At 44.8% G+C, this 243,114-nt stretch overlaps 3 protein-coding genes, 2 long non-coding RNA genes and 1 other non-coding gene across 18 annotated transcripts; 2 read left to right on the forward strand and 4 right to left on the reverse strand.

Moving 5' to 3' along the window:
• Positions 1-6,187: 6,187 nt before the first annotated feature.
• Positions 6,188-60,676, forward strand: KDM5C (lysine demethylase 5C). Of its 7 annotated transcripts, XR_010338145.1 has the most exons (27): positions 6,188-6,688; positions 10,490-10,567; positions 12,805-12,927; positions 13,237-13,407; positions 13,926-14,060; positions 15,013-15,136; positions 15,234-15,412; positions 16,355-16,513; positions 19,274-19,393; positions 19,525-19,683; positions 20,196-20,377; positions 20,476-20,638; positions 29,099-29,218; positions 29,329-29,523; positions 31,946-32,127; positions 32,216-32,340; positions 32,462-32,609; positions 33,260-33,365; positions 34,082-34,440; positions 35,080-35,218; positions 35,727-35,906; positions 36,070-36,207; positions 36,395-36,994; positions 37,282-37,360; positions 37,487-37,686; positions 51,136-59,892; positions 60,021-60,676. XR_010338145.1 is itself a non-coding variant. In XM_064364332.1 (26 exons), exons 1-26 carry the CDS (start codon positions 6,539-6,541, stop codon positions 51,139-51,141), a joined length of 4,320 nt encoding a protein of 1,439 aa, XP_064220402.1. In that variant the 5' UTR covers positions 6,188-6,538; the 3' UTR covers positions 51,142-60,676. The 7 variants fall into 7 exon arrangements, 6 of the variants coding, with proteins under 6 accessions (XP_064220402.1, XP_012332700.1, XP_012332701.1 ...); XM_064364332.1 differs by having other exon boundaries at positions 51,136-60,676; XM_012477277.3 differs by lacking the exons at positions 51,136-59,892; positions 60,021-60,676 and adding an exon at positions 37,791-38,395.
• Positions 60,677-74,880: 14,204 nt separating this feature from the next.
• LOC105734468 (uncharacterized) lies at positions 74,881-156,869 on the reverse strand. 4 transcript variants are annotated; one of them, XR_010338147.1, is made up of 9 exons: positions 156,793-156,869; positions 151,658-151,794; positions 117,911-117,995; positions 89,654-89,722; positions 88,551-88,688; positions 83,324-83,411; positions 82,075-82,179; positions 79,782-79,990; positions 74,881-79,460 (listed from the first exon to the last, which is right to left on the reverse strand). It is a non-coding gene; the product is annotated as an uncharacterized LOC105734468 (long non-coding RNA). The 4 variants fall into 4 exon arrangements; XR_010338146.1 differs by having other exon boundaries at positions 74,881-79,990; XR_010338149.1 differs by lacking the exon at positions 151,658-151,794 and having other exon boundaries at positions 74,881-79,990.
• Positions 118,649-118,710, reverse strand: LOC135269982 (U7 small nuclear RNA). The gene has a single exon (XR_010338212.1). It is a non-coding gene; the product is annotated as a U7 small nuclear RNA (small nuclear RNA).
• LOC135269895 (uncharacterized) lies at positions 122,295-135,950 on the forward strand. The gene is made up of 2 exons (XR_010338150.1): positions 122,295-122,566; positions 135,763-135,950. It is a non-coding gene; the product is annotated as an uncharacterized LOC135269895 (long non-coding RNA).
• A 5,383-nt stretch (positions 156,870-162,252) lies between the features above and the next one.
• Positions 162,253-168,349, reverse strand: TSPYL2 (TSPY like 2). 2 transcript variants are annotated; one of them, XM_012477288.2, is made up of 7 exons: positions 167,394-168,349; positions 166,119-166,196; positions 165,880-165,991; positions 165,645-165,790; positions 165,440-165,516; positions 164,437-165,113; positions 162,253-163,028 (listed from the first exon to the last, which is right to left on the reverse strand). In XM_012477288.2, the coding sequence occupies exons 1-7, from the start codon at positions 168,207-168,209 to the stop codon at positions 162,862-162,864; spliced, it is 2,073 nt and encodes a 690-aa protein (XP_012332711.1). In that variant the 5' UTR covers positions 168,210-168,349; the 3' UTR covers positions 162,253-162,861. The 2 variants fall into 2 exon arrangements, with proteins under 2 accessions (XP_012332711.1, XP_012332710.1); XM_012477287.2 differs by having other exon boundaries at positions 165,422-165,516; positions 167,394-168,348.
• A 2,665-nt stretch (positions 168,350-171,014) lies between these two features.
• Positions 171,015-200,714, reverse strand: GPR173 (G protein-coupled receptor 173). Of its 3 annotated transcripts, none has more exons than XM_012477285.3 (3): positions 200,314-200,714; positions 199,612-199,693; positions 171,015-173,891 (listed from the first exon to the last, which is right to left on the reverse strand). In XM_012477285.3, the coding sequence occupies exon 3, from the start codon at positions 173,792-173,794 to the stop codon at positions 172,673-172,675; it is 1,122 nt and encodes a 373-aa protein (XP_012332708.1). In that variant the 5' UTR covers positions 173,795-173,891; positions 199,612-199,693; positions 200,314-200,714; the 3' UTR covers positions 171,015-172,672. The 3 variants fall into 3 exon arrangements, with proteins under 3 accessions (XP_012332708.1, XP_064220404.1, XP_012332709.1); XM_064364334.1 differs by having other exon boundaries at positions 171,015-177,139; XM_012477286.3 differs by lacking the exon at positions 199,612-199,693.
• Positions 200,715-243,114: the final 42,400 nt, after the last annotated feature.

Here is a 243,114-nt window from a genome sequence, read left to right on the forward strand (position 1 = left end):
CTGGGCAAGTTAGTTCCCTTGTCTTCCTTTCATAGGATGGATGCTTTCTTCCACTCTTGGGGCGTCTCCTCTCACCCTGGATGCGGCTGGTCTGGCCTGGCCTTGGAGCTCCTCCCTCCTCCCCGCAATGGCTGGCCACATTTCTATCCTTGAGGGTAGGGGCGTGACTTGGAAGGTATAGGGCTCGATACATTTTAAGCGCTCCACATATATACTTAGGATGTTAGATAACAAAGAGCTGGACTCCCTTTCATTTACAGAGAAGGGGACAGGCCGAGAGAAGGGAAGAGTCTCTCCTGAGACCACTCAGCAAGTCAGGATGGGGTTTCCTGACTTATAGCCTAGCCTCAGGGTCCTTTCCAGTCCTCCCAAACCTCTTCCCTCCAAAACAGATGTGTTTCTGGCATCACTAGCCTAGTGCAGGAGAGGTGGGGTTGAGCCATGGTTCTTGGTTAGAGTCAGCAGGGTCCCCAGAAGCAGCATTCAGTCACTATTTTGCTGCCTTTCTAGAATCTGGAATGGCCTCTAAAAGGGAATGGTTTGGATGGCCCCACTCTTAGCAGCTCAGACCAATTCTTTGTTTTCTTCCTTATATGCATGTTTAAAGGTGTTCCAGGAAGACAACTAGCAAAAGCAGCAGCTGGGGCCACCTATGCATTTGATGCTGCCTCATGGACCAGACTTGAGGGTTTGAAGAGCTTAGACCCATAGGGTCCTGAATCTAGTCCAATCAACATTTTTTAGTTTTCTTCTCTGCTGGACCAAGCTGCACTACCATTTCCCCACCTTCAGCTTGATTCTGGTTGCATTTTTCTTTTTTTTTTTTTTTTGAGATGGAGTTTTGCTCTTGTTACCCAGGCTGGAGTGCAATGGCGTGATCTCGGCTCACCGCAACCTCCATCTCCTGGGTTCAAGCAATTCTCCTGCCTCAGCCTCCCGAGTAGCTGGAACTACAGGTGTGCGCCACCATGCCCAGCTAATTTTTGCATTTTTAAGTAGAGACGGGTTTCACCATGTTGACCAGGATGGTCTCGATCTCTTGACCTTGTGATCCACCCGTCTCGGCCTCCCAAAGTGCTGGGATTATAGGCGTGAGCCACCGCGCCCGGCTCTGGTTGCATTTTTCTAAAGCTCAGCTTTTAGCGCTCAAATCCTGGCTTAGTGACTTGCCTATGCTGCATTTGGCAAGTCACTTACCCCTTCAGAGCCTGGCCTTCCACCCGTAAGATGGGATAACAACTTTTCAGGACAGTTGTTAACAGATACATGTGAAGTGCCTACCTCATGCCAGACACACAGTAAGCCACCTGCAGAAACCACTTATCTTGACATGGGAGGTGTTCCACAAGGTGGCCCATCCAATCTCTGTGGTCCTAACTCTCATTCCTCACCCACACGTTGGCCATCCACTTACTGTTCGCCAAAAACGCCTCTGTGTACCTTCCAAACTCAGTATGTTACTTGTGCCTTTCCCCCCGCCACAATACTCCCCCCAACATCCCTGATGAAGGCTTTCCCAACCCTTGCAAGATGGGCTTGAAGAACCCATCCTTCACCTGGGCGTGGTGGCTCACGCTTATAATCTCAGCACTTTGGGAGGCCAAGGCGGGTGAATCACAAGGTCAAGAGACCGAGATCATCCTAGTCAACATGGTGAAACCCTGTCTCTACTAAAAAATGCAAAAATCAGCTGGGCATGGTGGCGCGTGCCTGTAGTCCCCGCTACTTGGGAGGCTGTGGCAGGAGAATTGCTTGAACCCAGGAGGCGGAGGTTGCGGTGAGCCGAGATTGCGCCATTGCACTTCAGCCTGGGCAACAAGAGCGAAAAATCCATCTCAAAAAAAAAAAAAAAAGAGAACTCATTCTTCACAAAATGTGCCTTTCATCACATTCTCTGAGATCCTTCCCTACCAGGCCTCAAGCAGTCCTCCCACCTCAGCCTCCCAAAGTGTTGGGACTACAGGCATGAACCACTACACCCAGCCTGGGCATGTCTTAGTTAGATTTCCACTATAAGGGAGTGCTTTCCCTTCTACGTTATTTATATTCTCATGGACTTAATGGTTGTCTGTTTTACTCAATGGGTTTTATATATAACCCATTAACATCATTCTTTATTTTGATGTCCAAAATGCCCCAGATTTGGCCAGTAGGAAGCCCTCTAAGCCCCTGTGTCCTGCGGCACGTCTCCATCTTTTTTTGAGCCCTTCCCTGTTTTCTGGCACCACAAGATGCTCCAGGCCCATGTTGTACTTTCCCTGCTCCAGCCCCAGAATCAGCTGTTTTTCCCAAGGAGCCCTGCTTCTTTTTAGTAGAGAATGACATTTAGAAACCAAGATTTGGGCACTAGGTATTATTACAGCAAGATTTTAAGAGCTTGCTCTTTTATTTTGTAAAAGTTTGAACATCCATTGGTGATTTTCAAGCTCCATCATTCCTTCTATATAATTTAGGATTCTACTTTGCCTTTTCTCTCACTTTATTTACTTATATCAATGTGAAGTCATGGATTTTTAATTTAACCAGTGAGTTATAATCCACTACTATCATAATTCATTTTGAATTAACATTATTTTGGATAAATCTTTTTATTGTTATGTATATTAAGCACATACTATACATCTATATTTCTCTCTCTGTCTCTGTAATAGACCATGAAATCACACAGATACCTTGAGGAGGCTCTTTAAAGAGTCCAGGCTAGAGATAGTAAAAGGCTCATAGGAGGAGTGGAAGATGGCGAGGGGGAGGGGATGGATTCTAGAGCTATTCAGGAATTAGAACCAACAGCTGAAACCTACTTCAGAACTGGAAGAGACCCTATTTTACAAATAAAAAAAGTGAGACACAAAGTTACTGTCACCCAGTTGATCCACAAAACGTGAATGGGGTGAGTGTGGTTTCGAGCCCAGACAAGCCTTCCAGTCACTGCTCTGCACCAACTTCATGTCAGACCCAGGTGGATGGTGTCTCCCGGGTGAATGGGTGAGGCCAAGCCAGCCCCCAGTCCAGGATGAGCTCCCTAATGTGTCCCAATTCTTAAGTCCACAGCACCCAGACTCCGGTTGGTCTCTAGCAAGACCCATGGCTTGGGAAAGAAATTCGTTTCCCGAATGCCTTACTACGTGGGGAACACTATCTGAGACTATTTCTAAGCAGAATTGTATGGCAGTCAGACAGACCTGGGTTTGAGTTCTGGCCCTGCCACTTACTAGCCATGTGACTTGAGTAAGTTTACACTTCTCTGAGCTTCAGTCTCCTTACCTGTAGGATGGGGATAACAATACCTACTTCATAGCACCTGGCCCTTGATGAATGGCAGTCATCATCATCTCTAATTCTCCTAACAACACTGAGAGGAAGGGATTATTTAGCTTCATTGTATAAAGGAGAAAATTAAGGCTAAGGAAGGTGAAGTACTTGGCAGATCTCAGTGGGTACATGTCAGCTCCAGGAAAATAGAGACTACATCTGTCTTGGTCACCATTATATTCCCAGTGCCCAGAAAATTGTCTGGTGCATAGTAGAAATTTAATAAATACTTGTAAATGAATAAATTCTATCTCACTGGCTTCAAAGACTATGTAATTTCTATTTGATCTTCCAGGACAGGGGGTGTGTCTGGGCTAAAGACCTCAAAGAAGGCTGTAGGAAGCCTTTGCAGAGCTGAGACCCAAAATCTGGCTCCCTGATTCCTGATTCCTGCTCTTTGTCCATCCCTGAACTGCCTCCAGTTGGGAAGGCTGAACTTCCTTCAGTCTAGGATCTACCGTATTCTCCCACCTTCTAGGTTCTCCTCACACTTCTCTGGCCAGGCCTCTGCCTCCTTTTCATCTGCTTCTTCAACCCCCTCCCCCACCACCACAGTCACAGCTATGAAGGCCTGGGGGTGCTGACCAATGGGCAGTACAACCTCCAGGTCTTGCATGCCCCTTATTTCCAGGGACTGGGCCCTGTCCTGCCACCCTACCTCCCACCCCAGCAGCCTCCTCTTCCCCCACCTCCTCTATTCCTGGTGAGGGCAAACGACAGGAAGAGCATTTGACCAGAGTCAGCAACTTCCTGTGTAACATTGGGCAAGTTGTTTAATCTTTCTAGAACTTGGTTCCTCATCTACAGACTGGGTAAACTCACCTACATCTTTCCGAAGACTGTTGAAAAGATTAAGGGAAATAATTGGTATGAACCAGCCAGGTAGGCAATTAGATGCTTAACCATGTGAGAGGCTAGTGATATTAGCATCACCTTGCCTAGGTTTCCTGCTTCCTGTCCAGACAGCTGTTCAGTTGGATCATTCACCTGTGTTTCTGGTGGAGAGGGGTCGAGGTTTCCCCTGGCACCTAGAAAGCTAGAAAGATATCACATATCTGTGTTACTTGGGGCAAGTCTCCACATAAGCCAAGTGGGGATAAAGATCTTGAACATTTAAGGTAATATAAGGATTTAGGTGATAAAAAATACAAAAGCACTACACAATGTCTGACACAAAGGAGATTCTTAATGAGTTTTGGCATATTGGTTGTTGACTCTCAGAAATAAAAATAACAGCTACCAGAGACTGAGGGCTGGCTATGTGCCAAGTACTGTATAACAATTCTGCAAGGTATGTATTATCCCCATTTCTGTTACAGAAGTTGGGACTTGTTCAAGGTTATAAACTAGAAAGCAGCAGAGCTGGTGGGACTGCAACGCATGACTCTTTGAGCCCAGGGTGTAAGCTCTTACCTGTATGCCCTGTTCCCTCAGCTAGGCTGTCTTAGCTCAGTCTTGAAGTAGGCGGGATGGACCTAATTGACACAGTATCTGATTAAGAACAGTTAACTGCTTGAAGGAATGACACTCCCTACCCACCTCAAGCTTATAGTGGACGTTTAATACGTTAAACAGGAAATGTTTCAGTCAATATATACTAAGGACATTTATTCATTTTCTTTTGTTTACTCAACATTCTTTTATTGGTTAACATGCGAAGTGCTAAGGATGTATAACGCCACGTGGTCCCTGCCCGTAAGGAATTCATAGTCTGAAGGGGGAAAACAAAAGCACTTAATCAGCATGTACACAAGTACTCAAATATGTGTACAGTAGGTGCTCAAACTATATGCAGTAGGTCCACAGCTGATGAATGACATAGATGATCCTCCAATCAGTAGATTTTTGAAATATGTGTACAAAGTACTGGTTTGATACTTATTCAAAGTACTGTAGTTGCAATGAACCTATTCAGAAACTGCTCAAGGAATATGCACATGATAGGACCAAATGTACATAGAGTGGGTACCAAATGCACAGGGGTTATACACAATAAATACAAAGTACACAGATGTTTGGTAAGTACACTGCAGGCTCACAAATGGGCAAACAGATGTTTTACACAATAGGCACTGAATAAATACGCCATTGCTAAACATCCATAGTTAAAATATACATACACACAGGCTTATTTTGTAGGAGTATATGCCACAAATGTGTACACGGTAAAAATGAATACAGAACAGTTGAAAGCAGTTATTAAAATGCTGTCAGTGACTTTTGGGGGGTAAGAATGGAAACCCCCTTTCTCTACTTGTAACCTTGGATGAAATAAAGATTTCCTTCATTTACTTGGGACCCAGGATTCTAAAAGTCCACAATCCCCGGGGAGTAAGCAGCTGCCTTCCTTCCTTATTTCAAAGCCCGAGAGGTGTCAGTGTCTAGAGCTGGAGCCTAGTACATCTTCTCCCTAAATCCGTGGGCCAGCAGAAGGGGTCCTTTGCAATCAGGCTCCCAAAGCCGCCTTCCGCAGCCCACACTGGCATGACCAGGGAGAAAAGATAGAGAACGCTGGGGCGGGGCTAGCGTAGCGACCAGATTGAGGTTTGCGAGGGAGTGCCGGTTTAGCTCCACCACCCACGGACACCAGCTCCTCTTCCGGTCTGTCTCCATAACGCGCATGCGCATCACTGGCCTTTAAACGTGCACCGCCGGTCCATCCGGAAAGAGGAACCGGCAGACTAATTACAATCTTGTTCCTCCGCCGTTGCAATGAACTATTTTCTCTCAGTCGGGGGTGGTACTTTTGAGTAACCCCTTCCAAATAGAAATCCATACCAGCCTATTTAGCTCAGTCTCCATCATATGAAGGTTTCCTAGGGCTTGGTGTGACGCGAGGCATACGAGGCTCGGAAGGACACTCCGCGGAAGGATCCGGTTTGTTGTGGTGTGGGGAGGGGGGAGACGCTGACAAACCAAGATGGCGGCGGCGGCGATGAAGGCCGCGGCGTTTGGGAGGTAACTGGTGGCGAAGGCTGCGGTAGTGGAGAGGCAACGGCGCAGTCTGGAAGAAAAGGAGCAGAACGAAGAGGTGGTAGAAGTAGCATCAGCCTGAGACTCTCAGAGCACGACAGCTACACGCCCCCCTGGGCCCTCGGCGGGCGGCGGCTGCCCCGCTTAGGGCCTAGCCTCCGAGCATTGCCTCGGTTTCAAATAGCGGCGGCGCCATGAGTCCTTAAGGGCGGTCCAAGCCCTCCTGATCCCTGGCCCAGACCTCGGGCCCACCATGGATCCGGGGTCCGACGATTTTCTACCGCCCCCGGAGTGCCCGGTGTTCGAGCCTAGCTGGGCCGAGTTCCGAGACCCTCTTGGCTACATCGCCAAGATCAGGCCCATCGCAGAGAAGTCGGGCATTTGCAAGATCCGCCCACCCGCGGTAAGCCCCGGGGCCGGTTTTCGCTGGCGGCGAGGCGGGGAAGTGTGGGGCGGAGGGCAGCTCGAGGTGGGGAGAGGGGGTGGTTGGGACCGTTGTGGATGCGGCGCGTATCGGAAAAAGATGTTGGGTCAGGGGGGTCGTCTCGTGGTGTGAGGCCCACAGGTGATCTGGAGTCAGAGATCCACACCCACCCCCGCTCTTCAGAACCACTCCAGGTTTAAGACAGGGATTCCTAGTGGGCCGGGGAGAGTTCCCAGAGAGGCACCTCGCACATTTCTTAGTTAACCCCGGCCTCCTACGTTGAGGCTGTAAAAATAAGGCGTTTCTCCAATCTGTTGTCATCACTTCCCTTAAGGCAGGCAGCATGGTATAGTATTAATAGAAAGATCGCAGCCCTGAAGGGAGACAGATTTGAGTTCAGAACTCCACTTTGAAGCTTAGCAGCTGTGTGACCTTGGGAAAGTAGAAGTAATCTCTCCGAGCCTGTAAAATGGGTCCCAGGAATGGTTATTTAGAGGATGGGATTAAACTAGGTAGCGTCTGTGTGTAGTAGGCACTAGATAAGTGGTAATTATTGTGACTATGAGGGTGTTTGATGTGGTCATTGGTTTATTCCTACGTAGGTTGACTCATATTTACTCATACCCTGCTAGGCCAATTCATCTGTGATAATACCTTGGCCTGCTGGACCAGTCAGGAAATCAGTCTCACAGGGATTGCTCTGTCCGTCTCCCTTAAGGTGGATTCAGGGAATTGTCCCTTTCTTTTCCTTGTTGAAGGCTTTTTCTGCACATCATCCCCCAGACTTGACTTCTATGGAGATGTTTGGACCTGTCAGCTTGGTGGTGGGGTGTGAGTCCTTCTTAGAAGATTTCTACTCTGCTCTGGTCCAGGAGATCCCAGAGGATAGGGCACCCTTGGGCCCCCAGCACAGAATGGAGCCATGGAATTCTGTCCCCTTTGGAACATGATTCCCAGGGGTCAGCAACAAAGGCCATAGCTTTCCTCCTAGGCCTGGCTTCAGGCTAGAAGTCCCCCAAGGGCTAGGGCAAGCTGCTGCCTTGCTGGTGTGGTGGAAAAATGATAACGTTGTTCAGTGATCACTTGGGATTCCAAGGGCAGAAATTGAGCTTTGCTGGAAAAGGGTGTTTTTGAGTGGGTGTCTCCTGGCTGAAATCGAAAAGGAAGCTTTATTCCCACCTGAGGAGGGCACCGCAGTTCTCCTTATCCAACTTAGTGCTTTCTGGTGCTCAGCCACATATCTAGGATGGTTTCAGATAGATCCTCTAGGAGGTGTTGGGTAAACTAATATCTTCCTTGGTGGAGCCTGGCCACAGATCTCTGAGGTATCCTTGTCCATGGTGAGGGAGTGGCAGTAGGTAGAGGGGTCAGGAAGGCTAGTGGAAGGGAGAGGCAGGAGTCCTGGGCAGCCCCAGGGAGGCACTCCCTGAAGTGGTTGGGCAAGCCTGTGGGAAAAATAGGCATAGCTGACATAGAGGGTAGTTGAGGCCTGAATTCCATTTTTCTATCTTGGACTGACTTAGGCTGGCCTTGTGCAGGTGTTGTTACCCTGCTGCTTTGGGGGAACCAGGAAGGGGAAGAGTGACATGTCACAGGTGTGTGTGGCCAGCAGGAGGCCATCCTTTGTTATGCTTCTTTTCACTGCTCAACAGTGTGCTTCCCTCTAATCCAGGTGAGACCTGGCTCCTGGATTAGAGGGAGCCAGGTTTTGTTTTGTCCTTCTCTAGGGCAGCTCCTAGGCCACCTTTAGGCAGCTGGCCTTCCTCTGGTTGAAGTTTGAAGTACTCGCTCAAGTGATGCTTGGGCCCAGGGTGGGAACCTGTATATGGATGGGTGCCTGGAAATTGGAGGTTTGCCGGAGGAAGGATGGTTTGGGGCCTAAATTGCTAGGCAGGTGACTGCTACACTTGGGAAACATGGATGGGAGGAGAGTGTGGGTACCCTGAGTAGACCCAGGGGATTTTAGAAGGATCTTGCTTTCTTCATCAGGTAGCCAGCCTTTTTTATCACGACATCCTGAATAATACCAACATACTGAGCATTTGGCATACAGTAGTCTGGAAATTAAGGCAGGCGGTTTTCAGGGCCTTCCCAGGTATCTGTTGCATCCATGGCTCCTGCTGTAGCATTTCAGGGCTGCCATTTCCTGTCAGGTGCTGATGTTGCTGTTTGTCTAGAACTTGATTCAGCAGAAAAGAAGGGTACCCAGAGTTTTGGGTTTGAGCAACTTTTTACCTGGGTTACCTGTGCTGAGGGGAGTGCCCTATCCTAATGAGAGGCAAGAGGGCATGGGGAGCTTGTCTGGATTTGAGCCATACCATTTTGGACTGCCTTTTTTTTTTTTGCCCTTGCTTACTGAGCACCAGATGTTTGCCACCTGCTTTGGCTGGTAGGGGAAGGGGAGTGTGGTCTGTGTATGCATGGAAGTATGAGTACTCTGGCCCGTATTCTAAAAGTGTGTGTGCAGAAGAAGAGGTCAACAGTTTTTCTTCTCTTTTACTATCCCCCTGCTTCCATATGTATGCATGTATGTTTGAACTCTGATGTCTGGTGTAGTGCAAAGGCCTTGGATCAGAGGTCAGAAGATGTGGGTTCTTGGCTCCACCACTAACTCAGCATGTAATTTTGGAAATTTCACTTATTTTCTCTGTGCCTCACTTTCCCTATCTATAAAATCAGAGCATTGGTTTAGGTTACTTTAGGTTCATTTTCCCACCCCAGCAGGAGCCAGGGCTCTGGGAAGGAGAGGACTGCATAGGAGGTTGGAAAGGGGTGTTAGGGAGCGTGTTCTTCACATCTGACCTTTGGGCAAGACAGAACAAGCTCCACCTTGGCAGGGCAGGGTTTCTCCCACTTTCATGATCTTTCCCTGACTTCCCTTACCAAATCCTCCCATTCTTTGCCACCAAAGTCAGGCATCCCAGCACTTACCCCCACCCCCTGGGGCTTCCTCCCCTGGGGCTTCCTCCCCTGCCTCTTCCTGTACCAGGCAGGTGTATGAGAGGATCCACAGGAAGCCCTCCAGACTAGTGATATACATACTTGCTCCTTGTTCCTTCAGTGTCTATCTCAGGCCCTTTAAACTGAGAGAACAAACATTAAAGGCCAAAACCTTTACATCCTGCCAGAATCGGAGCTGAGCTGCCCTGCATGTGTATTGTGAGAGTGGTCAGCCTTAGACGTTAAGTCAACGATGACTCCTTTGAATAACATTTTCATTTGAAAACTAGTTTTAATTTTCCATATTGGTCTTGTGAGGAAGCCAGGGCTAGAGTTCATATTCCCACCTTACAGATGAGAAAACAGGTTCAGAAAGCTAAAATCTCATAGCTAGTAAGTAGCAGAGCTAGAACATGAACCTATATCTTCTGACTCTAGAGCCTGTGTGCTTTCCAGTACTCCCAGGACTGTGTGTCCTATAGCACATCCCTAGGGGATTAGGAATTAAATGTGGGTGTGGAGAAGGTTTAAGGTCAACAAAACAGAGGTTCCATCTCTTAATTTCTTGAAATCCTGGCACTGTACTGTTGGGTGGGACTCGGGAAGTTTCCTAGGGCCTGTGCATGGGGCCTTGGGTGTGGACTTGAGGGGCTGCTAGACTCTTGTGAGTTCTAGGGGGATGTGAGGGTGGGTGGATGGGTAGGATGTTTGCAGGTAAAGGGTCTGGAGTGGCTAGAGATCTGGGAAGGTGCGAATAGGATTCTGAGCTGCTTTTGGTGCCTTCTGGTCTTATACAATGGTGAGATAACTCAAATCTCTTTCCCCTCTCTACCCTCTTAGGACTGGCAGCCACCCTTTGCTGTGGAAGTGGACAACTTCAGGTTTACCCCCCGAATCCAGAGACTGAATGAACTAGAGGTAAGAAGACTAGGAACTGATGGCGGGGTTGGGAGAATGGATACCTGAGCTGTAATCCCACTTCCTTATAGTTTCTCTGGCTGAGGTACTTTACCTAGCTAGGCCTTTATTCTCTCCTCTCTGAAATTGCATTACTTTAGTGTGCCCAGGGCATGGAAGAAGCTTTAGAGCTCTAAATATGACCAAGAGCCAGGGGCATTTAGCATTTGTGATTTGATAGCCTCAAGGCCGGGGACATATATCTCACAAAGGTCTGTTAGTTCTGAAGCTCCCCTGTGAACTAGCCTGCCCTAGCTGAGTCAACAAAAAGGAAATATGGAACTGGCTGATACGCTTTCTTCCTTGGCCAGCTGAATGTGGCTTCATATATACAATTCGTCCACAGCCCTGTGCTTTCTACTTTCCTTCCATGGGTGCTTGGTAGGGTGGGAGTTGAGATAGATGGGCAGAACAACACAAGAACTGGTCTCTCTGGAGACTGGAATGGTTAGGGACTTGGCCAGGGGTCAGGCAGGTAGGATTTTCCTTCTCCCTTTTGTTCTGTACAGGAAGTCCAGGCTCTTTTCATGGACAGGTGGGGCTCCCCCATCCCCTTGAGAATGCCCTGGGGTAATGAGAGTAGGGTCCCTGAAGCCAGTTCCAGGTAAGATCCCTGAAGCCAGTTCCAGGTAAGATCCAAGATACATGGAAGCTCTAGGTTAGGCATGTGCTGCCACTCCCTCCCCCATTATTACGTATCCACAAGTCTTAATAGGTGTCCGAGGGGTGGGAGATTGGGCCCAGGCCCAGCTGAATACTTATACCCTAGAAGCTCACTTGTGTTATAGACCAGAGTTCTTCAGCCTTGGCACTATTAACATTTTGGAAGCTAAGGTTGCTTGAGCCTAGGAGTTCAAGACCAGCTTGGGCAACATAGCAAGACCCCATCTCAGTAAAGAAAAATAATATCTAGTCAGGTTTATAGGGTTACAGCTTGGGCAAGGTGTTGCCTAGCATGAGACAAGGGCAGGTTTTCTACAGAGGGAGTGCTGGCTAATGAGAAGAAGCAGGGATGAGGCCAACTTTAGAAAGCTAAAGGGCTGAGGTTGAGGGAGTACTTCCTGGCCCTTTGAGGGTTCTCACAGCCAAGGAACTGTAGGTTGTTTCTTTCCACAAATAGACTTTAGTTTTTCTCAACTATGAAATGGAAAGAACTATCTTTGTTCCCCCTAATAGTATCAGGACAAAGTAGTGAATGGTAATGGCTGTCTAGTTCTTCCAAGAACCAGGCCCTCTGGAGTAAGGAGGTTATAGACTTGGGGCCTACCGGAGTCCTTGGGTTACTGAGATTTCAGGGAAGCATGATACATATCTTGTTCCTAGTCTCTTTGGCCCACATTGGGTCCTGGGTTGGCCAGGTGCTAGTGCTACTATGGTATACCATCTCTTAGTTCTAGGCCGTTCTGCCTATAGTTATAGCATGCGCTTTCACCCTTTAGCCACCATGGAACAAGTTTGGTGGTACCTAAGGAGGTACATGTGCCTTTTTGGAGCTTTCATTCTCTGAAACATGTCTAGAACTTAGATATAATTCTGGTTTCCAGAGTATCTTCATTGGTCCCCTCATTAAGTCTACCCCTCTGGGGTAAGTGGACTATGCAGTTATTTTCCTTTTATAATTATTAATAAAAGAAAAAAGGAGTCCATAGTGGAACTGATTTGCTCGAGGCAGTATAGCAAATCAGTAGCAGAGGGAGAGCCAAAGCTCAAGTTATTTGGCACCAAAATATCTTGATGTTTGCTGTGTGACCTAACTTCTCTGAGTCTCTGTTTCCTCATCTGTACAGGAAATGATAATACTCACACAACCCTGTCAGGGAGATTGAGAGAGGACATATCTAAAGCTTTTGGCAGTTGTGACCCTCTCTGTTGAGACCTTGGGCTTCTCTGGTTGACTAGAAAGTGACAGAAATGAGAGAGAGGTGGCTGGGTGCAGTGGCTCATGCCTGTGATCCCAGCTCTTGGGGAGGCTGAAGTGGATGGATTGCTTGAGCCTAGGAGTTTAGGACTAGCCTGGGCAATATGGTGAAACCCCATTGCTAAGCACTGCCTAGAGTCTGGGATCTGGTTCATTGGGAGAAGCCCTGGGTACTGAAAGTGTGAACTGCTTTATTCCTTTCTCTTCCCCTAAGATTGGACCCAAAGGTAGTGGTCAGTGGGAAGGGGTGCCCAGCCTCTTTGAGCCATTTCTTCTTCAGGCCCAGACGAGAGTGAAACTGAACTACTTGGACCAGATTGCCAAATTCTGGGAAATCCAGGGCTCCTCCTTAAAGATTCCCAATGTAGAACGGCGGATCTTGGACCTCTACAGTCTCAGCAAAGTAAGAACAGGTTTTTGTCGAACACCCCCCACCTCGCCCCAATATCCTTGGTATTCTGGGGGCTCCCTTGGTTTGGATATTAGATCTTTAGGCTGCAGTGGAAGGGGCACAGCTTAGTACCACACAAGCTGTCATCAGAACAGAACAACTTGGAATCTTTTGCTGCAATTTGAGGTTGGGAGAAGGGAATAGCTCCCAGTGAAGTGAGGGACTGAGTTGCCCTCATTGCCCTTTTGCCCTTTCTACAGGCCTGCTTCCTCATGTAAATACACATGGCACATCCATGTCTTTTCCTGCTTGTCTTTGCAGATTGTGGTGGAGGAAGGTGGTTATGAAGCTATCTGCAAGGACCGTCGGTGGGCCCGGGTAGCCCAGCGCCTCAACTACCCACCAGGCAAAAATATTGGCTCCTTGCTACGCTCCCACTATGAACGCATCGTTTATCCCTATGAAATGTACCAGTCTGGAGCCAACCTTGTGGTAAGGATGTCATAGTGGGGTACGATGCGACTTTACCCTTCAGCACAGATTTCCACACTTGCTCTTAATGGAACTGGTTTAGTGGACTGGAGACCTGGCAGTTGGACTCTGCTCTTTCCTAGTGATGCTTATTCTCTTTCTCACTGCTCAGGGTCAGAAGTCCTGGAGTTATCTGTAGGACTAGCTTATTTGTTATATGACAAAGTTCTAACTGATAGAGAAATCAGAGAAGGGAGAGCTTGGGCTAGAAAGGTATGGGAAGAGATGGTGTCTGATTTAGTTGGGGAGACGGTTGGTGGAGGAAGAAACTAGAAGGAGGAATGAAACAAGCAGAGGCACTGAGAATTCCCAAAGTGTGTGCTGGTGTCAGTGCTAAAGACCAGTGGAACAGGGGCTATTGGTGTGGGTCAGGTGAGTGGAGCACAACTTTGGTTGCCATTGGGTAAGGATAGAGGGAAGTTCTTGCTTTTACGGGCTGTAGTCCCATGTCCTGACCATTACCCCTCATCTGTCCCCAGCAATGTAACACACGTCCATTTGATAATGAGGAGAAGGACAAGGAATACAAACCCCACAGCATCCCCCTACGACAGTCTGTGCAGCCTTCCAAGTTTAACAGCTATGGCCGGCGGGCCAAGAGACTGCAGCCTGATGTGAGTACTCCCCTTCTTTGAACTTAGAGCTTTGAGGTGGAGGCAGTCCTCTCCTTCCCTCTGGCTAAGACTATGTTCCCTGTTCGACTATCCCTTCTTTTGTTCTCTGAGTTCTTCTGACCGTTAGTGTGCCTCTCTCTGGCTTTACTCTTGCTTTTTTCTCCCCTCTCAGCAGAGCTGCTGAACTGGGTCTTGCTTGATCTGTTTGTGCAACCTCTTTTGTATGTCTGCTCTTCTTGCCTGTCTTGTTCCTTTCTGGACTTATTCTGATCATAGAAGTAGAACTCTTCTTTCTCCTTATACCTGTATCTTTTGTTTTGTTTTGAGACATAGGTCTTGCTATGTTGCCCAGGCTGGAGTACAGTGGCTATTCACAGACTTGATCATAGTGCACTATAATCTTGAATTCCTAGGCTTGAGTGATCCTCTTGCTTCAGCCTCTTGAGTAGCTAGTACTAGAGGCATGTACCACTGATCCCAGCTCCTTATAGCTTTGTCTTACTTGAGGAAGAAGCTTATGTGCCAGACATTCTTCTTGGCACTGGGAATGCAACAGAGAACAAGATGGACACTGTTTCTGTGCTCATTGAAGCATGTAGTTTAGCAGATCCTATTAGTCACTGCCATTTGTTGGTAATGCCAAACACTGTTAGCTTTTTCATATATATTATCCCTAATCCCCCTTATAACTGTAAGGGAGGTGTTAATAATCTCATTTTACAGTTGGGAAAACTGAGATATCCCATCTTTAATTCCTTTCCAAGAGAGGTCCGAGGAGGCAGCTCACCTACCCTCAGTCTCCAAAAAGCAACTCTGGGTTCTTAGCTTAGCCTATCTGTGCCTCAGCCCCCAGCATGAGATCGGGTGATATGTAGTCTGGGTTATTGTTCTTTTAGGATGGGACAGTCTGCCCCAGATAGCAGTCTTGATTCATTTCCTTCTGTCCTTCCAGCCGGAACCCACGGAGGAAGACATTGAAAAGAATCCAGAGCTGAAAAAGCTACAGATCTATGGGGCAGGCCCCAAGATGATGGGCCTGGGCCTGATGGCCAAGGATAAGACTCTGCGGAAGAAAGGTAAGGCCTAACTGGCCTAGGTGGCCTGACCTGGGGAGAGAAGTCAGGGCCCTTAATGTCCTAGACCTGTGTTTACAGCCGTTTTTCTCTCTCCCAGATAAGGAGGGGCCTGAGTGTCCCCCCACAGTAGTGGTAAAGGAGGAGTTAGGTGGGGATATGAAGGACTCAACTTCGCCTAAGTCCTTCCTGGAGAGCAAGGAGGAGCTGAGTCACAGCCCAGAACCCTGCACCAAGATGACTATGAGACTGCGGAGGAACCACAGCAATGCCCAGTTTGTAAGGACCCAGCCCTGACTTAATGCTCTGCTTCTTGTTTCTTCAATAAGCATTTCCCTGCATGGCACTGGACTAGTTCACATTAACCACAAAAGCGGGCTTCATGGCCCTGCCCTCAGGTAGCTCACTTAATTGGGGAAACGAGGCCAACTCACATGGAACAAAGAACAAGAAAGGGTGATCAAGTGCTGTCAACATGAAGTGCTGGAAGGGTCCAGAGAAGGAGTGTCACTCTCCTTTGCTTCAGGATAAAGGCTAAGCTCCTCATTACCATGCATGAGCCCGTCCCTGCTGACCTCTAGCCTCATCCCCCAGCACTGCCCACCTCCTGCTATAGCCACACTGAACTACTTGTAGGTATGTTCATTTTCCCCCATAAGATGCATTATGCTTTTTCATCCCTATCCTTTGCATGTGTTGTTTCTTGAGCCTAGAACAGATTCCCCCAGTGCTCTGCCCTATTTCCAAGTTTTGTTTTGCCTTCAGGTTTCAGCCAATTTCAAGTGTCACCTTTTCAATGAAGTCCTTTCTCAAGGCCATCTCTCCTTATCTCCAGCTTCTTTGAGTGCTTTCTTCTCTAGGCCCCCATAGTGCCCTTTATGGACCACTATTGGCAGTTTTTAATTTTTACGAACACATGTTTCTAGAGTACTTTGTACACTTGGAAGGATACCATGTCTTATTTGTCTTCATGCTAGAGTCCAAGCGTAGGTACTGAACACAGGTTTAGTAAATGTTCATTGAATGGATAAAAATGGGAGGCTTCAAGACTGGATGATAAAAGACTGCTCTCACAGCTCTACCTGCTTAGTTGGGGAGATGGTACATACATGCAGTTGAACTCCAGACCTAGTATGACTAGCCTGTACAAGGCTGTGAATCATTGAGCCAGCAAACACAGTGGGTTTCCAATGGAGAACTTTTGCTTTCCTCCCCTGACAGATTGAGTCATACGTTTGCCGGATGTGTTCCCGAGGGGATGAGGATGACAAGCTCCTGCTGTGTGATGGCTGTGATGACAACTACCACATCTTCTGCCTGCTGCCTCCTCTGCCTGAGATCCCCAAGGGTGTTTGGCGTTGCCCAAAGTGTGTCATGGCGGTAAGGCCTCCCCACTCCACATCTGCCTCATAGGGTTTCCTTGCCTTCCTTCATCTGGCCTTATTGAGGGCAGCCTCTTAGCTCAGCCATAGTCTTAGATTTTGGGTCTCTCTGGTGGGATTAGGCTGGGCAGAGTTTTGGGAGAAAGGAGCAGGAGATTCAGCCTTTGCTTCTGTCTTCTAAGAGCTCCCAGACCACCTGGAGAGGTAAGCATCACAATTGGACTGTATGTGGTGACATAAACAGAGGCTAAATTGTATATTAGAAACTCTGAGACACAGAAGTTCAGAGGAGAGGAAAATGTAATAATCAGGGAAGATGTCAGAAATGAGATTTGAAGGATAGGAATATTAAGAAAAAAATGTTCTTTTCTTTGTTTTCTTTTTTAGAAAGTTTGAGGCCAGGCATGGTGGTTCATGCCTGTAATCCTAGCAGTTTGGGAGGCCGAGGTGGGTGGATCGTTTGAGCCCAGAAGTTTGAGAGCAGCCTGGGCAACATGGCGAAACCCCATCTCTACCAAAAAAGATACAAAAATTAACCAGGCATGGTGGCGCATGCCTCTTGTCCCAGCTACTTGGGAGTCAGAGGTGGGAAGATTGCTTGAGCCCAGGAGGTGGAGGTTGCATTGAGCTCAGATCATGCCACTGCACTCCAGCCTGGGCAACAGAATGATACCCTGTCTCAAAAAAAAAAAAAAAAAGGAAATTTTGGAAAATAGACAAATTACTTGTCTTCCCACCACCCAGTGATAACCATTGTTAATAGTCTGGTATATTTTTTTCCTCATCTTTTTGCTGTTAATTATATGTAACCATCTTTAACAAATTTACGATCTTGTAATATATTTTCATTTGTTACTTTATAACCATTTCTCTATATTATTAAATTTAAGGTATGGAATTTTTTTTAGACAGTGTATCAGGGGTATAATATATAGTTGTTTTCCTCTTGTGATATTTAGGTTGAGGCAGTGCTACAGGCTTTAACTAGATGAGGTGGGTAGCTGTTCGGGACTGGGAGGTGGAGAACTAGCAGGAGCAGAGGTATAGTGGGAGAGCATGCCTAGTATGGGTATAGGGGCAGTAAGGAGAGCAGCTGAAGCAGCAGTAAGGGCCAAGTGGCCAGGAAGTTGGGCAGGTACATTTCGTGAACTTCCTACCTTCACCCAAATTCTTGGTGCTTATTTTCTACATTTCCCTCTGGATTTCTGGAGAGGAGACATTCATGATCTCTTGCCTTATCTTAGGGACTCAACTGTGGTTGTGGAGACTGGGTGTGTACGTGAATACATACACACTCACACACACATACACAGATGAGGAAAAACCAGCGTAGTGCATATTGACCTTGGTAGTGGTGGAGATTCTACTTGGGGAGGAGTTCGGATACCAACAGTGTCAAGACTGTCAGCTGTACTTGACTCTCTTCTCTAAGTGGTTATAAGTCAATGGACCAGACTGACATTTCTTTTTCTTTCTTTCTTTCTTTTTTTTTTTCTGGTAATGGAGTCTCGCTCTGTCGCCCAGGCCTGGAGTATAGTGGCACAAACTCGGCTCACTGCAACCTCCGCCTCCCGGGGTCGAGCAGTTCTCTTGTCTCAGCCTCCCAAGTAGCTGGGATTACAGGCACACGCACAGCTAATTTTTGTATTTTTTAGTAGAGATGGAGTTTCACCAGGCTGGTCTTGAACTCCTGACCTCAGGTGATCCACCCACCTTGGCCTCCCAAAGTGCTAGGATTATAGGCATGAGTCATCGTGCCTGGCCAACTGACATTTATTTTTCAAACATGAGCATGTTGTGTGTCTGATTTTGGGGTACATATAATTCTCATCTAAAATAATGAACATAGGTACAAAATGAGGTAGACCCACATCCTGTCTTCTGAGACAGTCTCAAGAACAGGAATAGTGGAGGGTTTGTTACTGTAAAAGCCAGTGCCTTCATTTCCCTTTTCTTTTTTCTTTTTTTCTTGAGACAGAGTCTTGCTTTGTCACCCAGGCTGGAGTGCAGTGGTGCCCTCTCTGCTCACTGCAACCTCCACCTCCCGGGTTCAAGTGATTCTCCTGCCTCAGTCTCCTGAGTAGGTGGGATTACAGGCAACTGCCACCGTGCCCAGCTAGTTTTTGTATTTTTGGTAGAGAGGGGGTTTCACCATAGTGACCAGGCTGGTCTCAAACTCCTGACCTCAAGTGATCTGCCCGCCTCGGCCTCTCAAAGTGCTGGGATCATAAGTGTGAGCCACCACGCCTGGCCCCATTTTCCATCTTTAAAGGTACTAGAATATTCAGTGCCATTTTCTCAGCCTTATAGTTCTAGTCTGGGCTTAAACAAGCTTCCCTAAGCACCCTGCATAGAATCACATTTTAGCTAGAGAGGAAAAACAGTGGCAGAAGAACATAGGATAGCATGTTAAAGTCAGAGACATTTAAATAAAGTCCTAAAGGAAGAAAAGAGCATGGGATGACTCCCTGGAAGTTGTGAGACTGGAATTGAGTTTTGGAGAACCAGTGAAAGTGGGAAAGGACATTTCAGTAGGGAGGAACTATGAGCAAAAGCATGATGGGGAGTGAAAAGACTAAGTAAGCTGAAGTGGTAAGAGCAAAAGGTACAGCTTTGAGGTAAGGCCTGCCTCAAGGGCCGTGAGTGCTGCTGACCTAGGGCTCTTCTCCCTCCCTACTCCTTATATTCCAGTTCCACTTGTGAGGATTCTTCACCTCTTTGCCTCTGTTTTGGTGACATGTTCTCCTTTGGATTTCAGGAGTGTAAGCGGCCCCCAGAAGCCTTTGGGTTTGAGCAGGCTACCCGGGAATATACTCTGCAGAGCTTTGGCGAGATGGCCGACTCCTTTAAAGCCGACTACTTCAACATGCCCGTGCATGTAGGTGATGGAGGGCTGAGGTAGTTTTGGGCTAGGATCATAGGTGTTAGTACCAGATGGTCTCAGCTTACCTGGGTCAGTGGGTTCAGGGTGTGATGGGCCATGGTTATCTGCTACCCTTCTTCCCCCAGATGGTGCCCACAGAACTTGTGGAGAAGGAGTTCTGGAGGCTGGTAAATAGCATTGAGGAAGATGTGACTGTTGAGTATGGAGCTGACATCCATTCCAAAGAATTTGGCAGCGGTTTCCCTGTCAGTGACAGTAAACGGCACCTAACCCCTGAAGAGGAGGTGAGTGGATGATTCATGGTTACATGTCAGCTGTGTGAGCTTAGGAAATCATTTAGTATCTGAAAAACTCAATATCTCTGTAAGATGAGGATAATTATGCCTGCCTTATGTAGCCATGAGATTTAGATGAGATGATGGCATGTAAAGAAAACAATCTAGTACCTGGCATGTACAAACATGAGATGGGTTCTTTCACCTCTGTGAGCCCATTTCCTTACCTCTAAAATGGGGATAATATCTACCTTGCAAATTTGTTGTAAAAATTAAATGAGAAGGTATATGAGATAACTTGCAGGTATTTTGGTAGGTGGATATACCTGTGAACGTCCCAGAAATTGAAGTGAGTAGAATTGAAAGTGTGAGAGGTAGGGAGAAAATGTGTATGTTTCTTAAGATGTTTCAAAAGTCTCTGACCTCAAAATTAAGGTTCCCTAGGCTAAAGAAAATGACTTAAGAATCTCAGTTCCTTAGCATAACCCTCATGCCCTTTTTACAAATACCTGACCTGGCAGGAGTATGCTACCAGTGGTTGGAACCTAAATGTGATGCCGGTGTTGGAACAGTCTGTACTGTGCCACATCAATGCAGATATCTCTGGCATGAAGGTGCCCTGGCTCTACGTGGGCATGGTCTTCTCAGCCTTTTGCTGGCATATTGAGGATCACTGGAGTTACTCCATTAACTACCTCCACTGGTGAGTGGGGCCCTGGGGAGCCAGGGAATCAGTCAGTGTGGGCTCCCTGCATGACCAAGGTGTGATCTACTGTGTGTGTCCCTTTTCCACTTGTGCAGGGGTGAGCCGAAGACCTGGTATGGGGTACCCTCACTTGCAGCAGAACATTTGGAAGAGGTGATGAAGAAGCTGACACCTGAACTATTTGATAGCCAGCCTGACCTCCTGCACCAACTTGTCACCCTTATGAATCCCAACACCCTCATGTCCCATGGCGTGCCAGTGAGTACCCAGGCAACAGGGACAAGCGGCAGGAATGATTTAGTGATGGCCTTTGTGATGGTGGTGGTGATGGTTGTCACCTTAGATTCTGCCCCTGCCCTTTGTTCATTCCTTTTCTTAATTGGGCTACAGATTTGACTAGTAGAGACCCAAAATAAGAGTGATTAGATGCACGATGGTATGCCATCTGGGCCATGTGTTTGAGGGTGACATCTAAGGGGTGGCTTATTATCACATCTACATTCCAGCTAGTAGAAGAGGGAAATGGGGAAGGGCAGGGCTAAACACATCTTTTAAAAACCACACATCGTTTCTGTTCATCTCCTGTTAGTGAAAAGACAGTCATAGTTGCAAGGAAAACTGGGAAATGTAATTCTTACTTTGGGTTATCAAGTACCATTTAGAAACTGGAGGTCATGTTGTTATGATAGAAGACAAGAATGAATATCAGGGTACAACTAGCAGTCTCTGCCATACTTTGTATACTCTTACCCTTCTCAGAGCAATGGATAGGTCTTTTTATTTAACAGGTCAAAAGTTAAACCCAGAGTCCTGGTCTTTCTTCGGTGTACTTCTCTCTTACCCTTTAAAACATTTTGCTGGGTATACAACCTGGCTTACCTGTGAGAGACTGTATATTCCTCGGGATTTCTAGCATTGATCAGGATCAGCCAGTTTTCTGATGTGGATCTTAAAACAGCCCAATCATTAATCCTGTAAGAACAGGAATTAGGGCTGGGCGCGGTGGCTCACGCCTGTAATCCCAGCACTTTTTGGGAGGCTGAAGCGGGCCTCACCTGACCTCACCTGAGATCGGGAATTCAAGACCAGCCTGGCCAACATGGCAAAACCCCATCTCTACTAAAAATACAAAAATTAGCTGGACATGGTGGCGTGTGCCTATAATCCCATTACTCAGGAGACTGAGGCAGGAGAATCGCTTGAACCCAGGAGGCGGAGGTTGCAGTGAGCCGAGATGGCACCATTGCACTCCAGCCTGGGCAACAGAGTAAGACTCCGTCTCAGGGGAAAAAAAAAAAAAAAAAAAGGATTGGTTATGGGAAAGGACAAAAAAAAAAATTTTAAAAAAGAAAAGGAATTAGTAGATCCTCTGTCTCTGCTTTAAGTCTTATTGGGGCTGCTACTCTTCCCTACTCCCTTCCACGCTCTTTTGCCTTGGCCACACTACCACTTACTCTAATACATGGGATAGTCAACACACTGAATTAATGTCTCCTTGAGAAGTAGGGCTTTGGACTAAGTCAGTGGTTCTCACCTGTATTTCTTTTTGCCTTCACCTTGTTTTGATATACTATATGCCCCGTGAGTAATACTTTTTTTTTTTTTTTTCTTTTTAAAGACAGGGTTTCACCATATTGGTCAGGCTGGTCTTGAACTCCCAACCTCAGGTGATCTGCCCATCTTGGCCTCCAAAGTGCTTGGATTACAGGCGTGAGCCACCACGCCCGGCCAAGTAATACTATTATTATAAAATTCAGTGAAGTTTAACCAAGGACTTGTGATATCTAGGGAATTGGACCGAAGGAGGTATCATACCTAAAACAGTACACATAATCTTCCTCCACTCAGAGTTATCCTTTTCTCTGTCTACCTCACCCCATTTCAGGATTACTGGACTCGATGATCAAGGGCCCTTTTAGTTCTGCTGCTTCACAAGTAGACGTGGGGTCTGACTTTCCTCAGACTTCTCTCTTCTTGACCCATAGCCCAGCATTAGTCCTTGTCTATAATGCCATGGAAAACTGTAAAAGGGGATTCTCTTGGCTGGGCGTGGTGGCTCATGCCTATAATCCCAGCACTTTGGGAGGCTGAGGCTGGCGGATCGCTTAAGGTCAGGAGTTCGAAACCAGCCTGGCCAACGTGGTGAAACCCCAGTCTCTACTAAAAATAAAAAATTAGCCAGGTGTGGTGGCGCACGTCTGTAATCCCAGCTACTCGGGAGGCAGTGGCAGGAGAATCGCTCGAACCCAGGAGGCAGAGGTTGCAGTGAGCCGAGATCACACCACTGCACTCCACTCTGGGTGACATAGCGAGACTGTGTCTCAAAATAAAAAAGGATTCTCTTAAGGATTTGGGTAGCTAAGATGCATACACACACACACACACACACACACACACACACACACACACACGCACGCGTGCGCGCGCAGAAGGTCATGGAGCTGTTGAATCCTTACGTCTTTAAAAAGCTTTATCACAGACTCTGAAATGCATGCTTTTTGCTTACACCTCCACAGCATTTCTCCTGCTCATGGCTCACCATCTTTGGCCAGCTGCTGCTTTACTACCTAGACTTCTCTCTGCCCTGCCCTTCCTATAGGTAGTTCCCAGCATCTCCAGGCCCTTTGGACTTGGCAGTATCCCCTTAATCCAAGCATCTGTGATTTTCATGTTCTCATGCTGGCAGGCTACAGTTTAGCCAGCTGGAGCTCCCCCAGAGGTATCTTTAGCTCCCTGCCCGTACTGCCCCACCTTCCCCTTTGGTGGGAGAAGGCCATTTCTTTTTTTAGATAAGTAATGTAAGTATTATTTTCTTTCTTTTTTTTTTTTTTTTTGAGACAGTCTCACTCTGTTGCCCAGGCTGGAGTGCAATGGCGTGATCTCAGCTCACTGCAACCTCCGCCTCCTGGGTTCAAGTGCTTCTCCTGCCTCAGCCTCCCGAGTAGCTGAGATTACAGGCATGTGCCACCACACCTGGCTAGTTTTTGTATTTTTAGTTGAGATGGGGTTTTTTGGCCATGGTGTTTGCAAACTCCTGACCTCAAGTCATCTGCCTGCCTCGACCTCCCAAAGTGCTGAGATTATAGGTGTGAGACACCACGCCCAGCAAAAGAATTTAAAAATACCTATGTACCTAGCATATTTCTTTTGGACAGCACTAGTCTAGAATGATTTTTGCTTTGTTAACTATATGAATTATAACCATTTTTTGAAAAGTTTTATTGTAATATGATTTGCTACATACCATAAAATTCACCCATTTTAAGTGCACAATTCAGTAAATTTATGGAGTTGTGCTACCATCACTACAATCCAGTTGTAGACCATTTCTACCATCACAAAAAGATCCCTTATACCCATTTACGGTTACTCTCCTTTCCAGCCCTCAGTCCCAGTCGACCGTTCATCTATTTTCTGTCTATAGATTTGTCTTTTCTGGACAGTTCATAAAAATGGGATAATATGTGGTCATTTGTGTCTTGCTTCTCTCACTTAGCATGTTTTTGGGGTTCATCCACATTGCAGCATGTGTCAGAACTTGATTCCTTTGATGGCCCAGTAATATTCACCAGTTATTGAACCTTTGAGTTGTTTTTACTTTTTGGCTATTCACAGTTGTCATTTTTAACAGCTGCAGAATGTGAGGAGAACTTTTCTAAATAACCACATAGGAAATAGTAAAGTGACGTTGCCAGAATCAGGGTGCAGGGTGAGACAGAGTTATGAGCATCAGGTTCTACTCCTGTCTCTGTTACCTGAGGCTTCTCTGAGACTTAGTTTTCATGGCTGTAAAATTAAGGCTGGCATAGTGAGACCCCTTCTGATTAATTAATTAATAATAAATAAAACTAAGGCTGGGACTAGATCATTCAGTAAATGTTGCTAGAGCTCATTCTATGTGTAAGTCCTCCCTGGTCAACACTGAGGGTAAATAAGCCAGTGCCTGTGTTTGGGTATGCATAGCTGAGGGTTGGACAGAGAGGAGAAAATAAGTGAAATAAAGCATTAGAGGTGCTACAAAAGAGCAACAAACTAGGTCATTTAGGAAGTGTGTGTATCAGGAAAGGATTTGTGGGAGTAGATCCCTGAAAGAAGAGTAAGAGTTTACCTGTCAGAGCTGTGGCTTAATCATGTGGGCATGGGGATTCCAGTAAGGGGCTCTCAGCTGAGGCATTACATGGTCAGATTTGCATTTTTTGAAAGATAGTTCTGGTGGTTAGTAATGGAGGCCAATGCAGTAATACAGGTAAGAAATGCTGATGTTGCCTCTAAGTAGAGATAGATTTAAGAAGAAAATATGATGGAGATGGGAGCTGATACATGGTCCAAATAAATGTGGAGATATGTTTATGAATGGAAAGATTTAATATTGTTAGCATGTTAATTCTCCCCAAATTAATTTAGACTTCTGGCAGAGGAATCGTTGGGTTGAAGGGTTCTTGGTATACATTAGCAAATTTGTTTTCCAGAGAGTAGAACTTATTGATTCCCTTACCAGCACTGTACCTACTTCACTGTGTCTTCACCAGAATTGAATGTTTATCTATAAAAGCTTTGTGAGACGTCTTAGTAAAGATGACAGGTTAAGCATACACATGGCTACTTCCATTCTATACTGAAACTGCCCTAAAATGACACAAGGGCATTTTTTTTTTGAGACAGGGTCTTGCTCTGTCGCCCAGGCTGGAGTGCAGTGGCGCGATCTTGGCTCACCACAACCTCCATCTCCTAGGTTCAAGTGATTCTTCTGCCTCAACCTCCTGAGCAGCTGGGACTACAGGTGTGTCACTGTGCCCGGCTCATTTTTGTATTTTTAGTAGAGATGGAGTTTCACCATATTGGCCAGGCTGGTCTCGACCGCCTGACCTCGTGATCCACTCACCTCAGCCTCCCAAAGTGCTGGGATTACAGGGGTGAGCCACTGCACCCAACCACACAAGGCATTTTTTTTTTAAGGTGAAAAAAATTACAGAGATGGAGAATACGAGAGAGGAGACAATGATAAAATTCTTGAAGCTAGAAAACAGATGTGAAAACTGAAACATAAGCCAATACTGAGGACATATTGAGAACCAACCTGATTTATACCTCAGATTCCCCCAAATATTTATAATTGGTGGCACCAGGCATTCTGGGGGTAAAGATGGATGGGGTGAAAATAAGGATTGGTTCATGTCTACATAAGAAGCTGTGAGATCTCCTCCCATGCTGGGCAGCTAGAAATGTCTAGTCACTCTAGTAAGACTGAAGATTTATTTCTGAAGAGGTTAAAACAGAGTCTGTGGGTTAAGGTCTCCTAGATACAGTTGACGGTGGAGTTATAGGGAAAGTAATTAGGATTTATCATAGTGGATCCTGAGGTTCCCAGGCATCTTTCTCCACTTGCCAGTTAGAACACTGGCTACCAGGCCTTTTTTCCTACAGGCAAAAATTTTAAAAAAAAAAGGGTTTTCTCTGGGGAATCTGACTGGCCTGAGAGGAAAGACCTGGAGTTTCCCAAACTAAATGGCTTACTTAGCTAGATCACCCTACAGTGAATCTTACGGTTGACAGACTTCATCTGTATACTCAGAGCTTCCATTCAGCTTTTTCATCTCTTCCTCTTAAATATAAGCAGGCAGCCACAGATAAATAACTGAGAGACTGGGCGTGGTGGCTCAAGTCTGTAATCCCAGTACTTTGGGAGGCTGAGATAGGTGGATCACCTGAAGTCAGGAGTTTGAGACCAGCCTGGCCAATGTGATGAAACCCTGTCTCTACTAAAAATACAAAAATTAGCCGGGCGTGGTGGTGTGTGCCTGTAATCCCAGCTACTCAGAGGCTGAGACAGGAGAATCACTTGAACCTGGGAGGTAGAGGTTGCAGTGAGCCAGGATCACGCCACTGCACTATAGCCTGGGTGACAGAGCAAGACTGTCTCAAAACAAAACAGAAAAACAACTGAGGAAACCCTAAAAAATAAACCCCACAAAAGAGAAAGCAACTTGGAGATACAGAGGCTAGGTAGGGAGAAATAAACTTAGATGAAAAGCATATACTGTAAACATGAAAGACAACCAGGATGCTGTTTTAAAAAATAGCATACTGCAAACAAAATTATGATAGCAAAAGTGAAAAATGTAAAAAGCTTATGTTTTTCACTTTTGAAAGATAGTTGAGGAAATCTCCCAAAATCTAGAGTAAAAAGATTGAAAAAGGTAGAAAAAATTAGAGAATTTTTCTAGGAGTTTCAATATTCAAATAATAGGAGTTATGAAAAGAAAATAGATGAAAACTGAGAGGATGAAATCACTCAAGAAAATTTCCCTGAGCTGAAGAATCGAGTTTCCAGACTAAATGGGCCTACCCAGCAAATGAGTGAAAAGAAATTCATACCAAGATATATCCTGTAAATTTTTATATCAAACACTGAGACCAGAAGAGTCCTATAAGCTCGAGAGAGAGAAACAGGTTTCAAATGCTTATCAAAGCATTAGAAATCAGAATGTCTTCAAAGTTTTCAGCAGTAACACTAGAAGACTAGAGCAGTGCCTTTAAAATTATTTTCTAAGTCAACAACTATAGGAGTTTACAAAAAAGGATTTTCGTCTTAGAATTCTACATGCAGTCAAGTGTGAGAGTAAGAATAGAGACTTTTTTTTTAAAAAAAAGTAGGTTCTTCACACCATTTCTTAGGGAACTGTTGGGAGGATGTTCTTAAGCATAGCAAAGGAATAAACCAAGAAAGAGAAAGACATGGAATCTAGGAAATCTGTCACAAGGGAGTGATGATCCAGGGAGGACAGCTAGTCCAGATTGGGACAGATCAGAAGGTTGCATGAGAGATGGCTACAGAAAGATGAAAATTGATAGGAAAAGAGATTTGGATATTGTTCAGAAAGTTAGAGATAGATGTATAAAAAATTAAGCAAATTGAGAAACAGGAAGCTGTTTTTAACATAGTCTAGAAGCATGTTATTTAAGGTAATTATAATCATCACCAAAATAATCAGAAGAGGTGAAAGTGATTGGCTCTGGGGAAGGGAGAATGGCAAGGCCCGCTGATTTTATAACTGATCATACAGCCATTTGACTTTTGAAACTGCATATGTAACTGATGAAAGTAAATAACTTAAAAAGCTTGTCCATTCTGATCTTTGACAAACCTGACAAAAACAAGCAATGGGGAAAGGATTCCCTGTTTAATAAATGGTGTTGGGAAAACTGGCTAGCCATGTGCAGAAAGCAGAAACTGGACCCCTTCCTGACACCTTACACTAAAATTAATTCCAGATGGATTAAAGACTTAAACATAAGACCTAACACCATAAAAACCCTAGAAGAAAATCTAGGCAAAACCATTCAGGACATAGGCATAGGCAAGGACTTCATGACTAAAACACCAAAAGCATTGGCAACAAAAGCCAAAATAGACAAATGGGACCTAATCAAACTCCACAGCTTCTGCACAGCAAAAGAAACAGTCATTAGAGTGAATCGGCAACCAACAGAATGGGAAAAAGTTTTTGCAATCTACCCATCTGACAAAGGGCTAATACCAGAATCTACAAAGAACTAAAACAGATTTACAAGAAAAAAACAAGCCCATTCAAAAGTGGGCGAAGGATATGAACAGACACTTTACAAAAGAAGACGTATATGAGGCCAAGAAACACATGAAAAAATGCTCATCATCACTGGTCATTAGAGAAATGCAAATCAAAACTACATTGAGATACCATTTCATGCCAGTTAGAATGGCGATTATTAAAAAATCTGGAGACAACAGATGCTGGAGAGGATGTGGAGAAGTAGGAACACTTTTACACTGTTGGTGGGAGTATAAATTAGTTCAACCATTGTGGAAGACAGTGTGGTGATTCCTCAAGGACCTAGAAATAGAAATTCCATTTGACCCAGCAATCCCATTACTGGGTATATTTCCAAAGGATTATAAATCATTCTATTATAAGGACACATGCACACGAATGTTCATTGCGGCACTCTTTACAATAGCAAAGACTTGGAACCAACCCAAATGCCCATCGATGATAGACTGGACAGGGAAAATGTGGCACATACACACCATGGAATACTGTGCAGCTATAAAAAATGATGAGTTCTTGTCCTTTGTAGGGACATGGATGAACCTGGAAACCATCATTCTCAGCAAACTGACACAAGAACAGAAAATCAAACACCACATGTTCTCACTCATAGGCAGGTGTTGAACAATGAGAACACATGGACACAGGGAGGGGAACATCACACACTGGGGTCTGTGGGGGAGAAATAGGGGAGGGACAGCATGGGGTGGGGAGTTGGAGAGGGATAACATGGGGAGGAAGGCAGCAAACCACACTGCCATGTGTGTACCTATGCAGTAATCTTACATGTCCTTCACATGTACCCCAAAACCTAAAATGCAATAGAAAAAAAAAAAAGACTTGTCCAGCTTAATGAAAAGTGATATTTATAATTTTTGCAAAAATTACTAAGGAAGTTGGAATATTTTGACAGATACATTTTTTAATCTCAAATATTCCTGTCATCTCAACACACATCAAAACCTTGAGAGCAGAGACCAGTGGTCCTTCCTTTCAGAATTGGAGAGTCTGAGATCCTATTGTCAGACTGTCTCCTGAGGCTTTCCTTTGTCTCCTTAACAACCTTGTGCCTAAGTCAGGTCTGCATACGGGAAATTCTCTCTCAACAGTCATGGCCTTTCTTGTTCTTCAGGTCGTCCGCACAAACCAGTGTGCAGGAGAATTTGTCATTACCTTCCCCCGTGCTTACCACAGTGGCTTCAACCAAGGCTACAACTTTGCCGAGGCCGTCAACTTTTGCACTGCCGACTGGGTGAGTCTGGAATGTGTTGGGATAGCAGGGGTGAAGCAGGAGGGTTGTGGAGGAACTGGGGCATCATGGCGTCCAGACTTGGCCACACTCAACCTTGAACCTGCCCACAGTTGCCTGCTGGGCGCCAGTGCATTGAGCACTACCGCCGGCTCCGAAGATACTGCGTCTTCTCCCATGAGGAGCTTATCTGTAAGATGGCTGCCTGCCCTGAGAAGCTAGACCTGAACCTGGCAGCAGCTGTGCATAAGGAGATGTTCATCATGGTGCAAGAAGAGCGGCGTCTAAGAAAGGCCCTGCTAGAGAAGGTGAGTGGTGGGGAGAGTACCCCAGATAAGCACCCTATTCTGGTGGAAGTTGGGGGAGGCAGAGGTGGCACCAAGAAGATGTATCCTCTACTCTTGGAGTATAGTGAAAAGAACTGATGCATCTCGATTGAAAACCACATACCATTCTCTGCTATACCCTTTACCAGCAACCTTGCTTAAGTCAGTTTACTTCATTGTCAGTTTTCCCACCCAAACAATGAGATTATGATAATGCTTATCTTTTTGCATGGTTGATTGGATTAAAGATAATGTTTGCTTAGTGACTGACCCATAGCAGGTACTGTTATAGCAGCCATGTATCATTATTTAAGTGACCCAGTAAGATAGCTGGCATATGAAACCTCACCACTGATTATCTTTGTATCAAGTTACTTCATCTTTCATAGTCTGTATCAAGTTACTCCATCTTTCATAGTCTCACTTTTCCATTCTAAAATGGGAATAAATATCTAACTTGCAAAGTGTAAAGTTAGAGTAAGGTGATTTATGTTAAAGCCATCTATGCTACATTGCCTTTGCAATGTTGCAGCTGCCATTATTGACATTGGTAATATATGAAGAAACTGATTGAAATATGTATGGAATGTTTCTCAGGAAATGCCATTTTATTACATGCAGATGGTTCAAGCTAGGGCAATAATATTACCAAGTAGAAGGTGGTCCTGCTTTAATTGATTTCTCATAATTATGTGTCAGTTGTGTGTGTAGCTGAGTGGAAGCTGCTACAGAGCTCTAAAGTCCACTTGTGTAGTTTCAGCCATCATCTTCAGATTTCACAATTGCCCAGTTAGGGAATTGACTTTGTGAGTCTTTCATAAGATTACAAAGGAATACTGGTTCTGTGGGATCCCTTGCTGCCTATATTTAGGGTAATACTTTCTTATTTTAATGCTCATTTATAACTTCCCTGTGAGTGTGGGCTGTAGGGAGAAATATAGCTACAGTAATGTTGGAAGTCTGGGGCCTCTCAGTCGTGGTGTTAGTTGTTGAGTCCCTGGGCTTTTCCAGGCATCATTTTCTCACTCTGTTCAGTACTGTTATTAAATGATGGCTGTGTGGCTGTGCCAGGCTATGGGAAGGAGCTAAAGCAGGGTGGGGGGAGTAGACCTTCTCATCTTGACATTCAAAATTCTTCACACTTGGCCCTTAACTCACAGAAGCATTCTGGACACCATAGTCTTGGAATCCTGTAAGAGATTGTATGTGTATTGAAGTATGTTTCTGGGAAGAGGACTCATAGTTTACATCAAATTCTCAAGAGTCCATGGTCCAAAAAAACCCTAGAGACTTCATCCTTAGAATATTCTCTGGCTTTAGAGTCAAAATTAACTCAGTTTGGCAAGTTACTGACCCTGAGACTTAGTTTCTGCCTTCTTAAAATGAGATAGGCCTGTGGAATATATATTCTTACCTGAAAATTAGAGCTAATAACAGTAAATACTTGATGAACACTGACTCTAAGTGCTGAGATACTTGTCTAATTCCATAGCTGCTTTATCTTTGTTAATCCTTGTAACAACCCAACAAAGATGATACTGTTTATCTTCATCTTACTAGATAATGAAACAGACTCAGAGACGTTAAATGATTTACTCATGATCACAGAGAATAAGTGGCAGAGTGGGATTTTGGCTCATAAGTTATGCAGAGGTTAGGTGTTAAAGTTGGTATGTAAGACAAAAACTGTTAGAGTCAACATTTCCCATCAAAATCCCTAAAATTGACCATTAGATATAAGCACTGGGTTGTCTCTCAGTTACTTTGACATAGCCAGCTTTTCCTTCATTTTTGAAATGGATTGCTTTTTCTTTATCTGAGCAGCAGTTGAAGTCATCGGATTAGGTTTGGAAGCCATATTGTTGGGAGAAAATTATTATATCTCTTTAAACCCTGAACACAAGCACATACTGTTGAATTTCTCTAAGTTATATATGTGCACAAGTATCTCTTGCCTACTAAGTGGCCAGAGTCGTGCTTGGAACACAGTGGGCGCTGAGTAACTGGAAGCCAATATTGTTCCCCAGTACACATCCTCCATAACTAGCCAGGCCTGTCCCTTGGCCACTTCCACACATTGCCACCTCTCTGGTATCTTGGTCCACCATTTTCCTCACTTCTCACCCACAAGGCCCTTTCTGCTGATTTGGATCTCACCTGATTTTTCTTCCTCTATAAAATTATCTGATTCAGCTTACACTGATCTTTCCCTGGTTTATCTGATTCCCTCAGCTTTGAGAGTCTGGACTTTATAAAGGGCAGGGATGCTCCATAGGGTTTCACTCTTAAACCCCATGACCCTCAGCATAGATTTGAGTCTAAAGTAGGGGTCGGTGGTGGCTGAGATGGAGGATTCTGCTACCTGGTTCTGGTTATATATAACATATGGATTGAATGCCCTTAGGGCATCACAGAAGCTGAGCGGGAGGCTTTTGAGCTGCTCCCAGATGATGAACGCCAGTGCATCAAGTGCAAGACTACGTGTTTCCTGTCAGCCCTGGCCTGCTACGACTGCCCTGATGGCCTTGTCTGCCTTTCCCACATCAATGATCTCTGCAAGTGCTCCAGTAGCCGGCAGTACCTGCGGTGAGCATGGGCTTTTCTGGAGGAAGTGGGGCAAGAAGGAGGATGTAGAGCTGGGCCAGACATGCTCTTGCCTGCCCTTTTCCTCCAGGTATCGGTATACCTTGGATGAGCTTCCTGCCATGCTGCATAAGCTGAAGGTTCGGGCTGAGTCCTTTGACACCTGGGCCAACAAAGTGCGAGTGGCCCTGGAGGTGGAGGATGGGCGGAAGCGCAGTGAGTGATGGGGGGATGGAGGGACTCCACAGGCAAGTTCTGTTCCCTTCTGTACTCCGGCCCCCTTCCTCTGCCTTTATTCAATACTGCCTACTCCTTGCTGCCCTCATTCTTCTTCCAGGCCTTGAAGAACTGAGGGCACTAGAGTCTGAAGCCCGTGAGCGGAGGTTTCCTAATAGTGAGCTGCTGCAGCGACTAAAGAACTGCCTGAGTGAGGCAGAGGCTTGTGTGTCCCGAGCTCTGGGACTGGTCAGCGGCCAGGAAGCTGGGTATGGCAGCATGAGGAGTTGGGGCACACATGAGGTGCTCAGGATCCAGCACCTAGGAAAAGTACTGCAAGGGGTAGACTGTGGATACCATTTGGCAGACTGGACATCAGCAGGAAGCTGCCAGGGATGAGTGTGAGATGGCCTGGAAGGTGTTAGGGAGGGCAAGGAGACCAGGCCACCTAGAATGGAGAGGAGAGCCTCTGTGTTAGAAAGCTAGACGTGTTTATTTTTTATCAGTACCTGGAAGAGGCCTGAGAGAGAGGCTGAGGGGTTTTATGGGCAAGGAAGAGTTGTGGGAGGGTTACAGGTAAGAACAGGACACAGATATATAAACCTGATCTCTGCTGCACAGCTAGAGTTCACAGTAGAGGATGGATTGCATAGTACAGCTCTTGTTATGACCCATTAGTTTCTAAGCTCCCTCTCTCCTCACCAGAAATGTGTTTCCCTCTCTTCTAATTCTTTCCCCTCATAATGTGAACACACTCTATAATTTAAAACCTTCCCTCTAACCCGGGCAGCTGGGGCAAATTTGAAATACGCAAGATCAAGGTGGACAGGTGTGGTGAGGAAAGGTGTTGGGTCTTAGCATATGCATGGAAGGAGGGCACTGGGTTTGGACCTGAAACCTCACATGTGAAACTCCATAGCCCCCACAGGGTGGCTGGTCTACAGATGACCCTGGCTGAGCTCCAGGCCTTTCTGGACCAGATGAGCAACCTGCCTTGTGCTATGCATCAGATTGGGGATGTCAAGGTGAGGACGCTTGGAGTGCTGCTGAGGGATCAGGGGGACTGGGGGACCTGAGCAGCAGGCCACTCTTGGCTCCTTTCAGAAGCCTGAAGTGTTCAGGCGAGACAGGACCCACGTTTGAGAAAAGAACAGGTGGGAGGGTGAGGCAAGGGTCTAGTGACTGCCTGTTAGAAATGGGACTTGAGGGTCAGGTGGGAAGGGGATGAGTACAGGATACAGAGTCCAGGTAAGGTTTCCTAGAGGAGGGGTAGAGGAGAAGGAGGTAACAATGGTGCTTGTTGGGCTTGAAAAGTGGAGTGAAATTCATGAAAGTGGAGGAGGAATGAGATGGAGAGGGCAACAGATTGCAGGGTGGTGAGCACGAGGGTCTATGTGAGGACTAAGCATAGCAATTTTTAGGGCACAGAGGTCTCTTGGTGCCCTGAGAACAGAGCCCTCTGGAGAGATAAGTAAAGCATAGATTCATAATTATTACGAATCTCTAGGGGTGGGGCCCAGGAATATGCATTCTTAACAAATTCCCCAGGGCATTCTAATGAGCAGTCAGTGTTGGGAACCCCACTGTCTTAGGGCTTGGAGAAGGAGAGCCCAGCCAATGTTAGGCTCTTTTGCCCCAAAAGCTTGGAGGGCAAGAAGGTAGATGGGACAAGGGTATCTGGTGGTGGGACCCCTCAGTGGGCCCAGCTAAGGAGTTTGTTCTTCATCCTGTGTTCTGGTAGGGTGTTCTGGAACAGGTGGAGGCCTACCAGGCTGAGGCTCGTGAGGCCCTGGCCTCACAGCCCTCCAGTCCAGGGCTACTGCAGTCCCTGTTGGAGAGGGGGCGGCAGCTAGGGGTGGAGGTTCCTGAGGCCCAGCAGCTCCAGCGGCAGGTGGAACAGGCACAATGGCTGGATGAGGTGAAACGCACACTGGCCCCCTCAGCCCGAAGGGGCACCTTGGCTGTCATGCGAGGACTGTTGGTCGCGGGTGCCAGTGTAGCCCCTAGCCCTGCTGTGGATAAAGCCCAGGCTGAGCTGCAGGAGCTGCTGACCATTGCAGAACGCTGGGAGGAGAAAGCCGACCTCTGCCTGGAGGCCAGGTAGGTCCAGCTGCTTCTTCCCTGCCCTATTCCAAACATCAAAGTTGAATGGAGACCCAGAAGATGATTTCCATGGGTGGCCTAGGTATCATGCTCCTGTGTTGCCATATTGACTCTCCTCCCCTCTTTTGTTCCCTATCTTGTCATTTTGTCTTTCAAAACAAAACAAAAATCTCTGTATACTTAAAGGCAGAGAGAGGCTGATGGAGAAGCAGAAATGGACAGATAGAGATTATGTAGAGGACTAGTCCTACAGGCTCATGTGCCCATACCCAGAAGCACAAGTGATAGGCAGATGGGCAGATGTTAGTAGAAAGACCCCACACAGGGCAGTTGACAAACTGCAGCAACAGATTACACAACACAGGTTGTATATGTAGGCATTGCCAGCAGGCCAGCAGACTGGCAGACAAGCAGAGGCACAAGAGCAATGACAGAAGGATGAAGTTGGGCACATGCAATCTTGGCGAAGCAGGGACTGGCAGCTACCCTTAAGTGGAATACAAGCAAGTAGGCCCAAGTGGCAGCAGGAATAACAGACACCCAAGGGGCCCATGCAGTTATATCTGGTGGGCAGTCTGGGCTTCTGGTCAGGCAGACCACATCAGAGTGAGTTTTCTTTGTTTTTCCTACCTTTAGGCAGAAGCATCCACCAGCCACACTCGAGGCCATAATCCGTGAAGCGGAAAACATCCCTGTTCACCTGCCCAACATCCAGGCTCTTAAGGAGGCTCTTGCTAAGGCCCGGGCCTGGATAGCTGATGTGGATGAGATCCAAGTGAGGACCCTGCCACCCCCTTCTTCCACCCCAGGCCTTCAGTCCAGCTGGGAAGAGATGGCATATACACTGGGATGTGCTGGGTTGCTGGGATGGGTTGGGTTGGCTGGAGAGAGTAATGGGGCATGGCTTGTAGTCAGGAGGCAAAATGTGCCTGATGAGCAGGGTGAGAGGAAGAGTGTGAGGCTGGCCTGAAGGAAGAGAGGGCAATGGTTAGGATGAGAATGGTGTGCCAGGGAAACAGGTGGTATGGGAGTGAGCAGGGCAGGGGCGTGGAGGAGAGAGGAGGCAAACCGCAACAGAAGGTTGACTGGATACTTGGGGCTGAGCCAGTCAGTAGATGCCAGAGTTGTGAGAGAGAGTTAAGTGGGTGTTCCTTAGGATGACGCCTGTTTTTTTCTCCCTCAAGACTGAGCCCAGTTCATGTTTCCAGCTCATGGCCAGGCACAGAGTAAGCATCAGTAGCATTGGCAAGGTGAACTGAGCTGTCTCTTGCCCTTGTCCCTAGAATGGTGACCACTACCCCTGCCTGGATGACTTGGAGGGCCTAGTGGCTGTGGGCCGGGACCTACCTGTGGGGCTGGAGGAGCTGAGGCAGCTAGAGCTACAGGTACTGACAGCTCACTCCTGGAGGGAGAAGGCCTCCAAGACCTTCCTCAAGAAGAATTCTTGCTACACACTGCTGGAGGTGAGGCCTGGGATCTTGACCTACTGCATCTCTTACGCCTGCACTGGCTGCTATGAGATGGCTCATGAGCTAACATGGGTTTTGTGAGGGTACCAGGGAGGGAAGGAGAGGGCGTGGGATGTAAGGGAAGCCCAGTCATTCCCTCTCTGTCTGCCTGCCTCAGGTGCTCTGCCCATGTGCAGACGCTGGCTCAGACAGCACCAAGCGCAGCCGGTGGATGGAGAAGGAGCTGGGGTTGTACAAATCTGACACAGAGCTGCTGGGGCTGTCTGCGCAGGACCTCAGGGACCCTGGCTCTGTGGTAAGGAGCTTAGACACAGATGGAGAGAAGAGCTTGGTGGTGATAGTGTCTGAGCTGGGTGACCATGAGCAGACTGCTTGCTTCCTGAGCCTCAGTTCTCCTGGTTTGGGAGTGGGGTGTTACAAGGGGCCAGAGAAGGGAAGGGATAGGCTGCTGACCCACTCTGCTCCTGTCCTGGGTATGACAGATTGTGGCCTTCAAGGAGGGGGAACAGAAGGAGAAGGAGGGTATCCTGCAGCTGCGTCGCACCAATTCGGCCAAGCCTAGTCCACTGGCATCATCGACCACAGCCTCCTCTACAACCTCTATCTGTGTGTGTGGGCAGGTGCCGGCCGGGGTGGGAGCTCTGCAGTGTGACCTGTGTCAGGACTGGTTCCATGGGCGGTGTGTGTCAGTGCCCCGCCTTCTCAGTTCTCCAAGGCCCAATCCCACCTCATCCCCACTGCTGGCCTGGTGGGAATGGGACACCAAATTCCTGTGTCCACTGTGTATGCGTTCAAGGCGCCCACGCCTGGAGACCATCCTGGCACTGCTGGTAGCTCTACAGAGACTGCCTGTGCGGCTGCCCGAGGGCGAAGCCCTGCAATGCCTCACAGAGAGGGCCATCAGCTGGCAAGGCCGTGCCAGGCAGGCTCTGGCCTCTGAAGAGGTGACTGCTTTGTTGGGACGACTGGCTGAGCTCCGCCAACGGCTACAGGCTGAACCCAGACCTGAGGAGCCTCCTAACTACCCTTCAGCCCCTGCTTCTGACCCCCTCAAAGAGGGCAGTGGCAAGGATATGCCTAAGGTGAGCTGCTCAGCCCAGCTCTTGTCCTCAGATTCTTGTCTCTTAACCCCTACCCCAGGTTAGACTCGGCCCTGCCCCTTGTTCTCCAATTTTCAGTTTTTGTTGGAACACCCTTCCTGCTCCATTCTGCATCTATGCAGATTCCTCGACTCTGCTCCCTGATGGCAGCCTGTGTTTTCCCTCCTCCTCCAGAAGGAGGAGGGTCTCAAATTTGGGGTTGGCGGAGGAGGAATAGGGCCTGGTTCTTCAGTTCAGTTGCCCTTACCTATTCTTGGTTTCCTTGGCAGGTCCAGGGCTTACTGGAGAATGGAGACAGTGTGACCAGTCCTGAGAAGGTAGCCCCGGAGGAGGGCTCAGGTAAGAGAGGTAGGTCTAGGTGTGGTGTGGGTAGGCTGTTGACTGCACATCACCAGAGTGACCCACGTAGCTCTATTGTGGTGGGGATAAGACCAAGGGCAGCCTCTAACGCAGCCTGTTCCTTCATTCCCCTAGATCTGGAACTGCTGTCCTCGCTGTTGCCACAGTTGACTGGCCCTGTGTTGGAACTGCCTGAGGCAACCCGGGCCCCCTTGGAGGAGCTGATGATGGAGGGGGACCTGCTCGAGGTGACCCTGGATGAGAACCACAGCATCTGGCAGCTGCTGCAGGCTGGACAGCCCCCAGACCTGGAGAGGATCCGCACACTTCTGGAGGTGAGGAGAGGGGTCATGGGCCGGGCCAGGAGGTCAGACCGAGTAGGGAGCCCAGGCCTGACCACTGGCCCACAACCTGTCTTTCTGCCTATCTGTAATCACAGCTGGAGAAGGCAGAGCGTCACGGGAGTCGGGCTCGGGGCCGGGCCCTGGAGAGGCGGCGGCGGCGGAAGGTGGATCGGGGTGGGGAGGGCGATGACCCAGCCCGAGAGGAGCTAGAGCCAAAGAGGGTACGGAGCTCAGGGCCAGAGGCCGAGGAGGCCCAGGAGGAGGAAGAGCTGGAGGAGGAGACTGGGGGTGAGGGCCCCCCTGCACCCATCCCCACCAGTGGCAGCCCCAGCACCCAGGAGAACCAGAATGGCTTGGAACCGGCGCAAGGGACCACTTCAGGCCCCTCGGCCCCTTTCTCCACTCTGACTCCCCGGCTGCATCTGTCCTGCCCACAGCAGCCGCCTCAGCAACAGTTGTGACAGTGGCTGAGCCTAGCACAGACCCTGACAGAGACCCCCCTCGGCCTCAAGGATCCTCTTTGTGACCATCAAGCCTGCTTCTTGTGGGGTGGGTGGGTAGGGGGGTGGCCATCCCCCTACCCACTCACCCGTGAGTCCCTTGACTTTTGTATTGACTCCAAGGTATTGTTCAGACCTCAGCTCCTGGGGGCCGGCCCCTGGAGTCCTCCCTCCCTGGTAGCCTCTAACCAGCATTCCTAGACACCTGAGGCAGATAGATGGATGGGCTGGTGGGTGGGGGGTGGGGGGCGGGTGGCTGGGGCTGGGCCAGCACCATTCCAGAGACAAGGCCAGTGCATATGCGAACTGGGGGACTCTCCTCTCCCTTCTCTCCCCAGTTCTGGTCCTGACCAGGCCATGCTACACTAACCCCTGCCCCCACTCTCCTCCCCTCTTTTCCTTCCTTCCTACCCCCTTCTCCCTCTCCCTTCCCCTGACCGTTCCACCCAGGAGGAGGAAACTTCACATAGTTGTGCTCACAGTTTTTTATTTTAAAGGAATTTGGCTGGTGAGCTGAACAGGGCTCCCTGTGATCTGAAGAAAGCTTTTGGTGCTTGTCCTCACAACCACCTCAATCCTCCTTCCCTGTCCTTCCCTGTCTCCTTTCCTCCTCCTGGGTTCATGTTGTAATAAAAGAAGATTGTTGGTGTGTAATTAATTTGTTCAAAAGAAAAAGCAAAACAAGAAACTTGGTTCCAACTGAAGCCTATTTTAATTTTATTTTATTATTTTCCTCTTGTTAGAAATAAAACCCTTAGAAACATTTTTTTGAAACATGTTTCTGAAGTGCATTTCTCTTAGATGGGGAGGACAGTGCTCCCCTCACCAGTTAGTGGAGCAGCTGTAGTGCTAGCAGGAGCACTCGGGCTAAAGCCAGGAAGCTCTGGGTTCTGAAATCAAGCTCCACCAGCTTCTTAACCTTGGGCCTCCCCCAACTCTACCCCCAAGCCACTTTCCCTCAAGTCTAAACAGATGGGCTCTGGCCCCCTCATCCTGACTCCTACACCACAGCCTCCCCCAGTTGATGCCCTCCAGTTTATCCTCCTCAAGCTCCCAAAGGGATTTTTTTTTTAATGGCTTTATTGAGATATAATTTGCATACCATAAAATTCACTTGTTTGAAATGTACAGTTCAGTGATTTGGGTTTCTAAAGTGTAGATCTGATTATATACTGCTTAAAACCTTCCATGATGCTTTATTGCCCTTAAGATTATACATAGAATCTCGTTCTTTCTAGAATATTTTCTTGTCTAACCCGTGTACTGCATAATTCCCTGATTTTTCTCCACAGGTTCTTTATGCCCCTGATGAATGGGGACTAAAGCTCAGATGTGTGGTCATTTGAAACCCCTGAGTTCACTTTTTTAAGACAGCTTATTGAGATGTAATGTACATACCATACAGTTCACCCACTTAAAAGTGTACAATTAAATAGCTTTTAGTATATTTAGAGTTGTGCAGCAATCATTGCAAAAAAAATTTTAGAACATTTTCATCATTGCAAAAAGAAACTCCATATCCCTTAGTCATCCTTTACCCCTCATCCTATTTGCCTATTCTGGACATTTTACATAAATGGAATCGTATAATATGTGATCCTTTGTGTCTGGCTTCTTTCACTTAGCATAGTAGTTTCAAGTCCATTAATGATCCCATAGTAGTTGGAATGATCTCCCTTCTGGGTCCCAAAGTCTTTAAGATAAGGGTGTTGGACTAAATCAGGGACTGTCAACAGATTGTTCACATGTTTTTGTGGGTGTTTGCATGCATGTGTTTTTCTGACAAGAAGACTAACCAGCTTGTATCAGATTCATAAAGGGATCCTTGACCCTCCAAAGGCTAAGAACCATTCTTTGTGGTCTTGAGTGTTCTGTGTTTGGAGTCTGCCCATGATATGAGGATACAAAGGAGGAAGCAAGAGCATGGAACCCGTACTAAACCAGTCAGCTTCCCATCATTCCTGCCTCAAGGGCTTTCCCTCCTTTCAAGGGGCTGAGAGGAGGCTGAAGGCTAAAGACTGGGTCCTGATCTCTAGCCCAGGAGCTTAGCACACTGCCACCCTTATTTTGCTTTCTCATCTGAACTTTGATGGGTTTCATTCCTCCTTTCCACATTTGCAGTCGATAGGAACCTAGTGGTAAATAAGAAAGCCCACCCTCTTCTAGCAGTAGCTTTGATTGGTGGAAGGGTCTGGCTCAGCCCTGCTTCATCTGGTCTTCCAGTTGGGATCCTGGGCTATACAAGTAAGGAGAGACAGGAGCCCATGGACAACCCTGTTGGGTCCAGTTTGACCCCAGGTCTCAGTCCAGGGGAAGAGGCTGACCTTTTGGCTGCCTACCTCTCTGGAATTGATCATAAAAAGAGGGTTGGAGGAGCTGACAGGAGAGGTGAGTGAGAGCTGGAATGGACAGGAAGGGGCTCAATCTCAGCACTTAACTACCACTCCCAAGGCAGCCAGCCACAGGAAGAAGTGGCCAGACAGGAGAGGAAGAGATGGTGCCTACAACCTGAAGCAACTCCCAGGTTAGAGAACTGCTTGGCCCAGGACGGGGGTCCTCCCAGGTATGGGCCCATCCCTCACCGGTTTTCAGACAGCCTTTCCCATCTTGGCATGTCCCTGTCCCATCCCTCACACCTTCACAGCAGACGTACATCCCATGAACTCTTCAGGAGAGTCCCTGGCCATCATCCTGCAAGACCCAGATCAAATCTAACCTCTTCCAGAGAGCTTTCTCTGGTTCCAGATCTGCCCTCTCCCAGACATTCCCCTAGAAAGGGAGGGGGACTGGCTCAGGGGACCTCCTCCCCCACCAGATAAGGGGATGGGGAGAATGAGATCAGGGAAGCAGTGGGTATTTTCTCACCTCAAAGTAATTTTCTATTATACAGAACATCACCTAGCTGCCGAGTCCTCCCAAATGTTGCCACATCCCTCAGGATGGCTCCTGAATTTGCAGGTGACACGGGGATGGGAAGAGACATCACTTCTATTAAGTACTTTACCCAAACCCTTCCTTCAGGCCCAACTGACCCCTTCTTAACCTTCTCCTTAGTGCCTCCACCTGTGCCTTACATGGTGTCTGAAATACGCTAATAGGTCTGTCTCTCCTCCCACCCCCAAGCTCTGGAGCTTCTGGAGGGAAGGCAAGGCCCAGGCCTCAGTCTGTCTCCACTTCCAGGCCAAGGGCCTGCAGTCTAGTTTTAGAAAGAGAGAGGTAGGAGAATCAGTTGGAGCCCCACACTGTGCATATGAACTCTTTCCTTTGCATTGCAGAGTCCAGTGGTACAGGATTCCACCCCTTGGGAGTGGCACCTGGGGTCTGAGGTACACGGTCAGTGGGTCCTTGAAAGGGCAGACACTAACCATGCTTCCCAGAAGACCTGAAATTGTGACAGGAGAAGAGGGGTTAGGAAGCAGACGGACAGGGGTCTTGCCCTGGGGCACTCACATGAAAGGGAGAGGAACAGCCCCTTGTAAACCTCCACCTGGGTGCTCAGCTTCATGTGAGATATTTCACAAAGTCCCCAACAGAAACAGACCCCTAGAGGAACAGACTTCACCTAGGTATATCAGCCTGGAAGAGCTGGAATTTTCACCAAATCTCTATGACCCTCAGGCCTGTGCTAGACAGAAGGGGCCCAAAGTAATCAGCCTGCCATCAGGAAATAGTTCACAATGGGAGCTCAGTGTTGATCTCTGCTGTTGATAGGTTGGGAATTCAGCAGTGCTAGGGCCACAGTGGCCTTGGTAGGTAGAAGTTCATATTGCCAAGGTGCATAACCTCCATGCCCATCTGTACTGGTTACATATTTGCTACATAACAAATTACGTCAAAAACTCAGTGGCTTAAAACATTTTATCTCATCCCTGTGGGTTAGGAATCTGTACACAACTTAGCTGAGTTTCTAGTTTTTATTTCAGGGTCTCACAGCCTGCAAGGTGTGAGCTGGGTCTGCAGTCATCTTAAGGCTCGACTGGGGAAGGATCTGCTTTCAAGCTTACTCATGTGGCTGTTGGCAGGATTCAGTTTCTTGCTGGCTGTTGGCTGGGGATCACTCTCAGGTTCCTTGCCATGTGTACCTTTTCATAGGGCAGCTCACAACATGGCGGCTTGCTTCAGCAGAGCAATCAAGATGAGCTAGAGATAGGAGAGTACCTACATGCCAGACAGAACTCTTAGTCTTTATGACCTAATCTCAGATGTGACATCCCATCAGTTTTTGCAATTTTCTATTTGTTAGAAGTAAGTCAGTTACTAGGTCCAGGCCAAACTCAAGGGGAGGGGATTATACAAAGGTGTGAATACCAGGAGGCAGAGGGGGAGGTGTGTGTCATTGGGGGTCATCTTGGAGATTGACTACTATAGTTTTTCCACTGGTCCTGGTGATTCATGTTACTTACACATGCAAAATACATTCACCCCCTTCCCAAAGTCTCTAAAAGTCTCATCCAATTATAGCATTGCCCTGAAATCCAGAATATCATCTAAATCAGGTCCATATATGAAAGAGACTCTTTGGATATGGCTTCTTAACTACTTTTTTCTCCATCTTTAGATTTGTGAGACAACTATATTTTGTAAAAAAATTGTTTTTGTTTTGTTAAAGAGACAAGATCTTACTATATTGCCCAGCCTGGTCTCAAACTCCTGGGCTCAAACAATCCTTCCACCTTGGCCTCCCAAAGTGCTGGGATTACAGGTGTAAGCCATCGTGCCCAGCCGATTTGTGAGACTTAAGAGGCAAGTTCTCTCTCCCCAACACACCCAACATACAATGGTGGAATAGTCATAGGACAACTACAGATATTCTGGTTCAAAAAGAGGGGAAATGGGAGACATAAAGGAGTCACTAGTCTATAATAATTCTGAAATCCAGCTGGGAAAATGGAAATTTCCTGATTAGATTTCAGGGCCTGGGAATAGTATTCTAAGGCTCTGCCCTCTGACATTTTGGTTCTACCCTCTGTGCCTTCCTTTTTCAAGAAAAGCAGCACGTTTGCAGCTGAACAGTTTCGTCTGCTTCCTGCCAGTAGAATTTTGGGGGTCCAGTGGCTTTTTTTCATTTTGTCCTGTCTGTAATCAGCTGCCACCAAGGAATAGTTCCGTAGAGGGGCTTGGGTTTTTCTTCTGTTGGCAGGTTGGGCACTCAGCAGTGGCTTATAGCCATATTGGTCTTGATGGAAGTCCATATTGTGGAGCCCATGCATAACCTCCATGCCTGCCACCATGGCCATTTTGTTCAGGAATCCACTGGGCAAAGAAAAGGGTGAGAGACAGAGACTGACAGCACAGAACAGGGCACCTACCTGTCTACTTGATTGAGGTCCTCTTCTGCAGTGGACTCTTTCTGGTGCTCATTTATGTGGGACATGAATATCTCTGCCTATTTCAAGAGGGACATCCATATGCTCTTCCTCAGACCTCATCAATAATATTTCAGTCCTGTTATTTCCAAGTTCTTCATCATTTAGCTGAATCATTAACAACTACTCATGAAACAGTGGAAACCTATCTATACCTCTGACCCGGCAGTTGTCCTACTGTGAGGATTTCCCTTCTCACTGTCCTTCAGGATCAGCCCTAAGTGGGGCTGTAACACTACAGTTAGCTACTTCCAGCAGGGCCAGCATATCATGCAGGGTCGTGTGTAAACCAAGCTGGATATCCCTTAGTCACCTAGTCACAGGGAATTCCCCATGAGGCCTCAGGTGTGGGCAAGAGAGGGATGGCAGTACAGCAGATGGGAGTATGATTCGCCTGCTCAGGCAGCTTATTCATCTCCTAGGCCTGCTTCTATTACTCGATTCTATTTGGTGGTGGAGTGCTAATGCATGTAGATAACTTCATGGTTCGATGGTACTGTTAACACACAGCTCTCAATGGGGAGCTCAGCTTCCCCAGGTCACTTGGAGTCCTGTGCTCAGGCATTCATTCACAATGTAGATCCACTTTTCCGTTTTTATCTTTCTCTGCTTCTGGAACTTCTGTTATCACAATATTTCTACCTCCAGTTTTATACCCCATTTCTTGAGTCTTTAACTTACCCTTCAGTTGTAGTACTCCTCCCCTTTATGCCATCTATACTGTGTAGATTCCAATAGTATATCCAGAACTGGAGAAATCACCATGGGATTTCTCCTGGGCCCAGTGTAAGAAAGACTCAGATCAAAACTTCATGTATAACCCCATCCCACTCTGATGGGCCACAGTGGCAATCTGGTTCACCAGAGATTAACATTAATTCTGAACCAAAATCCAGTGTGTTTCAAAAGGCCTGAATATTTCCCTGTCCCCAGTGTACAATAGCTGTAGCTGCAGGTCTCTGTGAGGAAAGCAAGGAGGGAGATTTCACCATACACACGTGTGAAGAGTATAGCAAGGTCCTTCTTCGAATGGACCCTCCCCTTCATTCAAGGGACTCTGGTCTATGAGCTGGGGAAGAGGCTGGAATGCCACATTTTTTAGGATAAGATCAGGCCTCCATTTTCCAGAGTAGAAGATTATTGGGGTTATATATCAACTCGGACTTTGTTAGGCTGTCCATCTATTTTGGTCCTAGGGAAACTATGCTTAATTATCCACTGTTACAAACCTCCACAGGTCAACCCTGATTATTGCTATGGCTCTGCTGTCCATTATAAGAACCAGACCCAATTTCTCTCTGGAGATGAACCTATCACCTCCATTGAAATCAGGGAACCCAGTCATGATTTCTCACCATGACCCTCATCTACAGAAATAAATCATTGCAATGCTTTATAATACTGGTATTCATTCATGTACTAGTTAAGGTAAAGCTAGCTCCTGGGACAGAAAATTTTCTGAGATTTAAGACAAGTTTACTTCTTGCTTCTGTAGTATTACAAAACAGGTGTTAATAATTGGGCTTCCCTCTTCTAAGTGATGATTCAGAGGCCTAGGCACTTTCTCTCCAGAAGGTCTGCTATCTTCAAAACATGGTGATCATTGTATTTATTGTCATCTCCATCCTAGATAGCCAGAAGACGAAAAGACCATGTGGGAGGTTTCTATGAGTTGGATGTAGCACACATCACTTCTCATATTCCGTTAGCTAGAACTCAGACAGTGGGCATACCCAATTGTAAGGAACACTGACAAAATGTAGTCTGAAATTGTCCCTAGAAGGAAGAGGAAACAAATTTAATTACCACTTAGCTAGTCTTTACCACAGTGTATTTCTCAAAGTCCTGTGAAAGGAATGTCAATGTACACATAGTCAAAGGGTGAGTTGAATGTGTTACACATGATTAATCGATTCCAACATAATTATTGCCCTAAACGATGGATTCCCCTGCCTACACTGTACCATGGAATTTCTGGCACCTTAACCTCATTTAACACAAGCTACTATTGAGTCCAGGTTTTGGTCAATCAATAGAACAACTCTTAGAAATACTCCTAGCTGCTTCAGCTAACCAAGTACATCCAGGATTGCTGATGAGTGCACCCATACTGAAAAGTTTGGCCCTACCCAAACCAGATGAAGACATCACAAGCAAAGAAAATTACAGACCAATATCCTTTATGAATATAGATGCAGCATCCCCAGCAAAATACAAGCAAACTAAACCCAACAGCATATTAAAAGTAGGATACACTTTGGCCAAGTGGGATTTAGCTTAGGAATGCAAGAGTGGTTCAACATATGAAAATCGATCAAGGTAGTAACATCACATTAATAGAACAAAGTAAAAAAACACATGATCATCTCAATTGATGCAGAAAAGGCGTTTCAGGCTGGGTGTGGTAGCCAACACTTATAATCCCAGCACTTTGTGAGGCTGAGGTAGGAGGATTGCATCAAGTTCGAGACCAGCTTAGGCAACATAGCAAAATCCCATCTCTACAAAAAATTTTTAAAAATTAGCTGGGCATGGTGATGTGTGCCTATACTCCCAGATACGTGGGAGGCTGAGGTAGGAGACTCCCTTGAGTCCAGGAGTTTGAGGCTGCAGTGAGCTATGATGGTGCTACTGCATTCCAGCCTAGGTGACAGAATGAGACCCCGTCTCTCTTAAAAAAAAAAAAAAAAAAACGAAAAGGCATAGAGCTAATAAGCAAATTCAGCAAAGTTGCAAGGTGCAAGATCAACACATAAAAAGCAGTTGTGCTTTTATACACTAGCAATGAACAATCCAAAATGAAGTTAAGAAAGCAATTCAATTTATAATAGCATCTAAAAGAATAAAATATCCAGGAATAAATTTAATCGAGGAGAAAGACTTGTACTGAAAACCATGAAACATTGGTGAAAGAAATTAATGATCTAAAGAAATGGAAAGGCATCTCATGTTCATAGATTGAAAGACTTAATACTGATAAGATGTTAATACTAGCCAAAGTGATCTACAGATTCAACACAGTCCTTATGAAAATTCCAGGGGCCTTTTTGCAGAAATGAAAAAGCTAATCCTCAAATTCATATGGAATTACAAGGAGCCATTAATAACCAAAACAATCTTGGAAAAAAAAGAACAAAACCAAATGGCCAATTGATTTTTTTTTTTTTCAAGACACAGTCTTGCTCTGTTGCCCAGGCTGGAGTGCAGTGGCATGATCTTGGCTCACTGCAACCTCAAACTCCTGGGCTCAGGTGATTCTCCTATTTCACATGCCACCACACACAGCTACATTTTTTTTTTTTTTTTTTTTAAGAGACAAGGTCTCACTGTGTTGCCCAGGCTGGTCTCAAACTCCTGAGCTCAAGCAATCCTCCCATCTTGGTCTCCCAGTGTTGGTATTACAGGTGTGAGCCACTGTTGCCCAGCCACCAATTGATGCTAAGTCCGTTCAATGGGGGAGAGATTTGTCTCTCCAACAGATGGTGCTGGGACAGCTGGATTTCCACATGCACAAGTATGAAGTTGGACCCCTACTTCACACCATATACCATTAACTCAAAATGGATTAATAACCTAAATTTAAGTGCTAAAACCATAAAACTAGAGGAAAACAGGAGTTAATGTTCATGACCTTGGATTTGGCAACAGTCTCAGATGTGACACTACAAGCATGAGCAACAACAGAAAAAAAAAGACAAATTGGACTTCATCAAAATTAAAAATTTTGTGCATCAAAGGACATTGAGAAAGTGTAAAGACAGCCTACAGAATAAGAGAACATATTTGCAATCATATATCTGATAAGGATTTACTATCCAGAATATACAAACAACTCCTACAACTCAACAACAAAAATACAAGCAATTCAATTTAAAAATGGGCAAAGGAGGCCGGGCGTGGTGGCTCAAGCCTGTAATCCCAGCACTTCGGGAGGCTGAGGTGGGTGGATCACCTGAGGTCAGAAGTTCCAAGACCAGCCTGGCCAACATGGTGAAGCCCATCTCTACTAAAAATACAAAAATTAGCTGGGTGTGGTGGCATGTGCCTGTAATCTCAGCTACTCAGGAGGCTGAGGCAGGAGAATCACTTGACCTGGGAGGTGGCAGCTGCAGTGAGCTGAGATCATGCCACTGCACTCCAGCCTGGGCAACAGAGCAAGACTCTGTCTCAAAAACAAAAAATGGGCGAAGGATCATGTCTTTGTGATTAAGAAGAAAAAAAAATGGGCAAAGGACTTGAATAGATATTTCTCCCAAGAAGATACAAAAATGCCCAAAAAGCTGGGGAGAGATAGCATGGGTAGAAATGCCAGATATAGGTGATGGGGAGGAAGGCAGCAAATCACACTGCCATGTGTGTACCTATGCAACAATCTTGCATGTTCTTCACATGTACCCCAAAACCTAAAATGCAATAAAAAAATGCCCAAAAGGCCAGGCGCGGTGGCTCACGCTTGTAATCCCAGCAGTTTGGGAGGCCGACGCGGGTGGATCACAAGGTCAAGAGATCGAGACCATCCTGGTCAACATGGTGAAACCCCGTCTCTACTAAAAATACAAAAATTTAGCTGGGCATGGTGGCGCTCGCCTGTAATCCCAGCTACTCAGGAGGCTGAGGCAGGAGAATTGCCTGAACCCAGGAGGCGGAGGTTGCGGTGAGCTGAGATCCCAGCACTTTGGGAGGCCAAGGCAGGTGGACTGCTTCAGGTCTGGAATTCGAGACCAGCCTGGCCAGCATGGCAAAACCCCATCTCTACTAAAAATAAAAAAATAAGCCAAGCATGGTGCACACCTGTAGTCTCAGCTACTCAGGAAGTGGGAGGATCACCTGAGCTCAGGGAGGTTGAAGCTGCAGTGAGCCATGATTGCTCACTGCACCCCAGCCTGGGTGACAGAGTGAGACCCTGTCTCAAAGAAATATTCTAAGTGAAATAACCCAGACACAAAAGGACAAATATTGTATGATTCCACTTAAATGAAATTATCTAGACTAGGCAAATTCATAGAGACAGAAAGTAGGTTAGAGATTACCAGAGGCTGGGAGTAATAGGGAAATGATTGCTTATTGGGTATAGAGTTTCTGTTTGGGGTGATGAAAAAGTTTTGGAACTAGATACTGTAGTAGTGATGGTTACCCAACATTGTGAATGTAATTAATGCTATATAATTGTACACTCAAAAATGGTTAAAATGGAATTTTTTAAGACAGAGTCTCACTCTGTCATCCAGGCTGAAGTGCAGTGCAGCTATATTGCTCACTGCAACCTCTGCTTCCTGGGTCCAAGTGACTCTCCTGCCTCAGCCTCACGAGTAGCTGGGATTACAGGCACCTGCTACCATGCCTGGCTAATTTTTGTATTTTTAGTAGACATAGGCTTTCACCATGTTGGCCAGGCTGGTCTCGAACTCCTGACCTCAAGTGATCCATCTGCCTCAGCCTCCCAAAGTGCCGGGATTATAGGCATGAGCCACCATGCCCTTTCAGAAATTTTTATGCTATATATAGTTTACCACAATAAAAAAGTTTGGCCCAATCTAAAGTTACACTTCTTTTTCCCTAATCTATCAGCCATAGAATCAATTCTCACACATATTATGGAGGTTTCTTTTCTTTTTCTTTTTTTGTAGACATGGTCTCACTCTGTCACCCATATCATGGAGATTTCTGCCAATATAAATTAACTATATCTTCTTATTTGTGTGTGTGCTTTCTCCTCATAGGTTTGACTTTACTTCTGGGACATGCAGTAATCTGAATTCAGTAATGGGTCTGGAGGCAGCAAAAGATGATATGGGTGGATCTTGAAAAGATTAGCCAGTGAGAGGGTCCCCAAGTCAGGCAGGACCAGCCCCATAGACTGGGGAAGAAGGGCTGCTTCTGCTGCCAAGGGAGACTCAGTGAGGGTTGGGGTTTAGGGGCTCAGATCAATCCAAATCAATTCTCGAGGTCCCATTTTTCCCTAATCAGTGGCTATGTTTTTGCCTATGAGACCTGGAGATCCTATGAATTCAACCTGCTTTGTAATTCAGCAACCTGCAGGATTTGGTTTTATGTCTGATTTCAGGTTACATCGGTCCTGTGCCTGGAAGATGTATATATATATATACGTGTGTGTGTGTGTGTGTGTGTGTGTGTGTGTGTGTGTATGTATATGTGTGTGTGTGTGTGTGTATATATATATATATATATATATGAGAGAGAGAGAGAGAGAGAGAGAGGCTGGGTGTGGTGGCTCACATCTGTAATCCCAGATTTTGGAAGGCCGAGGCGGGCAAATCACTTGAGGCCAGGAGTTCAAGACCAGCCTGGCCAACATGGTGAAACCCCATCTGTACTAAAACTACAAAAATTAGCCGGGTGTGGTGGTGTGTGTCTGTAATCCCAGCTAATCAGGTGACCGAGGCAAGAAAATTGTTTGAACCTGGGAGGTGGAGGTTGCAGTGAGCCGAAATTGTGCCACTGCACTCCAGCCTGTGCGACAGAGTGAGCCTCTATTCCTTTGAGCAGTTTTAGGTTCACAGCAAAATTGAGTGGAAAGTATGTGTCCTATATAGCCCCTGCTCCTACACAGGCACAGCTTCCCCCACTATCAACACCCCCAGCAGAGTGGTACATTTGTTATAGTCAATACATTGGCACATAATTGGCCAAGTACATAGCTTACATTAAGGTTCACTCCTGGTGTTGTACACTCTGTGGGTTTTGACAAATGTATAATGACATGTAGCCACCATTATAGTATCATACAGAGTTGTTTCATTGCTCTAAAGGTACTCTGTGCTCCACCTATTCATACTTCCCTCTCATAACTCCTAGCAACCACTGATTTTTTTTTTTTTTTTACTGTCTCCATAGTTTTACCTATTCCAGAATGTTATTTAGGAATCATACAGCATATAGCCTTTTCAGATTGCCTTTTTTTTTTTTTTTTTTAGATGGAGTCTTGCTTTGTCACTCAGGCCGGGGTGCAGTGGCGCAATCTCAGCTCACTGCAACCTCCACCTCCTGGGTTCATGCAATTCTCCTGCCTCAGCCTCCCGAGTAGCTGGGATTGTAGGCATGTGCCACCACGCCTGGCTGATTTGTATGTGTGTGTGTGTGTGTGTGTGTGTGTGTGTATTTTTAGTAGAGATGGGGTTTTCACCATTTTGACCAGGCTGGTCTCAAACTCCTGACCTCCAGTGATCCACCCACCTCAGCCTCCCAAAGTGCTGGGATTACAGGTGTGAGCCACCACGCCTGGCTCAGATTGCCTTCTTTCACTTATTAGTATGCATTTAAGTTTCTTCCATGTCTCTTGGTGGCTTGATAGCTCATTTATCTTTATTGCTGAATAACGTTCCATTGTCTGAATGTAACACAGTTTATCCATTTACTTACTGAAGGGCATCTTGGTTTCCAAGTTTGGGCATAAATATCCATTGCATGTTTTTATGTAGGCAGAAGTTTTCAAATCACTTGGGCAAATACCAAAGAGTGTGATTGCTGAATGGTAAGATAAGAGCATGTTTCGTTTTGTAAGAACCCGCCAAACTGTCTTCCAAAGTGGCTGAACCATTTTGCATTCCCACCAGCAATGAATGAGTTCCCGTTGCTCCACATCCTCATTGGCATTTGGTATCGTCGGTGTCCTGGATTTTGGCCATACTAATAGGTATGTGGTGGTATCTCATTGTATTAATTTGCAAACCTTAATGACATTTGATGTGGTGCATCTTTTCACATACTTATTTGCCATCTGTATATCTTCTTTGGTGAGGTGTCTGTTTAGGTCTTTTGTCCTTTTTCTTTTTTATGAGGTGGGGTCTTGCTATGTTGCCCAGGCGCATTTCAAACTCCTCAGTCAAGTGATTCTCCTGCCTCAGGCTCTCAAGTAGCTGGGACTACATGCATGTGCCACCATGCCAGGTGTCTTTTGCCTGTTTTTAAATTGGGATGTTCATTTTCTTATTGTTGAGTTTTAAGAGTTATTTATGTGTCTTAGATAAAAATCCTTTATCAGATACGTCTTCTGCAAATATTTTATACCAGTCTGTAGTTTGTTTTCTCATTCTCTTGACAGGTTTTTTTTTTTTCTTTTTTTTTTTTTTTTGAGAGGGAGTCTCACTCTGTCACCCAGGCTGAAGTGCAATGGCACGATCTTGGCTCACTGCAACCTCCGCCTCCCAGGTTCAAGTGACTCTCCTGCCTCAGCCTCCCGAGTAGCTGAGATTAGGCACCTGCCACCACGCCCAGCTAATTTTTCTATTTTTCTATTTTTTTTTTTTTTCAGATGGAGTTTTGCTTTTGTCACCTAGGCTGGAGTGCAATGGCACCATTTTGGCTCACTGCAACCTCCACCTCCCAGATTCAAGCGATTCTCCTGCCTCAGCCTCCTGAGTAGCTGGGACTACAGGCGCCTGCCACCACGTTTGGCTGAATTTTGTATTTTTGGTAGAGACAGGGTTTTACCATGTTGGCTAGGCTGGTCTCAAACTCCTAACCTCAGGTGATCCACTCACCTAGGCCTTTCAAAGTGCTGGGATTACAGGCATGAGCCATCATGCCTGGCCAACAGTGTCTTTTGCAGAGCAGAAGTTTTTAATCTGAATGAAGCCCAGCTTATCAATTATTTCTTTCATGGATCATGCCTTTGGTGTTGTACCTAAAAAGTCATTGCCAAACCCAAGGGCACTTACATGTTCTATGTTATCTTCTAGGGGTTTTATAGTTTTGCATTTTACATTTAGGTGTATGATCCACTTTGAGTTAATTTTTTGAAGGGTGTAAAGGAGATTTCTTTTTTGAGGGCAGTGAAATCAGCTCCCCAGTGTCTGACCATGCCTTGAACTAAAAGTTTAAAACCATGATCTTGCCTTACAAAGCTTTTCTTAATTATGCCAGCAATGTGTATTTTTGTTTTTCATAAATGGTCAAAAGGTACTACCTATTATTAGACTAGAACAAGGTATAGCTTCTCAAATGCAGCATCACCTAGAGACAAAGAGTGAAAAGGCCAGTCATGTGTATACTTTAAAACACCCTTAGATACACATATGCCTTCATGTCCAATACAGGCAAATGTTTTCCATACTTTGCTTTGAAAGCAGGAAACATTGAGTTGCAGAGGTTCTAAAATACAGAACATATTGAACATGTCCCAGGCATTTTAAAAATGCACTGAAATAGCAAGAATAAAGTTTTTTTTTTTCTGGCCAGGCATGGTGGCTTTCACTTATAATGCCAACATTTTGGGAGGCCAAAGCAGGATTGCTTGAGCCCAGCAGTTCAAGACCAGCCTGGGCAACATAGTGAGACCCTGTCTCAACAAAAAATAAAATATTAGCTGGGCATATTACCATGCACTTATAGTCCCAGCTGCTCTGGAGGTTGAGGTAGGATGATTGCTTGAGCACAGGAGGTGGAGGCTACAGTGAGCAGTGATCACACCACTGCATTCCAGCCTTAGTGACGGAGTGAGACTCTAAAAAAGTTTTTTTCTTAAAACATTTTGATCCAAGCCAAATCAAAGAGTACATTAGAACAGACCGGAAAGACGTGTACAAGTAGACCTGTTTCCTTCTCAAACATTTACAGTTATTAAACATTAAGTTGAGTCAGTTTAAACCAAATGATATAACTAATTATTACTCCAAACAAGAATGTGTTGTTTCTTAGTGACTATGGATAGAAATTTCACAGATGCAGGGACATTATTATTTACCCGAAAGATCATTCCTGTTACAAATAGAGGGCATTCATACAAACATTGTTTCTTGTTTTATTTGCCTTTTAAAATTGTGAAACATGACACATACAGGAAAGGTTATGTGTAAACATTTTTTTTTTTTTTTTTTTTTGAGAAAGAGTCTTCTTCTGTCACCCAGGCTGGAGTGCAGTGGCGCAATCTCAGCTCACTGCAGCCTCCACCTCCCAGGTTCAAGCGATTCTCCTGCCTTAGCCTCCCTAGTAGCTGGGACTACAAGTGCCCATCACTGTGCCTGGCTTTTTTTTAATAGAGACGGGGTTTCACAATGTTGGGCAGGCTGGTCTCGAACTCCTGACCTCAAGTGATCCACCCGCCTTGGCCTCCAAAGTGCTGGGATCACAAGTGTGAGCCACCGCGCCCAGCCAAAATGATTTTTTAAAGAGATAGGGTCTCACGCTGTTGCTGAAGGTGTCTCAAACTCCTGTCCTCAGATAATCATCCTGCCTCAGTCTCCCAAAGTGTTGAAGATTACAGTCATGAGCCAGTGCACTCAGCCTGTGTAAACATATCTTAACAAGCAACTACCTAGGTCAAGAAAAAGAAAATTACCAAAGCGAAAAGCTTCCCTGCATGTCCTGTTCTTATCACAACTCCCTCTCCCCAGCTCAGAAATAATGAGTACCTGACATATTTTTTATCTTTTAAAAACTTTTTATTATGACAATGTCTGAATGTAAACAAAAGTACAGTATGCTAAAATTCCCATGTATCCATCATCAAGCTTCAACCACATTTTGTCACATTTGTTTCATATAACCACCTTTCTCTTTGTTTCCCTCCCTCTTCCCCCCTCTCCCTCTCTTTCCTGGACTGTTTTAAAGCAAACCCCAGATACTATGTCACTTCATCCCTAAGATCTTAAGCATGCACCAAAAAAAGAAGACATTTCCTTATGTAATTACAAAACCATTAGTAACCTAACAAAATTCACAATCATTCCTTATTGTCATCATAGTCAAATGAATGTCACTATATTCAGGTGTTCCCAAATTAACTAAAAACATACTTTGACAAATTATGTACAAATTAAAAAAAAATTTTTAGATGCAGGGTCTTGTTCTGTCACTCAGGCTGGAGTGCAGCACAATCATAACTCACTGTAATCTCAAATTTCTGGGCTTCAGTGATCCTCCAGCGTCAGCCTCCCAAGTAGCTGGGACTACAGGCATGCACCACCACACATGGCTAATTTAAAAAAAAAAATTTTCAGAGCAGTTGTGAAAGTTTATTTAAAAGCTTTAGAACAGTAAGGAAAGGAAAGAAAAGAAGGAAAGTACAACTTGGAAGAGGCCCAGGTGGGTGACTTGAGAAATGAAGTGCACCTAATTTGAATTTTTTTGCTTTGTTGCATAGTCTGGTCTCCAACTTCTAGCCTCAAGTGATCCTTCCATCTTGGCCTCCCAAAGTGCTGGGATTACAGGTGTTAGCCACCATACCCAGCCAAAATATATCTTTTAATAGTTAGGTTGTTTGATTCAGGATTAAAACATTGACTTTTATGGTCACCACTTCCTTACTTTTCTTTAACATTTTACCACCTAAGCATGACTTCCTATTTGTGTAGTTTAGATTTTCCTGTTTTTATTAACATCATAAACAGAGTCATACAGCATGTATTCTTTTGTGTTTGGTTTCTTTCATTTAACATTATACTTTTAAGATTTATCCATGTTTTAACATATAGATGTGCTTTATCTTCTTGCCTGTATAGTATTGAAATCAACCCAGTTTTCCCCCTGAACTGAAACTTGAGAAACTTACATTTGTTTTTATCTGAGTTCATTTCTCAGGAAACCAACCAGCAGGCCTCCCAGAGAGAACTGAAGAACCGTAACTTCCCATATCACCACATCCAGACAATGAGACACACCTGCTGCCTGTTGACCAACTCCTCTTCTTTATACCTCCCGAATTTCTGTTTTCCTGCATACGGTTATGGTGAGACAACAGATCCCTCATCCAACCACGTGCTGCCTGTTGACCAGCTTCTCTTCCTTACCCCTCCTTAATTCTTGTTTTACATTCCCTCCCTACTATATAAACTGCTAACTTTAGTAAGTTGGAGAGAGGAATTTGGGACTGGTCTCCCATCTCCTGGCTGACGCTGGCATTAAAGCCGTTCTTCCCTGGCAATACTAATCTCAGTGATTGGCTTTCTGTGCATCAAGTAACCACACCTAGGCCAAACCCCTGGTGTTCGGCAACAGTATTTCATTGTCTGAATCTACCATAATCTATCAAGTCTAATTTTGAAAGGCATTTGGAGCATTCTGATTTTGGACTGTATAAACAATGCTGCAAGAACATTTTTGTAACTATTTCCTAGTATACATAAGCATACGTTTATTTATTTTATTTATAGGCTCACTGCAACCTCTGCTTCCCAGGTTCAAGCCAATCTCCTCCCTCAGCCTCCTGAGTAGCTGGGACTACAGGTGTGTACCACCACGCCCAGCTAATTTTTGTATTTTTAGTAAAGATGGGGTTTCACCAAATTGACCAGACTGATCTCAAACTCCTGACCTCAGGTGATCCGCCCTTCGTGGCCTCCCAAAGTGCTGTGCTGAGATTACAGGCGTGAGCCACTGTGCCCAGCCATAAGCATACATTTTTGTAGGGTGTATGACTTATTGGGACAAAAGGTATACACATCTTTAACTTTTTTGCTAGTGTCAAACTTTTCTGAAGTAGTTTTACTACAACCAGCAGAGTATGAAAGATTCTATTATTCCACATATTTCCCAACCCTTGGAACAGTCAATTTTAATTTTTTGCCAAGCTGAGGATTGTAAAATGGTATCTCAAGTGGGTTAAATTGGCATTTTCCTGATAACTAATGAAGTTGAGCACCTTTAATATTTTTTTCTTTTTAAAGACAGGGTCTTATTCTGTTTCCCAGGCTGGAGTGCAGTGGCATGATCATAGCTCACTGTAGCCTCATACTACAGGGCTGGGCTCAAGCAGTCCTCCTGCCTCAGGCTCCTAAGCAGTTGGGACTACAGGCATGCCACTATCATGCCTGGATATTAAAAAAAAAAAAATTTGTAGAGATGGTCTTGATATGTTGCCCAGGCTGGTCTTGAACTCCTGGCCTCTACTGGTCCTCCCACCTGCTTCCAGGCTGCTGGGATTGCAGGCATGAGCCACCACACCAGGCCTACCTTTTCATATTTTTTACTGGCCATTTGAGTACTCTCTTGTAAAATGCCTGTTCAACTCATTGGCATATTTTTCTATTGATTATCTATCTTTCTCTTGTTGAATTGTAGAACTGTAGAACTTCATCTTACAATCTGGATATGGAATCTGATTTTAAGTGATGCAAACACATTTTCCCATTTTGTGGCTTTCCTTTGCACTGTTTATGGTGTCTCTGGGTGAAGAAGTTATTATTTTTTATTTTATCGGTCCTTTCCTTTCATGATTTGTACTTTTGGTGTCTTGTTTAAGAAATCTTTTACCATCCCAGGTCCAGTGTGGTGGCTCATGCCTGTAATCCCAGCACTTTGGGAGGCCAAGGTGGGAGGATCACTTGAGGCCAGGAGTTTGAGACCAGCCTGGGCAATGTAGCAAGACTCCTGTCTCTATTTTTAAAAAAAGACATCTTTTACTATTCTAATATCAAGAATATTTTCCTTTGTTACCTTCTTTGCTTTTCACACTTAGGTCTATAATGTACCTGGGAATTATTTGATTTTTTAAAAAATGTATGATGTGAAGTAAATAGCCAATTTAGTTTTAGTTTAGTTTTTTTTTAACTGGACACCTAATTGTCCCAGTACCATTTGTTGAAAAGATTGCCCTGCTTCTACAGCTCTATGGAGACACATTTTTGATAAATCAAGTATGCAAATATGCATGGATTCATTTTTCTTTTTTTTTTTTTTGAGATGGAGTCTCACTCTGTCACCCAGGCTGGAGTGCAGTGGCACGATCTCAGCTCATAGCAACCTCTGTCTCCTGGGTTCAAGCAATTCTCCTGCCTCAGCCTCCCAAGTAGCTGAGATTATAGGCACCTGCCACCATACTTGGCAAATTTTTGTATTTTTAGTAGAGTTGGGGTTTCACCATGTTGGCTAGGCTGGTGTTGAACTCCTGACTTCAGGTGATCCTTCCACCTCAGCTGCCCAAAGTGTTGGAATTACAGGCATGAGCCACCACACCTGGCCGGATTCACTTTTCTTTGTGCCAATACTATAATTTTTTTTTTTTTTTTTTTTCTGAGACAGAGTTTCAGTCTTGTTGCCCAGGCTGGAGTGCAATGGCATGATCTCGGCTCATGGCAACTTCCACCTTCCTGTTTCAAGTGATTCGCCTGTCTCAGCCTCCTAAGTAGCTGGGATTACAGGCGCGTGCCACCACGCCCAGCTAATTTTTTGTATTTTTAAGTAAAGACGGGGTTTCACCATGTTGGCCAGGCTGGTCTCAAACTTCTGACCTCAGGTGATCCTTCCACCTCAGCTGCCCAAAGTGCTAGGATTACAGACGTGAGCAACCGCACCCGGCTGCCAAGGCAGCACTCTTAATTACTATAGCTTTATTAAAAAACAAAACAAAACAACAACAAAAAACCCTTAACATCTGAGAGAGCAAGTCCTCCGTCCTAGTTCTTCAGGAGTCATGGCTATTCTTAACCTTTTTCATTTCTATTAATATATATATTTTAGAATCAGTCAAGTTCCACCAAAACAAACCAACCAACCAACCCATCCATCAGGGGTTAATTGGAATCTGTAGATCAACTTGGGGAGAACTGGCATTCTTGTAATATTTAGTTCACCAGCCTATGCACATGAATATAGTGTATCACTCCATTTATTTACATTTTTTTTTTGAGAGAGAGTCTCACTCTATCATCCAGGCTGGAGTCCAGTGGCTTGATCACAGCTCACTGCAGCCTTGACCTCCCAGGCTTAAGTGATCCCACCTCAGCCTCCCAAGTAGCTGGGACTACAGGTACCTGACACTACACCTGGCTAATTTCTAAAAAATTTTGTAGACACAGGGTCTCACTATGCCCAGGCTACTGTTGAACTCATGGGCTCAAGTTATCTTCCCACATTGGCCTCCCAAAGTGCTGGGATTACAGGTGCTATTTAAATCATCTTTCTTTTCTTTCTTTTTTTTTTTTTTGAGAGAGTCTCACTCTGTCACCTAGCTTAGAGTGCAATAGTGCGATCTTAGCTCACTGCAACCTCCACCTCCCAGGCTCAAGCGATCCTCCTGCGTCAGCTTCCCAAGTAGTTGTGACTCCAGGCGTGCGCTACCATACCTGGCTAATTTTTTTATTTTTTGCAGAGACAGGGCTTCGCCATGTTGCCCAGGGTGATCATCTTCTTTAATCTCTCTTTTGCAAGTTCTACAGTTTTCTCCAGAAAGGATTTACACATTCTCTGTTAGATTTACTTCTGAGATCTCTAGGTAATTGATTTTTAAATGCTACTTAAATGGTAATTTAATTTTTTTTGTTTTTTAGCTGTATTTGTTTTATATAGAAATACAATAGACTTTAAACTGATTTTGTATTCAGCAAACTTTATTCTTGGGATATCTATCTCCATTCTTCAAATATTTTCTTGTATTTATTTATTCTTACACTCTCTCTAAGGCTATTATTAAAATGCTGACACTTCTCCACTTCTCTTGTTTTTTAAATTAATGTTTTCTATATTTTTATTCTTTCCTGCTGCTTTCTGGGAGAGGTCCTCAGTCTGATCTTCCAATTCACTTATTCATTCTTCATCTGTAGTCAATCTATTTACCCCATCTATTGTGTTCTTTCTTTGAACTATATATTTTTCATAGCTAATATTTTCACTTTTCCGTGTCTGAAGGAAGGTGAGGGAAGATCCCGGAGGTGATTATGAACTGTCTGGAGAGATCAGTAGGGGTTTCTCTGGTTGTGAGAGGGAAGAGAATCCATCTGAGAGTTCAGCAGTAGCTAAGGCCTGGAAACCAGACAGCGGGTTCTGGCTTATCCTGCTGGGAATGGCTGGGGCATGGGAAGTAAGATGGGAAGGAGATCAGGTGGAAGAAGGCAGGGCTTTATATTTTATAGGGCCAGGGCCATTGAAGCTTGGGGTTAATCTGACTTGTAACCCCTGAAGACTGTGGTGGCCTCCAGAAAGATGGCAGCTTCAAGGCAGTGTTGGTCACCCAGCTCTTTGAGGTGAAGAGACTCGCCTGCCCCCACCACCACATCATGCTCCAGCACCACCTCCCTTCCCTTCCCACCTGCCAGAAGGTCCATCTTTCTTTCCTCTCTCTCTTTTCTGTTCTGAGTCTCACTCTGTTGCCCAGGCTGGAGTGCAGTGGCACAATCTCGGCTCACTGCAACCACCGCCTCCCAGGTTCAAGTGATTCTCCTGTCTCAGCCTCCTGAGTAGCTGGGATTACAGGTGTCCATCATCACGCCTGGCTAATTTTTGTATTTTTAGTAATGACAGGGTTTCAGCATGTTGGCTAGGCTGGTCTCGAACTCCTGACTTCAGGTGATCCACCCACCGCTGCCTACCAAAATGCTGGGATTACAAGCATGAACCACACTGCGCCTGGCCTTGTCTTACCTTTCTTGAGTAGGCAGGTAAGTGGAGAAGGGTACTTAGTCCAGAGGGGTTTAGGAGCTCAGGTTGGCTACGGAGAGACTCAAGCTCTGGAGATGCCTTCAGGCCATCTTTTCTCTGGCTATTTTATTCCCCCAACTACCACCAGGAGTTGCTGCTGGGATTGATCCCCTTCCTGCCCTTTACTTGGCATTTAGGCCTCATTCTCTTCTGAGGACCTCCCTTCTAGCATCTCCCTGCCCTTGGATGATGGCATCCCATTTGGTCCTAGGATCAGCTCCAAATAGGAAGGCAGGTAAGCAGCCAGACCCTTCCCCTAGATTAAGGCTTAGGGACAGGCCGAGTCAGCGCCTGGTGCATCCATTACTTCCTGCCGCTCCTAACTGCAGACATCAGAGTCCGCAGCTGGGCCTGTCCTGCTATGTGACCTGCTCAACCTGTAGCTTGGCCTGGAACAACCCTAATAATGACCCCTCTACATAACCAACCACTGCAGACCAAAAGCAGAGGCCTAAGGGAGCAGAAAGGATCCCAGGAGGTGCAGGCACATTGAGGGGTACTCAGATGGGAAGGGCCACCCACCCAGGAGTTGCTGAACTGCCTGGGTGCAAGGCCTCCCTGTGTCTCCATAGAGACATCCCTCTGGCTGTTTCTCTGATTTGGTGGGAGTTTGAGGGTGGTGAGAAGGATGGGAAGGGGGATTGGTAAAAATGTGTTACTTTGTATTTATTTCATATAGTTATTACAAAAAAGAAAATAGTTAAATTTGTATAAATATTTAAATAAACGACATTTTTAATGACATACTTGAGCGTCTTCTATGAATATACGTTTTATATAAGGTTTTTTGTTTATAGCTGGAAACAGCTATACCCAATTCCTGATCAAGACTTTTTACTAATGATCGCTTCAAATTACTATTAATGAGAAATGACTGTTGTTCAGGCAGGTAGTGATAAATGGAAAAGGAGAATTTACCTATGTTTCCACCCATTACCAGGATTTTCATTTCATTCTTGAAATCATTTAAATCCAGTTGAATAATGGTTTTTAAATAATAATTCTTTCCTCAAGTTATTCGCAGATGTTACTCTACCCCTTTTGCTACAAAACGAATGTTTGTCCCTCTTCCCCCAAATTCACAGATTGAAATCAAATCCCCCATATGATGGTATCTGCAGGTGTAGGGCCTTTGGGAGGTGAATAGGTCATGAACGTGGAGCCCCATGGATGGGATAAGTGCCCTTAATAAAAGAGTACCAAGATAGACCCTTTGCCCCTTCTACCGAGTAGGGAGACAGTGAGAAGGTGCCATCTATGAACCAGAAAGTGGGCCCTCACCAGACGCTGAATCTGCTGATGCCTTGATCTTAGACTTCCCAGCCTCCAGAACTGTGAGAAATAAATTTTTGTTCTTTTTAAGTCACCCAGTCTGTGGTGGTTTGTTACAGCAGCCTTTTAATAACTTTATGGTTCAAACTATAACAGCAACAGCACCTGGAAACCATTTTCACCTCACTTTTTTTTGTTGTTGTTTCTGATTAAGTACTTGCTCACTTTTCCAAAGTTGAATTTTTGCTCTGAACCCCAAATCTTTGTCAGTTCACATTAATTAATTTTGACATGGTCCTTCCAAACTTCTATTAGGTATATTCAGGGATCCAAAAAGTCAGCTAATCTGCCAGGTGAGAATCATTCAAGGAAAAAATTTTTACCTTTTAAATCTCTTTGCTCACAAACTTTTAAAAATATTTTTCCTTTGGATCAACGCCCACACTTAAGTATGAAATAGCAGAGAGGGATGTTCTGATCCCTTGTCTTTACACAAAGCTGAAAACAGGTGAGAGGTTAGTGCCTTGTATGTAATTAGATTCTGAGCATGATACTGATAGTATCATTTCCTGTGGAAATCAGATACAAAGGCAAACTCTTACAAATGAGGGATTCTCTGTGTGAAAGAGTAAATGAAATAATGTATTACTTGAATCTCAGGGTTTTCAGAACAAATTCTAGATGAAAAGCTTTTACATCTTCTATCACTGTGGCTTCACTCACTACACAGACTTGTTTTTAAAACATTCATAAACATGCAATACATGTTCCTGGTTTGGATCATCTTGCTATAAATTATGAGATTATTATGATAATAGGTATAATTTGGATAGGGTCTGAGGACGAGGTGTTAGTAATGTACCAACATTAATTTCATGACATTGATGGGTACATTGTGGTTATGCTGGAAAATGTACTTGTTTGTAGAAAATGCACACTAAAATATTCAGAAATGATGGGCACCAGGTCTGCAACTTACTCTCAAATGGTTCAGGAAAAAAGTTATCTGTATTGTTCTTCCAACTTTCCTTTAACTTTGTGATACCTTCAAAACATACAATAATTTATGATTTATTCATAAAAATAATTTGTGAATTATTAATTTGACTACTTTGACCTGGAATAGTCTGCTTGGCATTGTTACTTCTCTTGATAATAAAATGTCTGCAAATCAGACATTTAGGTTGAAGAGTGACGGCTTGTCAGGCATCCAAAAACCAAAGTTGAGATGATCTTCATGACTTAAGCATCATTTGTGGACATTTGAGTTAGTCTTGGAAATGTGATGACATTCTGGCTTTACTACAAAAGTTGTACAGTATGGTACTGTGAGGATTAATTTTACGTATCAAGTTGAATATGCCATTGGTGCCCAGATATTTGGTCAAATATTATTCTGAGTGTTCTGTGAGGATATTTTTGGATGAGGTTAATATACATACATACATACATACATACATAATTTACTTATTTGACAGGGTCTAAGTCAGGCTGGAGTGCAGTGGCACAATTTCAGCTCACTGCACCCTTGACCTCCCTAGTCGAGGGTGATTGTTATATGTAAATTTGTGGTGCCGCAGAAGAAGTAGCACTTGAATATAAATTTAATTTTTCTCAGCAAGGCAACTTTACTTTCTACAGAAAGGGTGCTCCTGTTAGTCACCTTGCCACAAGAGGATACTGAACAAAGGAGGCAGGGCCATTTATATCTAACGCATGTACCCTATTGCTGTGTCCTCATTCCATTGGCTGGAACTGAACCTCACAGTCTAAGCTGTACCCGGTTGGCTAACTTAAAACTTTCCTAAAGAGGTAAACACAGAGGAGAACAAAGGAAAAGAGGAAGTAACTTGAGGAATGCTTAGAGAAGCAACAACATTTTCAAATAAGGAAGGGGAATAAGCTACGACCTAAGATTTGCCTGGGCTTGTCCAGGCTTATCAGGGCAAATATCTAGGTTAAAGTTTAAGAACTAAGAACACAGGAAATATTTCTTTATTATGACTAACAGCTATTTTAAGATTATTAGTAGAAGCTTTAAAGTAAATTAACCTTTGAAAAAACTATTATTTATTTGTAATAAACTGAGGAAAGCTTTGAAGAGGAACCTTTTATTATTTCCTATAATTCTTCCCTTTTTCTATTTTATAGTTCCTCTTCAACTAACACATCTTGACTCAGTTTCGTTTGTTCTTCTAAAAGAAGTAATCTATCTCAATAGGGTGGAGGAGGGGTTGGGGATATTTTAGTAGGAGTTGTGTTTACTAGCCTCTGCACAAGTCCTTGGATGCATGGTATGATACAACATCTAACAAGAAGCAGCATACTTATCACAGTTGCTAGAGAGGTAAGAATTGTGGTTATGGTTTCCTTTCATTGACTGAACCATCTTGTGAGTCAATTTGAATAGGGTTACTGATGCCAGAATTTTTAGCTAGCTCATTTGATAAAGCAGTAAGTCCTTGGAGGGCTTTTGTTATGGCCTCATCAAAAGCAGTGTTGTTTGGAATAACGGCACAACACTGGGTTTTAATCATAACACAAACACCACCTTTCTCCACTAACATCATATCTAGGGCTATTCTGTTTTCCTAGGCCATTTGGCTAGTGGATCTTAATTGTTCAGTTATTCTTTTGACAGCATCTTTAGTATAGTTAACAAACCGCTGTTGGTTGTAATAAATGTAGTTTATTCCATCTAAATTCTTATTATTATCTACCAAAACAACATTGGCTCAAATCTTGCAGCTATCTGATCTCAGTCTGTAAATTTATCTAGTACTCCTCGAGGAACTCCAATTGCATTTAGACATGGGAATCAAAGGATCTATAAGAAGCTTTTCTCATTTGCCAATGTTATATTTTCTCTTTTTCTGGTTGATGAAATGCCAGGGTAAAAGGGATAGCAAATTGGATTAGAGTGCAAGTGTTGCTCCAATTATTTGGCAGAGTGTCCAGTAAAGGTCCTCCACAATACCACCATGCATCTGCTCAGGGATGAGTAAGGGCAGACTGATGAGCCAGCTCTTGGAAGTGCCTGATTTCACTGTATCCTGTTAAGTTTCCAAGGAACACTAAGTTCTCCCCCTGTCATGAGAGACACGAGGTGAACTTCACCTTGGGAGATGGAGGCTGTATGGCCCTTCGGGGCTGACCCGCAGGCTACTGAACCTCAGGAAATAGCAGTGAAATAACTTGGCACAATTCGTTATTCCAAGCAGTGAAATCTTGAAAAAGAGCTACCATATATTCCATGTCTGCTTGATTTGAGGACCATCCAAGTGGAAAGGGGACAACCTGGGCCTCTGGCCAACCAGTGCGCACAAGCGTAACAGCTGCATTTATTTAAGGTGCAAACAGAATAGTTAATCCATTCTAACCAGGCATTTGCATCTTTATATCCTGTTTCAATGGCTATGGTTTGCCTTAGGTCCTCTACTTTTACCACTGAGAGCTTGGTTTTGTCATTGTGTCTAGGAGGAGTGATTGATAGAGGTTGAAAGAGCGATAAAGCGCATTTCAAAAATTTCTTCTTTCTTGAAACATCAGCTCCTGTATCATAAATATGACTTAATGAAGGGGAAGAGTTTTCAGATGCTGCAATAACAATAGTAAGCTGTAGAGGATTACATTGATTATACTGAAGGAAAAATTCAATATATTGAATAGCTAGAAGGAATAATTCCTTTGGTGAAATGGATATATGGTTTTAAGGACTCTCAAAAGCCTGTGGACGCAGGTCTATCCTAAACCTTTAGTGTTCCATATGACATTAGATTAAGCAGAGCACAGAGATTCTGTTTTAGAGGGACAAGAGTCTGATTCCTACCAATTAATACAGCTACTATTCCTTGGATTACTAGTATCCTTAGAGGAACTCATTATGTCATTCTAATCTGAGGAAGTCTAAGAGGGACAGAGATATTTTTCTGAAGTAGTAAGCTGTCATGTAAATCTCCACAAGGTATAACTAAACAGGCATCAAAAGTAATAACTTGAGGTGAGTTAGATCTATTTGTATTAATAATAAGATGGGGAGTAGCTAAAGGGAAGAAAAGAAAAAGAAAGATAGACTAAGCTTTTCTTAGCTTTAACTTGGTAGGGTCTGATCCTGGAACAATAGTCCATGATTCTAACAGTGATGGCACTTTCTTGACTCAAGTGTGATGTGTCCATCTCTTTTCTGCTGTACAAATGGTAGTCTCGGTGGTTGGCAGCACAAGGTAGGTTGGTCTCCAGGCTGGTGCCGGTGTACTGGAAATTCTAGGAGTGGTGCCTGTACTAAGAGAACTTTTGTAATCTTTTTTAAAGAGCAGGTTAGTGCTTTAAGAAAAACTTGTTGTGCTTTTAATGTACAGTTTACAGAAAAACTGGATGATACCTGTTTAACTTTAGCCAACATGTTTACACACAGAATTTCCTTTACAATTAACATTTCAAAACTTGTTTAAAGTTTAAAAAAAATTATGCATTTCTTGCATAAATTCCTTTTTATAACATTTTCACAACTATTATAGACAATCTTAGCTTTCTTTTTTTAAATAAAAAAAAATTTTTTTTTTATACGATGGGGTTTCACCATGTTGGCCAGGCTGGTCTTGAACTCCTGACCTCAGGTGATCCACCCACCTTGGCCTCCCAAAGTGCTAGGATTACAGGCATGAGACACCACGCCTGGCCTGACAATCTTAACTTTCTTTGTTTTATAACTTTCCTTACAAAAGGTGCATTTTTTTTTTTTTTTTTTTAGACGGAGTCTTGCTTTGTCTCCAGGCTGGAGTGGTGCAGTGGCATGAGCTCAGCTCACTGCAACCCCTGACTCCCAGGTTCAAGCAATTCCCCTGCCTCAGCCTTCCGATTAGCTGGGACTACAGGTATATGCCACCATGCGTAGCTAAAAGGTGCATTCTTTTTTTCTTTTTCAATCTGACACTATCCACCTGGAGATAAGGGTGCATTCTTATATCTATAATTTTCTTAATATTTCTTTCTCTTCTTCCTAATCTCTCTCCTTTCTCTCTCCCCCCTGTGACTCTCTCTCTCTTTGGCTCTTCACGTCTACCGTTTCTTCCCTTGAAAAGAGAATACTTAGAATGGACATTAACTCGGTCTAAGTATATAAATGGGAACCTAAAAACCGATCAATCTGTTCTGCTACCCCATCAGGGTCATCTAATAATGGCTTAAGTTCTCTCTTTAGACTCTGGTCCTTAGAAGCAGTTAAGGGAGCATTCACAAAACCAACCATGCCTCCCCCTTGAGGCTTCACAAAACTAACCACACCTCCTCCTTGAGACATCTTCTTTGGAGGAAAAAAAAGCTTTGAAGCTGAAGCTGAGTCCTTGGAAAAGGGGAAAGAAAAACAAATATCTCTTTTGCATTGCTCTATCTTCCTCCGGAGCCCTTTCATCAAGGAAGAACACTCAGGCTGGCAATGATCAGGTCTTTGAGATGCTAGCTCCCAAGAGCCTAAGTTATATGGGGGAGTAGGGAATTCTGGGTTGGGTTCTGGGGCAGCAGCTGCTGCTTATAGAGGAGGCAGCAGTGCCACGGGGATGGCGGGAGCAGGAGCTGGAGCTGGAAACAAGGGAAGATGGTCTAAAGGGTACCATTTACATGCGGATTACTCACAGGTAAAAGCTCCACCCTTTTCAGGTGAGCCTGCTCCTGACTTTATTGCTTTCCTCCTTCTCTTAATGGGTAGAGGAGAACTGGCCTCTGCCGCCAACAGAAAGCATAGTCTATTTCTTCTTGTGAGAAAGGGCTTTTGTTGTTGATATACATTATTAAGAGTTGACAGACCTAATCCTTATCCAACCCAAATTTTGGCCAGACAACTGTGGGCTTGAGGATCGGTTCTTTAGTCCAAATAAAACAGCAATATGTTCAACATTTGTTATGGAAGACTCAACCCCTCAAGCTGGGAATCTCTTGCCTATTCCATTTTTATGAAGACTCAATCCCTCAAGCTGGGAATCTCTTGCCTATTCCATTTTTATGAAGACTCAATCCCCCAAGCTGGGAATCTCTTGCCTATTCCGTTTAGAGAAGGTCCAAGTCCCGAAGCTGGGAATCTCTCACCTATTCCATTTACAGAAGACTCAACCCCCACCCAACCTGGGAATCTCTCGCCTATTCCATTTATGGAAGACTCGACCCCTAAAGCTAGGAATTTCTTGTCTTCACTGCCCTAGGAGGTTGACCTGTTTCCTCCCTTCCCCCTTCTGAAGGTCCCTTGCATACTTCTCATTTGTACCATCCCACTTGACTGCTCACGCAAAGGAGATTTAGGGCTCCCTTAGCGTCAGCGTTGACGGTATAATTCCCGTGGCAGGATCTGTCCAAAGCTGTATGAGGTAGCCACAGAAGTGCAGAGAGGACGCACTCATGCTGTCCAGCAGTAGCTTGTCACCATTCACACAAACAATACCGCATTCACACACACATTCAACCCTTCAGAAGTTGACCACCAAGAAGGTACTTTGTTGCACCATGGCAACATTTCCAACCTTGGCGACTGCACAAGGTTGGCTGGTCGAGACCCCTAATTGCTGCAGTTTGGAATCTCTTTTCCCTTGCTCCTGAGAATCCAGGTTTATTCCTCACACCAGGTGGGTCCCAGATCTCTACCCCTGAGGCTGCCACAAAGAGGCAGTGGGGCACGAGAGAGGACCAGAGACCACCTAGAGGGGAATCGCAATCCCAGATGAACCCCCCAATTTTTTTCTTTTTTTTTTTTTTTTTTTAAGACAAGAGTTCCACTCTTGTTACCCAGGCTGGAGTGCAATGGCATGATCTTGGCTCATCGCAACCTCCGCCTCCTTGATTCAAGCAATTCTCCTGCCTCAGCTTCCCGAGATGGGACTACAGGTACGCGCCACAATGCCCAGCTAATTTTTGTATTTTTAGTAGAGACGGGGTTTCACCTTCTTGACCAGGATGGTCTCAATCTCTTGACCTCGTGATCCACCCGCCTCGGCCTCCCAAAGTGCTACCCTCAAATTGTTATATGTAAATTTTCGGTGCTACAAAAGAAGTAGCACTCAAATATAAATTTAATTTTCCGCAGCAAGGCAACTTTACTATCTGCAGTAAGGGTGTCCCTATTAGCCATCTTGCCATGAGAGGACACAGAACAAAGGAGGCAGGACCATTTATATCTAACATATCCACCCTACAGCTGTGTTCTGATTCCACTGGCTGGAACTGGACTTCATAGTCTAGGCAGCACCCCGTTGGCTAAGAACTAAAAACTTTCCTAAAGGGGTAAATGCAGAGGAGAACAAAGGAAAAGAGGAAATAACTTGAGGAATGCTTAGAGAAGCAACATTTCCAAATAAGGAAGGGGAATAAGCTATGACCTAAGACTTGCCTGGGCTTCTCCAGGCATGTCAGGGCAAATATCTAGGTTAAAGTGAAAGACATAAGAACATAGGATACACATTTTATTATGACTAACAGCTACTTTAAGAATATTAGCAAAAGCTTTAAAGTAAATTAACCTTTGAAGAAACCTAAATGCAACGGGAGTAACTGGATCCTGGGGTGTCAGGGGCCAAGAGGTGGCACTCATCAGCCAAAGGCAACATGAACATGGTTACTGTAATGGACAGCAGAGTCCAGGCGGCAACCAGAATAGTCTGACTCACACAGACCTATGGGACCTATGGCATTGGCTAGTTGATCATGGGTTGCTAGAAGTGAAACAAGAAGCCTGCTAAATTCTTACTTGATCTGTAGAAGCAGAAAAGTTCTAAGTCAAGTGAACAAGTTTAACTGGAATAATTAAAAGGAGAGTATTACAGCCTATCAGTTAGTTTCCAGGCTTGAGTTTGAACGAAAGCTCCACAACATGGCGGCAGCTGGGGCTGAGGCGCAAGGAGCTTCGTGTCTGCCTTGACTAGTTTCACTTGATACTCTTCAGAAATTATGTGGAAAAGAAAAGCTCACATGTAAATTGATTGGAATCGCCAAAAGGAATCTAAACAATTATGAGGTGGAATACTTGTGTGACCACAAGGTCGTAAAGGATATAGAACGTTATACTGTAAAATGGAAACGACGCCCAGGTTCTACAAATACTTGGGAACCTTTGCAAAATCTCAAGTGTCGATTACTGCTTCAGCAATTCTCTAATGGCAAGCATAATCACTTATTTCAGGTAGAGAAAGGCTAAGCAGTAACTCCAAAAGACAATAACAAAATTTTGAAACTTGCCATTGCTGAGTACATTGTAAAGAAGGCTCGGGGAGGATCCAAGATGGCTGATTAGGAGCAGCTCAGGATTGCAGCTTACAGCAAAAGCGCGGAGGGTGAGTGGACACCGCATTTCCACATGGATTCTTGTTGCCCACAGACCAGGAGATTTCCAGGCGGAGGAGCCCCCACGGGTCACCAGCGCGGCTGTGTTGGCTGGCGTGGCGGGTCTCTGCACAAAATACATCGGTCCGGGCGCCGTTTTAGCTGGCGATTGGAGCTCCTAGGAGACAGAGTCGTCCATTCAACTGATAAAAAGGGGACTGAAACGGGGAGCCGGGCCAGGAGATTCCTGGGCGAAAAAGCACCACGAGCCCGCGGTGAAGCCGTTTCAGTTGGCTCAACCGGTCTCTGCACAAAATTTCACACAAGTCCGGGCGCCTTTTCAACTGCTGACTGCTGGAACGCCTCGGAGACAGAGTCGCCCGTTCGACTGAAAAAAGGGGGACTGAAACAGGGAGCCAGGCCAGGAGATCCCCTGGTGAAAATGCGCCACAAGTCTCCAGCGGCTGTTTCAGCCGGCACGGCGGGTCTATGCACAAGAAATCACACAAATCCGGGCGCCATTTCAACTGGTCACTGGGACGCCTGGGAGACCGAGTCGCCCGATCGACTGGAAAAAAAAAAAAAAAAAAGGCGGGGATCTGAGGCAGGGAGCCCGGTGATCAGGCTCGGATGGTCCCACCACCACAAAAAAACAGCAATCTGAAACGCTCTGGATTGAGTTTCACAGCAAGCAGAGCTGAACCCGGGATGGTCCAGCTCTGTGGGAGAGGGGTGTCCACCATCACCGAGGCAATCTACCACTACTGAGGTAGTCCACCATTGCAGAGGCAGACCGCCATTGCCGAGGCAGTCCGCCAGTACAGAGAGTCTGCCATTACAGAGGTGCGCCGCCATTACCGAGGCAGTTCTAACTATACCCCTATGAACAGGACTGCAGGGAAGATTACACGGCAGCTGGGCGGAGCCCTCAGCAGCTCAGCAAAGCCTGTGCAGGCAGACTGTGACTAGGCTGCCTCCTCGCCGGGCAGGGCAGCCCTGAAAAAAGGCAGCGGCACGACAGAAACTTATAAATAAAGCCCTAACTCCCCGGGACAGAGCACCTGGGGGGGAGAAAAAAAGGCATTTTTGAGTTCTGCTGCAGCAGACTTAAATGTACCTGCCCAGCAGCTCTGAATGAACAATGGAGCTCACAGCTCAGCACTTGAGCGCCTATAAAGGACGGACTACCTCCTCAAGCAGCTCCCTTACCCCCGTATATCCAAAGAGTCACCTCATAAAGGAGAGCTCAGACTGACATCTGGCGGGTATCCTTCTGGGACAAAGATAGCAGAAGAACAAACTGGCAGCAACCCTTACTGTTCTGCAGCCACTGCAGGTGATCCCCAGGCAAGCAGGGCCTGGAGTGGACTTCAGAAGTCCTACAGCACAGGGGCCTGACCGTTAGACGGAAAACTAAGAAACAGAAAGAAATAACCTCATCGTCAACAAACTGGACGTCCACTCAGAGACCCCATCTGAAAGTCAACAACTACAAAGACGACAGGTGGATAAATCCACAAAGATGGGAAGAAACCAGCACAAAAAGGAAGAAAACACCCAAAACCAGAACGCTCCTCCTCCTCCAAGGGATCACAACTCCACACCAGCAAGGGAACAAGCCTGGATGGACAATGAGTCTGATGAATTGACAGGAACAGGCTTCAGAAAGTGGGTAATAAGAAACTTCTCTGAGCTAAAAGAACATGTTCTAGCCCAATGCAAAGAGCAAAGACCTGGAACCAACTCAAATGTCCATCGATGACAGACTGGACAGGGAAAATGTGGCACACATACACCATGGTATACTATGCAGCCATAAAAAACGATGAGTTTGTGTCCTTTGTAGGGACATGGATGAACCTGGAAACCATCATTCTCAGCAAACTGACACAAGAACAGAAAATCAAACACCGCATGTTCTCACTCATAGGCGGGTGTTGAACAATGAGAACCCATGGACACAGGGAGGGGAGCATCACACACTGTGGTCTGTCGGGGGCAAATAGGGGAGGGACAGCGGGGGGTGGGGATTTGGGGAGAGATAGCATAGGGAGAAATGCCAGATATAGGTGACGGGGAGGAAGGCAGCAAATCACACTGCCACGTGTGTACCTATGCAACAATCTTGCATGTTCTTCACATGTACCCCAAAACCTAAAATGCAATTTAAAAAAATAAAAATTAAAAAAAAAAAAAAAAAAGGTGGCTCACCAAAGGATAGCTCTGCAAAGACAGCAAGATGAACTCAACACAAGGAAGAATGATAAATGACATTTGTGGAAAATACTGTTGGTTTAGAGGGCCCACCTTCAGACCCAGACTTCCACTGCACTAATGAAGCCAAACCAGTTCCTGGAATCAGCTTAATCAATGAAGCTATCTTTGGTTGCTCAAGCACAGATTGCTTCTTTGAGAAATGCTGTCCTGCTAAAGCTAGAGTTCTTTTGGCTTATAGTAAAAACCCAACAAATTAAAATCCCACCTGGTATCCCCATATATGAATGCAACTCAAGGTGTCAATGTGGACCTCATTGTCCCAATAGGATTGTACAGAAAGGCATACAGTATTCGCTCTGCATCTTTCGAAATACCAATGGCTGTGGCTGGGGTGTAAAGACCCTGGTGAAGATTAAAAGAATGAGTTTTGGAAGATCCAAGATGGCCGGTTAGGAGCAGCTCAGGACTGCGGCTCCCAGTGAAAGCGCAGAGGGCGAGTGGACCCCGCATTTCCAGATGGATTTTTATTGCCCACAGACCAGGAGATTCCCAGGGGGAGGAGCCCCACGGGTCGCCAGCGCGGCTGTATTACCGGCGCACCGGCGTGGCAGTTCCCAGTGCAGAGTAAACGGGACTGGGTCCCCTGTTAGCCAGCAAGGGGAGCTCCGGGAAGGCAGAGTCGCCCACTCATCTGATTAAAAAAAAGGGGACTGAAACAGGGAGCCAGGCCAGGAGATTCCCGGGCAAAAAAGCGCCACGAATCTCAGCACCACTGTTTCAGTCGGCGCGGTGGGTCGCCGCACGGGAAATGACACAGATCCCGGCGCCTCTTCAATGGGCGACTGGAACACCTGGGAGAGAGTCGACAATGCAAAAAAAAAAAAAAAAAGGCTCTGAGGCAGGGAGCCAGGTGATCAGGCTCGGCTGGTCCCACCCCTGCAAAAAAAAAAAGAAACAGAAAAAAGAAAACAAAACAAAGCAGCAATTGGAAACGCTCTGGATTGAGAGTTTCACAGCAAGCACAGCTGAACCCGGGACGGCCCAGCTCTGTGGGGGAGCGGTGTCCGCCATCACCGAGGCACTCCACCACTACGGAGGTAGGCCGCCACTGCTGAGGTAGCCCGCCGTTGCCGAGGCAACCCGCCATTACAGAGAGAGTCCGTCATTACAGAGGCGGGCCACCATTGCCGAGGCAGTTCTAACTACACCCATAGAAACAGGACTGCAGGGAAGTTCACACGGCAGCTGGGCGGAGCCCACAGCAGCTCAGCAAACCCTCTGCAGGCAGACAGTGACTAGGCTGCCTCCTTGCCGGGCAGGGCAGCCCTGAAAAAGAAAGGCAGCAGCACAACGGAAACTCATAAATAAAGCCCCAACTCCCCGGGACAGAACACTTGGGGAAAAAAAGGGGTTTATGAGTTCTAAACACCTGAGCCTGGGAGGTTGAGGCTGCAGTGAGCTGAGATCATGCCATTATACTCCAGCCTGGGCAACCAGAGACCCTCTTTCAAAAAAAAATGCAAGTTGAACTCCCAGCCTCACAGGATGTCTACTGTAAAGAGAGGACATTAGCTGGGAAGGAATGAGATCCAGAGTTGGAATGCGATATACGGGAAGACCCTAAGGAAGCTGGGGACGTTGAACCCCTAAATTTTAATGCATCTTTTCATCGCTTCTCTGCCTTTTGACTAAGATCAAGTGCAATTTTAATGAATCTTCTCTACCAGTGGAAGCAGCCTCCCCAACCCTAGCAGAAGTGGCCTCTTCACCCTCTTCCGAGGGGATTAACCTAAATGCAATGGGAGTAACTGGGTCCTGGGGTGTCAGGGGCCAAGAGGTGGCACTCATCAGCCAAAGGCAACATGAACATGGTTACTGTAATGGACAGCAGAGTCCAGGCGGCAACCAGAATAGTCTGACTCACACAGACCTATGGGACCTATGGCATTGGCTAGTTGATCATGGGTTGCTAGAAGTGAAACAAGAAGCCTGCTAAATTCTTACTTGATCTGTAGAAGCAGAAAAGTTCTAAGTCAAGTGAACAAGCTTAACTGGAATAATTAAAAGGAGAGTATTACAGCCTATCAGTTAGTTTCCAGGCTTGAGTTTGAACGAAAGCTCCACAACATGGCGGCAGCTGGGGCTGAGGCGCAAGGAGCTTCGTGTCTGCCTTGACTAGTTTCACTTGATACTCTTCAGAAATTATGTGGAAAAGAAAAGCTCACATGTAAATTGATTGGAATCGCCAAAAGGAATCTAAACAATTATGAGGTGGAATACTTGTGTGACCACAAGGTCGTAAAGGATATAGAACGTTATACTGTAAAATGGAAACGACGCCCAGGTTCTAAAAATACTTGGGAACCTTTGCAAAATCTCAAGGGTAGATTACTGCTTCAGCAATTCTCTAATGGCAAGCATAATCACTTATTTCAGGTAGAGAAAGGCTAAGCAGTAACTCCAAAAGACAATAACAAAATTTTGAAACTTGCCATTGCTGAGTACATTGTAAAGAAGGCTCGGGGAGGATCCAAGATGGCTGATTAGGAGCAGCTCAGGATTGCAGCTTACAGCAAAAGCGCGGAGGGTGAGTGGACACCGCATTTCCACATGGATTCTTGTTGCCCACAGACCAGGAGATTTCCAGGCGGAGGAGCCCCCACGGGTCACCAGCGCGGCTGTGTTGGCTGGCGTGGCGGGTCTCTGCACAAAATACATCGGTCCGGGCGCCGTTTTAGCTGGCGATTGGAGCTCCTAGGAGACAGAGTCGCCCATTCAACTGATAAAAAGGGGACTGAAACGGGGAGCCGGGCCAGGAGATTCCTGGGCGAAAAAGCACCACGAGCCCGCGGTGAAGCCGTTTCAGCTGGCTCAACCGGTCTCTGCACAAAATTTCACACAAGTCCGGGCGCCTTTTCAACTGCCGACTGCTGGAACGCCTCGGAGACAGAGTCGCCCGTTCGACTGAAAAAAGGGGGACTGAAACAGGGAGCCAGGCCAGGAGACCCCCTGGTGAAAACGCGCCACAAGTCTCCAGCGGCTGTTTCAGCCGGCACGGCGGGTCTATGCACAAGAAATCACACAAATCCGGGCGCCATTTCAACTGGTCACTGGGACGCCTGGGAGACCGAGTCGCCCGTTCGACTGAAAAAAAAAAAAAAAAAAAAAAAATTCGGGGATCTGAGGCAGGGAGCCCGGTGATCAGGCTCGGATGGTCCCACCACCACAAAAAAACAGCAATCTGAAACGCTCTGGATTGAGAGTTTCACAGCAAGCACAGCTGAACGCGGGACGGCCCAGCTCTGTGGGGGAGCGGTGTCCGCCATCACCGAGGCACTCCACCACTACGGAGGTAGGCCGCCATTGCTGAGGTAGCCCGCCGTTGCCGAGGCAACCCGCCATTACAGAGAGAGTCCGTCATTACAGAGGCGGGCCGCCATTGCCGAGGCAGTTCTAACTACACCCATAGAAACAGGACTGCAGGGAAGTTCACACGGCAGCTGGGCGGAGCCCACAGCAGCTCAGCAAACCCTCTGCAGGCAGACAGTGACTAGGCTGCCTCATTGCCGGGCAGGGCAGCCCTGAAAAAGAAAGGCAGCTGCACAACGGAAACTCATAAATAAAGCCCCAACTCCCCGGGACAGAACACTTGGGGAAAAAAAGGGGTTTATGAGTTCTAAACACCTGAGCCTGGGAGGTTGAGGCTGCAGTGAGCTGAGATCATGCCATTATACTGCAGCCTGGGCAACCAGAGACCCTCTTTCAAAAAAAAATGCAAGTTGAACTCCCAGCCTCACAGGATGTCTACTGTAAAGAGAGGACATTAGCTGGGAAGGAATGAGATCCAGAGTTGGAATGCGATATACGGGAAGACCCTAAGGAAGCTGGGGACGTTGAACCCCTAAATTTTAATGCATCTTTTCATCGCTTCTCTGCCTTTTGACTAAGATCAAGTGCAATTTTAATGAATCTTCTCTACCAGTGGAAGCAGCCTCCCCAACCCTAGCAGAAGTGGCCTCTTCACCCTCTTCCGAGGGGATTAACCTAAATGCAATGGGAGTAACTGGGTCCTGGGGTGTCAGGGGCCAAGAGGTGGCACTCATCAGCCAAAGGCAACATGAACATGGTTACTGTAATGGACAGCAGAGTCCAGGCGGCAACCAGAATAGTCTGACTCACACAGACCTATGGGACCTATGGCATTGGCTAGTTGATCATGGGTTGCTAGAAGTGAAACAAGAAGCCTGCTAAATTCTTACTTGATCTGTAGAAGCAGAAAAGTTCTAAGTCAAGTGAACAAGCTTAACTGGAATAATTAAAAGGAGAGTATTACAGCCTATCAGTTAGTTTCCAGGCTTGAGTTTGAACGAAAGCTCCACAACATGGCGGCAGCTGGGGCTGAGGCGCAAGGAGCTTCGTGTCTGCCTTGACTAGTTTCACTTGATACTCTTCAGAAATTATGTGGAAAAGAAAAGCTCACATGTAAATTGATTGGAATCGCCAAAAGGAATCTAAACAATTATGAGGTGGAATACTTGTGTGACCACAAGGTCGTAAAGGATATAGAACGTTATACTGCAAAAAGGAAACGACGCCCAGGTTCTACAAATACTTGGGAACGTTTGCAAAATCTCAAGTGTCGATTACTGCTTCAGCAATTCTCTAATGGCAAGCATAATCACTTATTTCAGGTAGAGAAAGGCTAAGCAGTAACTCCAAAAGACAATAACAAAATTTTGAAACTTGCCATTGCTGAGTACATTGTAAAGAAGGCTCGGGGAGGATCCAAGATGGCTGATTAGGAGCAGCTCAGGATTGCAGCTTACAGCAAAAGCGCGGAGGGTGAGTGGACACCGCATTTCCACATGGATTCTTGTTGCCCACAGACCAGGAGATTTCCAGGCGGAGGAGCCCCCACGGGTCACCAGCGCGGCTGTGTTGGCTGGCGTGGCGGGTCTCTGCACAAAATACATCGGTCCGGGCGCCGTTTTAGCTGGCGATTGGAGCTCCTAGGAGACAGAGTCGCCCATTCAACTGATAAAAAGGGGACTGAAACGGGGAGCCGGGCCAGGAGATTCCTGGGCGAAAAAGCACCACGAGCCCGCGGTGAAGCCGTTTCAGTTGGCTCAACCGGTCTCTGCACAAAATTTCACACAAGTCCGGGCGCCTTTTCAACTGCCGACTGCTGGAACGCCTCGGAGACAGAGTCGCCCGTTCGACTGAAAAAAGGGGGACTGAAACAGGGAGCCAGGCCAGGAGATCCCCTGGTGATAATGCGCCACAAGTCTCCAGCGGCTGTTTCAGCCGGCACGGCGGGTCTATGCACAAGAAATCACACAAATCCGGGCGCCATTTCAACTGGTCACTGGGACGCCTGGGAGACCGAGTCGCCCGTTCGACTGAAAAAAAAAAAAAAAAAAAAATTCGGGGATCTGAGGCAGGGAGCCCGGTGATCAGGCTCGGATGGTCCCACCACCACAAAAAAACAGCAATCTGAAACGCTCTGGATTGAGAGTTTCACAGCAAGCAGAGCTGAACTCGGGATGGTCCAGCTCTGTGGGAGAGGGGTGTCCACCATCACCGAGGCAATCTACCACTACTGAGGTAGTCTACCATTGCTGAGGCAGACCGCCATTGCCGAGGTAGTTCTAACTATACCCCTATGAACAGGACTGCAGGGAAGATTACACGGCAGCTGGGCGGAGCCCTCAGCAGCTCAGCAAAGCCTGTGCAGGCAGACTGTGACTAGGCTGCCTCCTCGCCGGGCAGGGCAGCCCTGAAAAAAGGCAGCGGCACGACAGAAACTTATAAATAAAGCCCTAACTCCCCGGGACAGAGCACCTGGGGGGGAGAAAAAAAGGCATTTTTGAGTTCTGCTGCAGCAGACTTAAATGTACCTGCCCAGCAGCTCTGAATGAACAATGGAGCTCACAGCTCAGCACTTGAGCGCCTATAAAGGACGGACTACCTCCTCAAGCAGCTCCCTTACCCCCGTATATCCAAAGAGTCACCTCATAATGAGAGCTCAGACTGACATCTGGCGGGTATCCTTCTGGGACAAAGATAGCAGAAGAACAAACTGGCAGCAACCCTTACTGTTCTGCAGCCACTGCAGGTGATCCCCAGGCAAGCAGGGCCTGGAGTGGACTTCAGCAGTCCTACAGCACAGGGGCCTGACCGTTAGACGGAAAACTAAGAAACAGAAAGAAATAACCTCATCGTCAACAAACTGGACGTCCACTCAGAGACCCCATCTGAAAGTCAACAACTACAAAGACGACAGGTGGATAAATCCACAAAGATGGGAAGAAACCAGCACAAAAAGGAAGAAAACACCCAAAACCAGAACGCTCCTCCTCCTCCAAGGGATCACAACTCCACACCAGCAAGGGAACAAGCCTGGATGGACAATGAGTCTGATGAATTGACAGGAACAGGCTTCAGAAAGTGGGTAATAAGAAACTTCTCTGAGCTAAAAGAACATGTTCTAGCCCAATGCAAAGAGCAAAGACCTGGAACCAACTCAAATGCACATCGATGATAGACTGGACTGGGAAAATGTGGCACACATATACACCATGGTATACTATGCAGCCATAAAAAACGATGAATTTGTTTCCTTTGTAGGGACATGGATGAACCTGGAAACCATCATTCTCAACAAACTGACACAAGAACAGAAAATCAAACACCGCATGTTCTCACTCATAGGCGGGTGTTGAACAATGAGAACCCATGGACACAGGGAGGGGAGCATCACACACTGTGGTCTGTCGGGGGGAAATAGGGGAGGGACAGTGGGGGGTGGGGAGTTGGGGAGAGATAGCCTGGGGAGAAATGCCAAATATAGGTGACGGAGAAGAAGACAGCAAATCACACTGCCATGTGTGTACCTATGCAATAATCTTGCATGTTCTTCACATGTACCCCAAAACCTAAAATGTAATAAAAGAAAGAAAAAGAAACCAAAAAAAAAGAAAGAATGAGTTTTGCTTTGGTATATGTTGGAGAGGTAATCACAAGTGAAGAAGCTGAAAAATGGGGATAGTTATATTATAACAAGGGAATCACATATCTCTTTGATCTGGACTATTAATCTGATCAATTCATGATGGATGCCGTTCAATACGGCAGTGTATCTGATTTGTGAATCACAGTTGTGACCCAATGATGGGGTCCAGCCCACAGACTCCATCTGAACAACAGATGAATAATGTACTCAAACACTGATATTCAGTTGAAAGAATGGACTAGGAGGCCAGGCCACTGACTGAAAGCATTGTAGCAGCCACACCCCAATCCACCAGCCAAGCTTACATTTGTTTAGTGCAGATTAAATGACAATGGTTTAGAGTATATACCAGTAGAAGGTAACTGACAGTGCTGACCCCTCAATTAGAAAGCAATCATGCACCCGCAAATGGTGGAAGGATCACATAAGTAAACAAGATATTTAGATAAATTCCCTTACATTCCTTTGTTATTTACCCTTGCTATTAGCTCAAACAGGATTAGGGTGCCTTCCGCCATAACTCTATCTTGAGGCTTTTAGAAAACCTTCCAGCCTTCCAAGAAGATCTGTGCCTGTTTTACGATTTCTCCTACAATCCTGAGTGAACACTCACATCTCCCCCTTTTCTGTTTTCTGCATCAGGCCTTACTGATTAAAGAGTGCAGATGTGTGCAGCAGCAGGTCTGTCAGGCATGGCAGTCATTGCTCTTATTCCAGTTTTGTGTCCTAGAATTAGTAAATAACATAAGACAATAATGAGTATAATCAGCAACATTCTTCTCCAGTCAAACGGTGACCTGTAATTTATTTGGCATCTCAGTTCACTGTATGCCATTAATGAGGAACTAAACGGGGTTATGTTAATTACTTCTAGCCAAGCAGTCACATCGTTAGAAGCTGGGAAGGGGATGTAACAGGCAGAAAAAAGGCAGATTAGAAGATGGGTATGATAGAGTGTAGCAGGTACAGGTTGTAGGCAGAGTGAGAGAATAAAAAAGGAACAAATTATCTGGAGTGAATGGTGTCTGCATCCAGAGCAGGACTCACTCTGCCTCTTGCCTTCTTCAGCATCCCCCAGGTAATGTCCAGGGCTTGCGTAGTTCATGGAAGCCACATTTTCCGGGGCTATGGGTCCTGTAGGGTCTTTCCTATGCTGGCTCGAGTTTTTTCTTCTTTCTATCCTTTGATGAGGACGTAGTCTGCAGGGTGGTTGTAGTGTACTGGAAATTCTAGGGGTGGTGCCTGTGCTAAGAGAACTGTCATAATCTTTGTTAAAGAGTCGGTTAGTGCTTTAAGAAAAACCTGTCGTGCTTTATTTTAATGTTTAGTTTACAGAAGAACTGGATACTTCTTTAACTTTAGTCAATATGTTTACACATAGAATTTCTCTAATTAACATTTTAAAACTTGCTTAAACCTTGAAAACAAAAATCACACATTTCTTGAACATTTTTCGTTTCTTTCACAATCTTCAACATGCCTTTTCTTTGTTTTATAAACTTCCTTACTAAAGGTGCATTCTTATACCTGTAACTTTAATATTTCTTTCTCTTCTTCCTACTTTCTCTGTCTTACTTTTTGTGTCTCTCTCTCATCTCTGTCTCTTGTAGTCTGTCTCTTACTCATTCTCTCCCTCTATTTCTCTCTCCAATCTTTCTGTTTCTGTCTGATCTTGGAAGCTAAGCAGGGTCGGGCCTGGTTAGTACTTCGATGGGAGACTGCCTGGGAATACCAGGTGCTCTTAGGTCAGTTTCTTCATTTCTGGTACCAGGCTGGGTCCTAGCCATGCCATGGTATGGTTTGATGCATCATGCTGGAATCCAAAGAGGAACTGAGGGGGTCTGAACACAAACATATCCTCCTCCCCATGTTAGTAAATAATTTGGACCACAACATACATTACTGTTTACATCTTTCCATAAAACTGCAGGTTTTATGTCTTCAGAGGTTTTAGCAAATTGCTTTTCTACAGCTGATTGAAATTTATCATCTAAATTTTAAAAATTAAAGGTATATAAGGCTTGTTCCAATAGTGTTGCAGGGTCCTTACCCATATTCCCCTTTTGTGTTTTGAGCATACTTTTAAGGGTGGAGTGGGCACATTCTACTATGGCTTGTCCTTGGAGGTCACATGGGATGGCTTGTGGAATGTTGGATGTTCCACGTGTGACAAAATTGTTGAAATTGTGAGCTGGCATAGTAAGCTGGACCATTATCAGTTTTCATTTTTGTGGGCTGCCCCATAAATGCAAAAGTTAAAAGAAGATGTTTAATAACATATTGGATGGACTCTCCAGGAAAAGCATGAGAGCTAATTATATGTGAATTGGTAGCAAAGAATACATGTACATATCTTAGTTTTCTAAATTCAGGGATGTGTGTAATATCTATTTGCCACAAATGAGTAGGTTCTAGTCCTCTAGGGTTAACACCTGTTGAAGGAGGGGATGTACCTGTTAGCTGGCAATCTGGGCATTGCAAGAGAATTTGTTTAGCTATTCTTTGGGTAAGTTGAAACTGTTTAGGTTAAGTTTCTCCAATTTTGGAGGAAAAACTGATGCAATTGGGTGGCTTGGTCAAGCAGTGATGTCATAACCTGAAGTTCTGCTTGTTCACTGCCGTAAGCCAATGGGCCAGGCAGTGAGCTGTGGGCTCAAATATGTGTGATAAAAATAGGATTTGTGCGTTGATCCAGCAACTGCTGAAATAGAAAAAAAGTACACACGGGGTGGGCTCGAAAGTAGAGTTTATGAGGGGTGTTTCGACGTTCTGCAAAACAGTAAGCAGAGTCACTAACGATGTTAATTGGCTGAGTGGAAAAAGTTTCCAAGGCCAATATCAGGGCCCCAATCTTAGCTGAGTTCAGATCAATGAGAAAATTATGTGGTCTCCACCAGACTGCAGCTTTTCCATGTTTACCCAAACCGTCAATAAACAGTGTTAAAGCATTAGGTATAGGGGAGTGAACTATTTTTGTAGGTAAGATCACCAGAAATATGAGATAAGAACTAAAGGAGTTTATCAGCAGGAAGGGCATTCTCTATTTGACCTGTGTAATTGGAGAGTGCTATTTGCTGATCTAATGATAGGGGCAAAGCTCCTTCGAATAGCTTTTTACTCAAAGGAATCCTGATGATATCAGGATCATAAACGAGAAACATTGCATCCTCTGCAGCCTGAATACATGACTTTACTGATTAACTGGATATAGGGAGATAATGTTTTAGTCATGGTATGTGAGCAAAAAACTCATTCTTGAAAGAACAGTTCTGGGGTCATCTATCCTATTAACTCTGTGAGGGAGTGTTTGGTGGGAAAAACAAACAATTGAATTGAATACCGTGGATCGATGTGATCTAGTTGCCTTTGAGAGACAGCTTGTTGTATTTCCTCAATTTCTCTCTTTGCTGCAGGGGTTAAATATTTGGGAGAATCCAGAGCTGCCCTTTAAGACAGAAAACAAGTTTTACAACATATAAGTAGTTATGTCCTTAACAAACTCATGGGCTTGTTGTAATTTCTCTCCCTTTAGAGGCTATTTTTCTACCAAATTGGATTTTGAGACACCCATGTAGGGGTACGTTTGGAAAAACAACAGTGGCCATTGTTATAAAGGAGTCTTACAAATTCTAAAATTTTACTTATATCTTAGCAGAGAATTATAATCTGGGACATTGCTTGTAAACAAGGAACATACAAAATTTTGCTATGGGCCACCCACAAAGCCAGAGGGCAGCAGTCCTGGGACGGTGGCCATGTTGCACTTGCCTGGGAGCTGCCTTTTGTCTGTTCTGCTTTTTGTTTGCACTGCTCCCTCCACCCTCTGCTGGGTGGCTGCTGCCAGCCTGGGCAGTTCCTATTGGCCTGGGGTGCCATAAGCTTCCTTGCCACTGAGCCTTGTCTTCTGCCCACTGCCCACTTGGTCATGCAGTTTTGGCCTCTAATGCCTTTTTTCTTATCTTTTTCTAAGCATACACCTGATTGCTTTGTTGATCTTGCATTACCAGGCAAGCTAAAAGTTCCTCTTCTAATGCATTAAGTCAAGGTCCCAGCTGTAGTGTATCCCTTGTCTTTTCTCCTATCTATTAGTGGAGGGGGCTCAGGCAAAACCTCTCTTTCCTCTTTGTTATTTTGGCCCAGTGATAGTGGGGCTGAGGGACTTGGGGGTGGTGAGGTAGGTGACGATTCTCTCTTTCCCCTTTTTAGGCTCTTCTGTGTATAATGGGACCAGAGCTGCCCTCACTAAAGCCCATAGCATTAGAGATGATACTGGGGCCCACTGCCCTTGAGCATGATGTTGTTTAAGAGCTCTTCCCATTTGTTTCCAGAGCTCGAGGTCTAGCATGCCTTCTACTGGGAACCATGGGTTATGGAAGACAACAGTTGGCATTAGGTCCCTTAATTGAGCCTGTGAAACTGAGGCTCCACTGGCTTTAAGTAGCTGTTTCAATACTTTTATGTACTGTTTCTGTTGAGCTGATTACTGTTGTCCCATGATGAAACCCTAGCCTGAACAATCCCCTCAAACTTGGAAATCCCAAGTGTGTGCCAATGAAGTACTGACTCACTGACTGCACAGTCATTTTTACCTTCGTTTTTGGGGGTTCCACAGCAATGCTTTGTAGCATTTATCACATCAGGGTCACCACCTGCCAGGCTCCATCCTGCAGACCCCAGCTGCACGACAAATGAATAATGTATGCAAACACTAGTATTTGGTGATGAATAATGTATGCAAATGCCGGTATTCCATGAAAGAGCTAACTAGGAGGCCAGGCTGCTGACTGAAAGATCTGTGGCAACTGTGCCCGATCCACCAGCCAAGCATGCATTCATTTGGTACACATTAAATGACAAAGGTTTAAACACCACTAGAAGGTAATTAACGATGCAGAACCCCCCCTCCACTGCCCAGTAGAAAGCAATCATGCACCCCCAGATGGTCAAAGGCTAGTCTTAGGACCACATGAATAAAGAAGGTATTTAGAGATGCTCCCTTACATTCCTTTGTTATTTACCCTTGCTATTACCTCAAAGAGGATTAGGCTGCCTTCAGCCATAATTCTATTCTGAGGCTTTTGCAAAACATTCCAGCCTTCCAAGAAGGTTTGTGTCTATCTTACAATTTCTCCCACCATCCTGACTGAACCCCTACAACCCAATCTTCAGGTATTCAATATTTTCATTGATAACCTTTATACTGGTACGGCTCCGATGAGTGGAGGAACACAAGGATTCTTGGTCCTCGTGCCAGTTTAGATAAAATGACATGGACAAATGTGGAGTTTTAAGGAGTGGAGAGTTTAATAGGCAAGAAGGGAGAAGGAAGAGGGTCCCCTGTACAGAGACAGAGCGGGGCTCCAAAGCTGAGAGAGGGAACCCCACTTGTCACAGATACCAACTAGGTATATATACAGAGGCTGGAAAAGGTTGTGTCTGATTTGTATAGGGCTCAGGGGATTGGTTTGACTAGGCATGTCATTCATGTAGCCTGTGAAAAAGCTAGCCCTCCCACCCTAGCCTTTTCATGTGCAAATGCAGGGCACCATGATGTGCTACACACATGGGGATATGTGGGTGTGGCCATGTTGCCAGGAACATGTGGGGACAGGGCAAGAAGGCCACGGAAATTGCCATGTTAGGGTGGACCCAGTTTCTAATGGCTTGCATTTGCATATCAAAGGTTGCAAGCCAGGCTCTAAGAGCTGGGGCTTTACAAGAAAGTTTTTGGGAGATGCTTTAAAAAATGAAAACTTCCCAAGGCCCCTTTTTCCTCTCTGTCTGCCTAAAATAATTTCTTAACTTCTACAACAATACTAGTCTTCCCTGAATTGCAGTGTTTTCCACAAGAACCATAATTGCTGGAGAAAAGCTGACTTATCATTAACAAATGAAAGTGTGACATGGTAAATGCCCCACAAACTGCATACCTCGACGATACCTCAGCTTTCTGTTGAAACTGCTCTCTGTAACCCTAATGTGACAGGCAAGCAGTCCGAACCAACGCCATTTTGGGCCCTGCGCCATTTTAAGACTTGTTATAAGTAACTAAGGTCTGTAATTTCCACCCTACCCAGACAACGTGTAAACTAACACTTATGTTGACTTCTGTAAACGACTTAAGTAACAATCAGAATGTCCAAAGTCCCCTGGCCGTCAGAATGTCCAAAGCCCCTCGCCCTGTCCCTGTCCCCACCCAGGAGGTGGTTTATAGGCATAATAGGTCTTGACACCCTCCTTTTGGGGCCACGGGTTAGAGAGACACGAGTCCTCCATGGCCGCCAGCAATAAAGACCTTGTAATTTGGCCTAGTCTTTGTCTCAGTGGTGATATCGCGCTCGCTCAGTTACAACATTTGGAGGCCCCAGCGATATATTCCATCATCACTCAGACAAAATCCCTGGAGTCTTGCCTGAGTGGCCACTCCCGCCCTGGGGATCTCTAGGGGAGGCGCCCCCTGAGATGTTCCAGGGCCCCAGAGTTCCAGCCCCGTGATGGAGGGGCGACTACTCGGCCAAAATTCATCCGAAATTCCTCAGGGTCATGGGAACCTCTGGAGGTAAATCAGGTCTGGAAATCGGGGGGCCGGTTTATCAGGAGCCTAGGTCAGGAGACCAGACATGGTCATTAATCTCTGACAAGGCAAGCCTACCATGAGACGTCACCCCTGGGGCTTGGGTAATTCAGTTTTTGGTTGTCTTCCATAACCTCTGTGTGAGTGTGAGAGTGAAAGTGTGTATGTGTGGTCCCATGGCCAGAGGGCTATGGGGCCTGTGTGGGCCTTCACCCACGGTTCCACGGAGACGTCATAGGGCATAACAGTGATTCACTTCCGTGCTGACCAGGCCCAGGCTTTATACGGGTACACCTTAGCCAAGACGCTCTGAAATATCCCTTCGGGGATGTGGCCAGGCAGGCATCAGACTGGTCTCCCACGGGGGACACCCACCCTGTGTCTGTCTTCCTTCCATAGTCTTGTCTTCCTTCTATGTGGTCCTGTCTTTTTTGTAGGTTTTCTAGTTACTTAAGACATTTAGTGGCAGACCTACAGTGGTTTAAACCTGCTTCTCTAGGGTTGGATGATGTCCTTAACTGGTTAAATGACCACTGGCTTCAGGGAACTTTGGCTGAATTTTGGCCTCCAGAAATAACCCTGCTGTCCTTCTTCTTGTTCTACCACTGAAGGCCTATTCTCCCTTCCCACTCCTCTTCTAATGTCTGAAAAGAAATTCTGTCCTCGGCGGCTCAGATGTAGTTTTCTCTCTGTCCTTGGGAGCTAGGCGCTAGGAAAGGAATTACTGAGTCTTTTTGCCTGCCTACGATGGAAAAGGAGTAATTACCTCTTTTGCCAAAAGGAGGCTCGGTGTTTCTACGGAACTTGTTCCGGTACACACCCCAATTCGGCATTCTGGCACCATACTGACTGTTGGGAAGTGGGTTGCCACGTCACAATACAAATTGATTGGCAAGAGTTCTGTGATCTCTTTAAGCCATGTTGGATTCAAAATTCACACCCAGTGGACCTTCTGGTCCACCTGTTCTGTCATTTGCCAACATTCCCCAGGCCTCTCTATACCAGAGCACATCCCAGGGAGGACCACGGTCGAGCTGCGTTGAGCCTCTATGAGGCCTATCATCGGCCCTTGTGGTGTGGTTCAGGGGAATCCTATACCCTCCCTTGGAGCCTTCTGCCCGCTCCCTTACCTCAGGTCAGGGACAGACCCATTAAGCTAGGCATCCTCTCATTACAAGATTTAGCAACCGAGGCCTGTTTAAAGCCAGTACAGGAAAGGGCGAAGCACGAGTATAGCGCCTTTCACAACTGGAAATACCATAAGAGCAGGAGAACCCGAGTGACCACCACAAGTAGACTGAAAAAGAGGCAGAACAGATGGGGTCATCTGGTTCCCAGCCCTGCATCCCCCTCTAGTGCATGAAGGTCGATTTCAAGGCTGGATTTTCAGGCCAATATGGGATAAAACCCTGAAAAAACTCCACACCCTGTGTAAATTGGAGTGGCCATCATTTGGGGTGGGATCCAGACACTGGGACATATGATCCCAAGGTGACCCAGGCTGTATGGAATGTGGTGACAGGTTCCCCTGGACACCCAGATCAGTTTCCATACATTGACCAGTGATTAGACTTAGTTGAGCAGCCCCCCTCTTGGCTTAAACACTGCGTAAAGCATGCTGGGTTACAAGTTATGCTGGCAGGCCCTAAGAAAGCCCCTTCTGCACCAGCCACTCTTCCCTCCCCAGCAGAGTATAAGGAATTACCTCCACCCTACTCAAGGCCCTCTGAACTGGGGCCTCAGCACTGCCCCCTGGACAGCACCAGTGGCCGGCCCCTGTCCCCCCTACACACCCGTAGTGGGGCTCTCCACCCCCTCGCTATCCTTCCTCTCCGAGAGGTGCCCCCAACAGGAAGAGACAATTGGGGTTGCCCATTCTTTGTTCACATCCCCTTCTTGTCAAGTGACTTATATAACTGGAAGGCTCAACATCCCCCGTTCTCTGAGAAGCCCCAGGCTTTGACAGGGCTCTTGGAATCTGTACTCCAGACTCCGTCCCAGTTGGGACTGCCAACAATTATTACTGATTCTGTTCACCACAGAGGAAAGAGGCAGAATTAGATAGGGAGCCCTGAAAGCCATCATAGGTCCAGGGGGAGAAACAGTAGAAGAGAACCAGGACTGAATTGAAGAGGTTTTTCCCTCTACCCGATCCCAATGGGACTCCAACACCTTGGGGGGGTCACTAGTCTCTGAACCCTTTTCACTGGTATCTTTTAGCAGTGGTTAAGGGGGCGGCTAGGAGGCCCATCAACCTCTTCAAGGTAGGAACAGTGACTCAGGGCCCCAGGAGTCACCGGCTGCTTTCCTGGAACACCTACAAGTGGTGTACCATATCTATACTCCTATAGACCCTGAGGTCCCAGAAAATCAACGGGCCATTAACTTGGCCTTTGTTTACCAGTCAGCCCCATATATCAGGAAAAAGTTACAAAAACTAGATGGATTCCAGGGGATGAATTTGATCCAATTGCTAGAAATTGCCCAGAAGGTTTTTGATAACAGGGATACTCCTGAAGCCATACAAGACAAGAAAGTTACTAAGGCAGTAATAGCAGCCCTTCAGGAAACATGAGTCATTCCATGAGGGCAGGGGGCATTGCAAAAGGGCCCCCGGGGTCCCCCACCCCCATTAGGAAGAAATCAATGTGCATACTGTAAACAAGAGGACACTGGAAAAATGAGTGCCCCAAGAAAAAAAGACGAGTAACTGCTCAGGAAAAACCACCAAGGACTATTCTCAATTTAGAAGGTCAGGATTGATGGGGCCGGGGTTCTTATCTGTGAAGCCCCCAGGAGCCCAGGGTTACTTTAAAGATTGGGGGCAAACCTATCAGGTTTTTAGTGGACAGCGGGGTGGCCCACTTAGTCCTTACTCAGCCTCTGGGACCAACTATCCTGTCATCCAGGGGGCTACAGGAAAGACCACGACAAGTTCATAGACCACAAATAGAATTGCTGACTTAGGAAACGGCACCGTTACCCATTCCTTCTTAGTTCTTCCAGAATGCCCTTACCCGCTATTAGGGCGGGACCTACTTCACGAACTTTGAGCAACCATCTCCTTCTGCAAAAATCAGGCCTGCCTCTCTATCCCTGCTTTGCCCTCTGTATCGAAAGCACCTCAGCAAATCCTCATCACTTGTGCTCTGTCAGACAAGTATCTGTTTCAGGAGCTTTATCACCAGAAACAAATCAAGCATCAACGTCAGACCTCCTCCGCCAATTCCAGAAGAGTGTACCTGGAGTGTGGGCTGAGACCAATCCCCCAGGTCTGGCAGAACACCATACCCCAGTTGTGGTCCAACTGTTGGCGACGGCAGCTCCAGTTCAGGTTTGGCAATATCCAATGAGTCAGGAAGCCAGGCGGGGAAATCGCTCTGCATATAACAAGACATAACAATTCCTGGAAGGAGGAATTCTCACCATCTCTAAGTCCCTCTGGAACACCCCTCTGCTCCCTGTTCTAAAACCTAGCACAAAGGATTACCAGCCAGTACAGGACTTAAGGGAAGTAAGTAAAAGAGTGGGAACTGTCCACACCATGGTCCCAAATCCATATACCCTCCTAAGCCTCCTGAATCCAAACCACCATTACTATACTGTCCTGGACCTCAAGGATGCATTCTTTTGCATCCCACTGGCCCCAGTTAGGAGACCCATATTCGCCTTTGAGTGGACGGACCTGGACACTGGGGTCCTGGGGCAACTCACATGGACCCGGCTGCCTGAGGCATTCAAGAACTCTCCCACCCTATTTGATGAGGCACTTAGTCAGGATCTTGCCATCTTCCAGGCCAAGTTCCCTGAATGTACTCTACTCTAATATGTAGATGACTTACTTCTGGCCTGAAGAACCCAAGAGGCCTGCAGGGAAGCCACCCAGTTGTTACTGTTGACCCTACAAACTCTGGGATATCGAGTCTCAGCCAAAAAGGCCCAACTCTGTCAACAATAGGTTACTTACCTGGGCTGTATCATAAAAAAGAGCAACTGGGCACTGGCACCCAGCCACGTCTAAGCAGTACTACAGATACCCACCCCTACCACAAAACACCAAGTTTGGGAGTTCCTTGGGGCGGTAGGGTACTGTAGGCTATGGATTTTAGGTTTTGCTGAAATAGCCAGGCCTCTGTATGCCTGCACAGGAGGGAATCAACCCCTAATTTGGACAGTAGTAGAACAACAGGCTTTTGATAAACTTAAAGCTGCTCTGACCTCGGCCCCAGCCCTGGCCTTGCCAGGTATTTCTAAACCCTTCCGGTTCTTTGTATATGAAAAACAAGGAATCACGAAGGGGGTGCTCACCCAGACATTAGGACCATGGTCCAGGCCAGTCACCTACCTATCAAAAAGACTTGATCCCGTAGCCTCTGGGTGGCCAGCCTGCCTCCAGTCCATGGTAGCAACAGCCCTGTTGGTAAAGGAGGTGGACAAACTGACTCTGGGGCAGGCATTAAACCTAGTGGCACCCCATGCAGTAGAATCACTACTCCGCGGGGCCCCAGGAAGGTAGATGTCTAATGCCCGCATAGTACAGTATCAGGCTCTACTCCTGGACCAGCCCGGCATCAGGTTCCTGACTACAGTCCTGAATCCGGCCACATTGCTCCCTAATAAGTAAGCAAGGAGGACTCATACATGACTGTCAACAAATAATAGATGTCATCTAAACCGCTCGACTAGACCTCACCAACATCCTCTTACGGAACCCGGAAGAGGTACCATATACAGATGGCAGCAGTTTTACAATCAACGGAGTCAGGTATGCGGGGGCAGCTGTAGTCACCCTAGAGCAGGTCATCTGGGCCTAAGCCCTTCCTCATCAGACTTCAGCCCAAAAAGCTGAACTTATAGCCCTGATAAAAGCCTTGAACTGGGCAGAGGAAAAGACTGTCACTATTTATACTGACAGCCATTATGCCTTCGCTACAGCTCAGGTACATGGAGCAATATATAAAGAAAGAGGACTACCTACCTCAGAAGGAAAAGGTATTAAAAATGAGGAGGAAATTCTAGCCCTGCTGGAGGCTATATGGAAGCCCAAGACTGTGGCACTAGTCCATTGCAAGGGACATCAAAAGGGGGATTCACCAGATTCACCAGGGGAAACAGGGCTGCTGACTTACAGGCCAGGCAGGCAGCCATGGGGCCAGTGAAACCACTGACCCTCCTCGTAACCCTGCCTGCCCCAGTTCTGCCCCCTACTCTGACGTACTCCTCACGTGAGAAGGACTTTGCAAAGGAACAGGGTGCCACACAGGACTCCACAGGATGGTGGATACTGACAGACCAAAGGATTGTGGTCCCCGAGGCTCTAGGACGGGCCCTAGTTAAGGACACACACCAGGCCACTCACTTAGGACAGAACAAACTAACTGAACTGCTAAAAGCCAAGTACTACATTCCCCATTTACATGAACTTATCAAGGAAATCACTACTTGGTGTAATGTATGTGCCCAAGTAAATCCGGGAGGGAACAGGTCTAGCCAGGTAGAAGTGAGACTCAGAGGGACTAGCCCGGGGGAGCACTGGGAAGTAGATTTCACTGAAATAAAACCCCCAGTAAATGGCTATAAATACCTCCTGGTGTTTATAGATACGTTCTCTGGATGGGTCGAGGCCTTCCCTACTAAGTCCGATACTGCTTTGGGGGTCACAAAAAAACTATTACAGGACCTTGTTCCTCGGTTCAGCCTCCTTCTAACGCTGGGGTCAGACAATGGGCACGCCTTTACTGCACAAATTTCTCAGGGCCTAGCCAAAGCCCTAGGTATATCCTGGAAATTATACTGTGCCCATCATCCCCAGAGTTCAGGACAAGTCGAACTAATGAACCGGACCCTAAAAGAAACCCTGAAAAAGTTTATCCTAGAGACCGGTGGAAACTGGGTCAGCCTGCTTCCTTTTGTTCTCCTCTGCATCCGATGCACACCCTATCAGAAAGGCTTCTTCCCTTCTGAAATCATGTTCGGCAGTCCCCCTCCTTTACTCCCCGGATCCGCAGATACTGTGCATGTTGAAGTCCATAACTATACACTCAAGTCCTTACAGGTGCTCCAGTTTGTTCAATCCCAGGTACACCAGCTCATTAAGGACACCCATCCCACCCCATTGGACCTCGTAGACCAGCCGACACACCCCTTCCACCCTGGAGACTCTGCCCTTGTTAAAAGGTTTGCCACCTCCAGCCTCACCCCCCCATCGGAAGGGACCCTACACGGTTATCCTGACCACGCCCACTGCACTCAAGGTGGACTGGATTCATCACACCCATGTCAAGACTGCCCCACCAGAAGGACAATAGAGCATCAATCATTCATTCCCCGATTCACTAAAGCTAAGACTTCTGTGCTCTTCGGGGTCACCACCCTCGCCACCCTAATCCGTGCTATAAATCCCTATAGCAAACCCCCGCTTAGGACCCACCTACTATCAATGGGTCCTCACTGAGGGCTCCACTGGAGGATATGTTCATTCCTTAACCGGAAAGGGATCCACCCTTGTCAACCTAACTCTTGAGTACATTCCGAAGACCCCCATTATCTTTTCCCTAGACCTCTGTGCCCTCCTGGGCCCGTTCCTGACCCCAAATGTAGATCCTAGGACAAAACATATTATAGCCAGGTGTGGCAGTGCAAGGGCAGAGCAACAACTTCAAACTTATGGATCATATCTGTGCCCAGGATCCACCCCACAAAAAAGATGGAACTGTGGAGACTTAAATGAATTCTTTTGCCCCCATTGGGGTTGTGAAACTATCTCCACTGTATCAGGCTACACCAAAAACATAGACTCCATCTCTTTTAACCAAGACTCTTCCCCATTCCCATGCTACACCAGGTCTTGTAACCCACTCAGGATAACTGTAACTACCCCAGATGGTAGATGGACAATGGGGCGAACCTGGGGTCTCAGGGTATATTATGAGTGGGTGGGACATGGGAAACATTTTTACCATCCAGCATATAACCCTGCCCCGACCCAACCGCCCTATAGGACCCATTGCCCAGGTCATACAACAAGAAGCCCCCCCTAAAAATCCCCTCATCCAGACAAACAATACTCCCCCTCAACAACCTTCCCCTACAACCCCAACTCTGCTCAAAGAAGACACAACCCTGCTAACCTTGTCCTGAGCTCACCACCTCCTCAACAAATCTAACCCAGATTTAGGGAAAGACTGTTGGCTCTGTCTAAACCCTCAACCACTGTTTTATACCAGGTTGGCTTCCCAATTACCTGCCAACTTGTCCATTTCTTCAAGTTCCCGATCCACACTCCATTTATCCCTGGGAGACATAGAAGGGTCTGGGCACTGCTACCACTCCTCAAATTACACCCTTGTAGGTTCTCCCTATAGACACTATTGTAATGTCTCCCACAATGGAACCTTTAATGGTACAAACCTTTACTATCGGGCCCCAGATACCACTTGGTTAGCCTGCACCTTTGGCCTCACCAACTGCATTTCCACATACCAATTCAACAGCTCTACTGCCATACTGTGCACCCGGTATACATCCTCCCAAGAGTAAACATTTATGACGGCCAACAGGGACTTAACCTCCTGGCCCCCTCAGATGTTATTACTGCCTGATGGAAGCGAGTCCCTATTATCATCCCTCTACTAGTTGGATTAGGTATTGCTGGCTTCACTGCAGTTGGAATATCAGCTCTTATAACTGGGGACCAGAATTTTAAAACTCTCTCTTAGCACATAGATACTGATTTAAGCCACCTGGAAAGCTCCATTTCCCAACTCACTGATCAGGTTGAGTCTTTGGCTGAAATGGTCCTCCAAAACAGGCGAGGACTAGATTTGTTATTCTTAAAACAAGGGGTGTTATGTGCCGCCCTTAATGAACAATGTTGCTTCTATGCTAATAGGTCAGGCCTCATCTCAGAGAGCCTCTCCCTGGTCAGACAAAATCTCGAAACCAGAAAACAACTTTCAGAGGCTTCAGAAAGTTGGTATCAAAAAATGTTTTCCTGGTCCCCTTGGCTCACTTCCCTCCTCAAGGGCCTAGTGGGACCTCTAGCCCTACTCTTACTGGGACTCACGTTTGGCCCCTGCCTCCTAAATCAACTGCTCAGACTCATTAAATCTAGGGTAAACTCTGTAAAATTAATGATATTAAGGTCTCAATATGGGCCCTTAGAACAAACAAACAATACTGACCTGCTGAAGGAATCAATGATTTAATTCCTGTAAATAAAACAAGGGGGGAATGTGACATGGTAAATGCCCCATAAACTGCATACCTCGACCATACCTCAGCTTTCCATTGAAACTGCTCTCTGTAACCCTAATGTGATAGGCGAGCAGTCCAAACCAATGCCATTTTGGCCCCTGCGCCATTTTAAGACTTGTAATAAGTAACTAAGGTCTGTAATTTCCACCCTAACCAGACAATGTGTAAACTAACACTTATCTTGACTTCTGTAAACCACTTAAGTAACAATCGGAATGTCCAAAGCCCCTCACCCTCAACACTGCCCAGGAGGTGGTTTACGGAATGTCCAAAGTCCCCTTGCCCCCACCCCCACTCAGGAAGTGGTTTACGGGCATAAAAGGTCTTGACACCCTCCTTTCGGGGCCATGGGTTAGAGAGACACGAGTCCTCCGTGGTCGCCAGCAATAAAGACCCTGTAATTTGGCCTAGTCTTTGTCTCAGTGGTGATTTCGTGCTGTCAGTTACAACAAAACGTTCTGGTGATAGATCTTCAGATTCTATTGACCACAACCCAGCCAAAAGGAGGGTCAGAACTGTATGTAAATGTGGAGCTGTGACTTGCAGAGGTTACCTCAACTGAAAGCTGATGATATTATAATTTGTTTTTTTCCCCAAAGGTTAAAATTTTAAAAATACATATTTGGGAATCTTATTATCAAGACTGTACCTATGTCAATTTACAATTCATGATTCTAGTTATTTGTCAAATGCGTTACTGATTCCTCTGAAGAGAGGGCCACTGGATCATACAGACTGATTTGAAGTCTACATATTTAATGCTTAGAGACCAAACATGGAAGGCAAACTATTTACAGCTCAGTATTTATGTACTTAAGTCTGCGTGAACAGAGAAATGCCTCCAGCAGTATTTGGAAGTGTTAAGCTGATGATGTAACTGCTGAGAGAACAAACATTCAACTTGCCATACACCTCAAATTTGGAGAAATAGAGTTACTTTGGGCAAATCTACAAGTTTTTGTTACCATATTGACATTCCTGTTTAATACTCACTGTACTTGTATTTGAGACAAATAGGTGATACTGAATTTTATACTCTATTTTCTACTTTTTCATCAAAACATTGGCATCTTAATGATATAGAAATTTAAGGCATAAAATGAAATAAAAACATTTCAGCTTTATTTCATATTTTGAGGCAATTGAGACTGTTGTGATGAGTGTATGTCTGAGCCTGTAATTCTTAAAGATTTCTTAATCTTCTAGAAGAAATCTCCAAAGACCTCTCTCTAGAAGTTCAGAATGGCTGGCCATCATGCTTCTTTGAAAGGACAGGGCAGTGAGATCAGGACGGTTTTTTGAAGTACCAAGCAAGGGAAACGGAGCACTTTAAGGGTGCCTCTTAGTAACATGAATTAGGAAATCTGTGTTGAGTACCTACCTCTGGTCTAAACAGTAAAACAAGCTGCCTGGAGGGCAGCTGTACTAATGATACTGTAATGTACATTAGGCAGGCTGGTCTCAAACTCTTGAGCTCAAATAATCTGCCTGCCTCAGCCTCCTCAATTTCAGGCAGGTGTAACGGTTCCTTTCTACCAGATTTAATTATTTTTATATTTCCTGCACGTTCTTCTTAAAAAGTAATCTGTATTTTTGAACTGATACTTGTTTTATACATGAATTTTTTTTTAGATGTGATAAAGCTAAACTTGGTCAAAGTGTGTGCCTAAATTATGAGACCTTTTTATTAGTAGACCTATGAAGACTGAAATGGAATATATTGGTTTTCACGGAGGTGGGCGGGGGGGGGGGGGCGCGGTTTCCAGCATAGTATTGAATCTCAGTCAGGAAAAACTATGCTTTCATCTCTGATTCTGGGATTTTTAATCATGTTGTTCAAAATGAAGACAAATGCCGCAAATAAATCTAGCTTTCAGTGTTCCTAATTAAGTTTTACTCGAGCTCATTGCTCTAGGCTTTGATTACCTAAAATAAGCTTGGGTAAAACGGAAACGACTTCAAGAATGCAGCACTACTTAGTCTTTAGCTCTTTCTTGGGAGAAGCTATACTTTATTGTTCATTATACTGCTATCACGACTTTGCTCTTTCATAATACAGGATAAACTGTTTACATGTTTGGAGCCTCAGAGTCTGTTAATTAAGATTGCAGAGTGTGTCAAGGAAAAATACACTTTCTTAATGGCATTTCTGTTTTCTTTATGAAAAATCAGATACATAGTGTCAGTATTAAGAAAAGGTCAAAGGTTTATAGGCTGTCCCCAGTGGCCATATTTAGAATTATGATTCTCATGGGTTTAAAGATGTAACATTTAAAAGTTAGTGCTTTACCATCTAGTTATTTGATCTTCTCCACTTTTTTGTGTTTTAAAAAAGTGTAAAACTGGAAGGCAAAGAAAAAAGACTATTTTTAGTAGATACGGAGTTTTGTTGACATTATTAATAGAATGCAATGCGCCTTTGGGATCTTAAGTACTTATGTTACCTTTGTTATTCAAACGCTGAACTTAAGTAGTGAAAGGAAGTTATTAAGGGGTTTAACTATTTTAAGTCGACATTTAGCTTTTTCATATTGGTTTCTTTTTGTTTTTTTAGAGATGGGGTTTCTCCATGTTGGTCATGGCTGGTCTTGAACTCCCGACCTCAGGTGATCCACACACCCTGGCCTCCCAAAGTGGAGGGATTACAGGCGTGAGTCACCATGCCTGGCCCATACTGGTTTCTTGAAGATGTCAGAATTTGCTTCCAGTGTAAGACAAATATTCAAAGGTAATAGATCAAGTTTAAAATGTAAATCCACTGTACGTATTATTATTGATACCATCATTTTCAGAATCTACATAAAAGGACTGTGATACACAATTAGTAATCTCAGGGTTTTTCCTCATATATCTAAAATTTAGACTGTACTTATTTATTTTTTTTTTTTTTTGAGACAGAGTCTCTGTTGCCCAGGCTGGAGTGGAGTGGTACAATCTCAGCTCACTGCAACCTCTGCCTCTTGGGTTCAAGCGATTCTCCTGCCTCAACTTCCTGAGTAGCTGGGACTACAGGTGTGCGTCACCATGCCCAGCTAATTTTTTTATTTTTAGTAGAGATGGAGTTTCACCATATTGGCCAGGCTGGTCTCAAACTCCTGACCTTGTGATTCACCCACCTCAACCTCCCAAAGTGCTGGGATTACAGGCGTGAGCCACCGTGCCCAGCCCTTATTTCTCTTTTAGTTCATCAATTTCTCTTAGCAAAATAAATTTAGTTTGGTATTTGATGTTCTATTAAAAAAATTTCCAGTCTTGAGCCAGCTTAGATACCTAGAACACCTTGAGTGAAGGGGAGACTGAGTCTCCCTTGAGTAAGAACCCCAGAAAACTATCTAAAATCTACACTGTATCTTTCAGCTTTCACCGAAGGGTCTATAGCCTTTAGGATAACCGCACTGAGGAAAAGGAAATAATCAGACCTTTTGGGAATTACTGGACACTGGCTTTGACATTTACTCAAGGAGACCCAAAATGTTACTGTGATCATGTCAGAATAGTGGCTTATGGAGGTCATAGAATCAATGGAATTTTAGCTTATGTCCATTTCGCAGTGGACCTAGCGGGTACCCAAGCCTATGTTGTGGTTATTTCCCCAGTTCTGAAATGTGTAATTGAAATAGATATACTTAGCAGCTGATAGAATCCCACATTAGTTCTCTGACCTGTGGAGTGAGGGCTACTGTGGTGAGAAAGGCCAAGTGGAAGTCACAAGAACTGCCTCTACCTAGGAAAATTATATATCAAAAGCAATACTATGTTCCTAGGGGACTGCAGAAATTAGTGCCAACGTTAAGGACTTGAAAGATACAGGAGTGGTTGACAGAGCAGGAGTATTGCCATCTTGAACAAGCACTGTCATTTTAAAATTCACCTTAATCAAAAAACACCTAAATCCAAAGGGCATCAACCTAATGGGTAAGGTCAGCAAGACCATAAACCACAAACATCTCCAACCAGAAACATTCTGAACTCCTCCCTGACCAGAGACATGCTAACCGTGAGATAAACCCCTCTGGCTGGGAAGATGCCAGCCTCGAGATAACCCCACTTCGGCCAGAAAGATGTCATCCCCAAGATAACCTCCCCTCTGCCCAGAGACATTCCAACCCCACCATAAAACTTTTCCCCCCATACAGAAACGTTCCAGGCTTGTAATAGCCCCTCACCCTAAAACCAACATATACTCTTAGTCTGTAAGAGAAAGTGCTCCTGACTGAAAATGGCCAGGAGCCCCTCAGGTTTGTTTTCTCTAAAATAAATCTGTCTTTAACTACTAAGCCACATTTCGTCTTTCCTCTTTCTATAACTCTTACAGTGGTGATTCCCACCACATCCCCATTGAACCCTTCTATTTGTCCTGTGCAGAGGACAGACAGATCTTGGAGGATGACAGTGGATTACTGTAAGTTTAACTTGGTGGTGTCTCCAATTGCAGCCATTGTGCCAGATGTGGTTTCACTGCTTGAGCAAATTAACACATCCCCAGGTATCTGGTATTCAGCTATTGATCTGGCAAATGCCCTTTTCTCCATCCCTGTCCATGAAGTCCATCAGAAGCAGTTTGCTTTCATTTGGAAAGCCCAGAAATACACCTTCACTGCCTACATTAGGGATACCTCAACTCTCCAACTCTATGTCATAATTTAGTTCACAGGGATTTTTTTTTTTTTTTTTTTTGAGATGGTGTCTCACTCTCTTGCCCAGGCTGAAGTGCAGTGGCATGGTCAAAACTCACTGCAGCCCCAACATCCCAAGCTCAATCTTCCCACCTCAGCCTCCTGAGTAGTTAGGACCCCAGGCATGTATCACAAGTGGCTAAGTTTTTAAAATTTTTTTGTAGAGACAAGGTCTCACTACATTGCCCGGGCTGGTCTTGAACGCCTGGGCTCAAGCCATCCTCCTGCATTGGCCTCCCAAAGTGCTGGGATTATAGGCATGAGCCACTGCACCCAATGGGGTCTTGATCATTTTTCCCTTTCAAGAGATATCACAAACTGGTTCATGACATCAATGAGATTATATTGATTGGATTTAGTGAGAGAGAAATAGTACCTATTCTAGACATTGGTAAGATATGTGCATGACAGAGAGTGGAAAATAAATCTGAAAAAAAAATCCAGGGGCCTTCTACCTCAGTGAAATTTCTAGGGCTTCAGTGGTGTAGGGCATATCAAGATATTCCATTTGATTTTTTTTTTTTTTTTTTGAGACAGTCTCACTCTTGTCACTGGAGTACAGTGGCACAATCTAGGCTCACTGCAACCTCTGCCTCTCGGGTTCAAGTGATTCTCCTGCCTTAGCCTCCCAAGTAGCTGGAACTACAGGCACGTACCACCACGCCCAGATAATTTTTATATTTTTAGTAGAGATGGAGTTTTACCACACTGGCCAGGCTGACCTCGAACTCCTGACCTCAAGTGATCTGCAATGCCTCCACCTCCCAAAGTGCTGGGATTACAGGCGTGGGCCACTGTGCCCAGCCTGATTTAAAAAAATTTTTTTTGAGACAGAGTCTCAGTATGTTGTGCAGGCTGGTCTTGAACTCCTAAGGTCAAGTGATCTGCCTGCCTCGGCCTTCCAAAGTGCTAAGATTACAGGCATGAGCCACTGCGCCTGGTCAGAAATATTCCTTTTAAAATGAAGGGTGTTTCTTCTGGCCTCTCCTAAAACAAAAAAATGAGGCACAACACCTAGTAGGGAGATATGGTTTGGCTGTGTCCCCACACAAATCTCACCTTGAATTGTAATCATCCCCATGTGTCAAGAGTGGGGCCAGGTGGAGATAATTGAATCATGGGAGTAGTTTCCCTCATACTGTTCCCGTAGTAGTGAATAAGTCTCACAAGATCAGATGGTTTTTGTTTGTTTGTTTTTTTGAGAAAGAGTCTCGCTCTGTCATCCAGAATGGAGTGCAGTGGTGAAATCTCAGCTCACTGCAACCTCCGCCTCCCAAGTTCAAGTGATTCTCTGCCTCAGCCTGCCAAGTAGCTAGGATTACAGACGCATGCCACCATGCCTGCCAAATTTTTGTATTTTCTTTTTTAAGTAGAGATGGGGTTTCACCATGTTGGTCATGCTGGTCACGAACGCCTGACGTCGTGATCCTACCGCCTCAGCCTCCTAAAGTACTGGGATTACAGGCGTGAGTCACTATGTCCAGACCTGATCTGATGGTTTTATAAACGGGAGTTTCCCTGCACAAACTCTCTTGCCTGCCTCTATGTAAGACATGACTTTGCTTTTCATTCACTTTCCACTATGATTGTGAGGCCTCCCCAGCCATGTGGAACTGTGAGTCAATTAAATCTCTTTCCTTTATAAATTACCCAGTCTCGGGTATGTCTTTATGAGCAGCATGAGAACAGACTATTACATAGATCCTCCTTGGATTTTGGAGGCAACATATTCCTCATATGGCTCTGTTACCCTGGCCCCTTTATGAAGTGACCTGAAAAACTGCTAGTTTTGAGTGGGGTCCAGAATAAGAGAAGGTTCTGAAACAGGTCCAGGCTCCTCTGCAAGCTGCTCTGCCACTTAGGCCATATGATCCAGCAGATCCAATGGCAGGGGTGCTTGAAATGACAGTGGCATTTAGGGATGTTATTTGGAGCTCTTGGCAGGCCCCCACAGGTGAACCAAAGCTCAGGCCCTTAGGATTTTAGAGCAAAGACTTGCCATCCCCTACAGATAACCACTCTCCTATTGAGAACAGCTCTTGATCTGCTACTGGGTTTTAGCAGAAACGACATTTGACCATAAGCCACCAAGTTACCACATGACCTGAACTGCCCATCATGATCTGGGTGTTACCTGACCCACCAAGCCATAAAGTTGGGTGTGCACACGAGTGCTCCATCACCAAATGGAAGCGATAAATATGTGATGGGGCCTGAGCAGGCCTTGAAGACACAAGCTACATGAAGAAGTGGCCCAAATGCTCATGGTCTCCACTCCTGATACACTGTCTTCTCTCCCCTAGCCTGCACCTGTGGCCTCATGGGGCGTTCCCTACAGTCAGCTGACAGATGAAGACTCGGGCCTGGTTTACAGATGGTTCTGCATGATATGTAGGCACCACCCCAAAGTGGAGAGCTGCAGCACTATAACCCCATCCTAGGACGTCCCTGAAGGACAGTGAAAGGAAATCCTCCCAGTGGGTAGAACTCCCAAGCAGTGCACCTAGTTGTTCTTTGCTTGAAAGGAGAAATGGACAGATATGCAATCATATATGGATATGCGGGGGGTGACGAATGGTTTGGTTAGATGGTCAGGAACTTGGGAGGAATATGTTGGAAAATTAGTGACAAGGAAATATGGGGAAAAGGTATATGGATAGGATTCCTTAGATGGGTTTAGAAAAGTGAAGATATTTATGTCCCATGTGAATCCTCACCAAAAGTGACCTCAGCAGAGGAGGATTTTAATAATCAAGTGGACAGAATAATCGTTTCTGTGGATACCAGTTAGCTTCTTTCCCCAGCTACCTCCTCACTGCCCAATGGATTCATGAACAAAGTGGCCATGGTGCCAGGGATGGAGGTTATGCATGGGCTCAGCAACATGGACTCCCACTCATGAAAGCTGACCTGACTCTGACCACTGCTGAGTGTCTCATCTACCAGCAGCAGAGACTATCACTGAGTCTCCAATATGGCATCGTTCCTGGGGAGATCTGTCAGCTACCTGGTTGATTACTTTGGATTGCTTCCATCAGGGAAGTAGTAGTGTTTTGTCCTTACTGAAACAGACAATCTAGATACTGGTTTGCCTTCCATGCACACAAAGCTTCTGCCTAAACTATCATCCATGGTCTTACAGAATTCCTTATCCACCATCATGGTATTAAATACAGCATCGCTTCTGGTTAAGGAACTTTACAGCCAAAGAAGTACAGCAATGGGCCCAATCTCACGGAATTCACTGCTCTCACCATGTTCCCCACCATCCTGAAATAGCTGGCTTGAAAGAATGGTGAAATGGCCTTTGGAAGACTTAGTTACAGTGCCAACTAGGTTACAATACCTTGCAGGGCTAGGGTAAGATTCTCCAGAAGTCTGTATAGACTCTGAATCTGTATCTAATATATGGTACTATTTCTCCCACAGCCAGGATTCATAGATCCTTGAATCAATGGGTAGAAATCAATGGGTCACTATCACCCCTAGTGACCCACTAGCAAAATTTCTCCTGTTGTTACAGAGACCTTATGGTCTGCTAGCCTAGGGGTTTCAGTTCCAAAGGGAGGAATGCTTCCACCAGGAGACATGATTCCACTGAGCTAGAGGTTAAGGCAAAGAAGGGAGTTGTGGTGTTGGCTGGAGTGATTGATTTTGTCTACCAAGGGAAAACTGGACTACTACTCCACAATGGAGGGAAGGAAGAGCATTCTAGAATACAGGAAATCCTCTAGAAAATCTTAGTGTTACCATCCCTTATGATTAAGGTCAATGGAAAACAACAACAACCCAATCCAGGCAGGACTGATGGCCCAGATTCTACAGAAATGAAGGTCTGGGTTACCCTACCAGTAAAGAACTGTGACTAGCCGAGTTGCTTGCTGAAGGCAAACAGAATATGAAATGGGTAGTAGCTATAAATATCAGTTATCATGTGACCAGTTACAGAAACAAGGGCTGCAATTGTCGTATTTCCTCCTTATTTTGTTATGAATGTATTTGTGTGTATGTATCAAATACTTTTGTTTTCTTCCCTCTTATCCCCTTATTATGTAACATAAGATGTACTGGTTTTAAATAATAGTATTTAAGAATTGTTAACTTTACATCATACTATTTAAGTTACAGGATATCAAAGAAAAAAGTAAACATCAGTGAAAAACTTTACCTCTTTTTCTGGGGAAATGGTGAGTGCGTTTTTGGTTGTAGGCAGAATAGTTGTATCATGTTAAGTGGAATTATGACCTAGTTATGGTCTTCATTCAAAGATTACATACGGTTTCAGGAGGTGTGTATGGGTGCCAAGTTCACAAGGCATGGATTTGTGATGATTAATTTTATGTGTCAACCTGACTGGGTCTTGGGGTGCCCAGATATTTGGTCAAACATTACTCTGGGGTTTCTTTGGGTATGTTACTGGGTGATAGGAACATTTAAATTTGTAGACTGAGTAAAGCAGATTGCCCTCCCTGATGTGGGTGGGCCTCACCCAATCAGTTGAAGGCCTGAATAGAACAAAAAGGATTACTCTCCCCAAAGTAACAGTGAATTCTCCTGCCTGACTGCCTTCAAACTAGAACATCAACTTTTTTTTCCCTTTAGACTTAAACTGAAGCATTGGCTCTTCCTGGGTCTTGAGTCTGCCACCCTTTGAACTGAACTACAACACTGGTAACTCCTGGGTCTTCATCCTGATAACTCAACTTGCAGATATTGGGACTTGTCAACCTACACAATCATGTGAGCCAACTTCCTACAATGAACCTTTCTCTCTCTCTACACACACACACACACACACACACACACACACACACACACACCCCTCCTATGATTCTGTTTCCCTGGAGAACCCTAATGCAGATTTGAAAATAAATATTTGTATAAATATACATTAAATCTATTTACATATTAAGTTCTAAAAAAATTATTATTTAGAGATGGGATCTAGTTATATTGCCTGGGCTTGATTACAATGGCTATTCTTAGGCACAATCATCGTACACGACATTCTTAAACCCCTAGGCTCAAGCAATCCTCTTGCCTCAGCCTCCTGAGTACCTGGGACTACAGGTGTGGGCCACTGTGTTGGGCTCAAAAATTAATTTTGGCAAGGCATGGTGGCTCATACCTATATCCCAGCACTTTGGGAGGCTGAGGTGGGAGGATCTCTTGAGGCTAGGAGTTCAATACTAGTTCTGGCAACACAGACTCAGTAGTCTCTACTAAATAGAAAAATTAATTTTAAATGTTAAAAACTCAATTTAAATTTTATTTTTATTAACCTTCCCCTCATCCCCTCAATTTAAATTTTAATACATTTAAAAATAAATTTTAAATGCATTGAGTGCTTTAAAATAAATTGCATTGAAACATTTTTTCAAAAACCCAGGTATAATCCTGAAATCTACAAATTCACCTGTATTTTTTTTTTTTTTTTTGGAGATGGAGTCTCGTTCTGTAACTCAGGCTGGAGTGCAGTGGCGTGATCTCGGCTCACTGCAACCTCCGCTTCCTGGGTTCAAGCAATTCCCCTGCCTCAGCCTCCTGAGTAGCTAGGACTACAGGTGCATGTCATCATGCCCGGTTTTTTTTTTTTTTTTTTTTTTTTTTTTTTGGTATTTTTAGTAGAGATGGGGTTTCACTATGTTAGCCAGGCTGGCCTCAAATTCCTGACCTCATGATCTGCCTGCCTCAGCCTCTCAAAGTGTTGGGATTACAGGAGTGAGCCACTGCGCCAGGCTAAATTCACCTATAGATCTATAGAATGTATAGATCTTGAAATCTATAAATTTACCTTACTGTACAGTATGGATTAAAAGTACCTGAGACATAAAGAGACTAAGAGATCAATAGGATAGAGACTAAGGCAGCCGCTTGGAGATTTGGATCCACTAAGTGGCTGAACTGAGATTTACATGGGAAAGATTAAATAGTAACTATCTCACACGAGAAAGATGAAAATTACATGAAATAAATTATGTAAGGAACACTGGCTGATATATGTAAAATGGTTTACTTATTTCAGAATAAAAACAGTTTTCTTTAAAGAAAAAACCCAGGTATAGTAAATATTCTCTGGTGGTTAATAAAAATTCACGAACAAAATATTACCTACACTCATGTATGTACATATTATTTTTTTCTTTTCTTTTGAGACAGAATCTCACTCTGTCACACAGGCTGGAGTGTAGTGGTACAATCTAGGCTGACTGCAACCTCCACCTCCTGGGTTCAAGCTATTCTCCTGCCTCTGACTCCCGAGTAGCTGGGATTACAGGTATGTACCACCATGCCCTGCTAATTTTTGTGTTTTTAGTAAAGAACTATATATATTTTTTTTCTTTTCTTTCTTTTTTTTTTTTTGAGACAGAGTCTCGCTCTGTCACCCAGGAGTGGAGTGCAGAGGCGCAATCTTGGCTCACTGCAATCTCTGCCTCACAGGTTCAAGCAATTCTCATGCCTCAGCCTCCTGAGTAGCTGGGACTACAGGTACGCACCACCACACCTGGCTAATTTTTGTATTTCTAGTAGAGACAAGAGTTTTGCCATGTTGCCCAGACTGGTCTTGAACTCCCAGCCTCAAGTGATCCATCTGCCTCGGCCTCCCAAAGTGCTGAGATTACAGGCATGGCCACCCAGCCAAGGAATCAATTTAATTAAGTCCACTGTTACATATTTTCTTACTTTTTTCCTAAAAGGAAATAATTCAGAATGAATTTCTATCAAAAATCAGTATTTGGCAACTGTTAACTTCAACATCCAAAAATACACTTACTTGCTGCCACCAGCCCACACACCATGTCCTCCTGCTGCTCTGCTGTCCCGCTCCTCCACCAGTCACAACAGAAAAGATTGCCGCGCTCGTCATTGACAATGGCTCTGGCATGTGCAAAGCTGACTTTGCTGGGGACAATGCCCCCCCAACCATGTTCCCCTCCATGGGAAGGTACCCCCGGCACCAGGGTGTGATGGTGGGCATGGGCCAGAAGGACTCCTACATGGGCAATGAGGCCCAGAGCAAGCACGATATCCTAACCCTGAAGTACCCCAATGAGCACACATCATCACCATCTGGGACAACATGGAGAAGATCTGGCATCACACCTTCTACGATGAGCTGCTTGTGGCCCCGGAGGAGCACCTGGTGCTGCTGACTGAGGTCCTCCTGAACCCCAAGGCCAACAGAGACACGATGACTCAGATCACGTTTGAGACCTTCAACACCCCAGCCACATCCAGGCTGTGCTGTCCCTTTGGGCACACCACTGGCACTGTCATAGACTCTGGAGACGGGATCACCCACATGGTGCCCACCTACAAGGGCCACATCCTCCCCCACGCCATCCCGTGTCTGGCCAGAACCTGACCAACTACCTCATGAAGATCCTCACCGAGCTCCACTACAGCTTCACCACCACGGCCGAGCAGGAGATTGTGTGTGACATCAAGGAGATGCTGTGCTAAGTCACCTTGGACTTCGAGCAGGAGACAGCCACCGCCACATCCATCTCCTCCCTGGAGAAGAGCTACGAGCTGCCTGACAGCCAGGTCAGGTCATCACCACTGGCAACAAGCAGTTCTGATGTCTGGAGGTGCTGTTCCAGCCTTCCTTCTTAGGCATGGAATCCTGCAGCATCCACAAGACCACCTTCAACTCCAATATGAAGTGTGATGTGGACATCTGCGAAGACCTGTACGCCAACACGGTGCTGTATGGAGGCACCACCATGTACCCTGGCATCGCTGACAGGATGCAGAAGGAGGTCACTGCCCTGGCATCCAGCACCATGAAAATCAAGATCATCACACCCCCAGAGCACAAGTACTTGGTGTGGATCGGCACTTCCATCCTGGCCTCACTGTCCACCTTCCAACAGATGTGGATTAGCAAGCGGGTGTATAACAAGTTGGACCCCTCCAGCATCCACTGCAAATCTTTCTAAATAGACTGCAAGCAAATGTGCAGCATTTGCTGCATGGGTTAATTCAGGTGTATAAATTTGCCCATGGCAAATGCATACACTTCATTCTAGCCTCATGAAACTGGAATAAGCCTTCAAAAAGAAATGTCCTTGAAGCTTGTATCTGATATCAGCACTAGATTATAGACTTGTTGCTGATTTTGACTTTCTATTCAAGTTAACTGTTCCCCTTGGTATGTGTTTAATACCCTGTACATATCTTTGATTTCAATCTTTAGTACATGTGGCTTGGTTACTTCATGGCTGAGGTAAGAACACGCTTGTGGAAGACAAGTCTGTGGCGTGGTAAGTCTGCATGGCCAGCAGTTTCCGATCTGTGCAGGGTATTAATGTGTCAGGGCTGAGCGTTCTGGGATTTCTTTAGAGGCTGGCAAGGGCTTCTGAACCAGTTGTTTCTGTCCTGCCGTTCTGTCAGGGTTGGAAAAGTCCAAGCTGTAGGACTCAGTTTCCTTTCTTAGCTGATGTTTTCCTGCAAGAACACTGTGGGCTGTTACTTGCCTTGAGTTGGAAGTGGTTTGCATTTACACCTGTAAATGTATTCATCCTTTTAATTTATGCAAGATTCTTTTGTAAAGAATTCTCAATTCTTTAAAGAGATGACAACAAATTTTGGTTTTCTACTATTATGTGAGAACATTAGGCCCCAGCAACACATCATTATGTAAGGAAAAATAAAAGTGATGCCATTAAAAAAAAAAATCCAATAATACAGAGAAAGTGAGAGAAGGAGAAACTGGGGAGGGAGAGTGAGAGCAAGAAAGAATGAGGAACAGAGAGAAAGAAAAAAGGAGGAAAGAGGAAGGGAGGGGAGGTAAAAGAGAGAATGGGGGAAGTACCAACTAAGAAAATAAAATCAGTTATATTCCTTTAAAGCAGCACCTAATAATAGATGCTGATTCTCATAATGAAGATATAACTTCCATGTTACCAAAAAAAATTGTGAAAAGAGCAGATTTAATCAAATAAGTATTTAAATACTACACATATGCACACCAACAAAGTATCCTGATGAGCAGGAGAAAGGCAAAAATCAGGTTAAGTTGAATGATTCCCAGAGAAGGTCAGAGAAGTGCTGTATACTGCAGCCCCCACATGGCTCCTCTCTGGTAGTGGGATCCACACACTGTATCTTTTGCGTCAGCATAACCATCACTTGGACAGAGACGTTCAAAAAGGGAACTGTGTGAAACACCACACTGTTCAAATATAATTTTAAAATAATTTAATTTATTTTACTTTATTTTTGAGATGGAGTTTCGCTCTTGTTGCCCAGGCTGGACTGCAATGGTGAGATCTCGGCTCACCACAACCTCTGCCTCCTGGGTTCAAGCAATTCTCCTGCCTCAGCCTCCTGAGTAGCTGGGATTACAGGTGTGCACTACTACATCTGGCTAATTTTGTATTTTTAGTAGAGACGGGGTTTCACCATGTTGGTCAGGCTGGTCTTGAACTCCTGACCTCAAGTGATCAACCTGCCTCAGCCTCTCTAAGTGCTGGGATTACGGGCATGAGCCACAACACCTGGCCTTCAAAATATTTTTAAACTGGAAAAACACAGTTGCAAATGTTTGTTAGAGATACTTTAAAAACATTTATCATTATTTTTAAAATTACAACTATTGATAACTCTCACCTCTGAAACTGAAATGCAGCCCCGTATGGTACCTGGGTACACAGGCTAGGAAACTCCACTTTAATGAGAGAAGGCTTGTGCTTTTTTTGCCCTTGGAAACTGCTAATTTGGAGGCACATACATTTCATTTTTGGCCTTTCTGTGCTTAATGCTGTGATGAACAACCCTGCATATGGCCCCTTATGCACCTGTGTACTTCTCTGCGATTTACTGTACCCAGGTACAGAACTGTTGGATCATACAGTGAATGCATATCCTTTTCTTTTTGGAACAAGTCTCACTCTGTTACCCAGGCTAGAGGGCAGTGGTGTGATCTCGGCTCACTGCAACCTCCACCTCCTGGGCTCAAGCGATTCTCCTGCCTCAGCCTCTGTAGTAGCTGGGATTACTGGTGTGCGCCACCGCATCCAGCTAATTTTTGTATTTTTGGTAGAGACAGGATTTCGCTATGATGGCCAGGCTGGTCTGGAATTCCTGACTGACCTGAGGGGATCCACCCACCTCGGGCTACCAAAGCGCTGGGATTACAGGTGTGAGCCACCACGCCTGGCCCAGTAAATGCATAAATCTAATTTGACAAGGTACTCCCAGACAGCTCTTTAGAATGACTGCCCTAGTCCACACTCCCATCAGCCACACAGGAGGGTTTGTAGGTCCTTACACCACCACCACCACCTGGCATTATCCTGCTTCTTAAATTCATTGGGCTGATAGATATAAAGTGACATCTCATGTTATTTTAATTCCTCAGATTTGCAATGATCTTGAACACCTCATCATATACTGCTGGCTTTTCAAATTTCTTCCTCTGCAAATTGCCTATTGTATGCTTTGGCTAATTTTCTATTGGCGTTGCTATCTTCTTTCTTACTTCTTTCATCCTTCCCCTTCCTCTTCCTCCTCCTCCTTCTTTGGTTTTGTTTTGCTTTTTTAGAGACAGAGTCTTGCTTTGTCATCCATGCTTAAGTGCAGTGGCATGACCACAGCTCACTGTAACCTCAACCTCCTGGGCTCACGTGATCCTCCCACCTCAGCCTCCCAAGTAGCTAGGATGACAGGTGCATGCTACCACAACCAGGTAATTAAAAAAAATTTTTTTTTTCTAGAGACTGGGTCATGTTGTGTTGTCTGGTTGGTCTCAAACTGCTGGCCTCAAGCAATCCTCCTGCTTCAGCCTCCCAAAGTGCTGGGATTACAGGTGTAAATCACTACACCCAACCTTCTTGCTGATTCACAGGAAGTCTTTGTATATTCTAGGTATCAAATCCCTTGTTGGTTTATACATTGCAAATATCCTCTCCCAATCTGCACATTATTTCTTACTTTTGTCCATAGCATCTTTCATTGAGCACAAATCCTTAATTTTGCTATAATCTAATCATCTCTTCAGCATATGGATAAGTCTTGAGGTTTTGTCCAAGCCCCTAGGTCACAAAGACATCTCCCTACAATTTCTATTAACATTACAGTTTTATTTCCACATTTAGGTCTAGTCCTCAATCTACCTAGAATCCTGTTTTTGGTTTTTTTTTTTTTGAGACAGAGTCTTGCTCTGTCACTCAGCGTGGAGGGCAGTGGCACAATCTTGGCTCACTGCAATCTCTGCCTCTTGAGTTCAAGCGATTCTTCTGCCTCAGCCTCCTGAGTAGCTGGGACTATAGGCACACGCCACCACACCCATCTAATTTTTTGTATTTTTAGTAGACATGGTGTTTCACCATGTTGGCCAGGCTAGTCTCGAACTCCTGATCTCAAGTGATCTGCCTGCCTTTGTCTCCCAAAGTACTGGGATTACAGGCATTGAGCCATTGTGCCTGGCCCCTAGAATCCATTTTTGTACATGTCATGAGGAAAGGATCCAGTTTTAATGTTCTCTGTCATGAGCCAGTTTTCTCAACACCTTTAACTAAAAACTGTCCTTTCTCCCTTGATTTGTTATACATTAGGTTCTTTGATATACACGTGTCTGTATCTATGCTGTTGTATTGGTCTAGTTTTCTGTTTCTGTGCCAATGACACATTGTTTATATTTCTAAATTCAAAGAAACAAGAAAGAAATGATAAGGGAGAAATAAAATAGAAAACAAAAGACAACAGTAAAAATTAAGCAAACCAAAGTTGATTATTTGAAAAGACTAATAAGAGAGAGAGACTTCTGACCAGAGTGACCAAGAAAAAAAAAAAATCAAAAAACCAAGATATAGAATGATAAGGGGGCAACAACTAGGGAAACATAGATTTTTTAAAAGAATTATAAATGGCATGCCAATGAATTTAAAAACCTAGATGAAAATAAATGATACATTCTTAGAAAAATACACCATGCTAAAAATGGCACAAAAAGAGAAGTCTTGAATAGTCCATTGAGCACTAAACAAATAAAAATGGTAGTCAAAGAACTGTCTTCCCCTAAAAACCCAGTAGGTTTTGTAGATGTGCTGTAGCAAACTTTCAAGGAATAGTTAATTCCAATCTTATGCATAATAACAAGAGTAAAATCTATTTATTCCATTTTTTGAGGTTAGTATACCCTAAATTATAAAACTGGATAAGAAAACCCAAGAAAAGATAATCCTAGGGCCACTTATGAAACAAAAATCTCCCCTCCAGAGTTAGCTAACAGACACTAACAGTGTATCCAAAAATGCAGATTATGACCCAGTGGAGTTTACCCCAGGAATGCAAGAATGTTATGGTTCATGCTACGTGCTGTGGCTCACATCAGTAATCCCAGCACTTTAGGAGGCCAGTGCAGGAGGATCACTTGAAGCCAGGAGTTCAAGATCAGACTGGGCAACCTAGCGAGACCCCCGTCTCTACAAAAACAAAAATTAGCCAGGTGAGGTGCCAGGCACCTGTAGTCCTAGCTGCTCTAGCCTGGGTGATAGAGCAAGACCTTGTTTCTTTAAAAACAAAAAAAGAGATGTTGTGGTTCAACATCAATAGTATACTAATGTGGCTGGGTGTGGGGGCTCACATCTATAATCCAAACAATTTGGAAGGCTGAGGCAGAAGGATTGCTGGAGCCCAGGAGTTTGAGACCAGCCTGGCCAACACAGTGAGATGTCTCTACTAAAAATAAAAAATCAGTCAGGTGTAGTGGTGCACACTTGGGGTCCCAGCTACTAAGGAGGCTGAGCCAGGAGGATCACTTGAGCCTGGGAGGTTGAAGCTGCAAGGATCCAAGATTGTGCGACTGTATTCCAGCTTGGGCAAGAGCAAGACCTTGTCTCAAAAAAAAAAAATATATGTATATATATACACACACACACATATATACACACACACTACTGTGATTCACCATATAATTGGTCTAAAGGAGAAAAATTGTAAGATTATCTTAACTGATAGAGAAAAAAGGCACTTGATATATTCCTTTTATGTTGAAGTTAGTATACTATCTTGATTTTTAAAAACTATGTGTGTAAGTGGGTTCCATTACTACTGAATTCCATTGGGGCTGGGTGCGGTGGCGCACACCTGTAATCCCAGCACTTTGGGAGGCCAAGGCGGGCGGATTACCCGCCTTGGCAGTTGGGAGTTCGAGACCAGCATGACCAACATGGAGAAACCCTGTCTCTACTAAAAAAATACAGAATTAGCCAGGCATGGTCGTGCATGCCTGCAATCCCAGCTACTTGGGAGGCTGTAGCAGGAGAATTGCTTGAACCCGGGAGGAGGAGGTTTTGGTGAGCTGAGATTGCACCATTGCATTCCATGGGCAACAGAGTGAGACTCCGTCTCAAAAAAAAAAAAAAAAAAAAGAAGACATTGGGTTTGATGAGTTGAGAGATTTACTGCTCTCAGGTGACACTGCAACATACTGAGAACTATCAGAACACTGTCTGTTTCCCTTAGAGAGAGTGGGGCCTGAACACTGCTCTGTGAGTTGACCCACGGTTTGAGAAGCCCTGAGGCTGCTATGATCCAGTTCCCTAAGTAAATGAAGGGTGTTCTGTCACCAGGACTCAGGACTCAGTAGCCTCAGACACTGTGAGTAAACCAACTAATGCCCTACAAGCTCAGATTTCCTTGAGGGTAGTGTCATGAAGGTTGAGATACATTCTGATAGTCAGTCTGCCCAGGGTGGGAAGAATCAATGTAACTTGGGAAGGGATAGTCCAAATTATCTGTTGTTAGCCAGGTGCAGTGGTTCACGTCTGTAATTCCAACACTTTGGGAGGCAAAGGTGGGGGGACTGCTTGAGCTCAGGAGCTAGACACCAGTCTGGGCAACATAGCAAGACCTCATTTCTGCTAAAAAAAAAAAAAAAAAAAATCAGCCGGGTGTGGTGGCTGTTGCCTGTAATCCCAGATACTCACGAGGCTGAGGTGGGAAGATCCCTTGAGCCCAGGAGTTTTGAGGCTGCACTGAGCCATGATCATGCCACTGCACTCCAGCCTGAGCGACAGAGTGACACCCTGCCTCAAAACGAAAAAGAAAAAAAAAAAAAAAACCCAAAAACCAAACAAGGCTGGACACAGTGGTTCACACCTGTAATCCCAGCACTTTGGGAGGCTGAGGCAGGCAGATCACCTGAGGTCAAGAGTTCAAGACCAGCCTGACCAACATGGTGAAACCCCATTTCTAGTAAAAATACAAAAATTAGCCAGGCATGGTGATGTGCACCTGTAATCCCAGCTGCTTGGGAGGCTGAGGCAGAAGAATCGCTTGAATGCAGGAGGTAGAGGTTGTGGTGAGCTGAGATCATGCCATTACACTCTAGCCTGGGCGCCAAGAGTGACAACTCCATCTCAAACAAACAGACAAAAAGAAACAAACTATCTGTTGCTGGTGGTGGGTAAAAACAGAGTTTTGGGGAATTGGAGTGTCCTGAGACAGAGAAATAGTGTTGGTCAGGCCAACAAACCCAAAGAAGCCTGAACTGGATTCACAGAGAGGATTATGGTAGGTTCAGAAGTCTGGGATGAACAGGGGTGACATAGGTTCACTAATGTGGTATGGGTCCTAATCATGATAGTAGATCCATCTGCTCTTAGAAATAAATTTTGCTGACTTTCTTACTAGGAGGATAGGGCTGTTGTATCAATCTCCACCTCCTGGGTTCAAGTGATTACAGACTCTGGGTTGGCATTAAGACACCCAGTTTGAGGAGAACATTGATGATAGGCTCATTTCTCTTTTCTGCCAGTATAGAAAGTGGACACTGGGGCAAGAAGATGGCAATAGGTACTGTGTGATTTTGATTTTAATGGGAGCACCCTAAGCAGCTGCCCTCCTTTATTAAGGCCAGCTGTCCACTAGTTGGCTAGGACTTCTGCAGGGGCTCAACCCATCAAGTCAGCTATTGTAGGTCAGACCAGAGTGATACAAACGGCATGGGGAGGTCTGGTTAGAGTCCAACTGGCCTGCAGTACATTACTATGTTTAGTTTGCAAGAAATATGTCTACCTGATATGTCCGTAGACATACAAGGTTAGGTAGGACGGCACATACCTCAATGAAGCATCCTATGGTGAAATTAGCTTCATTTCATAAGAGCTAATTGACATGATCTCAACTATAACTGCAGCCCACAGCAGATCTGGTGAGGCAACCTGAGTGCAGAGATAAGGTAGAATAGGTGGCCTCAGTGTTGAGGGGAAATATCCATTTGCCCATCAGTGGAGATAGGGACACTAGGATTGGGTGATAAAAGGAGAGAGAGTGTGGCTAGGGGTGACCAAGGCACCTGTGATTTACTTTGGCCAAGGGCGGACTCAATATAACCCCCATGATTTTTTTCTAGTCTCAGGATGGGTGAAATTAAATCAAGCACACATTTTTCCAACACCCAGGTTTTTGTTTGTGTTGAAGCTACAAAGGCAATTTCCAAGACATGGTTCAACATGGGACTGTACTTCTAAGGTATGAAGGTTTGGTCTTTTGCTCCTGTAGGGACATGAGTTCAGTCCGCTGCTTTCTCCACTGGCTTTTGAGTTTTACTGTTAAATGGGTTAATGAGCCAAGGGCCACATTTGAAATCCTTCAGGAATGTTGGGAAGCAATCTTAAAAAAACTTTGGAGAAATGACCAACTTCTGAAGGAGCCTTCAAAATCTTTCACCTCAGAAAACTTACTGTGGCAATGACTTAGTTGATTATAACAATCTTTTGGGTACTCAGGTGATTTAAGTTTGTACCTGTTGGTTTTGGATCAATCAGATTTAGTAGGATCAGGTTTCTTGATCATGTTCAATATTTATTTTTCCTTTGAATCTCAGGTGCAGAAGGTGGAGGAAGCTATACTCCACTGGTCATGTTACATTGCTATCTTTGACCAATAAAATGCATATCTTTTTATTTACTTATTCACTTATTTATTCCACTATATCTTCATTCCTTACTCCCATTTCTAACACCCACCCCATCACAGGCAGATATTCCAATGTGATTTTTGTCATTCTCTTTGATTCTGTGTTCTGATAAGTGCAAATGTAATTAGGTTTGAAATCTCTTTGTGTTCTTTTCAAACTTTTAAATGTATTGAACATAGAGAAAGATTTTGAAAACTTCCATGTACTGTTTAAAGACATGTAAAAAAACACCCAACTACCCACCAGCTGGCTTGAGAACTAGAACATTATAGTGTCTGAGAAGCCTCCTGTGGATCCCTCACCTCCTTCTCTTGCCCGGAAGAAACCACTACTTTGACTTTCATTTCCTCAATTTTTGTGAAATTTTTTTTTTTTTTTTGAGACGGAGTTTCATTCTTGTTGCCCAGGCTGGAGTGCAGTGGCTCGATCTCAGCTCACAGCAACCTCCACTTCCTGGGTTCAAAGGATTCTCCTGCCTCAGTCTCCCAAGTAGCTGACGTTAAAGGCACACACCACCACATCTGGCTAATTTTTGTATTTTTAGTAGAGACAGGGTTTCACCATGTTAGCCAGGCTAGTCTTGAACTCCTGACCTCAGGTGATCCACCCGCCTCAGCCTCCCAAAGTGCTGGGATTACAGGTGTGAGCCACCACGCCTGGCCTGCTTTTGAGAAAACTTCACCTCCCATGTATGTATCACTGAACAAGGTATTGTTTTGTTTTGAAAACTGAATGGCAAGCACGCACCTAGCTGGTTATGAGAAAAGGCAGTATTGGTACAATTAGTTGAGTCCCAGGAGAGCATAAGCTGAAGAGAATTTCTCAGTCACAGTGAGTCTGGCTTCATTTTCCCTAAGGGTTTACAAGAGCTGCTTCTGCGGAAGTCAGAGGGTAAGGTTCTGAATGAGACCAGGAAAATACACCCACGTCTCAGCACAATCAGGGCACCGGCAGGGCTATTGTGCAAACCAGAAATTAGTTGTCTGGTTACCACATGGTTTGATGGGAAGTGGCTTGCTCTGACTCTTTGCTTCCAATCTCTGTAACCAGCCCCCACCCTCAATAGTAGATCACAGCAGGCAACTTCTGTGGGGTGAAATGCATGTCCACACCTGCTCCAGGCAGCTGCAGTGCTGGTGGGAGGGTGTGCAGGAGCTGCAGCAGCACATACGCAAAACCAGCCAAGTACAGACCATCTGAGCCAGACTCATCTGGGCATTCTGGCCTCAGGTTAACAGAGTGTAGGTGTGGCTGTTTCCTCCTCAGTGAAGAGCAGGCTCTAAAGGATGAATGCCATGAGGAGTAGGTGACTAGGCCAAGGGAATAGACACTTTCTGCTATTTCTTCTCCTCTCCCTTTCTTTTCTTTTTCTTTTTTTTTTGAAACAGGGTCTCACTCTGTCACTCAGGCTGGAGTGCAGTGGTGCAATCTTGGCTCGCTGCAGTCTCAGACTCCTGGGCTCAAGAAACCGCCCCCCCTCAGCCTCCCTGGTAGCTGGGACCACAAGCACATACCACCATGCTTGGCTAATTTTGTATTTTTTGTAGAGATGAGGTCTCGCTATGTTGCTCAGGCTGGTCTTGAACTCCTAGGCTCAAGTGATCTGCCTGCCTCGGCCTCCTGAAGTGCTGGGATTACAGGGGTGAGCCACTGTGCCTGGCAATTCCACCGCCTTCTTGTTTTATTCCCTGTCATCCATGCTCCCATTCCTCCCAACTCCCCAACATAGGCATTTTTCAAATGTGTTTAACTTATATCCTTTTGTGTGCATTTCCGTAAGGTGTATATTTGGTGTGAATGTGCATATATTCATAATTTGTGAGTAGTATTGTTATATGGTTCATTCTTCTCCACTCAGTACTACGTGTCGAAGATCATCGTGTTGCCCTATGTACATCTAACTCACTGGCCTAAAGGTTAAGAGGTCCTCTTTGGAGTGCACCTGTCACTATTTCCCTGTGTAATCCCCTGGTGATGGACATGCAACATGCCTTCAACATTCCACTGTTGCAAACCACATCATAACGAACACTTTCCTACATGACCCTTTATGGACCTGTGTGAGAATTTCTTTGAAGGGCCCATGGGGATAGTGAATTTGACTACGAACTGCCACATTCATCTCTGGAATGGCTGCCAAAGTCCCTACTCTCAATGTATGAGGATCCCTATGTTCCCATATCCCCACTAAAGGAGTTGGCATGATTGAGCTTTTTAAAATTTTGTCTGTCTGTGAGATCTAAAGTGAAATCTCATTGTAGTTTTATTTTAGACTTTTCTGTTAATACATGTGAACATCTTTTATTACGCCTGTTAGCTTTTTGGGTTTTCCACTTCAGGAAATTGCTTGTTCATATCCTCTGTAGACCTGTTTGCAACTGGAGGCCCTGCTACCGTTTTTCCTCTCTATATGGGCTCCACTGATAATCCTAATCCTGTGGGAAGGCTGGACCCTACCCAGGGTTTTTACACAGCATACCAGGCTCTGTAGTGCCTTTCCATATGAATTTTAGGATCGGTTTATCAATTTCTTCAAAAAGACTGCTGAGATTTTAATAGGAATTACATTTAAACTATAGATCAATTTGGGGAGAACTGACATTATAACAACACTAAGTTTTCCAATGCATGAATGTTTTTCATTAATTTTACTCCTCTTTCTTTCAGCAATGTAAGTGTACAGGTCTTCCACATCTTTTGTCAGATTTATTCCTAAGTCACATTTTTAGACGTTACTGTAAATGGTATTTTAAAATTTTCTGTATCCAACTGTTCATTGTTAGTATGTAGATATACAACTAATTGTTGTATATTGATCTTATAACCTGCAACTTGCTGAACTCACTTATTAGTTCTAGTAGGGTTTTATTTTTGGTGGACACAGTCGGATTTTCTACATAGCTGATCACATTGTCTGTAAATACAGTTTTACTTCTTCCTTTCCAATTTGGATGCCTTTTGCTTCTTTTTCTTGCCTGACTGCACTGCCTAGAACCTTCAGTATAATGTTGAATAGAAGTGGTGAGAGTGGACATCTCTGTTTTGTTTCTGATCTTGGGGGGAAAGCACTCAGTTTTTATCACTAAATATAATGTTAGCTGTGGGTTATTTTGCAGATGCCCTGTATCAGATTGAAAAAGTTCCTTTCTATTTCTAGTTTGCCAAGAGGTGTTTGTTTTTTAAAATCAAGAATAGATGTTAGATGTTGTCAAATGCTTTTTCTGCATTTACTGCAATAATCACATGGATTTTCTTTTTTGGTTTGTTAATACATTGAATTACACGATTGTTTTTTTAAATTGTACTTTAGGTTCTGGGGTACATATGCAGATCATGCAGGATTATTGCATAGGTACATACATGGCAAGGTGGTTTGTTGCCTCCATCCCCCCGTTAACCTATATCTGGTACTTCTTCCCATATTATCCCTCCCTAACCTCCCCACCCCCCACTGCCTCTCCCCTAGTCCCCCTCCCAACAGACCCCAGTGTGTGATGCTCCCCTCCCTGTGTCCATGTGTTCTCATTGTTCAATACCCGCCTATGAGCATGATTGATTTTTTAATGTCAAGCCAATCCTGCATTCCTAGGATAAATTCCATTCCATTTTGTTATGATACATTATCCTTTTAATACATTATTGGATTTGATTTGATAAATTTTTGTTTAGAATTTTTGTATCTCTTGAGCTTTCCATTTTAATACTAATGGCTCCTCAAATTTGCCTCCCCACCACGCACCTGTTTTCCATATGACCCACTCCGCCTGCTCATATCCTCTGGACTGTGTCTGGGATGGTTACTGAGGCTGAGACTTTCCCCAAACCTAGGGAGGGCCAAAGAAAATTTAGAACAAAGATTTGAAAGCATTTTTTATGTGGTCAATCCTACCGCTGAGAATGTGAATCAACCCCTGGCAGCAGTCTTGCCCCTTAACAAAGGCGTGTCCCCAACCTGAAGAGCTATCTTCAAAACCTCTCAGTACCTGACAGGTTAGTTCCTAAGACAAAAGCATTATTAACTGCTTAGGAAATCCCCTGACCCTAGATTACCCCCTCTGTCACTGCTCCCCCATATGGCACTGCTCTGCTCCAAAAAGGAAATATCCAATTCTTCCCACTGAAGAATTCTATCCCATTCTGACTGCCTACTTGATAGCTCACACTCTAAGGGCCCAAATAACCCCTTCAAATTCCTGACTTTGTGCTTTTTTGTGGATGGCTTTTGTTTCCAAGATATTAGAGGAATACACAGGGCAGGATATATTCTTTTCCACATTGCACCATAGAAGCTCTTCTTCCTTCAATCCCCTCATTGCAAAAGTAACAATGGTAGTAATAGCAAACACATAAACAGTGCTTACTACATGCTGTGTATTATTCTAAATACTTTATGTAGGCTAACTCATTTAATACCCTCAATAATCCTATGAAGTGCATATTACTACTATCCCCATTTTTGTTTTATTTATTTTTTTAAGGGGGCTTTATGGCAAAACCCAGAAAGCCTGCTAGACAAATTCTAAAAGAGCTATAACACCACTATCCCCATTTTTACAAAAGAAACTACAGAAGATTGAGGTCAAGTGACTTGACCAGCTCTGGGATTTGAATCCAGGCAGTCTGGCTCGAGTCTACTGCACTATCATACTCGCAAGTGACAGAATTGTGGCACCGACCCATGTTTGCACACAGTAGAGGGGCCCCCTGCCCACCATTCATACAAATTCTAAGGCTTTAGAATATGTCATGCATGTGTTATCTCTGGTGCCTTTGGCCAAATCTGGTGTCAGTGAGTTTCTCACTGCTGCTGACAACCAAATACATATGTCTGGAAACAAAAATTATGTAGGGATGGGCGTGGTGGCTCATGCCTGTAACCCCAGCACTTTGGGAGGCCAAGGGGTGTGGATCATTTGAGGCCAGGAGTTTGAGACCAGCCTGACTGACATGGCGAAACCCTGTCTCTACTAAAAATATAAAAATTAGCTGGATGTGACGGCAGGCGCCTGTAGTTCCAGCTACATGGAGGGTGAGGCAGAAGAATCACTTAAACCCAGGAGGTGGAGGTTGAAGTGAGCTGAGATTGTGCCACTGCACTCCAGCCTGGGTGATAGAGTGAGCCTCCAAAAAAAAAAAATGCAGGGAAAAGAACACTTTAAAAAAAGACATTATTATATAATGTCATCAGAGCCACAAGAATAAAAGAAGAAAACAATGCATTCATGAAGCAAGATTAGGAAGCTATAAAAAGGAACATTTGCAAGACAACACCAACTAAAGAGATCTTAGAGTCATGCAATAATCAAAGGACCTTCAGAGCAGCCAGAGAAAAAGAACACCTACAAAAAAACAATTAGAGTAACAGTAGACTTTGCAACAGTAATCATGGAAACCAGACAAGAGTGTCATAACGTCCTCTTAGTGTCAGTGTTTAATATCCTTCTAAAAAGGTACTTTAGAACTGGGTACCTATCAAACCTATCTTAAGAAGAATAAAAGGAAAAAAAGGCATTTATAGATAAACACAGACTAAGACTTTCCAATTAAGTGATCTACACTAAAGGATTTTCTAAAGTTCTGTATATATTTCAAGAAGAAGAAAAATCACCATAGTTGAGGTAAAAGAAGAAAGGTGGGCAAATAAAAGGTAAATGAGTATTTAAATCTAAGCAAGCAATGTCTGCATAAAATAATGATATTGTTAGTGTAGTCCTTAATAAGGGAGGACAAAAACAGTAGACATAATAATATGTAAATTGGGAGACATTAAAGATTTATAAAGTCTGTGAATTGTTTGGGTGGGGAGTAGGTTTAACTTTGGAATTTAGGTTAAATATATATTGTAAGCTTTCAAGGCCAATTGCTAAAAAAAAAAAAAAAATCTTTGCTTTTTTTTTTTTTTTTTGAGACAGAGCCTTGCTCTGTCACCAGGCCAGACTGCAGGGAGTGGTGTGATCTCAGCTCACTGCAACCTCCACTTCTCGGGTTCAAGCGATTCTCCTGCCTCAGCCTCCTGAGTAGCTGGGACTACAGGCATGTGCCACCACGCCCAGCTAATTTTTGTATTTTTAGTAGAGACGGGGTTTCACCATGTTGGCCACGATGGTCTTGATCTCTTGACCTGATGACCCACCTGACTTGGCCTCCCAAAGTGCTGGGATTACAGGCGTGAGCCACCATGCCCGGCCTAAAAAAAAAATCTTTGGAGGGACTAACAAAAAAAACCCCACAAAATAGAAAAGGCACAAATAACATGAACAACATAAAAGATACAGCAAAACTTTTAAAATAAGAGAATATAATTAATTTGAAAACCTAGATGACTTGGACCAATTCCTAGAAAACTCATGTATTTATTGGATGAGATCACTATAACCTTAACCATTCAAGTACAGATGGCTAAAGATGCAAAAATCCTAAACAATTTATTAGCAAACCACATCCAGAATGAATAAGGTAAGATTTAATACAACATAAAAATGTTGAGTTTAATCCCAGAAATGCAAGAGCAGTTTAATATTAGAAAATTCCCCTAAGGGCTGGGTGCGGTGGCTCACGCCTGTAATCCCAGCACTTTGGGAGGCCGAGGCAGGAAGATCATGAGGTCAAGAGATCGGGACTATCCTGGCCAACATGGTGAAACCCCGTCTCTACTAAAAATACAAAAATTAGCTGGGCGTGGTGGCGCATGTCTGTAGTCCCAGCTACTCGGGAGGCTGAGGCAGGAGAATTGCTTGAACCTGGGAGGTGGAGGTTGCAGTAAGCTGAGATCGTGCCACTGTACTCCAGCCTAGTGACAGAGCAAGACTGTGTTCTCAAAAAAAAAAAAAAAAAAAAAAAAGTTCCCCTAAGAAGGTGATTCTATGACTCTGAGGGGGCAGTTTAGTCCTCTTTGATAGACTTAGAAAGAAGAGGAGGCTGAGGAAGAGGTAGGTCCCCAGGGGGAAGTGTCTTTGAAGAGGGCAGGATGGGGAGGGGCCTAGGATCTGTGAAGGCCCCCACCTTGCATATTATACACTACTATAATCATACACAAATGACTCTAAGCTAGGTACATTCACCTCATTTCACAAATGATACAACTAAGGCTGAACAAGGCCAGGAAATCCAACCAAGGTCACAACACTAGTAAGTAGCTGAGCTGCAATCCAAATCCAGGTTGGTCTGGATCTACAGCTCATGCTCTCACCACTATGCTGTTCTCCCTTTAATAGTGACAGTAGTAGGTGTTCAATAAATGGTGGCCCAGGGCCAGGTACTTTACATATGCTTTAATACCCACAACAACTGTCCCAGGTGGGCAGCCCCTTTTACTGATGAGGAAACTGATGCTCAAAGAGAATGGGTAACTTGGCTAAGGTCACACGACCAAGATGTGGGGCCTCCCTGCTTTAAAATTGGGCCTGCCAGACTCCACAATACACTTTTCCTGGATTAGTATGGGTGTGAATGCAGCTCAAGGGGAGATGAACCCCGGTATTGAGGACAGGATGAGCAGGTCCTGTCCATTCCCTGAAAAATGAGGGTTTCTACTCCACAACCAGTATCAGAAGTCAGAAAAACTCCTCTTCAGAGTATCTCCACATATGGGGCCAAGGGAGACCTCATAACCACCAGGACGGTGGGAGTAACCGGAACCCCATAGGAGGTCTAGAGGAAGCCAGTCACATAAACTTCAGAGTCTAGGCAAGGAAACCAGGGACATGGGAAGCTGATATGGACAAGCTTGTGGACAGTCATGTCACATCAACTTTCTATTAATTTTATGAATAGTTATCAGATTAGCATGTCAGGGAAGGTCCCAAACTCATGTCTGCATTTTAGTAGTCTCCTAGGATGGGGTCGTGGAAGGATAGACAAACTGTGAGTGTCATTAGGCTGGTTGGCACACACCACACTGCTTCTCATTTTTGGGCCTCTGCCCATGCTGTACCCTGTGTGTGATGATTTAATATTGAGTGTCAACTTGATTGAAGGATGCAAAGTCTTGTTCCTGGGTGTGTCTGTGAGGGTGCTGCCAAAGATTAACATTTGAGTCAGTGGACTGGGAGAGGCAGATCCACCCTCAATCTGGGTGGGTACCAACTAGTCAGCTGCCAGCACAGCTAGAATAAAGCAGGCAGAAGAACACGGAAGGACCTGACTTGCTAAGCCTTCCAGCCTTCATCTTTCTCCCATGCTGGATGCTACCTGCCCTTGAACATCAGACTCCAAGTTCTTCAGCTTTTGGACTCTTGGACTTACACCAGTGGTTCGCCAGGGACTCTCAGGCCTTCAGCCACAGACTGAAGGCTACGCTGTCGGCTTCCCTACTTTTGAGGTTTTAGGACTCAGACTGGCTTCCTTGATCCTCAGCTTGCAGACGGCCTATCATGGGACTTCACCTTGTGATCATGTGAGTCAATTCTCCTAATAAACTCCCCTTCATATAGACATCTATCCTATTAGTTCTGTCCCTTTAGAGAACCCTGACTAATACACCTTGCCTGGATTGCCCTCTCCTCCCTTTGTTCACCTAGAAGATTCCTACTCATCTTTTAAGATTTAGTTCATGTGCCATCTCTTCGAAGAAACCTTCCTTGGTCCCCTGAGCTGGGTTGTGTATTCCTTAGGGGCTCTCACAATCTATTCTACCCACCAGTGTTACTGCGCTGACTACACTGCCCTGAAATTATGGTTCTGTGTCTGGGAACACACCTCATTGATCTCTGTGTCTTCAGTGTACAGCACAAGGCCTGATACATAGTGGTCAAATTCTGCTCAACTGAACTGATAGCTAGTTGGATGGTTAAACTCAGTGTGCTAATCATTAATAAATTGATGTTGGCCTAGATAGGAAGGTCTCTAGTGGCATGCCACAGGGATCTAATTATACATGGCACTCTGTATAATTCTGATGGCATTCTGATGAAATTAGTGGGTGACAAAAACAGGAGAGTAGGTTACACATTAGACAACAGAATTAGTATACAGAGCCATGAGCAGGCAGAAACACTGGAGCCAGGCTAGGCCCCAGTAGGGTTAGGGGCAAAGTCAGCACTAAAACCCCACACAGCCTGTTGTCACTTTGACAATGAAAAAAACTCTTTTTAAGCGGTAACTTACCCTCCTATGGTGTCTCCCATTATAACAACACTTACTATGAGCCCAGCATCATACCACCTTCCATGCTATCCCCTGCACCAAGTACCACAGATAAAGTATAATGAGAGTCAGCTCTGCTTGGCCAGGGGACCAGGAAACAGTTCCTCACAGTGCAAGAGAAAGAGGGATGATAGCTAGGATTAGAAAGCGCAATGACAGTTGGGGTTTTGTTGTTCACCAGGTTAACAGGCAGCATGACAACACAGCAGTTTGAGAGCTATTTGAATAAGCAGGCCTGCCTTCAGGAGCCCTAGGATGTACAGCCAGTCAGAGAATACGGGGCTTTGCCACAATCCTACCAACTGAGAACTTGCTTCCCAAAAGAACCCAGGAGCTATCCTCACTGCTTCTTCACAGCCCCCACCCTTCTGAAAAATGACATCCAAGCTCCTTAGCATGGCATTAAAGGCCTTCATGCCTAGCCTACTCCTCAAGGCATTTATCTCTATCCTCCACATTAATCAATTAAGTCATTCATCCATTCATTCAGTTTATTTCACAAATATTTATTAAGAACTATGCACTGTTCTTTTTTGGCACTGGTGATACAGCAGTGAACAAAACAGAAGTCCCTGCTTTGTGGAGCTTACAGTCTACTGGGGAGAGACAAACACTAACCACAATATATAAAATATACCAGGCAGTGATCAGTGCTTTGTAGAAAAACATATATAAAGTAGGATAAAGAGATAGAAAATGCATGGGATGAGCAATTTTAGATATGTTGATTAGGAAATACTTCTCTAGGGAGGTGACATTTGAGCACACTGGAAGTACTAGGGCAACTCATCAGATTATTTGGGAGGAAGGGTGTTCCAGGCAGTGAGAAGAACAAGTACAAAGGCCTTGAAAAGGAAGGGCATCTAGCACGCTTGGGAAACAGCAGGGAGGCCAGTGTGGCTGGAGAAGAGTGAGTGATAGTGAGAGTGATAGGAGACAACGTTAAGAGAGGTATAGGAACTTTTGGGCCATGGTGAGGGCTTTGGCTTTTGTTGAGGGTGGTGGGAGCCATGGGAGAATTCTGAATAGTGAAAGGATATGATCTGACTTGGATTGTATAAAGAATTTCAGAGAAGAATAGTAATAGGTACTAGAACATTAAGCAAAAGAAAACAAAATACACAATTATTAGCTCCAAGGAAAATAAAAGGTTAAACAACAAGGGATATGTAATCAGAATATACTATGTAGTTTAGATGTGAACAATATTTACAATGTCATACTCATGCAAACAGTGACTACTGGTTGAACAAAAATTATATAAAATGTTTTAAAGAAGTAATAACAGATGTAATCACAAAGATGACAAAACAATAAGAGTCTATTAGGGATGACTAAGCAGATTAGCAAGTAAAATATATGAGATTTGTACAAATGAAAAATGTAACTTTTGAAATAAAAAACTCAATGGACAGATTAAAGAGCAGATTAGACATAGCTGAAGAAAGAATCAGTAAGCTGAAAGATATATCTAAAGAAATTATCCAGAATGAAGTGCAGAAAGGCAAGGAGATAGAAAATATCAGAGATGTTATGAGATATTGAAGACAGAATGAGGAGGTCCAAAATATGACTAACTGTATTCTGAGAAGGAAAAACTAGAAAAAATGAAAGAAAGGCAGTATTTGAAGAGATAATGGTAGAGAATTTCCCAGAAATTATGAAAAGCATGAATCTACCGAGCGATGAAGCATGATATTTCCAAAATATAATAAATAAAAAATAAATACATATGTAAACGTGTTAGAGTAAAACTGCAGGAACCCCTGCACATTCTACTCCACACACACACTCTTACTCACCAAAACAAAAACAAAACCAGCAATTAGTCTGATAGTCGACTTCTTAATAGCAATGAAGTAGACTTCTCGAAGCCAAAAGAGAATGGAACCATATCTTTCAGGTGTTGAGTAAAACTACCTGTAACAAACCATCTTCTAAGAATGAGGATAAAATAAAGACATTTACATATAAGAAAGACTGGAAGAATTTAACATCAAGAGACCCTTACTAAAAAAAAAAAAAAGCAAACAAAAAAAAAACCCTCTTAAACACTATCTTCATAATGAAAGAAAATAATCCCAGAAGGATGGTCTGAGATACAAGAATGTATGCATGTAAATCCAAACAAACACCGTCTATATAAAATAATACTGATAATGATGCATAATTGTGAGGTTAAAAAAAGGAACAAACTAACATATTTGAAAACAATAGTATGTGGTCAGGAGAGGAATGACTAGAGTTGAAGGTTTCTAAGCTTCCTGCATTCTTCAAGAAGGGGACGAAAACACTGTTTAACTTTAGACTTTATAAGTTAAACACATATGGAAAATATCAAGAATAACCACAGAAAGAATAGAAAAAGAAATTTTAAAAATAGGGAGAAAAAAATTAAGAAAACAAATCTCAAAACTAAAAATGCAGATGAGAAAAAAGAAAATGAAGCATAGAAAAGGTGGTAAACAGAAATAAAAAAGTATGATGGCAGAAACGAGCCCAAATATATCACAGTAAATGTAAACAGACTAAACTTGCCAATTAAAAGAGATCATCAGATTAGATTTCTTTAAAGGTCCAGTTATATGTTGTTTCCTAGAGATATAATTAAAGCATAACAGCATGAAAATGCTCAAAAGTAAAAGGATGGAAAATTATATACCACACAAATCCCAACAAGAAAAGCTTGTGTTATTACATTAATATAAAATAGGTTTCAAAGAAAAATGCATTACCAGGAATAGAGAGGATCATTATGTATTTATCATGAAGATATAACAATTCTTAATTTGAATATTCCTAATGAAATACCCTCAATATATAAAGCAAGAAACGAGACAGAATTACAGGGAGAAATTGCCAAATCCACCATCACAGTTGAATATTAACACATCTCTTTCAATTATTGGTAGATCATGACCAAAAAAATCAGTATAGATAAGTAAAAGTTGAACAGTTGACAAACTTGATAATAGACATATGTAGATCTCTGTATTCAACAATTAGAGAACACATATTCTTATAAATTAGCACATAGGAAGCATTCGAAAATATTGGTCATACTAAGCCATAAAACAAGTCTAAAAAATTTCAGAGTTATTATCACACAAACCACATCTTCTGACCATAATGCAATTAAGATAGATTTCAATAACAAAGAGATAAATTTTTAAATCCCCAAACATTTGGAAATCTACATTTCTATATAACTTACAGGTCAAAGAAGTAACTTTGATGGAAATGAAGAACTCATAACTGAACAATAATGAAAATACTACATATCTAAACTTGTGGAGAAGCAGTATTTAGATGGAAATTATATCCTTAAATACAAAAATTAGAAAATGGTCAAGAATAAAAATTAATTAGCTCAATGTCCAGTTAAAGAAATTAGAAAAAGAACAACAGAATAAACCCAAAAAATGTAGACGGAAGGAGATCAAAAAAGATAAGAGCAGAAATTAAAGAAATAGAAAACAAAGATACGATAGAGAGGAGCAACAAAGCCAAAAGTTGGTTCTTTGAAAAGACTAATAAAATAGATAAACCTCTGGTGAGATTGATTAAGAAAAAAAGTGAGAAAGCACAAATAACCAATATTAGTAATGAAAAAGGAGACATCGTTACAGTTTATATACAGCAGAGAATAAAAAGGAAACTTTATGCCAATGAATTTGAAAATGTAGACAAAATAGACCAACTCCTAGAAAACCGTATCTTATCAAAATCGACTCAAGAAGAAAAGGAAATCCTCAACAGTTCCATAGCTACTAAAGGAAATACAGTAGTAGTTAAAACTCTTCCTGCCAAAACAAACAAACAAAAAATAGGAGGCAGACTCTTCCACTTGTTATGTGGATTACAGGTAGGTGAAGAGATATTGATTCCCTCAGCCCTAGAAGTGTCTGGGCAGGACCTGAGGCAGTGGAGACCCTAGGCAGACCACTTCTCTCTATGCTGACAAATCCCTCTGCAGTTCCTGCAGGTGGTGAGCACAAATAAGTAGCATCCAACTCTGCAGTAAATGCTAAGCAGGGCCAAGAAGGTGCTCTATCACTCGGACAGCCTCTTCAGTAGCGAGCTCCTGTAGTCTTCTGCTCATTGAGGACAAGGGACCTGTGGAGCTGCTGGAGGAGTCTGTGTTCCAGTTTCCAAGAAACACCACGCACAGCCCAAGTTGTGACTGGCTGGGATGGGGCTGGGTGCAGGGAGACCAAGGAGGGGCTTCTAGAGGGTGTAGCTCCAGGTAGAAACCCTGAAACTCTGTCTTCCCGAGTATCAGATACTTTTATCCGTTTGCAGCTGATGAGCCCTTTTAATGGTATCCAAGCTAGCTGCAGGGTGATGGTTCTAATAATGATGCATGTTCTGCAAATAAGAGCTTCATTATTATTTTGAAATTGTTAATATGAAAGCGTTAACTGGATTTGAAATCTATTCACATCACCATGAGAAGTTTTAACAATATACTTGTCAGTGAAACAAAAAGAAAAGCTGTTAGATATAATTCCAATTGTTAAACATCTTTGAAACATTTAAAAATTGGCTTTAAATATTTTATCACCTACTTATACAAAGAAAGACGTTTATGGATAGCAACTGTTAGGAATTTGAAGAATGCATCATTAAAAAGTCTTGCTCAGGATTTGTGTGTAGCCATTTCAAGCATAAAGCCTTATAAAATAAACATGGAAGCAAATTTCAACCTTCTCATTTACAATTTTTGAAAAGATTCTAATTTAAAAGTTTAATATTAACTCAATATTAGAAAGGAAAACACTAGACCAAGATGGTTTTACAGGAATTCTACCAAAACAATCATTCCAAAGTTATACAGCATCTTCCAGAATATTGTAAAAGAAGGAGCACTCCGACTCATTCTATACCAGCAGAACCTTAATGCCAAAAGCCAATAAGAAAAGTCTGAGAAAGGAAAAGTAAAGACCAATTTTATTCATGGACACAGCTGCAAAATTCTAAACTTTTGTTTACCAATCTGAGTCCAGCACTATATAAAAAAATAAAAGGCCATGACTAAGTTGTGTTTATACAAGAAATGCAAAGATGGTCTAACATGAGGAAAATCTATAAATTCATTTACCACATATCAGATTACTGGAGAAAAAAACATAATCATCCTAAGAAACAGAAAAGGCATTTGGTAAAAATTCAACACCCTTTCATGATTAATAAAAGCCTCTCAGTACACAGTAATAAGATGGAACTTGTTTAGTCTGATAAAACCTGTGGGAAATCTATAGCAAATACAGTATCATTCTTAATAGGGAAAAGTTAGTGGTGTTTCCTCTAAAATTCACAAGACATGGATGCATGCTGTCATCACTGTACTAAATGTCCTGGTCATCTCAGTATGACAAGAAAAATAAAGGTATTATCATTGGAAAGGAAAAGACAAAACTGTCATTATTTATCGTTGATATGGTTGTCACTATAGAAAACATAAAAGAATATACAGACACCTTAAAAGGAACCAGGGCTCCTTGGAGAAATGGTTGATTCCAGGACTAAGGGAGGAAAATACAAGATGAGTCTGGAGCATCTCCTTGTGCTGGCAAGCAAAGCAGTGCTCAAAACCAAAGGATGGGAGTATGTGAAACGGACACAGGAGCCAACCTGCAAGAGTCTCCAGTGGCCAAAACAGGACTGTTTTGGCAACAAAAGAATACAGTATTAGATTTATAACTCAAAATTTTAAATAAATATGCATGAGTTCATACGGATATAAATAAGTGACTGAATAAATAAAGAATAAGAGACAAAGCTTTACAGAAGAATTACAAATTATATATAGAGATATACCCCCTTCCAGGAACTGCAGCTCAATTCTTCCCATCTCCTTGAGGGTGGGCTAGATTCTTCCAAAGAACAGACTATGAAAAGGGAAAAGCAGCCACTTGCCAGGGGAAAAACCTGGCAAACACCACTTTAACCAAGGGATGAAGGTTCACAAAACCAGGGATGCCAAGTGGATACCAGTACCTCCGATAACAATCTGATAAGAAAGGCATTTAAACTCTGGTGTTCTTTCCAAAAACAACCCCAGTGTAAATATGAGCAAAACTTCAGACAAACAGAAATTGAGGAACATTCAACAGTATTCCTTAAAACTGTTAGCTCATAAAAAACAAGAACATTCTCAACTTAACGGACTTAAAAAAACAAACAAACAAAAAAAAAAAACAAACCACAACAGACTGAGAAACTGTCACAGACCAGGGGACACTATGGAGACATGACAACTAAATGCAATGTGATATTTTGAACTGGATCCTGGAAAAAAAAAACAAAACACTAGTGAAAAAACTGATAACTCCATGCAAAGTCTGATGTTTAGGTAACCGTAATATACTAATGTTGCTTTCTTAGTTTTGATGAATGTACTACAGTGAGGAATATACAGGAACTCTCTGTATATCTCTTAATTAACTTTTCTGTAACTCTAAAACTATTCCAAAATAAAAACTTGCTTAAAAACAAGTGTAGGGCCAGGCATGGTGACTCACTCCTGTAATCCCAGCACTTTGGGAGGCCAAGGTAAGAGGTTCACCTGAGGTCAGGAGTTCGAGACCAGCCTGGCCAACATCGTAAAACCTCGTCTCTACTAAAAATACAAAAACTTAGCCGGGTATGGTGGCACGTGCCTGTAATCCCAGCTACTGGGGAGGCTGAGGTAGGAGAATCACTAGAACCTGGGAGGCAGAGATTGCAGTGAGCTGAGATTGCACCACTGCACTCCAGCCTGGGTGACAGAGCAAGACTGAACGTCAAAAAAAAAAAAAAAAAAAAAAACAAAACTGTAATAAGGCAAATGGTTATAATACTAATATACAAAAGCCAACTTCATTTCTATATGCCTGCAAAAGATATTAAAAATACAATAAAAAGATTCCACTTATAACAGCAGCAAACCCATAAAGTACCGATAAATAAATCTAACACAAGATATGTAGCCCTTATGCAGAAAAATATAAAGCTCTGCCAGCCGGGCACAGTGGCTCACGCCTGTAATCCCAGCACTTTGGGAGGCTGAGGCAGGTGGATCACGAGGTCAGGAGTTCAAGACCAGCCTGTCCAAGATGGTGAAACCCCGTCCCTACTAAAAATACAAAAATTAGCCAGGCGTGGTGGTGGGTGCCTGTAATCCCAGTTGCTCAGGAGACTGAGGCAAAGAATTGCTCAAACCCAGAAGGTGGAGGTTGCAGTGAGCTGAAATCATGCCACTGCACTCCAGACTGGACAAAAGAGTGAGACTCTATCACAAAAAAAGAAAAAAAAAAAAAGCTCTGCCAAAAGACATTTAAGAATTTATTTACAATAGAGAGCTATGTCATGCTCTTAGTGAGGAAGACTCAACACCATAAACATATCGATTCTCTTCAAAATGATCTACAGATTCATTGCAATTCCAACCTTTTTGTAGAATATGACAAGCTGATTTTGAAATGTGTTTTTTTTTTTTTTTTTTTTAAAAAAGGAGGGGCCAGGCGTGGTGGCCCCTACCTGTAATCCCAGCACTTTGGGAGGCCAAGGCGGGAGGATCACTTGAGGCCAGAAGTTCAAGACCAGCCTGGGCAACATGGTAAAACCCTGTATCTACAAAAAATAGGAAAATTAGCTGGGTGTGGTGGCATGCCCCTATAGTCCCAGTTACTTGGAGACTGAGGTGGGAGGACTGCTTGAGCCCTAAAAGGTTGAGGTTGCAGTGAGCTGACTGCACCACTGCACTCCAGCCTGTGTGACAGAGCAAGATCCTGCCTCAAATAACTAATTAATAAAATAAAATAACAAAGGGGGGTTGGGCGAGGTGGCTCATACCTGTCATCCCAGCACTTTGGGAGTCCAAGATGGGTGGATGGCTTGAGCTCAGGCATCCAAGGCCAGCCTGGTTAACATGGGGAGACCGTCTCTACCAAAAATACAACAACTAGCTGGGCATGATGGCGTGCACCTGTAGTCTCAGCTACCCAGGAGGCTGAGGTGGGAGAACTGCTTGAGTCCAGGAGGTCAAAGCTGATATGAGCCAAGACCACACCACTGTACTCCAGCCTGGGTGACAGGGCAAAAACCTATCTCTAAATAAATAAATAAATTTAAACAACAAAGGGCTGAGAATATATGATACTTCTGATGAAAAATGAGATGGGAAGATTTTGCTTTACCAAATATCAAGATTTATTATGAAGGCAAGGTAATTAAGGCAGTATAGTACTGGTTCTGGAACATAAGGTTGGCCAATAGCAAAGAGAGGCCAGAAACAGATCTATATGGATATGGAACTTTGATGCTCCAGGCCAGAGGTGGCTTCTCAGATTATTATGTTATCCATATGGAAAATAATAAAACCAGCTCCCTACTTTATACCACACAAAAACCAATTCCATTTGGACTTAAATGTGAAAGGCAAACTTTAGAAACTTTTAATAAAGAACATGTTTATGACTGTAGGTTAGAGAAGACAAAAAAAATTGCTGGCTATAATACAGAAAAGATAGATTTGTTCAACTCAAAAATAAGACTAGCTTGGGCAAAAGGGAGACCCTGTCTCTACAAAAAAATTTAAAAAATTAGCCAGGTATGGCTAATTTACAGGCATGGCACATGCCTGTAGACCCAGCTACTTGGGAGGTAGGAGGATCACCTGAGCCCAGGGAGGTCAAGGTTGCAGTCAGCTGTGATCCCACCACTGCACTCCAGCCTGGGTGACAGAGTGAGATCCCGTCTCAAAAAAAAAAAAATTAAAAATAAGAATTTCTGTTCATGCAAAGACACCATTAAAAAAGCTTCAAAATTACATAAGCTATTCAACACACACAACTGACCAATGATGAGGATCCACATAAAGAATGCCCACAAATCAATAAAAAATGATTTAGGCACAGTGATACACATCCATAACCCTAGCTACTTGGGAGACTGAGGCAGGAGGATCCTTTGAGCCTAGGAGTTCCAGACCAGTCTGGGCAATGTAGTGAGAACTCATCTCAAAAAAAAAAAAAAGATTTAATCTTTTTTTTTTTTTTTGAGATGGAGTTTCACTCTTGTTACCCAGGCTGGAGTGCAATGGCGCGATCTCGGCTCACCGCAACCTCCGCCTCCTGGGTTCAGGCAATTCTCCTGCCTCAGCCTCCTGGGTAGCTGGGATTACAGGCACGCGCCACCATGCCCAGCTAATTTTTTTGTATTAGTAGAGACGGGGTTTCACCATGTTGACCAGGATGGTCTCGATCTCTTGACCTCGTGATCCACCCGCCTCAGCCTCCCAAAGTGCTGGGATTACAGGCTTGAGCCACCATGCCCGGCCAAAAGATTTAATTTTTAAGACAGAGTCTGGTTCTGCCACCTAGGCTGGTGTGCAGTAGCATGATGTCAGCTCACTGCAGCCACCACCTCTTAGGCTCAAGCCATCCTCCCACCTCAGCTTCCCAAGTAGCTGGGACCACAGGCAGGCACCACAACACCCAGCTAATTTTTGTATTTTTTGTAGAGATGGGGTTTCGTCATGTTGCCCAGGCTAGTTTTAAATTCCTGGACTCAAGCGATCTGCTTGCCTTGGCCTCCCTAAGTGCTAGGATTACAGGCATGAGCCATTGTACCCAGCCAAAAAAATTTTAATGTGCTAAAGATATTAATAGTCCTTTCACAGAAGAGGAAACGTGTGGCTAAGGACCATGAAAAAATGCTCGACCACATTAATGACTAGGAAAATGCTAATATGTCCCCAGTGAAATATCATTTTACACTCAGCATAATAACAAAAATTAAAGAGGACAATATCAAGTGTATGAAGATGTGGATCAATGGGATCTCTTATACATTTCTGAAAGTAGTATAAATTGGTACCATCAGTTTCGCATAATCCTGTCAAGTTGAACTTTTGGATGTTCTATTAACCAACAATTCCATTCCTAGGTCTGTATACCTTAGAAAAATGGGTGTGCGTGTGTCCCAGGAGACATGCCTAAGAATGCTCATAGTAGCAATGTCCATAAGAGCAAAAAGCTGGAAATGACCCAAATGTCCAACAACAGATGAATGGACAATTTGTCTTATGGTCACCCAAGGGTTGTACAGCACTGAGAATGAACAAACTCTAGCTACATGCAACAACATAGGTGAATCTTAGAAACGTAGATTTCAATGAAAACAGTTAAGTCTCAGAAGACCACATACAGAGCTAGGTGTGGTGGATCATGCCTGTAATCCCAGCACTTTGGGAGGCCGAGGCAGGTAGATCACCTGAGGTCAGGAGTTCAAGACCAGCCTGTCCAATGTGGTGAAACCCCGACTCTACTAAAAATACAAAATTAGCTGGGTGTGGTGATGCATGTCTGTAATCCCAGCTACTCGGGAGGTTGAGGCAGAATTGCTTGAACCCAGGAGGCAGAGGATGCAGTAAGCCAAGATCATACCACTGCACTCCAGCTTGGATGACAAGTGAAACTCTGTCTCAAAAAAAAAAAAAAAAAAAAGACCACATACGGTATGATACTATTTTTACAAGGCTCACAACTGAGTCAAATAAACAATGTATTGGTTAAGCATTGTTTAACAATACAAAAAAATTTAACAATACCACAAATACAAAAAAAAATTCCATATATCAAAAAGGGCAAGTGAACGTTAAGCACAAGACTTAGGAAAGTAGTGATTTTAGGAGTGGAGTGGTAGGGTGAGGAATGGAACAGAAAATGACACATGGGTAGATGCTATCATTAACGTTCTTGGGTGGGGTTGAGCTCTTGGGTTTTCATTATATTATTATAACTCATGTGTATAATGTATATACTCTGGAGGTTTTCTGTTTTTGAGACGGAGTCTCGCTGCATCCCCCAAGCTGGAGTGCAGTGGCGTGATCTCGGCTCCCTGCAACCTCCGCCTCTTGGGTTCAAGTGATTCTCCTGACTCAGCCTTCCAAGTAGCTGAGATTACAGGCGCCCGCCACCACACCTAGCTAATTTTTATACTTTTAGTAGAGACAGGATTTCACCATGTTGGCCAGGCTGGTCTTGAACTCCTGACTTCAAGTAATCCGCCCACCTTGGCCTCCCAAAGTCCTGGGATTACAGGTGTGAGCCATCGCATTCTGACCATCCTTTTATCATGTATCTAATATATGTTATATGAACAAATGGCAAATAGGAAAAGAGTAGAGAAAGTGAGGAATGAAAACTCTTTGAAGAGTTTTGCTGTTAGGGGAATTGAGAAATTAAGTCATAACTGCAAGGGCATGTGAGATGAAAAGGATTTAAGGGTTTGTTTTTTTTTTTTTTAAAGACAGGAGTAACAGTAGATAGATGGAATGGTAGAGCAAGGACTTTGATGAACTCACTTTCCCTCTAAAACAGTGAAAAGATACAAATAAACTCAAATCAACCATTTTAGACTCTGGCAATTAACCAAAGCCACAGAACGAAATGAAAATCATCTATCCAAAGAAACTATTGAATCTTGGTAAGCCAGTGGGGTCTATGACATTTCACTTGTGTTCCCATCCTCCCTCTCTGTCCCTCCCTAGCTCAGTGGTACAGGATCCAAAAGGTGATCAAATTCCAGACAACAGAGAAATCTGACCACTTAGAGAATTTTACAGGAAATCCTAGAGAATGAGACAACCATAGGAAACTTTGAAAAGCTCTGACATATTCCTAGGGATCTAAAGGGCTATGCACATACTCAAGGCTATGTGCATGCCAAGGAAAGAGCTGGGACAAGAGAGGACCCAAGCCACTCACTTCTGGCTGACTGCAGGCCCTGTGCAAGCAGAAAGTGAAAGCTAAGGCTATCTCGTATATTGGCTGGACTTTGAATGCTGCAGAATATTCAGGAGACTGGAGAGACCAATGGGTGAAACAGAAGGATTTTATTAAGGTGGTCACTGGCTCAGTGGATTAGCATCCCAAGGCTGAGCAAAGGACAAAGAAAATGGAGTACTTTTTATACATCCAGGATGATGTAGCAGCTAACAGGTTCACAGAAGCCAGAAAAAAGAACAGTTAATCTGTAACATGTCCTGTGAGGTATGCAACATTTGAAAAACAACATTTTGAGAAACACATTGTACATTCTTTGGGTGTTATCTTGCCCTGTGATCTTGCAGCTGGTCAGCAAGAAAAACAGGAGTCTTGAGATGCCTGGGAACTTTGCTGAGAATGTGGGGAGAATAAATAAGGTATGTTTTACAGGGAGTTAGTTAATTTTAAGCGGAGTTGGGGGTTAGGTTTTATATTGAACACAACACAGTTAACTTTATTTCATTATGCAGCAATTACAGACTACCATTGTTATTACTTAATTTCCCTCTTTATGAAGGCAATGCTTTCTTACACAGCATCCTCTTGGCAAGGGGTGAAAGACGTACAGGCAAGGCATTTAAGGATATATTCTGACCAATCACTGGCTGACCATCAAATTATATTTATTTACCAGGTGTGACCCCTAGGAATCCAAGCTTAAAAAGAAAAACAAGAACTGAAAAGAAAAAAAGCTGCTAGCAGACAACTCAGAGACCACATAATGCAGGGGGAGATGGAATCCACAAAATGAATTCAGAAAAGTCACTGAACAAATAAACAGCAACAAGAAAAACAACTATGACAACAACAAAAACAAAAACAGATCAACAAGAAACCCTGGGAGTCCAGATGGCAGCAAGATGGCAGAGTAGGACTTTCCAGGGCTCGTCCCCCAACAGAAACATCAATTTGAAAAACAATCCATACACGAAAATACTTCCTGAGAGCTAAGGAAACCAGGTGAGAGTTTACGGCACCTGGTGTAGCACAGAAATAAGAAAAGATACAAGGAAGAAGGTAGATAAGACAGTTCCACATATCAATGCCATACCTCCCCTAACCCCAGGCAGCACAGTGAGAAGAGAGATACTTTGTCTTCTAGGAAGAGGAAGGAGGTGAGCACTGGGCTGTCCCTTGGACCCCAACACCAGGTCTGCCCCAGTCAAACCCAGTGCCGGGCAGGCACCTACAGCCCAAGCCTCTAGGCTGGTACTTGCAGACTAAGCCTCCAGGCCTGCCCCAGCACCAGACTAGATTCCACTGCCTCTCACTCCAGGCCTGCCTGGCAGTCTCAGACTCTGGAGTCACCCCAGTGCCAGGTCAGCCCCCACAGACTCAGGTACCAGGTTTCTTCCAGGGAGAGACCAACCCAGGTGGCCGTGGGTCCCAGATCACCCTCAGCATGGGGCTGGCCCCCATGGCCCAAGATTTCAGGCCCACCCTGCCACCAGGCCAGTCCCTGAAGCACTAGGCCAGCCCCTACAGCACTAGTCATCAGGCCAGCACCTGCAGACCCAGCATCCAACAAGACCCTGCGGACACAGGCTCCCGGCCCATCCAGTGCCAGGCCCCAGGGCATGTGGTCCCAGGCTCCAGGACTACCTTAGGTTCCAGCCCAACCCAGAACCAGGTCGACCTACACAATCCTAGGCTGCAGGCCTGCCCTAGCACCAGGAGAGCACTTCTAGATTCAAGTACCAGGCTGGCACCTGCAGACACAGACTCTGGGCCTGTCCAGTGGCAGGCTGTTCTCTGTGGCCCCACCCTTCAGGCTGGTCCCTGCAGCTCCATGCTCCAACAGACCCAGGGTCCAGGTACATCCCAGTAGATCCCCGTGCTAGCAAATCCAGGCTCCACACTTGCCCCAGCACCACACAGTTCCCAGGCTTGAGGCTGGTCCTCATGGACCCAGGCTCCAGCTGACCCAGAGTTCAGGCTCACCCTAGTAATCTCTGGTGCCAAACCAACCCCTGTGCACTGAGGCTCCAGGACCACCCTTGCAGACTGAGGATCCAGGCCAGCCTCCATGGACCCAGAACCAAGGCTTGACACTGCAGATTTAGGCTCCAGGTCTGCCTGAGCACCACTTCAGCCCCTGTGGACCCAGACATGAAAATGGCTCCCACAGATCCAGGAACCAGCTGTGTCCTTGTGGACCTAGGCTCCAGGCCCATCTCCACATACCCAATGAACAGGTCCATCTGTTTGGATCCAGGCTCCACGCCAAGCCCCATAGACCCAGACGTTGGTCCACCCACCTGCTGACCCAGACACCAGACTAGCATGCCTGAGGACTCCATCAGCAAGCCCACCCACAGAACATGCCAGATGATCAGTCCAGGATCTCTGGACAGGCTGACTGGTGAGGGGCTTTCCCAGACAAAGCCAGTCTGCAAAGACCAGAATGAGTCTTCACTTCTTCAGATGTGCAGACACCAATGCACAGCCACAAGGATCGAGAACAATCAGGGAGGCAAAGCACAGTGGTTCATGCCAATAATCCCAAGCACTCTGGGAGGCCGAGGTGGGCAGATTGCTTGAGCCCAGGAGTTTGAGACTAGCCTGGGGAACACAGTGAGACTCTGTCTCTATTTTTTAAGGAAAAAAAATTTAACCTGGCGTGGTGGCTCACGCCTATAATCCCAGCACTTTGGGAGGCTGAGGCAGGTGGATCGCTTGAGCTCAGGAGTTCAAGACCAGCCTGGGCAACATGGCGAAACCCCATCTCTACAAAAAATTAGCTGGATGTAGTAGTGCACATCTGTGGTCCCAGCTACTTGAAAGGCTGAGGCAGGAGGATCGCTTGAAACCGGGAAGCAGAGGTTGCAGTGAGCCAAGATCATGCCACTGCACTCCAGCCTGGGTGACAGAGGGAGACTCTGTCTCAAAAAAAAATTTTTTTTAAAAAATAAAAACGATCGGCTGGGTGCAGGGGCTCACACCTGTAATCCCAGCACTTTGGGAGGCTGAGGCGGGTGGATCACTTGAGGTCAGAAGTTTGAAACCAGCCTGGCCAACATGGTGAAATCCTGTCTCTACTAAAAATACAAAAATTAGCCAGGTGGTGCATGCCTGTAATCCCAGCTACTTGGGAGGCTGAGGCACGAGAATACCTTGAACCTGGGAGGCAGAAGTTGCAATGAGCTGAGACTGCGCCACTGCACTCCAGCCTGGGTGGTGATAGAATGAGATTCTGCCTCAAAAAAAAAAAAAAAAAAGAACAATCAGGGAAAGGAAAGGGAAACACAACACCACCAAAGGAACAAAAGAAAGTACCAGTAACTGACCCTAAAAAGAGGAGATTTATGAACTGGCTTACAAAGAATTCAAAATAATTATATAAAGGAAGCTCAGAACTTCAAGAAAATATACAGAAACGATTCAATAATATCATGAAAAAAATGACTAAAATGAAACATTTAACAGAGATTGAAATTATTTCAAAAATTAAGGGGGTTTTGTTTGTTTTTTGTGTTTTCTGCTGTAGGCTTAGTTGGTTGCTGTTGAAATGGGCAAGTTCATGAAACCTGGGAAAGTGGTGCTGGTCCTGGCTGAATGCTTCTCTAGACACAAAGCTGTTACCATGAAGAACGCTGATAAGGGCACCTCAACCTTCCCCTACAGCCATGCTCTGGTGGCTGGAACTGACTGCTATCCCTGCAAATGACAGCTGCCCATGGGCAAGAAGAAGCTTGCCAAGATAAAGTCTTGTTAAAGTCCATAATTATAATCATCTCAGGCTCACAAGATACTCTGTGGATATCCCTTGAGTGGGATATCCCACTCAGAACTGACCAAGCAGAAAAAATAATCTGTGAACCTGAAGACAGATTATTTGAAAATAAACAGTCATAGGAGGAAAAAAAGAATGAGAAGGAAATAAGACAGCTTATGGGATTTATAGGATAGCTTCAAAAGAGCAAATTTTTGAATTATAGAATTCATGAAGGAGAAGACAAAGACAAAGGAACAGAAAGTTTACTTTAAAAAGTAATAACAGAAGGCTTTCCAAGTTTGGAGAAAGATACAAATATCCAGGCATAGGTCAAAGTTTTACAATCAAATTAAATGCAAACAAGACTATACAAAAACATATAATCAAACCATCAAAAATCAAGGACAAGGAGAAGATCCTTGAAAGCATCAAGAGAAAAGAAGAAGAGACAACAGATGCTGGAGAGGATGTGGAGAACACTATTACACTGTTGGTGGGAGTGTAAATAGTTCAACCATTGTGGAAGACAGTGTGGCGATTCCTCAAGGACCTAGAAATAGAAATTCCATTTGACCCAGCAATCCCATTACTGGGTATATATCCAAAGGATTATAAATCGTTCTACTATAAGGACACATGCACACGAATGTTCACTGCAGCACTGTTTACAATAGCAAAGACCTGGAATCAACCCAAATGCCCACTGATGATAGACTGGACAGGGAAAATGTGGCACATACACACCATGGAATACTATGCAGCCATAAAAAATAATGAGTTCGAGTCCTTTGTAGGGACACAGATGAACCTGGAAACCATCATTCTCAGCAAACTGACACAAGAACAGAAAATCAAACACTGCATGTTCTCACTCATAGGTGGGTGTTGAACAATGAGAACACACGGACACAGGGAGGGAAGCCTCACACACTGGGGTCTGTCGGGGGGGAAATAGGGGAGGGACAGCAGGGGGTGGGGAGTTGGGGAGAAAGAGCATGGGGAGAAATGCCAGATATAGGTGATGGGGAGGAAGGCAGCAAATCACACTGCCATGTGTGTACCTATGCAACAATCTTGCATGTTCTTCACATGTACCCCAAAACCTAAAATGCAATTTAAAAAAAAGAGAGAAAAGAAGCAAATAACAGGTACAGGACTTCTAATAAGGCTAGCAGCTGATTTCTCAGCAGAGACCTTATAGGCCATGAAAAAGTAAAATCATGTATTCAGTGTGCTGAAAGAAAAAACTTCCAACCAAGAAGACTGTACCAGCTAAGCCGCCCTTCAGAAATGAAGGAGAAGAAAAGTCATTATACAAAAAAGACACTTACACGTGCATGTTTATAGCAGCACAATTCACAACTGCAAAAACATGGAACCAGCCCAAATGCACATCAGTTAAGGAGTAGATAAGGTAAGTGTGGTATGTGTGTGCACACACACCCCACGGAATACTATTCAGCCATAAAAAGGAATGAAATAATGGCATTTGCAGCAACCTGGATGGAATTGGAGATCATCATTTTAAGTGAAGTAACTGAGGAATGGAAAACCAAACATTGTATGTTCTCACTCATAAGTGGAAGCTAAGCTATGAGGATGCAAAGGCATAAGAATGATACAATGGACTTTGGGGACTTGGGGGAAAGAGTGGGAGCAGGGTGAGGGATAAAAGGCTACACCTTGGGTATAGTGTATACTGCTCGGGTGATAGGTACACCAAAATCTCAGAAATCACCACTAAAGAATTTACTCATGTAATCAACCACCACCTGTTCCCCCAAAACCAACTGAAATACAAAAAATAATTAAAAAACAAGAAATGAAGGGGAGACAAAAGACTTTCCAAGACAAACAAAAGCTGAGGGAGTTCATTGCCACCAGATCTGTCTTACAAGAAATGCTAAAGCTAGCTTGTCCAACCTGCCTCATTTTGTTGTTGTTGTTATTCTGTCTTGTTTTGTTTTAAGCTTTCAGAAGCCTGAAGCCATGGTTTTTAGTTTCTGTCTCTAGTGATAAGCAGTAAAGGAAGGGGCTTTATTGGCTCAACCAGAAACAGAAACTAAGAACCTATGACTGTTTTCTCTCCCTTGGACACCCCTGTGCTAATTTTTCAAGCTGCAAGAAAAGGATGCTAATTAGTAACACGAAAAGATATGAATATAAAACTCACTGGTAAAAGTAAGTATACAGTCAAATTCAAAATACTATAATACTGTAATAGTGTATAGACTGCTTATACATATAGTATAAAGGTTAAGAGGTAAAATTATTAAAATAATATCTACAATAATTTGTTAACAGATACACATTATAAAAAGACATAAATCGGGCCAGGCGCCGTGGCTCATGCCTGTAATCCCAGCACTTGGGAAGTCCAGGTGGGTGGATCATGAGGTCAGGAGATTGAGACTATCCTGGCCAACACAGTGAAACCCTGTCTCTACTAAAAATACCAAAAGTGGCCGGGCGTGGTGACGTGCACCTGTAGTCCCAGCTACTCGGGAGGCTGAGGCAGGAGAATTGCTTGAACCCAGGAGGCAGAGGTTGCAGTGAGCTGAGATTGCATCACTGCATTCCAGCCTGGCAACAGAGCAAAACTCTGTCTCAAAACAAAAACAAAACAACTCAGAACAAATAAATTCAGTAAAGTTGCAGGATATAAAATCAACATACAAAAATCAGTAGCATTTCTATACACTAACAACAAACTATCTGAAAAATAAATCAAGAAAGCAATCCCATTTACAATAGCTATAGAAAAAAAGTAAAATACTTAGGAATAAATTTAATCAAGGAGGTAAAAGACCTGTACCCTAAAAACAGTAAGACATTGATGAATGAAACTGAAGACGATACAAATACATGGAAAGATACCCTGTGGTCACGAATTGGAAAAATATTGTGAAAATGTCCATACTACTCCAAGTGATCTACAAATTTAATGCAATCCCTACAAAAATTCCATGATGGCTGGGCATGGTGGCTCACATCTGTAATCCCAGCACTTTGGGAGGCAGAGGTGGGCAGATCACCTGAGGTCAGGAGGGAGACCAGCCTGACAAACATGGAGAAACCCCACCTCTACTAAAAATGCAAAATTAGCTGGGCGTGGTGGTACATGCCTGTAATCCCAGCTACTTGGGAGGCTGAGACAGGAGAATCACTTGAACCTGGGAGGCGGAGGTTGCAATGAGCCGAGATCAAGCCATTGCACTCCAGCCTGGGCAACAAAAGCAAAACTCTGTCTCAAAAAAAAAAAATTCCATGACGTTTTTTTACAGAAAAAGGAAAAACAATACTAAAATTTGTATAAACCACAAAAGACACCAAATGGTTAAAGTAATCTTGAGCAAAAAGAACAAAGCCGGTAATACCAGCACTTTGGGAGGCCAAAGTGAAAGGACTGCTTGAATCTAGGAGTCTGAGACCAGCCTGGGCAACACAGTGAGACCTGTCTCTACAAAAAAAATTAAAAATTAGCTGGATGTGGTGGTGTGCACCTGTAGTCCTACGTACTTGGGAGGCTGAGGTGGGAGGATTGCTTGAGCCCAAGAGTTCGTGGCTGCAGTGAGCTATGATCACAACGCTGTGCTCCAGCCTGGGTTACAGATCAACATCCTGTCTCAAAAAAACAAAAGGAGGCCATGCACAGTGGCTCATGCCTGTAATTCCAGCACTTTGGGAGGCTGAGGCGGGGGGATCACCTGAGGTCCGTAGTTCCAGACCAGCCTGGCCAACATGGTGAAACCCCATCTCTAGTAAAAATACAAAAATTAGCCAGGCATGCTGGTGGGTGCTTGTAATCCCAGCTACTTAGGAGACTGAGGCAGGAGAATCGCTTGAACCCAGGAGGTGGAGGTTGCAGTGAGCTGAGATTGTGCCACTGCACTCCAGCCTGGATGACAGAGCGAGACTCCATCTCAAACAAACAAACAAATAAAAAAAGGCATTCGGATAGGAAAGAAAAAAGTGAAACTATCTCTATGTAGAGATAACATGATCTTGCATATTAAAAAATTCCAAGGAATCCACCAAAAAATGATTTGAACTAATAAACAAGTTCAGCAATGTCATATGATCAATAAACAAAAATCAATTGTATTTCTATACACTAGCAATGAACAATCAAAAAATGAAATAAAGGGCTGGGCACGGTGGCGCATGCCTGTAATTCCAGCACTTTGGGAGGCTGAGGTCCAGTGGACCACCTGAGGCCAGGAGTTCAAGATCAGCCTGGCCAATATGGCGAAAACTCATCTCTACTAAAAATACAAAAATTAGCTGGGTGTGGTGGCACACGCCTATAGTCCCAGGTACTTGGGAGGCTGAGGCACAAGAACTGCTTGAACCCAGGAGGGAGAGGTTGCAGTGAGCCAAGATCGGGCCACTGCACTCCAGCCTGGGTGACAGAGTGGAACTCTGCCCCTACCCCTCAAAAAAAGAAAATTAAGAAAAAATCCAGCCAGGTGCAGTGGTTCACAGCTATAATCCCATGAGTGGGCTGCGGTGGGCTAGATGGAGCCACTGCACTCTAGTCTGGGCAACAGAGCAAGACTTTGTCTCTAAAAAACAAAGCCCTGCCTCTGAGATAAAAGCATGAAGAAATTAAAAAAAATTTTTTTTGAGATGGAGTCTTGTTCTGTTGCCAGGCTGGAGTACAGTGGCACGATCCCAGTTCACTGCAACCTCCGTCTCCCAGGTTCAAGTGATTCCCCTGCCTCAGCCTCCTGAGTAGGTGGGACTATGGGCTGGCACCACCGGCTAATTTTATGTATTTTAGTAGAGAAGGGGTTTCACCATGTTGGCCAGGATGGTCTTGATCTCCTGACCTCATAATCCACCCACCTCGGCCTCCCAAAGTGCTGGGATTACAGGCGTGAGTCACCATGCCTGGACTAAAAATTCTTTTTTAATTAAAAAAATCAAATTTTAAAGTAGTATCAAAAACAATAAAATGTCCAGGGATAAATTTAACAAAGGAACTATAAGACTTGTAGTGAAAACTACTGAAAGAAATTAAAGATCTAAAAAAAATCCCACGTTCACAAACTATTAGACAATATTGTTAAATGGCAATACTCCCCAAGCTGATACATAGAGATTCAACATAATCTCTATGAGAATTCCAGTTGTCCTTTTTTTTTTTTTTTTTTTTTTTAAAGAAATTGACAAACTGCTGAGTGTGGTAGATCATGCCTGTAATCCCAGCACTTTGGGAGGATGAGGCAGGAGGATTGTTTGAAGCCAGGAGTTTGATACCAGCCTGGGCTAAAAAGCAAGACCCTGTCTCTTAAAAAAAAAAAAAAAAAAAAAATGCAAAGAGGATCACTTGAGCCCAGGAGTTCAAGGCTGCAGTGAAGTACGATCATACCATTGCACTCCAGCCTGGGCAACAGAGAAAGATCCTATGTGTAAAGGAAAAGAAAAAAAGAAAGAAATTGGAAAGCTGATCCTAAAATTCATATGAAAATTCAAGGAAAGCCAAAATAATCTTGAAATCAAGAACGAAGTTAGAGGACTCTCACTTCCTGATTTCAAAACTTACTACAATTACAGTAATTAATAAGACAGTGTGATCTAGCATAGTGACAGACATACAAATCGACGGAATAGAGAGTCCAGAAGTTAACCTTTATGTTTATGTTTTATGGTCAATTCTTTATTTTTTTTTTTTTTCAGAGATGGGGTGTCACTATGTTGCCCAGGCTGGCCCTGAACTCCTGGGCTAAACTGATTCTCCTGCTTCAGCCTCTCTAGTAGCTGGGACTAGAGATTGGTGTCACCATGCCTGGTCTATGGTCAATTGATTTTTGATAAGGTTGCCAAGACAATCCAATGGTAAAAAGAGTATTTTTCAACAAAAGGTGCTGAGAAAACTAGATATCCATGTCTGAAAAATAAACTTGTACCCCTACTCTCACACTATACACAAAAGTTACCTCAAAATGGACTGAGTACAGTGGCTCATGCCTGTAATCCCAGCCCTTTGGGAGGCTGAGGTGGGAGGATCATTTGAGCTCATGAGTTTGAGACCAGCATGAGCAATACTGGGAGATCTCGTCTCTACAAAAAATACAAAAGTTAGCTGGGTGTGATGGCTCACACCTGTAGTGGCAGCTACTCGGGAGGCTGAGGTGGGGGGGATCACTTGAGCCTAGGAGGTCATGGCTGTAGTGAGCTGTGATCATGTCACTGCACTCCAGCCTGGGTGACAGAATGAGACCCTGTCTTGAAACAAAAATAACTCAAAATGAATCACTGTCCTAAATGTAAGAGCTAAAATAACAAAATTCCTAGAAGAAAACATAGGAATAAACCTCTGTCACCTTGAGTTAGACAATGATTTACTGGATATAACACCAAATGCCCAAGTGACAAAAAAATAGGTAAGCTGGACATCACTGAAAGTAAAAACTACTGTACATCAAAAGATACCATCAATAAAACGAAAAGACAACCCACAGAATGTGAGAAAATACTTGCAATTCATATTATCTGACAAAGGACTTATATTATATCCAGACATATAAAGAATCCTGGCTGGGCGCGGTGGCTCACACCTGTAATCCTAGCAGTTTGGGAGGCTGAGGCAGGCAGACTGCCTCAGCTCAGGAGTTGGAGACCAGCTGGGCAACACAGTGAAACCCCATCTCTACTAAAATACAAAAAAAAAAAAAAATTGGCCAGGCATGGTGGTATGTGCCTGTAGTCCCAGCTACTTGGGAGGCCGAGGCAGGAGAATTGTTTAAACTCAGGAGGCAGAGGTTACAGTGAGCCGAGATCGCACCACTGTACTCTAGCTTGAGTGACAGAGCAAGTCTCCATCTCCCAAAAAAAAAGAAAAAAAGAAGTCCTGCAACTCAGTAATAAAAAGACACATAATCCAATTAAAAATGGGCAACGAATTTGAATAGACATTTCTCCAAAGATATACAAACACATAAAAGAACATTCAATATCAAGAATTATTAGGGAAATGAAAATTAAAAGTATAATGAGACATCATTTTCATACTTACTAGGATGGCTATAATAAAAAAGACAAACTAAATGTGTTTATGAGGATATGGAGAAATTGAAACCTTCATACATTGCTGGTAGGAATGTAAAATGGCATAGCCACTTTTGCAAACAGTTTGATAGTTCCTCAAAAAGTAAAATGTAACGCCAGGCACCATGGCTCACACCTATAATCCCAGTAGTTTGGGAGGCTGAGTAGGGCAGATCACTTGAGCCCAGAAGTTTGAGACCAGTTCGGGCAACATGGGAAAATTCCATCTCTACAAAAAATACAAAAGTTAGCCAGGTGTCGTGGCACATGCCCATGGTCCCAGCCACTCAGGAGGCTCAAGTGGGAGATCACTTGAGTCCAGGAGGCGGAGGTTGCAGTGAGCCAAGATCGAGCCACTGCATTCCAGTCTGGATGACAGAGTGAGACCCTGTCTCGAAAAGAAAAAAAAAGTTAAACACAGAGCCACCATATGACAGCAATTCTACTCCTAGCTATCCACCCAAGAGAAAACAAAACATATATCCACACAAAAACTTGCACACAAATGTTCAGAGAAACATGAGTCATATTGGCCAAACATGAAAGCAACTGAACTGACCAACTGAGGAATGGATAAACAAAATGTGGTAGATCCATACAACAGAATATTATTTGGCAATAGGAAGGAATGATATATGCAACAGCATGGATGGACCTCAAAACATTATGCTAAGCGAAAGAAGCCAGCCATCAAGACCAGTATCTTGTATGATCGCATTTATATGGAATATCTAGAATAGACAAATCTCTAGATAGAGACAGAAAGTATATTAGTGGGTGGCTAAGACTGGGGAGAAGACTAACAGGAAGTGACTGCTAATGAGTATGAAGCTTCTTTGGTCGGGGAGGGGGAGAAAATGTTCTAAAATTGATCATGCTTGGGAGGCCGAGGTGGGTGGAACACTTGAGGTCAGTAGTTTGAGACCAGACTGGTCAACATGGCAAAATCCTGTCTCTACTAAAAATACAAAAATTAGCCATGTACGGTGGTGCCCGCCTGTAATCCCAGCTACTTGGGAGGCTGAGGCAGGAGAATCACTTGAACTGGGAGGCAGAAGTTGCAGTGAGTCAAGATTGCACCACTACACTCCAGTCTGGGTCACAGAGTGAGACTCTGTCTCAAAAAATAAAAATAAATAAATAAAACTACTAAACGGTAATTTTATTTATTTACAACAATATTTATTATTATTTTTAACAGTACCCTTTAAAAGGGTGAATTTTACTCAGGAGGTTGAGGCCAGAGAATCACTTGAGCCCAGGAGTTCAAGTCCAGCCTGGACTAAATATAGTAAGACTCTGTCTCAAAAATAAATAAATAAAAGGTGAATTGAATGATATGTGACATATATCTCAATGAAGTTGCAATGAAAAGATGGAGGAAGTAACAGAATGTCTATGTGCTAATAAGAATGATCTTGCAGAGAGAGGGGAAAACTGGTGGAACCATGTCCTCAAGTAGGTCAGAGACAATGGGATCAAGTGGCAAAGTAGAGAGAGACTAGATTTTGATGACAGTAGGAGCAGCTTATCTAGAACAGAGACAAAGGCAGAGTATATGTGTACAGATGTTGTGTGGTGGTTGGATGTCATGGTGGGAATCGGTAGATGTTTTATTCCAATGGTTTTCATTTTTTTCAGTCAAGTAAGAAGCCTGAGTGTAAGGATGGGAGAGGAAATGTTGAAGATGCCAGGAGAGAAGGTATGAAACAATCTAGGAGGGCAGGAGAGGAAAAGTAATGGAGCAAACAGAGAGCTGGATTTAGCCAAGGCTGAGGCTATGCCCTGTAAAGTGGATGGTAAGTACGCTGAAGTGACAGAGGGCAAAGGGAAGTGAGACTGTCTGCCCAGGAATGATTGTAACAGTGGGCCATGGAATCTAAGCTGATTAAAGGAGGAACATGGGAGCATGGGGGAAGTGAAGGAAGTGAAAACGTTCAGTCCCAGTGGGGTTGAAGGACTGCTGGAGCTGGAGTACTAGCTGGGGTGGGCTAGAAAAATAGGAGGTACTGGCTAGAGAGCAGGATGCCTGAAACTGAGAATATGGAAACAATGCAGTCACAGGTACCGATAAGATCAAGGGTCAGGCCCAATGTGGTGGCTCACGCCTGTAATCTCAGCACTTTGGGAGGCTGAGTAGAGTGATCACTTGAGGTCAGGAGCTCGAGACCAGCCTGGCCAACATGGTGAAATGCCGTTTCTACAAAAATACAAAAATTAGCTGGGTGTGGTGGCAGGCGCCTGTAATCTCAGCTATTCTGGAGGCTGAGGCAGGAAAATCACTTGAACCCAGAGGGCAGAGGCTAAAGTGAGCTGAGATCGTACCACCGCACTCCAGCCTGGGTGACAGAGTGAGACACTGTCTCAAAAAAAAAAAAAAAAGAGTCAGACTATTGGAGTAGGTAGCTGAGATGGGACTGAAAGGCATGATCATTGTGGGGTAGCAAATCGCAGAACTGATAGATGAAAATACTGGAAGGATCAGCCATAAAGATATTAAAATCACCAAGAATTAGGACTGGACCAGTGTTAAAAAGAATGACAGTGAGATCATAGCTAATGTAGAAATGGTAATGACAGGGGCAGATATGTGTGTATGTCTGTATATGATGATACAGAGTGGTAGTTGATGGTATATTCTGATGATCTGAGATTTACAACAGGGTGGTTGATACTTATATAATCTCAAAGTATTAAATCACTTATTAATCATGAAGGAAAAAAGAGGAACTACAGTGGAAAAACCTGACAGACACCACCTTAAGGACTCAAAGTGAACAAAACCAGTATCAGGACAAAATGACATCACGTGCCTCCCGATAGGAAGCACTGAAGACAACTTCTCTTCTGTGGTACTCTCACTAAAATTACATAACTTGAATATAATCACAGTGAAACTTGAGACAAATTCAAATTCTATGAAATAACTGTCCAGGACTCTTCTAAATGGTCAAAATCATAAAAGACAAAGAAAGACTAAAGAACTGTTCCATATTGTTAAAGCCTAAGGAAGCATGATGACTAAATGTAATGTGGGAGCCTGAACGGAATCCTTGAAAAGTGGCACTAGTGGAAAAACTGATGTAATCTAAATAAACCCTGCAGTTTCATTAATAGTACAGGCAATAGCTCGTTTATTGTGTTGCACTTTATTGCACTTCACAGATACTATGTCTTTCACTAATTGAAGGTTTGTGGCAATGTTGCATTGAACAAATCTGTTAGTACCATTTTTCCAACAGCATGTATTCACTTAGTGTCTCTGTCTTACATTTTGGTTATTTTCATACTTCAAACCTCTTCTAGTATCTGTTATGGCGATCTGTGATCAGTGCTTTTTTTTTTTTTTTTTTTTTTTGAGACAGGGTTTCAGGACTGTTGCCCAGGCTGGAGTACAGTCGTGTGATCCCAGCTCACTGCAGCCTTTGCCTCCTGGACTCAAGCAATTCTCCTGCCTCAGCCTCCCGAGTAGCTGGGACTAGAGGCACATGTCACGACGCCCAGCTTAATTTTTGTATTTTTTGCAGAGACAGAGTTTCACCATCTTGCCCACGCTGGTCTTGAACTACTGAGTTCAAGCAATCTGCCCACCTCAGCCTCTCAAAGTGCTAGGATTATAGGCGTGAGCTACCGTACCCTGCCTAGATCAGTGATCTTTGGTGTAACTATTGTAATTGTTTTAGGGTACCATGAACCGAACCCATATAAGATGGCAAACTGGGCTGGACGCGGTGGCTCACGCCTGTAATGCCTGCACTTCGGGAGGCCGAGGTAGACGGATCACAAGGTCAAGAGATCAAGACTATTCTGGTTAACATGGTGAAACTCTGTCTCTACTAAGAATACAAAAATTAGCTGGGCATGGTGGCGCATGCCTGTAATTCCAGCTACTCGGGAGGCTAAGGCAGGAGAATTGCTTGAACCCGGGAGGCGGAGGTTGCAGTGAGCCGAGATGGCGCCACTGCACTCCAGCCTGACGATAGAGCAAGACTCTGTCTCAAAAAAAAACAAACAAACAGAAAAACAAAACAAAAAAACAAGATGGCAAACTGAACTGTCAAATATGTATGTTCTGACTACTCCACTGACAGGCTATTACTCCATCTCTCTCCCTCTCCTCAGGCCTCCCTATTCCGAGACACAATAATATTGAAATTAGGCCCATTAATAACCCCACAATGGCTTCTAAATACTCGAGTGAAAGGAAGAGTCTCAACGTCTCTCACTTTATTTTTTATTTTTATTTTTTAGAGATGGGGACTTGCCATCTTGCCCAGGCTGGTCTGGAGCTCCTGGGCTCAGACAATTCTCCCGCTTCAGCGTCCCAAACTGCCGGAATTACAGGCATGATCCATTGCACCTGGCCTTCAACATCTCTCACTTTAAATCAAAGGCTGGAAATGATTAAGCTTTGTGAGAAAGGCATGTTGAAAGCCGAAAGAGGCCAAAGGCTAGGCTTATCGCGCCGAACAGTTAGCCAAGTTGTGAATGCAAAGGAAAAGGTTTTGAAGGAAATTAAAAGTGCTATTCCAGTGAAGACATGAGTGATAAGACAGTGAAACAGTGTTATTGTGGATATAGAGAAAGTTTCGGTGGTCTGGCTAGACAATCAAACCAGCCACAAGATTTCCTTAAGCCAAAGCTTAATTCAGAGCAAGGCCCTAACTCTCTTCAATTCTATGAAGGCTGAGAAAGGTGAGGAAGCTACAGAAGAAAAGTTGAAAGCCAGCAAAAGTTGGTTCATGAGGTTTAAGGAAAGAAGCCATCTCCATAACATAAAAGAGCAAGGTGAAGCAACAAGTGCTGATGTAGAAGCTGCAGGAAGTTATGTAGAAAAATTTAGCCAAGACAGTTGATGAACCAGAGATTTTATTTTTATTATTTTTTTAAGACAGAGTTTCACTCTTGTTGCCCAGGCTGGAGTGCAGTGGTGCGATCTCGGCTCACTGCGACCTCCACCTTCCAGTTACAAGTGATTCTCCTGCCTCAGCCTCCTGAGTAGCTGGGATTACAGGCACCCGCCACCACGACTGGCTAATTTTTGTATTTTTAGTAGAGATAGGGTTTACCACGTTGGCCAGGCTGGTCTCAAACTCCAGACCTCATGATCCACCCGCCTCAGCCTCCTAAAGTGCTGGGATTACAGGCGTGAGCCACTGCACCCGGCCAACAGATTTTCAATGTAGATCAAACAGCCTTATGCTGGGAGAAGATGCCATCTAGGACTTTCACAGCTAGAGAGAAGTCAATGCCTGGCTTCAAAGTTTCAAAGGACAGGATGACTCTCTTATTAGAGGCTCATGCAGCTGGTGACTTTTAACTTGATGCCAGTGTTCATTTACCATTCTGAAAATCCTAGGGTCCTTCAAAACTATGCTAAATGTACTCTGTCTGTGCTCTATAAATGGAACAACAAAGCCTGGATGACAGCAAATCTGTTTGTAGCATAGTTTACTAAATACTTTAAGCCCACTGCTGAGACCTGGTACTCAGATAAAAAGATTCCATTCAAAATATTACTACTCATTGACAATGTACCTGAACACCTAAGAGCTCTGATGGAAATGTACAAGGAGATTCACGCTGTTTTCATGCCTGCTAACACAACATCCGTTCTGCAGCCCATGTATCAAGGAGTAGTACTGACTTTTAGGTCTTATTATTTAGAAAATACATTTCATAAGGCTATAGCTGCCAGAGACAGTGACTCCTTTGATGGATCTGGGAAAAGTAAATTGAAAATATTCTGGAAAGGACTCACCATTCTAGATGTCATTAAGAACATCTGTGATGCATGAGAGGAGGTCAAAATATCAACATTAACAGGAGTGTAGAAGAAGTTAACTCCAACCCTCAGGGATGACTTTCAGGGGTTCAAGACTTCAGAAGAGGAAGTAACTGCAGAGATGTTGGAAATAACAAGAGAATCAGAATTAGAAGTGGAGTCTGAAGAAGTGACTGAACTGCTGCCATCTCACGACAAAACTTTTTTTTTTTTTTTTGAGATGGAGTCTCGCTCTGTCACCCAGGCTGGAGTACAGTGGTGCGGTCTCAACTCACTGCAACCTCCAGCTCCTGGGTTCAAGAGATTCTCCTGCCTCAGCCTCCTGAACAGCTGGGACTACAGGCGCCCACCACCACGCCCGGTTAATTTTTTCGTATATTTAGTAGAGACGGGGTTTCACCATGCTGGCCAGGCTGGTCTTGAACTCCTGACCTCAGCGATCTACCCACCTTGGCCTCCCAAAGTGCTGAGATTACAGGTGTGAGCCACTGCACCTGGCCCATGATAAAACTTTAATATAGCCTGGGTAACAAAGTGAGACCCTGTCTCCACAAAATTTTTTTTAAAAATTCCTGGGGATGGTGGCACATACCTGTGGTCCCAGCTACTCCAGAGGCTGAGGCAGGAAGATTGCTTGAGGCCAGGAGTTAGAGACTACCCTGGACAACATAGCAAGACTCCACCTCTGCAAAATTTTAAAAATTGGCTGGGCATGGTGGCACGCACCCATAGTTCCAGCTACTTGGGAGGCTGAGGCAGGAGGACTGCTTGAGCCTGGGAGAGCTAGAGTGAGCCATGACTGCGCCACTACACTCTAGCCTGGGTGACAGAGGTGAGATCCTGTCTCAGAAAGAAGTTAGTAGATGAGGAGTTGCTTCTTATGGGTGAGCAAAACAGTGATTTCCTGGGATGGAATCTACTCCTAGTGAAGATGCTGGGAATACTGTGGAAATGACAACAAAGGATTTAGAGTATTACATAATCCTAACAAAGCAGTAGCAGGGTTTGAGGACTGACTCCAGTTTTGAAAGAAGTTCTACTGTGGATAAAATGCTATTAAACAGCATCGCATGCTACAGAGAAATCTTTTGTGAAAGCAAGAGTCGATGCAGCAAACTTTATTAATGTCTTATTTTAAGAATTTGCCACAGCCACCCCAACCAGCAACCACCACCCTGATCAGTCAGCAGCCATCAACATCAAGGTAAGACCCTTCACCAGCAAAAAATTACAACTTGCTGAAGCCTCAAGACGATCATTAGCATTTTTTAGGAATATAGTATTTTTAAATTAAGGTATATACTTTTTTGATACAATGCTATTATACACTTAATAGATTATAGTACAATGTAAACATAACTTTTGTATGCACTGAGAAACCAAAAAATTCATCTGACTTGCTTTATTGTGTTGGTCTGGAACTGAACCTGTGATATGCCTGTATGTACCAATGTTAATTTTATAGTTAAACTGTAATTATATAATTTCTTTCTCTTTTTTTTTTTTTTGAAATAGAGTCTCACTATGTCGCCCAGGCTAGAGTGCAGTGGTGCGATCTCAGCTCATTGCAACCTCTGCCTCCTGGGTTCAAGCAATTTTCATGCTTCGGCCTCCCAAGTAGCTGGGATTATAGGTGTGTGGCACCACACCCAGCTAATTTTCATATTTTTAGTAGAGATGGGGTTTCACTATTTTGGCCAGGCTGGTCTTGAACTCCTGACCTCAAGTGATCCACCCCCTCGACCTCCCAAAGTGCTGGGATTACAGGTGTGAGCCACTGCACCCAGCCTGTAATTATATAATTTCTTAACATTTGGGAAATCTAAGTGAAGAATATATGAGAATTCTTGTAAATTTTTGCAGCTTTTTAAAAGTCTGAAATTATTTTATGTTCAAAAATTCTTGGCCAGGCCTGGTGGCTCACATCTATAATCCCAGCAATCTAGGAGGCTGAGGCAGGCGGATCACTTGAGGTTAGGAGTTCAAGACCAGCCTGGCCAACATGGTGAGACCCTATCTCTACTAAAAATACAAAAATTAGCTGGGCATGGTGGTATGTGCCTGTAGTCCCAGCTACTCGGGAGGCTGAGGCAGGAGAATCACTTGAACCTGGGGGGCAGAGGTTGTAGTGAGTCAAAATCATGCCACTGCACTCTAGCCTGGGCAACAGAGTGAGATTCCATCTCAAAAAAACAAAACCAAAAAACCAGTTCTTAAAAAAATGAAAAAAGGGTTGTTTGAGGACGGAGAATGCCTGGAAAGGGTAACTAGGAGCAAGCACACACCCTCTCACCCTCACCACTCAGTCTCCCAGTAAGTGGGGTATGAGAGGGCTGCTGGGAGGACAGAATGTTCAGGCAAAAGCCAGACTGCTATTTAAGCAGTGGTTCCCAGTGAGAGGTGGGGGCTGGACAATTAAAGGGTGTTTCGGGGGCATTTTTTCTTTCTTTCTTTTTTTTGAGATGAAGTTTCACTCTTGTTGCGCAGGCTAGAGTGCAATGGCGCGATCTCAGCTCACTGCAACCTGTGCCTCCTGGGTTCAAGTGATTCTCCTACCTCAGTCTCCCAAGTAGCTGGGACTACAGGCACACGCCACCAAGTCTGGCTAATTTTCATATTATTAGTAGAGATGGGGTTTTACCATGTTGGCCAGGCTGGTCTTGAACTCTTGACCTCAGGTGATCCACCCGCCTTGGCCTCCCAAAGTGCTGGGATTACAGGCGTGAGCCACAATGCCCGACCCATTTTTTTTTTTTTTTTAAGACAGGGTCTGGCTGTCACCCAGGCTGGACAGAAGTGGTGTGATCTCAACTCACTGCAACCTCCTTCTCCCAGGCTCAAGCAGCCCTCCCATCTCAGCTGCCCAAGTAGCTGGGACCACAGGTGTGTGCCACAACACCCAGCTAATTTTTGTATTTTTTGTAGAGACGGGGTTTCACAATGTTGCCCCGGCTGGTCTCGAACTCCTGGACTCAAGTGATCTACCCGCCTTGGCCTCCTAAAGTGCTGGCATTACAGGCGTGAGCCATCACACCTGGCCCTGTTTGGGGGGCATTTTTGACTGTGACAATAATTGGAGATCATCAGTGACAACCCTGGCTACAGACCAGGGATGCTCAGTCCTCCGCAGTGTAAAGGACAGCTTCACACCACAAAGAATCATACCACATCCCATACACCTTTAGAGTATCTCACCAGACAGTCATATAGGTGAAAAACCTGTTCATTTATTCTTTTATTCGTTCAACAAACATTCACCAAGAGAAAGTCTACCAGGGGTCAAGCACTATTTTAGGTAATAGGCTTATATCAGAGAACACAAAAGACAAAAATCCCTGCCCTTCTGGAGCTTACAATTGAGTGGGAGAGTCAGACAATTAACAGCAAACATACTAAGCAGTTAACGCTACACTGTGAAGAAGGTGTAGAATGCCACGGAACAGATAGAGTAGGGGCATGATAGGAGCGAGCTGCGATTTTAAACAGGATGGTCAGAGGGGCCCTCTGAGAAAGTGACAGCTGAGTAGAGGCCTGAAGGAAGTGAGGGCCTGAGCCTTGTGGATATTTGAGGAAAGAGCATTTCAAGTACACAAAACCCCCGAGGTGTAAGTGTCCCTAAGGTGTTCAAATAATGAGGAGGCCAGCATGAGTGGACAGAGTGAGCAAGGAGGGAGAGTGGTGGGAGATAAGGTCAGAGAAGTTAAGAGGGTCTAATCATGGATATTAATATACACTGATTTTTCCAGAAATCAACAACCACATAAATTGAGAAACTATTCCACATTGTTTTGTTTAGAACTTTGTGAAGAATGTTCATCATTTAGGAAAACTGTGTCACCCTACCTGTGGCTTCTGAGCCACCAATCAACACACACGTAGCTAATACTATCATTAAGTTTAAGACCATGTCTTCTAGTGGAGTCATAGCCCAGTCTTTAAATACATATTATGTAATATACAGTAATATTATATATTATGTGATATTATATAATAATTTTATATATTACTCTTCCTTTACTACTCCCTATATTACAATTAGGGCATTGTATTGGTTTTCAGGGAATTATGTGTGTAGATTCTATTTTCTATGCACTTCATTTTAGAATAGTAAAGCATTCCAACATATACCTTATATATATATATTAAAAAAAAGCAATGTTGGGTCCAACAGGTATGAGAACGACCAAAGCATAGCAAGAAAATAAAGGGAGTATTCAGAAGCCAGGATGAGAATGGAGGGAATTTTGCTGATAACTGAAGGTGAGTTCCTTAAGGCCTGGTCAAAGGATTTCAGGATGGAAATAGGATGTCCAGGGCTGTATGGAGATGCAACCAGGAGATCTGTGGGCTTCTTGTGGTGACTAACATTATATAAGGGGCCATTAAAAAGTGGTTTTTAATCTAAGTTGCTGCACACTTTGGGTGTCTTCACCTGTTTAACAGGGTAGGCTGGGGAGCAAAGAGAGTTCTCTCCTCAATGAGACCAGAAGTAACCCAAAGCCAGGCTCCATTTTTCACCCACAGCACAGGTCGGAGCCCCGGGCTAAGCTCATGTCCTCGGGCCAAACTTATTGCTATAAACTATGCACCTCTAGCCTCTTTAGGGTTAAGAAAGAAACAGGTAAAAAGAGGAAAAACAGTAACAGAGAAAGACAAGCATTCAGAAAGATCCAATGGAGGAAAGGTCAGAGACAGAAAAGAAAGAGATCAAGAGAGACAATATGCTTTTGAATCAAGATAGTCATTATTTATTGAAAATTTTCTAGGGACTGGGTGCTGGGCAAAGTAACGCACATGCATTGTCTCAGGTACAGATTATCAGATCCTCATTTGACAGATGAGGAAACTGAGGCCCAGGTGGGTGAAGGAGATGGCTCAAGGTCTCATAGCTGGTTTAAACTGGTCAGGTCAGCATCTTACGTCTACTATGTCTCAAAAAGGGAGACAGACAGAAAGAGACAGAAATGGGAGAGGATATGCAGACACAGACAGGAACGCAGACGATCATGTGAGCGGCAGGCCTGCACGGAATCATTTCGAAAGACACTGAGGGTAGCAGGTGGGGCCGCGGAGGACAGCAAAGGGCACCGAGCGTTCTGCAGGGTACTCACTTGGTTGCCGCCTGGGAGCCGCAGGACTACTTGGCCTCTCTTTGCTACCCGCACGATCCTCCGCAACCAGTTGACCTAGGGTTTAGAGGCCGCTCAGTTAAAAGCTCGCGCAGGCCCCACCCCTCGCGCGCCCCGGCCGGCCTCTTCCCGCTGCTACTCCCCCCAACCGCCAGGATGCCAGGATGAGAATAAACGGAATTTTGCTGATAACCGAAGGTGAGTTCCTTAAGACCTGGTCAAAGGAACTAAGGATGGAAATAGAAAATAAGACGTCCAAGGCTTCTTACCTTACTCCTCCTGCCGTCAGCGTCGGCGCAAACGCTCCCGTCGCAGCCGTTGCCGCCGACGCCGACGCCGACGCCGCGCGCGCGCGCATTGATACGAGGGGCTTGCTGCATGACTTGAAGCATACACTGAACGCGACCCTTCCGCGGGCTAGAGCGCGAGCAGGGGCAAGGGCCTACGCCGCTACGGAAGGCTCCCCGGCTCCCATTGGAGGATTGCCCTTCTGTCTTTCCTGGGATTGGCTGGGGATGGAAGCACTTTATTTTTGTCCCCGAGGCTTAGATCCAAACAGGAAAACTCTGCCCCTTCGGGGGACTTTGGTTGGTTTACGAGCCAAGCCCACCCTTTAACAGGATTGGCCAGGAAAGGAGTTCTTGTCTTCGGCAGTTTCCGGTCTATTTGACAGGGTTGGTGGGGGGCTAGTTGGGAATACGCAGGCGCGAAGCCGGAAGCCAAGCCAGGCGAGTCACCGAACAATCGAGATGCTTGGCTTCTTTGATGTCTTACTCTCCATAAGCCATCTTGCACTGCCTTCGCTCTGCTAAGAGATGCGATTCGCACCCAGTTTCCCACGGCTCCACACCCACCTGCAGGGATCCCTAAGCCAGTTTTCTCTCGCTCAAAGTGAGCAGAGTTCCTAATTCCACATGCATGGAGGATGAAGTGGTTATAGGGATGTGGCGCGTCACCCACCGGTCCCTGATACTGAGACATTGGTCAAGTGACAACCTTGCTAGGCGCCTCAGTTAAACCATCTGGAAATGGAAAGATGTTTTGAAATTTTCCTCACAATGTGTGAGGATAAAATGAGAGGACATATATAAATCAGTTGCCTGGGGGATAAATAATTAAGTTCTCTCCTCCCAGTTCTTTCCCAGTGCTAAGGCGGGCAGAACTTTCGACCCAGAGAGGCAAACTAACTTATTTGAAGTCACACAGCAGGCCCCACCCCTCGCGCGCTCTGGCCCTGTCTCTTCCCATTTCCACTCCACCCCCCAACGACCAGTCTTTAAGGCGTCTCACCATACACCGCCGGCAGTCGGCGCAGTAAGACCCAGAATAAAACCCAGGCCTTTCGTCTTCCAAAGGAAAGCTGTTTAAGAAGGAAGGAAAGGGAAGGACCCTCCTATTTGCAAGAGTTCTTAATTTGGATTCTACAGACCTCTAATCGAGTCTGGGGACAGGGTTTGGAGAGGTCCTTGAATTTGGATGGGAACAAATTTACATCTTTATTTTCCCTCTCCTCTAACGGAAATTTAGCATTTTTTCAATAAAGAATGTAACTAGCCATAGTAGCAGTAGTAGTAACAGTACTGATTGTCACTGATAGAAATCAGAGATTTTCATATCACATTATAGATGTTGCAGATCTCTTGAAAATCATAATCTCAATTATTTAAAAATCATGATAGTCATTAGACCCGCCATTAAATCTTATGATTTAATGGATGAATGGGGAGTACGTATACAATTATACTATAGTACATATTTGCTTTTTCCATATTTTAATAACTATATTTCAATATAACCAATTTCTTTTGTAATCTAGATATTTTATTCTATGAACTTAAACGGTTTTTTTTCTGTGAAAAGGTCCAGCTGGGCGCAGTGGCTCATGCCTGTAATCCCAGCACTTTGGGAGATGGAGGTGGGCAAATCACCTGAGGTCGGGAGTTCCAGACCAGCCGGGCCAACATGGTGAAACCTTGTCTCTACTAAAAATACAAAAATTAGCCTGGTGTGGTGGCAAGTGCCTGTAATCCCAGTTATTTGGGAGGCTGAGGCAGGACAATCACTTGAACCCAGGAGGTGGAGGTTGCAGTGAGCCAAGACCGCCCCATTGCACTCCAGCCTGGGTGACAAGAGTGAGACTCCATTGAAAGAAAGAAAGAAAGAAAGAAAGGCAGGAAGGAAGGAAGGAAGAAAAGATCCATAGGCTTCACTAGATCACCAAAGGGGTCCATGGCACAAAAAATATTAAGAATATTTGTCTTGAACCCTAGGCTCCAGGAGGACAAAGACTTGCCCTATCTTGTTTCCTTGCTGTATCCCTTTCACCCAGTTCAGTACTTCAGGCACACAGTAAGTACTCATAAGTGTTTACTGAATGAATAATAGGATTCCCTCCCAACCATTCTGCACACCCCCAATTGGGGGAGCCACTGCTGGCCCTTTGGATCACCTAAGAAGGAGGGACATTCTTGAATCTGGTTTTGTCCCTGTCAATCTGATTCTGCTCACAGAAGTAGATGGCAATTTAAAGGACTGGTCCCAGGAAATCCCAGGAACCTCCCATCCAGGAGCAGGGCCCTCTGCTGCAAAGGAGTGAGGGTAAGCTAGGAAGTAGTTTCAACATGGGAACAGGCCCTAGGGCACATTTGGCCCATGACTCTTTATCCTCCTGGTTTCTGTTTAAGGTCTTAGCCAGTAGGTCTTGTCTTCTCTGGCCTTCAGCAAAGACAAAATCTTGGAGCTAGATGTGACCTTAAAGACCTAGAGCAGCCCTCCCTTTCAGAGGTCCAGACTGAAGAGTGAGGGCACAGGGAAGAAGATGTTACTCTGGGCAAAGAACATCCTGTCCTCCCATGCCTCAGCCAAGACACAAGCACCCTGGCCAACTATATTAGACTCCTACGATTGACTCTTAAGAGCATCCCTGAAGAGGAAGACCAGAGGCCCTCTCTAACAGGGTGGGTGAAGAAGAGTCTTAAATGCCAGGATGAGGGGCTGGGGATTTAATTGGGGAGACAGAGAGGAACCAGGGAAGAGTACAATGAAAGCCAGACTTCAGAGACCCACTTCAAGGCTAGACTCTGTCTTGAGAATTTAGGCAGGTTGCTTCTCCTGGACTGATCCCCTAGCATGATAAGCCTCAGTTTATAGAGGGAAAACTGAGGCCCTCTAGAGAGGACAAGGAGAGTCATGTTATGGGGTAGGGCCAACTGAGGCAAGAGTAACCAGGCTGGCTACTCTGGCTCTGATTGGCTAGGATTCTTTGGCAGGCTGACCTCTTCCTGGCCTACTCCAATGCCTTTGCCCCTGCTGCTTTCCCCTCCCCTCCTCTTCACCGCATGCTCATTGGAGTTGGCTTCAGATATTGCATGTAGATGTCTCTTTTCTCTACACAAGATACCTTGACTTAGGATCCTGCACTTTCAGCTCTGGCCTTGAGGTATTGCATTACTTTGGGCAAGACATTCCCGTTTCTGAGCCTCAGTCCTCCCTACCCACCTCTGACAGTGCATCAAAACCTCCATCCTGTCCCCAAAACATTTATCAGAATCATGGAGAGATGTGTCCAGGATCTGGTATTCCAACCATCTCACAAGGAGACCTGGAGAGGGAAGGGGCCTTGCCAAAGGTCTCACACCAACCTGGCAGTCATCTTGATTCCTATCCTTCCGTATCTAAAGCCTGTCGAGTCCAACATCTTGAAAGCTCTCATAGAATAGATAAATTGCTCATGTGGAAGAATTCCAACTAATTTATATACATACTTCCTTCTTAAGGAAATGGAGCATAACTCCACATTCCCTAAGCATGGATTGTGCTTAGTTGTCTTCCTTCCAAAGAGTACAGCATGGAAAAAGGGAAAGAAGAGTAGCTTTACAGTGGAGAAACCTGATGGACACTACCTCTTCCAGGTGATCAAAGTTAACATTAAGAGTGATAAATCATATTGATAGTACATGCCCTTGATATGATCTAGTGAAAATGGCATTTGACTTCTGTGGTCTTCCTTCCCCAAACCATATTCCCAGTTAGTCATGAAAGAAAACATCAGACTAATCCTGATTAAGGGACATTCTATAAAATACCTGACCAGTACTCCTCAAATGACTCCAGGTCATCAAAAAAAAAAAAAAAAAAAAAAAAGGAAAGCCTGAGAAAGTGTCATAGCCAAGAAGAGCTTAAGGAGACAAGATGACTAAATGTAGTATGCTATTCTGGATGGAATCTTGGAGCAGAAAAAGGACATTAAGTTAAAACTAAAGAAATCGGAATAAAGTATGGACCTTAGTTAATACTAATGTACTGATATTGTTTCATTAACTGACGAATGTGTCACACTAATGTAAACTGTTAATAAGGAAAACTTGCTGTGGGGTATACGGAATTTCTCTGTTATCTTCACAATAATTCTGTAAATTTAAAACTGTTCTGAAATTAAGTTTATTTTAAAAACCTCCCATATCTGCCCCCATTTTGCCAATCTCACCTGAGGTCTAGCGTCTATTTCCTTACTGCTCTCCTTCCTTCCAGTCCGTTCTCCTGGCAGCCAGCAGAGGGCATTCTCTAAAACGCAAATCTAACCATATCTGAAGCCTTCCAGCAAAATAAAGGCTTTAGATGGAAAGTTCGGGAGGCATGGTATAAAAGACCGACTCGGATGTCTCAATAAAAGTTATTGTGATCCAGAACAAATCTGGGAAATATTTCTGGCGCCCACTGAGATCAAATTTATGTACCTAAACTTAATGTAACTCAGCCTTTCCAAGGTCTCCCAGATAAAGCTTTTCAGATGTCCAACGCCCTGCGTTTCCATCCCTTTGCATAGTTACGTAATTTCCCTTTGTTCTTCCTTTATCTCTACGGACACTCCTCTGCCTGAGCTATCTTTTCCTGTCTTCTCCCCCAAGCCCAGCTCCAGGGACTCTGTACCCGCTCCCAAAGACAAGAGAGCGCTCCTGCATAATTGGGTTGTGATATTCGGACCGAAGTAGTTTTTTTATTTTTATTAAAAACTAATGAGGCAAATGGATTCCTTTGGCTCCGTACGGCCCTATCACTCTAGGCCGGAGGAAAGGTTTGACGCACTATAAATTAAAAGATGAATCACTGATAAATGATGTTCTACGGTGCAGGGTGTCTCTATGCGCATGCGCCTGAGGGGAAGGCGTGGGAAGCCCTTTGCTACCTGGCTGGGTCCGTTGCGGGCGCCAGGAGAGGGAGGGGCTTCCTCAGCCTCGCCCTGCCATTGGCCAGGATGGTCCGCATTGGTCTGACGCAACGTCTCTGCTGCCTGGCGGAGCCCGACTCCCACCCGCCGAACCCCCGCAACTACCATGTTGCAGGCTACTGCGTAGGCCAGGCGGCTCCGTGTGGGCCTGGGGGAAACTGACCGGTGGGGCCGGGGCCCCTGACGAAATAAAAGACTCGAAGCGACACTTTGAATATGCTCAGATTTTTATTAGGGTTAATAGGGTCCAGGGAGAGAGGCGGGCCTTCTGGGGGAGGGGGACAAGAATACCGCAAAGATTACCGCAAAGAATACCGCAATGGCGAAGCGGCCTTGCATAGACACCGAGGCGGGCTAGCGGCGCGGCGGGAAGAAAAAAGGGACGGAGAGAGAACTTGGGAGAGCAGGGTGGCAACAGTGCCTCCAAGGGCACTGCGCAGCTGTGACGAAGGCCACAGCGGCCCTCCCTGCTTCAGGGTCAGGGTGTCCACTCCACACAGCACAGGGATTGGGGCTGGGGCCAACACTGACTGGGAGGAGGGGGGCAGAGGGGCCCTGACCAAGGCATCACAATAAATACAGCAGCACACAGAAGCCTGCAAGGGTGGAGGGCCAAAAGAAGGGGGCTAGCCCCCTTTTCCTCCCCCCCCCCAAAATAAGAACTCTGCAATGACTAAACCATAAAAATAAACTTTAAACCCGTGTACGAAGTCGGTCACCCCCCCAGAAGTGCAATGTGAGGCTGCGTGGCCCTAGCTGAGGGGGAGGGAAAATGGGGTAAGGGGTGGGGTAACAGAGAGGTGATCCCTGAAAGGGCAAAACCTTTACCCGGTTTTCCCCCTCTTCCCAGGGCTGGCCCAACCGTTTGGGACCTGAACCACCTCCTCCACATCAGAGTCGTCTGAATCTTCCCCTTCTTCCCAGACAGCTTCAATTTCTTCCTCCTCATAGTTTCCTTCCTCCTCATAGATGTCCTCATCTTGCTGGATGCCTGCATAGGGGAGAAGCAACGATGGGGAAATGGAGTTAGGCAGTTAGACGAGCAGTTAGGTGTCACTCTAAAAGGGAACAGAGTCCATAGCCTGGGACAATTTGCCAAGCGCCTCTGCTTGGAACGGCCAAGAGTGTGTGCAGGTGTACTCATACAAGCCCACGAGGGAGTTGGAGGGAGGCAGGCAGTTTGGGCTCCCTGCCTCTGTCCAGTCAAAACTGATACATCTCTGATAGTGGATGTGTCTTCTTGAGCTCTGACCTCAGCTGAATAAACCTATTCATCTCTAGGCATCTTCCTTGCTCCTTTGCCCCAGTTTGATCCAAACAGGCCCCAGTCTATCTTCTTCAACCCAATTCCCTACCCCCACTCCCAACCTCAGGGCTGGGCAGACAGCTCTGCCTCCCCTTCTCTTGAGAAGAGATGCCATCAGGTGGGAAAGGAAAAGGACTGAGAATCCCTGTTTCCCTGTCTTACCTGAACATGTCTAGATTGAAGCTCCACATTCATTCAGTACCTCTTCCCATAGCACCCTGGCCCTGCCCCAGTGGAAGTTTGCCAGGGACCCCATGGCCAAAAAACCCCCCAAAGTGGTTGATTTTCCTGCCCCTTCTACCTCCCATCTGAATACTTCTCAGAGCTTTAGTAATTCCGAAGTTATTCTCAGAGCCCTTAGGTACTAATGTGACTGTACGAGAGGGTATTATTATATGCAGTACTTGCCCAACATATACAACCACTGAAACGTTTTGTGAAAAGCAGCTGTCAGATCTGGTGAAGGATCCTCAGGACCTAATTTTGGAAACCCTGCCTGACATACCATGCATTTTCACCCTTCCAGGTCCTTGTTCAGATGATCTACTCCATGGAGAATACTCCATAATGATCCTCAGTGTGAATGCAGCCTCCAATTCAAATATCACCTTCTTCCTCTAGCTCTCCCCTGCCTGCCTCCCCCTGACTCTTGAGGTAGAATTGGCTGCATCCTTCTCTGGGCTCAGAGAGCACACTGTTCACTTCACGCTCTGCTCCCAGCACAAGCCTGGGAATTTGCCAAAGGCCAAGGCTGGGTACAGAGTGTGCTGAAATGCAATGTTTTGCCACTCCCCCACCTCAATGTGAAATGTCCTTTTTAGTTTTCCACCCACTGTCTCCTACCTCTGTGTACTCTCCATCTTTTGCTCTGTTACAACCGTCTACCCATCACCTAGAAGTAAAATGATTTTTTTGGGGTTCTGTTACATTTTTTAAGTTAAATGTTCTCTGGACTTTCTTTGTTTAAAAAGTTGCTCAGAATGCTTTTTCTTTCCTCCATAAACGCAGATTGTGTTCATGCCTTGATACCGTCCTTGGCCAGGCTTGCTCTGAAAGAGAAGAGGGAAGACAAGGTGGGGGGGGGTTAGCTCACCTTCCTCAATGCCCTCCTCTTCTTCCGCTGATTCATCTGAGATGATCTCTATCACGTCGTAGTCATCCTGATCCTTGTCAAGGTCTTCAATAACCTTCTCATAGTACTCAAAGTCTCTGTCGTCATCATCGCTGCCTTCATTGTCACCTTCATTGCCATCATCATCACTGCCCTCATTGTCTCCTTCGTTGCCATCATTATCTTCATCATCACTGTCCTCATCTGCTTCATTGTCACTGTCGCTGCTGTCCTGGTTGTTGCCATGGCTGCCCCAGATGCCACCTTTGAAGACGTTGTTGCCATAAGTATTATTGTTGTCGTCAGGGTTCTCTTTGTTGTCATCAGTGTTCTTGTTATTGTCTTCAGGGTTCTCGTTGTCATCAGCACTCTCGTTGTTGTCAGTGGTTTCGTTGTCATCAGCACTCTCATTGTTATCGGTGGTCTCGTTGTTGGGGGCCTCATTGTGGTCTGGGCTCTCTCTGTCGAAGATGTTCTCATTGATGTCAGTTATCTCGTTGTCAGTGGTCTCAAAGTAGTCGGTGGTCTCCATGAAGTCAGAGATCTTGATGTCATGAATTGTCTCATCAATGTCTGAGATGTCGCTGAAAATGTCTTCCACTGCATAATAGTTGGGGGCGTCTTCCATGATCACCACCTCACATCTGTCCTTGGTTTTACTGTAGGGAAAGCTGGGGCTGAGTATGGGGTTGGTGGGAGGGGGTGTACTCATAGCACTCAAAAGTGGAAAGTAACTGGAGAAGCAGTAGGCTTTAAGGGATCCCAGGGATGGGGCTAGGGTGGATAAAGTCCCATTTCTGCCCCAGACTGTGTAACCTCAGGCCATTTCTGGGCATGATTCCCCACTTCTAAAACATATTCCACTGGGATTATCTCGGAGGTCCCTTTTGGCTCTATAAATCCTGTGTTACACTAGTCTTTGCCCCATCCCCAACAAACCCCTTCTCAGCCACCAAACCCCCATTACCGTTTCTTCATTTCTTGCCTCTTTCTCTTTGTCCTGGAGCCCCTTTCTCTCAGGTAGTAGCGTAGAGGGTTAACCCACAAATCATTCTTGATAATCTGTTGAAAAGAGGAGAGAAGGGATAAGAGCATCATGAGTACAAGCCCCAGATCCTACGGTTAATTCCCCACACACCCAGCAACAAGCCTAGCAAGGCCTCCTCTGGTGATGCCAGGAAGGGCCCCACCTCAGCAATCCTGTCAGCCTCTGGGAGGCTGTGGTTTGAGAACCAGCTGAAGAAGCTGTGGCTCGCATCCTGGTTCCCATGACGGCAGGCCTGGGGTTCCTGGCCCCGGTGCCAGCGAATTGGGGTTGAGTGAGACACCAGTCGGCCTAGGGAGAGAGAAGGCTATAGAGATGGGACAGGACAAGGACAGACTGGGTGGGAGGGAACATGGATTTACACTGGGACTGCTTCTTACCCGAGCGGTTGCGCTGGAACTCCTTGACAATCACCATGTTTGTGAAGTAGGGGTTTGTCTTGAAGTACAGCTTCATTTTGTAGCCCATGGAGATATGTCTGAGATCCTGTACCTGCTCCAGGTGGGGGTGATGGTGGAATCTGTCTCCCCCTACACACCATGGCCCTTCCCACCCCCCTCCCCTCACCTCTGAGAACCAGATTCGTTACCCGATCCTACTAAAAAATCTCTGGCCTGACCTGCAGATTGGTCAAGTAGCAGAAAATGTCTTCATCACGTCGGTTGATCAAAATTGAAATTCTGGGGTGGTTGAGGAACTGATGAGTGGAGCAGTTTAGGTCAAGGATTGACTATCCAGTGAAAGGGAGGGATGAAAGGCCAGGGAGGGCACAGTTAAAGAGGCTGGAGCAGGATTCCTTCTATGTTCATGTGGTTTGTATGAAACAGGTGAGTCATGGGACATAACCCATACTTATTCCCATGATAAACCTCTGTTATGTGGCCCTGCAGGATGCTGAGAGTCTGTGTCCATGTGGTATATGTCACTGGGTGCTGAAGGCCCATGTCCAAGTGATGCTGTATCTGATTGCTGAGGGCCTGTGGTCACATGATGTTTTATGTATGGGTGTTGAACATCCATGTCCACACGTGTGAATGGCTCTGATGGCTTGTGGTCAAATGATGCCCTGTGTTTACATGCTGAGGACCTGTGGTCATATTATACTGTGTCTATGAGCTAAGATCCTATGTCTAGATGATATCGTATGCCTGGGTGCTAAGGGCCTCTATGTGCTGTTTTGTATGAGGGTGCTAAGGGTCTGTATGCACATAATTCTATTACGATGTTAAACTCATGTTCCTAACATGTTACATGTATGTATATGTATCCCCCATCTATTCTTCTCTTTCCTTCATTTAACTCCTTTTTGTCCATACCTAGACACTCCCTTCTTCTGACCCTTCAGGGGCTCTAGCCCCTCTCTAGCCCCTTTCCCTCCAATGAAAGGCACTCCAGCCAGGATTGGGGTCTCTTAGTATCCCAAGCAAAGATATAGGTTTAGAGGGTCTTGTATGGCTCAGGCGCCCATTCTAGGCAGTTACTCTGCTGTGTGCCTTTCCTCTCCCCCTCTTCAAGGTCTCTGAGTCAGTTCATCTTCTATGTGACCCTCCCCTCCTCCTTTCACCATCTCTGGTCCAATTTTTCTGCTATGTGTCCCTTTACTACCCCCCTCTTTTATCATCTGTGATCCTTTTTTTAATGCCATGTTCCTCCTCTTCCCCTTTTCCTATCTGTGGTCCAGTTTTTATGCCCGCCCCTTCGTCATCTCCAGTGCAGCTCCTCTGCTGTTTTGCCCTCCTTCCACCCCTCTTCCACCCAGTCTAGTCCGTCTTCCGACAGGGGGCTCACGCCCATCTCTGGCTCTCCTCCACCCACTTTACCTTTTCTGTCCCTCCCCCACCTTCCCCATTCCTGTCATGGGTTTCTGGCCCTTGAGTATAGAAGAGAAGGATACTGCTTTGACCCAGAAGCCAGGGATGTGCTGGATGATGAGGTCTCTGCGCTCCAGGAAGGGTCTTCGCATCTGGATGAACTTGCGCTTGAGACGCAGGAAGGCCTTGCCTGCCTTGATGTTCACCGCCTCCAGGTCCAGCTGAATATCCTCCAGTGCCTGCAGGATGCTCTCCATCCTCTCGGCATTTCTCTCTATGCCTTCCCTCTTCACCTTCCTCTGCTTCCTCCTCCTCCTCCTCCGCCGCCGCCTCCTGCTGCTCCTCTTACCCTCCTGCTCATCCTCATCGTCATCTTCCACTATGATGATCGCCTCTTCCTTGCTCTTTGGGTCAATTAATCTCTGGGGCCCCCACCCCACTGCGCTACAGGTTTCTAGGGCCCCCTCTCCACCAAAACTGCTGGACTCCACAACCTGAAAATCGATTTCCAGGCTACCCCCCGGGACCTCAGGAGTGGGGAGTACTTCCAGGCTCTCCGTGGGCGGGGGCGCCTCCCCGTACCCCGACTCGATGGTAGGATCCCAGCCGGGACACCCAGCACCGAGCGTGAAGTATGCGCGGACCCCCCCCTCCTCGAGAATGACATAGGGAGGCGGCGGGGGCAGCGCGGGGCCCAGTCCCAACCCCCTCATATCGGCCAGCACCTGTGCTGCCTCCGTTTCCTCCTGGAGCCTTGGGCGCTGCTCGGGTGGAGGCAAGGGGAGTCGGAGGAGCGGCGGCGGCGGCGGCGGCGGCGGCGGAGGCTGGTCGCGCTCTGGAGGCTCGGAGCTGCTCAGGCGGCGGGTCTTGGCCGGAGGCCCCTCATCTGGGCGGTCCATGGCGACCGCGCTCGTACAGCTCAGGGGACTAGCACTCGCCCCTTCGCTCTCAGCCGCGTCGCTGCAGCTAGTCGCACCGGGAAGCAGAGCTGCGAAGACTGACGCAGCCTGCTGCGCTCAGCGTCTCGCTCTGGCGTTCCCTCCCACAGCGCCCGCTCTACTCCCTCCACGCCAATCGCTGAAGCCCCGCCTCCTCCTGACGCAAGGGTCCGCTCGGCCTTGTCATTGGCTGTCGGCCGCTGCGGCGGCGCTCGCGCTCCCGCGACCCCTGCCCGCTCTCACGCAATCCGCTTGCCAACACCACACATCATCAGTTTCCGATTGGCTGCCCTCGGGCCCGCCAATCAACGGGCTAACTCCATCAGCGACGGGAGCGAAACTGCAGGGCGATTGGCTGCGACGAAGCTGGGGAAGAAGCCCCTCTCCCTCACCCTTTCAGCGTTTTATCCAATGGGAAAAGTACCAGTGGTTCTGAAGACGAAAAAACCAGACGAAAAACAAACGCAGGCGCTGAGCAGGATGTGCTCACATGAAATTGGGAGAGCCTCGTTATCATTTCCCCCGCCCCCCTCCCCTCAGCAACTACGCACTTTTAAAATCTGCCCCTTCCCCCATTTCCTTCAGCTCTTTCCCCAACTCCCCGCTTCTGCCCCTTCCTCCACCCCCGCTTCTCCCCTTCCCTATCCCTCCCTTCTGTCCCTTCCATCCCTGCTTCTGCCCGTTCCCTATTCCCCATTTCTGACCCCCATCCCCCCACTTCTGCCCCTTCCCTCACCCCCACCCCCCGCTTCTGCCCCTTCCTTCACCCCCATCCCCCGCTTCTGCCCCTTCCCCATCCCCTGACTTCTGCCCCTTCCCTCACCGCCCCGCACCGCTTCTGCCTCTTCCCCCACCCCCCGCGTCTGCCCCTTGGGTGAACTCTGCTGTCGCTCCTCGGGGCTCGGGCTGCCCTACCGCCCGCGCCTGTAATTTAGGCACCCAGGGTGTTTGGTTTGGGGGCCAGGTTTTGACGTGGCGTTTTCCATCTCTGCAAAATGGCTCTAGAAATAATAATCACACACACAAAAAAGTAACTTAATCTGCGTCATAAAAGTGATTGTGATTCAGCTCATCTGCTAGAATTTTCTAGCACTTTCTATCTCTTCATTTCTGCCCCTTTCCATCCTTTCCTCTCCCTTTCCCCAGCGTATGCTGTATTTTAAGATTTTTCTTTTTAAACCAGAGATAGATGGTCTTTTGTGAGGCATGGTGGTGGAGGGCTAGCTTTGGTGCTGGGATTCACATCATGAGTGTGCCCCTCATTTTGTAACCTTAACCAAGTCACTGCCCCTCTCTGAGCTTCAGTTTTCTCTCCCCTAAATTAGGCATCCCTAAAGAAAGGTGTAGGTAACTTCCCATTGCAGCCTTGTAGCAGAGCAGAGAAAAGGAGACCTAGGGATCCATCATCAGGGGAATGGATAAGAAAAATGTGATATATGTTTAAGATGGACCACTAGAATGAATTAGATCTATATACAGCAACATGGCTGGATCTCTCAAAGACAGATGTTGAGTGAAAAAAGAAACAGAACAAGATTTATAGTACAATACTGTTTATGTAAATTAAAACACAGCAATACCATATATTTTTCACAGATACACATATATGTAAATAAACACATGAACGGTGGATTGGAAGGACACATGTTAAATACACGAGACTGGGTGCCTATGTAGGGGGCGGGGAGGATGGGATCACGAATGGGTGATGAAGGGGACAAAATTGAAGGAAAAAAAGAATAAAAGGGCCTCATGTGGACTAATGATGACACAGTGTGCCAAGAACTGAGGAGTATGATCAACTCAATTCTGTGCACCTGAGAGATTAAATAGATAGTAAATTAACTGAGTGTCTAGAGAGCAGGCTGGCTGGGTAGATTTCCGGGCTTGGGTTTTTTCCCCGTGACATCCCTCCGTCTAAATTTGGTCAAAGCTGACCAAACTCCTAGCTGCATACAGTGGCCCCTAGGAAGGGCTCCCACCCCAGACTAAGCAGTCCCTCCAGAAGCCATTACTTTGTTGGGGGCATTTCCTAACCCCATCAGTTTCCCTCACATTTGATCTCCAATTTCCAGTCCCCATTCTCCATGGTGGTCCAATTTTAGGAACACCTTGTTTGAGTTTGGAAAGGAGACTGAGACAGAGCTGAGATGGGGCTACAGGCTTGTGAAGAGATGAGGTTCTCAAGTACCCCGGCCCCAGCCCTCCCGTGCTCAGAGCCTGGGCCAATGGAGGCCCATCTTGTGAGATGGGGGTCTACCCCCTTACTACCTACCTACGTACGGTTTTTAAGATCCATCTCTTGGCCACTCTACTTCCTACCACAGGCACATACTCTAGTTTGTCTCCTCAACTGTGTGTGATGTGTTTGTGTGTGCGTGTGTGCATGCACATGCTGTATATGTCCCCACATACAGGCATTTGCTTATATGTGTGTACCAGGCAAGTTTTCCTCAGGAGTGCCTCCCCACACAAAGTCACACAGACACACACTATATCACTCAATCATGTCTCTCCACATGTGGTCACACAGGACGCATGCACACAGACAGACAACACACACACACACACACACACACACACACACAGTCAGAAAGAGAAAACATCCAATATAGCATTGTTCATTTCAGTTTTTCCATTTACAAAATCCAATGGTGAACCCAGGCAGTTAGAAAAAAGAAATGGAGGAAAACCCTCCTGAATGTACCCTATTTACCCCCACCCCCTTGGTCTTCCCACCCCACCCCGTTGGAAAGGCACCCCCATCACCATCGCTGAGAGAACAGGCTCCCCGACTCCTGGCCTCTCAGCCACTCTGGCCTGCCTTTCCAGGGTCACTCTGCTGCCAGGCTCATTAATGTCTCTCCTGCCTAGAGTGCCCTCCCCATTCTGTATGGACCAGGCTTCCCCAGTTCTGGGACTCTCTTCGGGTAGGGAGGGAGTTTAGGACAGGGACTTCTATAAAGAAGGGAAAGAGGGGTGGATAAATACAGATTCCGGCCCCACAGAAAATGAGAGGAGGGCAGAGAGCCTGGCTAAGACCAGGTCAAAGAGTGCCAGCTTGGCTCACCAATCCACATAACAGGCCTCGAAGTAAGCCCAAAATGGACTCCACCCCAGGAAGGGAGGCTTGGATCTCCCGCCTGGAGAATCTGGCTGCAGTCTGCTCCACTTTGGGTATAGGTAAGGGTGGGGGAAGGAAGGGGAAGGAGGGGTGTTGGGAAGAAGTATGTTTGGGGCTCAGGGCCCAGTAGGCCAAGGGTTACTAAGGAGGGGTTTGAGGCCCCTGAGGCTTGAGGGGGACAAAAAGAGGTCAGATAGGAATGGACTCAAGTCCACAGTGCCTTGGAGTTCTATCACTATTGGTTACCAAGGCCCCAAACAAATTTTCATCTTCAGAAGAGTAGGGTAAGCCCAAGAGACAATTCTGGGGTTGAATTAGGCTCTGACCCGTCTCTGTGGTCCAGCTACTCTGGGGAGTTCAGCTCCCTCCCTACACTTCCCTGGGGGGCTGCTCCTGCCTGTGTGGCACCCACATCAGTCCTAGTGCGGCTGGAGTGGATTTCCATCCTCAGGAAGAAGAGTTGGGGGCTGGGGATCCTGAAGGCAGCGTGAGAGAATGTGACCAGCATGAGAGAATGTGACCAAGTGTGACCATTCTCTTCAGCTTAAAGAGTTCAGCTCAAATCCTACTCTTCACCTAACCTGGGCCCATCCTTGGGTCCCTTCTCCCTACTCCCCTGGCTTCTCCAACAGATGCACAAGAACCATTTGGGAGGTCTGGACATGGTGGGGACGGGGAGAAGACTGGGCTGGGGGCCAGGGTTGGCCTAAAACAACATTGCACACGACATAGCAGTTAAACATCCCTGCTCCCTGGGAACCCAGCACCCCCTTTGGTCTGTCTTGTCAGCAGCCTTGGACCACTTTCTCCCTAAACATCTAGGCCTTGCTAAAGGACTTGGAAGGGAGGGTGCATGGGAGCAGAGGGGGCAATAAGAGCTCTGGAAGTCTATTTTACAGGACAAATTTCCCCCTTCTGGACAGTGTCAGAAGGAGAGACATTAAAGTAAGAAAGCCTGTCTCCTCACCTGTTAGTAGAAAAACCTGCATTCTCAGTTTTCATTTCTTTTTCTGAATTGTCACTTCTGAGAGAGAGAGAGAATGAGATTGTAGAAGTGGAGAAGGAGTCAGTGGAGACAGGCCCCACAAAACTAAATATGCCTCTTTCCCAGTCCCTCGCCCGGTCCTCCATCCTTGGGAGGTGTTGGCAAAAGTGCCTAGATTATACAGGTGGTTTGAGGGGCTGGGGCTGGAGCTCACACAGAAAGGAGGGCTCCCGTGTGGGCCCCTACCCCTCCTTGCTGTTGGCCCCATCATGGTGGCTATGACCGTCTCTCTGCCTGTCTGCCTACCAGCCTGCTTCACATGACACAGTAGGGTTCTCTGGGAGCTGGGGCACCTCCTGTGCCCCAGCAGGGGGCATGAGTCCTCAGGCACTTCTTGAGGTCCTTGTTGAGCAGGAAGCAGACAATCGGGTTGACGGCAGCTTGGGCGAAGCTCATCCAAACAGCAGTGGCCAGGTAGCGGTGGGGCACAGCACAGGCTTTCACAAACACTCGCCAGTAGCAGGCCACGATGTAGGGTGACCAGAGGAGCAGAAAGAGCAGTGTGATCGCGTAGAACATGCGGCCCAGCTGCTTTTCACCCTTGACCTCGTCCATGCCCAGCAGCCGCCGGCTGGCTGCGTGCCCATTCTGCCGGATACCCAGCAGGGTTGGTGGCATGGGCCCACGGCCAAAGCCAGCGATCCAGTTGGCAGCAGCCTGGCCGGTGGCCCCGGGACCATGGAATGTCCAGTTCTGGCTGATGGCTGGCACCATCTGCACTGGCTTCATCTTGCGGTGACGATACTCGAAGAGGAGCAGCTTGCCATAGACAGCATGTGTAGCTGCCATGAGCACAGCCAACATAAGCATGAAGCCCAGCGTGTCATTGGCCTTGAAGTAGCGATGCTCAAAGATGCACTGGTCCTCCTCCCGAATAAACTTGTAGGTGCCCACGTCGAACACAGGTGGGAAGGCCATGGCCACAGACAGGGTCCAGGCCATGCAGATGACAGCTGCGCATGTCCAGAGTGTCATGCGCTTGGCGTAGAAGCGGTGGTGGGCGATGGCCATGTAGCGGGTGACGCTGATGCAGAACAGCATGAAGGCCGCATGGAAGCAAAAGAGCACAGCCATAAAGGCCACAATCTTGCAGCTGAGTGCACTGAAGGTCCACGAAGAGCCGTGGCGCACAGAAGCCAGCACAAAGGGGAAGCAGACGGCAGAGCGTATGCCATCGGCCAGGCACAGGTCCAGCAGGAAGTAGTAAGGAGCCTTGTGCAGGGCACGCTCCTTGAGCACCAGCAGGGACAAGATGGCGTTGCCCGCCAGGCTGACGCACATAATCAGTCCTAGCAGTACCAACTTCACGTAAGCCGATGCAGATGGCGGGGACAGAGCGCCGCTCACCTCCTCAGGCTCTCCAGTGGTGTTGGCCATACTGAGGGCCAGGGCCTACTGCCAACCCTATGGGATCAGCCAGTCCAGTACTCGATGGGCCCGGGGGGGCTCCATGAGTTGTCCTGTTACACTGCACCTGCAAATGGGGATGAGGGGGGAGACATAGACACGGAGAGACAGAGAGATGAGGGTAGGAGAGAGACAGAGAGGGAGAAAAACACAGGTGTGCAGAGACAAAGTGGCAGAGAGAGAGAGAGAGAGAGAGAGAGAAAGACAACAAAGAGAGAGAAAAGAGGCGACCAAAATAAATGGATAGAGATTGACACAGAAATGGAGGGGATGAGAAAGAGTGAGGAGAAAGAGAGGAGAGAGAGACAGACAGACAGACAGGAGACAGACCGTGAGAAACAGATGTAAAGAAGAGGAAGAAACAGAAAGGGCAGGGTTAGTGTATCAACGAGCCCTTCCCACTTATGCCCTGGCTGGTGCCAGGCCCTGCCCCTGGACCACTCCTGCTCCTACCCACTCCTTGTTGGTGGGTGAGGATGCTGCATTTCTCCAGATGTCCTTGGTTACCTGTTTCCTCCAATGGTGGGTCTGTGGGGCGGGGATGTTGGTGCGGTTCTTCTCCCCCTTTCCAAAGCGCTAAGGTTGTGTTCAGACTTTTTTCTACTGCCACCCATAGTAAAAAAATACATTTTACATCCCGACCCGCTCCACATACATGCAGGCATACACACAGCTCAACCAAAAGTTTCACAAAACAATACTGATCCTATATGCAATGTACCCCATTTGTTTTTATTCTATTTCATGTGTTCTTAAAATGCTGGTACCACTCATTCAATTGATTTCTTTATTCCTGATCAGGAATGTGTTTAGTATGCTCGAGGAATGGCAGGAAGACGAGTGCAGCAGGAACAGTGAAAGTAAGGGAGACAGTGGTGGGAGGTGACGTCGCATAGGTGTCTTGGGGCCAGATTGTGTAGGGCTGTGGGCCACGATGAGGACTTTGATTTTTATTTTAGGTGAGGAGACAAGTATATGTGAATATAAAGTGCATATTCATTCACACACTGAAAAATATTTATCAAGCATCTACTGTGTGCCAGGCACTTAGAAAAGTGCCTAGAAAGGTATTGGGGATACAGCTGTAAACTGGACAGATAAAGATCCCGGCCCTTGTGGAACTGACATTCTAGATAATAAAGAAGAGATACGGGTGAAGTACAGTATGTCAGATGATGACAAGTTCCTAAGAATAAACATAAAGGAGGGAAGGAAGATAGGAAGTGCTAGGGGTGGGGAAGGTGCTGCAGTTTTAGATGAGGTGGACAGGGGAGGCTTCACGAAGGAGGCGTCATCTGAGCAAAGACCTAAGGGAGGTGAGAGAGTGAGTCATGTGGGGGAAGAGAAGTCCAGGCAAGGGGAACAGCTAGAGCAAAGGCCCCGAGGTGGGACTCTACATGGCATGTTTGAGGAAGAGCAAGCAGGCCACTGTGGGTGGAACACAGTGAGTCAGGGGAACATGGTGGGAGGCGAGGTCAGAAAGGTGGTGAGGCCAGATCAAGGAGGCTATGGCGAGGGCTTTTTCCTCTGAATGAGATGGGAGTCATGGGAAGATTCTGAGAAGAGGCCAGATGTATGATGTAGGATGGAACAGAATCCCACTTGCCGTTGTGAAGAGCAGAGGTCATGTGGGGTGCAGTAGAAGTAGGGACACTACTCAGAGGCCCCTCTAGGGGACATTTTGGAAATTTCTATAGGAGCATTTTTCATGGCCACAATGCTGGGGTGTAGGGCATCCTTCTGACATTTAGGAGTCGGAGAGGATGTTGGCCATCCAGCGATATGGGGGACAGTCCCACGTAGCCAATATGTCCTGCATCCTCTAGGACTTTGGACTTTGGACTTTTAGGTAAGTGAACCTAGAATCATTATCTGTCACCTGCAGCAATCCAGGTGACAGATAATGACCCCCATCCCTCTCTCCCTATTTTGCTTCCTATAATTTCTCTCTTCTAACACACTATATAATTTACTTTTAAATTTTGGTTTATTGCCTCCCTCATCCTATCAGAATGAAAATTCTTCAGGGGCAGGAGTTACAGACTCACTGACTCTCCTCTGAAAGAACACTACATAGCACATCATGGTAGGCTCTCAGTGACAATCTATCAAATGAATTGATTGAGGGATTAAATGGGCTGGGGCTGTGGGTCAGAGAGGGCGCCCTGGAGACATCCAGGCAGGATTCCCTGCAAGAGTGGCCTGGAGAGTGTATCTGGCGGTGAGAGCAGCAAAGCAAAGCTGGGGGGAAAGAGGAGAGCCTCGGGAGTGTGGGGATGTGACGAGGTAACAGTGTAAGTCCCAGAGGGAAGGCAGTGAGGCAACCGGGCAGAAACTGGGGAAACTCAGGATGATTGTTGGAGCTGGGGCTGGGCTGGGATTGTGGGGTGGAACTTGAGTGAATATCTTCCTAATCCTTCCCTCCCAGGAAATATCTCCCCTCTACACAGTTTTCCAGCTCAATCCAGCCTGGCCTGCCACAGCCACCTAGGGCTCGGCTCTTTTTTTGATTGTTTTTTTAAAATAGAGTCTCACTCTGTCGCCCAGGCTGAAGTGCAGTGGCACAATCTCGGCTCACTGCAACCTCCATCTTCTGGATTCAAGTGATTCTCGTGCTTCAGCCTCCCAACTAGCTGGGATTACAGGCACACGTGCCACCATGCCCGGTTGATTTTTAATACTGACGAGGTTTCGTCATGTTGGCCAGGCTGGTCTCCAACTCGTAACCTCAAATGATTTGCCTGCCTCGGCCTCCCAAATTGTTCGGATTACAGGCGTGAGCCACTGCACCCGAGCCAGACTTTTTGATGGCACCCTGAAATCTCAGAACTGTGGGACAGCCTGCGGGTGAGTGTCAACACACACTCTCTCTCTCTCTCTCTCTCTCTCTCTCTCTCCCTCCCTCCCTCCCTCCCTCCTTTACCTTGAGGGGAGGCAGGGGGAAAGGGATAGAGACAGAGAGACTGAATGTAAGAGAGAGGCAAGAGAGAGACAGAAGGAGAGAGAGGTGTGTGTGACAGAGACGGAGACATAGGAGGGAGAAAGAGACAGAGAGACAAACCGAGAAAGGGGAGAGAGCCTTACACACTCCTCTCTGTGTAGAGAGGATGAGAGAGACAGAAAGTGAAGGAAGGGTGAAAATGAGAGTGAGAAAAAGGCAGAGACACACACAGAAACCAGCACGCCAAAAATAGAGACAGAAAGAGCGCAAGAGAGAGGAAAGGAGAGCAGGGAAAGAGAGAGGGAGAGGGCTAACGCCAGGAAAGAAAGAAAAATAGAGACGGGATGAGGTGGGGCAGAGATAAGAGAGGGGAGCTGGAGAGAGACAGAGACAGAAATAAAGATGGAGACAGAGGGAGACACGGAGAGCCACACTAAGACAGAGAAGGTGGATAATGTGTAGCCCTGAGTCTCAGTGAAAACAGCTAAAGATAAAACAAAAATCCCCACATCCCCCCAAACAATAGCAGCAAACAAACAAAACCCTGGTGGCTCGGGGAAAGCTGGAGAGATTTTACAAACAAGTGAGGAGAGGGTTCTCCTTGGCGGACTGGCAACCTCAGCTGGGGCCCAGCTGAGGCTCAGGACGCGTGCGAACACAGAACCCACGCACACCTGCTCGAGCCCGGACACCTGCACATCCCCTACCCCCATAAACGGTCTACTGCTGTGGACACCCGTGGACAGCAGCCCGCTCTTGCATGAGGAACGCGTGCGCACGCATGTAACACACACACATACGCACACACGCTTGCGCGCGCACACACTCACACACATAGGCACACACGCACACGGAGGCGGAGGTACGTCTAGTACTCTGCCGCATTCACACAGGTACACAGTGTACCTTCTCCAAGCGCCAGTGCTTCGTCATCAAAAAGACGTTACTGCCCTCTAGGGGACATTTTGGAAATTTGTGTAGGAGCATTTTTGACGGCCACAATGCTGGGGTGTAGGGTGTCCTTCTGACATTTGGGAGCCAGGGGGAGGATGTTGGCCGTCCAGTGACATGGGGGACAGTCCCACGCAGCCAACATGTCCTGCATCCTCTAGGACTTTGGACTTTTAGGTAAGTGAACCTAGAATCTAACTATTTCACAGATAAAAACCATTTTTTTCCTCTTGATTTTAACATGCCCCGAATTATCCAGGAACATGGCTGTCATGTAAGTGAAGAGGAGGCTGTACTTTGGTTTGGGATGAGCTTTCCTTAGAGTTATTGACTATTTCAGAAAATCTCACCCCTAAGGCCTGTGCCTGTCATATTCCTGCACTTCCTGCCTTTGATGGGTCCCCTTCTCCTAAATCCATATTACCCAGTATAAGACATTGGGAGCGTCTAATTACTTCCTTGAATCTCCTGAGGAGTATCATGCCCAAGCATTTACATATTGAAATACAAATTGTTTTCTTATAAATTATTTTCCTTTTAGTTCTTATTTGTACTATAGTTAATACAATATGGATATTGTATAAAATACTATATGGATTTTCTTTTTAAATTACATGTGCAGAGGGCTGGGCATGGTGGCTCATGCCAGTAATCCCAGCACTTTGGGAGGCCGAGGCAGGCGGACCACCTGAGGTCAGGAGTTCAAGACCAGCCTGACCAACATGGTGAAACCCTGTCTCTACTAAAAACACAAAATTAGCTGGGTGTGGTGGCACGCATCTGTAATCTCAGCTACTCAGGAGGCTGAGGCAGGAGAATCACTTGAACCTGGGATGCGGAGGTTGCAGTGAGCCGAGATCGCGCCATTGCACTCCAGCCTGGGCAAAAAGAGCGAAACTCCATCTCAAAAAAAAAAAAAAAAAAAAAACATATGCAAAGAGATTATATTATCTAAGAACTTCATTTCTAGACCCTAAAAGGGTGTTACAAAATATCTGTTACATAAAAGAGGGCACTGGGTATGAGAGGGCTGAGAATTGTTCACATACACAGACACACTCAGACACACACTCATTCACACACACACACACACACGCAATGGCCCACAAAACCACCTTTATAACTCCCCTAACACACACATAGATGAACGAGATCTCAAACACTGACAGCTAGGTACACACAAGCAAACTTACATATACTTTCACTCACACAGACATATATATATACTCATTGACCCAATATAGCTGATTATTCAAATCCTCTCACATATTCAGACACAACACAGATATGCACAAAGCTGTATATTGATATTTTTACATATATAAACACTGTCACAATATTAACACTCAGATTCAAAGTTACTTACATATGCCAGCAGGCTGACATGCACTTGAACCCTACCACGCATGTGTACACACACACACACAGACACACACACAAGTATCGTACATAGAATCCCCCTCAGAGACCTATGGATATATATGCACTGAGAAAAAAGCAGGCAAGTAAAAAACTCACATATACACACATGCTCTAACACAAAGACAGATTCAAACTCTCTCACATAGATTAGGTGTGTTCACCAACACAAGTGTGTACATCCTGTTATATGTACACACACACTCATTCACATATACACTCCCACCCGTGAACAGGCTTACAACAGCTCCAACACACACACGCAGAAGCACAGTCATACACTTTAGCAATATGTAAACAAACACAAAGATAAAAATTACATATTGTACATATACAGACACACTCGCACACAAAGACAAGCACACATGGGCAAACATGTGTACACATATAAACTTGCTCACACACAGATACACTTAACCGATATACACATCCTGCAACAGGTATACCCCTAGAGCCAAACCTGTTCATATGCAGAGAACAGCTAACTCTTGCACTTATAGGTGGACAAATGAGCAGAACTGCCCAGCTGATAGGCTCCTGCCACAGCAGAGGGCTGGAGCAAGAATGGCTCCAGAGCAGCCATGTGCAAAGGGAAGTGGTAACTTTTATCACTTCCCCTTGAAACATCCCAAATAGTATGATTATTGCTTTGCTAGTTGTTTATCAGCAGTGGTTTTGGGGTTTGACCTATACCTATATGGACAATGTTTGTTTTTCTTTCCTGTTTTAAGAGGCAAGGTTGGCCAGGCACGGTAGCTCACGCCTGTAATCCTAGCACTTTGGGAGGCCGAAGCAGGTGGATCGCTTGAGGCCAGGAGTTCGAGACCAGCCTGGCCAACGTGGTGAAACCCTGTTGCTACTAAAAATACAAAAATTAGCTGGGTGTGGTGGTGGGCGCCTGTAATCCCAGCTACTCTGGAGGCTGAGGCAGGAGAATTGCTTGAACCTGGGAGGTGGAGATAGCAGTGAGCTGAGATCATGCCACTGCACTCCAGCCTGGGTGACAAAGCAAGACTCCGTCTCAAAACAAACAAACAAACAAAAAAACAAAGACAAGGTCTTGCTCAGTCACCCACCCAGGCTGGAGTGCAGTGGTGTAATCACAGCTCACTGCAGCCTTGAACTCCTGAGCTCAAGCAATCCTGCCTCAGCCTCTCAAGGTGCTGGAATTACAAGCCTGAGCCACCACGCCTAGACTTCATTTTTGAAATTTATTTATACAGGGTCTCGCTCTGTCACCCAGGCTGGAGCGCAGTGGCATGAACTGAACCTCCTGGGCTCAACCAATCCTCCTGCCTCAGCCTCCAGAGTAGCTGGGACATGTGCCACCATGCCCAGCTAGTTTTTAAAGTTTTTTTGTAAAGATGCAGTCTCACTATGTTGCCCAGGCTAGTCTCAAACTTTTGTGGTCAAGAAGTCCTCCTGCCTCAGCCTCCCAAAATCTTGGGATTACAGGCATGAGCCACTGCACCCCACCTGTTTTTCTTTTAATTTGATTTTGTTCTTATTTTTCCACAATTTTTTCTTCTACAAAAATAGAAGGGCTGGCCAGGCGCAGTGGCTCATGCCTGTAATCCCAGCATTTTGGGAGGCTGAGGCGGGCAGATCACGAGGTCAGGAGTTTGAGACCAGCCTGACCAACATGATGAAACCCCATCTCTACTAAAAATACAAAAATTAGCCGGGCATGGTGGTGGGCGCCTCTAGTCTCAGCTACTCAGGAGGCTGAGGCAGGAGAATCGCTTGAACCTGGGAGGCAGAGGATGCAGTGAGCTGAGATCGCGCACTGCACTACAGCCTAGGCAATAGAGTGAGACTCCATCTCAGAATACAAATAGGAGGCATGTCTCATCACAAAGAAATAGAGAAAAAAATAAAAGTGTTGTATGATTGTTGCTATGTGGACTGTTATATAGCATCAGGTGTTTCTAAAGAGAATAGAATTATTTGATTTTCCTGATTGTTACTTCTTTATAATAAAAAAACCTTTTATCATAGAGCATTTCAAACATTAAAAAGTAGAGAGAATACTGTAATGAACCTCAGCGGATCCATTGCCCAGACTCACCAATTACCAGCTCATAGCTTGTCTCATTCTGCCTCTAACCCTACCCACTTCCCTCACTCCCAGTATTCTGAAGCATATCTATTATACCATTTCATCCTTAAGTATTTCAGTATCTACTCCTAAAAGATCAGGACTCTTTTAAAAAGATTACAACAATATAATTTTTATCATTTATTGGTTTATTTATTGATTTACTTGTAATTGGTATTTGATACTAAAAATCAGCCAAATCTGATTCTTGGTGGGATTTCATACTTATTATTTTTACACAAAAATATTTGTCAATAAATGAATGAAGCCTAACAATAGTTTAATTGAATTGCTTTATGGCTTTGTTTCAGAGTGTTACTTTCTTAAGAAAGCAGAGAAAAATCAGTTTTCAGAAGTCACAGACATCTGCTGACCCCTTCAATAGAAAGATATGGAATTTTTAAAGCATCTGGCTGTGCAAATTGAGAAACTGGGATCTTTGTTTGTTTTGTTTTGTTTTTGAGACGGAGTCTTACTCTGTCGCCCAGGCTGGAGTGCAGTGGCATGATCTTAGCTCACTGCAACCTCTGAGTCCCTGGTTCATGCAATTCTCCTGCCTCAGCCTCCCCGGTAGCTGGGGTTACAGGCATGCGCCACCATGCCCACCTCATGTTTGTATTTTTAGTTGAGACAGGATTTTACCATGTTGGCCAGGATGGTGTCCATCTCCTGACCTTGTGATCCGTCCACCTCGGCCTCCCAAAGTGCTGGGATTACAGGCATGACCCACCATGCCCTGCCAAACTGGGATCTTTTATGAGATGGGTTGGAACATTTTTACCTGGAGCTCAACCAGCTAGTGACAGGATTACATGATTAACAAGTAAAGCTAAGATGCCCCCCGCCCCAGGAGAATCTCACAGGTTAGCAGTGTGCAGGGAAATTATCCACACTGTTTTTGGGACCAATGAGGTAAAGGGAATAGGAAAGGGGCCATTTTCAAGTATTGCTGTTAGGAGACACACTGATGACAGGTCAAAGGACATTGAGATGACACTAACTTAGATGTTCAATCAGAAGGGTTTTATTTTCTTTTTTTTCTTTCCTTCTTTTTTTTCTCTTTTTTTTGAGACAGAGTCTCGCTTTGTCGCCAGGCATCAGGCTGGAGTGCAGTGGTGCGATCTCGGCTCACTGCAACCTCTGCCTCCTGGGTTCTAGCAATTCCCCTGCCTCAGCCTCCCAAGTAACTGGCTGGACTACAGGCGCACACCACCATGCTGAGCTAATTTTTGTATTTTTAGTAGAGACATGGTTTCACCATGTTGACCAGGATGGTCTTGATCTCTTGACCTCATGATCCCCCCACCTCAGCCTCCCAAAGTGCTGGGATTACAGGCGTGAGCCACTGCGTCCGGCCCAGAAGGGTTTTCTTTTCTATCCATGCATTATGGTTGTTGACACTGCGTAGTTTACAGTACTAGTTAGAAACTTGAAGAGAAGTACAAGAAGCACCCACATAAACTAAGGTTGAAATATTCACAGTGATAACATGAATATTTTGAAATACTGTGGAAACTCTGTATAAGTCTGTGGACAGATGCTGCTGTTCACAACAGCAGTTTGTTCAGAAAACGCTGAGATTCATTCACTGAGGAGCCCTCACCTGCAAGTTTATCTGTAGGTCTTATTTCCACAGTAAATTATGCCAGATGAATGTAATTAAGTCTAAGACATTTCCCACTTGCCTTTCGGCTTTCTGTAAAGAACTGGGATCACACCCTTCCCTGTTGTTTTAAATCTAAGTGTTTAGAGTTTTGCTTAAAAAAAAAGTATGAGGCAAAAGAAACATGGCAACATTTCTTTGTGAGTGCTTCTCATTTTTCAGATTTGATGTTTACTGGCTTCAACAAACGGCTTTTTTTTTTTTGCACATTAATAAAGTTGCATCAAAAATTTTAAAGACACTGAAGAATAGATTGGAGTGTACTGATAGAGTTTATGGATTCGAAGCAAAACTTCAACTTAGGAGATGGGAAGTCAAGTGTGGTTCCCTGGGTGATGTTTACTTGGTGTTGCAGTTTGAATACTAAAGAAGACTTATTAGGGTAAGTAGAGCAATGCCTGCATTCACTTAGGGGAAAAACTTCATTATTATTTTAAGATACTCAAAATGAAAATTTTCTGTTGCATTTGGTTTGTGAGCATTTATTTATTTATTTAGGAAACAGGGTCTCACTCTGTCACCCAGGCTGGAGTGCAGTGAGGTGATCATGGTTCATTGCAGCCTCAACCTCCCGGGCTCAAGCAATCCTCCCACCTCAGCCTCCTGAGTAGCTGAGATCACAGGCACGCACCATCATGCCCAACTAATTTTTGGTAGAGATGAGGTTTCGCCATGTTGCCCAGGTTTGTCTCAAACTCCTAGGCTCAAGCAATCCTCCCACCTCAACCTCCCAAAGTGCTGGGATTACAGGCGTGAGCCACTGCAACTGGCCTGCATTTGTTACAAGAAATTTCAACATCATATTTGATTGAAAGAAAAGAAAGAGGGCCGGGTGCAGTGGCTCACACCTGTAATTCCAGCACTTTGGGAGGCCGAGGCAGGAGGATCACGAGGTCAGGAGTTCGAGACCAGTCTGGCCAATATGGTGAAACCCCGTCTCTAATAAAAATACAAAAATTAGCTGGGTATGGTGGCGCATGCCTGTAGTCTCAGTTACTCGGGAGGCTAAGGTAGGAGAATCGCTTGAACCCAGGAGCAGAGGTTGCAGTGAGCTGAGATCATGCCACTGCAATCCAGCCTGAGCAACAGCAGAGTGAAACTCTGTCTCCAAAAAAAGAAAGAAAAAAGGTGCTAGATTTAAAAAAGAATCCTCCTTTTGAAGCACAAAATTCAAACACTGCAAATAATCCAAATTCTGATTATTTGTTGAGAAAAGAGTTTTTAACCCGATAAAAACTCTGTGACCATTTGCTGCAACCTACTTATGCCAGCAGTTTCCTGTTGATGGTGACTACCAAAAGACAGAAAAGATCATGTAGCTATTTCAAGCACAAAACCTTAGTCTCTGCCTGGCTATGGCAAGAACAAGAGAATTATACAAGGGAGGTGGAAAAGGAAGGCATGAATAAGCAGTTGTTCCATTTCTTAAGAAAAGTTGGTATGGTGTGAAAGCACCAGCCATACTTAACACTAGAAACTGCACCTGATACTTCTGAGAAACCAAAATGTTATCTGATGACCCCAAAGGTTGTGTTTTTGAGGTCAGCTCTGCTGATATGTCCGAAACATGCAACTACACTTGATACATTCAAGCTAATTACTGAGGGCATTAGGTCAAACATCATGCTGTGCCTGAACAATCTCTATGGAATGTGTCTTACCTTCAACAACATGCTTTCCAAGATCAAAAAGTGGCAGGCCACAATGGAAGTTTATATCTGTGTCAAAATTACCAATTGTTACTTGCTTCATTTCTTTTGTTTGAGCTTCACCAATAACTTGATGTAGAAGATCTATGCTCAGCATGAGTGGATTTACCAAATCAAGATTAAAATGACCATAAATGAATCAAAGAATCATAAAATAAATCAAAGCAATCATGACTTGATCGGAAGTGGGCATGGATACTGACCACTACAAATTCACATTAGTGAATTTAAGTTATGGTCTGCTGTGGTTTGATTGTGTCCCCTAAAGTTCATGTGTTAAAAACTTAATCCCCAAAGCAACAGTGTTGAGAGATGGGACCTTTAAGGGATAATGAGGTTATGAGGGCTCTTCCTTCATAAATGGATTACTATTATCACAGGAGTGGGTTGGTTATCACAGAAATGGGTTCCTGATAAAAGGATGAGTTCTACCCACTTCCCTTCTCTCTTTGTCATGTGCACATGCTCTCTTGCCCTTTTGCCTTCCACCATGGGATGATGCAGCAAGAAGGCTCTCACCAGATGTAGCCACATGATCTTGGACGTCTCGCCTTCAAAATGATAAAAAATAAATAAAATCTCTGGTTTTTTTTGTTTGTTTGTTTTTGAGACAGAGTCTTGCTCTGTCAACCAGGCTGGAGTGCAGTGGCGTAATCCAGGCTTGCTGCAACCTCTGCCTCCAGAGTTCAAGTGATCCTTGTGCCTCAGCTTCCCAAGTACCTGGGACTACAGGTGCCTGCCACCAGGATGCCCAGATAACTTTTGTATTTTTAGTAGAGATGCGGTTTTACCATGTTGGCCAGGCTGGTCTTGAACTCCCGACCTCAAGCAATCCTCCCGCCTTGGCCTACCAAAGTGCTGGGATTACAGGCATAAGCCACTGAGCCTGGCCTAAAATCTCTGTTCTTTATAAATTACCCAGTCTCAGATAAATTACTCAGTAGCACAAAATGGACAAAGAAGATAGGTGCCAAGAATGGGGCTGTTGCTGTAATGCCCGAAAATGTGGAAGTGGCTTTGGAACTGGGTAATGGGTAGAGGTAGAAAGAATATGGAGGAGCAGGCTAGAAAAAGCCTGTAATGCCATTAATAGAAGGTTAAGGGTGATTTTGGTGAGGTCTCAGAAGAAGACAAGTGCTACAGGGAGAGCCTAAACCTCCTTAGGGATTACTTAAGTGGCCACGATCAGTTCTGAAGTTCATGTGTTAAAAATGTAACCCCCAAGTGGTTCTGATCATGACCCCTTAAGTAATCCCTAAGGAGATTTAAGCTCCTTAGCTTTATTTTGAATCCTATGATCAGAAATATGGATGGTAAAGGCCATTTTGATGAGTCCTCAGATGGAAATGAGAAATGGTATTGGAAACTGGAATAAGAGCCACCTTTGTTATATGTGTGCAAAGATTTGGCAGAATTGTGTCCATGTCCTAGGACTTTGTGGAAGGCAGAATTTAAGAGTCATGAACTAGGAAATATAGCAGAAAAAATAAGCACCAAAGTGTTTAAGCTGCTGCATTACTACTTTTGGCTATGTATAGCAAAATGAGAGAAAAATGTTTTTAAAACAGAATTTATAATTAAAAGAGAAGCTGAACAGAAAGATTTGGAAAACTCTCAGCCTGACCATGTAAAAAATTCAAAAGCATATTGGGGAGAGAATACTAAGGGTGTGGCCAAGAGACTGCTAGAGACTTACAGGGATAGAAGGAAGCCAGGTTCTATTCAGAGGCCTTTGAGGCAAGCTAGGAGCTTGAGGGCAAGGTTTCTAGAGAGGTACCCCTAGGACTTCAGCATTTGCTGCCCTGTGCCACCTTGGGACTCTGCTCCTTCTATTTTGGAGCAGCACCCCTTGGCTGCCCCTGCTGTGGGTCAAGCAGGTGCAGGTACAGTTCGACTTGCTGCTCCAGAAGGTATAACCTGTAAACCTTGGTGGTGTCCACATGATGCTAATTCTGCAGGCTCACAGAATGCAAGAGTTGTGGAACCATGGCTTCCTTTGTCTAGATTTCAAAGAACCAGGCAGAGACTTGTCATAGGGATGGAGCCACTGCAGAGGGCCCCCACTAAAGCAACACTTGGTGTAACCGTGAGAGTGGGGCAGTCCCAAGACCACAGAAATATAGGACCACAAATATGCAACTCCAGCCTGGGAAGGCTGGAAGTACAGGACTTCAACCTATGAGAGCTGCTGGGTGGACTGAGCCTAGCAAAGCCATAGGGGCAGGGCTGCTCGAGGCCTTGGGGGCCCAGCCCAGCACTAGTGTGCCCAGTATGCATGACACAGAGTCAAAGGAGATCATTTTCCAGCTTTAAGACTTAATGTTGGCTGGGCATGGTAATCCCAGCACTTTGAGCTGTGGTGCTGTGATCATATCACTGCACTCAAGCCTGGGTGACAGAGAGAAAAAAAAAAAAATGTTGTTTTCCCTGTTGGGTTTTGAACTTACTTGGGACCAGTTACCGCTTTTTTCTTGCCTACTTCTCCCTTTTGGAATGGGAATGTCTATCCTATGCCTATCCCACCATTGTATTTTGGAAGGACGTAATTTGCTAATTTCATAGGCTCACATCTGGAGAGAAATTTGCCTCAGGATGAATTGCATCTGGAGTCTCTCCTGTCTGATTCAGATGGGACTCTGGACTTTGGATATTTGAGTTGGTGCTGGAATGAGTCAAGGTTTTGCGGCTATTGGAATTAAACAGTCCCAAAGCCTTGACTTTGAGACGTGAGAAAGACACCGATTTTGGGAGTCAAGGAAGAATGCTATGGCTTGAATGTGTCCCCCAAAGTTCGCGTGTTGGAAACCTAATCCCCAATGCAGCAGTGTTGAGAAGTGAGACCTTTATAAACGGATTAATCCTGTTTTTGTGGGAGTGGGTTACTATCGTAGGAAGGGTTCCTGATAAACAGATGACTTCAGTTCCCTTCTCTCTCTCTCTCTCTTTTTTTCTCTCTCATGCGAAAGCATGTTATCTTGCCCTTCTGCCCTCCACTATGGGATGATGCAGGAAGGAGGCCCTTGCTAGATGCATGCCCTTCAACCTTGGGCTTCCTAGCCAAGAAATCTCTGCTTGTTAAAAATTACCCAGTCTCAAGTGTTCTGTTAGAGAAGCACAAAACAGACTAAGACATGTTTCTAGAAGTGAGCTCAAGTGTGTCATAAAAAAACTGAAAAGATTTCATTTGAAAGTTGTATACAAATTCAATATTTAATAACTCCCTTAAAGCTGTGCATTTTAGTTTTTCTTCCCATAATTGTATAATATGAAGAAAATGTAAGAAATTCCTTTTCACTCAACTCGAGTACCCCTAAACCATCGTCAGTTTACTCCAGTGTGCCATAAAATATTTCACTTTCTCTGTGCGCCAGGTTGTGAATGCCCTAACACATTTACATCTAGTCACATTACATAGAAACACTAGCACATACAGACAGATATGGGGACATTTGTACATGGAAATTCAAATTTGCACTCACATTCAGACCAGCCAATAAGCACAATGAGACACTCATATACAGACACATGCATCCGTCCTCAATTGCACAGAAACAGCTAGGCATGCATGTAGATACCCACACACCAGCAAATTGCTCAAAGATATACACATATACAATAGACAGATGTAACTATGTAACTGCCTTTCTATAGAAATACAGGCCTACAGTCTCAGACTGTATAGACACTTCCAGAGGAGGATGGTGACATTTTTGCTCCCTTTTTGGGGCTAACCATATACCATTTTGTACATCAGTTATGCGCAGCCAGAGAGGGGTGGGGGGGCATGGGGCAGGGGTGAAGGGCTGTAGGGGCACCCCAGCAAGAAATTTCTAACTTTTTGTTAATAATTAATCCCCTTTCCAGCCGGTGTCTCATGCCTGTAATCTCAGCACTTTGGGAGGCTGAGGCGGGCAGATCACCTGAGGTCAGGAGTTCGAGACCAGCCTGACCAACATGGAGAAACCCCATCTCTACTAAAAATACAAAATTAGCTGAGCATGGTGGTACATGCCTGTAATCCCAGCTACTCCAGACGCTGAGGCAGGAGAATCGCTTGAACCTGGGAGGTAGAGGTTGTGGTGAGCCGAGATCACGCCATTGCACTCCAGCCTGGGTGATGAAAGCAAAACTCTGTCTCAAAAAAAAAAAAAGGTAATCCCCTTCCCACTGTGGTTTCTGTTTTTTTTTTTTTTTTTTTTTTTTTTTTGAGATGGAGTCTCGCTCTTGTCGCCCAGGCTGGAGTGCAATGGTGTGACCTAGGCTTACTGCAGCCTCCACCTCCTGGGTTCAAGCTTCCCTCCACACACACAGGGGACTTCTCTAAGCCTCATTATCCTTAATGCCTCTGTCAGGGATCATGAGCAGCTCCATGGGTGTGGTTTGAAAATCTCTGGATGAACCTACACATAGGATGATAAAATGTTTCATTTCACAAAATTGCTGGAGGGAGAAAGAGAGAAAAGAGCGATGACTATGCGGGCCAGGGGTCAGTTGACGTTTCCAGAATCTTCATATTTCTTTTTTCTTTTCTTTTTTTTTTTTTTGAGACGGAGTCTTGCTCTGTCGCCCAGGCTGGAGGGCAGTGGAACCATCTTGGCTCACTGCAACTTCTGCCTCCTGCGTTCAAGTGATTCTCCTCCCTCAGCCTCCCAAGTAGCTGGGATTATAGGCACCCACCATCTTGCCCAGCTAATTTTTTGTATTTTTAGTAGAAACGGGATTTTGCCATGTTGGCCAGGCTGGTCTCAAACTCCTGACCTCAGGTAATTTGCCTGCCTCGGCCTCCCAAAGTGCTGGAATTACAGATGTGAGCCACCACGCCAGGCCGTCATTTTTTTAATTAAAAAAAATATTTTTTGGACGGGCGTGGTGGCTCACGCCTGTAATCCCAGCACTTTGGGAAGCCGAGGTGGGTGAATCACTTGAGGCCAGGAGATCGAGAACAGCCTGGCCAACACGGTGAAACCCCGTCTCTACTGAAAATAAAAGAATTAGCCAGGCATGGAGGTGCACATCTGTAATCCCAGCTACTCGGGAGGCTGAGGCACGAGAATAGCTTGAACCTGGGAGGCAGAGGTTTCGGTGAGGTGAGATTGTGCCACTGCACTCCAGCCTGAGTGACAAGAGCAAGACTTTCTCAATTTTTTTTTTTACTTTTTACCTCTTGTGTATATGTAGGGAGTTTATAGGGAAATATGTACTTTTTGGAATAAATTTTAAGAACTATATATGTGTGTGTGTATGTATATATATACTTTTTTTTTTTTTTTTTTTCTGAAACAGGGACTTGCTCTCACCCAGGCTGGAGTGCAGTGGCGAGATCTTAGTTCACTGCAGTCTTGAACTCCCGGGCTCAAGGGATCCTCCCACTTCAGCCTCCCAAGTAGTTGGGACTACAGGCATGTGCCACCATGCCTGGCTAATTTTTCTATTTTTTGTAGAGATAGGTTCTGGGTTTTTTGTTTTTGTTTTTTTTTTTTGGAGGCCTGGTCTGACTCTGTCACCCAGGCTGGAGTATAGTGGTGTGATCATGGCTCACTGCAGCCTCAAACGCCTGGGCTCAAGTGATCCTCCCACCTCAGCCTCCCAAATAGCTGGGACTATAGGTGCACCCATCACACCTGGCTAATTTTTCTATTTTTTTAGAGATGGAGTTTCTCCATGTTGCCCAGGCTAGTCTCAAACTCCTGCATTCAAGCAATCCGCCCACTTTGACCTCTCAAAATGCTAAGATTACAGGTGTGAGTCACCACACCTGTCCTAAAACATATTTTATTTTAAATAAAGTAATGGACGTTTAATCTTACACAACTGAATTACTGATTATATATTTGTTGAGCTGATTTAAGAGTTCAAAAAATCGTATTTAACAAAAATTAGCCAGGCGTGGAGGCAGAGGTTGCAGTGAGTTAAGATTGTGCCACTGCACTCCAGCTTGGGCGGCAGAGCGAAACCCTGTCTCACAAAGAAAAAAATTGTATTGAGAATTTTAGTTTTTAAATTCAAAGCCTTCTTAATAGTTTTTCTTCTACAAAAAAAAAAAAAAGAAAGAAATACAGGCCTAGACAGAGATGCATTCACCATTCACATAGGCACTTATAGACATACATACATACGAACCAAATTACATGATCCTACACACTTACAGATACAGTCTTACATGCACAGACATAAGAAGACATAGGTCAAGTCCTGCTCACATCCTATAAATCCAGGCCCTCCCATGCCCCACCCCACTGGCTTTTACACTAAGAGATTAAAACCCACTATACTATTACACAAAGTCACTCTCACAAATCTGCCCTGGAACACATCCATATACAGACATGCTCACACATACAAGCACATGGCTCAGCCTCACTGCTACACACACACAAAGGCAAGCAGGCATGTAGAGCAATGCAGACTCACGAATACACACCCACATAGCCACTGAGGTTTATGAATACAGAGAGACCCTCAGATACACACACCCATTCACACCTACAGATATACCCACACATCCCAGATACACATATCCTGATACATGGCCATATAGACACTAGCCCTTTACACACACATACACACACACACACACACCTGGATCATCACATATAAACCTGGATACCAACTTTCTGACATTTATAGGCACTCCCAACAGAGATTCACATACATACATTTACATACAACCTTTAGAATCCTGTTTACATGGGCAGATAAAAACACACTGGCATGCACACAAACAGATAGAAGCATGCTTACATGTGCAGACACACCAGCAATGCAGGTCACACCCACACTCACAGACACTACACTACCACAGATACAGGCATGTGCACTCATACACCCAGATGTGTGTGCAGTGGAAAATATACACATGGGACCAACCCCCTCCATTCACGCCCGGGACACATGCTATACACAGAAGTACAAACTCACTTTCATGTACAAACACAGTCAGATACACAAAGGATATGCTCATTCTCTCACACATACATATAGACACAGATAATGGGGCAAACATGCACATAGAAACCCCATTCATACTTACAGATGGACACATACTGTTACACACTGGCATGGCTAATAATTATGGTAATACGTAATGGTTTATATGGAGCAGGGGACTCATTACATGCCAGGCATTGTTCTAAGTCCTTTCTTTCCTTTTTCCTTTCCTTTCCTTCTTTCTTTCTTTCTCTCTCTCTCTTTCTCTCTCTCTTTCTCTTTCTCTCTTGATGGAGTTTTGATCTTGTCACCTAGGCTGGAGTGCAATGGCGTAATCTTGGCTCACTGCAACCTCCACCTCCTGGGTTCAAGTGAGTCTCCTGCCTCAGCCTCCCAAGTAGCTGGGATTACAAGTGTGTGCCACCATACCTGGCTAATTTTTATATTTTTAGTAGAGACAAGATTCACCACGTTGGTCAGGCTGGTCTCAAACTCCTGACCTCAGATGATCCGCCTGCCTAGGCCTCCTGAAGTGCTGGGATTACAGGTGTGAGCCACCGTGTCTGACCTCTAAGTGCCTTTCATATAACTCACCCAATCCTCATCCTATGAGATAGGTAATAGTACTCCCACTTTTACAGATAAGACACTGGGGCATTTTTGTTTTTGAGACAGAGTTTCACTCTTGTTGCCCAGGCTGGAGTGCAATCGTGCTACCTCAACTCACCGCAACTGCCGCCCCCAGGTTCAAGCGATTCTCCTGCCTCAGCCTCCCAAGTAGCTGGGATTACAGGCACGCACCACCACGCCCGGCTAATTTTGTATTTTTAGTAGAGATGGGGTTTCTCCATCTTGGTCAGGCTGGTCTTGAACTCCCAACCTCTGGTGATCTGCCCGCCTCGGCCTCCCAAAGTGCTGGGATTACAGGCATGAGCCACCATGCCCGGCAACGACCTGGGGCTTTGTTGAACTTAGGTGACTTGCCCAAAGCCATACAGCTAATACATGGCAGAACTAGGATTAGAACACAAAGGCTGCCTCCAGAGACCTTGCAGATCCAATTTACATGTAGAAATACACTTACCTCCTGCACAAGTACAGATACACACCACTCTAGCACAAGCACATGCACACTTAATCCAGCTGATACACTCAGGTACAAATGGCCACATGCACCTAGTCACATACATAGACAAATATGGACATGTTCACATTTACGGACATTTCAGCCGAGATACATATGCCCTGGGAAGTACATACACATTCATACACATGCCCACAATCATACACTACCCAGACACACCCACACTATTGAACACACAAAACCGCCAGATATACTACCTAGACACTCACAGACAGATACACCCACATTCTCAGACATATTCCTCACCCAAATACTCACGCAAGCTATCCTCATACTCACATGCTGGCCACATACACATGTGGCCACATGCACATTCCCCAGATTCACTCACACTCACACACACTCCAACACACTCTCACACCATCCAGAGATGACACATCCTATTTAGATATACACATCTGATTCATAGCTATGTAGACATTCAGAGATAGACTGAGCCCTGCTCACATCCTGCAGGTCTCTGTGGTCTTAGATATACCCCACACTCTCACATGCTCCAACTCAGATGTGCCCACATTCTCCTTGAACACATCTACTTTCAAACATATACCCAACACTGATACACCCACACCCTCTCACACAAATCCCATCTAAATACACCCATCCTCATATACACACATCTCAAATGCACTAACACGCACAGGCCCTCCACACCTACACAAACTCCCAATTCAGTACACCCACACTCTCACATACATCCCACAGATACACTCAAACTCGTACCCCACTCCAACTCAGAGCCCTCATAACTGAACCAGGCGCATCTGCAATCTCTCTCTCACAAACACAGTATTAAGACACAGCCACAATGACACACATACCTTCCAAAGGCACTACACTTACCCACACCGCACCCAAGTACTCACACAAATTCCCAAGCCAAATACATCCACACACAGACACACACATCACTCTCATACATACATACACAAACACACACACACACACTCACTCTCTCTCTCTTCAAATAAATTCTCACTCTCAAAGCCCCACCCAGACATATCCACCCTCTCATACATCATCATCCAGATTCATCCCATATACACCATGGAGATCCACTCAAAGGCACGTGCACCACCCAGGTACAACTACATCTACACACACATCCCACCTGGACATATCCAACTCTCACACATGCCATCCAGGTGCACCTCTGCACACGCCCCACTCCTCAGATCCACCCATGCTCTCGTCTCCTCCACACCAGCCACAGGTGCCCACACTCCATACACGCAGTTCCCACTCAGCTGTGCCCCCAACTCTCTTTCACACACCCCATCCAGTTATACACATTCACACCCACACCCAAGTATATATACGCCCACACTCTCCACCCAGATACAACCAAAGCTCTCACCACACACCATCCAGACATACCTTTCTACACACTCCATCCCCCAAATATACCCGTGCTCTCACTCACCCACCATCCGGGTACACCCACATTCAAACTCACTCCACCCCCAACACATCCACACACTGTCTTACACACAGCCCAAATGTACCTACACACTTTCTCTTCACACACCCACACCTCACATGCACCTATATTCTGATACACTCCCCCACTACATCCACACTCACCTCCATATCCAGTTAAACCCAAATTCTCACACCCCATCCAGATATACATACACTCTCTTCCCACAGGAGACATTCATGCTCACACCCCTACCACACTCAGAAACACCCCCACTCTCTCTTATACACAAACACAATCTAGACCCCCAATCTCTCTTAATCACCAGCAGTCAGATCTACCCACACTCTACACACAAAATGCAGATACATCCATACTTTCTCACACACACCACCCATACACACACTCCATAGACACCCCCAATTACATATGCCCCACCCTCACCCAGATGTGCCCAAATTCTCTTTCTCATGCACACCATCACACACTTCCATTGCCTTGATACACTTGTGCTCTCACTTATTGATACGTTATCCAGATACAACCATGCTTAGGTCTCCCTGACCCCAATACACCCACACTCCCTCATATACATACTCCACCCAGAAAACACCCACACTGTCTTACACACACAATACAGATATAGCCACATCAGCAAACACATACACCACACAGATACCCCCCACCCTATCTCACCACCTAGGTAAACCCATACTCACACACCCCTCAAATATACACATCCTCACATATATCCCCAACCTAACTCTCACTCATACCATCCTCCACTCACACAGGCCACTTTACATGCAACCACACTCACCACCCACTCCCAAACACACCCAAATGCCTCACATGCACATCCTACCCAGAAACACCCATACACCCATGCTCTCTCTCTCTCTCTATTTTTTTTTTTTTTCTGAGATGGATTCTTGCTCTGTCACCCAGGCTGGAGTGCAGTGGGGTGATCTCGGCTCACTACAACCTCCTCCTGGGTTCAAGCAATTTTCCTGTCTCAGCCTCCTGAGTAGCTGGGACTACAGGCATGCACCACCACGCCCAACTAATTTTTAGTAGAATGGGGTTTCACCATATTGGTCAGGCTGGTTTTGAACTCCTGACCTTGGGCGATCCACCTACATTGGCCTGCCAAAGGGCTGGGATTACAGGCACGAGCCACCGCACCTGGCCCATGCTCTCTTTTACACACATGCAGACCACATCCTTTCTCTCTCACCAGATATACCACCCCCCAACACACACACACTCTACTAAGATATAGTTTCACTTTTTTTTTGAGACGGAATTTTCACTATGCTGCCCAGACTGCAGTGCAATGGCATGATCTCAGCTCACTGCAACCTCTACCTCCTGGGTTCAAGCGATTCTCCTACCTCAGCCTCTCGAGTAGCTGGGATTACAGGCGCATGCCGCCACACTCAGCTAATTTTTGTATTTTTAGTAGAGATGGGATTTCATCACGGTGCCCAGGCTGGCCTCAAACTCCTGATCTCAGGTGATCCGCCCGCCTCAGCCTCCCAAAGTGCTGGGATTACAGGTGTGAGTCACCGCACCTGGCACTTTCAGTTTTATATATACACATTAACATCTAGATTTCTGCCTGGATGGCATAATTTGGGTCCTCTCAGTGAAAACTATTTACCAACCCTAGATACCGTACAACGCCACTCTACTCTGGGCCTTTGATGGTCAGGGGGATGAGAAGGGAGGTCTTTGTATTTCAAGGAATCTTTTTCTAAACAGGCCTCTTTTCCCCAATAGGACATCGGCCACACTTGGTTCCCACTTCTTGAGTGTGAAAAATGACAGGAATTATCCTGAGACCCCCCCACAAAAGCCCATCACATGGTCAAGGCCAGAGAAGCCCCAGAATGGGGGTCACAGGCTGCTCAGGTGTCACAGCTTGCCAATCTGCAGGATGTCTACACACTTACAGACAGACATGGTCTCGCAGGGTGCCACTGACTCTCAGTCGTACACATAGATATATAGTGAGATACACAGACTTGTAAGTATCCTCCCTTTTCATCCCCTTACCAATAAGGCCCAATCTGCACAGGCCCGAGGCCAAGTATCTCTCTGTCACACCAACTGACAGGCACATGCACAAATACACTCATTCATACACATGGACACACTCACACTGCACTTAGTCACATATGTACATCCATTTACTCTTAAATATAGGCATGCATGCATGACATACATTCACATGACATAATGCCCATGAATGACATACATTCACTCACAAACACAGGGGTACACACAGGCATACTTTCACATGTCCACAGGCAGACTTTGTATCACACCCAAGCAGATGATGAAAACACATGGACACAGAGAGGCAAGCTCCCAAATGTGTGCACACACCCCCCAGACATGACCACATATATTTACACACTCACACACCTGTGTGGGTGTACTCACACACATAAACACCTAGATATGCACATGCTTGTAAATGACATTATGTATAGATATGCAGACATTCCTAACACAGACTTGTACACACAACTGGGCATGTTCATATGCACATAGACTTGTTCATTAATTCATTCCCATATGCATACACTCAGACATGGAAATACAAATGCATTCACAAAACAGGCTCACACTAGCACAGCCAGATATGTACACCATGTACATTCCTACATGTTCATACACCCATATGAGAAGCCACACAATAAAGAGGAATCATTTACACCTACATTCTCACAGATGGACTTGGATACAAAGGTATATTCACATGCATACACATATGGAAGTACACTCACATACACACAACTGTACATTCACACAAAAAAGACTAATCCACACTCATCACAGACACACACATCCTCTTTCTCACACACACACACTTTAGCACACTTATAGGCTTAGAGTGGCATGCATGCACGTTTCCTTACATTGTTCCAGAACAAAGATGTATAAACACACATATAGATGCAAATAATTAGAACTGCACAAACTGGCACATTCACACATTGTATGTGTGTATGCCTGTACATTCAGACAGGCATACACACAGGCATATTCACACACACACACAGATGTGTATGAACAGGCAAGCATATACAGACATGTTCAATGAAACACATACAGCCAGATGTTCATACATACTAGCATATACACCCACATATACACTCACAGTCACTCACAGGCATATTCAAATACACAGGCACACTCACACACTCAGAAATTCAGACAAAATACATAATGAGACATGCACACCCAAGTAGCTACTCATGCATATCACAATCAGACATGTACTCATACATAACAATGTACACACAAACACAATTAAACATATAGACAGTGCATCAATTCACCTATGCAGACAGCCTTTTGCATGTGTGTGTTTGTGTGCAGACAGGCATACACTCCTCCACACAGCCATACTCACATACATAATCAAATGTGCACATGTAGGCATACCCACGAAATAGATTTTCATTCACACACTCTCCTCTACCCACACAATTAGTTCTCCTTATACTAGTGTGCCCACCTACACTAACATTTCCCTAATCGGATGTGAACATAAAGGTTTGTCTACAGGTGATATACACTAGAACATGCACACATGGACATCTATATAATTTAAAATGCTGGAGAAGCCACATATAGATATTCACAGAAAGTCACAAGCCTACTCACACAAATGCAGGACAGACACACTCATATATACACACACATACACACCCTCTCATACGTGCATGGACAGGCACACATATGTCCTTACACTCACAAACACACCCTTTAGATGCACCTACACTCATGATCACACACCAATATGCACAGTCAGGTGCACATGTGAGCACATACCAATTGCACAATCAGATACAACTAGGCATTCATCTAATTGGATATACATACCCAGGCATTCTGAAGCCCACACACCCATACACATACAACCAGACATGTACACTCAAAGAAAAACTGATGCCACACACATATACAACCAGACATTCAACAGGCCCATTGGCTCAGAGAAAACACACCCACACTCAGGCTCAAAATCAAACATGCCCATTTGCTCACCCAGACAGACATGCAAAGTCATGCCCACCCCACGGTACACACACACATGCATGCCACACACACACATGCATGCCACACACTCACATGCATGCCATCGCATGGCCTGCTCACACACACAGGTTCATACACAGCCACAGTGCCCATGAACAGACACACACACAGACTACACACTCAGCCACACATTTTCAGTAGCATATATACAGCCACACTTGGGCCCAGAGCCCTCTGGACCACAGACCAGGTCCTCTCCCACACCAAATGCTTCTTCAGAAAAGTCTACTTTATAACTCAAAGCCCCCCTCCCTGCCTCCACAGAGACGGTCTTCTGGGCCTCAGTCTTTCCCCCTCCTCCTTTTCCTTTGGCCACCGACCCCATAGTCTGTGTCCCATCATATCTCCACACCCCAAAATCAGCCAGCAGACCCCAGTCTTCCACCACCCCAGGCTCTAGGTGAACAGCTCCCTGGGACAAGTCCCTTAGAGGTGTGGCTGCTGCATGGGCCACACCCCAGCCCTACCCAAAGCCCCGTGATCTCAGGAGCTTCAGCCTCATCTCCAGGCCCTGCCAACCACTGACCACAGGCTAAACTCTTGCCAAGTCTCCCCTCAACAGGGAGACGCATACATCACCAGGGCCAGGAAGGCTGCAGGCTGCAAGCCAGGCCTCTGCTGGCTCATGGGGGCTCAAGCCTCTGTGTGTGTGTGTGTGTGTGTGTGTGTGTGTGTGAACAAACAGGGGCAAGTGCAGAGAAAGAAGCCCGGAGTGGGGTGGGGGAGGGAGGTTCTGCCCATAACCACTTATCATTCTCTACAAATGAGAAGTATCAACACAGGGCTTTTCCTGCCTCCCTTCCACTCCCCTCTATTTGCCCACTTGCTGCCCTCCCCAGATCTCTACTGAGACCCTGGAGAAGAAGGACCAGTCCCTCCTCCAAGTAATCAATAGCACTATTAATCATGAATAATCAGCAACAATGTTGACCATGAGCTTTGCTGACATTGCTTCAGTGCCACCTCGATGCGCATCCCTTACTTACATGCACCAACTCATTCAGTCCCTACACATACCCATCAGGCAAGGGTTGCCGGCCTCTTTGACAGATGGGAAAACTGAGGTTCAGTAAGTGGCATGCTTCCACTAAAGTTGCAGAGCTAGTAGTAGGGGGAAGTGTCCCTGGGAGGATCCATGTTCTCCATGTACCAGACTTTCCTGCCCTTCCAGATACACAGACCTCTGGCTACTGGGCACAAGGCCACAAGATCCAGGGGGTCCCAGACACAACATGGGCATCTGAAACAGAGACAGAGAGCCTTGTGGTGGAGGCTGGGGCCCACACTGTGGGGACAACCATGTTGTTCCTGGCCCCTGCAGGTTGTCATGGGGCTTGGTCTTTGCCCCCACAGAACCATCAGGCAGCCTAGGGCCTGGAAGTGCTCACCCCCACCACCTCACCTTCCTTCAGCCCTACAGTGGCTTCCTCCCCCTAGCTGGAATCAGCAACATCTTCAGTGGTGAGTGAGCAAAAGTCTGCTACCTGTAGGGAGAGATGGGGCAGGTGGGTGGGGGGGTGGAAGGAAGGAAGGAAAGGAGGAAAGAAGGAGTGGGGGGTGGTCTGGTCTGGGAGCAGCTTCTCTGTCATGTCCACCCACCTGCTTGCTACCCAGGTGCATGCACACACACACACACACACACACACACACACACACACTGCCAGCAGGCCAAGGATCCTGGAGGAGAGTGGAGGAGGAGGGAGAGGGAGAGGAGCAGCCGCAAGAGGCTGAGCCTGCCCAGGGTGCAGGCATTGTGAAGGGAACACGGCCCGGCTCCCAGGCATCCCTTCCACAGCCAGCACACAAGGAAAGATTAACACAGCCTCATGCCCAAACGTGACCATGATGATAAAAACAGACCCTGTGAGGGGAAACAGGTGGTGGTTCCCTTTCTCATGGGACATTTGGGATTGGGGAAGATGGGGAAGATGAGGAGTCTCTAGGCTTGGGTGCCAAGGAGCCCTTGTGATGGAGCAGAAAGAGACTAACAGAGTCAGAGAGAGACAGAGAGCATGGCAGTGATGGAGACTCTGAAATATGTGTGGGGAGACAGAACAGAAGTCCCAGCCCCCCCATCCTTGGTGGAGGGATGCTGACTGCTTACCTGGGCTCTCTCAGCACGGATGTCTTGGAATCCACGATGGGGGCTCAAGCTGTCTCACCCAGGATATATCACAGCCCGGGCCACATTGTGGGACCCTCAGTGATCTGGCGGCCAGTGACACTCCCGCTTCTGTTGCCGTGGATACAGCCGGGCTGGTCTAAATCGCAGGCATCAGGGAAAGCAGGCACCGGAGGGGTGCACTGAGCAGGGCTGGGGGTGTTGGGAAACACCAGGTGGGCAGCACACAGCCTTGGGGTGCCCAACTAGCTGGCAGGTGGGGGTCCCGGCAGGTGCTTCCTCCAGTATACACTCCCACCCCCATCTTCATGCCACTGCCAAGCTGGGAGGGGGGCCAGTGCTGGCCCCTGCTACCCGTCTGCCTGCCTGGCTGCTGGTTCCCCTGTCCCCCCGCCCCCCACCCCCCCTCCGTCTGCCTGCTGCCCGCCGCCTTTTGTCCTCAGAAGACACGGTCCCTGCGGGGCCTCTGCCAAACCTCCAGCAGATGCTCAGGGTCCGGGGCTCCTCCCTGGGAGCACACGGGCCATGGCCTGGGAGAGCCCCAGGTTGTGGGGGCTCTCATCCAGGCTCACCCCGCTCCCCGGACCTGGCGGGGATGGGGAAGAGGTGCAGGTCCACAGCCAGAGGCAGCAGCAGAGGTGGTGTTGGGGAGGGGATGGACGCCAGAAAGAGGGGGTGGGGTGGAGAGAGAGGCTGGCCTGATAGCTGTGTCCCAGGTTTTAGATCCGGGTTGAGGAGGGTGGCTCAGAGCATCCGAGGGGGGTCCTCATGCAAAACGAGGGCACCAAGGGCCTGCCGGAGGGACCCTCCTGGCCTGGGAACCACCCCGGTGCACACAAATCCAGGTCCCACGATGTTGAGGACACCCAGCCTGGATAGAGCATCACTGGGAAGTCCGGGGCCCTAAGCTGGACCCCATCAGGCCTGTCCGTCCCCCCTCTCCTCGATTTGCACGGTCCCTGCCTCAGGGGCGGGCGGAGGAGGAGGGAGGCAGGGAGGGAGAGGGAGAAGGAGGGAGGCTGAGCAGGCAGGGAGACTCCCAGCTGCCAGCCTGGTCCTCCCTGGGGCGGGGCGGGGAGTGGGGGCTGGAGAGGCCAGGGAGCAGCCGGCTGGCTGGCTGACTGGGTGGGGACTCTGGCGTGGCGGCTGTGCTGCCAGGACAATAGCTGGCTGGGGAAGTCAGGCTCGGGCCTTTCTGAGATGCTCAAGAGAGGCATGAGTGGAGGTGGGGAGAGAGAGCCAAGAGGCTGCCGAGAGAGCAACTCACATGGGCTACAAGTGCAGAGGAAGCAGGGCGGAGGGGACGCTAGGGTCTGGGTCGGGACAAAGGTCCGGTGAAAGTTTCTCAAAAGCTTTGGGATGGGAGGCACGCTTAGGGCCTGGAGAGGTGGGATTCATAAACTGATTTAGAATGGGGTTCTATGGGCATTTTCTCTGCAAGGCCTGGAGGTTGGCTGGAGGGGTGGGGGTGGAAAAGGAGAGCTGCCCAACTCTGAACAACCCCTTTCAGGATATCTCCTGTGCCATCCCCATCCCCACTTTCTCGGGGCCAGCAGAAAGCCAGGAATCCATACTTAGAGCCATGTCCCAGGATAGCAGAATAGGAAGGGGAGGAGAACGTCTGGTAGGCAGAGCTATGAAGACAAGGAAAAAATATTTGTTTCAAATATGATTAAATTGGGACCAAATGATGCTTCCATGGCTCCCCTAAGTTACAGCATTCAAGAATTCCAATTTTCTTGACGTAAGAAATTGTATTTTATTTCCTTTCTTCCTTCATCCATTGGTTCCCTCATTTATGACAAATGGTTTTATGTTAGGCCCAGTGCTGGGCACTAATGGTACCGGGTGACTCAGACCTGCACCCTGCCCTTAGGAAATGCAGGCTCTGCTACCAGACTGTGGGCCTGGAACCCACTTGCATCTTAAAAATTAGCTGGACATGGTGGTGTGTGCCTGTAGTCCCAGCTACTTGGGAGGCTGAGCTGGGAGGATTACTTGAGCCCAGGAGGCTGCAGTGATCTGTGTTCTCACCACTGCACTCCAGCCTGGGAAACAGAGCAAGACTGTCTTAAAAAAACAAAAAACCAAAAAAAAGGCAAAACAGGCTGGGCACAGTGGCTCATGCCTGTAATCCCAGCACTTTGGGAGGCCAAGGCAGGTGGATTGCTTAAGCATGGCTAACGTGGCAAAACCTCGTCTCTACTAAAAGTACAAAAATTAGCAGGGCGTGGTGGTGCGTGCCTGTGGTCCCAGTTACTCCAGAGGCTGAGGTAGGAGGATTGCTTAAGACCCAAAGGTTGCAGTGAGCCAAGATCAACCCACTGCACTCCAGCCTGGGCGAAGAGTGGGACTCTGTTTCAAAAAGAAAAAAAAAGGCAAAATAATAAGGCTTCTAAAATATGATATAACAGAATATCTGTATAATCTTGGGGTAAGGAAAGTCAAGAAGTAATTACCATAAAGGAAAGGAGTGATACATTGAACAGTATTAAAATTTGAAACTTCTGGTCATCAAAAGATACAATGAAAGTAATGAAAAAGTAAGTCATAGAATTAGAGAAAATATTTGCAAAGTATGTATCCAATAAAAGGCTCATATCCAGAATATACAAAGAACTTTTACCAACCAATAAGAAAAAGACAGATAACCCCATAGAATAACAGGCAAGACACTTGAACCTTACAAAAGAGGATATCCAACTGGCCAAAAACTTAGGAAAATGTGCTCAACCTCATGGTAGTCAAGAAAATACAAAATGAAACCATGCTCACTAGATCGACTGAAAAGAAAAAGATAATACCGAATATTGGTGAGAATGTGGAGTGATTAGAGACAGAGTCTTGCTCTGTTGCCCAGGGTGGAGTGCAGAGGTGCGATCTGGGCTCACTGCAACCTCCATCTCCCAGGTTCAAGCGTTTCTCCTGCCTCAGCCTCCTAAGTGCTGGGATTATAGACGTGAGCCACCGCACCCAGCCAAAGAGACTTTCTAGAGTGCTGGGAATGTTCTGGGTCTTGATTTCAGAGCTGATTACTCGAGTGGTTTAGTAACAGTTCATCGAGAGTGTGCATTTATGTCTCGAGTGCTTTTCTTTTATTTTTTCTTTTTATTGAGACAGACTCTCACTATATGGCTCAAGCTGGTCTCCTGAGGAGGGGATTTCAGCTCCCCGACCCTCCGGTTACCACCCCCTTTCTCCCTTATTTGGGTTTTTCCAGAAGAGTCATGGATGTGTCACCCTGGCTGGGATTCTAGCCGTTTTCTCTACCTTATTTTAGATTTTCTATTATCTCATGGTTTCTTTGCCTAGTTCTTGTTTTAGCAGTTGTTTAGTTTTTTCATCCTCCTGTAACCACCTAGTGCTCTATCTATTTCATTCACCCTTCAGAGATTTCCATCCTTATTCTTAAGGGTTGATGAGGGAGGAGGCCAGTCATCTGTATCTTCTTCTTGCTGATTTAAGGGTGCTGGCCTTCCCAGCCCAGGGATTGGAAATCTCCAGCTGCCTGGTCTAAGGGTCCCCAGGTGCATCAGCAGGAGAGTCTGATTCTGAGACAAGAATTGGCTGGAATCCTTGCATGATCATCATCTTTACATGGAATTTCTGTAACCTGGAGGATATAAACTTTGCCCGGGTCTAAAGATGAGGCTTTGGTTAGCTTGAGTTTGGTGTCAGATACTGGCAGGAGTCAGTGCCTTCTTTAGATGAGGTATGTGTACCCAGGTGTCAAAGCCATGTAAAGTTCTGCATGGCTGGGGAAGCCTCAAGAAACTTACAATGATGGTGGAAGGTGAAGGGGAAGCAAGGACCTTCTTCACATGGTGGCAAGAGAGAGAGAATGAGTACTTTTCTTATGTGTTATGCTACTTCAATACAAAGTTTTTAAAAATGAAAAAGTAGAAGAGGCAATCAGATTGTTTCATCACAGTGTGAAGCAAAGGTGGGAACTGAGAGCCGTGGGAGCTCAAAAATGTCAGGGGCGGGGTGGGGAGAGGTGTTGACACCCAAGGTCAGTGTGGAAGAAATGGAAGTGAGTCGAAAGTTTAAAAGGCAGCATAGTGCAGTCGCTCAGAGCACTGACTAGGGAACCAGACTGCTTGGGTTTGAACCCATGCCTCTTACCCTCAAGTTCTTTATATGTTAAGTGCGCTGATAATAGTACTTACAATAAGGTTGTGAGGATAAATGAGGTAATATCTGTGAAGTGTTCAGAACAGTGTCAAGGCAGAATCAGCACGATATACCTCTTTATTCCACTTAAAAAGGTGACTAGGTGAGTGAAACAGCCTGTACAAAGGGTTGCGTGGGGTCCCAGAGAGTAGTGTGTTTGGAGTTGCTGGAAGCAATGTGGTGTGTCTTGATAGATGCTCAGCAGGCAGGGATGAGACTCTGAATGCCATCACTGTTTCTCGCCATCACCAACAACAGAACAATCCTTTCTCTTGACAGCCTCGGAATGTCATGAGTGAAGGCTGAGTGAAGGCTAACTGATGGCAAACTAAGATAGTAAGATCCAGGTCAAGATCTGTCTTTTGAGATAAAGTTAGTCGTCACTCATGACCTTCCAAGGCCGTCATGAGAAATGATTGTTCTGTTGTTGGCGCTGGCGAGGAACAGTGACAGAGAAGGAATGCCTTGCAAAGGAGGGTGGGAGGGGCCAGCTGGACTGACCCCCCTCTGCAGCTATCCACTCTGAAGCAGCTTTCCTTCCTTTGCAGTGGGAGGAGAGGGCTCTCCAGAAAGGCCTGTCTTTATGAGATGAGCACACAGAAATCATCAGGCAGAGTTGTAGGGAGAGAAGACAGCGGGAACAGTAGGGGAAACTGAGTTATGTACTTGTAGCCACAGTCCCCTTTTTGAATCAACTCCAACACTCCAGAAACGGAAGAGCCCTAGTTCCTTTCTGCCTGTGTCCCTCTGTTTATTGCCCTGAGCAGGCAGGGAGATAAACAGATTTGGGAAGATTTAAGAAGCTCCTTCCATATTTGCTCCTGTTTCTATCTCTGAAATGACAGTACTCCACCATCTGGTGAACAAAAGCATCTTCGCGGGGCTGCGATGGTCTCCTTAACCAGTCAGTGAGGCTACACTGAATTAGGAGAAAAAGTGTCATGTTCTACTATTCAGTTATACTTTTCAAAAATTTAACTTTTTAAATTGTGGAATATAATGTACAGATAGAAATGTGCATAAGACTTACAGATGAAATAGTTTTAAAATGAACACCCACTTAACCACTGTACAGCTCAAGAAATAGAATATTAATGATTATTAATCCAGCATTAATAATTATTTTAAAAAATAAAAACACATTCCTATCATAAGGAAATTTTTTACATGGTGTATAAATAGCTGGGAATGGTTTGATTCATTTCTCACCCATTTAAACTGTCCTAGTTACTGAATCTAAACAAGGCTTGAATAAAAATGCTCCTTTCCAACTTACTCTGAACATTTCCTTAGAGTCAGGATCCCCTTTCATTGTCTCAGAACACTTTAACTTTAAAAATTATGAACATTTTAAACATGCAGAGGGTAGTACCATGAATACACATACATATACTATCCAGATTGGACAATGAATAAGATTCTACTGCATTTATTTCATCTATTCTATTTTTTCTTTTGTTGAAGTATTTCAAATCAAATCTTAGACATTGTATCATATCCCTATATACTTCAGTATGCAATTCTAAAAAATAAGAATATCTTAAAACCACTATTACCATTATTACATGGAGGATAGTGACAATTCCTTGGTGATGTCTCATAATACCAAGTCCACAGTTACCCAACTGTCTTCATAATCAAATGTCTTTTTACATCTGGCTTGTTCTAACCAGAACACACTGGATGGTTTGGCATGTCTCTTGAGGGTTCCTTAATCCTAGAGCAGATCTTGCCTTCCAATTTTTTTTTTTTTTTTTTTTTTTGAGACGGAGTTTCACTCTTGTTACCCAGGCTGGAGTGCAATGGCGTGATCTTGGCTCACCGCAACCTCTGCCTTCCGGGTTCAAGCAATTCTCCTGCCTCAGCCTCCCGAGTAGCTGGGATTACAGGCACGTGCCACCATGCCCAGCTGACTTTTGTATTTTTAGTAGAGACGGGGTTTCACCTTGTTGACCAGGATGGTCTCGATGTCTTGACCTCGTGATCCACCCTCCTCAGCCTCCCAAAGTGCTGGGATTATCGGCGTGAGCTACCGCGCCCGGCCTCCAATTTTTTGTTTCATACCACTGACTTGTTGCAGTTGTCTTGTAGAAGGACCTGTCTTTTGGATTTCTCTGTTTGCTCCATTTAACATTTTCTTTTTTTTGAAAGAAAGAAAAAAAAAATAAAGAAGAGGAAGAAAAAGGAAGAGAAAGAGAGAGAGAGAGAATGGGAGTATTGCTTTCTTGCCCAGGCTAGAATGCAGTTTAGTAATGGGTATTGAAAACCTCTTTTTTTTTTTTTTTTTTTTTTTTTTTTTGAGACGAAGTTTTGCTCTTATTACCCAGGCTGGAGTGCAATGGCGCGATCTCGGCTCACCGCAACCTCCGCCTCCTGGGTTCAGGCAATTCTCCTGCCTCAGCTTCCTGAGTAGCTGGGACTACAGGCACGTGCCACCGTGCCCAGGTAATTTTTTGTATTAGTAGAGACGGGGTTTCACCATGTTGACCAGGATGGTCTCGATCTCTTGACCTCGTGATCCGCCCGCCTCGGCCTCCCAAAGTGCTGGGATTACAGGCGTGAGCCACCACGCCCGGCGAAAACCTCTTTTATACCAATAATTATACTTGATGTAGACAGGAAGGAATAAGGGAAGAAAATAACAAACAAGCAGCCAACCAATATTTCATTTAAAACTTATGAAATGCTATGCAATTACTGAGGAGTGATTTACTTCCAATTATGTAATCACTTTTGGAATAGGTGTGAGGTGGTAATGTATGTTTTGTGTATTTGAAGTGGAGAGTTCTATAAATGTTTATTAAGTTTACTTGTTCCGGGTCTGAGTTCAAGTCCTGAATGTCCTTGTTAATTTTCTGTCTCGTTGATCTATAGAATCGTTAGCTCTTCTTGTTACATTGATCCTTTTGCTATTATATAATGTCCTTCTTTGCCTCTTTTGCTCTTTGTTGCTTTAAAGTCTACTTTATCAGAGGCGAGAATTGCATCTCCTGCTTTTTGTTTATTTGTTTATTTTTACTCTCTGCTTGGTTGATAAATCTTCCTCCTCTTTGTTTTGAGTCTTTGTGTATCATTGCATGTGAGATGGGTCTGGATGCAGCATACCGATGGGTTTTGGCTTTTTATCCGATTAGAATATATATAACTTTAATACTGGCATTTGATGCTAGCTGGCTGTTTTGCCCATTAGTTAGTGTAAATTTTTCATCATGTTAATGCTCTTTTCTTTTTGATATATTTTTGGAAAGGCTGATATTGGTTGTTCCTTTATATGTATAGTGCTTCTTTCAGAAGCTCTTGTAAAGCAGGCCTGGTGGTGGTGAAGTCTCTAAGTACTTGTTTGTTCACAAAAGATTTAATTTTTCCTTCAATTATAAAGCTTAGTTTGGCTGGATATGAAATTCTGGGTTGAAAGTTCTTTTCTTTAAGGATGTTAAATATTGGTCCCCACTCTTTTCTGGCTTGTAGGGTTTCTGCTGAGAGATCTGCTGTAAGTCTGATAGGTTTCCCTTTATGGGTAACCTGACCTTTTTCTCTGGCTGCCCTTAGTATTTTCTCCTTCATTTCAACCCTAATAAATCTGGCGATTATGTGTCTTGGGGTTGGTCTTCTTGAAGAATATCTTTGTGGTGTTCTCTGTATTACCTGGAGTTGAATATTACCCTGCCTTGCCAGGTTGGGAAAGTTTTCCTGAATGATATCCTGAAGAGTATTTTCCAACTTGGATTCATTCTCTTCATCACATTCAGGTACACCTATCAAACGTAAATTAGGTCTTTTCACATAGTCCCATATTTCCTGGAGACTTTGCTCATTCCTTTTCATCCTTTTTTCTCCAATCTTGTCTTCTCGTTTCATTTCACTGAGCTGGTTCTCGACTTCTGATATCCTTTCTTCTACTTGATCAATTCGACTGTTTAAACTTGTGCATGCTTCGCGAAGATCTCGTGTTGTGTTTTTCAGCTCCATCAATTCACTTATATTCTTCTCTAAATTGTCCATTCTCGTTAACATTTTGTCAAACCTTTTTTCAAGGTTCTTAGTTTCTTTGCATTGGGTTAGAACAAGTTCTTTTAATTCACAGAAGTTTCTTATCACCCACGTTTTGAAACCTGCTTCTGTTATTGGAACACACTCGTAATCTATTAAGCCTTGTTCCGTTACTGATGAGGAATTGTGATCCCCTGTAGAGGGAGAGGCATTCTGATTTTGAGTATTCTCTGCCTTTTTATGCTGGTTTCTTCCCTTCATTATATATTTATCTGTCTGTCGTCTTTGTAATACTGACTTTCTAACTAGGTCTCTGAGCAGACGTCCAACTTGTTGATTCCCAGCGCCGAAATCTGAGCAATCCACTGCACCGGCCAAAACAGCGGTGTTAAGATGGATGGTGCTTTTCTGCCCGGGAATCTCCGGACTCTGCACCACAAACTGCCATGGTAAGGCGCCAGCAAAACCGCCGCGCCGGCCACAAGAGTCGCCCTGGCGACCCGTGGGGCTCCTCTGCTGGGAATCTCCTGGTCCGTGAGCAACAAATATTCATCTGAAAGTGTGGCGTCCTCTCGTTCTCTGCACTTTCACTGGGAACTACGAGCCCGAGCTACTAGTGATCAGCCATCTTGGATCTCTCTCCTCACATTTTCTTTATCCACACCCACCACTCCATTTTTTCCTGGAGTTGGAAGTTAGCTCTTAAAACTCTATTGCCTTCAGGTTATTTATTATTCTTACTATAACTATTGTTATTATTTGTGACACTTCAGAGGTGGTGTTGTGAGATTTCTATTTCAACACACCAAATGGCACATAATGTCTGGTGGTCCTGTTGTTAGTGATGTTAAGATTCATCAGTGGGGGCTGGGTGCAGTGGCTCATGCCTGTAATCCCAGCACTTTGTGAGGCTGAGGTGTTTGAGACACCAGCCTGGCCAATATGGTGAAACCCTGTCTCTACCAAAAATACAAAAATTAGCTTGGCTTGGTGGCTTGCACCTGTAGTCCCAGTTACTCAGGAGGCTGAGGTAGGAGAATCACTTGAACCCAGGATCAGAGGTTGTAGTGAGCAGAGATCGCCCCACTGCACTCCAGCCTGGACAACAGAGTGAGACTCTGTGTCAAAAAAAAAAAAAAGATTCATCAGTGGGATAAGGTGTCTAATCTCTTTATGGTAAATTTCCCCATCAACCTTTCATCTAATGGTTTCATCTATTGATGATTGTTGCCTGAATCAGTTGTTTTATTAGGACTTGCCAGTGATGAGCTTTCTAATTCTGTCATTTTTCTACATTTATTAACCAGCCTTCTTCTAGAAGTAAAATATTTCTGGCCAGGTGTGGTGGCTCATGCCTGTAATCTCAACACTTTGGGAGGCCGAAGAGGGAGGATCACTTGAAGCCAGGAATTTGAGACCAGCCTGGGCAACATAGTGAGACTCTGTCTCTACAAACATTAAAAAAAATTAAGGGGGCCCAGTGACATGTGCCTAGAATCTCAGCTACTTGGAAGGTGAGGTTGGAGGATGGCTTGAGCTCAGGAATTTGAGGCTGCAATGAGTTATGATCATACCACTGCATTCTAGCCCAAGCAACAGAAGGAGATTCTGTCTCAGAAAAATACAAAAACTAAAACTTCCCTTTATTGGCCAGGCACAGTGGCTCACGCCTGTAATCCCAGCACTTCGGGAGGCCGAGGCGGGTGGATCACCTGAGGTCGGGAGTTTGAGACCAGATTGACCAACATGGAGAAACCCGTCTCTACTAAAAATGCAAAATTAGACGAGTGTGGTGGTGCATGCCTGTAATCCCATATACGAGGGAGGCTGAGGCAGGAGAATCGCTTGAACCTGGGAGGCAGAGGTTGCAGTGAGCGGAAATCATGCCACTGCATTCCAGGCTGGGGAACAAGAATGAAACTCGGTCTCAAAAAGAAAGAGAAACAACAACAACAACAACAACAACAAAAAAAAACTTCCCCTCATCAAATTGGGCCATTGGGGTTACCCCAAGATAGAATTTACATAGGAAAGACAAAATAAATATATAATTCTGTCATTATAAATGCCAATTTTCAGAGGTAGGACTTGATGTCCTAGTTATTTCTAATGGTTCAAATGAGGTTTTTATGTTTTTTGTTTTTGCTGCTGTTTTTAGTGCCATTATGAACTCATTTTTAAAAATATTCAGTGTGTTTCAATCCATTGCAATTATTATTCTGTTTGATGTTCAAACTACCCCGTATTTGGCCAGTGGGAGCCCTTCCAAGTTTGTTTCTGTGCCTTTTTAACATGACACTAGTAGTCTTTGAGAATTTTCTTGGTTTCTAGTAGAGAAAGATGTCTCAGGCTCATATTGGACATTTCCTGCTCCAGACCTAAAATCAGCCATTTCTCCAAGGAGCCCTGGTTCCTTTTAGTTGGGATGTATTCAGGCACCAAGATACAGGTGCTAGGCATGTTCACTGATACTAGGTGTCACTGCTTCTGGGTATTTCCGATGGACAAGGCAAGGAAAACAATTTTTTTTGAAAGAAGCAAAAATGTTGTTGGATCATATTGACATTTCCAATTCAAAGTTAATATTCCAAGGTGTTTACGTACTTTTTAAAAGTTTATACTTTGTAGATGGCACTTTTATACTGAAAATCTTGGCTCTTAACAACATTTATATATTTGCTTCCCTGCGTTAAACTAATAAAACCAATATTTCTACCATCAATTAGACTCTTGAAAGAAATCTAGGATTTCTTAGTAGTTCTATTTGTTCTTGGAATATATTCCAGTAAGGATATGCATTCAAAAACTGTGTTCTAAAGTTGCTGGAAATAGTATATTATCTTTGGAAGCTATGTCACCAATGTGATATAGTTAGGTTTATTCATTCCAGTTTGTTTTCTATTTTTAGATATTGATTTTAAAATTTTTAATTGAATTTTAATTATGAATATGTAAAACGTTTTTATGTTTCCAAAGTCTTAACTTTGTAACAAGGCTTATTCAGAGAAATCTCTCTTCCATCATGTCCCTATGCCCTGTTACACTCCCTCCCCCGTAGGTTACTATTTTTATTAATTTTCAGTTTATTTTTCTAGTGTTCCTCTTTGCAAATATAAGTATCTATATATAATACTTATATATGTCCATCTATATATACTTATATATAATACTTTTACTTTGTTTTTCCCTTCTTTCTCATGCAAAGGTAGCAGACTGGATTCACCATTTTAAACCTTCTGCAAACATGTATTGAGTGCTTATTATGTTCCCAGCACTGCACTGAGGTAGTCAGGCAAGAAAGATCCTACTTATCACCATGTTCCAGTGTATTTTTCGGTATTACAGTTAATTAAGGCTGCTGCTCTTATCTCTGTCTCTCAGAAGACAGTGCTCCTGGGTGCCGCCTCAGTGCAACTTACTTATCTCCACTATCTTGCAGAGAGCACTGACAGTAACAAGCACTTGTCCCTCAGCATGTCAAAAGAATATACATATTTTTAATTATAAAAGTAATGCATGAGAACATGCACATCATGAGATGCTTGAACAACACAGAAGTGTATGGAATAAAAAGCCATGATTTTCCTTCACCCTCACCCAATCTCACCGCACTCACCTGAAACAATCATTACTTTGGTGGTTGCCAGATGGCGATTTTCTAATTCCATTATTCCTTCTACATTTATTGGTTCACATTCTATAAAAAGGAAGAATTTTCCCTTTGCCTCTATTTATTTATTTATTCAGTTAGCTAATTTTATCATGGCTTTGTGGATTCCCAGTTTATTCAATGGGTTATAAACTTCTACATTTATTATTAATTTTGATGCCCAAATTGTTCCAGAGTTTGAAAAGGGGAGCCCTTTCGAGCTTGTGTTTGTGTCCTTGTTTTTGAGTCCTTCTCATGTTCCATCATTCTTTGAGGACTTCCTCACTTCCTGGAAGAGCAAGATGCTCCCAGCTTATCTTGTACTTTTCCTGCCATAGCCCTGGAACCAGCCAGTTCTCAAAAAATTCAGGCTTCGTTCCTTTTGATAGAGATAACAAGATATGGGCACGAGGTGTGTTCTTTCTACTAGGGGGATCATTGTTTCTAGGCCACCTTAGTGGACAGAGCTAGGATATATACATATACATATGTGTAGGAATACATCTATCTAATCTCTCTCTATTATCTATCTATCTATCATCTATCTATCTAATCTATTCTCATATATCTATCTAATCTCTGCATCATCTTAAAAAACATGAGCAGGCCAGGCATGGTGGCTCATGCCTGTAATCCCAGCACTTTGGGAGGCCAAGGTGGGAGGATTGCTTTAGCTCAGGAGTTTGAGACCAGCCTGGGCAACATAGCGAGACCTTGTCTCTACAAAAAAAATTTTTTAAATTAGTTGGGCATGGTGGAGTATGCCTGTGGTCTCAGCTACTCAGGGGGCTGAGGTGGAAGAATCACTTGAGCCCAGGAGTTCAAGGCTGCAGTGAGCTGTGATTGTGCCACTGCACTCCAGCCTGGGGGACAGAATGAGATGCTGTCTCAGAAAAACAAAACAAAACAAACCGTAAACTCATACTGATACTCTAATTTCAATCCCAAGCTACAGAGTTCATTCCAGCCTTTCTATTTTCCATACTTCTAAACTCCCTTCTCTAATAGTAAGAAACCCGGTTCCCATCATTCACAATATTTACTTGTTTGTTCAGTCCTAGGATATACGTTCAGTAGTTTCAGATTTGTCCACCCACACCGTGAAAAATAAAGCTACTAGGCTGGGAGTGGTGGCTCACGTCTGTAATCCCAGCACTTTGGGAGGTCGAGATGGGCAGATCATGAGGTCAGGAGCCTGGCCAACATGGTGAAATCCCATCTCTACTAAAAATACAAAAACTATCTGGGCATGGTGGTGTGCGCCTATAGTCCCAGCTTCTTGGGAGGCTGAGGCAGGAAGAATCGCTTGAATCCCAGAGGCGGAGGTTGCAGTGAGCCAAGATCATACCACTGCATTCCAGCCTGGTGACAGAGCAAGACTCCATCTCCAAAAAAATAAATAAACAAATAAATAAATAGATAAATAAAGCTACCGACTAAGGTTTAATATTAGTTTACAATTCTTTTTGTTTTCCCCCATTCAGTATAGTGACATTATTCTATTGAAACAGGCTCATCTGTTGCTGTTTGTATTCCATCCCCTTGGAGAAGTGTCACTTCCCCATCCCCTGTACCCCATTCTATCCTCTCACCCTTTTTTTTTTTTTTCCTGACATGGAGTCTCACTCTGTTGCCCAGGCTGGAGTCAGTGGCACAATTTCAGTTCACTGCAACCTTCCCTTCCCAAGTTCAAGCAATTCTCCTGCCTCAGCCTCCCGAGTAGCTGGGACTACAGGCATGCGCCACCATGCCCAGCTAATTTTTGTATTTTTATTAGAGATGGGGTTTCACCATATTGGCCAGGCAGGTCTCAAACTCCTGACCTTGTGATCAGCCCTCCTCGGCCTCCCAAAGTGTTGGGATTACAGGCATGAGCCACCACACCCGGCCCTCCTCTCGTCCTTTTCACCTCATTCCTACATAGCCCCTGTAGCCAATAAATCTCACTAGTTTCTGGTATACACTTCGCGCGCATGCGTGTGTGTGTGTGTGTTTTGCAAAAATGAGCAATGTATATTTCTCGGTTCTCTTTTTTTCACACAAGATAGTATACTGAGATACTCTATTACACTTTGCTGTTTCTTTTGCACTATTTGTTTTACAACTGTATCCTGGAAATGCATGTACTTACAAAAAAAATTTTATGGTAAAATATAACATACATATGTAAAAGTACATAAAACATATATTCACTTTTAAATAATATAAACATATAAATCAAACAGCTGTATAACCACTACACAGGTTAAAAAATAGAAATTGTCAGTACCCTACTGACTTCTGTCAATCACATCTCCCTCTCTCTCCTCCAGAGGTAACCATTATCCTGAATCATATGGTATTTATTTCCTTGCTTGCTTCTCTTGATGGTTTACCAACTTTGTTTAGTTTTGCCTTTATTCGAGTATAACACACACACATGAAGGTGCACAAAAATTATGGACAACTTGAATTTTCACAAACTGAACATATCCAAGTAAAGAAACAGATCCTGACCAGAGAGGCCCACCTGTGTCCCTTCCCAGTTGCTGTCCAGGGTAGCCACTTTTCTGACTTCTAAGGGCATGGTTTAGTTTTGCCTGGTTTTGTACTATATAAAAATGGAAAACTAAAAGTATATACTTATTTTGCTTAATTTTATGTTTTTGAGATCCACTCTGTTGACTGAACAGGTAGTTCATTGTTCTTGCTGAATTGCATTCCATTGTCTGACTTTACCACAATTTTGCATCCATTATCACTGGCATTGTTGGGAGCTTGAGTCATACATACATAGCTTGCACAAGAAGGAGAAAGTAACCTGAAGATCATAGCCTCACAGGTGACACAGACAGATGAGGCAGAAAGTTGCAAAATAAGTTCACCATGAGACTTATACATGTGGAATCATGGGTTCAGTTTTAAAGGATGAGAAGACAGGATCTCTCTAGAAGGTTATAGGTGAGGGAGAAAGAGAGATTCTAGGCAGAGGAAGAATACGAGGAACTGCTAGCATTTTAGGAAGATTGAATCAGAGAGAGCTACATTTAGAGGTTGATGAGAAAATTGAGGTTTCTGGGTAGGCTGGTGAGGCAAAGGGCATGTCACAAAAGTTCTAGGGTACTGGGTTAAGAAGATGGGACTTTATCCCTTAAGGGATTGGGGCACTACTGAGACTGTTTCCCTCTTCTTCCTTTTTATTTTTAAAGCATCTTGTGGCCTATTTTACAGTTCAGAAGGATCTCTCCAGCAGGGAAAGCAGGGAAGATGAACTGGAGAGGTAAACACAGGAAGCATGGAGACCTGTAAGGCAATCACAGTAACATTCAGGAGTGATATATATTGGAGGTTAAGAGTGAAAGTCTTGGAGTCAGGCTCCCAAATTTGTGTCTCCAGCCCAGTTCTCTCTCCTGATCTCCAGGGTCTCATGTCCAGCTTTCTATTCAACATCCCCACTTGAATGTCTCATAGGCATTTTCAAATCCTCACTTCCAAAACTGAACTCCACCTTTACCTCTAAAGCTTGCTCCTCCCACAGTCTTTCCCTTATCATGTTGGTTACTCCATTCTTTTGGTTGCTCAGGCCATATTCTTTTTTTTTTCTGTTTTTATTATTAGATTTTTTGAGACAGAGTCTCTCTCTATTGCTCAGGCTGGAGTACCGTGGCATATGATTACAGTTCACTGCAGCCTCAAATTCTTGGGCTCAAGAGATCCTCCCACCTTAGCCTCCTGAGTACCTGCGACCACAGGGACACATCACCACGTTCAGCTAATTTTTAAATGTTTACTTTGTAGAGACAGGGTCTTGCCATGTTGTCCAGGCTAGTTTGGAATTCCTGGCCTCAAGCAACCCTCCCGTCTCAGTCTCCTAAAGCACTGGGATTACAGGCATGGGCCTGGCTAATGTTTCTTTTATATCCATGCTTTTTGTATCCTTCTTAGGAAATCTTTGTCAAACTAAAGGTGACTAAGATTTCCTCCTATGTTTTCTTTAGTAATTTTTTTCATAGTTTTAGGTTTTGCATTTAGGTCTATGATTCATCTTGCAGTAATTTTTGTATATGTTGTGAGGTAACTGGGTAACTGACAAGGTTCAATTCTTTTTTTTTTATATGGCTATTCAATTATTCCAGCACCATTTATTGAAAAGGTTATTTTCCCCCCATTGAGTGGCATTTATACCTTTGTTGAAAATCAATTGATCATATATGTATAGGCCTATTTCTTGACTCTCTTCTTTTCATTCATCTTTACACCAATATCCCACCATGTTGATTACTGTAGATAAAAATTGGGTAGTGTAGGTCTCTAACTTTATTCTTTTTCAAAATTGTTTTGGTTATAGGTCCTTCATATTTCCATATAAATTTTAGAATCAGCTTGTCATTTATGAATCTTCACAATATTGACTCTTCTAGTCTGTGAATATTTTTTCTTTCTTTCTTTCCTTTCTTTTTTTTTCTTTTCTTTCTGTTTTTCAGAGCCTCACTCTGTTGCCTAGGCTGCAGTGCAGTGGTGCAATCTTGGCTTACTGCAACCTCCTCCTCCCAGGTTGATTCTTGTGCTTCAGCCTCCAGAGTAGCTGGGACTACAGGCATGTGCCACCACGCCGTATTTCTAGTAGTGACGGGGTTTCACCATTTTGGCCAGGCTGGTTTCGAACTCCTGACCTCAAGTGATGCACCCGCCTTGGCCTCCCAAAGTGCTGGGATTACAGGCGTAAGTCACCACGCCCGGCCAGGATATCTCCTTGCTCTCAACAATGCTTTATAATTTTCAGTGTACAGGTCTTGCACATCTTTTGTCAAATTTATCTCTAATTATTTTATATATTGTGATGCTATTGTAAATAGTATTTCACATTTCAAATTCTGATCATTAATTGCCAGTACATAATAATACAGTTGATTTTGTATGTTGACCTTTCATCTTGCAACCTTGCTACACTCATTTGATAGCTTCTATTGTAGATTTCTTAGGATTTTCTATAGACAATAATGTCATATGTGAAAAAGACAGCTTTACTTCTTCTTTTACAATCTGGATACATTTCGTTTCATTTTCTTACCATATTTCAAGGACTAGAACCTCCAGCATAATATTGAATAGCAGTGGGTGGAGAAATCGACATCCTTGTCTTGTTGTTTATCTTAAAAGAAGAAACACTTTGTCTTTCTCCCAATGAATGTTAGCTGTAAGTTGTTCATAAATGCTCATGATCAGATTGAGAAAATTTTCTTTACCAACTTTGGTGAGTTTTCAGCATGAATGGACATTTAATTTTTTTCAAGTGCTTTTCTGCCTCTTTTGATTTGGTCATATAGACTTTCTTTCTTAATTCTGTTAATATGGTGAATTACATTGATTTTGAAATAGCAAACCAAACTTACACTCCTGGGATACAACCTCACTTGTTTTTAAAAGATCTATTTATACGTTTTTGAATTTTAGTTGCTAAATCATCATTAAAACTTTTCGTGTATATGTTCACGAGAGACATTGGTCTATTGGTCTATAGTTTTCTTTACTTTTAAATTCTTTTTCCAATTTTGTTATTAGTTTACTTCTGACCTCATAGAATGGGCTTTGTAAGGTTCTTTCCTCTTCAATTTTCTCAAAGAGATTATGTAGAAGTGATATATATTTTTTTCCTTAATATTTGGTAGAATTCATTAGTGAAGCCAACTGGACTAGGATTTTCATTATGGGAGGGTTTTAAATACAAATTCAATTTATTTAATTGCTATACATCTATTCAGATTCATTCATTCTTTTTGAATGAGCTTTGGTAGCTTACATATTTCAAAGAATATGTGCATTTCATCTAAGTTGTCAAATTTACAGGCATAATACTGTCCATAATTGAGTAGAAAAAAACAAACTCAGTTTCTCCCACCATACTCTCACAACACGCCTCTGATGCCAGATGTGCAGGGATTTCTCCTGCCAGCAAGCAAGCAATCAATTTTGCAGTGGACACCACCAGCTGGGTGTCTTCTAATTCAATTTCATTCTGACAGTATCCACCTGGAGCTAGCATCAGATCACCCAGGTTGAGGACGCAATCCTACAAAATTGAGTCCCCAGGTTATTTTACCTGTGCTTCTGATCAACTGGCTATAAATCGGGGTTCCTGCAGCCTCCACTCCTTGGGTTTGATTAATTTGCTAGAGTGGCTCACGGAACTCAGGGAAACATTTACTTAGGTTTACCAGTTTGCTACAAAGGATATTTTATAAGACACAATAAACAGCCAGATGAGGAGACACATAGGGCAAGTTCTGGAAGGGTCTCAAGTGCAGGAGCTTCTATCCCCTTGGAGTTGGGGTGCCCCAAAGTGTTCAGCTATCTGGAAGTTCTCTGAACCCTGTCCCTTTTGTGTTTTTATAGAAGCTTCATGACATAGACATGATTGATTAAACTGCTGGCCATTGGCATCAGCTTAACCTTTAGCCCCTTCACCCTCCCCAAGGGTTGAGGGGTGAGACTGAAAGTTCCAACCCTCTGAGCACCTGGCTGCTTTTCCTGGCAACCAACCCCCTCACCCCATCCTATTGTATCTAAAGGCTTTCTAAAAATTGCCTCATTAACATAAACCCAGGTGTGTTTGAAGGGCTTGCTATAAATAACAAAAGATTGTTTTTCACTTTTAAGTTCAGATGCTACTTCAGTAACAATGTTCCCTTTTTTTTTTTTTTTGAAACAGAGTCTTGCTCTGTTGCTCAATCACCCAGGCTTGAGTACTGTGGCACAGTCTCAGCTCACTGCAACCTCCGCCTGCCAGGTTTAAGTGATTCTCCTGCCTCAGTCTCCCAAGTAGCTGGGACCACAGGTACGTGCCACCACGCCTGGCTAATTTTTGTATTTTTAGTAGAGATGGGGTTTCTGCCTGTAGGCCAGGCTGATCTCGAACTCCTGACCTCAAGTGATTTACCTACCTCAGCTTCCCAAAGTGCTCAGATTACAGGCCTGAGCTACCACACCTGGCCAAATAAATATATATATATATATTTTTTTTTGAGACAGAGTCTTGCTCTGTCGCCCAGACTGGAGTGCAGCGGTGCAATCTCAGCTCGCTGTAACCTCCATCTCCCGGGTTCAAGCGATTCTCCTACCTCAGCCTCCTGAGTAGCTGGGACTACAGGCACGTGCCACCATGCCCAGCTAATTTTTTGTATTTTTGGTAGAGACAGGGTTTCACTGTGTTAGCCAGGATGGTCTCGATCTCCTGACCTTGTGATCTGCCCGCCTTGGCCTCCCAAAGTGCTGGGACTACAGGCATGAGCCACCACAGCAGGCCAATAATAAAAAATTTAAAAATTAACCAAGAGTGGTGGTGTGCACCTGTAGTCTTAGCCACTTGGTAGGCTGAGGTAGGAGTATGGCTTCAGCCTGGAGGTCAAGGCTGCACTCCAACCTGAGAGACAGAGTGAGACCCTGTCTCAAAAACAAGACTTATTTACATAAGGGAGTTGAATCTTATCAACACCACCAGTATGATCATGGTATGATTCAGTTTCATTACAGATCAGTAAGAATTATGGAGGTATTTGCTTTGTCTTCCCAACAGAATCTACCCTTGCCCATATACCACATATTATTAAGGACAGGTGGTGTTATAATGGACCATGACTCGGTTATTTCTGAATTCCAAGTTAGATGGGGACAAAGCCAATCACCATGTCTCATTTCACAGTCTTGACTGGTTTCCACTGTGTGTTGTTTTTATTTTTTAGATAGGGTCTTGCTCTGCCTCCTGGCCTGGAGTGCAATAGTACAATCAGGGCTCACTGCAGCCTCAACCTCCTGGGCTCAAGCAACCCTCCTGCCTTAGACATCTAAGGGGCTGGGACTTTAGGCACGTGCCACTATGCCCTGCTGTTTTTTTTAATGTAGAGATGGGGTCTTGCTATGTTGCCCAGGCTAGGCTGGAACTCCTGGGCTCAAGTGATCTTCCCACCTCAGCCTCCCAAAGTACCTGGATTATAGGCATGAGCCACCTTGCCTGACCCACTGTGTGTTATTATATAGCAGGGCCCACCTCCCTCCTACAGGGAGGACATGTGTGGCATTTAGAATAGCTCATATTCCTACTAACTGTACCATATCGTATGTTTTATTTTGGCCTATTTTGGGGGAGAGGGCAGTCATATTACATCAATTTACAGTACAAGTGCCCCAGAGAATTTCCATAAGTTTGGAGGGCCAGAAGATTCCCATAGGTGTGCCCCTCGAGCCTCAGCAGCCAGGACAGAGAGCCACTGCCTCATGGACACTTTAGCCCTATTTGTATTAAAATCATCAAGAGGCCCTGTTGGGTCTGGGTGCAGGCATTTCCCCCTACACTGGGTTTTAGCATCATACAGCATCATTTGTTGAGTTTGCCTGACCCATTTTGCTAAAGCCTTATCATCTTTCCCGGCTAACTCCCATCCTTGGCCTTCCTCCTAGAACAGAATTCTGTCTAACCTGCCTATTCTAGTTAATAAATCTTTTTCCTCTGAACATTCTTCCTCATTAAAAGCAAACCCAGCTTGTTCCAGGATTCCTAGACCTGCACCTATCTCCCCTTTGGCCCTTTTCTGTCTGGTGGGCCAGTATTGTTCAGTCCATCATGCATGTTGTTGACACCGTGTACTAATGGCCTGAGCACAGTTGAGATACACATTTTGCACCCAAAAATATTGAGTCCCCATACTAGGGTTAGAAGAATGGCAGCCACACCTAGATGTAATTTTGTTTGAGTGTGCCATAAGGCCTCATAAATTATTCTTTGTCAGGGTGGGTCCATTTCCTGGGGGAGCCTGGATCCACCAAATTATGCCCACAGCTTTAATGCTATCAGGAACTCACTGCTTTTTCCTGTTATGCTTAATAGTTTTCCATCCACAAGAACCAGGGCAATTTGTGCTTGTGCACAGTACACTGTGACATGTTGGACTACGCTACATTTTGTCCTTTTTAATCAAAGGCCTTTATAAGTGTTCAATCATCAAAGTTTACAGGTACACAGTGACCACTCTGCTGGGAGCCATACACCACACAGTTTGAAGTAGGAAAGCAGTTCTCAGAAATTTATTCTCAAATGATATCCTTTATAGAAGGGGTTGCCTGCAAAATAGAATTCAAAAGATGCCAGCACATTACAAATGTTTCATTTAGTCATTAACATTTGGTCCAGTTAATCAACAGCTCCCAGAACATCTCCCAGGAAACTGTCACTCAGGTTTGCGGATTGCCATTCAATCTGGTTAGGCTCCAAAAGCAGAGGTGGTCTTGGAAAACATATGGCTTCACATTTCTGGGCATCTGGTAATCGAAGTGCTAAGACATAACATTATTCTCTTGCTCTGAGCCTCTGTTGATACATTAATACAATGTTGGATTTTCCTCATTGCATAATCCACTTACTCATTCTTCTACCCTCAGTTATTATTTCTCCTCTCTCCATTTGTCATTTTTTAAAAAGCATTTTTAGAGACAGGGTCTTGCTTTGTCATCCAGGTTAGAGTGCAGTGGTGTGGTCTTGGTTCACTGCAGCCTTGAACTCCTCAGCTCAAGTCATCCTCTGCCTCAGCCTCCAGAGTAGTTAGGACTACAGGCATGCACCACCGTGCCTGACTAATTAAAAAATTTTTTTTGGAGAGATAGGGTCTTTGCTATGTTGCCCAGGCTGGTCTTGAACTCCTGGTCTCAAATGATCCTCCTGCCTGGCCTCCCAAAGTGCTGGGATCCATTTGCATTTATTTTTACCCAAACTTTTTTACCTTTGGAAGGGACATTAGGTTGGGTCACTGTGCTGGTCCAGATTGCTGGCAGCGATACCAGTCTAATCCCTCCCACTCAGTCTGTTCCCATTCATATAAAACAGGATTACATAGGTATAGAACTAGTGGGCTATCTCAACCACTGGACAACATACTGGCACTTACTGTTAGCCTTAACTTTGCCGTATGGGGCAAAAGTACAACCCATCCCATCAGGCCCTTAGGAATTCTGACATAAAGGTTTAGAGATATAGCTACAGTTTCTTGCTCAAGAATCATTCCTGCTTCTGACACTTGCAGTTGCATTCCTGCTTCTGAAACCACTGCATCAGGCAGCAAAAAAGAAAGTTGAGGCCAGGCACAGTGGCTCACACCTGTAATCCCAGCACTTTGGGAAGCTGAGGCGGGTAGATCATGAGGTCAGGAGTTCGAGACCAGTCTGACCAACATGGTGAAACTCCATCTCTACTGAAAATACAAAAATTAGCTGGGCATGGTGGCGAATGCCTGTAATCCCAGCTACTCGGGAGACTGAGGCAGAATTGCTTGAACCTGGGAGGCAGAGGTTGCAGTGAGTCAAGATCATGCCAGTGCATTCCAGCCTGGGCAACAGAGCAAAACTCTGTCTCAAAAAAAAAGAAAAGGAAGAAAGTTGAGGTGATATGTGGAGTAATTATATAGTCACATCAGCATCCTCCTCCACCCTCTCTTTCCCAGATCCTCCAGAAGAGTGGAGGAATCTATCCAGTGGGAATTCTCCCTTAACCCCCTCATGTTGAGTGTGAGCACATATGCAGGCATTTAAGTCAGGCCCTCATGCCTTTAATTCCCCCTGTTTTAGACAGTGAATGTTTCAATTGCCCATTTAAATTCTCCCTTAAAGTGTTATTCTAAGGATGATATGTAACATGATATGTTAATTTGATATGGTATTTCTTTGTCCACTCTTGGCCACTATGGGCTGTAAATAACATCCCTTGGTCTGAAGAAATGTAACTTGGAGGCCCAAAATGGTACAGTATCTTCTGTTTCAATCCTATAATAGTGTTTTGAGCACCTGCATCTTCCACTGGGCATGCAAAGCCCAGTCCAGAGGAATTATCTGTTCCTGTCAGGACCCATTTTTAGCCCCCCAGGACCCACAGTATTGGTCCAGAATAATCCACTTACCAATTGTGTGCAGGGCCTTCCCTTTGTGGGATCTTCCACATAGCTATTAGCAGTCTCTGCTCTCTTGTTGACAGACAGAACAGTTATTGTTGGCATTTTGTGCATGTGAAGGTACAATATATGTCTAGATTCAGCCCATCTATGCATTGCTGCAGCTCACCCCCACCATGTTCACTCATTTCATGGACCCAGGTGGCCACCCCAAAGGAGCTCACCAAAAAGTCCACTTTATGGTTCCAATCACCTTCTGAGCCTGGAAGAGAGTTCTTCTGATGGGTGTTGATTGATACATCCTACTTTAAATGTGCCCCTTAAATTCCCAGAGTGATTTCCAAGTGGGCTGTGCCCCGAACAGACATTCCTTTAATAGTCCAGTTCTCCATTGTCCATCTAACTGACCATATGGCCAGGGCATTGGCTACTGCCCACAAGTAGTAAAAACCCAAATATAGTGGGTATTTTAATGTTTATTAGACTGGTGTGCAATTGTGTGATCATAGCTCACTGAAGCCTCAAGCTTCTGGGCTCAAGGAATCCTCCCACCTCGACCTTCCAAAGTGCTGGGGATACAGGCATGAGCCACTGCACCCAGCCCAAACACAGGGGCTGTTATCACTGCTAACTGCCAGGAAAACAGCATGCAACTCAGCCCATTGAGCTGATTTATTCTTACCTTCTTCAATCAGTCTTTCCATGTCCTGGTTTCAATGTAGCAGCTTTCCAAACAAGGCACTTCCCATTCCTCTGGCAACTGCCATCTGCAAACCAAGCAGCTCCTTGTTGGTCAATTGAGAGCTGTTCATAGGGCACTGCCCATAGGGCAATTGGTGCCAGTAGCTCCTCAGATGGTTCCAAAGTCGGGTAGAAGAAAAAAGGCTACCATCTCATGGATACTGTGGGTACCTCCTTCCATCTCTCTGGTTGCACGCCTCAATATAAACCATTTCCATTTCATTATGGAACTCCTCTGGGCACTGCCTTCCTTATTTGAGCGTTTCTCTATCACCCAAAGCATTACACGTATTAGTTTTCGTGATTATCTTATGTCCTTCAGTCATTGAGGTACTCTCAATAAATGCCCAATAATAAACTTGTGCTTGTTTCTTAAAAGGTATGTATGTACCTGGTGGGAGCAACTGGAAATTTTCTGGTCCAAAATCCCAATGGTCGAGGCTGAGGGGTGCTCTAGTCCGCATGAGTGTGAGTGGCAGACACTTCTAAAATCATATCTGAGTGAGGATTATATAGGACCAAAAGTGCGGAAAGGGCTATCACTTTCTGTCATTTAGTCATGGCCTGCTTTTTTTCAGGTCCCCACTCAAACAGGGCTTTCTTTCAGATGGGTTTTGTTTGTTGGTTTTTTTAGACAGAGTCTTGCTCTGTTGCCCAGGCTGGAGTGCAGTGGTGCGATCTCAGCTCATTGCAACCTCTGCCTTCCCGGTTCAAGCAATTCTCCTGCCTCAGCCTCTCAAGTAGCTGGGATTACCGGCACCCACCACCATGCCCGATCTTTTGTATTTTTAGTAGAGTCGGGGTTTCACCATGTTGGGCAGGCTGGTCTCGAAGTCCTGACCTCAGGTGATCTGCCTACCTTGGCCTCCCAAAGTGCTGGGATTACAGGTTTGAGCCACTGCACCTGGCCTCAGATAGTCTTATAGATAGTAGCTGGCAATATTTCCAAATGTGGAATATGCATTCTCCAAAATCCAAACAAACCAACCAAATGCTGGGTTTCTTGTTTGGTCCTAGGGATGGGGAGCAATATCAACATATTTTTAGTTACTTGTGGAATATTCTGGATAACTCCTGCTCAGGTTATTCCTAAGAATTTTACAGTTTGGGAAGGCCCTTAAATCTTTGCTGGATTTATTAACCAGCTTTGGTTGGTCATGTGAGCCATCATTGCATTCAAATCAGTCCTAGACTGCTCTTCAGTTTCTGATATTATCATAGCATCCTCAATATAGTGTATTATTACACTTGAGACCAACATCAGGTCCAAATCCCTCCTGACCTAATTATGACAGTAAGCTGGTGAATTCAGATAACCCTGTGGCAGCACAGTAAATATAAACTGAAATCCTTCCTACATGAATGCAAACTGCAGTTGGCTCTTTTCTGAAATTGAGAGAGAGAATAAGGCATTTGCAAGATTGATAACTGAATATTGTTTTCCTTTAGTCTGTTGTATTTTCTGTATGGTCAAAATCATGTCCAGGACTGCTGAGGTCATGGATGGTACAACTTGATTTAAGCCTGGATAATCTACTGTTAGTCTCCATGAGCCATCCACCTTTTTCATGGGCTTTGCAGGGCTACTGTAGAGTTTGTTGGTATAACCTTCTGGCATGTCATTGGTTACACAGTAATCTCTTTCTGTCCACCAGGTATTCTATATTGTTTTAAATTAACCACGAGTGTGGGTTCAGGCAGTTTTAGTGGTTCCCATTTAGCATGCCCAATCAAGACTGGCCTGAGGGTGGACTTATGACACAGGATTTTTTTCTCGGTCACTTTGCAAGCTGCTGGGGCCTCACTCGGCCATACTACCTGCTGCAGGAGATGGCTTGCCTACTTGGCCCACCTCGGCCAAGTCTGGCTTGTGCACCCGTTCCTGAGTTCATGTCCTGTGCCCAAGAAGAATGAGAATGCGCTGACAATTGAAGAGTGAGCAAGGTGGGGAGTTTTATTGAGTGATGGAACAGCTCTCAGTGGAGAGGAGATGTGGGGGAGGGGGACAGTCCCCCACCCACACAGTCAGGTAGTTTTTCTGCCCTGTGGCTGGATCTGGGGCCTTTTATGGACTCAGAATGGGGAGGGTGTGCTGATTGGTTTGTGAGTATGCAAAAAAGGTTAAATAAAGTGAAGACACCACTCATGGTGGGCATGACAATGTAGAAGCCAATTAGGAAAGGGTAGGTATATGTAAAATAGGTGAAGGGTGAGGATTAATCAGAGGAAAGTGCAACAAACGGAAAAGCAAGTTCTCAATACAGTTTGTAGATTAAACTTGTAGCTTGGCTTTCAGGTTTTACACTGTCTTCAGCTTGGAGGTGGGGTTTCACCAGGGACCTGCCCCATATACCTAGGCATTTGGCTGCCTCCTGTCGGTATCACTTACATGCCTTCTGTTTTTACAATATTAGATAGGGGCTGGGTGCAGTGGCTCACCCCTGTAATCCCAGCACGTTGGGAGGCCGAGGCAGGATTATCACTTGAGGCCAGGAGTTCAAGACTAGCCTGGGTAATACAGGGAGAACTTTGTCTCTACAAAAATAAATAAATAAATAAATTAGCCAGACATGGTGGCACATGCTTGTGGTCCCAGCTATTCAGGAGGCTGAGGTGATTACTTGAATCAAGGAGGTTGAGGCTGCAGTGAGCCATGATTGTGCCACTGCACTCCAGCCTGGGCAGTGCTAGACTCTGACTCAAAACAAAACAAAACAACAAATATTAGGTAGGAGAAAAATCCCCAGTCAGATATAGTATCTATCCCAATAATATACTCAGGTAAAGGAGATGTGACTACCTCATATAAAAGTTTGCTCAAAAATCCTGTATCCAAGGCCGGGCATGGTGGCTCACACCTGTAATTCCAGCACTTTGGGAGGCCTAGGTGGGCAAATCATCTGATGTCAAGAGTTTGAGACTAGCCTGGCCAACATGGTGAAGCCACGTCTCTACTAAAAATACAAAAATTAGCCGGTGGTACACGCCTGTAATCCCAACTACTTGGGAGGCTGTAGCAGGAGAATAGCTTGAACCCGGGAGGCAAAGTTTGCAGTGAGACAAGATCACGCCACTGCACTCCACCCTGGGCAACAGAATGAGACTCTGTCTCAAAAAAAAAAAAAAAAGAAAAAATCCTGTATGCAAGTGCCCCTATTTTTTTCTAAGACAAAGGAAAGGAATTATTATTCAAAAAATTATTTTCTCTTCACTTCTCTCCCCTTTTCCCCATTCCCTGTTTCCTACTTAGCTCTTCAGAAATGCAAATATAACCTTTCACCTCACTCTCACCAGACATTCCCTACAGGGCAAGTTCTTCTAACTGTGTGCTCCAAGACAGATCTCTCCTTGAGACCTGACAATCAATTTGCAGACCAAAGCATACCTGCCATGAACTTTCACCTCCAGTGGGTAGCCTCGGAACTTTCATCTTCCAGAGATTGCCTTGGAACCTTCATACACAAGGAGGGCTTATTGAAAGCATTCTCACTTAGCCACGTTCATGACTTAACTTCTGCCCAGGAAGGTGCCAACTCACCTGTCCCATAGATAAGTCACCAAGCTAGCAGGGGAAATCCTGACCTTGCTCACTTTCTTCCACCTTAAAAAAAAAAAAAAAAAAAAAAAGCCTGCTTTCTGCTCCAAAGGAGAAATTGCACATTAAAAGGCAGGATGCTTTGCGCCCCTTCCCCCAAGCTAGCTTCTGAATAAATTCACTTGTTTTGTATCAGACCTTGCTCTTGTTAATTGGACTCTGTATGCAGTAAGCAACGAACCTGCTTTTCGGTTGTAATCCCACTTTTCATCCAAACTTTTACCTGAGTCTCATTAACTGTTGCATCTCCATACCCTCCCAATCTAAGCTTAGCTACCCTCTTTAAGATTTCACCAAAAGGTGGCTCACGCCTGTAATCTCAGCACTTTGGGAGGCCAAGGCGGGCAAATCACGAGGTCAGGAGTTCGACATCAGCCAGAAGAACATGGTGAAACCCTGCCTCTAATAAAAATACAAAAATTAGCTGGGTTTGCTGGTGGGTGTCTGTAATCTCAGCTACTTGAGAGGCTGAGGCAGGAGAATTGCTTGAACCCGGGAGGCGGAGGTTGCAGTGAGCCGAGATCTCACCATTGCACTCCAGCCTGGGCAACAAGAGTGAAACTCCGTCTCAAAAAAAAAGATTTCGCAAAAGGCTTTGGAATCACAATGCATTGGGCTCCTGTATCAAGGAGTCCCCAAAAGGTTTCTTCTCCCCCATCTGGCCGTTTTACCCATATGTATGCAAATAACTTTGGGTACCCCACCAGGTCTCTCAGTCAATCATCACCCCAATTAATCTAACCATTGCCCCGGGTGATTCCAGATGGGGTATCTCACGTAATATTTGCCTTCCAGCTTCAAAAATTCCTCCAAACTGGGATAAATGGAGAGGACTTGCTTGGGGCCTTTTAAGATTGAGGGACCAGCGGTGAGGGACGGGAGATAGGGGGTTGTCCCATTTGTTTTAGCACCATCAATTGTCTACCATATTGATCCCATCTAAACCATCTAAAGATTTCTACCTTGCTGGGATGAGTTCCGTGACTCTCCCCTCTGTCTTTCCCCACATTTCCTTTATGTGGGGAATATAGTCCCTACTTTAACGTCTTTGATATCAGTGAGACCTGTATGAGGAAGTTGATACAGCAAATCAGATAAGGTTTCTCCAACTGTTGTTCAATTTTGCAGGAGTAACATCACATGGAGTCCCCATGCTTTAGGTACCCCCTTTAATCACAGCTTCTACCATGACCTGGGTAACGTGCATATTCAGTGGGTTAACATCCCAGGCATCAAAGCCAGTCCCACATGGACTGCAAATAAAGTATGTCAGCTGCTTCACCTGGGGTGTTCCACTTGGCATTTATAATAGAGGGAGTCAGGTGGCCCCCTTCTCATGGTGGCTATCTCATGGTGGCTATCTGTAAAGGGTAAATATACTTGACAGCGGCTTTTATCCAGTCCACCATGCTGGCTGGCCCTCAGGAATAACGCCCTGCATGTCTGGATCACATACAGACATCTGTGATTGTTCAGCAGTGAGCTGTGGTTCTTGCATCAACCCAAACATCTTCTTTCACCCTGCAGCATTTAAAACCAAAGATACTGCTCCTAAATTGGTTACTCTCAGAATTCATTTTAGTAAAGGCTCTTCAGCAAGCTCATGATAATCATCTACAAAATGAAACAATTCCTTTACACATTTTTTAGTTTCAATAATTTCTTGGGTTTCCCCCACATTGACTACCTTCTTGGCAACCACAGGTCTCAGAGGTACATTCTGTTGTCCCTGCATAATTTTTACCTTGGAAGTCAGTTTTGAGGCTAGTGGCCAAACTCAGGCTTACTGAAATCTAGGTTTAGTCCAGCAGCAAGGTCTGGCTCAGCACTCTCTTTTTTCTTCGTCTTCTTCCTCTTCCCTCCTCCTCCTCCTCCTTCTTCTTTACATTTTTTTTGACACAGGGTTTTGCTCTGTCACCCAGGCTAGAGTGCATTGGTGAAATCACAGCTCACTGGAGCTTTGAACTCCTGGGCTCAAGTGATCCTCCCACCTCAGCCTCTCAAGTAGCTGGGACCACAGGTGTATGCCACCATGTCTGGCTAATTTTTTAATTTTCTGAAGAGATGGGGTTTCACCATGTTGCCCAGGCTGGTTTCGAATTTCTGGGCTCAAGCAATCCAACCACCTTGGTCTCCCAAAATGCTGGGCTTACAGGCATGATTCAATATGCCTAGCCTTTTCATTTCATTTTAGCTATTACATATATTAATAACCAAGGTGCTGGAAATAGATGTGGGAAATAGATACTCGATGCTGCAAAGAAAAATTAGCACTGAGACAACAGATCTTTTGGCAATGCAATTTTTACTTCCTGGACTGCAGGAAGGGTACCCCTGGTAGCCATTGTGCCAAGAGAGTACAAAGAACAAAGGGACACACACACATTTATTCCTTACGCATTTGGGGTCGTCCTTACTGCTGTGTCTGATCTCCATTGGCTGGAGCCAGACCTCACAATCTAAACTAAAAACTAAAACTTTTCTAAACAGGTAAAAGCAATGGAGAGTTGGGACATGCCTGTGAGCACGTCCAGCAGATATCTAGGTTAAGGTACAAGGACACAGAATGTACTATGTGCCTGTAAGCACAGCATGTCTAACAGCTACATAGGATAGGGGCACACCACCATGCCCACTTATTCTTTAACAAGAAAGGAAACTTTAAAAAGGAACTTTTCTACTTTCCACACAAGGGATTGAATATTTTGCTTTTCTTCTTATTAGTTTTCATTTCCTTATGTATTCAGTGAGCCAACTCCCTGCGAGTTGGATCCATCTCTAAATTCCACTGGTAACTTTTTAGCTGTAGCGTCATACCATGGATGACTGACTAGGTAGCCATCCAGAGATCGAAGGTTTCTTATCCCTCACCCTTTCATCCTTTCTCTTCCCAAACCAAATGTTTCTGTGAACCAGGGCCTTTCTAGCAAATCCCTCTTCATTGACACCAAATGAATAGGAAAAAAACTAAACTCAGTTTCTCCCACTGTACTCTCACAACACACTTCTGATGCCAGATGTGCAGGGATTTCTCCTGCCAGCAAGCAAGCAATCAATTTTGCAGTGGACACCAGCTGGCTGTCCCCTAATTCAATTTCATTCTGATAGTATCCACCTGGAGCTAGCATCAGATCACCCAGGTTGAGGACGCAATCCTACAAAATTGAGTCCCCAGGTTATTTTACCTGTGCTTCTGATCAACTGGCTATAAATCGGGGTTCCCGCAGCCTCCACTCCTTGGGTTTGATTAATTTGCTGGAGTGGCTCATAGAACTCAGAAAAACATTTACTTGGGTTTACCAGTTTATTACAAAGGATATTTTAAGCTACACAAATAAACAGCCAACTGAAAAGATACACAAGGTAAGGTCTGGAAGGGTCCTGAGTGCAGGAGCTTCTGTCCCCTTGGGGTTGGAGTGCCTCCAAGTGTTCATCTATCTGCAAACTCTCTGAACCCTGTCCTTGTGTTTTTATAGAAGCTTCATGACATAGGCATGATTGATGAAACCGCTGTCCATTGGCATCAATTTAAACTTTAGCCCCTGTCCCCTCTCCTGAGGGTTGAGGGATGAGACTAAAAGTTCCAACCCTCTGAGCACCTGGCTAGTTCTCCTGGCAACCAATGCCCCCATCTTAGATATCCAAAGGCTTTTCAAAAATTCCCTCATTAACATAAGTGCAGGTATGTTTGAAGGGCTTGCTGTAAATAACAAGAAAGTGTCTTTAATTTTTAAGTTCAGGTGCTACTTCAGGAACCAAAGTCAAAAGACTAAAATACTTCAACAAATATATTCTTACCACTCTAATCACTTAGGAAACAATAAGGCTTCCAGAAGGTGAAAGCCAGGAATCATGGACAAAACCAAATATATACATCACAGTATTACAATAATATTCCTGGTGATCTTCTCAAAGTCTGTGGCATCTGCAGTCATTCTTGATATTGGTAATGTGTGTCTTCTGTTTTTTCCCTGATCATTTTTCCTGATCATTCTGCCTAGGAGTTTATCAATTTTAATAATCTTCTAGAGGAACCAACTCTTGATGTCATTGATTTGTCTCTATTTTTTTCTTTATTCATTAAATTCTGATCTTATTTTTTACAATTTCCTTTCTTCTTTTTACTGTGGATCTTATTTGCTCTTCTTTTTCTGATTTATTATGTCAGAAGCTGAGGTCATTGATTTGACTGGCTGCTTTTGTGAATAGCTTATTTCAGTTAGGATAATGTTCTCAGGTTCCTCCATGTTCTAGCATGTATCGGTACCTCATTCCTTTTAATTGCCAAGTAGTATTCCATTAAATGGATAGATCACATATTATTCATTTATCAGTTGATAGACATTAGGGTTGTTTCCACTTTTTGGCTATTAAAAATAATGCTAAGTTGAGTTTGGTGGAACATACCTCTAATGTCAGCTACTTGGGAGGCTGAGGTGGGAGGATCTCTTGAGTCTGGGAGTGGGAGATCAGCCTGGGCAACATAGTGAGACCCTGTCTCTTAAAAAAAGAAAAAAATAATAAAAGTAATGCTGCTATAAGCATCATCACCTTTGGGATTAGGTTTTCAACAAATAAATTTTAGGGGGACACAAACATTCATATCATAGCACAGCTATACCATTTTACATTCTCACCAGCAGTATATGAGTGTTCCAGTTTCTGCATGTCCTTACTAATGCTTGTTTTTAACCTCTGTTTGGATTATAGCCATTCTAGTGGGTATAAAGTGGTAATTCATGTGATGTTTTTTGTTTGTTTGTTTGTTTTTGTTTTTGAGACAGACTCTCACTTTGTCACCCAGGCTGGAGTGCAGTGGCACAAAATCAGCTCACCGCAACTTCCGCCTCCTGGGTTCAAGTGATTCTCGTGCCTCAGTCTCCCGAGTAGCTGGGATTATAGGGGCACACCACCATGCCCAGCTAATTTTTAAAATATTTTTAGTAGAGCTGGGTTTTGTCAAGTTAGCCAGGCTGGTCTTGAACTTCTGACCTCAGGTGATCTTCCTGCCTCGGCCTTCCAAAGTGCTGGGATTACAGGCATGAGCCATTGCTCCTAGCCTCATGTGGTTTTTATTGCATTTACTTGATGACTGTTGAATGTTGAGCATCTTTTCATGTGCATATTGGTCATCATATATTTTCTTTAGAGAAAAGTCTATTAATATATTTTGCCCACTTTTTTTTTTTGAGATGAAGTCTCCAGCTCTGTCACCCACTGGAGTGCAGTGGCATGATCTTGGCTAATTGCAACCTCTGCCTCCCAGGTTCTAGCAATTCTCTGCCTCAGCCTCCCAAGTAGCTGGGATTACAGGTGCCTGCTACCACACCCAGCTAATTTTTGTATCGGCCAGGCTGGTCTTGAACTCCTGACCTTGTGATCCACTCATCTTGGTCTCCCAAAGTGCTGGGATTATAGGCATAAGCTATCGCACCTGGCCTCACTTTTAAATAAGGTCATTTGTCTTTTTATTATTGAGTTTTAAGTGTTTTCTCTGTAATACAGATATCAGGTACAGGCAGTCCCTAACTTAAAATAGTTCAACTTATGATTTTTTTATTTTACAATTATGGAAAACCAATACATATTCAGTAGAATACAATCATTCTGTTTTTCACTTTCAGTTCAGTATTCCATAGATTACATGAGACAGTCAACACTTTATCATAAAATAGGTTTTGTGTTGTAGATGATTTTGTCCAACTACAGGCTAAAGTAAGTGTTCTGAGCATGTTTAAGGTGGGCAAGGCTAAGCTATGATGTTCAGTAGGTTAGGTGTATTAAATATATCTCCAACTTATGATATTTTTAATTTATAACAAATGTATTCGGATGTAACCTCATTGTAAGTCGAGGAGCATCTATATACAATTTGCAAAAACATTTCTCCTATTCTGTGTTGCTTTTTCATGTTCATGATGGTGTCCTTCTAATTTTGATGACATTCAATCTATTTTTTTCTCTTATTACTTAATGCTTTTTGTTGTCACATTTAAGGGACCATTGCCTAATCCATGGTCACAAAGGTTTTTTTTTGTTTGTTTGAGACAGGGTCTATCTCTGTCACCCAGGCTGGAGTGCGGAGGCACTATATTAGTTCACTGCAGCCTCAAATTCCTGGGCTCAAGCGATCCTCCTACTTCAGGCTTCAGGTGAGTGCCACCACACCCAGCTTTTTTTTTTTTTTTTTTTTTTTTTTAGAAATGTGGTCTCACTATGTTGCCCAAGCTAGTCTTGAACTCCTGGCCTCAAGTGATTCTTCCATCTTCGCCTCCCAAAGTGCTGGGATTATAGACGTGTAATCATGTCATGATTAGCCATGGTCACAGTTTTATGCCTATGTTTTCTCTAAGAGTTTTAGTTCTTTAATCTTTGATCCATTTTGAGCCAATTTTTGTATATGGTGTGAAGGAAATAAAAATATTTTACCCCAAAATCATATTTCTTTGGCATAATTCGAAGTGGTTGCCACAGACTGAAATGGCCTTGCAAAGCAGTCTTGTGTGTGAGAAATTTATTATCTGTAGAGAATCCCCATTAATGTAGCCAGGCCCTCCCTTTCTAGGCTTTTCTTGGATCTAGGAGAGATTAACTGAGAGTCTGACACCGTTAAAGTTTCCTTCCTTCCTTCCTGCCTTCCTTCCTACCTTCCTTCCTTCCTGCCTTCCGGCAAGGTCTCACTCCATCGCTCAGGCTGAAGTACAGTGGTGTGATCTCGTCTCGCTGCAGCATCGACTTCCTGGGCTCAGGTGGTTTTCCTACCTCAGCTTCCCGAATAGCTGGAACTACAGACATGCACCACCACGCCCAGTTAATTTTTTGTAGAGACAAGGTCTCACTATTTTGCCCAGGCTGGTCTTGAACTCCTGTGCTCAAGCAATCTGCCCATCTCAGCCTCCCAAAACGCTGGGATTACAGGCATGAGTCACCATGCCTGGCCTAAAAGTCTTAAAAGAGACATTCACCATCTATTCTCTCTGAGGACTGCTGTAAGGTTTTATTTATATAACAAGATTCTCTTTGCTAGACAGGCCTCTTCCTTTCTCCCTTTCATAACCTGTTTTGCCAGTAAAATCTGTTTTTGGCCATGCTCTGAGCCTGCATCCTTTCTGTAACCTCAACATGGTATGTAAACTTCTGAACCTCATTGGGAGGTTGGGTCTTCATTCTGAAGGCTCCTGTGTATACACATTATATAAATGTGTATGCCTTTTCTCCTATTAGTCAATCTGCCTCGTGTCAGTGATTTTTTCAGTGAGCCTTTAGAAGACCAAGGGCCTTGGCCTCCACAGGTGTGAGATAGAGGTCTAACTTCATTGTTTTGCATGTGGATATCCAGTTGTCTCAGCACCATTTGTTGAAAAGAATATTCTTTGCCATTGAATTGTTTTGGCCTCATTGTCCAAAATCAATTGACCATAAACGTGAGTGTTTATTTTTGGATTTTTAGTTTTATTCCAGTGATCTATATCTATCCTTATGACAATATTGTTACAGTAGGCAGTCATGCAGACATAAGCAGGGCAGGAGAGCCCTCCCCCATCCCCTGTCCTCCCCAACCAGGAATGTCAGGTGACCATCAAGGTGATGGTCAGGCAGTTGTTAAACTGGCTCTCTAAAATAATAATTAGTTGTAGCCAGTGCCAGGGAAAGGCAGTCTCCCAGTAGATAGAAAAAACCTGAAACTTGTGATCAGCAGCGTCCCAGTAAGATCTCAGGAGTTGGATGAGTGAGCTCAAGCATATGCATTAAGAGGCAAAATGGTGGAGTTTAACTGGTATAATGACCTTCCTCTAGGAACACTGGAGTGGTAAGGAAAAAATGCCTCAAGTGTGCATGCATACAACTTCTGTAAACACATTGTGCATACGGCCCCTCCCAAGTGCTGTCAGACCACTGAACATGTAAACAGCCCACCCCAAGAGAAGAATCAGGGGAGAAGGGTTGCAACCCCCTGCCCCACCCCAGAAGCATGCCAACATATAAATCCCCAAGTTAAAGGTCAAACAGTGCACTTTAATTTCTCAAGTCACCTGCTTGACCTCCTTCTAAGTGTACTTTACTTTTATTCCTGCTCTAAAAAGCTTTTTTTTTTTTTTTTTTTTGAGACATAGTTTTACTCTTGTTGCCCACCAGGCTGGAGTGCAATGGTGTGATCTTGGCTCACTGCAACCTCCGCATCCCAGGTTCAAGTGATTCTCCCGTCTCAACCTCCTGAGTAGCTGGGATTACAGGCACGTGCTACCACGCCCAGCTAATTTTGTATTTTTAGTAGAGATGGGGTTTCGCTGTGTTGGCCAGGCTGGTCTCAAAACTCCTGACCTCAGGTGATCCACCCGTCGGCCTCCCAAAGTGCTGGGATTACAGGTGTGATAAAGCTTTTTAATGAACTTTAACTCCTGCTCTAAAACTTGCTTCAGTCTCTCTCTCTGCCTTATGCCCCTTGGTCAAATTCTTGGTTCTGAGGAGTCAAGAACTGAGGTTCCTGGAAACCCGTACAGATTTGCCACTGCTAACAATACCACACTCCTGATTATTGTTTCTTCGTAATAAGTTTTGATATCAAAAAGTGTGAATCCTTTGACTGTGTTCACCTTTTTAAAGAGTGTTTTGGTTATTCTAGCTCCCTTGCAATTTCATATGAATTTTAGAATTAGTTTGACAATTTCCACAAAAAGTGCAGTTAAAATTTTGAAAGAGATCGAATTGAAATAATAGATCAGTTTGGGAAGTATTTCCATTTTAACAGCATTAAGTCTTCTGTTCCATGAACGTGGAATGTCTTTCCATTTATTTAGGTCTTCTTTTTTTTCAGTAATATTCTGTAGTTTTCAGTGTATGGTCTTGCAATTCTTTTGTTAAATTTATTCCTGAGTATTTTATTATTTTTAATGCTATTGCAAATTGAATTGTTTCTTTGATTTAATTTTGGGGTTGTTTATTGCTAGTATATAGAAATACATTTCATTTTGGTATGTTGACCTTTTATCCTGCAAACTTTCTGGTCATTTGTAAGCTCTAATAGTTTTTTGGTGGCTTCCTTAGGACTTTCTATTTATAAGAGCATGCTATTTGCAAATAGAAGTCATTTTGATTCTTCTTTTCCAATCTAGATAGCTTTTATTTCTTTTTTTTTTTTTTTTTTGAGACGGAGTTTCGCTCTTGTTACCCAGGCTGGAGTGCAATGGCGCTATCGCGGCTCACCGCAACCTCCGCCTCCTGGGTTCAGGCAATTCTCCTGCCTCAGCCTCCTGAGTAGCTGGGATTACAGGCACGCGCCACCATGCCCAGCTAATTTTTTGTATTTTTAGTAGAGACGGGGTTTCACCATGTTGACCAGGATGGTCTCGATCTCTTGACCTCGTGATCCACCCGCCTCGGCCTCCCAAAGTGCTGGGATTACAGGCTTGAGCCACCGCGCCCGGCCGCTTTTATTTCTTTTTATTGCCTAATTGCTCTGTCTAGAACCCCCAGTCAGTTTTGTTTGTTGGTTTCATGAAGTTACCATCCTCCTTTTAGTTGTTTACTAGCAAACTCTACAGTTTTTTAGAGTTCTGTTAAGTTTGAACTCTCTCACACTATTCAAATAAAGTTGGTTCCTTTGAGGATAACTTTGGAGTTTTATCTTCTTATGGACTGCCTCATTCCCTGGGCAAAATCTCTGATTTATCTGCTCGAAACACTGTGTAGGGGTAGTAGCTTCTGCTTTTCTCAACTGAAACCACCTCTTTTGAGTGACCTGGGGCAAAGGCTGTTGGTGCTCTAGTATTCTCAGCCTGTTTTGCCTGGGATGAGGCTTCCACTTTATGAATGGGGATTAGGTGGAGGAAGGCAGCTCCTGAACCCTCAGACACCTTTACAAGGAATTTAGTCTCTGCAACTTGGATTTGGGTGGGATGAGAAATGCTGGTGTCCTGCCTCTTCCAGTGAGATACTGTATCTCTTGATTGAGAGCTGAAGGGAGAGGGAGTCAAGAACTAAGGTTCTTGACCCATATTTTTAATCACATCCTCCTAGAGTAGAGCTTCCATCTAGCTGAGCTGGGAGAGTGGATCATGGCTTAAATGCAACAGACTCTCACTATTTTTACTGAGATTTAGTAGATTTCCTTGAACACATGTTTATTTATTATATGCCCTTAGGACATATTCTGTAAACTTTAAATATTTTATCTTATTTTATTTATTGATTGATTTATTTATTTAGAGATGGAGTCTCACACTGTTGCCCAGGCTGTAGTGCAGTGGCACGATCTTGGCTCACCGTAATCTCTGCCTCCTGGGTTCAAGCTATTCTCCTGCCTCAGCCTCCCTAGTAGCTGGAACTACAGGCGTGCACCACCACACCCAGCTAATTTTTTTTTGTATTTTTAGTAGAGACAGGGTTTCACCATGTTGGCCAGGATGGTCTCGATCTCCTGACCTCGTGATTCGCTCACCTCGGCCTCCCAAAGTGCTGGGATTACAGGCGTAAGCCACCGTTAAGAAAATATTTTTTACTAGTTTCACTGGTGAACAGGTCCACGCAGCTCTTTGCATTGCCATCCTGCAAGTAGAATTCCCTGAGTGGTCCATCTTTTTACTTGAACCTATTTGTGTCTTTATATTCATATTGGGTTTCGTCTAGGCAGCATATACTGTAGTTGAATTTTGCTCTTTAAACCTGACAATCTTTGTCTATTAATGGGGGCATTTAGAACTTTTACATTTAATGTAATTATTGATCTATCTGGACTTACATATTCCATTTTGTTATTTGTTTTCTATTTGTCCCATCTGCTCTTTGTTCCCATTATCCTCTTTTTATGCTTTGTTTTGGATTAATGTAGTATTTTTATGATTCTATTTTATTTCTATTGCTGATTTGTTGGCTTATGTGCTGTACTTTTGTTTTTGAGTAGTTGATTCAGGGTTTATAATACACATTTACAATTTATCACTCTTAAGTAATAGTATACTACTTCAAATAGAGTATAAGAAATTTGTAAGTGTATAATTTCATTTCACTCCTTCCAGGCTTTTGTCTTTGTTAGAATACATTTTACTTTTACTTATGTTATAAACTCCACAATATATTATTTTTGCCTCAAAATGTCAATTAATTTTAAAAGTTATTTTAAAAATAAGAAAATAGGTGTTTTATATTTACACACATATTTATCATTTCTGGCACTTTTTTTTTTTGTTTTTTGAGATGGAGTTTCCCCATATTGCCCAGGCTGGAGTGCAGTGGCACCATCTCAGCTCACTGCAACCTCTACCTCCCAGGTTCAAGCAATCCTCCTGCCTCAGCCTCCCAAGTAGCTACACCACCATGCCCAGATAATTTTTGTATTCTTTAGTAGAGACAGGGATTAACCATGCTGCCCAGGCTGCTCTTGAATGCCTGACCTCAAGCAATCTGCCTGGCTCAGCTTCCCAAAGTGCTGGGATTACAGGCATGAGCCACAGTGCCCAGCCTCATTTCTGGTACTTTTTCTTTGTGCATGCCCTAATTTCCATCTGATATAGTATCATTTTCACTCTAGCTGACAGACTTTTTAAGCCATTTTTTTAATGCTGCAGGTGTGCTGATAAATTCTTTTAGCTTTATAACTCTAAAAATGTCAACATTTTGTCTTCGTTATTGAAAATTATTTTATCTCTGTTTTCAATTATAGTTTGACAATTCCTTTCTTTCACTACATTAATGATGTTGCTCCACTGTTTTCTGGTTTCTGTTGTTTCTGAATTGACATGTGCTGTCACATTTTTAGCTTTGTTCTACTTTATATAATGAGGTTTTAAAAAAATCTGGCTGCTTTTAAGATTTCCTCCTTTTTACTGCTTTCAAACATTTTGATTATAATGTGACTTGGTGTGCTTTTCTTTTCTTTTCTTTTTAAATTAGAGACAGGGTCTCACTCTGCCACCTTGCTGGAATGCAATGATATGACCATAGCTCACTTCAGCTTTGAACTTTAGCTTCCTTTGAACCAAATGGCCTCCTTGGGTGGCTAAGGTGGGTGGACCACTTGAGCCAAAGCAGAGCCCAAGGAGCTCAAGTTTATAGTGAGCTATGCATGTGCCACTGCACTCCAGCCTGAGTGACAGAATGAGATCCTGTCGCCAAAAAAAATATTCTTTTTAAATAATAATCATTCTTTACATGATTTCAGGCTTTGTCCTCAGATGCAGTTAAACTACTTGGAAACAGTTTAATTCTTTTGAGCCTTGCTTTCAAGCATTGTTAGATGGAATAAGAGCAGTATTTATTGACTATTTGTCTCACTACTGAGGTGATATGGTTTGGATGTTTGTTCCCTTCAAATCTCATGTTGAAATGTGATTCCCAGTGTTGGAGGTGGGGCCTGGTAGGAGGTGATTGAATCATGGGGGACGATCCCTCATGAATAGTTTAGCAACATCTCCTTGGTGATAAGTGAGTTCTTGCTCAATTAGTTCACACAAGATCTGGTTGTCAAAGTGTGTGGCACCTTCGCCCTCTCTCTTGGTCCTATTCTCACAATATGACATGCTGGCTACCTGTTGCCTTCTGCCATGATTGTAAGCTTCCTAAGCCTCACCAGAAGCAGATGCCAGCACCATACTTCCTGTACAGTTGGCATAACCATGAGCTAGTTAAACCTCTTTTCCGTGTAAATCACTTAGCCTCAGATGTTTCTTTATAGCAATGTAAGAATGGCTTAACACAGAAAATTGGTACCAAAGAGTGGGCCATTGCTAGAAAGATACCTGAAGATGTCGAAATGGTTCTGGAACTGGGTAACAGGTACAGGTTGGAAGAGTTTTGAGGGCTTAGAAGAAGACAGGAAGATGAAGGAAAGTTTGGAACTTCTTAGAGACTTATTAAGTAGTCATGTCCAAAATGCTGATACAAATATGTACAGGGCAGACACAGTGGCTCATACCTATAATCCTAGCACTTCGGGAGGCTGAGGTGGAAGAATTGCTTGAGGTCAGGAGTTCAACAGCAGCCTAGACAACATAGCAAGACCCTGTCTCTAAAAAAAGAAAGAAAGAAAGAAAGAAAGAAAGAAAAACATAGACAGTGAAGGCCAGATTGAAGAGGTCTCAGTTGGAAATGAAGGATGTTATTGGGAACTGGAGTAAAGGTCACCTGTGTTATGGCCTAGCAAAGAGCTTGGCTGCATTGTGTCCATGTCCTAGGTATCTGTGGAAGGTTGAACTTAAGTGATGACTGGGGGTATCTGGCAGAAGAAATTTCTAAGCAGTGAAGCATTCAAAAATCAGCCTGGCTGCTTCTAACGTTGTATGATCAGATACAGGAGCAAAGGAGTGAGTTAAAGTTGGAACTTATATTTAAAAGGGAAGCAGAGAAAGCAACAACAACAACAAAAGGGAAGCAGAGTGTAAAGGTTTGGAAAATTTGCAGCCTAGCCATGTGGCAGAGAAAGAAAAAGTTTTCTCAGTAGAGGACTATAAGAGGCCTGTGGAGTAACCATTTGCTAGAGAGATTTGGCATGACTAAAGGTCAGCCAAGTGTTAATATTTAAGGCTGTGTGAAAAAGACCTTGAAGACATTTCAGAGATCTTTGTGGCAGCCCATTCCATCACAGACCCAGAGGCCTAGGAGGAAAGGATTTGGGGGGCCAGGCCCAGGGCCCTGCTACCCTGTGCAGCCTTGGGATACTGCTCCCTGCATCCCTGCTGCTCCAGCTCCAGCTGTGGCTCAAAGAGCCCCATGTGCAGCCTGTTTTCCTGCTTCAAAGGGTGCAAACCATAACCTTTGGTGGTTTCTATATAATGTTAAGCCTGTAGGTGCATGGAATGTGAGAGTAAGGAGGCTTGGCAGCTTCTATCTAGATTTTAAAGGATGTATGAGAAAGCCTGGGGCAAAGCCCCCACAGAGAACATCTACTAGGTCAGTGCAGAGGGGAAATGTGGGTTTAGAGCCCCCACATAGAGTCTCCACTGGGGCACTGCCTAGTGGAGTTGTGAGAATGGGGTCACTGTCATCCAGTCCCCAGAATGGTAGAGCCATGGGTAGCTTGTACCCTGAGCCTGGAAAAATTTCAGGCACTCAACTCCAACCTGTGAGAGCAGCCACAGGGGCTGTATTCTGCAAAGCTTCAGGGGCAGGACTGCCCATAGCCTTGGGAGCCCACCCCTCTCACCAGTGTGCCTGGATGCAGGACATAGAGTCAAGGATTATGTTGGAGATTTAAGGGTTAATGACTACCCTGCTGGGTTTTGGACTTGCTTGGGGCCTACTGCCCCTTTATATTTTATTTTATTTTATTTTTTGAGGCAGGATCTCACTCTGTTGCCCAGGCTGAAGTGTACTGGCACAATCATGGCTCATTACAGCCTCAAACTCCTGGGCTCAAGTAATCGTCTTGCCTCAGCCTTCTGAGTAGCTGGGACTACCGGCATGTACTGCCATGCCCAGCCCCTGTTGCCCTTTTCTTTTGGCTGATTTCTCCCTTTTGGAATGGGAATGTTTACCCAATGCCTGTACCAACATTGTATCTAGGAGGTAAACAACTTGATTTTACAGGTTTATAGGTGGAAGGAGTTGAGTCTCAGATGAAACTTGAGACTTGATTTAATGCTACAACAAGTTAAGACTTTAGGGAATTATTGAAAAGGCATAATTGTATTTTGAAGTGTGAGAAAGACATGAGATTTGGGGGGCCAGGGCAGAATGACATAGTTTAGATGATCGCGCCCTCCAAGTCTCATGTTGAAATGTGATTCACAATATTGGAAGTGGAGCCTTATGGGAGGTGGTTAGATAATGGGGGTGGATCCCCCATGAATGGTTTAGCCAGATTCCCTTACCTTGGTGATAAGTGAGTTCTTGTTCATTTAGTTCCCAAGATATCTGGTCGTTTAAAAGTGTGTGGCACCTCCCTGCTCTCTCTCTCTTGCTCCCACTCTTACCATGTGACATACTGGCTCCCCGTTGCCTTCTGCCATGACTGAAAGCTTTCCTGGGGCCTCACCAGAAGCAGATGCCATCACAATGTTTCCTGTAAAGCTTGCAAAACTGTGAGTCAATTAAACCTCTTTTCCCCAGCCTCAAGTATTTCTTTATAGCAATACTACAAGAATGGCTTAACACATGAGGTAGTATCTTTCTGAGTACTCTACCCAGAAGCCTGCATGTTATGAAGATTTTCCCACTCTGGCAGGTGAGAAGATAAACTATTTCTATCCCTTTGTGAGTTCTGGGGTTGTTCCACCCACTCCTTTTCGTTGGCTGTTTTTCCAGGCTTGGGTGGTTTCCTTACACACTTATGCTGATCAGAATTCAGCTGAAGACTCAACAGGACCCTTGGCAGATTTCCAGAACTCACTCTCTCTCTGCAGCTCTTTCCTCTCCATGCAGCTATCTTTCTCAGAACCTCTGCTCTATGAATTCTAGCTGTCTTGGCCTCGCAGAATAATCAGCTCTGTTTCCTCAACTCTGGGAGACTGCAGGCCTCTGTTTGGGTTCCCTTTTCCTGCACTGATGTCTGGAAACTCTCTCCAAGCAGTACATTTGGGACAATTTTAGTACTTACCTCATTTCCCCCTTTCTCTAGTGTATCAATGCCTGCACCGCCTATTGTACCATATCCTAAAACTGTTTCTTCCATTTTTTTTTGTTATTTAGAGTGGGAAGATAAATTTAGACCTTATTACTTTATCATGGAGTAGCAAGCCTGAAGTGATTCCTGGGTCAGTCTTGAATTAGTCTTGGAATGCTGTGTTCAGAGA

The sequence above is a fragment of the Aotus nancymaae genome, unplaced genomic scaffold (genome assembly GCF_030222135.1).
Source record: "Aotus nancymaae isolate 86718 unplaced genomic scaffold, 86718_ANA_hifiasm-v0.15.2.pri h1tg000058l, whole genome shotgun sequence".
NCBI classification, from domain to species: Eukaryota; Metazoa; Chordata; class Mammalia; order Primates; family Aotidae; genus Aotus; species Aotus nancymaae.

What these genes read in the sequence shown, in the direction of transcription:
- KDM5C (XM_012477277.3), top strand. Translation starts at nt 6,539, where the DNA reads ATGGATCCGGGGTCCGACGATTTTCTACCGCCCCCGGAGTGCCCGGTG. An exon ending in ACCTAACCCCTGAAGAGGAG is followed by an intron (nt 19,684 to 20,195) that starts GTGAGTGGATGA and finishes CTGACCTGGCAG; the next exon opens with GAGTATGCTACCAGTGGTTG. An exon ending in CTTGCTACACACTGCTGGAG is followed by an intron (nt 35,907 to 36,069) that starts GTGAGGCCTGGG and finishes TGCCTGCCTCAG; the next exon opens with GTGCTCTGCCCATGTGCAGA.
- TSPYL2 (XM_012477287.2), bottom strand. Translation starts at nt 168,209, where the DNA reads ATGGACCGCCCAGATGAGGGGCCTCCGGCCAAGACCCGCCGCCTGAGC. An exon ending in AGGCTGACAGGATTGCTGAG is followed by an intron (nt 165,517 to 165,644) that starts GTGGGGCCCTTC and finishes TCTTTTCAACAG; the next exon opens with ATTATCAAGAATGATTTGTG. An exon ending in AGAGGAGGGCATTGAGGAAG is followed by an intron (nt 163,029 to 164,436) that starts GTGAGCTAACCC and finishes TCCCCTATGCAG; the next exon opens with GCATCCAGCAAGATGAGGAC.
- GPR173 (XM_012477286.3), bottom strand. Translation starts at nt 173,794, where the DNA reads ATGGCCAACACCACTGGAGAGCCTGAGGAGGTGAGCGGCGCTCTGTCC.